This window comes from Saccopteryx leptura, chromosome X, assembly GCF_036850995.1.
Source record: "Saccopteryx leptura isolate mSacLep1 chromosome X, mSacLep1_pri_phased_curated, whole genome shotgun sequence".
NCBI classification, from domain to species: Eukaryota; Metazoa; Chordata; class Mammalia; order Chiroptera; family Emballonuridae; genus Saccopteryx; species Saccopteryx leptura.
This window is the reverse complement of record NC_089516.1, coordinates 72359731-72612773: the sequence shown is the minus strand read 5'-3', so window position 1 is coordinate 72612773 and position 253043 is coordinate 72359731. Positions and strand designations below refer to the sequence as shown.

The 253043-nt window shown below is 39.9% G+C and overlaps 1 protein-coding gene across 6 annotated transcripts; it reads left to right on the top strand.

Moving 5' to 3' along the window:
- Positions 1-22526: 22526 nt before the first annotated feature.
- ATRX (ATRX chromatin remodeler) lies at positions 22527-241464 on the top strand. 6 transcript variants are annotated; one of them, XM_066357921.1, is made up of 37 exons: positions 22527-22786; positions 35057-35146; positions 55167-55204; positions 59318-59430; positions 63575-63630; positions 65454-65506; positions 74715-74839; positions 77541-77654; positions 83279-83406; positions 88360-88427; positions 88740-91816; positions 95557-95629; positions 107460-107593; positions 108978-109154; positions 127558-127651; positions 131244-131346; positions 132672-132893; positions 137177-137318; positions 138235-138344; positions 140155-140301; positions 140451-140628; positions 149288-149425; positions 150612-150787; positions 152461-152578; positions 155792-155922; positions 156429-156517; positions 156638-156810; positions 165858-166011; positions 176483-176589; positions 183409-183517; positions 206465-206642; positions 207916-208110; positions 232548-232697; positions 233942-234067; positions 234999-235094; positions 235607-235735; positions 237648-241464. In XM_066357921.1, exons 4-37 carry the CDS (start codon positions 59415-59417, stop codon positions 237924-237926), a joined length of 7365 nt encoding a protein of 2454 aa, XP_066214018.1. In that variant the 5' UTR covers positions 22527-22786; positions 35057-35146; positions 55167-55204; positions 59318-59414; the 3' UTR covers positions 237927-241464. The 6 variants fall into 6 exon arrangements, with proteins under 6 accessions (XP_066214018.1, XP_066214017.1, XP_066214019.1 ...); XM_066357920.1 differs by lacking the exon at positions 35057-35146; XM_066357922.1 differs by lacking the exon at positions 55167-55204.
- Positions 241465-253043: the final 11579 nt, after the last annotated feature.

Below are 253043 nucleotides of genomic sequence, written 5' to 3'. Positions count from 1 at the left end.
CCTTGGGGTGACGACCTCCTGTCTGAGACTCTTTCTACAGAGATTTTCTCCTCTCAGAACTGTGACTATAGGCGGGGATGCCCCCTTCTCTCACCAGTCTCCTCTACTGTGGGCTCCTCTCAGTGCAAACCATCCGGCCAGACTCCGCTCGGCTGTGTCCTCAAAAATCTCACCAAACTTGGCCTGTCTGACCTCAAACCAAAAAAAAAAAAAAACAACAACTCATCTTCCTCTGTAATACAGCCTGGCCTCAATATAAATTATACAATGACTCCCACTGGCCAGAGAATGGAACTCTTGATTACAATATTCTAAGAAATCTTGACAATTTTTGCCTCCGGATGGGGAGGGCAACAGAAATCTCTTACGTGCAGGCTTTTCTTCTCCCTTCTCTCTTGTCCTTAATTTCTGTGCCTTCTGTTCTATATGCAGGCTGTTTTTGGCCAAAGAAACCTCACCTAAAACCTCCACTCCTAATCCTTCCTTCTCCGTGGACTCCCAATTCTCTCCTTCTCCTGCCTGACCCCTGGGGGCACCCCTCTCGGGACCCCTGTTTGGTCCCTCTGCAAATCTTTTCCACTTGAGTCTGTCCTCTCCAGAAAGCCCCCTCCCTTTGCAGAATCTTGTTTTCTCATTCACCTGCAAATCCAGTCTCTCTTTCTCCTCCCCTGCAGGCTGGGGGCCCCTCCCTTCTCCACTGTTTTCTTCATCCCCTCCCCCCTCCTTAGAAGCTGTGGCTCTGGCTAAGGTTTCTTTCTGCCTCTTCTCTGACCCCTCCTCCTTCCTTACAAACTGTGATTATGCCTCTTTCCTCCTCGCCCCCTCCCCTCTCCTCAAAGCTCTAAATCTTTTTTGACTCCTCTGACCACATGGCACCACACCAATACTTTACCCTCCTCCTCCTCCTCCTGCAGATTCTGACCCTCCTTCTTTTCCATCCAGCTGCTCACACTGTCCATCCATCTGCTTTCTCTCTTCCTCTCCTCTATGCTGACAACTCCCTGCCATCTCAAAAAGCTTAAAAAAACAGCCTGACCAGGCGGTGGCGCAGTGGATAGAGTGTCAGACTGGGATGCGGAGGACCCAGGTTCGCGACCCTGAGGTCGCCAGCTTGAGCGCAGACTCATCTGGTTTAAGCAAAGCTCACCAGCTTGAACCCAAGGTCGCTGGCTTGAGCAAGGGGTTACTCGGTCTGCTGAAGGTCCATGGTCAAGGCACATATGAGAAAGCAATCAATGAACAACTAAGTTGTCACAACGAAAAACTAATGATTGATGCTTCTCATCTCTCTCCATTCCTGTCTGTCTGTCCCTATCTGTCCCTCTTTCTGACTCTCTCTGTCTCTGTAAAAAAAAAAAAAAAAAAAAAAAAAAAAGCTTAAAAAAACAATTGTCTATTGAGCTGTGTGAGTGAATAATCTGTTTTGTCTCTTTGTTTGTCAGAAAACACCTCTAGTATAATTTTAATTGAAACAAATAAAGCGTGCTCATTTAAGTTCCTTAATTCAAAACGTGTATCTGAAGTCTCTGTTTAATGTGTAACTGTGTCTGTTTCTAAGGCCTTAAACCAATAATTACCCACCTCTTTTTTTTTTTTTTTTTTTTTTTTTTTTTTGGCAGAGACAGAGAGAGGGACAGATAGGGACAGACAGGCAGGAAGGGAGAGAGATGAGAAACATCAATTCCTCGTTTCGGTTCCTTAGTTGTTCATTGATTGCTTTCTCATATGTGCCTTGACACCGGGGCTACAGCAGACCGAGTGACCCCTTGCTCAAGCCAGCGACCTTGGGCTCAAGCTGGTGAGCCTTTCTCAAACCAGATGAGCCCGCACTCAAGCTGAATACCTCGGGGTCTCGAACCTGGGTTCTTCCGCATCCCAGTTTGACGCTCTATCCACTGCGCCACCACCTGGTCAGGCTAATTACCCACCTCTTAAACCAGGCTTACTCATCCCCATGGACTTTCCCTGCATACCCCCATCCTTCCTGTTCAAAAACCTTCAGGGGCTTATCGCCTTGTACAAGCCTTACACCTAATCACTGAGGCAGTAATTCCCCCTCCATCCAGTAGTCCCTAATCTCTACAGGTCCTAGATCTCAAGAATGCCTTCTTTACCATTTCTCTACACCCTAACTCTTACTTTCTGTTTGCCTTTACATGGACTGTCTTACCCCAGGGGTTCAGAAACAGCCTACACCTGTTTGGACAAGCACTAGCTCAGAATTTAGCAGCATGCAATCTCAAAACTAGTACTCTCTTACAATATATAGATAACCTACTCCTCTACAGCCCCTCCCTGCCTGCCTCAAGGAGACACACCACCACCCTTCTTAACTTCCTCGCTGTAAAGGGATATTGTGTCTTCTCTGCTAAGGCTCAACTTTATTCTCAGTCCGTAGTCTATCTAGGCATTGCCTTAACCCCCACCACCTGAAGTCTCACCCTAGATGGAACTCAGACCCTCTGCAGTCTCCAACCACATACCACCGCAGATCAAATCTTCTCTTTCCTCAGCCTAATAGGCTTCTTTAGACACTGAATTCCCAATTTTGCTCTCTTAGTCAAGCCCCTCAATGAGATCTTCTGAGCATGGCTTTTAAGGTCTATAATGGCCAAGGAAGTAACAGAAAAGGCAAATAAGGCCCAAAAGAAGTCAGGAAATACCAGCTTTTGGCATACACTCTTAAAGGCTCCAGTGCCCTAAAGGGCTTCATAGAATTCCATCAGGGCCCTGCTCCAGAGTGGAAAGAAAGGTCATTGAACTGAAGCCTGCCAGGCTTCCTAGCCCCACCGGTTGACACGTCTGTGCTGTGGAAAGAGGGACATGAGAAAGTAAGCTGCCCCCTTGCTCTGCTCCATGGAGGGAGGGTTCAGTCTCTTCAAGCCCTGCTCCAGCTACCTGTGACCTGACCTTGCCCAGCATGCTGGGAATTGCCACTGAAGGCCCAAGGACATCATTCATGAGGCTAAGGTATTTCTTCCAAGTAGCAGATAAACTGATCTCATTTCTTGTAAACACAAGGGCCATCTCTATGCCTTGCCTGAATATTTGAATTTTAATTATCCCTCAAAGATCTCTACTGTGGGTATTGACAGTCTGATTTTGGTGCTTTATTTAATGTATAGTATCTCCTTTATTCCTCTTGTCTCAATGCCCCATGCCTATTGTAGGCTGGGACCTGCTGCTAATTCCAGCTAGAAGCAGTGGTCACTAGGACTTAATCTCTAGCTGCAAGGTGCAGAAATGTAACCACCCTTTCCCTAAGTACTTGCAGGATTTACAGGTTACTCAGCAAACTATTTAAAGACTGTCCAAGAGGCGCTTCCAGCATTACATCACCCAAGGACTGACTTTCATGTGGACAGGTCCACACACCATGATCCTGACAACTTCCACTGCTGCTAAAGTAGAAAAACAGCATAACACCTATATGTGTCTCCCTAGTAATTGTACCCTAATCTATCTCACCCCAAATGTCAACCTAATCCAACCCCATGAGCCTCTTCCAATTCCTAGTACACTGCCTGTCAATCTAAGGACCAAATGAGCTATACAGGTAATTTCTCTTCTTGTTGCTTTAAAAATTTCTATAAAAGTAGGTATAGGGGCAGGGGGACTAGCCACTTCCCTGTCTTATTCCTACTCTCTCTCTCTCTCTCTCTCTCTTTCTCTCTCTCAAGCCCAGCGAATTCATAAACATGGAATCAGTGACTTCACACAAACTGGGTCTCTTGACTATTGCCTTTCATTAGTCCACTCACTCTCCTATTTATTTTTCTAAGTTTTGAACCCTGCCTCTTACGTTTTTTCACTAGTTTCTTACAGAACCACATGCAGACCTTTGCCAATCAGAAAATTGGAAAAATTTACCTAACCCTACACACCAACCCTGAAACCTGCCCTTGAGAAACAGAAAAATATGGAACCCTGTAAATACACCCCTACTTTGAACAATGGTGGAAAAACTCCTTGTTCTCAACGCTAGCACCAATTATAGGACCAATCCTAATTTTGTACCGAATTTTTTTTTTTTTTTAGACAGAGAGAGAGTCAGAGAGAGGGATAGACAGGGATAGACAGACAGGAACGGAGAGATGAGAAGCATCAATCACTAGCCTTTCATTGTGTGTTGCAACACCTTAGTTGTTCATTGATTGCTTTCTCACATGTGCCCTGACCGCGGGCCTTCAGCAGATTGAGCAACCCCTTGCTTGAGCTAGTGACCTTGGTCTCAAGCTGGTGAGCTTCTGCTCAAACCAGATGAGCCCGCACTCAAGCTGGCGACCTCGAGGTCTCGAACCTGGGTCTTCCGCATCCCAGTCCAATGCTCTATCCACTGCGCCACCACCTGGTCAGGCTTTGTACCTAATTTTAATGCTTGCCTCTTTCTTTATCAAGTTCCTACAGGCCCAGATGAGAGAAATCTCTAGAATTACCTACAATCAAATGCTTTTACACTCCTATTCCCCAATACCCCAAGGAGAACTTCACGAGGGAAATATCAAATAAGTAGGGATGACAGCAGGAAGAAGCTGCCCCTCAGCCTGACAAGTTCCCTCCTGAATGTTCTCCAAACCCCCTTCTTTTTTTTAATTTTATTTATTCATTTTTAGAGAGGAGAGAGAGAGGGAGAGAGAGAGAGAGAGAGAGAGAGAGAGAGAGAGAGAGAAGAGAGAGAGAAACAGAGAGAGAGAAGGGGGGAGGAGCTGGAAGCATCAACTTCCATATGTACCTTGACCAGGCAAGCCCAGGGTTTCAAACCGGCGACCTCAGCATTTCCAGTTCAACGCTTTATCCACTGTGCCACCACAGGTCAGGCAAACCCCCTTCCTTTTAAACCACACATATTCAGTCCTTCTAAAAACTTACACTAACAGGTTCCCTGTCTCTGAAAATCTCCACATGTCCTCCCATTCAAGAGGAACCAGACCAGCACGTCTCATGAGGCTCATCCAGGAGACCATATATCACCATATCACTCTGTCCACTTGGCACTCACAGCAAGCAATTCACAATTATTACCTCGCAAATGTGAGTGTAGTGGACTAAATCACCCAGTGTTTTTTCTAGCACTACTGTTCTATAATAATCTTCAAATTAATAAAGATGTATTTAAATTTGGAGTAGCTATCTGTTGGTCAAATAAGTTTGTAAATATGATGTATATGTTTGCTTGCTTTGGGTGTGGGGGATAGGCTATAAGCAGGCGAGGTCCTCATAGCCTGAGGTTTAGTTTTAAGACTAAGTCTTTCCCTCCCTTCTAATACTAAGATCTTTTCAATCTTCTTCTAATAGTAAGATCTTCTCAAAACCAAGCTTTTCCCCACACCCTTGACTGTTGCATGAAAGGAGGTGGTGTGCTCTTATGGGGAATCCCATTTATGCCTCAGATAAGTGACTTTCTATTAGAGACTTCCTTATTTGTATATTGGCTAAAGGTTTTGATTTCTACACTATAAAATGGGGCAGACCAGGGGCTCTCGCTCTCTCTCGGTTCCTGTTATCAGCATTGCAGAGGCCTCCCTGATCCCTTGCCTACCATGGGAAAATCAGGTTTTCTGCTTTTCCCTTGTCTTCTCTTGTGGCTTGCCTGTCTTGGTGAGACACTAATAAACAGAATGGCCCACCATCCTCCGACTCCTCCGTTTCTTTACCATCTGCCCAAATTCAATGAGAACCTGCATGTGAATGGCCACAATGGCGGCCCCTGGCCATATAATATCATTTGTAATTTTCAGGTTAGGTATTGAATTAAATGAATTGGAATGTAGACTGTTTTGTAATCAGATTTATGTGGAAGCTGTGAAATGCTTGTCGAGACCATTATAGCTGGAAATTGCTTAATAATATCCATTGAAATATGTTTTAGAAAGGATACACTTGAAACCAATATGTTTATATCACATCTTGATTTAAATTGGTTCTGCCAAATTGTAAGGAAGGATCAGATTAACAACTGTAATAATATGTTAATATTATAGAAAGTTAAAACCAAAGAGACCTTAATATCATTAAATCAGTCCCTTCATTTTGACTGCTTAAGAAAACCTGCCCTCCAGAGGTAAAATAATTTACTGAAAGTTATTCCAAGGGAATGTCTACACGTTTTCTATTTAGTGAAAATTCCCTATGGATTAAATTTTACTTAGAGATATAATGTACTCCCTAGAGACATGGAAACCATAGTTAATCTTGATTGCTTCCTGACATCTAGATTGTTGGGAGAAGTGTCCTTCTGAGAGAGGCATTATACAACAGGGGCTGAGGGAAGGCTTCAGAAGAAGAAAGGAGTTTAATCCTTTCCATGAAAGTGGAAATTTGGTGGGGAGACAGGAAGGCTTTTATTCACAACAAAGGCAGTGTCTTTTACATCCCTTTCATTCTGTGTTCTCAACTTTTCTTTGTTATAATTGGGGGAAAATATCAATGACTGTCAGTCATAAGAGAAATACAAATAAAAACTACAAAGAGGGCCTGACCAGGCAGTGGTGCAGTGGATAGAGTGTCGGACTAGGATGCAGAGGACCCAGATTCGAGACCCCAAGGTCACCACCAGCTTGAACGCGGGTTCATCTGGTTTGAGCAAGGCTCACCACCTTGGACCCAAGGTCGCTGGCTTGAGCAAGGGGTTACTTGTTCTGCTGTAGCCCCACGGTCAAGGCACAAATGAGAAAGCAATCAAAGAACAACTAAAGTGCCACAACAAAAAATTGATGCTTCTCATCTCTCTCCCTTCCTGTCTGTCTGTCCCTATCTATCCCTCTCTCTAAAAAACAAAACAACAACAACAACAACAACAAAACAAAACAAAAGAAAAGAAAAAACTACAAAGAGGCTCTTCCCCAAAATGGCCAGAGGTGATCTCGGAAAATGGTTCACTATTCACTTGACCCAGAAAACCTCACAAAATCATACAAATCAAGAGTTTAAAACTTCTGGGTTCACTTTAAGAACACTCGTGAAACTGCCCAAATGATGAAGGGTATGCTTTTTCGAAAAGCCACCAAGTGTCTGACAGATGTCACTTTACAGAGCCATGTGTGCCATGCTGTAATTTAAATGGTGGCGTTGGTAGGTATGCCTAAGCCAAACAGTGGGGCTGGACACAGGGTGGATGGCCCAAAAAGAGGGCTGAATTTTTGCTGCATATGCTTAAAAATGCAGAGAGTAATGCTGAACTTAAGGGTTTAGACATAGATTCTCTGGTCATTGAGCACATGTAGGTGAACAAAGCTCCCAAGATGCAACATGAAACTTATAGAGCTCATGGGCAGTTAACTCATAAATGTGCTCTCCCTGCCACACTGAGATAATCCTTAATGAAAAAGCAGATTGTTCCTAAACCAGAAGAGGAGGTTGCACAGAAGAAAAAGATATCCCAGAAGAAACTGAAGAAATAAAAACATGTCCTAGGAGTAAATTTAGCATAAAAAGTAATAAAGCTAGAAGCTGAGGACTAATGGGAGTCCTGTCATTTTCTTCTTCTTTATCTAAGTGAGAGGAGAGGATGGCCCTGGCCGGTTGGTTCAGCACTAGAACATTGGCCAAGTGTATGGAAGTCCCAGGTTCAATTCCCAGTCAGAATACACAGAAGAAGCAACCATCTGCTTTTCCACCCCTCCCCCTCTCCTTATCTCTCTCTCTCTCTCTTTTCTCTCTTCTCCTTCCACAATCATGACTTGAATGATTCAAGTAAGTTGTCTCTGGGCTCTGAGGATGGCTCTATGTCCTCACCTCAGGCACTAAAATAGCCGGGTTGCCCGAGCAATGGAGCAGTGGCCCCAGATAAGCAGAGCATTGCCCCATAGGTGGCTTGCCAGGTGGATCCCAGTCAGGGCACATGCAGGAGTTTGTCTGTCTGCCACTCTGCCTCTCACTTAATAAAAAAAGAAGAAAGAAAGAAAGAAAGAAAGAAAGAAAGAAAGAAAGAAAGAAAGAAGAAAGAAAGGAAAGAAAGAAAAAGAAGGGCCTGACCAGGCAGTGGCGCAGTGGATAGAGCGTTGAACTGGGATGCAGAGGAACCACGTTTGAGAACCCAAAGTCGCCAGCTTGAGTGTGGGCTCATCTGATTTGAGCAAAAACCTCACCAGCTTGGACCCAAGGTTGCTGGCTTGAGCAAGGGGTTACTCAGTCTGCTGAAGGCCTGTGGTCAAGGCACATATGAGAAAGCAATCAATGAACAACTAAGGTGTTGCAACGCACAACGAAAAACTAATGATTGATGCTTCTCATCTTTTTGTTCCTGTTCATCTCTCCCTATCTATCCCTCTCTCTGACTCTTTCTCTGTCTCTGTAAAAAAAAAAAAAAAAAAAAAAAAAAAAAAAGGAAAAGAAAAAGAAAAAGAAAAAGAAAAAAAAAGAAAAAGAAGGAAGAAAAAGTGAAAGAAAATAGTGAGAGGAGGGGAGATAGGCAGACTTCCCTATGTGCCCTGACTGGGATCCACCTGGCAAGCCCCGTGTTGGGCCAATGCTTGACTCAACGAAGCTATCCTCAGTGCTCAAAGCTGACACTCGAACCAATCAAGTCCCTGGCTGTGAGAGGGGAAGAGACAAAGCAGGGGGAGAGGAAGGAGAGGAAAAGCAGATGGTTACTTCTCCTGTGTGCCCTGACCAGGGATCAAACCCAGGATTTCCACAAGCCAGGCCAACACTCTATCCACTGACCCAACCAGCCAGGGTGTAGAGCCTTGCCTTGATAGGCTAAGATTATAGGTTTGATTCCCACAACTATGTGGAGCCAAAGGATCCTGTGAGTGTCTCTTTCCCTCCCTCTCTATCCAAAAATAAATTTTAAAAACTAAATAAAAGCAAAAAAAAGAACCAAAATAAAAACAAAAAAAATACAAAGAGATACTATCTCATACCCATTAGGATGGCTACTATGAAAATAAAACAGGAAGTAAGTGTTGGCAAGGATATAGAGAAATTGGCTTGACCAGGTGGTGGTGCAATGTATAGAGCTTCCAACTGGGATGCAGACGACCCAAGTTCAAAACCCCGAGGTTGCTGGCTTGAGTATGGGATCATAGACATGACTTCATGGTCACTGGCTTGAGCCCAAAGTCGCTGGATTGAGCCCAAGGTCACTGGCTCTGCTGGATCCCCCCAGTCAAGGCACATATATGAAAGAAATCAATGAACAACTAAGGTGCTTGTTGGTCAATAAGTTTGTAAATATGATATATTGTTTGCTCACTTATAGTTTGCATTGGGTGTGGGGGACAGGCTGTAAGCAGGCAGAGTCTTTAAACCCTAAGACTTAGTTTTAAGACTAAGCCTTTCTCATGCTAAGTGACTTTGTATCAGAGAATTCCTTGTTTGTATATTGGACTAAAGGTTTTGATTTCTACACTATAAAATGGGGCAGAGGAGCCATGCTGGAGGAGAGCAGAGAAAGGCCACGTGGAGGAGAGGAGAAGCAGCCAAGATGGCATGGTGCTGAAGGAGAAGCCAGTTTGTGCAGTTTGTGCAGGGAGAAGGAGATGGGGAACAGAGATGAATAAGGCTGGTGAGGTACAAACCTTTGATTCTAGGAAAACTCAGATAAGTCAGTGGCTTTTGGAGCCCTGAATGGAAAGGGAAGTGTTTTCCCACTGTGTGTATTTCTTGCCCACCGGGTGCAAGCTAGGATTAAAGCTAATGGCCCACCAGTCCTTGGCTCCATTGTTTCATTACCGTCTGTCCGAATCAAATGCAAACCTGCACGGGCCAGGCAGCAGTGATGGTGGCCGTGTCTACTGGCTTTACAATGCTGCAACAAATAATTGATGCTCCTCATCTCTCTCCCTTCCTGTCTGTCCCTCTCTCTCTCTCTCTCTCTCTCTCTCTCTCTGTCTCTCTCTCTCTGTCTCTCTCTATGTCCCTCTCTCTCTCACTAAATAAAATAAAATAAAGTAAAATAAAATAAAATAAAATAAAAGCAAAGGAAAAAGGAGGGAATCAGTCTTCGAGGACCTATTCCAGGATCCCTGAAAACCCAACTACTCTTCCTCCATGGTTCAACTTCCTCCTCTTTCCGTCCTTTCTTCCCTTTGAATGTCAAATTTATTCTCAAAATCCTGACCTCGCCTGACCTGTGGTGGCGCAGTAGATAAAGCGTCGACCTGGAAATGCTGAGGTCGCCGGTTCGAAACCCTGGGCTTGCCTGGTCAAGGCACATATGGGAGTTGATGCTTCCAGCTCCTCCCCCCTTCTCTCTCTCTCTCTCTCTCTCTCTCTCTCTCTCTCTCCTCTCTCCTTCTCTGTCTCTCTCTCTCCCCTCTCTAAAAATAAATAAATAAATAAAAATTAAAAAAAAAAAAATCCTGACCTCTTTTTACCTTAATCAAGATTTTATTTTTTTTTAATGTTTTTTGTTAAGCAAGTAAGTTTATAATATCTGTATTTTCTGGTTTTGCTCACTTTTATTGTTGAAAATGGCCTCTGCCTAGGTGAGAGGACTAATTACTTTCCAGCTTGGAAAGTACCATTGTTATGCTAATTTTTACTGGATGGGAGATTCTGTCCCCACCAGTGAGAGCTGCGGAAGAATTTCCTTTTCTCTCCACCCTGATCCCTTGCCCTCCATGGGAAAAGCACGTTTTCTGCTTTTCCCTTGGCTTTTCTGGTGGCCTGCCTGTCTTGGTGAGACAACAATAAAGAGAATGGCCCACCATCCTCTGACTCCACCATTTCTTTACTGTCTGCCCGAATTCAATGAGAACCTGCATGTGAATGGCCATGATGGCAGTCCCCGGCCTTACATTTTTAAAAAGGTTTTATTCATTGTAGAGCCAGTATCCACGGCCTCCATCATAGCTGCCTGGCCCATGCAGGTTTGCATTGGATTCAGACAGACAGTAATGAAACAACGGAGCCAAGAACTGGTGGGCCATCATCTTTATACTAGCTTGCACCCGGCGGGCAAGAAATACACACAATGGGAAAACACTTCCCTTTCCATTCAGGGCTCCCAAAGCCACTGACTTATCCGAGTTTCCTAGAATCAAAGTTTTCTACCTCATCTCTGTTCCCTGTAAGGTATTTTTCCCCGCTGAGAAGGAAGGAAGGGGCCAGAGCCACGAAGTGTGGAATAGTAAAAGGCTTTATTGAGTACACAGCGCATCCCCCCCGGCGAGGTTCCCTGGCCCCGAGGAAAGATGGAGGCCAGGGAAGTCGCAAATGGTGACCTGTGTGGGAGATATTTAACAGGTCCCTAGGGCGGTTGAGCTAATATGACGTGGTGAAATCTCACTGGCTGGCAGACGGTTGCTGTTTTCCAAAGGGCTCCTGGGAAGTTTCTTTTGGCCTGCTTGGTTGTGGGCGGTCCTAGCCAAAGTTCCCGGCCCTGACCTTTCCCCATTATCCACTGACCTTACATTCTGACCTTTTGTGTTAAATAGAAAAGGGGCACCGTTTATTCGTCTGGCTATTTCCTGCTGATTAGGGGTGTTGTGGGGAGGGGGAGATTGAGGGGTGTCAGGAGGAACATCTCTGTGGCCATGAGTTGAGAAACTTCGCAGATGCGGTCCTGTAAGGATTTTTAAAAAAAGAGGAGTGCCTGACCTGTGGTGACGCAGTGGATAAAGTGTCAACCTGGAAACGCTGAGGTTGCCGGTTCAAAATCCTGGGCTTGCCTGGTCAAGGCACATATGGGAGTTGATGCTTTCTGCTCCTTCCCCTTCTCTCTCTCTCTCTCTCCCCTCTCTATAATGAATAAATAAAATCTAAAAAAAAAAAGAGGAGTAATAGGGGGATTTGCAGGGTCCAGCCTTTTGGTAAGCTGGAGATGGATGGAGTCCAGTGGTTCCGACTGCCAGTGTTCCTGTAAGGAGGCAAGCTTGAGGCAAAACTGCATGTCAGGAGTGGCGTAAAAAGAGGAAAGGAAGGGGCCCCATCCATTCCCATAACCGAGAACTGTGACGGAATTAGAGGTTCAGAGGGTGATGGCAAAACAGAGAAGGTAGCTCCCGTGTCCACAAGAAATGAGACGGACTTACCCACTTGTTGCAGCATACCCTGGGTTCTCCGAGTCCAGACCGTGTCCTAGGAGTTTGAGTGATGCATCCACCTGGCTGGACTGGCCTTCCCATTTGGGCGGCTTGTTCTCCATATAGAGGCATTGAGGGAAAACTTGTTGCCCAAAGGGGCAATCACTCCGCCAGTGACTGGGCTGTTTGCAGTCAGGGCAGGGCTCAGTGGGCAGCCACCAGTAGGGGCCCTGCCGGGACTAGTGGTCCTGCTTGCCACACTTAAAGCAAGCTGCTGGTGGGGTTTCTCTTTGCAGCTTGGACTTGGGTCGGGGACTTCCTGTGCCTTGCCTCTGTTGTTCTACTGGCCTCAGGGTTGCCACAAGAGCCGGGGTTTGGAGCATTACCTTCTGCTGCATGTGGGCCTGGCGAACAGCCTTGGCCTGTTTCTACTAGTTGGGACCATTAAAAACGTTAAATGCTGTGTTCACAGGTCCCGGATAGGGGTGTGGGGGTTGGGAATAAGAGGAGGGGGGCTTGTGGGGAGCCCGGCACCCAGATCTGGCAGGAAATGCTGGAGCTAGAGGCAGGACAGGGCCAGAACTTTCTGTAAGAAAACTGCAGTTGGGCCTTGGGGTCCTACAAACTGGTGTAAGAGCCAATAGTAGGTGGAGAATGGCCTGATGGAGGAGGCACTTAAGAACACAGTGGAGAAGGGAGGGGCCCCTGGCCAGCAGGGGAGGAGAAAGAGAGTGGTAGTGGTGAATAAGAAACAGAATTTTGCAAAGGGGGGAGGGGGCTCTCAGAGGGAAGAGACCTGAGCGTAAAGAGGTCCACAGAGGGACCAGAGAGAAGTCCCAAGAGAGAGAGGCAATCCCGGGGGTCAGGCAGGAGGGGGAGAGAGTTGGGAGTCTGCGGAGAAGGAAAGATCAGGAGTGGAGGTTTTAGGTGAGGTTTCTCTGGCCAGAAAATGGCCTGCACAATGGAACAGGCAGCACAGAGATTAAGGACGGGTGCATGAATAATTAGAAGCCGTGAATGTAAGAGATCTCCAATCAGTTCCCAGCTTTTTTGGTGATAGTTAAATTGGTGAGGGTGTTAACACCGAAAGTCCCTTCAGGAGGCTAATTCAGTGGGTTCTGTGGCCTGGCCACAACGGAGAAGAAGAACAGTTTCTTCTTCTTTAAGGAGGGAGATTCCTGTGCCCCCACAGCCACCCTCAGTCCTTGGAGTGGTCAGATTTGAGTATCAGCGTCCTAAAACTCAAGGTGTGGCCACGGACAGAAAAGGTAAAGTGGATGTGCTCCAGACGTCTCCAGAAGCACACTCACTCAGAACAGAAAAGACTTCCCTGACGTAGCTACGGTTTCGGACAGAGAGTCTCGGTGGAAAGAACTGAGGGGAAGGCTGGAGGCAGGGAACTTACCGCACCGTGCGCCGAAATGGGTGGAAGGTCGGAGATCCTGGTTCTTTCTCGGAGGGGACGAGGAGAGGAGCAGTCTTTGCGGACTTCAAACTCCTCCTGGGTTTTTGGCACCAAAATGTAAGGTATTTTTCCCCACCGAGAAGGAAGAAAGGGGCCAGAGCCATGAAGTGTGGAATAGTAAAAGGCTTTATTGAGTACAGAGCCATCCCACCTGGCAAGGTTCCCTGGCCCGAAGGAAAGATGGAGGCCAGGGAAGTTGCAAGTGGTGACCTGTGTGGGAGATATTTAAAGGGTCCCTAGGGTGGTCGAGCTAATATGACATGGTGAAATCTCACTGGCTGGCAGATGATCGTTGTTTTCCAAAGGGCTCCTGGGAAGTTTCCTTTGGCCTGCTTGGTTGTGGGCAGTCCTAGCCAAAGTTCCCAGGCCTGACCTTTACCCATTATCCATCAACCTTACATTCCCCACTCCTTCTCCTTGCACAAACTCTGCACAAACTGGCTTCTCATTCAGCAGTCAGCCATCTTGGCTGCTTCTCCTCTCCTCCATGTGGCCTTTCTCTGCTCTCCTGTCTAATGTTAATCTCAGGAACCAAGAGAGAGGAAGCTCCTGGTCTGCCCCATTTTATAGTGTAGAAATCAAATCCTTTAATCCAATATACAAACAAGGAAGTCTCTGATACAAAGTCACTTAGGGTGAGAAAGGCTTAGTCTTTTTTTTTTTTTTTTCTAAGCTGGAAATGGGGAGGCAGTCAGACAGACTCCCGCATGCACCCGACCGGGATCCACCCGGCATGCCCACCAGGGGGTGATGCTTTGCCCCTCTGGGGCGTCGCTCTGTTGCATCCAGAGCCACTCTAGCGCCTGACGCAGAGGCCACAGAGCCATCCCCAGCGCCCGGGCCATCCTTGCTTCAATGGAGCCTCGGCTGCGGGAGGGGAAGAGAGAGACAGAGAGGAAGGAGAGGGGGAGGGGTGGAGAAGCAAATGGGCGCCTCTCCTGTGTTCCCTGGCTGGGAATTGAACCTGGGACTCCTGCACGCCAAGCCTACGCTCTACCCCTGAGCCAACCGGCCAGGGCCGAGAAAGGCTTAGTCTTAAAACTAAGCCTTAGGGCAGGGGTCGGGAACCTATGGCTCGTGAGCCAGATGTAGCTCTTTTGATGGCTGCATCTGGCTCGCAGGCAAATCTTTAATAAAAAAAATAATAACATCAAAAGTATAAAACATTCTCATGTATTACAATCCATTCATTTTCTACCATTCATATTCATGGTTTTGGATGGCTGGAGCCAATCACAGCTGTCTTCTGGGACAACACCAAATTTTTATTGGATAATGCATAACATACACGGGTCATTGTATGGCTCTCACGGAATTACATTTTATTTTATTTTTTAAAAAATTTTTATTTATTTACTTTTTTAGATTTTATTTATTCATTTTTATTAGAGAGAGAGAGAGCAGGAGAGATAGAGAGAGAATGGGGAGGAGCATAAAGAATCAACTCCCATATGTGCCTTGACCAGGCAAGCCCAGGGTTTTGAACCAGCGACCTCAGCATTCCAGGTCAACACTTTATCCACTGCGCCACCACAGGTCAGGACGGAATTACATTTCAAAATATGTGGTGTTCAACACTCTCTCAGCCAAAAGGGTTCCCGACCCCTGCCTTAGTGTATTACGACTCTGCCTGCTTACAGCCTGTCCCCCACACCCAATGCAAACTATAAGTGAGCAAACCTATATCTCATATTTACAAACTTATTTGACCAAAATTAATTTTAGAGGGAGAAAAGAGAGAAAGAGAGAAGTGGAGGAGCAGGAAGCATCAACTCCCATATGTGCCTTGACCAGGCAAGCCTAGGGTTTCAAATTTGTGACTCCAGTGTTCCAGATCGATGTTTTACCCACTGTACCACCACAGGTCAGGCAAGATTTTCTTTCTTCATCACTCTAGTTGGAAAGACTCAAACCAGAATTACAAAGAATCCTTAATTCTGGTTCCTGGCCATTTTTCAGATGTAACAACATCTGAGGACAACATGTAAATAACTAGGACAATCTTATCTCATTCAATTATAAAATGACAATATTTTGGTAATATACAAAATAAATACTAGAATAACAGCATTACCATTTTGCTATAGTGTTATACATATTAGATTATGCCAGACTGGTGGTATTGTAGTGGAGAAATCCTAGGATTGAAACCCTGAGGTCCCTGGCTTGAGCATGGAGTCATCTGTTTTGAGTGCAAGATCATCAACCTGATCTCATGGTCGCTGGCTTGAGTCCAAATTCACTGCTTTAAGTAAGCAAGGGGTTAATGGCTTGGCTGGAGCCAGTTGCCTCCCCCTGGTGAAGGCATGTATGAAAAGAAATCAATGAACAACTAAAATGTTGCAACTATGAGTTGATGCTTATCTCTCTCCCTTCCTATCTCTCTTTCTCTAAAAACAACAAAAATGTCTCAACAGCTTATCAGAAGAAAGGAAGACAGATTCCCTGATAATGACTACTTAGCTAGTTCTCTCAAATATTAATTCAGATGGAGATAGTATTAGAAATCAATGTAATAAAAGATATACAGGACATACACTGAGGACTAAAAACATTGTTAGAGAAATTAAAGAGCACATAAATTAAGGATCTACCCTGCTCATAGAATTTTAAAAACTCAGTATTGTAGAACTCTATATTTTCATGTCAATTCCAATAAAATTCCAGCAGATATTTGTGTGTATGTGAAGATTGAAATACTGATTTTAAATTTTATATAGTAGTGTGAAGAGCCAAAAAGAGCCAAGTCAGTGAGTTGGCAGAGTAAACTGCTTGGAGGGTCTGTTCCATCTATAAAAGCACTTAAAAAATGAATGAGCCTGACCTGTGGTGGCGCAGTGGATAAAGCATCGACCTGGAAATGCTGAGGTCATTGGTTCGAAACCACAGGCTTGACTAGTCAGGGCACATATGGGAGTTAATGCTTCCTGCTCCTCCCCCTTCTCTCTCTCTCTTTCTCTCTCTTCTCTAAAAGCATAAAAAAATAAATAAATAAAGCAAGTGTGGTGTAGCCATTCTGCCCTCTCTTGTGTTCTAAAAAGAAAAGAACGAAAACTTTCAGAATCAACTTTGTTCGAACTCTGGGAAATAGTCAAAAGTTTAAAGCAAACAAGTGAAGAATAAGGAAACATAAACACGCATAGGAGAGCTCTGTGCTGTTGGAGCCTTGTCGCATCCTGTCTGCTTTGATGTGGCAGTCTTGAAGACGGCAGTCAGTGTTCCCAGTGTGGGTAGCTGGTTTCAGAGCAGAGCAGACCCTGTTCCCAACAAATTGTATTTCTCTCTTTTGATTCTGTCTGTGGGTTTCCTGGAGGAATGACACAGGATACCCTCAGTTTCCCCTAACTCAGTTAACCTCTCAGGGCAGAAAGGCAGCTGTGCACAGGGTGTTCTTGAAAATGCTGAATGACAAATGAACTAGCCATTGCTCGCCGGGTGTTAGTTAGGGTCCAGCTTTACTCTTTTGAAGGTGGATATCAAGTTTTCTCACTATTTGGTGAAGAGACTGTCCTTTGCCCAGGGTGCACCAAAGAGACCGTCTCTTTTCCTTGGCATCCTTGTTGAAAATCATTTGGCCATGTCAAATGAAGATCATTGTCACCGATTCAATGCCCATAGGAGTCCTCAGTTTGGGGTGCGGTGAAGAAGGAGACTTTATTCATTAAAAACAGCTCAATTGTGTAAAAGCTCTGCTCTGGAATAGCATGGCTCTGAGATAGCTCAGGTGTGAAACAGCACAGCCCAAGTGGCTTCAGTTTGGGTAAGGAGGCTCAGGTGAAATGGCTTAGGCCAAGCAGTTAAGACCAAGCCCCTCCAGTATTTCAGCTCCAGTATTGCCATTCCAGTGTTACAGCTTCAGCCAATGTTGCAGCTCCAGCTGGGGAAACATAATCTTCCATGGAAATTTAAGACTGGGATGAAGCTGGTTTATATAAAGCTAGTCCCAACCCGGCCCCTGATTGGTCCATTTTCATGCAAATGTGGACTCCAAATACTCCCAGTTTTATTAATCCAAAAAGCATTGTCCTGATTGATTGGAATGGAGCCACTCCAATTGGTCAGTAAAAATGCATTGGTTGACTGGTGGATTGGGACCAGGCTGTAATCAATTGAGCTCCTGGCCGGGGCTCCCTTAACTTAAAAACTGAACCAATGTAGACAGTGATCACTTCAGCAAACTTGATTTATAAATAATAATTCATCAGTTTGATGGTAAGAATTTACTAAACCTTTGTCAAGTTTAGTAAAAGGGATTGGGATTGTTTTCTTAATTTCCTTTTGGATTATTGTTAGTGCATAGAAACACAATTGGTTTTTTGAGAAATATTTATATTGCCCTGGCCGGTTGGCACAGTGGTAGATATATTAAGGAGCTGTATGGTATTCTGTTGCATGGATAGAATAATTTAATTAACCAGTCTCTAACTGAGGAACATCTATGTCACTTTGATTTTTTTTTTAATTTTTATTTTTTTAAAGACTTTATTCAATTTTCAGAGAGGAGAGAGAGAGAGAGAGAGAGAGAGAGAGAGAGAGGAGGAGGAACAGGAAGCATCAACTTCCCATATATGCCTTGAGCAGGCAAGCCCAGGGTTTCGAACTGGCGACCTCAGTGTTCCAGATTGAGGCTTTATCTCACTGCACTACCACAGGTCAGGCTGTCACTTTGACTTAACAAACAAGGATGCAGTGAACAGTCTTGCAGACATCTAATTTTCACATGTAGAGCATAATTGTTGAATAAATTTCTATTAGTAAATATCTGGATTAAGGATGTATGCATCTAAACAGTTCATAGATATTTCCATGGCATTGTACATTTGACATAAAATAGAACTTGTGATGGTGCTTATTTAAAAATTATGAGAGTATCTATTTCTCACCTAACTTGTTCTCTTAAATGTAATTTACGTCTTTCTTCCAAAGCAAATAAACAAAGTCACAAATTATACTCTTATGATAAAAAATTCAAGAAAGAATTCTATGTTGATTTCTGTGTCAATTTGACTTAAAAAATGTGAAAGAGATGTGTACCATTGATTTTTTTCCTAAAACACAGCTGAGTTGCCTCATCTGTGGTGGCACAGTGGATAAAGTGTCGGCCTGGAATGCTGAGGTCACTGATTCGAAACCCTGGGCTCATATGGTCTGGTCAGGGCACATGTGAGAAGTAACTACGAGTTGACGCTTCCTGCTCCTTACCTCTTGCTCTCTCTCTCTCTCTCCTGTCTCTAAAAAATCAATACATAAAATCTTTAAAATACAGCTGAATGAAACTCATTGAGAATCATCAACTGAAAGTGATATATCACCTGACCAGGCGGTGGCGCAGTGGATAGAGCATCGGACTGGGCTGTGGCGGACTCAGCTTCGAGACCCCGAGGTTGCCAGCTTGAGTGCGAGCTCATCTGGTTTGAGCAAGGGTCACCAGCTTGAGCCCAAGGTCACTGGCTCGAGCAAGGAGTCACTCGATCTGCTGTAGCCTCTCGGTCAAGGCACATATGAGAAATCAATCAATGAACAACTAAGGAACCGCAATGAAGAATTGATGTTTCTCATCTCTCTCCCTTTCTGTCTGTCTGTCCCTCTCTCTGACTCTGCCACAAAAAAGTGATATATAAGTAAAACTTTGTTAGTCATCCTTTAATAGTAAAGAAATTCTTTCTTATAATAAATAAATATAGTGAGTTATTGTACATTTTAAAAATTCTGTGGTTAAGCCTGACCAGGCGGTGGCGCAGTGGATAGAGTGTTGGACTGGGATGCCGAGGACCCAGGTTCGAGACCCTGAGGTCACCAGCTTGAGCGCGGGCTCATCTGGTTTGAGCAAAAAGCTCACCAGCTTGGACCCAAGGTCGCTGGCTTGAGCAAGGAGTTACTCGGTATGCTGAAGGCCCGCGGTCAAGGCACATATGAGAAAGCAATCAATGAACAACTAAGGTGTTGCAAAGCGCAACGAAAAACTAATGATTGATGCTTCTCATCTCTCCGTTCCTGTCTGTCTGTCCCTGTCTATCCCTCTTTCTGACTCTCTGTCTCTGAAAAAAAAATAATTCTGTGGTTAACATTTTGTTATTTTTTCTCTATTTGTGTGATTTGTCACTTAAAATTGCTTAGTGTTAAGAAGTCCTGTCACCAAGAGCTATTTTAAAATAGCTGTCTGGCCTGACCTGTGGTGGCGCAGTGGATAAAGCGTCAACCTGGAAACGCTGAGGTTGCCGGTTCAAAACCCTGGGCTTGCCTGGTCAAGGCACATATGGGAGTTGATGCTTCTTGCTCCTCCACCTTCTCTCTCTCTCTCTCTCTCTCCCCCCCCCCCTATAATGAATAAAAATAAAATAAAATAAAATAGCTGTCTTATAATGAAGTGGATCTCCTTTCAAATTAATTGCATTTACTGGGGAGAAAAATAAAACTTCTGTGAATTGTATATTTAAGTGATATTTTAATGCATGGAAGACAAGAAGAAAATCAGTATACGAGACACAGAAGGCTGGTTTCTACAGTTGGCAATGGTACCTGAATATTTGAAAGATGACTTGAAATGTGTACAAGGTTCTCCGATTAACAAGTTGCCTGAGCCTATCAGATTATCAAAGTATTCCATTCAAAAAAGGCTCATCACTTGTTATTTCAGTAGAAAGCAGCAACCCTGTCACCTAAACACAAAAGGGGTTCTTATAGGGCTGTCTGGATAGCTCAGTTGGTTAGAGCATTACTGCAAAGCACAGAGGTGCCAGTTCAATCCCTAGTCAGGGCACATACAAGAACAGTTTGATGTTCTGGTCTCTCCTCCCTCCTCTCTTATTCTCTCTCCCCTTCCTCTGTATCTAAAGTCAATATTTTAAAAATGGAGTTTGTGCAAATTTCAAGAGAAGTAAACAGAGTGAACTAAAACATATATGGCAAAATACACTTGGAAAAATACTGGAACAATTCAATTTTATAGTACTGACTTGTGACTTGCAGAGATTACCAATGGAAAATTAAATTATAAAACATAAAAGTAGAGATTATCCAACCATATTTCTCTAATGAGGAAACAGACCTGGACTGGTTGGTTTGTAAGCTAAACATCACATTAGATCCGGGAAATCGTGTGTGTGTGTGTGTGTGTGTGTGTGTTCCAAGCCGCAGTTTAGAGGTTATTTAATATTGAAAGAACTGTATGCAGATCTCAAGTTGGTATTATGTCACTTTTATGTACATATATATGTGTGTGTGTACATATGGCATGCTGGAAATTATATATAAAACATCTAGGAAAGGTGGCACGCTGAATATTATACATAAAACAGCTAGGTAAGCAAAGCACTTGATGAGATCCCTGGCCGGGTTCTCAATAGGTTAGAGCATTCTCCCAGTAGGCCAAGGTTGCGGTTGATCCCAGTCAGGGCACATACAACAAGCAACCAACGATCGCATAAATAAGTGGAACAAGAAATTGATGTTTCTCTCTCTCACTCTCTCTTTCTTCAAAAATCAATAAATAGAACATTTAAAAAATGTTCCAAGGAAAAATTAAAAAAAATGTTCCATTTATTGATCTTTGAGAGAGTGTAATGCCAGTGACAGAGACCAGGCATTGGATTAGGGCAGATAGAGGAACCAGGAAGCGGAGCGGGAAAGCCCTGGGGCATCCCCGTTTAATAGAGTCTCCCAACCTGTAGGAGCAAACCCGCAGGGAAAACTGCTTCTCAGGCAAATGAATAGCAAAAATGGCCCCTCACAGGGGCGGATAAGCACTCCCCAGTCCACCCCAGGTAAGCACTAGTAGAGTACAGAGACTATCCACACTGGCGCGCTGCCACGTGCTCACGCACTAATCAGGGAAAGTACTAGTGAGCAAGCCTAACACAGCTGTTTCCCCAGCAGAGACGGGATGGAACGGGAGAGACAGGAACATCACTGTGTTCTCGTCTGTGCCCTGACCAGGGATTGAACCCGCAACCTCCCTGCTTCCGGAGGATGCTGTAACCCAGTGGTCCCCAACCTTTTTTGGGCCACAGACCGGTTTAATGTCAGAAAATATTTTCAAGGATCAACCTTCAGGGTGGGACAGATAAATGCACAAAATAAAATTCTGCGACTGGTGTAAAAACTGTGGTATTTTAAAATATAATTGTCGAACTTACGAGACAAGCGTCAAGAGTGAGTCTTAGACAGATGTAACAGAGGGAATCTGATCATTTTTAAAAAATAAAACATCGTTCAGACTTAAATGTAAATAAAACGGAAATAATGTAAGTTATTTATTCTTTTTCTGCGGACCGGTACTGGTACGTGGCCAGGGGGTTGGGGACCACTGCTCTAACCAACCGAGCTATCTGGCCAGGGCTCAATAAATACATTTAACAAGTAATAATAAAAAAGCATTTGATGATAATCTGGAACATCGAAAAAAAATATTTAGGATCAATGTACGGATCAGTGGTTAAGAGTGTAGGGTGCCCTGGCCAGATAGCACCGTTGGTTACAATGTTGGTTACAAGGTCGGGTACAGGTTGCCTAGAAGGTTGCAGGTTGAATCCCCAGTCAGGGAAGGTACAGTAAAAGATTGGTGTTTCTGCATCTCTCCTTTCCTTGAAATGAAGCAGCTGGTTTCGCTACACCTACTCTTTCTAAAATCAATAAAAAGAAAGAAAATAGAGTGCAGTGTCTGGTCAGATCTCCGCTCCACTCCTGTGGGATTTTGCGTCTTGGTTTCCTCACCTGGAAAATGTAGGTAACAAGCGTGTGTCTGCTTCAAAGGGTAAAAGGATTACATGAAATAATCCTGATAAAGCTTAGGCTGGCGCTGGGAAAATAGCAATTTCTCAGTAAGTGTAAGTTACTGTCACTATTTTGTCAATACGTTACGAATAGAGGATGCATCCAAAGGCGTTCTCAGAATCAAGTCAAAGGAGCTGTGAGCACTTGCAGGTCAATAGGACTAAATTGGAATCCCTCGGAAAAGGTGGAGAGGATCAAATGACTTAGACCGCCTTAGCAACAGGCCCCCAAAGAATGTGAATTTCCGCAGCCAATCGGAGCGCGCCCTGCAGCGGAGGCAGCCAATGGACGGCGGAAAGAGGAAGAGGGAGGACGCGCCAATTCTTCTGCCCGAGCCTCGGCCCAACAAAATGGCGGCAGCGGCGGCGTCGCTTTGTTTCCGCAGCTCCTGCAGCGGTGGCAGCGGCTGCGGCCTGTGAGCTGTCGGGGGGCGGGGGCACCCAGCGGCAGCAGCTCTCGTGACCACGGAGAGTCGGCGCGTTGCTGCCGTGACGGGGCGCCTGGGAGCGCGTCGCGGCGCTCGACGGTCGCCGGAGCCCACAGCGCTGTGAAGCGAAAACATGACTGCTGAGCCCATGAGGTAAAAGCCCGGCCGTCGCGCGGGTCCCCGCGGCCTGGGCCTGCATGCCTGCCCGTCCCGAGTCGGGGCCGGGTGGCCCGCGCCTGGGTGCTGTTGAAACGGGCGAGGCGCCGTGTTCCCTCCGGGGGAGAAGGGCCCCGGGTTCGGCGGCGGTGGGGGGGGCGCGGCCCGGCCTCCCCAATCATCCCCGGGCGCTCGGGGGCGGAGCGGGCGGCCCCCTCGGCCCGATCTCGGGGCCTAGAAAGTGCGTGGGGAAGAGCTAGTGGGAGGGGCCGGCGGGCGGGCAGCGGGGGAGGGGCGGGTAGCGCGAGGGTGTCAGATCTCGGGACGACCTGGTGGCATGGAGACTGGCGGAGGGCGAAGCGCCACCAGTCTTTCTGCAGAACCCCGAGGGCGAGCCATTTTTTCGGAGGGCGGTGAATGCTTGAGCCCTGCCAGGTATTTCCATTCCTTCTCCACTTCCTATGCCTAAGGGTATCCTTGGGCTTGCGCCTGGGCTGAGGGGATACGAACGTGGGGCTTGCTTGGAGGCCCCGCTCCACTCCTTTTTGCGAGTCCGGCTTTAACGGGTGGTAAGGCAGATCTCAAATGTTTCTCCACTTTCTGAGCAAATTTCGAGCAAAAGTAATTAGACCTTATTTTCGTTTATTTCCTGACGGATGGGGCCAAGCCTCGGTGGAAAGGAAGATATATTGCAAGGGAAGCCGTGCGTAGTAGGCCACCTCTTACAGATCACGCACACTTACTGGTAGAGGCTGTTTTTTTTTCTTGTGCTTCCGATTTGCCTCATGATAGTATCTAAAAGTCTCGGTTAATATTAAATGTGTACCACTTTTACACAGGTGGCTGGCTTGCTTTTCAGACAGTTGGACATTTGACTTTTCATCCCTTCTGAATCAAGTAATTTTTCTATTCTTGAGATGTGTTCTTGTTGCCTAGTGGTAAAATAAAGGAAATCACAAGGAGCATGGATCAGAATTGCATTCCTCGTTGGCAAAATGTGCCTTTGGGTAACGTTAAGATGGTAGATATTTATAGGGCTCTCGAGCTAGTATGTAGAATTTCGGTATGGGCCTGCAATATTTATGCCTGTTTTTTGCATTAACAAGCAGGAGATAGATGTGTTCCTTCCCTTGAGAAAACAAATACTCTTTAGTTCTTAAATTAGAGATACCTAGTTCTGTAAGGATTGTGGCCTCTGTTTCTGAATTTATGTTTATTGGCTTAAGTATGGTAAGCCTTTATATATGGGTTATTGGGCACATGGAGGTACCCAGTACAACTTGTTGGGTGGTTATTATCAGGTGCTCATGTACATCTACATGAAGTGTTTACTTAGAGTTAAATATGACCTTTACATTTTTTATGTCTCACAAACTGCATTTAAAACTATGGGGTTTTCTGATTTTGGATTTCTTCCCTTTCTTAGGGTGAACAAATTAACTATGTATAAACTTTCTGAATAGAGTTACTCATTTTATGTCAGGGTTAATTTTAAAACAATATTTTATTTATTTGAGAGAGAGAAAGAGAGAGAGAGAGAGAGAGAGAGAGAGAAAGGAGCAGAAAGCATCAACTTCCAAATGTGCCTTGACCAGGCAAGCCCAGGGTTTCGAACTGGTAATCTCAGCATTCAAGGTTGATTCTTTATCCACTGCGCCACCACAGGTTAGGTGCCAGGGTTAATTTTCCTTATAGGTCTTGAATTTTTTGTAGATCATGGTAATAAGAGAGGAATTATAACTAAAATTGAGGGATTTTTGAAATCTTTACCAGAATAATCTTGATTAATTCCCGAAACAAGAAACAACCTTATGAGTTGGTACCTGGTATCTCCCATTTTACAGGTGAGGAGACTGAGGCACTGAAGTTATACAGCTTGTAATTGATGGAGCTGGAATTGAACCCAGTCTTGACTTCTGAGCTTATGTTCTTGTGTGTGTGTGTGTGTGTGTGTGTGTGTGTGTGTGTGTGTGTGTATTTTTCTGAAGTTAGAAATGGGGAGGCAGAGAGACAGATTCCCGTATGCACCCAACTGGGATCCCCCTGGGTATGCCCACCAGGGGGCGATGCTCTGCCCATCTGGGGTGTTGCTTTGTTGGGGCCCGGAGCCATTCTAAGTGCCTGAGGCAGAGGCCATGGAGCTGTCCTCAGCCCCTGGGCCAACTTTGCATCAATGGAGCCTTGGCTGTGGGAGAGGAAGAAAGAGACAGAGAGGAAGGAGAGGGGGAAGGGTGGAGAAGCAGATGGGCACTTGTCCTGTGTGCCCTGACCAGGAATCAAACCCGGGGCTCCTGCATGCTGGGCCTATGCTCTACCGATGAGCCAACCAACAGGCCAGAGCCTGAGCTCATGTTTTTTTTTTTTTTTTTTTTTAAGAGACAGAGTCAGAGAGAGGGATAGACAGGGACAGAAAGACAGGAACAGAGAGATGAGAAGCATCAATCATTAGTTTTTCGTTGTGCATTGTGACACCTTGGTGGTTCATTGATTGCTTTCTCATATGTGCCTTGACCACGGGCCTTCAGCAGACTGAGTAACCCCTTGCTCGAGCCAGGGACCTTGGGTCCAAGCTGGTGGGCTTTGCTCAAACCGGATGAGTCCGCACTCAAGCTGGCGACCTCGGGGTCTCGAATCTGGGTCCTCCGCATCCTAGTCCGATGCTCTATCCACTGCGCCCACTGCCTGGTCAGGCTGAGCGTATGTTCTTTTTTTTTTTTTTTTTCCCTGTATTTTTCTGAAGCCGGAAACGGGGAGAGACAGTCAGGCCGACTCCCGCATGCGCCCGACCGGGATCCACCCGGCACGCCCACCAGGGGGCGTTGCTCTGTTGCGACTAGAGCCACTCTAGCGCCTGGGGCAGAGGCCTAGGAGCCATCCCCAGTGCCGGGGCCATCTTTGCTCCAGTGGAGCCTCAGCTGCGGGAGGGGAAGAGAGAGACAGAGAGGAAGGGGGGGGGTGGAGAAGCAGATGGGCGCTTCTCCTGTGTGCCCTGGCCGGGAATGCCACAGCTGCGGGAGGGGAAGAGAGAGACAGAGAGGAAGGGGGGGGTGGAGAAGCAGATGGGCGCTTCTCCTATGTGCCCTGGCCGGGAATCGAACCCGGGACTTCTGAACGCCAGGCCGACGCTCTACCACTGAGCCAACCGGCCAGGGCCTGAGCATATGTTCTTAACAACAGGCATTAATACCTCCTTGAGCTGCCACATCTAATATGATTATGACCATTTTGATTTAGCCCAAGTATTATAATGGAAGATCACATTAGTTGCTATTGTTATTTGTTGTAGCTTTGAGTTTATAGCTGCTTATAATATACTACTCACAAAAATTAGGGGATCATTTTCTCACTTCATAATCATTTTGAAATATCCCCTAATTTTTGTGAGCAGTATATTTTGCCTCTTACATCCAGATGAGATAGTGAGATAACTGAAACATTTAATTCCAGAAGTGTCTTTAAGCTATGTGAAAAACCCCTTGTAAACAACCACATATGTAAAGGTAGAGAATTAATGTTAAAAAATGTGATGCTGGCCCTGGCCGGTTGGCTCAGCGGTAGAGCGTCGGCCTGGCGTGCGGGGGACCCGGGTTCAATTTCCGGCCAGGGCACATAGGAGAAGCGCCCATTTGCTTCTCCACCCCCCACTCCTTCCTCTCTGTCTCTCTCTTCCCCTCCCGCAGCCAAGGCTCCATTGGAGCAAAGATGGCCCGGGCGCTGGGGATGGCTCCTTGGCCTCTGCCCCAGGCGCTAGAGTGGCTCTGGTCGCGGCCAAGCGATGCCCCGGAGGGGCAGAGCATCGCCCCCTGGTGGGCAGAGCGTGGCCCCTGGTGGGCAGAGCGAGGCCCCTGGTGGGCGTGCCGGGTGGATCCCGGTTGGGCGCATGCGGGAGTCTGTCTGACTGTCTCTCCCCGTTTCCAGCTTCAGAAAAACAAAAAAAAAACAAAAAAAAAATGTGATGCTGCCTGACCTGTGGTGGCGCAGTGGATAGAACGTCGATCTGGAAATGCTGAGGTTGCCGGTTCGAAACCCTGGGCTTGCCGAGTCAAGGCACATATGGGAGTTGATGCTTCCAGCTCCTCCACCCTTATCTCTCTCTGTCTCTCTTCTCTCTGTCTCTCCCTCTCCTCTCTAAAATAAATAAATGAAAAAAAAAATATATATATATTAAAAAAAATGTGATGCTCACTCTCTGTTCCTGTCTGTCCCTGTCTATCCATCTCTCTGACTCTCTCTCTGTCTCTGTTAAAAACAAAACAAACAAAAAATAATGTGATGCTCCCTGATTATTTAGTATGAAAGAGCTTTAAGTGAGTGTTTGGAACTGTCTCAGGCTGAAGTGTTATTCATCCCAAGTCATAATCATAATTAAAGGGTGTTCTGACAGGTAGTGCTTGAGTGAGTTGAACCTACAATACCCAATCACTCTTGATTCTCTTCTAATGTGAGACAAATAATACAAGCAATTCTATGCATAATCATTACTTTTGTTACACAGTAGTTCCAGATTTTTTCTTTGTCAGATCATCTGTTGAGTACTTGATTAGTGCTGATTTTTACTTGTGTTTATATAAAAAAATGTCTAGGATACTATGGTGAAAAAAGTACCCATAAGGCAATGGGGAGAAAAATAAACTGACAACTTGGCTAAATCATACATTGAAAAATCAGTGGCTCAGTTTTTAAAGGTTTTGATATTATTTTTAAATGGTTTTGTTCTTTTTTTTTTTTTTACAGAGAGAGCCAGAGAGAGTGATAGATAGGGACAGACAGACAGGAACGGAGAGAGATGAGAAGCATCAATCTTCAGTTTTTCGTTGTGACACCTTAATTCTTCATTGATTGCTTTCTCATATGTGCCTTGACCGTGGGGCGATAGCAGACCGAGTAACCCCTTGTTTGAGCCAGCGACCTTGGGTCCAAGCTGGTGAGCTTTGCTCAAACCAGATGAGCCTGTGCTCAAGCTGGCGACCTCCGGTTCTTGAACCTGGGTCCTCCGCATTCCAGTCTGACGCTCTATCCACTGCGCCACCGCCTGGTCAGGCGGTTTTGTTCTTTTTTAAAAAATATTTTGTTTATTGATTTTACAGAGAGAAGGGGGAGGAGGGGATTGAGAAGTATAGTTGCTTCACTTTAGTTGTTCAATGCTTGCTTGTGCCTTGACCAGGCAAGTGCAGGGTTTCGAATCCACAACCTCACCATTTCAGGTTGATGCCTTTCCACTGTGCCACCACTGGCCAGGTGTTTTGTTTTAAATGTGATTGACTTGTTTCTTCAGATTTTTAGCATTATGAAAGATTATCTTCTGATTGACAGATAAATTTTATTTTCATGTAAAGATCTTGAAGATTTGATGGGACTTGTCATTCTAATTCTTATGGCAACCAGATTGCTTGACAGCAGTATAACTTGTTATTGGTCTTAAATTTTAAAAGTCAGAAGTTCTCTAGCCCTGGCTGGGTAGGTTGGTTGGTTAGAGCATAGTTCGGGAGTGCAGATGTTGCCAGTTTGATCCCCAGTCTGGGGACACACAGGAACAACTTGATGTTCTTGTCCCTCCCTCCCTCCCTTTCTCCCTTCTTCCCTCCCTCACTCCCTCCCTCCCTTCCTTCCTTTTTAAAAAAAGGGCAGAAGTTTTTTAAATTGAGAGATGTTGGGAAAATGTCTTAGAAAGTCACTGTTAGGGCAGTAGTTCATCATCAGTTGCATATTAACCCAATTTTTGAAAAATGTTATCTGTGAAATGTGGGAAGCATTAAGCCAGGCCTATGGAGGGGGAGTAGATACATATGTTATAAAGGGTTTGAAAGCATTTCAATACCAGTGGTTTGACTGTTATTATAGGTGGGGTGAAAAGAAAGATGTTTCTGACTTTAATTTTGATCAGGCTGTTCTCATTTTTGGCACCCCTTGGTATAGTTGTTCATGAGCTTTTAGTTATATATTGCATTTCTCGAGATAAGAAAAGTGTAGTACTTAAAGGGATTTCTATATAGAAATGGGTATGTGAAATAATTTTTTCCGTAAGAAACTGTGTGTATTTATGTGCCTGTTTCACTTTTGGAGTCCAGATAAATTTATGGGTACAGGTAGTTCTTGGGTTTGCATGAATTTTCCCCCCAAGATCTTTTTTTTTTTGTATTTTTCTGAAGCTGGAAACGGGGAGGCAGTCAGACTCCCGCATGTGCCCTACCGGGATCCACCCGGCACGCCCACCAGGGGGCTTTGCTCTGCCCGTCCGGGCGTTGCTCTGCTGCAACCAGAGCCACTCTAGCGCCTGGGGCAGAGGCCAAGGAGCCATCCCCAGTGCCCGGGCCATCTCTGCTCCAATGGAGCCTCAGCTGCGGGAGGGGAAGAGAGAGACAGAGAGGAAGGAGAGGGGGAGGGGTGGAGAAGCAGATGGGCGCTTCTCCTGTGTGCCCTGGCCGGGAATCGAACCCGGGACTTCTGCACGCCAGACCAACGCTCTACCACTGAGCCAACTGGCCAAGATCTTGAATGTTCTCTTGGACATTGGCAGAAGCTGTTCAAATAAGCTATTGGAGAACGATGTATAGACAGATCTTCCTTTAGGAGTCTTTAATATAGGAGGGCAGTGAAAGGAGTATATAAGTAGTAGGATCTCTTTGCCTGTATCCTGTTTGTCTTATGATTGCTTTAATGTAGTGGTTCTCAAAGTATGTGGCCTAGAAGATTTCCAGGTACGCCCTATGGTATTCCAGAGAAATATGTACCTATTGGGGACCAAAAAACCAACAGGGTTTTTGGAGTTTGGATTTTTGGGGGACAGAGGTGTGGGGAATTGGCTGTAAGCTCTCAGTCTGCCCAACCCCCCACCTCACTTGCCTGATTAGGTTGCAAAAGGCTGTTAAACTTGGTGCTAGATTGTTTACACTACCCCCCATGTTCCCCAGAAAGATTGAGGCAAGTTTCTTCTATCCTTTGTTTGGTGTCAAGTTAAGATGATATGTATGGTGGGGGTTTTCTGCACTCAACACAATTAAGAGTAAAGAGAGAGGAATTCCTCAATGTATTGATGAGGAAATGAGAGTTTGCCTTTCAAATATATGCCCGAACATTGAAAAAATCACTAGGACACATCAAGCTCATGTTTCTCAGAAACACAAGAATGAAAAAACTTAACACATTTGCACCGGGACCTGCGTAATTTACTAAATCTTACTAAGAATGTATCTATATATATAAAAAGATAACTTTTTTGTCTTTTTAAAAATTTTTAACCCCTCCCCCCTTTTTTTTATAGAGACAGAGTCAGAGAGAGGGATAGATAGGGACGGACAGACAGACAGGAACGAAGAGAGATGAGAAGCATCAATCATCAGTTTTTCGTTGTGACACCTTAGTTGTTCATTGATTGCTTTCTCATATGTGCCTTGACTGTGGGCCTTCAGCAGACGGAGTAACCCCTTGCTCGAGCCAGGGACCTTGGGTCCAAGCTGGTGAGCTTTGCTCAAACCAGATGAGCCCATGCTCAAACTGGCGACCTTGGTGTCTCGAACCTGGGTCCTCGGCATCACAGTCCGACGTTCTATACACTGCACCACCGCCTGGTCAGGCTTAACCCCCTTTTTTAAATCTAAAAAGCATAACTCAAAAAATGTAACATAAAAATATTTTTTAATGTCAGAATAAATTTAATTTTGTCGTATTTATTTCGTTTAATTGCCATAAAAGCATACTTGGACTTCATAATTTTTTTCTTTAATATTCGACTTAATTATTATAACATTTCTCAGAAATTTGTATATAGTGCGCCTACAATTATTTGTAGGATTTTAAATGCGCCCTGACTTCAAAAAGTTTGAGAACCACTGCTTTATTTATTCATTTATTTATTATTGTTATTTTTTTTTGTTTGTTTGTTTTTTTGTATTTTTCTGAAGCTAGAAACCAGGAGAGACAGTCAGAGAGACTCCCGCATGCGCCCGACCGGGATCCACCCGGCATGCCCACCAGGGGGCGATGCTCTGCCCCTCCGGGGGGTCGCTCTGCCACGACCAGAGCCACTCTAGCGCCTGGGGCAGAGGCCAAGGAGCCATCCCCAGCGCCTGGGCCATCTTTGCTCCAATGGAGCCTTGGCTGTGGGAGGGGAAGAGAGAGACAGAGAGGAAGGAGAGGGGGAGGGGTGGAGGAGCAAATGGGCGCTTCTCCTATGTGCCCTGGCGGGGAATTGAACCCGGGACTTCTACACGCCAGGCCGACGCTCTACCACTGAGCCAACCGGCCAGGGCCAAGAACCACTGCTTTAATGGTTGACATGAAAGATGTTTAACCTCCATCTGTAAAATGGGAGTAAGCTTAATAGATATTGCTAAAGCCTGCAGTTGTTCTGGAGGAGGTAACATAGTTATAGCATCATTTCTTAAAAGACAGTAAACTAAATTTGGGGGGGGGGTCTTTGTTGTTAATTTTTAAGCACTTTAAGAGCTAAAAGAATTCCTAACACTAACAGTTTGAGAACTGCTGGTATAAAGGAATGAACCCTGAACTGTGAGCCAAATCAGGGTTTTCTGGTTATAGCTCTGTTGCTTAGTTGATTGTATGACCTTGTACAAATCTCTTATCCTTTTTAGGCCTCTGCTTTGTCATTTGCAAAATGAATTTGTACTGTGTACTATAAAAATTATTTTAAAATAATCCTGTTTATGTGAGTATAAATCATTTAAAATTTTTATTTGCCTTTTGGGGGACAGGGAGATTAGTGATGAGAAGTTTATTGTATGCATTTTTTTTGCTTTAAAACTGTATAATTAGAGTATAGGTGTTTTGTTGCTAATATAATCTATCATAATACATACATATACTTGTACAAACACTGGAAAAGAAAAACATTTTGCTGGGAAGTTTGTTAATATGATTGAAAACATGTTCTGATTGGAAGATTACAATGTCTGGTTGTATTATATTTGTGCCCTTTTATGATTGGAGATAATACTTTTGAAAAGATCTACATTAGTTCTGACCAGTTGTGGTTTTTGCCCTGGGAAATGGTTCTGTGAATTTTGCCCTGTAGCTACTATTTTCAGATACTGTTTCTGAGACGTTATCTCTCAGTTTTGGCTTGAAGTAGTCATTCTTGTTTCTGTAGTTCAGCTCCCACAGTAACTGTTTGATACAGTGCTTGTTTAAAAATTATTGGTATGGCAGTGGTGTTTGTGTATATGCTCCATATTTTGGGGGACTGCTTTATTAGTTGATAAAATACATGAGTATCAACTACGGCCAGGCACTGTGCTGGGATATGCAAGGGCTGACGAGGTGGAGCCTTCTGTGAGTCTCCTGCCAGCCTACTCTCAACCGCTTTCCCTCCACCACCTGGCTCAGGGCAATGCTCCCGTTCTCAGATGGGGTCTCTCGCCATGGTATTGTCACTGCGGCCCCTCTGTCCCAACCCCAACCTTGTTTTTTTTTTTTTTGTATTTTTCTGAAGCTGGAAACGGGGAAAGACAGTCAGACAGACTCCCGCATGCGCCCGACCGGGATCCACCTGGCATACCCACCAGGGGGCGACGCTCTGCCCACCAGGGGGCGATGCTCTGCCCCTCCAGGGCGTAGCTCTGTTGCGACCAGAGCCACTCTAGCGCCTGGGGCAGAGGGCAAGGAGCCATCCCCAGCGCCCGGGCCATCTTTGCTCCAATGGAGCCTCGCTGTGGGAGGGGAAGAGAGAGACAGAGAGGAAGGAGGGGGGGGTGGAGAAGCAGATAGGCCCTTTTCCTCTGTGCCCTGGTCGGGAATTGAACCCGGTACCCCTTGCACGCCAGGCCGACTCTCTACCACTGAGCCAACCGGCCAGGGTCTCAACCTTGTTTTTATGGCTGAACCGACTTTGAAACACAGTGAGCCTGCAGACCTTGTGTGTCTTAATTCTCAGGCCGGCTTCTGCTTGCTCAGCCTGGTCTGGTATGTGACAGTGCAGAGCAGGACCTCCTGCTGGAGCCTCTGTGACCTTGTAGCCCCTGCTGGCCCTGAGAAAGCTCCTATGCGCCTGGCCTGTTCCCACTGCCCCTTTCTCTTTTTGTGTAGAAGCCATCTCTGATAAATCGGGTAATCGGGGGGGGGGGGGGGCTTTTATTTTAAGCTATAACTTGTTTCCCAAAGGACGTTTCCTCACCTCAGGAGGCTTGTACCAGAAAGGAAGGGGGTAACCAGTGTAAGGAGAGTTAATCTTTGCATTTAAAAGGTACTTCCCTGATGTGGGAGAGTCACTTAGCTTTTTTTATTTAAACTAATGTAGCTTTGCCACAGCTGGCAACAAAAGTAGTTTACTACCTTGGGATAGTAGTTGTTTTTTACCATCCACCTTTCCTGCTTTTAGATTGAGTGGAGTTTTTTTGTTCCTTTTTATTGAATTTATTGCGGTGACTGGTGATTAAAATTATGCAGGTTTCAGGTGCACAATTCTAAAAAACATCATTTGTGCTCTGGATTGTGTGTTCACCACCCCAAGTCAAGGCTCCACCTAGGCCGTTACCATTTAGCCCTCCTTCTACCCTTTGCGCCCTCCCACCCCCAGCAGTTGCCACACTGTTGTCATGCTCGTGAGTTTTTTTTTCTTTTCTTTTTTGCTCAATCTCTCTACCCTCTATCCACCACTGCTGTCAGCCTGCTTTCTGTGAGCCTATTTGTATTTTTAGTTCTTTTGTTCATTATATTCCACATATGCGTGAAATCATGGAACTTGTCTTTCTCTGCCTGGCTTATTTCACTTAGCATAATGCTCTCCAGGTTCATCCATGCTGTCGCAAAGGATAAGTAGGTGGAGTGGTTTTTAAGTCATGTTCATTAAGTTAAGCATCACTAAAGGGAAACACCCAGCTTGCCCTGTCCAGGCATAGTTGAGAAGCAACTACATAGTACGAGTTGATGTTTCCTGTTCCTCTTCCCTTTCTCTCTCCTCTCTCTAAAAAATAAAATAAAATAAAATAAAAATATTAAGAAAAGAATTTTTTTAAGAAAAGAATTTTAAACTCAATTCTTAGATAAATATTATTTAACCATTGTGCAATTAGTATGTTTTTTTCCCCAGATTTATTAAGATATAATTGACATTTACTGCTGTGTAAGTTTAAGGTACACAGTATGATGATTTGATGTATGTATATATTTAACAATGATTACCATAATGTTACTTAACACATAATTACTTTTTTTGCTGTTGTGACAAAAACATTTGAGATCTCTCTAGCAACTTTCTAATATATATTTATGGTATTGTTAACTGTAGTCACCATGCTGTACATTAGATATCTGGAACTTACTCCTTTTATAGTGCAGTTTCTGGGTTAACTTTGTGGCTTGATGATCTTGTAAAAGCCACATTTGCCCTTGTGAGTGAGCCTAATGATTTCGGTTCGGAACTGTCAAAAATATTACCTACTTAGCCTGACCTGTGGTGGCGCAGTGGATAAAAGCGTTGATCTGGAAAGACTGAGGTCACCAGTTCAAAACCCTGGACCTGCCTGGTCAAGGCATATATGGGAGTTGATGCTTCCTGCTCCTTCCCTCTTCTCTCTCTCCTTCTCTCTCTCCTCTCTAAAATGAATAAATAAATAAAAAAATATTAAAAAATTTACCTACTTAAAGATTGTGTAGCATTTAATGTGCAGATCTTGAATGACAATGATTGTTTAAAATCTATCCTTGGTTTTCTTTATTTTGGTTATCTGAAGTGGTCCGTTGACTTTTGGGTGACATTTGATGTATAACATCCAAAATTAAAAATAATTTATTTTTCAGTAATACTGGATTTATTTTGCTTTTCTGAATTATGTTAGTTACACTTTGGTTTATTTGATAGCATTTCAAACTTAGTTCTGATATAATGCTTGTTTTGAAAATGTGAATTTGTTCCAACAGGGAATAGTTTGAGCATAAGAAAATTTTCATTTGTTTATGCAGTGTTTTGTCTGCAAGGTCAGGGGTCAGCAAACTATGGCCACCAATCAGTAGCCCATTTTTATAAAGTTCTGTTGGAAAACACCCAATCCCATTTGTTTACATTGTGGCTGCTTTTGTACTATAATCTCAGAGTTGAATCATTGCAACAGAGGCCTACAAAGCCTATAATATTTACTCTCTGGCCCTTTATAGAAAGATTTTGCAGAAAACTGTACCAAGCTGAACTGAGCTGCATTACAATATTTGCATATACATGCACACACCTCCTACATCTATCAGCTACCTCAGTTCACCCCTTATGTTATGAGACACACCCATCCACATCTGTTACGATTTTCCATCCAATTTCAGATAACCCTTCTTCCATCACTTCACAATAATTCATGAGCTACAGCCCTTCCGATGCCTACTTCCACAAGAAAACTTAAGGTCTTTTACAAGGTAAAGTGCTATGTTTATTGTTGTATTTGTGTATTTCTTAATCATTTAATATGTGTAAACTGTGTAAAATTATGCTATCATTTTTATTAGGTTTTTGTCTTTAAAAAAATGTGTCACTGATGATGTTTTTGAATGTTGCGTTTCTAGCCCCATTTTTTCCTGAGTTCTATGGTGTTCATTGCACACTTCTGCATGACAGTGATTTTTTTAGGAAATTGTGTTTATATAATTGCAGAACTGACTATAATTGTCATCCTGCAAAACGTACTAATTCATTCATCAAATATTTCTTGGGCTGTATGAGAATTAGATGAGTTAATGGACACAAATCACTTAGATTAGTGTCTGAGACATAATAATTACTCAGCTATTAGTTATTAATGATTACTGTTACCATGTGCCAAGAACTGTTCTAAGTATTGCTTATGTGAACAAGACAAATTAAGGCCCTGTCCCCATGAAGCTTACACTATACTTTAAAAAAGTCTGTATTAATATATGTTTTGGCTACTCAGTCCTCCATCCCCCAAAATTTTAGTGTTTTTATAAATGATACTTTAAAATCTATCCACATACCTGACCAGGCAGTGGTACAGTGGATACAGAGTCTACCTGGGGTTCTGAGGACCCAGGTTCGAAACCCTGAGATTGCCAGCTTGAGCGTGGGTTCATCCGGCTTCAGCACGGGGTCGCTGACTTGAGCATGGGATCTCAGACATGACCCCAAGGTCGCTGGCTTGAACCCAAGGTTACTGGCTTGAGCAAGGGGTCACTGGCTCAGCTGGAGCCTCCTGCTTAAGGCACGTATGAAAAAGAAATCAATGAACAACTAAGGTGCTGCAACTATAAGTTGATGCTTCTCATCTTTCTCTTCCTATCTGTCTGTCTGTGGATCTCTCTCTTTCTCTCCCTCCCTCCTCTCCCTCTTCTTCCCTCTTCCCCTCCCTCTTCCTCTTCCTTCTCCCTCCCCCTCTCCCTCCCTCCTCTCCCTCCCTCCTCTCCCTCCCTCCTTTCCCTCCCTCCTTCCCCATCCTTCCTCTCCCTCTATCCTTCTCCCTCCCTCTCCCTTCTGATCCTCTTTTGCTTAAAAAATCTATCTACAGATCAAAGTGATTTACTTAAAATAACTTTCTAGTCAGTGTCTCATTGACCTCATGTAATACTCTGATTTTTTAAATATTTATTGATTTTACAGAGAGAGGAGGGGGGGATGAGAAGTATCAACTCATTGCTTTACTTCAGTTGTCCATTGATTGTTTTATGTGCCTTGACTGGTCAAGCCCAGGGTTTTGAAATGGCGACCTCACTTTATCCACTGTGCCACTGCAGGCCAGGCTCATATAATGTTTTGTTTTTTGTTTTTTTTTCCCCCCCGAAGTTAGAAGCAGGGAGGCAGTCAGACTCCAGCATGTGCCTGACTGGGATCCACCTGGCATGCCCACCAGGGGGCGATGCTTGGCCCCTCTGGGCCTTTGCTCTGCTGCAGTGGGAGCCATTCTAGAATATGAGGTGGAGGCCATGGAGCCATCCTCTGCACCTGGGCCAACTTTGCTTCAATGGAGCCTTGGCTGTGGGAGGGGAAGAGAGAGATAGGGAGGAAGAAGAGGGGGATGGGTGGAGAAGCAGATGGGCGCTTCTCCTGTGTGCCCTGGCCGGGAATCGAACCCAAGACCTCCACACGCCAGGCAGACGCTCTACCACTGAGCCAGCCGGCCTGTGTCTTGTAATATTTTATTGAATGATTTTTAGATTTTTTTTATAACTGTAACCTTAGGGGATGAATCTGATCTGTTTTTCTTATTTTTTTAAGTGAGCGAGAGAGAAAGACAGAGACAGGAAGGGAGAGAGATGAGAAGCATCAATTCTTTGTTGCAGCTCCTTAGTTGTTTACTTATTGCTTTCTCATATGTGCCTTGACTGGTAGGCTCCAGCCGAGTCAGTGATCTTTGGGCTCAAGCTAGCGACCATAGGGTCATGTCTGTGATCCTACACTCAACCTGGCTATCTCAGGGTTTCGAATCTGGATGCTCAGTGTACCGGATCAATGCTCTATCCATTGAGCCACCACCTGGTCAGGTGAATCAGGCGTATCTGATCTTCTTTCAAGGACATAAAAAATAATCATCTCCTTTTTATTATATTTAAAAATAAAAAAGTTGTCTGACTTGTGGTTGCACAGTGGATAGAGCATTTGGCTGGAACACTGAGGTCGCCAGTTTGAAACCCTGGCCTTGCCCAGTCAAGGCACATATGAGAAGCAACTACTACAAGTTGGTGCTTCTTGATCTTCCACCTTTCTCTCTCTCTCTCTCTCTCTCTCTCTCTCTCTCTCCTCTCTCTAAAATTAATAAATAAAACCTAAAAAAATTTAAAAAGTTAAAAATACGTAATTTCACACTTATAATTTGTAAAAATAGTACAAATGGTAACATTTTACCACATTTACTTTATCATTCTTTATTATTATTTTTTGTAATAATTTGAGAATAAATTACAGACGTGAACCTCCTTTACTCTCAAATACTTCAATATGTGTTTCCCCAAAATAGGAATATTCCCTTATGTAACCTCAGTATAGTTAGCAAAATTAGAAATGAACATATACAGTACTGTCTGTACTCTACAGATCATCTTCACATTTTGCCAATTACATCATAATGTCCATTATAAGTGAAAGGGAAAAAAAATTTTCTGGTCCAGGATTCAGTTCTGGAACACACATTCCATTTCATTGTCATGTTTCTTTAATCTTTAAGCTGGAACAGTTTGCCTTACTATTTTTTTCCTTCTAGTTTTTTATGAACGTGGGCCAGTTAATTTGGGTTTTTATGATGTTTTCTTGTGATTTCTGTATTTTTCTAGGAATAATATGATGTGATGTATCTTTCTCAGTGCATTTTATCAGGAAGTATATGGTATCTTTGCTTTCACTATACTGTATTTTAAAATGTTTTTGCTTAAAACAATTTTTTTTATTTATTGATTTAAAAGAGAGGAAGGGAGAGAGAGAGGAACACACACAGGAATATAGACCTATTTTTATATGTGCCCTGACCGGGGATCGAACTGGCAACCTCTGCACTTCAGGATGAAGCTCTATCCAACTGAGCTGTCAGGCGAAGGCTAAATTGTTTTTGCTTTTAATACAGGATTATTAATCTGCTCATTCTCTGTCATTTAATTTAGAGATTTGAAGCTAGGCTTGGTTAATTTCTGTAGAGTTGGGAAGAACTTTTCCCACATCTTATTTTTCTTTCCTTTCTCCCTTCTACTTTCCTCAGATATGCCAAAATTTAAAACCAAACATTCTAGTCTGACCAGGCGGTGGCACAGTGGATAGACTGTAGGACTGGGACATGGAGGACCCAGGTTCGAAATTCTGAGGTTGCTGGCTTGAGCGCAGGGTAACCTGCTTGAGTATGGGATTCTAGACATGACCCCATGCCCTGGCCGGTTGGCTCAGTGGTAGAGCGTCGGCCTAGCGTGCGGAGGACCCGGGTTCGATTCCCGGCCAGGGCACACAGGAGAAGCGCCCATTTGCTTCTCCACCCCTCCGCCGTGCTTTCCTCTCTGTCTCTCTCTTCCCCTCCCGCAGCCAAGGCTCCATTGGAGCAAAGATGGCCCGGGTGCTGGGGATGGCTCTGTAGCCTCTGCCTCAGGCGCTAGAGTGGCTCTGGTCGCAACATGGCGACGCCCAGGATGGGCAGAGCATCGCCCCCTGGTGGGCAGAGCGTAGCCCCTGGTGGGCGTGCCGGGTGGATCCCGGTCGGGCGCATGCGGGAGTCTGTCAGACTGTCTCTCCCTGTTTCCAGCTTCAGAAAAATGAAAAAAAAAAAAAAAAAAAAAAAAAAGACATGACTCCATTGTCGCTGGCTTGAGCCCAAGGTCACTGGCGTGGCTGGAGCTCCCTGGTCAGCCTTGAGAAAGCAGTCAATGAACAACTAAGATGCCACAATAAAGAATTGATGCTTCTCATTTCTCTCCCTTCCTGTCTGTCCCTTTCTGTCTCTCTTTGTCTCTGTCACAAACAAAACAAAAACATTCTAACCTGACTGATGGTGGCACAGTGGATAGAGCAGGGGTCCCCAAACTTTTTTTTTTTTTTGTATTTTTCTGAAGCTGGAAACGGGGAGAGACAGTCAGACAGACTCCCGCATGCGCCCGACCGGGATCCACCCGGCACGCCCACCAGGGGCGACGCTCTGCCCACCAGGGGGCGATGATCTGCCCCTCCGGGGCATCACTTGGCCGTGACCAGAGCCACTCTAGCTCCTGGGGCAGAGGCCAAGGAGCCATCCCCAGCGCCCGGGCCATCTTTGCTCCAATGGAGCCTTGGCTGTGGGAGGGGAAGAGAGAGACAGAGAGGAAGGAGGGGGGGGGTGGAGAAGCAAATGGACGCTTCTCCTATGTGCCCTGGCCGGGAATTGAACCCGGGTCCCCCGCACGCCAGGCCGACGCTCTACCACTGAGCCAACCGGCCAGGGCCAAGGGTCCCCAAACTTTTTACACAGATGGCCAGTTCACTGTCCCTCAGACTGTTGGAGGTCTGGACTATAAAAAAAAAAACTATGAACAAATCCCTATGCACACTGCACATATCTTATTTTAAAGTAAAAAACCAAAACGGGAACAAATACAATATTTAAAGAACAAGTAAAATTTTTTTTTTTTTTTTTGTATTTTTCTGAAGCTGGAAACGGGGAGAGACAGTCAGACAGACTGCCACATGCGCCTGGCCAGGATCCACCCGGCACGCCCACCAGGGGCAACGCTCTGCCCACCAGGGGCGATGCTCTGCCCCTCCAGGGCGTCGCTCTGCCGAGACCAGAGCCACTCTAGCGCCTGGGGCAGAGGCCAAGGAGCCATCCCCAGCGCCTGGGCCATCTTTGCTCCAATGGAGCCTTGGCTGCGGGAGGGGAAGAGAGAGACAGAGAGGAAGGAGGGGGGGTGGAGAAGCAAATGGGTGCTTCTCCTATGTGCCCTGGCTGGGAATCGAACCCGGGTCCCCCGCACGCCAGGCCGACGCTCCACCGCTGAGCCAACTGGCCAGGGCCAAGAACAAGTAAATTTAAATCAACAAACTGACCAGTATTTCAATGGGAACTATGGGCCTGCTTTTGGCTAATGAGACGATCAATGTGCTCCTCTCACTGACCACCAATGAAAGAGGTGCCCCTTCCGGAAATGCGGTGGAGGCTGGATAAATGGCCTCAGGGGGCCACATGTGGCCCGTGGGCCGTAGCTTGGGGACCTCTGGGATAGAGCATTGACCTGGGACACCGAGGTCCCAGGTTTGAAACCCAGATATTGCTGTGTTGAGTGTGGACTCATCCAGCTTGAGCACAGGCTCGCCAATTTGAGTGCAGTGTTGGCAGCTTGATTGTGGGATCACTAACTTGATCCCAAATGTGGTCCCAAAGTCGTAAGATTGAGCTCAACATTTTTGGTTTGTACAAGGGGTCACTGGCTATGCTTGACCACCCCGGTGAAGGCCTGTATGAGAAGCAGTCAGTAAACGACTAAGAAATGTGGTACAACCATGAGTTGATGCTTCTCATCTCTTTCTCTTTCTCTCCTCCTCCCTCTCCAAAAAAAAAAAAAAAAAAAAAAAAAAAAGGCAAAACAAAACAAAAACATTCTATTTATGAATCTTCATTGTGTATTCTAAGTATCTCCTGAAAATAGAGAACTAAGGATGAGTGTTTCATATTAAAGGGATTAGACCTATTGTTACTTGATAAGTATGTCAAAGTCTGAATATAGTATATATAACACAGTGTACTGAATATATCAATTTAGAGACAAAAGGGAAAATAGCTCAGGGGACCAAATGACTTAAGATTTTTTTTTTTCTTGTATTGAGGTTGGAAACGGGGAGGCAGTCAGACAGACTCCCGCATGCGCCGGACCGGGATCCACCCAGCACGCCCACCAGGGGGCGATGCTCTGCCCATTTGGGGCGTTGCTCTGTCGCAACCAGAGCCACTCCAGCACCTGAGGCAGAGGCCACAGAGCTATCCCCAGCGCCCAGGCCAACCCTGCTCCAATGGTGCCTCAGCTGAGGGAGGGGAAGAGAGAAACAGAGAGGAAGGAGAGAGGGAGGGGTGGAAAAGCAGATGGGCGCCTCTCCTGTGTGCCCTGGCCGGGAATCGAACCCGGGACTCCCGCACACCAGGCCGACGCTCTGATACTGAGCCAACCGGCCAGGGCTGTTTTTTTTTTAAAATGTGTAACAAAGCATCACTGTTTTAAGGAATTCCTGAATAGGCATTATCTTCATTTTAATAAATGTTTATTAATCCTTTGTACATGGCAATTTGTTATTTTCCAAATGGGAAAAAACGGATGAGCCCAGACCAATTTCCACTTTCCGGGAGCTTACACTCCAGTTGAGAGTATTCTTGAGTTTTCAACAAGGAACTGGAAGCAGAATGTGGTGCTTATATTAAGAGAAGTAAAGGAAAACTTAGTGGGGTAAGAGAAACGCGAAAGAGAACTTTCTTTGAGCTAAGACTTGTGGTAGGATAGTATTGGAATGCCATGTGTAAATTATCTTACAGGGCTTTGTACTTTATCCTTATTTATAAACATGGGAAGCCTTTGAATATTTTGAGTGTGGCAGTGACGGATATGTGCGTGTATACTCAGTTATACCGGTTTTTGTAAATAGTGAGAAGGTGGAACAGCCCTTCAGTCAAGTCCTTTAGACAGGAATATATTTAGAAGAATATAGGCATATACCAGGGGACCAGGGGTAGTCAACCTTTTTATACCTACCGCCCACTTTTGTATCTCTGTTAGTAGTAAAATTTTCTAACCGCCCACCGTTTCCACAGTAATGGTGATTTATAAAGTAGGGAAGTAACTTTACTTTATAAAATTTATAAAGCAGAGTTACAGCAAGTTAAAGCATATGATAATAATTACTTACCAAGTATTTTATGTCGGATTTTCACTATGTTTGGCAGAATAAATCTTTATAAAACAACTTACTGTAGTTAAATCTATCTTTTTATTTATACTTTGGTTGCTCTGCTACTGCCCACCATGAAAGCTGGAATGCTCACTAGTAGGTGGTAGGGACCAGGTTGACTATCACTTGCGTATACCTTTAATTGCCATCTCCTAAAAAAAAAAAATAACATATGCTAAGTACTGAGTGCTACAGACATATATGATATGATAATGTTTCAGTTTAGTACTTGTATTGGGGTAGAGTGAATTTGGGTAAAAGATGGTAATTTCAGGCAGGTAAAAATGACTTTTGGGTACATCTTCCTTCTTCCTTCCACATTCCAATTGTATTTCTAAATACTGCCAACCTCTTCCTGCTGTTTTCCATGATTTGTCTCTGACATCTAATTCTAAATGTTTACCTGGTTCTTTTGCATGGGAAGTAGGGTTCCCCGCCTGACTTGAAGGATGAATTGTGGAAACAGTTGCCATTTTCTGCCTCTAAAACCTGCAGAGAAAATGAATCTTAGTTTTTCCCTAAAGACCCTTTTCTTAACTCTTCACAGTAAGAATTTAAATTTTTGCTTTGCTTTCTTGCTCTTGTCACATTTTTTGCCTCCTGTTTCCATTTGAAGACTCTGCCTTTGGTGTGGGGAGTGTATATTGATGAAATGCACTGTATTTTAGAAAGCAAAAATCAGTATGTCTAATAAAATAAAACATTTCTTGATGTTCCCAGTAATTTGGCCCACATGAACATGGTGATCTTTTTTTTTTTTTTTTTTTTTTTTTTTGTATTTTTCTGAAGCTGGAAAGGGGGAGGCAGTCAGACAGACTCTCGCATGCGCCTGACCCTGACCGGGATCCACCCGGCACGCCCACCAGGGGCGATGCTTTGCCCATCCGGGGCGTCATTCTGTTGAGACCAGAGCCACTCTAGTGCCTGAGGCAGAGGCCACAGAGCCATCCTCAGCTCCTGGGCCATCTTTGCTCCAATGGAGCCTTGGCTGCGGGAGGGGAAGAGAGAGACAGAGAGGAAGGAGAGGGGGAGGGGTGGAGAAGCAGATGGGCGCTTCTCCTGTGTGCCCTGGCTGGGAATCGAACCCCGGACTTCTGCACGCCAGGCCGACACTCTACCATTGAGCCAACCGGCCAGGGCCGAACATGGTGATCTTCTAAAATGAGTTCCTGGTTTTTTTTTTTGTTGTTGTTTTTCTTTTTTACAGAGACAGAGAGAGGGATAGACAGACAGGAACAGAGAGATGAGAAGCATCATTACTTTTTTTCATTGCGCATTGCGACACCTTAGTTGTTCATTGATTGCTTTCTCATATGTGTCTTGACCGAGGGTCTTCAGCAGACCGAGTAACCCCTTGCTCGAGCCAGGGACCTTGGGTCCAAGCTGGTGAGCTTTTGCTCAAACCTGATGAGCCCGCACTCAAGCTGGCGACCTTGGGGTCTCGAACCTGGGTCCTCTACATCCCAGTCCGATGCTCTATCCACTGCGCCACTGCCTGGTCAGGCCGAACATGGTGATATTTATTGTAGTTTAACTCTGTTTTGAGTAATACCTAGAGACCACTATTTAAACATAGTAGGTGAAATGCAGATCATATTCAAATATTGCTGCTTTATTACTCAAATTTTTAGTGTCTTGTTTCCAGTAGGAAATTTCTATCTTTGTATTTAAAATAATAGACTGGAATTTGTTCAGTCTTCTGTTTTTACTTATTTTTATTGTTTTGAGGGAGAGAAAAACAGAGAGATAGGAGAGAGATGAGAAGCATCAGCTCATAGTTGCATCACTTTTTTCAGTTGTTCACTGATTGCTTCTCATATGTGCCTTGATGGGGGGCGGCTCAAGCTGAGCTAATGACCCCTTGTTCAAGCCAGTGACCTTTAGGCTCAAGTCAGTGACCATGGGATCATGTTGATGATCCTAAGCTCAACATAGTGACCCTATGCTCACGCTGGCTAACCTGCGCTTAAGCTGGATGAGCCTATGCTCAAGCCGGTGACCTCAAGGTTTTGAACCTGGGACCTCTGTGTCTGAAGTTGACGCTCTATTCACTACGCTACCATGGGTCAGGCATTTCTTTGTGGATTCTGTACAGTGGTTTTCAATTGTGGTTTAAAACCACTGTAGGATTTCTATATGTAAAATTATGACAGTTGATTTTTAAGTCCTTGTCTCCTAATTCCAATGTCTGGGTTTCCTTGGGAACAGTTCTGTTAATTTCTTTTTTATTCTAGTGAATGGGCCATATTCTGTTGTTTCTTTGCATACTTGTAACTTTTTGTTGAAAGTGGACATTTTGAATATATTCATGTGCAACATAATGATATTTCACCCAACGAAGGTCTGCATATATGATGGTGGTTCTGTAAGAGGAGCCCCCAAGACAACTCACAGTGAATGTTTTAGCAGAGGCTTTTGCGGACCTCAGAAAACTGCTTAAAAAGTTTGAAAACATGGGCCCCAACACTGAAAGGTTTTTATTATATAAAAAAGGTTTTTATTATAATACAGTATAAGTGGAATGTAAATCTATGATGAAAAAAGAAACAAACCAAAACTACCACAGACATATTTCTGAAAAGAGTGACCCCATCTCAGGAAGTTCCATTTGGAGTTATTCCAGAAGAAATCATTGTTATCTCAGGAGATACAGGGAATGATAGCTCTGCATGTTATTGTTTTCGAAGACATTCCAGTGGGACAAGTTGTGGAGGTGTGATAGATTCAGGCACATTGGCCTTGGATACTGAGGATGGCTTCGTGGAGCCTTTTTCTCAGGCACTAAAAATAGCTCAGTTGCGGCCCTGGCCGGTTGGCTCAGCGGTAGAGCATCGGCCTGGCGTGCGGGGGACCCGGGTTCGATTCCCGGCCAGGGCACATAGGAGAAGCGCCCATTTGCTTCTCCACCCCCCCTCCTTCCTCTCTGTCTCTCTCTTCCCCTCCCGCAGCCGAGGCTCCATTGGAGCAAAGATGGCCCGGGCGCTGGGGATGGCTCCTTGGCCTCTGCCCCAGGCACTAGAGTGGCTCTGGTCATGGCAGAGCCACGCCCCGGAGGGGCAGAGCATCGCCCCCTGGTGGGCAGAGCATCGCCCCTGGTGGGCAGAGCGTTGCCCCTGGTAGATGTGCCGGGTGTATCCCGGTCGGGCGCATGCGGGAGTCTGTCTGACTGTCCCCGTTTCCAGCTTCAGAAAAATACAAAAAAAAAAAAAAAAAAAAAAGGCTCAGTTGCGAGCATGGCCCCAGATGGGCAGAGCGTTGGCTCCAGATGGGGGTTGCTTGATGAATCCTAGTCGGGGCACATGCGGGAGTCTGTCTGTCTATCTCCCTTCCTCTCACTTGGAAAAGAAGGGAGAAAAATGATGTTGAGGTGAAAGGTAGTGATATTAATGATCCTGATCTTTTGTAGGCCTAGGCCAGGGGTCAGGAATCTTTTTGGCTGAGAGAGCCATGAACACCACATATTTTAAAATGTAATTCTGTGAGAGCCATACAACGACCTGTGTACATTAGGCATTATCCAATAAAAATTTGGTGTTGTCCCGGAGGACAGCTGTGATTGGCTCCAACCACACGTAACCATGAACATGAGCAGTAGAAAATGAATGGATTGTAATACATGAGGATGTTTTATATTTTTAACATTATTTTTTTTATTAAAGATTTGTCTGCGAGCCAGATGCAGCCATCAAAAGATCCTCATCTGGCTTGTGAGCCATAGGTTTCTGACCCCTGGCCTAAGCTAATGTGTGTATTTGTATCTTAGTTTTTAACCAAAAAGTTTCAAAAGTGAAAAGAAAAGTAGAAAAAAAACTTATGGAATAAGGTTTTAAAGAAAGTGTACAGCTGTACAATGTGTTTGCATTTTAAGCTAAGTGTTATCACAAAAGACTCAAAAAGTTAAATTTTAGAAGTTAATGAAGTAATAAAGATACAGCAAAAGCTTGACCAGGTGGTGGCGCAGTGGATAGAGTGTCGGACTGGGATGCGGAAGGACCCAGGTTCGAGACCCCGAGGTCGCCAGCTTGAGTGTGGGCTCATCTGGCTTGAGCAAAGAGCTCACCAGCTTGGACCCAAGGTCGCTGGCTCCAGCAGGGGGTTACTCGGTCTGCTGAAGGCCCACGGTCGAGGCACATGTGAGAAAGCAGTCAATGAACAACTAAGAAGTCGCAACACACCACGAGAAACTGATGATTGATGCTTCTCATCCCTCTCCGTTCCTGTCTGTCTGTCCCTGTCTATCTCTGCCTCTGTAAAAAAAAAAAAAAAAAAAAAAAAAAAAGATACAGTAAAAGTTCACTTGTCAAAGAAAGATATTTATTTATTTATTTATTTTTAGCAAGAGAGACAGGGACAGGCAGGCAGGGAGAGAGATGAGAAGCATCAATTTTTTTTTTTTTATAGAGAGTCAGAGAGAGGGATAGAGAGGGATAGATAGGGATAGACAGACATGAACGGGGAGAGATGAGACGCATCAATCAGTTTTTTGTTGCAACACCTTAGTTCATTGATTGCTTTCTCATATGTGCCTTGACCATGAGCCTTCAGCAGACCGAGTAAGCCCTTGCTCAAGCCAGTGACCTTGGGTCCAAGCTGGTGAGCTTTGCTCAATCCAGATGAGCCCGCTCTCAAGCTGACGACCTCGGGGTCTTGAACCTGGGTCGTCTGCATCCCAGTCAGATTTTCTATCCACTGCGCCACTGCCTGGTCAGGTGAGAAGCATCAATTCTTAGTTGCAGCTCCTTAGTTGTTCATTGCTTGCTTTATCATATGTGCCTTGGTGGGAGTGGGCTCTAGCCGAGCCAGTGATCCCTTGCTCAAGCCAGTGACCTTTGGGCTCAAGGCATCGATCTTGGGCTCAAGCCAGCAATCATGGGGTCATGTCTATGATCCCATGCTCAAGACAGTGACCTTGGGGATTAGAACCTGGGTCCTGTGTCCCAGTCTGATGCTTTATCCACTGTGCCACTGCCTCATCAAGCAAGAATTTTTAAATATAAATATAGTTAGCCTAGGTTTACAGTGTTTATAAAGTTTATAGTAGTGTACAGTCATGCTCTGGGCCTTCACAGTCAGTCACCACTTTCTCACTGACTCACCCAAATGCTGCTTCCAGTCCTGCAAGCTCCATTAATGATAAGTACCCTATACAGGTTACCATTTTTTAAAATCTTTTATACAGTGTTTTACTCTATATTTCCTATGTTGAGATGTGTTTAGATACACCGATCATTACCATTGTGTTACCATTGCCTGTAGATACACTGATCATTATCGTTGTATTGCCATTGCCTGTAGATAAACCAATCATTACCATTGTGTTACTATTGCCAATAGATATACCGAAAATCACAGTTGTGTTACTATTACCTATAGCAGGGGTAGTGAACCTTTTTATACCTACTGCCCACTTTTGTATCTCTGTTTTAGTAAAATTTTCTAGCCACCCACTGGTTCCACAGTAATGGTGATTTATAAAGTAGAGAAGTAACTTTACTTTATAAAATTTAAATTTTTTTTAATTTTTATTTTTTTACAGAGACAGAGTGAATCAGAGAGAGGGATAGACAGGGACAGACAGACAGGAACGGAGAGAGATGAGAAGCATCAACCATTAGTTTTTCACTGCACATTGCGACACCTTAGTTGTTCATTGATTGCTCTTTCACATGTGCCTCGACCGTGGTCCTTCAGCAGACCCAGTAACCCCTTGCTGGAGCCAGCGAGCTTGGGTTCAAGCTGGTGGGCTTTTTGCTTCAACCAGATGAGCCCACGCTCAAGCTAGAGACCTCGGAGTCTAGAACCTGGGTCCTCTGCATCCCAGTCCGATGCTCTATCCACTGCGCCACTGCCTGGTCAGGCTACTTTATAAAATTTAGAAAGCAGAGTTATAGCAAGTTAAAGCATATAATAATAATTACTTACCAAGTACTTTTTATCGGATTTTCGCTAAGTTTGGCAGAATAAATCTTTATAAAACAACTTAATATAGTTAAATCTATCTTTTTATTTATATTTTGGTTGCTCTGCTACCACCCACCATGAGAGCTGGAACTCCCACTAGTGGGTGGTAGGGACCAGGCTGACTACCACTGGCCTATAGTATTCAGTACAGGAAGCTGTGGTACAGATTTGTAGCTTGAGAGCAATAGGCTATTCCGTGTAGTCTAGGTGTGTATGTGGTTACCATCTAGGTTTGTGTAAGTGCACTCTATGAGTTTTCACACAATGACAAAATCGCCTAACTGGATTTTTCAGAATGTTCCCCCATTGTTGAGTGAGACATGACTATTTAATGTAGTATTGCTGGAAAAATTTAATCCTCTCTAAGGTTTGTTGTTGATACTTGTTTTAGGTTGTAGTCTTTACTTAATGAACTTTCTAACCTATTTTTATAAAGACTGTATTCTTTGTGATGTACAGACACTGAATTGTTTGTTCTGGTAATTTATTGGTCAGTTATGTCAGTTAGTGGTTTGACAGAACTTCCATTAAATGTCTAGAAGCAAATTTAACAAAATAACTCTCAATTTTTGGATATTGGCTCAGTTTTGGGCTCTTTATCAGTTCTTAGCCAGTTCATTAATAACTCTTCTCTAGCCCTCACTTCCTGATGGTGTGGAGGCAGGAGGTCAGCCAGAAGTAAAGGCTTATGGCTTTTTCATGTCTTTTCTGATCATGTGTTCACCTCTGGGCACAGAGGTGGCCTCCAAGTTCCCTAGGCTATGCAGGAACTTTATAGAATCATTATTTCCGCATGTATTTCTTTTTTCAGCCTCTTACAATGCTTTTAGGTCTTTCTGATGCCTCACCCATTCTTATCCCTTGACCTGTGGTGGTTGTGGGTAGTATATATATTTGCCTTGAAGTATTTTGGACAAACTCCACTCATCTGAGGAGCTTGATCTTCCTGTCAAAGTTCTGAAGTGGGTGAAAGAAAGGCAAGCAACACAATTCATCAGATAACCACCGAACAGGTCAAAACACACAACCACAATTCTTTAAGGGTAAGGTCCATGTGCCAGCCTGTAGTGGCGCAGTGGATAAAGCGTTGACCTGGAATGCTGGCCTTGCCACGTCAAGGCAAGTAATAGAAGCAGTCAATGAGCAAATCAAGTGAAGCAACTTATGAGTTGATAATTTATTGCTCCCCTCTCCCTTCCCTGACTCCCTTCTCCCTCCCCTCCTCACTCCCTCCTTTCCCTCCCCTTTCTCTCTTCTCTCCCTCCCCCCTCTGTAAAATCAATAAATAAAGTTCTTGAAAATCTTATTTTAAAGAGAAAGGCGGGGGGGGGGGGCAGGAGGCATCAGTTTGAAATTGCTTTTTGTATGTGCCTTCACCAGGCAAGCCCAGGGTTTCGAACCAGTGACCTCAATATTCCAGGTCAATGCTTTATCTACTGCATCTCTGCAAGTCAGGCAATAAATAAAATCTTAAAAGAAGAAAAAGAATAAGGTCCACATTACTGCCTCTGCAAGTTGCAGCAGGAATGCAGGCCACTGTTCTGAGCTACCACCTAAGCTGGGAAGGGGTAGTAGACGCACTAGCTACAACAGCAGAGCGCTCTTCTGCTGACTTCAACTTTTTTTTTCCTAAGTGTTCCCCTGGTGGCTGTAAGTTTTGATTAGATTCTAGAGTTTTCAAAGAGTTTATTCAAACCATTTGTACCAACATAACCATTGCTTCACTGGGGCTACACAATGTTGTATATGATGTCATTCCTGGTGTGTTAGTTTTACTTCCTCTACCAGTTCCACAGTTTTGTAATAACAGTAGCTTTTTAATGACATTGGTATCTGCTAGGGCATGAACGCTCCCATTGTTGTTTGTACTGTTTTAGCTATTTTTGAGTCTGTACTGGTCCATATTATCTATCCCTTTCTGTGTTCCTAAATTCCTTGATAATATTTTGTTCTGTTTAGATAAATACTTTAAAGGCCTAATGTGAGCCAAACATTGTTTTAGATCAAAGTTTCTTATCTTTGCATTATACAGGCATTTTCTTCCAGATAAGATTTTATTGTGGGAGGCTGTCTGTTTTATATTTATCGGTGTGGCTTCTACCCATTAGGGAGGTGCCAGTAGCACCCTCCCCCCAGTTGTGATGAACAAAAATACATTGTCAAGTAGTTACTGTGTGTGTGTGGTGGGGTTTGGGGGAGCGGCACAGTTCTCCCATTTGAGAACCACTAATCTTAATAATAGGGATTCACTTATAATTAATACTTAGCTAAGGGAAGGAGTAAATGACTGAAATACACTGTGGTGGGGTTACATCCAGTTACAGAATTATGAACCAAGAAATGTGGAATAACACCAAAAAATTGCCTTGGAGAGTTGGCGGCATGTATTCTCCAAAAGAGAAAGATCGTAATTTTGAGTTGGGTCTTAAGGCAAGGTGGTGGAGTTGATTAGGAGGGGAATGTCCCAGGTGGTAAAAAGGGCAAGTCTAGAGACCTTTTGTTTCTTGAGAACACCAAGGCATTAAGTGTGATTGGAGAGGATATGGGAGGTAGAGTTGAAAAAAGGGAGGGTAGTAGGAGTCAGATTTGAAAAGGTTTTTTTTTTTGCTATGCTAAGATGTTTAATTTTTGCCTTTTCATTATAAAAACAATAAGTACTTTTAAAGTCTTTAGAGTGATATGTCCAACTTTTCTAAAAAAGAACAATGATATACTGAAATGATAAAAAAAAACATGATGAATATCAATTTCAAGAAGATAACTAACCTGTAGAGTAGGAAAATAAGAAAGGGGGTGGCGGTTTATAAAAACAAACTGAATATCAGAGATGGCTCTGAAATCACATCACTCTGTAGACTTTTTCATTTTATGTTTGTCAAAATTCTTATATCAACACTGATGATGATTCTTGGTTATTTAAAACAGGTGGGGGAAAAAAAGCAGGTGGGAAGTGTGCAGATGTACAAAGTTTTTGTGTTCTTTTTTTGTCAAGCAAATGATCCATGATAAATTTTAAACTGTTATCGGCTTTCTTGGATTTGACATGTAGTCTGATTAATTGAAACTGGACTTAGTAGTTTTGTGTCCTAAGAAAAGGAAGATACTTTTTTTTTTTTTTTTTTTTACAGGGAGAGAGAGAGAGAGAGAGAGAGAGAGAGAGAGATATGAGATGACAAGCATCAATCATCTGTTTTTCGTTGCGACACCTTCGTTGTTCATTGATTGCTTTCTCATATGTGCCTTGACCATGGGCCTTCAGCGGACCGAGTAACCCATTGCTCAAGCCAGCGACCTTGGGTCCAAGCTGGTGAGCTTTGCTCAAAGCAGATGAGCCCGTGCTCAAGCTGGCGACCTCAGGGTCTCGAATCTGGATCTTTCCGCATCCCAGTCCAATGCTTTATCCACTGTGCCACCACCTGGTCAGGCGAAAAGAAAGCTACTTTAAGAGTTAAATACGACAGTTCTTTGTTTGTGATGATTTTGGTTTTGATATTATTTCAAATTTATAGAAGAGTTACAAGACTAGTAAAAGAACTACTCACCTGTTATATATAGTCTTTTTTTTTTTAAGCAAGCGAGAGAGAGGGTCAGACAGGAACAGACAGACAGGAAGGAAAAGAGATGACAAGCATCAAATCATAGTTGTCTCACCTAAAGTTGTTCATTGATTGCTTTCTAATCTGTGCCTTGACCTGGGGGGGGGGGGTGGGCTCTCAAGCCACATGATCCTGTGCTCAAGCCAGCTACCTTGGGGGGTTTCGAACCTGGATCCTCTGCATCCCAGTTCTACACTCTATCCACTGCACCACTACACCACTACACCACTACACCACTGCCTAGTCAGGTGCCATGAACAGTCTTAAAAATGTCTCCTTAGTTTGTATGCCAGAGTTTGTTTATTTAGGACATCTTTATTTTTATTTATTTAATTGAATATTTTGGTGTGACATTGGTTAACCACATCATACAGGTTTCAGGTGCTCAGTTCTAGAACACATTTTTGTACACTGTTTCATCTTCTCACCCACTTAAGTCAGATCTTCATCCGTCACCATTTATTCTCTCTACGGCCCCCCTACCCGGGCAGTCACCAAAGTGTTGTCCTTGTCCATGAATTTTTTTTTTTTTGGTCACAAACAGAGAGAGACAGAGAGGGGCAGAAGGGCAGACAGACAGGAATGGAGGACGGACAGTGAGAGGGGGAGGAGAGACATGAGAAGCATCAAATTTTTTATTATTATTTATTTATTTATTTATTTATTTTTTGCATATTTCTGAAGCTGGAAACAGGGAGAGACAGTCAGACAGACTCCCGCATGCGCCCGACCGGGATCCACCCGGCACGCCCACCATGGGGCGATGCTCTGCCCATCCTGGGCGTCGCCATGTTGCGACCATCCTGGGCGTCGCCATGTTGCGACCAGAGCCACTCTAGCGCCTGAGGCAGAGGCCACAGAGCCATCCCCAGCGCCCGGGCCATTTTTGCTCCAATGGATCCTTGGCTGCGGGAGGGGAAGAGAGAGACAGAGAGGAAAGCGCGGCGGAGGGGTGGAGAAGCAAATGGGCGCTTCTCCTGTGTGCCCTGGCCGGGAATCGAACCCGGGTCCTCCGCACGCTAGGCCGACGCTCTACCGCTGAGCCAACCGGCCAGGGCTGAGAAGCATCAATTTTTTGTTGCAGCACCTTTGTTCTTTGATTTCTTTCTCTTATGTGCCTTGACCAGGGTGACTCTTAACAAAGCCAGTGACCTCTTGCTCAAACCAGCAACCTTAGGCTTAAACTAGTGACCTTGGGCTTCAAGCTAGCGACCTTTGGGCTCAAGCCAGCAACCATGGGATCATGCTGATGATCCCACGCCCAAGCTGATGATCTCGAGGTTTTTTTTTTTTTTTTTTTCCCCAAAGCTGGAAACGGGGACAGACAGTCAGACAGACTCCCGCATGCGCCCGACCGGGATCCACCCGGCACACCCACCAGGGGCGATGCTCTGCCCACCAGGGGGCGATGCTCTTCCCCTGCGTTGCCCTGCTGCCCAACCAGAGCCACTCTAGCGCCTGGGGCAGAGGCCAAAGAGCCATCCCCAGCGCCCGGGCCATCCCTGCTCCAATGGAGCCTCAGCTGCGGGAGGGGAAGAGAGAGACAGAGAGGAAGGGGGGGTGGAGAAGCAAATGGGCGCTTCTCCTATGTGCCCTGGCCGGGAATCGAACCCAGGTCCCCCGCACACCAGGCCGACGCTCTACTGCTGAGCCAACTGGCCAGGGCTAATCTCGAGGTTTTGAACCTGGGTCCTCTGCATTCCAGTCCGACGCTCTATCCACTCTACCACTGCCTGGTGAGGCTGTGTCCATGAATTATTTTGTCCTTCTTTGCTCTATCCTTCCACCTCTCTCACTCAACATTTTAATATTTTATAATTGCCACATTGCTCTCCATATGATTTTACTAATTTACACTTCTACTGGCAGTTCTTGTTCTACAGCTTTTCATCCTGGCCAATATGATTGTGGAGACAAATATAACAGCACAAACAAGCATAGTTAATTGTTTTGTTTCTTTTTTTTTTTTTTTACTAGGCCTTGTTAGTTTTTTAAGTGAAAATAAAATAAGTCTCAACTTATTTTTTCTCAGTTAATCTTTTGTGATAGTGCACACAGTAGCCCTTTTTGGTAGTACTTAAGATCTGAATGAGTAAAAATTGGTTATAAAATGTAACAGCCATGCTAAGCATATGCTATTAGTAGACAGCTGCATTGTTTGCAAGAAAAGCAAACTGGTTTTTAAGTTCTGTGAGCTTGAAAAAAGAAACAACTTATTGCATCTTTACCTGGTGAATACAGTGCTGCTGTAAAATGTTTTAGAGGAGTATTTTACGATGCAGACAAATATTCACAGTATATTTTAATTAATGGAGGAAAATTTTACAAAGCAGTGAAGTAACAAACAGTTCAATTTTGTTAAAACTGGAGATGTTTTCTCTAAATCTATGTACTCCAGTTGACTAATGTCACCTTGTTAAATTTAATTGTCTAAATGAAAATAAATAAGTAAAAAAAATAAACGAGTTAACATTTTCCCATGGTTGTCTCTGGATTGTGGAATTCTAGGTGACACTGTTTGGTAGTTCACTCTTTTCTTTATATCCCACTGTCTGTAGTGGATTTTTTTTTTTTTTTACTACAGAGACACAGAGTCAGAGAGAGGGATAGATAGGGACAGACAGACAGGAACGGAGAAAGATGAGAAGCATCAATCATTAGTTTTTCGTTGCGCATTGCGACACCTTAGTTGTTCATTGATTGCTTTCTCATATGTGCCTTTACCAGGGGGCTACAAGCAGACCGAGTAACCTCTTGCTCAAGCCATCAAGCCAGCGACCTTGGGTCCAAGCTGGTGAGCTTTGCTCAAACCAGATGAACCCGCGCTCAAGCTGGCGACCTCGAGGTCTTGAACCTGGGTCCTCCGCATCCTAGTCCGACGTTCTATGCACTGCGCCACCGCCTGGTCAGGCTGTAGTGGACTTCTTATTGAAGAGGGGAGGATGTTAAGAAACAATAAGGGAAAAGTTTCACACCTGGAATATTATAGTGAAAAAAGAAGTAATATTATAGTGAAAAAAGAAGTAAATAAGCTGTAATTATTCTCATTTTAAAAGACAAGTTAATGTTTTCCTTCAGATACAAGTGAAAGCAAACTGTATTATTGTTTTTCCAGTATTAGAGGAATTTTTTAAAGAATGTCACAAAATATCTAGGGATTGTCATTTAACTTTTACTGAGAGGGCCCTTTGCAATTTGATGTTTTCTACCCTTGGGGGAAGGAAATAGGAGACAATGGGCTCATCTCTAGTCCTTGGTAATAAAGTTCTGCAGTTTGAGCTCTCCTCTCAGCTTGCTTCCACTTGGAATTACATGATGTATTGTGATTTGAGTTTAAATCCAGATTTCTTGCTTTTGTAACCTTTGGAAAGTTACCATCCAAGTTGTCTTTTCATTCATGCGATGAAGACAATGACCCCTAAATTATAATCTTTATGCTATGTCTAGCATAGTGTAAGCCCTTAACAAAATTTCCTCTTCTGTTTTTCAGAGTGGATGCATTTAATAGCTGGAGACAGAATTTATTAGGTATGAATTTCATGAAAAGAGCAATGAAAAGCTCTGATGTACATATCAAAAGTGTAAAAGTTACTTTACCATATAAGTTGATCCTTATTTTTCATACCTTTTCCTGCAGGTATCTGTCACCTGGCACACTGAGGTCACTACATTCTCCAAATAAGCTCCACACTGTATTTTCAAAGCTGATCTATTTAATTTGTTTATATATCTTTTATTTCTGGCATGATGGTTTTATTGCCTGTGTAAAAAGGGTAATACTATTTAAGACCTCAGCATTTGGAAAACTCCATTTAGCCAGTATTTACAGTGCAGATTTTATCTGAATCTTTTTTTTTTTTTTTTTTTTTTACGGGGACAGAGAGAGAGTCAGAGAGAGGGATAGACAGGGACAGACAGACAAGAACGGAGAGATATGAGAAGCATCAATCATCAGTTTTTCGTTGTGACACCTTAGTTCATTGATTGCTTTCTCATATGTGCCTTGACCGCAGGCCTTCAGCAGACTGAGTAACCCCTTGCTGGAGCCAGTGACCTTGGGTCCAAGCTGGTGAGCTTTGCTCAAACCAGATGAGTCCACACTCAAGCTGGTGACCTTGGAGTCTCAACCCTGGATCCCAGTCCGACGCTTTATCCACTGCGCGACCGCCTGGTCAGGCTGAATTGGTTTTTATTGATTTGAGAAATAACCTTTAATTCTATCTGGAAAGATTTGCTTTTAAGACTTCTCTCAGGATCTCAAGTAGTGGTCTACAAATTAAATGATAGCCCTAATGGTTTGTAGATAGGCTTAGTTAAAACATTGAATCTTTAGCTATAGATATAGGAATATATGACTCTGTCTTCTTTCAGCAAACCTAATAGATTTTGTTTTTCTCCATTTTTTTTATGGAAAGATAAACGAGGCTCTTCTTTAAACTGGATTTAAGCACTCTTTGCATTACATTGTATAGTGATAAATATTCACTCTGAATCGAGTTCTAGTGGAAAACAGGTTTTGGTATAATGGGCAAAATAAAATTGCATTTATGCTTCATCTGTAGTTTGTCTTTTAAATTACTTAAATCTACTAAATACATTCCCTTTAAGCTAAAATATACTTGATCATGATAAACCTTTTAAAGATTTCTTTTTTGAAAGAATTTAGTATACTTTTGTTAGAAAATAAAGTCAGTAATATTTGTACTTACTCTTTGTGTTAGAGTGAATAAAATGTATTTTGAATTTAGACTTGTCTCCAATGGAACAGTAGATCTAAGCTTTTCAAATATTTACTGCACTTTTCTCACCTGAGTTCTTTAATGGATCCCAATATAAGTTAATTATTTTCAGTTTGTTCATCTTTCATTCTTATTAGCATAGGAGTGGGGACTTCTCACCTCCTTACCTGTCCTAGCTCACTGGTTAGGTTTTCTTTTTTTTTTTGTTTGCTTGCTTGTTTGTTTGTTTGTTTATTTATTACAGAGACAGAGAATGAGTCAGAGAGAGGGGTAGACAGGAATGGAGAGAGATGAGAAATATCAATCATTAGTTTTTCATTGCGCGTTGTAACACCTTAGTTGTTTATTGATTGCTTTCTCATATGTGCCTTGACCGCGGGCCTTCAGCAGACCGAGTAACTCCTTGCCCGAGCCAGCGACTTTGAGTTCAAGCTGGTGGGCTTTTGCTCAAACCAGATGAGCCCCTGCTCAAGCTGGCGACCTCGGAATCTCGAACCTGGGTCCTCTGCATCCCAGTCTGATGCTCTATCCACTGTGCTACCGCCTGGTCAGGCTGCTTGTTTGTTTTAATATATGGACCTATGTGAAATGCCATAGCTCTTTGTGGCTTTATTTTTGGTGCTTTTCGTTGTTTGAAATGTTTGTGTGATGCCTTGGAGATCTTGGTCTTGGTGAGGATCAGGGTCTAATTTCAGTCTTAGGAATTGATTTAAAATGATTTCTTTTTCTTTTTTTTTATTGATTTTAATTTATTGTGTTTATATAAATTCTAGTGTTGCCCTGAATGCATCCTCCCTCCTCCGTATTCCCCTTGATTTGTTTTTCTTATTGTTATGCTTCTGCATTCAAATAAAGATAGTGTTGTAAGCACAGGTCTTAAGCATGAGCATTAAAACTAGAAAACTTGGGTAATTTCATTTTTAAGTAAAGTGCTATATTTAAAAAAATCAATGAGTATATATAAAATAGTAATGATGACAGTAGTGAACAAAAATAAAAACTTTGAAAAAGTATGCTGTAGAAACTGAAAGTACTTTTATGGACATCCTTAGCTCATCCTTAGTTCTTTTAAATATTCTGGGTTTTTAGAATTACCTATCAGGATAACTACTTTTTTTTTTTCTTTTCTTGTGAAACTGAGGGAGAGACAGACAGGATCAGGCAGATAGGAAGGGAGAGAGATTTGAAGCATAAACTCATAGTTGCAATGCCTTAGTTGTTCATTGATTGCTTTCTCATATGTGCTTTGACCAGGGGCCTCCAGTAGAGCCAGTGACCTCTTGCTCAAAGACAGTGATCTTTGGGCTCAAGCCAACGACCATGAGGTCATGTCTATGATCCCACACTCCACCTGCCTACCCTGCGCTCAGGCTGGTGACCTCAGGGTTCTATTCAACCCGGTCCTCTGCATTGCAGTCCTGACACTATCTACTGCGCCAGTGCTTGGTCAGGCCCATTTTGCATTTTTAGCAACAATATGATGTCTCTACATCCTTGAAAACCTTTATTTTTCAGTTTTAAAGTTATCGTATCCATTCTAATGAGTGTAAAATAGTATTTCTTGGTTTTCATACGCGTTTTCCTATTGAATAATACTCTTGTGCACTTATGTGCTTTCTGTCCATTTGTATATCTTTGGGGAAATATATAGCTAAGTCTTTCCAAGTTTTAAATTGGTTGGTTCTTTTATTATTATAAGAATTCTTTATTATTAAAACTTGAAAAGGATATATATTATAAAAAAGGCTATTAATATATTTACATTTATATGATTTGAAAATAATTTTCTCCAGCCTGACCTGGGTGGTGGTGTAGTGGATATAGTGTCGGGTTGGGATTTAGAAGACTCAGGTGTGAAACCCTGAGGTCTTCAACTGGAGTGTTGGCTCATTTGGCTTGAGTGCAGGGCAACCAGCTTGAGCACGGGGTCGCTGGCTTGATCATGTGGTTGTAGACATGACCCCATCATTACTGGCTTGAGCCCAAGGGTGCTGGGTTTTGAAACCCCAGGTCTCTGGCTTGAGCAAGGGGTCACTCACTGGCTTGGCTGGAGCTCTTCCTGGTCAAGGCACATATGAAAAAGCAATCAATGAATAACTAAGGTGCTACAACAAAGAATTCATGCTTCTCGTCTCTCTTTTTCCTGTCTGTTCCTCTCTTTCTCTCTTGCTAAAAATATAAAAAATAAAAGAAATAGTTTTCTCCAGATATGTCGGTTGTCTTTTAACTTAATTGATGGTATCTTTTGATAAATAAAATGTTTGTATGTGGATGAAGTCAATGTTATCTATTTTCCATCTTTTAAGTTTAGGAAATATTGTATTAGAAATAAGGTATATGTTTATTTTCTGCATTTGAAGTTTTAATTTTTTTATAATCCTGTTGAGTTACAGATATATCTATTATATAACTTAACAGAATATGCTATAATAATTTAGTTACATAAATATTTCTCTGGGAATCTGTGAGCTCTTTTAAGGCTTCTTCTATGCTTTATTTATCCTTGTATAAGTCATTTATTCAATTATTCTATGCCAAGCAGCAGATAGAGTAATAAACAAAAAGAAAAACAAAGACTACTGAAACCTTCCAGAGAGTAAGTGCTCAGTAAATACATTTTATAAGTTACTGAATTATTATTTTAAATGATGTAAAGCAAAATCTCATATCAGCATTTTACATAAAAACATTTTGATCCTAGGTTACTGTACAAGTAGCTTATGTTACTCATTTTTATATCCTCAGAATTAAAGAAAATTCATTTCCTTTAAATTTTATTTTGAATATACATTCTTTCAGACCACTTATGGTATAGATATTGGTTCTGTTTATTAGAACTTTTACATTTAGTGAAATGAATGACAAGCTCATTAAGGAATATCATTACCTTTTGTTTTGATAGTGAAAGCAAGTTGAACACATTGGTACAGAAGCTGCATGACTTTCTGGCCCATTCATCAGAAGAGTCTGAAGAAACAAATTCTCCTCCAAGACTTACGATGAATCAAAGCACAGGTAGGTTGAAAAAGAATGTGTCATATCTTCTAGACTATATTTCACTTAATTTTTGGAGGGAGCAGCTGTGAAAGGTTTTTTTTTTTTTTAATCTTATTTTTTTATTTTTATTTTTTTTACAGAGACAGTGAGAGTCAGAGAGAGGGATAGATAGGGACAGACAGGCAGGAACGCAGAGAGATGAGAAGCATCAATCATCAGTTTTTCATTTTGGCACTTTAGTTGTTCATTGATTGCTTTCTCATATGTGCCTTGACCGCAGGGCTACAGCAGACCAGGTAACCCCTTGCTCGAGCCAGCGACCTTGGGTCCAAGCTGGTGAACTTTTCTCAAACCAGATTAGCCCGTGCTTAAGCTGGTGACCTCAAGGTCTTGAACCTGGGTCCTCCGTATCCTAGTCCGACGCTCTATCCACTGCGCCACCTTCTGGTCAGACAAAAATGAATGAATGGGACTGTATCAAACCAAAAAGCTTCATCTGCACAACAGTAGAAACTGTCAGTAAAACAGAAAGGTAGCTAGCTGAACGGGAGATGATATTTGCAAACAACAGCTGTGACAAGGGGTTAATATCCAAAATATATAAAGAAATCATACAACTCAACAATAGAGAAACCCCAAACAACCAAAATAAAAAATGGGCAGAGGACCTGAACACTTCTCCTAAGAAGGTATATACATGGCAAGCAGATATATGAAAAGATGCTCAACTTCCTTTCTCCTCTTTTAATATATCCTCTGTCTTGTGGTGACTACCATTATTTGTTCTGATGATTTCAAGGATAGCTACATATGTAAGAGCTGAATGCACACACATACACATGTATGTGCACACCCACAAACACAGTATGTATAAAAAGTAAAAGATGGATCGATCACAATGAAAAGTGCAAGCATATGTGTAATTAGAGTTCCAGAAAGAGAAGAGATAGAATGGGTAAGAGGCTGAATTATTTTCTAAAAGTGATGAAAGACATTAAGATATAGAACTCTGTGAGTAACAATCGGAATAAATATAAGGAAAGGTACAACTAGGCATATCATAATTGAACTCTTAAAGAACAAAAACCAAGCCTGATGTGGTGGTGCAGTGGATAGAGGATCATCCTGTAATGCTGAGGACCCAAGTTTGAAAACCCCAGGATACCATCTTGAGCGCGGGCTTAACAGCTTGGGTGTGGGGTTGCTGGCTTAAGTGTGGGATCATAGACATGACCTCATGGTCACTGGCTTGAGCCCAAAGGTTACTGGCTTGAGGAAGGGGTCACTATCTTAGCTGGAGCCCCTGGGTCAAGGCACATATGAGAAGCAATCAGTGAACAACCAAGGAGCCTCAACTGTGAGTTGATGTTTCTAATCTCCTTTCCTCTCTGTCTCTCTTTCTATAGCTAAAAATTACTAGAATTTTAAAATTTCAAAACTGAAAAATATAATTTCTAAATAATCATTGTACTTATCAGATTAGAGGTAGCAATAGAATTTAATGATAGGCTAATAGAAATTATCCAATCTGAGAATAGAAAACATGAAAAAAAGATATACAGAACACTTGCTCCTGAAATTTTTTCCCCAATAAAACTGAATAATTATCAACTGAGCACATGCAAAGAATAAGTGTTTGACTCCTATTCAGCACAAAAAAATTCAATACAAATTCTGAGTGGGCCCAATGTTTTGTAGGTATTCACATATTAATCATACATGTATTTTGTTAGATTTTTACCTCAGTGCTTCAGGTTTTTTGGGTGCTATTTTATTTTTATTTTTTTACAGAGACAGAGAGAGAGTCAGAGAGAGGGATAGACAGACGGGAACAGAGAGAGATAAGAAGCATCAATCATCAGTTTTTAGTTGCAACAACTTAGGTGTTCATTGATTGCTTTCTCACATGTGCCTTGATCGTGGGCCTTCAGCAGACTGAGTAACCCCTTGCTTAAGCCAGCAACCTTGGATCCAAGCTGGCGAGCTTTGCTCAAACCAGATGAGCCCACACTCAAGCTGGCAACGCTGGCGACCTCGGGGTCTCGAACCTGGGTCCTCCGCATCCCAGTCCTACATTTTATCCACTGCGCCACCGCCCAGTCAGGCTTTAGGGTGCTATTTTAAATTTTCTTGCTTTTAAAATTTCAGACAGAAAAAGTCAAGAACCATATGATTTTACTCATGTGGGATAGAAAACTGAAAGCAACAATTAAACAAATGAGAAAAGAAAAAACCTCATAGACACAGAAAACAGCATGTTGGTTACCAGAGGGAAGGGGGTAGGGAGTTGTAAAGTGTGAAGGGGTCAAGTATAAGGTGGCTAAAATAGATTTGACTTTGGGTGGTGGGGACACAATGCAATAGTCAGATGATGTATCGTAGAATCGTACACTTGAAGACTATATAATCTTATTAAATAATGTTACCCCATTAAAAGTTAATTAAAAATATAAACAAATTTTGAGATTACAGTTGTTCATTGCAGGTATATAGGAATTCAGTTTCCTTAAAATTTTTTTATTTGTTGATTTTAGAGAGGAAGGGGAAGACAGAAAGAGAGACAGGAACATCAGTCTGTTCCTGTGTGTGCCCTGACGGGGAACTGCATGGCAACCTCTGTGCTTCAGAGCAAAGCTCAAACAGCCGAGTCATCCAACAGGGCCAGTTTTCTTTTTTTTTCAGTTGACCTGTATCCAGTGAAATTGCTCTAGGAAATTTTTTTTTCTCTTCACCTTCCAGATTCATTGGGATTTTGTTCTTAATTTTGTCATCTGCAAATAGGATCAGTTTTATTTTGTCCTTCTCATCTAATTTCTTTTCTTGCCTCATTATGCTAGGCAGAACTTTCTGGATTTTTCAGTATTATGTTTTAGAAGAATGGTGATAGCAGACATCCTCTTGTTGTTTCTGATCTTTCACCATTAATGTGATGGTTTCTGTATGTGTATTTTGTGTATCCTCTATCAAATTGAGGAAGTTCTCTTCTATTCCTAATTTTCTTACTTTTTTTTTTTTTCCAGGGACAGAGAGAGAGTCAGAGAGAGGGATAGATAGGGACAGACAGACAGGAACGGAGAGAGATGAGAAGCATCAATCATCAGTTTTTCGTTGCGACACCGTAGTTGTTTATTGATTACTTTCTCATATGTGCCTTGACCACAGGCCTTCAGCAGACCAAGTAACCCCTTGCTCGAGCCAGCGACCTTGGGTCCAAGCTGGTGAGCTTTTTGCTCAAGCCAGATGAGCCCGTGCTCAAACTGGTGACCTCGGGGTCTTGAACCTGGGTCCTCCGCATCCCAGACCGACACTCTATCCACTGCGCCACCGCCTGGTCAGGCTGACTTTTTTTTTTTTTAAGCGAGAGAGAGACAGGGACAGAAAGACAGGAAGGGAGAGAGATGAGAAGCATTAACTCATACTTGCAGCTCCTTAGTTGTTCATTGATTGTTTCCTCATATGTGCCTTGACTGGGGGCGGCAGGGGCTCCAGCCGAGTCAGTGAACCCTTGCTCAAGAGAGTGACCTTGGGCTTCAAATGCCAGCAACCATGGGGTCATGTCTATGATCGCACAGTCAAGCCGGCGGCTCCGCGCTCAAGCTGCTGAGCCCACACTCAAGCCAGCGACCTTGGGGTTTTGAACCTGGGTCTTTTGCATCCCAGTCCGATGCTCTATACCAAGGGTCAGGAACCTATGCCTCACAAGCCAGATGTGGCTCTTTTGATGGCTGCATCTGGCTCGCAGAAAAATCTCTAATAAAAAAAATAATAACATTAAAAATATAAAACATTCTCATGTATTATAATCAATTCATTTCCTACCACTCATGTTCATGGTTGCGGGTGGCTGGAGCCAATCACACCAAATTTTTATTGGGTAATGCCTAACGTACACGGGTCCTTGTATGGCTTTCACGGAATTACATTTTAAAATATGTGGTGTTCATGGCTCTCTCAGCCAAAAAGGTTCTTGACCCCTGCTCTATCCCCTGCGCCTCCACCTGGTCAGGCAAGAAAAATCCTTTAGAAATACTCTAATGTGCATAATGTATTACCAATGCTGTCATGTTTCATAGATTGAAAAATGGGCTTATAGAGTTGTAGGTTTTGATGTTCTGTTTGATAATGTATTGAAGAGGTAAATGTTTTTATTTCTTCTTTTAAGATAAAACCAGTGGTTCTGGAAGTAACTCTGATATGATGGAAAGCAGCAAGGAAGAGGTAAGAATAATTTGAAACATTTAAAAGGATCGCTTCTAACAGCTATAATATGTCTCATCAGATTCTTTTTATTTAATACATGCATGTGTTAAGTTTACTGTTATAGCTAACTATTATTATAATACTTCATTTTGGGTAGTTGTCCATTTTTAGAAGATGTTTAATTTTTTTTTTTCTGAAGCTGGAAACGGGGAGAGACAGTCAGACAGACTCCCGCATGCGCCTGACCGGGATCCACCCGGCATGCCCACCAGGGGCGAGGCTCTGCCCACCAGGGGAGCGATGCTCTGCCCATCTGGGGCGTCGCTCTGCCACGACCAGAGCCACTGTAGCACCTGAGGCAGAGGCCAAGGAGCCATCCCCAGCGCCCAGGCCATCTTTGCTCCAGTGGAGCCTTGGCTGCGGGAGGGGAAGAGAGAGACAGAGAGGAAGGAGGGGGGGTGGAGAAGCAAATGGGTGCTTCTCCTATGTGCCCTGGCCGGGAATCGAACCCGGGTCCCCCGCACGCCAGGCGGACGCTCTACTGCTGAGCCAACCTGCCAGGGCCTGATTTTTTTATTTTTTATTTATTCATTTTAGAAAGGAGAGAGAGAGGTGGAGAGAGAGAGAGGAGAGAGAGAAGGGGGGGAGGAGCAGGAAGCATCAACTCCCATATGTGCCTTGACCAGGCAAGCCCAGGGTTTTGAACCGGCGACCTCAGCATTTCCAGGTTGACGCTTTATCCACTGCGCCACCACAGGTCAGGCAGAAGATGTTTAATGATTTTGTTATCATTGTAGTTTGCTCCAGCAGCGTAGCAAAAGTCAGACAACCGAAGGCTTGCTCACAGATAGGTTTTGGAATGTTGTTATATTGGGAAAGTGGTGTGCCAGGCTGTTAAGGGCTAGACTGCGGTTCTGAGCCCCTCAGAATTGGTATTCCGACTGTTTTAAGCACTGTCATAGAGACCCGTCCTGAGGTTCTTCATATGATACCCAGGTCGACACTGTGGCTTTGAGATTATTTCCACCATTGTAAAATACTTAATCCCATAAAATAGACTTATACTGGAAAAATAAAGGTGATTTTAGTACCTCAAAGCAAATTTTAGAAGGTACTCTGCCATAATTAGGATAGAGAAAAAGACACATTTTTATTTTTTTTTTTAAGACACATTTTTAGATCCTTAAAATTCTCTACCTCTTTTGGTATCTGATTACTTCTACATCTTTATATTTTCTTGTCAGCTTGGGCCAAGATCAAGTGTATCCTCTCCCACCTCCTAAAATTTAACAGTAACAATTTTTGTTTTGGTGACAAAGACAGAGAGAGGGACAGATAGGGACAGACAGACAAGAAGAGAGAGAGATGAGAAGCATCAATTCTCCGTTGTGGCACCTTAGTTGTTCATTGATTGCTTTCTTATCTGTGCCTTGACCGGGGGGCTACAGCAGAGTGAGTGACTCTTGATCAAGCCAGCGACCTTGGGCTCAAGCTGGTGAGCCTGTTAAGCTAGATGAACCCATGCTCAAGCTGGCAACCTCGGGTTTTTGAACCTGTGTCCTCTGCATCCCAGTCTGATGTTCTATCCACTGCGCCACCTCCTGGTCAGACAGTAACAATTTAAGAAAACTGAGAAAATTATCTTAAGTTCAGGAAGCCTGAGCGTAATGAGAATTAATTTTTCAAGTTTCTTTTAGAAAAACATTTCAGGCATGCATATCTATAAAATATATAATCTCATTATATCACTGTATGAGAGATCTTGGCATAGAGAACTAGATAATTGAAGGGTTGTTTCTTTCAAAGATTTACTCACCTCTATATTTATTTCTCACATTTAGGGAGCTAGTTCTTCAGAAAAATCCAAATCGTCAGGATCATCACGATCAAAAAGGTTGGTTGATGTTGATGGGAAAACGTTATTTTCTTTTTCAGGTCATTTTATTTTTTCCCAAGAATAATAATCTTGTTTTCTAAACTTAGTTCAAGCACTCTTATTCAAAGTAAACTACTTTATAGAAGCATACATATTATAAAATGGGCAGTATAATATAATGAATTCTCTTACATGTATTACTTGGCTTCAACAATTATTAATTCATTCTTATATTGGCTTTTCGAGGGAGGATTTATTATGTACTCGAGGCCCTTGCAATATGTAGATTGCTTCTTTTTTTTTTTTTTAAAGTTTTTTTTAAAATTATTTTTATTTATTTATTCATTTTAGAGGGGAGAGAGAGAGATTGAGAGAGAGAGAGAGAGAGAGAGAGAGAAGGGGGGGAGCAGGAAGCTTCAACTCCCATGTGTGCCTTGATCAGGCAAGCCCAGGGTTTTGAACCGGCAACCTCAGCATTCCCAGGTCAACGCTTTATCCACTGCGCCACCACAGGTCAGGCCTAGATTGCTTCTTTTAGATCATATGTGTGCTTTGAAAAAGGTGAAAAAGTGAAATGAAATATGAAAGCCTTATTAGGCAGTATGAGTTTTTTAAAAATGTTTTTACTATAGCAGCACTGTGCTAATTGCTTTTTTCAAATTTTTTTATTTATTGATTTTAGAGAGAGAGAGGAAGGACAGAGAGAGACAGACAGGAACATTGATTTTATTTATTTTATTTAAAAATGTATAATAAATATATATTTTCCGATGGCTTTAGGCGGCCCCTGTTTTGGTCGTTCGACCCCCGCCGGGGTCTCGACCCACAGGTTGAGAACCGCTGATTTAGTGGTTCTTTTGTTGTTTCTAACTAGTACAAAACAAATTTTCTTTTTAGGATGTATGGCTAATAATTTTATTTTGGCTTAATATTTCTTTTTTTAAAAATTAATTTTAATGGAGTGACATTGATAAATCACGGTACATATGTTCAGAGAAAACATCCCTAGGTTATTTTTTTGTTATTTTTTTTTTTTTCATTTTTCTGAAGCTGGAAACAGGGAGAGACAGTCAGACAGACTCCCGCATGCGCCCGACCGGGATCCACCCGGCACGCCCACCAGGGGCAACGCTCTGCCCACCAGGGGGCGATGCTCTGCCCATCCTGGGCGTCGCCATGTTGTGACCAGAGCCACTCTAGCGCCTGAGGCAGAGGCCACAGAGCCATCCCCAGCGCCCGGGCCATCTTTGCTCCAATGGAGCCTTGGCTGCGGGAGGGGAAGAGAGAGACAGAGAGGAAGGCGCGGCGGAGGGGTGGAGAAGCAAATGGGCGCTTCTCCTGTGTGCCCTGGCCGGGAATCGAACCCGGGTCCTCTGCATGCTAGGCCCCTAGGTTATTTTGACATTTGATTATGCTACATTCCCATAACCCAAAGTCCAATTGTCTTCCGTCACCTTCTAACAGGTTTTCTTTGTGCCCCTCACCTCCCCAAACCCTCTCCCTCTCCACCCACCCCCCGTAACCACCACACTCTTGTCCATGTCTCTGAGTCTCATTTTTATGTCCCACCTATGTATGGAATCATATAGTTCTTAGGTTTTTCTGATTTACTTATTTTGCTCAGTATAATGTTATCAAGGTCCATCCATGTTGTTGTAAATGATCTGATGTCATCATTTATATGGCTGAGTAGTATTACATAGTATATATGTACCAAAGCGTTTTAATCCACTCATCCTCTGAAGGACACTTGGGCTGTTTCCAGATCTTTGCTATTGTGAACAATGCATCCATAAACATGGGGGTACATTTCTTCTTTTCAAGCAGTGCTATGGTGTTCTTGGGGTATATTCCTAAAAGTGGGATAGCTCGGTCAAAAGGCAGTTTGATTTTAAAATTTTTGAGAAATCTCCATACTGTTTTCCACAGTGACTGCACCAGTCTGCATTCCCACTAGCAGTGCAGGAGGGTTCCCTTTTCTCCACATCCTCGACAGCACTTATTCTGTGTTGTTTTGTTGATGAGCGCCATTCTGACTGGTGTGAGATGATATCTCATTGTGGTTTTAATTTGCATTTCTCTAATGATTAGTGATGTTGAACATTTTTTCATATGCATATTGGCCATCTGTATGTCCTCTCTGGAGAAGTGTCTATTCATTTCTTTTGCCCATTTTTTGATTGGATTGTTTGTCTTCCTGGTATTTTTACAAGTTCTTTATAAATTTTGGTTATCTACCCCTTATCAGATGTATTATCAAATATATTCTCCCATTGTGTAGTTTGTCTTTTTATTTTGTTCTTATTGTCTTTAGCTGTGCAAAAGCTTTTTAGTTTGATATAGTCCCATTTGTTTATCCTGTCTTTTATTTCACTTGCCCGTGGAGATAAATCGGCAAATATATTGCTGCGAGAGATGTCAGAGAGCTTACTGCCTATGTTTTCTTATAAGATGCTTATGGTTTTACGGCTTACATTTAAGTCTTTTATCCATTTTGATTTTATTTTTGTGAATGGTGTATGTTGGTGGTCTAGTTTCATTTCTTTGCAGGTAGCTGTCTAATTTTTGCAATACCATTTGTTGGAGAGGCTGTCTTTACTCCAATGTATGCTCTTAACCTCCTTTGTCAAATATCAGTTGTCCATAAAATGTGGGTTTATTTCTGGGTTATCAGTTCTGTTCCATGGATCTATATGCCTGTTCTTATGCCAGTACCAGGCTGTTTTGAGTAAAATGGCCTTGTAGTATAACTTGATATCGGGAAGTGTGATGCCTCCCACTTTATTCTTCCTTTTCAAGATTGCTGAGGCTATTTGTGTTCTCTTTTGGTTCCATATAAATTTTTGGAATATGTGTTCTATGTCTTTGAATTAAGTTATTGGTATTTTAATTGGTATTGCATTGAATTTATAAATTGCTTTGTGTAATATAGACATTTTAATGATGTTTATTCTTCCTAACCATGGGCACGGTATATGCTTCCACTTGTTTGTATCTTTCTTGATTTCTTTTATCAATGTTTTGTAATTTTCCGAGTATAAGTCTTTAATCTCCCTGGTTAAATTAATTCCTAGGTACTTTATTTTTTTGGTTGCAATGGTGAAGGGGATTTCTTCTTTAATTTTTCTTTCTGACTGTTCATTGTTAGTGTATAAAAATGCCTTTGATTTCGGAGTATTAATTTTTATATCCTGCTACTTTGCTGAATTCATTTATCAGGTCCAGTAGTTTTTTGACTGAGACTTTAGGGTTTTTTATATAAAATATCATATCATCTGCAAATAATGATAGTTTTACTTCTTGTTTTCCAATTTGGATGCCTTTTATTTCTTTTTCTTGTCTGATTGCTGTTGCTAGGACTTCTAGAATTATGTTGAATAAGATGGTGAAAGGGGGCACCACTGCCTTGTTCCTGATCTTAAGGGGATTGCTTTTAATTTTTGCTCATTGAATCTGATGTTCGCTGTGTGTTTGTCATAGATGGCCTTTATCATGCTGAGGTATGTTCCCTGTAATCCCACTTTACTGAGAGTTTAGATCATGAATGGGTGCTGGATTTTATCGAATGATTTTTCTGCATGTATTGAAATTATCATGTGGTTTTTTTCCTTCCTTTTGTTTGTGTGATGAATCACATTGATTTGTGAATATTGTACCAGCCTTGCCTCCCCAGAATAAATCCCACTTGATCATGGTGTATGATTTTTTCATATATTGCTGGATCTGGTTTGTTAATATTTTGTTGATGATTTTAGCATCTAAATTCATCAGGAATATTGGCCTATACTTTTCTTTCTTTGTGTTGTTTTTGCCGGGTTTTGGAATCAGAGTTATTCTCGCCTCATTAAAGGAGCTTGGAAATCTTCCTTCCTCTTGAATTTTTTGAAATAGCTTGAGAAGGATAGGAGTTAGTTCTTCTTTGAATATTTGGTAGAATTCACTTGTGAAGCCATCAGGCCCAGGACTTTTATTTTTTGGGAGTTTTTTGATAATTGTTTCAATCTCATTTGTTGTAATTGGTCTGTTTAGGTTTTCTGATTCTTCCAGATTGATTTTTGGAAGATTATATGTTACTAGGAATTTGTCCATTTCATCTAGGTTGTCTAGTTTTTTGGCATACAGTTCTTCATAGTATTTTCTTACAATATTTTGTATTTCTGTTGTATCAGTTGTTATTTCTCCTCTCTCATTTCTAATTTTATTTATTTGAGTCCTCTCTCTCTTTTTCTTTTTCTTTTTTTTTTCTGTATTTTTCTGAAGCTGGAAACGGGGAGAGACAGCCAGACAGACTCCCGCATGCGACCGACCGGGATCCACCCGGCACGCCCACCAGGGGCGACGCTCTGCCCCTCCGAGGCGTCGCTATGTTGCAACCAGAGCCACTCTAGCGCCTGAGGCAGAGGCCAAGGAGCCATCCCCAGCGCCCGGGCCATCTTTGCTCCAATGGAGCCTTGGCTGCAGGAGGGGAAGAGAGAGACAGAGAGGAAGGAGGTGGGGGGTGGAGAAGCAAATGGGTGCTTCTCCTATGTGCCCTGGCCTGGAATCGAACCTGGGTCCCACGCACGCCAGGCTGACGCTCTACTGCTGAGCCAACCGGCCCGGGCCCTCTCTCTCTTTTTCTTGGTGAGTCTGGTTAAAGGTTTATCGATCTTGTTTACCTTTTCTAAGAACCGGCTCCTCGTTTCATTGATCCTCTGCATTATTATTATTTTTTTCTTTTGTATTTTTCTGAAGTTAGAAATGGGGAGGCAGTCAGACAAACTACCGCAAGTGCCTGACCGGAATCCACCCGGCATGCCCACCAGGGGGTGATGCTCCGCCCATCTGGTGCATCCCTCTGCTGCAACCAGAGCCATTTTAGCGCCCGAAGCAGAGGCCCCAGAGCCATCCTTAACGCCCGGGCCTTCGCTGCGGGAAGGGAAGAGAGAGACAGAGAGGAAGGAGAGGGGGAGGGGTGGAGAAGCAGATGGGCGCTTCCCCTGTGTGCCCTGGTCGGGAATACAGGCCCACGCTCTACCACTTAGCCAACCAGCCAGGGCCTTTCGGAATTTTTAAATTTCTTCTTTGAACACATTGTTTACCCATTCGTTTTTTAATAAAATGCTATTTAGTTTCTACGTGCTTGAGTATTTTTCACTTTTTCTGTTGTGGTTGATTTCTAGTTTCATGCCATTGTGATTAGAGAAAGTGCTCGATATGATTTCAATCTTCTTAAATTTGTTGAGACCGCTTTTGTGCCTTAAGATGTGGTCAATCCTAGAGAATGTACCGTGAGCACTTGAAAAGAATGTATATTCTGCTGTTTTAGGGTGAAAGGTTCTAAAGATATCTATTAAATCGAGTTGATCTAGTATGTCCTTTAAGTCTGCTGTTTCTTTGTTAATTTTCTTTCTTGAGGATCTATCTAGTGATGCTAGTGGTGTATTGAAATCCCCTGCTATTATAGTATTGCGTTTGATCTCGCCCTTTAAATCTATCAAAGTCTGCTTTATATATATATATATATATATTTTTTTTTTTTTTTCATTTTTCTGAAGCTGGAAACGGGGAGCGACAGTCAGACAGACTCCCGCATGCGCCCGACCGGGATCCACCCGGCACGCCCACCACGGGGCGACGCTCTGCCCACCAGGGGGCGATGCTCTGCCCATCCTGGGCGTCGCCATATTGCGACCAGAGCCACTCTAGCGCCTGGGGCAGAGGCCACAGAGCCATCCCCAGCGCCCGGGCCATCTTTGCTCCAATGGAGCCTTGGCTGCGGGAGGGGAAGAGAGAGACAGAGAGGAAAGTGCGGCGGAGGGGTGGAGAAGCAAATGGGCGCTTCTCCTGTGTGCCCTGGCCGGGAATCGAACCCGGGTCCTCCGCACGCCTGCTTTATATATTTATGTGCTCTATTAGGTGTGTAGATATTTATAACAGTTATATCTTCCTGTTGAATTGCTCCCGTTATCATTGTGCAGTGACCTTCTTTATCTCTAACTATAGTCTTTGTTTTAAAGTCCATTTTGTCTGATATAAGTATTGCTACCCCAGCTTTTTTTTCATTTTCATTTGCATGAAATAGTTTTTTCATCCTTTTACCTTCAGTCTATGTGCATTTTTTGTTTTAAGGTGTGTTTCTTGTAGACAGCATATGTATTGGTCCTGTTTTCTTATCCACACAGCTACCCTATGTCTTTTGATCGGATCATTTAATCCATTTACATTTAACGTTATTATTGATATGTAATTATTTATTGCCATTTTATTCTTTAAAACTGTATTCCTCTTTTACTATATTCTTTTTCTCCTTTGATCTGTTTACAACAGGCCCCTTAGCATTTCTTGCAGCCTTGGTTTGGTTGTAGTGAATTCCTTGAGGTTTTTTTTGTCTGGAAAGCTTTTAATTTCTCCTTCAATTTTAAATGATAGCCTTGCTGGATAAAGTAGTCTTGGTTGTAGGCTCTTGTTCTGCATTTGAATATTTCTTGCCATTCCCTTCTGGCCTCAAGTGTTTCTGTTGAGAATTCGAAAGTCATCCTTATGGGGGTGTTCCTTTGTAGATGATATTCTTTTTTTCTCTAGCAGCTTTTAATATTTTCTCTTTATCACTTAGCTTTCGTATTTTAATTATGATGTGTGTTGATGTTGATTTCTTTGAGTTTATCTTTAATGGAGTTCTCTGTGCTTCTTAAACATGTGAAATGATTTCCTGCCTTAATTGCGGGAAGTTTTCAGCTATGATATGCTCAAGAAAATCTCTATCCCTTGTTCTTTCTCTTCTTCTTCAGGAACCACTGTGATGCAGTTGTTATTTCTCTTCATGTTGTCACAGAGCTCTCTTAGAGTTTCCTCAGACTTTTTGAGTCTCTTTTCTTTTTTTTGCTCTGCTGCCGTGCCTTTATTTATCTTGTTCTCTAACTCGCTGATTCGATTTTTGGCTTTATCCATCCTGATTTTAATTCATTCTATTGTGTTCTTCATTTCTGATATTGTATTTGTCATTTCTGACTGATTCTTTTTTATTATTTCAATATCCTTTTTTATATTTGCTATGTCTTTATTTAGGTGTTCATGATGACCATCTATGTTTGTTCTAAGATCTTTGAGCATCCTAAGAATCGTTATTTTAAACTCTGCATCTGGTAATTTAGTTATATCTGACTCATTCAGGTCCTTTTCTGGGGATTTCTCTTGACTCATTTCTGTTGCATTTCTCTGCCTTCTTGTTTTGTCTGTGTAAAGGAAGGTTTTGGCCACTGGAGTGCACTGGGTGTGGCCTCTGTTCCCTAGGTATGGTCTGTCTGCAGGCCTGCTACCCCCTCTGCTGTTTCTGCCTAGTGCATTTGGGTATGGGCGTTGCTGGTGCCTGCCCACTGGGGCTGTTGCTGTGGTTTCCACCTCTCCTTCACGGTAGTGGCTGTGATCTCTTGCTCAGGTGCACAAGCCTTGGTGGCCTTGACCTTTTCTCCATCTCCGTGGGTGGCGTTATGCTCGGCCCTGAGTGCAGTGGCGAGTGCCTTTGCTCAGCTGCAGGTCTCCACCTGTTTCCGGGCTTTCGCCCCGCCCTTGCAGGAGGAAACCACTTGTGGGACTGCTATAAGCCTTGGCTCCACAGGGTAGGCGGGACGGCATGCCCATGATCAGTAGCAGGACTCTTCCTGTTTTGGGCTTTTGGGTTCATCCCCATAGGAGGAGCTGGCTCCCAAGTCAGGCCACAAGCCTAGGTTCTACAGGAGGGGCAGCCTGTGCTCCTATGCCTTTGCTCAAGGGCGAGTCTCCACCCCTTCTGGAGCTCCTGCCCTTCCCCCACAGGCTGGATTCAGGCGGCCTACAGTTGGCCTTGACCACTTTTGCATGTCCCCTCTGCCCCAGCCGGGCAAGACTGAGCTCACACCTGGGCATCAGTTGTGGCCAGCGGTCTTCCGTGTCCCTCCGCGCTCCCCCTCGGGTGAGCCCTCAGCCATGTGGGTGGGGGCGCTGCAGCTCAGACCCTAAGACTCACTACTGTAGTCCCGAAAGCCCCCTCCTTCTAAGCGACTCTGCTCTGAGTGCCCCGGCAGAGCTTGTTTGGCTGGTGTCCTGCTTCCCTTTGCTTGTATTTCTGTTTCCAGGGAAAATATTCACTTCAGATTTGGGGAGTGATCCATCCCAGAAGTTAGGGTGGCTGTCTCTCAAAGTGTTTCTCCCTGTGCCTCCTAGATTACACTGTCTTCCCGTTGCTCTGGTCCTCTCCTCTCTACCTGTCCCCCAGAGCCCCGGGTGAGTGGTTGTGAGAGAGGTGTTCTGTGTGGTCCCTTTAAGAAGAATCCTGGGTCTGAGAAATCAGTGTCTTTCTCATGGACAGTATCCTGTCTTGTTTACAGCTAAATACTGTCCATACACCTCTTCTAGGCTCTGGGCCTGCAGGTGGGATTTTGTTCCTGGGACTCAGGATCCTCTCCTCTCTGCTAAACTCACTTTCCGCCACGCGAGTCTCTCCCAGGTGCTGTTCACTCTGGGGAGCTGGGCAGCCCTCTCCGCGCTTCCGCTTTTCCTACTAATCTCAGTGTGGCTTCTTCAGTGTTCCTTGGTTGAAGAGTCCTCTTAGTTTAGTCCAAAGTTGATTTTTCCAGATGATGGTTCGTAAATTTTTTTGCAATCCACTTTGGTTCTGGGAGGTGGAAGTTTGTACGTCCGCCTACTCCATCGCTATCTTGTCTAGGTCTTGGCTTAATATTTCAAGTAATGTTTTATTTTGCTCCTGAGTTCAGAATTCATCTCAAGATTCTTTACACGCTTAGAAAACTATGGTTTTATAGATCATGTTCTAACTCAGCAAAATTCACATTTTAGTGCAGACTTTGCCCTTCATTCTCATATTTATGGCATTTGCTTCACACAATATAACTGGATGAAAATTCCCCACACACTCAAGTGCTGGTCCATGACAAACGTGCACGGCCCTGTCCCGTAAATATTTCTTGATAAATATAGCTTGGTTGTTATTAAATTACTGTAGTGATTCTCAACTTGGTGTTCCTTTCATAATCCCTAGGTAGCTTTTCCTAATGTATATGACCTAGTCCTTCCTATTAAATTCTGTTATTCAATAATATTGAATAGAGATATATGCTTTCCTAGGTCATTTTGATGTGCATCCTTGCTTAAGAGCTACTGCTCAGTCTAAACATGTTATTTATATTCTTTGGGTCATGTTCCAATTTTCAGAAATGCCCATAATTCTATGGATGTAATTCTTTCATAGGAAACCTTCCATTGTAACAAAGTATGTAGAATCTGATGATGAAAAACCTTTGGATGACACTGTAAATGAAGATGCCTCTAATGAGAATTCAGAAAATGATATTACTATGCAAAGCTTGCCAAAAGGTAATGTGTTTTAATTTTCATATGAAGTTAAAGTTAAAATGCATTTTCAAAAATAATTATTTTAAAATTTGAACTTGGTTATTGTTAGCTGTGTGTAAAGGACCAACCTGATACTTTAATAGTGATAGTCTGGAAATTTATTAATATAGTAATGATAATTTATGTTATTGAGGTTGAAAATTCAGAATATTCATGTCAGCTTTGAAAGGAACAAAACTTTCTGTTGTGTTCTGGAAAGGGGATTTTAGTTTTCATTATACTTGATTGTAGAAATTGGTTTAAAAGTTTAATATATTAAGTTTTGGTTCAGTAAATTTTAATGTGCTTGCTTTGTAGAAAAACTTAATGAATATTCTGGAAACTTTTAAACAACAGCATTTAAAGTTAAGTTTAGTTTTACTGTATTCTTAAATTCCCTGTGACTCAAAGCTGAAGTTAACTATTATAGATGGATTTAGGTATATTTCTAACTATTATCCCTTTAAAAAGCCTTGTCACATACTTCTCAACTGTTATAGTTCTAACCTTAAAACTTCATTAATTAGATTGGCACAAAAGAGCCAGATGAAAATCTTGGCACTTTTTATAATCCAAGTCTGAGATCAGAATGCTTACCTGATGGGAGAATAACAAGGGTCTTGGTAATTTCACGGTGTTTCAGTCAAAAATTTATATTTTTTTCTTTATTAAATAGTTTAAGGCTCTTAGAAGATACTTCAAATTTATTCTGAGAGCAGTGCTTACTAAGTTTTGTGTTCTGCCTATACTTGTGTTTTTATGACACATTATTGATTATGGAAAATTTTCAAAATGGTGGGTAAGAGGGTAAGACATTGCTTGACCAGGACAAATTAGAAGTTACAGTAGATAAGGGGTGAAATGAGGAAAAAGGAGTAAATGAGAGAAAGAAGAGAAAGAGAAGGAAAATTGATGGACCTACTGTTTACTTGGATTTACAAATCATCTATGGTAATATTATGTGATGGTTTTGGTGGCCAAGGTCAGACAACTAACATGTGAGTCTGCATCTTATAGGCAGTGACTCACCTTGTATAGCTTTATTCTCACTGGGCGTCTCTGTGATGGCCACAGGGTGAGAGCTAAGAACTAGGAATTCCAATCTTTGTTTTAGTGATGTTATGGAAGAAAGTTGGTGTGGGATGTCACCAACAAACTAAGCATAATGCTCTCCCATCAAACTAAAAATAAACTCTTTCGATAAGGTTAAATTTGAGTGATTATAATTATGGTTAAGAATTCTATATTGAATATGTACAGATACGAGACTCTTACAAAATTAACTCATTTAATCCTCAAAACAGTGCTGTAAGGTAGTTATTGTTTCTACTTGTAGAGATGAAGGAACAAATTCAGAGCTCAAGGAACTTTTTCAGCTTTAAATTGAGAAGCTAAGATTTGAACCCAGGTCTGCCTGAATCCAAAGCTAGTGAGTGCTCTTTCCACTCTGCTGCTTTGCTTCCGTTTAGAGGAGAGTCTTCAGAAAGAATTCTATTATTTTTTTTAGCTATAAATCTTTACCTTTTTTTCAAATGCTGGGGCTTCTCTAGAATCTATATGTGAACTATTTGTTGTGGATTATTTATTTGTGGAGATGATATAAATTCAGCAGTTTGTGTAAACTCAGTCCTCTGTAACCTCTTTCCCCCTTTTCTCAGACATTCATAAATTCATTGAACTAGATTGCCCCTGACTATGAGGTTTTCCTTTCTTAAATGTTGCCAGTAATGCCCAATGACTAAGCCCAGCAATAGAGATATATGTTAGACCTGGATACTTTTTCTATACCCCTGCTTTATTTGATCTTGAGAGATTATAATGAAACCATAAATTAACTTCTGTCTTCAATTCACATTTTATAGCTAAGAAAGTATATTCTTTCTAAAATATTTCCATAGAAACTAACCACTAATGTCATTCTATAGTTTATTGTTTGAGCACTAGAACTTAAAGCAATCTTCTGTGTAAAACTCTTTATAGACATTGCAGGGTAGTGAAATTTTGCCATATTAGTTGGGAAATACTTCAGAATAGGTACTGCAATAATAGCAGAATTAACTTCTCACATTGCCCCCTATTATTCTCCTCCAAGGCGATATAAAACCACTCTTAAAAATCTTTTTCTCACTTTGTAAGTTATATAAATGTCTAACCACTGTGTTGTATACCTGCAAATAATATAATATTGAATGTTAGCTAAGATTGAGAAGTAAATGAAAAAATAGAGAAAAAACCTCAAAAATATTTTTTTTAGTTTGTAATTTGCATTTTGAGAAAAATAAGATGTCTTTAAAATTTTTTTCTCTTCTGGTCATTTTGCTTTATAAATTCTTTATGAAACTTAGCATGGATGTTCATATTCAAAATAGCTTTTGTGATAGGTACTATAAAAATTCAGAACTGGGCTGAGGTTTTCTGCTTTATTCACACATTTAGTTATAATTAGTTCATAATACCTCCCTCCCCCATTTTCATGAGCTATATTCCAAAAAGTAATCTGAGTGTTGACACCTGGCCCTTTTACTATTTCCCTGTTTTATTTTCTCTGTAGACGTCCTTATACAAGTATTGAAAACTTGAAAGAAATAAAACTATGTACCAGCAATGTTGGCTTTATCTGAAGTCTTGTACTTCACTTGCACATTTAATATGTGTAATGGTTTTTTAAATGAAATCATTCTAGGTACAGTGATTGTACAACCAGAGCCAGTGCTGAATGAAGACAAAGATGATTTTAAAGGGCCTGAATTTAGAAGCAGAAGTAAAATGAAAACTGAAAATCTCAAAAAACGCGGAGGTAAATACAAGTGAAAATGAAAACATGAGTTTAAATTGCTGTTGATGACCATATTGGAAAATTTGATGCACTTACTAAAAATACCTCCACTTTTCTGCCCATTGTTTATTCAAAGCACTACTTAAAAATAACTTCTGTTTCTCTCTGAGCTCTGAAGCAGAAAAGGTTAACACCATTTATCAAAACACCTTTGCCTTCAGTGGCTATTAAGTTATCTCCAGAAGCTCAGCATTTCCTTCTTGCGCATGTTAGTTCTGCATTGTCTATATGCCAAAGTACTGTGTGTGCCCTCAACCCGAAAGAGTTTCATATGGGACAGAATCTGGCCTGTGGCCTTCAGGTAACTGTATACGTATCTCAAATACTGTTTTAAGGAGTGATGGACATCTGTAGTAGTGTTACCTGGGGTGCTTTTTAAAAATTTAAGTCCCTTGACTCCATTCTAAACAAATTAGAATTTCTGGGGGTGATGTCAGAAATATGCCCCAGGTTCTTCTTATGTACATTAAAGTTGGAGATCTATTGATCTAAGGATAGCAATGCTGAAATGAGTAGGAAAGAGAAGGGAGCTTGACCTAGGAACCATCTGTACATCTGTCTGAGCTGTCTCTCCTTTGTCTGTCTACTCTCACCTATACACACAATTACATTGGCTTATCATCTATAAAAAGTTGGCACAAGGAGGATTCATTTAGAAATTTATGACAGTGGAGTATGTATCCCACTTGTTTGTGATTTTTAGTTTCTATATGTATTTTTTGGGCACATTAACAGCCAGAATCTGCGACTCTAAAAGGAGCAAATCTCTAGAAGATTGGACTGACACTACGTTTCTTAGAAGTGTAATGGAAATTTGTCTATTTAACATTTATTATGTTCATTGTGAGATTATAGCATAGTTCTTTTATTGGTGAAATTTTTTGTAGATTTTTATTTCAGTGCTATATGATTATCTTGATGGAACTGATAAAATATATCTGTATTCTTAAAATACATATTACCAGTTTTCAGTTTAAATAAGATATTAGTTGTTGGAGAATATCAAGGAAAAGTTGTTTGTCTTTTGTCCACAGTGTGGTGTTCTACCCCTATCAAGCATAAGGAAGATTTAACAAGAATCTAGTTCGCAGTGGGGTGTCATTGAGCAACAAAGCTCACCAAAGCTAAATCGTATTCTTTTTTTTTTTTTTTTTTTTTTTTTTTTTTTTTTTTTTTTTTTTTTTTTACAGAGACAGAGAGAGAGGGATAGATAGGGACAGACAGACAGGAACGGAGAGAGATGAGAAGCATCAGTCATCAGTTTTTCATTGCGACACCTTAGTTGTTCATTGATTGCTTTCTCATATGTGCCTTGACCGTGGGGCAACAGCAGACCGAGTAACCCCTTGTTTGAGCCAGCGACCTTGGGTCCAAGCTGGTGAGCTTTGCTCAAACCAGATGAGCCTGTGCTCAAACTGGCGACCTCGGGTTCTTGAACCTGGGTCCTCCGCATCCCAGTCCGATGCTTTATCCACTGTGCCACTGCCTGGTCAGGCCTAAGTCGTATTCTTAAAACAATGGAATCAGCAAGTAGAAGGTGATGGCAAAGATTTTTTTTTTTTGATCATGGGTCCTCTAGAGAAGACAGATCATTAAGTGTATTGCATTGTGTTAAAATTAATATAGAAATGATGTCTTCTGGGAGGTACTCTGGAGCAGTCAATGTTTGAACTGTGAATAAGGGCTGAAAGGAGAAGTAAAAAGAACAAAAGTGGTTGGGAAGGCTGTCCTAGTTGCCACTTTGCTATGCTGTTGGTCTGAGCTGATAAGTTTCTGGAATATTTTACTGAGTGTTCTGTGTAGGAATGTTTATATTGTGCTTAAGGAAATACCTGTTTATAGCCATATAGTAGCCCTTAAATGTTAATGTTGTTTGTCTTAATGATTTTCCACATCTTTAAGCTGTCAGAAATCACACAGGAAATTTAACTATGTTTATTTATATACACTTGTATGAATTAACTAGTGATCTGAGGTACTGTATTGCTAGTTAATGGTCAGACTTCTAAGGAAAGTTAGTTCTAAAATTGAAGCCTTATTTATTTATTTATTTATTTATTTATTATTATTATTATTATTTTTTTTGTATTTTTTTCTGAAGCTGGAAACGGGGAGAGACAGTCAGACAGACTCCCGCATGCGCCCGACCGGGATCCACCTGGCACGCCCACCAGGGGGCGATGCTCTGCCCCTCCGGGGCGTCGCTCTGCCTCGACCAGAGCCACTCTAGCGCCTGGGGCAGAGGCCAAGGAGCCATCCCCAGCGCCCGAGCCATCTTTGCTCCAATGGAGCCTTGGCTGCGGGAGGGGAAGAGAGAGACAGAGAGGAAGGAGGGGGGGGTTGGAGAAGCAAATGGGCGCTTCTCCTATGTGCCCTGGCCGGGAATCGAACCCTGGTCCCCCACACGCCAGGCCGACGCTCTACCGCTGAGCCAACCGGCCAGGGCCAGAAACCTAATTTAGTAAACCGTCAGAAGGTAAACTTTATATATAAAATACTCATATTAATTTTTTCCTTTTTTTTTGTGGCAGAGACAGAGAGAGAGAGAGGGACAGATAGGGACAGACAGGAAGGGAGAGAGATGAGAAACATCAATTCTTTGTTGCAGCTCCTTAGTTGTTCATTGATTGATTTTTCATATGTGCCTTGACCGGGAGGGGGGGGGGTTATAGCAGAATGAGTGATCCCTATCTCAAGCTGGTGAGCCTTGCTCAAACTAGATGAGCCCACACTTAAGCTGGCGACCTCAAAGTCTTGAACCTGGGTCCTCCACATTGCAGTCCGACACTCTATCCACTCTGCAACTGCCTGGTCAGGCTCATATTAATTTCAAACAAAATTAAACACAAAGATAAAGCTATATTGAACATTTTTGCAGGCACTGTTTTAAATACCATAGCCTGTTTGACAGCCTTTTCCCAGTATAACTGTTAGAAAATATAGTTTAGACCTGATTTTTTCTGTATGACACAATACGTTTGTTTTCTCTTTAAAATTGTTAAAATATATTGAACTTAGAAACAATAATGCCTCTTTTTAATTTATATATTGTATTATCATTAAGATATAACATAAAAATTTAAAACATATAGAAACAAGTACATAAAGCAAAGGAACATTTCAGTATTTTATAATCGGTCCTTCAGATTTCACTTAAATAAAATACTGGTTCAGTCCTACTCATCAATTTCCCTTTTCTACCATTGTCAAGTAGTAATTATCCTGATGTTTGTATGCATGTTTGTGTGTGTGTGTTTTCATGCATGTTTTTTATATTTTTCTATACATATATTTAGAGAGCACTTATTTTTCATTTAAACATATACAAAATAGTATCCTGTATACATTGTATTGCAACATTTTTCATTTAACATTGTTTTTGAAATTTATCCATATCAATAAATGTACATCTAGTTTTTTTTTCACTGTTCTATAGAATTCTGTTGTGTGAGTAAACACTATCCATTTTCCAAATGTGAAGTTATTTTCAGTTTTCTTTCTTTCAAATTTTTAGTTAGTGCTACAGTGACTGTCTTCTATATCAGTGGTTTTCAACCTTTTTAAATTGGGGACTGTTGAAAATAGAATTACTTCAAGGATCACTAAGGCAGAAATTACACTGAGCATAAGTGAATTAGACTCACATCATTGGGTCTGCAGTCTTCATACAGCATCAGGGGTGGTTAACTTTTTCATGGACCAGCACAAAAATTCTGGTGGACTGGTCTGTTGTCTTGTGATTAAAAACCGCTTCTCTATACAATTCCTTGTGCACATGTGGGAAAAATTCTTCAGTGTATTATCTAGTTTTAATTAAGTGATACATGTGCAAAAAGCACCTAGAGCAATGGTTCTCAACCTGTGGGTTGCGACCCACAGGTTGAGAACCGCTGACCTAGATTATGCTTAATAGATATCATTCAAACTCTAGCTTTTATTTATGTTGTTAATTTTTTTGAATGCAATAATTTTAAATGAAGAAGCATACTTTGTATTTGTTTAGCAGAAACATGTTTGTTTCTGTTAAAACAGATGCAGAATATATGACTGACTACTCAAGATCAAACACTAATGCAGGACAGTACTATTTAAAATACAATATTAGTAGCTTGTATAGTAAGACTTCAAGTTCTCTAGATTTTCTGTCAAGAAAATATAAGATGGTGCCCTTGTGCCTTAGATAAATGTTTTTAATCTCTGCAAATAAAAATAATTGTGATAATGTTTGGGTCCATAGTGCTTAGACCTTAAAGTAAGAAAAAAGAATAGGAAATTAAAGAGTGAAAAAATGTTATATTGTTTTGTCTTTTATTTAGGGAAAGAGACAGTTTGTATTCTTTGTATTTGTGATCTCCCTTTTATTTACAAATGTGGACATTTCACCAGCTTCTTTTGAATCATAATCTGCCTTCTTACTTGCATCAAGGTCTTGGTTGCATATCAGAATCATGCATAAAACTTAAAAAGAATGTTTAGGAGATTTTGGTTCAGTGGTTTAGGGTGGGGATTCTATCTTTGTTTTTCAAACAAATTTATCAGATGATTCTTATGTTCAGCTCAGACTGAAGCATTTAGGTAGAGATAGGGATGAGATTGAGGCAGGAGATGTTTCCTCTTACTCTTCGTTGCTTACATTAATTCAGTCTGTTTTTCTGCAGACAGTTGATGAATGGGGCTGTTGTCCTTTTGTTCTCTCTCTCCACCCTTCTGAGGTTTTGCTGCCAATATAGATAGATGTACATACAAGTATTATTTGGAAATAGTGCCAATATGAAGTAGATGATGTAATAGATATAGAAAGAAGGCATATTAATGGGAACTGTGGATAGTGCTGAAGTAAATTTTAGGAACAAATTGACAGTATAATATCAGGTTTTCACATAATATATTGAGAAGATCTGTGTTGACAGTTTTGTTTTGAGAATAATAACTTTATGACATATCTAACTTAAGTATAGGGTTGAAAGAGAAGAAATGAATTCCACATATATCACTTACTTCTAAATTCTTTAACATCAGATACTGAATTTATTTGCCCAGCAATAGCAAACTAAAAAAGAGCTCTTGACCCCTATTTTTAGAACTTTAAAAATTTTTTTTATTGATTTTTTTGTTTGTTTCTGTGAAAGAGGAAAGGAGAGAAAGAGACAGAATGAGAGGGAGGGAGGGATAAACATCGATTTGTTGTTCCACATTTTTATGCCTTCATTTGTTGATTTTTGGTTGATTTTTGTATGTGCCCTGATAGGAGATCGAAACCAAAAATTTGGTGTATTGGGATGACACTCTAAACAACTGAACAACCTGGCCAGAGCCTAGAACTTCTTTTTTGGAGTCTCTTTATGTTATATCAAGTTGTTGTGAGAAATAGGTCTTGTATTTGTAAAGGGAAACAAGTTAGGATTTGTAGCTTTGAGATTTGCTAAGGTCATGTTTTTAATAAGTTCATAACATTATTAATTTTTTTACTTGTATGCAAAAGACATTTTTCCATAGATTGTGAGGCTTTTAATTTCCAATAAGAAAGTTACAAATTATGACTAATGTTAATACCTGTGTGTGTGTGTGTGTATGTGTTAATAAAGGTCACTCCTTTCTCCTAGAAGATGGGCTTCATGGGATTGTGAGCTGCACAGCTTGTGGACAACAGGTCAATCATTTTCAAAAAGATTCCATTTATAGACATCCGTCACTGCAAGTCCTTATTTGTAAGGTATGTAATGATCTTTGATAATTCATTCCACAAATAATTGAATGCTTGCCGTGTGTCAGATTCAGTGCACAGTGATGAAGAAGACGGAAATGGTCTCTGCCCTCTAGTGGGGAACACTGATAAAAGCCTTATTAGGGCGCTGGCTGTTTGGCTCAGCAGTAGAGCATCGGCCCGGCGTGTGGAAGTCTCGGATTTGATTCCGGCCAGGGCACACAGGAGAAGCGCCCACCCATTTGCTTCTCCACCCTTCCCCCTCTCCTTTCTCTCTCTGTCTCTCTTCCCCTCCCATAGCCAGGGCTCCATTGGAGCAGAGTAGGCCCAGGTGCTGAGGATGGCTCCATGGCTTCTGCCTCAGGCACTAGAATATCTCCGGTTGCAGTGGAGCAATGCCTCAGATGGACAGAGCATTGCCCTGTAGTGGGCATGCCAGGTGGATCTTGGTCGAGCACATGCAGGAGTCTGTCTCTCTGCCTCCCTATTTCTCACTTCAGAAAACACACACACACACACACACACACACACACACACACACACACAAAAAACAACAACCAAAAAAAACCCCCAAAACCCTATTAGTGCCATGATAAGGGTGATGCTGTGCACTGTGAGCACATACAGGAAACCTGTGTACTTTGAAGTTGGATGTGGGGCTCTATAATGAAGATGATATGAAATGGCATCTGAAATATAATAGGAATTAATTTGGTGAAGTGGGATTGTTTCAGCATATCCTAGGCATAGGCTAGGGCCGTGTTGGCGAACCTTTTTATAAAAACCACCCACTTTTGCAGTGCTGGTCAACCTGGTCCCTACTGCCCACTAGTGGGCAGATCAGCTTTCCTGGTGGGCGGTAGCAGAGCAACCAAAGTATAAATAAAAAGATAAATTTAACTATAGTAAGTTGTTTTATAAAGATTTATTCTACCAAACTTAGCGAAAATTCGACATAAAGTACTTGGTAAGTAATTATTATTATATGCTTTAACTTGCTGTAACTCTGCTTTATAAATTTTATAAAGTAAAATTACTTCCCTACTTTATAAATCACCATTACTGTGGAACCGGTGGGTGGTTAGAAAATTTTATTACTAACATACAAAAGTGGGCGGTAGGTATAAAAAGGTTGACTACCTGTGGCATAGTGTGTTAGAAAATCTGAAGAGTATATCTATGTGCACACATATGTTTTATAACCTTCCCTTTTCTTCATGCATAAACATTAGTTTATTTCCGTTTATTTTTTTCTAAAAGGGCATATTTATATAGTTGAGATCAGACTGAATATAAAATTTTATATCTGAACTATTTTTTTCTTATAAACATTTTATTTTTTATTGGATTTATTGGGGTTATGTTGGTTAATAAAATTATGTAGGCTTCAAGTGTACAATTCTGTAACATATCATTTGTCAATTATATCATGTGTTTACCATCCAAAGTCAAGTCTCCTGTCACCATTTTACCCTCTTCTACCTGCCTCCATTTCCACTTTTCTCTGGTGATCACCGTACCGTTGTCAATGTCTGTGAAGTTTTTTTTCTTTCTTTTTACTTGTTCCACCTAACCTCTGAGTCCCACTCCTCTCTGAGAGCTGTCAGGTTATTCTCTGTATCTCTGAATCGATTTCTGTTTTGTTTATTTTGTTCATTAGATTCCATGTATAAGTGAGATCACATATTTGTCATTCTCTGACTGGCTTATTTCACTTAGCATAATGTCCTCTAGGTCCATCCATTCTGTCTCAAAAGGTAAGATTTCCTTCTCTTGTATGGATGAGTAGTATTCTATTGCGTGAATGCACCACAGCTTTTTTTTTATCCACTTATCTACTGATGGGCAATTGGGCTGCTTCTAGATCTTGGCTATTGTAAATAATGCTGCAGTGAATTTGGGGTGTATATACTCTTTTGAATCAGTGTTTCAGGTTTCCTTGAATATATTCCCAGAAGTGGAATTGCTGGGTCATAAGGCAGTCACAATTTTTTTTTTTGTGTGTGTGTGACAGGGACAGAGAGAGACAAAGGAACAAATAGGGACAGACAGACAGGAAGGGAGAGAGATGAGAAGCATCAATTTTTCATTGCAGCTCCTGAGCCCGGGAGCTACAGCAGAGCGAGTGACCACTTGCTCAAGCCAGCGATCCTTGGGCTCAAGCCAGCGTCCTTGGGGTCATGTCTGTTTATCCCACTCTTAAGCTGGCGACCTTGGGGTTTTGAACCTGGGTCCTCAGCATTCCAGACTGATGCTCTATATACTGTGCTACCGCCTAGTCCAGCTCAAAGTTAAATTTTCTCATCACCTTATATTTACCCTTCTTTTTTTTTTTTAATTTTTTTTTTTTTTAAATTTTTTACAGAGATGGAGAGTGAGTCAGAGAGAGGGATAGACAGGGACAGACAGACAGGAACAGAGAGAGATGAGAAGCATCAATCATTAGTTCTTCATTGCGCGTTGCAACACCTTAGTTGTTCATTGATTGCTTTCTCATATGTGCCTTGACCGCGGGCCTTCAGCAGAACTGAGTAACCCCTTGCTGGAGCCAGCAACCTTGGGTTCAGGCTTGTGGGCTTTTCCTCAAACCAGATGAGCCCGCACTGAAGCTGGCGACCTCGGGGTCTTGAACCTGGGTCCTCTGCATTCCAGTCCGACGCTCTATCCACTGCGCCACCGCCTGGTCAGGCTATTTACCCTTCTTTATTGTCACTATACCCATTTACCTTCCTTCTGGTAACCACAAGTTTTTATATGTGTCTATGAGTTTTTGTTTTCCTTATTTGTTCATATGTTGCTTTTAATTTTATACCCACATATGAGTGCAATTATATGGTTCTTGAGTTTTATTGTCTGACTTGTTTTTCTTAGCATGGTATTCTCAAGATGCATTCATGTTGTCACAAATGGCAGTAATTTGCCCTTTTTAAAAATTTCATCTTTTCTTTTGGCTGAGTAGTATTCCACTGTATATATATTGCTCACAAAAATTGGGAGATTTCAAAATTAATATGCAGCAATAAAAAAAAGAAGTATTTAACTTTTTTTATTAAATAAGAACATCAGAAAAGCAAACGACAAGTCAAAGAAAGTTGTTTGATTATGCAAATGAGACGCAAGACTAACTTCTATTTCTTTGGTGAAAGTGCACTATACAAAAGGCTTGAAGTACTGGAGTATCTGCATGTTCCCTGATCCCCTAATTTTCGTGAGCAGTGTTTGTACCACGACTTCTACAATGTGTCCATAAGTCATGGTGCACTTTTGACTGGTCAAAGGAAAGCACAAAAGATGATAGAAATGTGAAATATGCACCAAATAAAAGAAAAACTCTCCCAGTTTCATACCTATTCAGTGCAGTTCGATGTGGGCTCACACACAGATTTTTTAGGGCTCCTTAGGTAGCTATCCCTTGTAGCTTCTATAGATTCGTCACTGACTGATGGCCTACCAGAATGGGGTTTCTCCACCAAACTGCTGGTTTCCTTCAACTGCTTATCCCACTGAATAATGTTATTCCTATGTGGTGGCGCATCGTTATAAACGCGCTGATATTCACGTTGCACTTTGGTCACGGATTTGAATTTAGCGAGCCACAGAACACACTGAACTTTCCTCTGTACCATCCACATCTCAACTGGCATGGCCGTGGGCTGCTCCGCTGTATACATGGTGTGATGTCATCATCTGTGCATGCGCACATGCTGCCACTTCATCCTACAGAAACTGGGAGGGGCCCTGGCCGGTTGGCTCAGCGGTAGAGCGTCGGCCTAGCGTGCGGAGGACCCGGGTTCGATTCCCGGCCAGGGCACACAGGAGAAGCGCCCATTTGCTTCTCCACCCCTCCGCCGCACTTTCCTCTCTGTCTCTCTCTTCCCCTCCCGCAGCCAAGGCTCCATTGGAGCAAAGATGGCCCGGGCGCTGGGGATGGCTCTGTGGCCTCTGCCTCAGGCGCTAGAATGGCTCTGGTCGCAACATGGCGACGCCCAGGATGGGCAGAGCATCGCCCCTGGTGGGCGTGCCGGGTGGATCCCGGTCCGGTGCATGCGGGAGTCTGTCTGACTGTCTCTCCCTGTTTCCAGCTTCAGAAAAATGAAAAAAAAAAAGAAGAAAAAAAAAAAAAAAAAAAAAAAAAGAAACTGGGAGGGTTTTTCTTTTATTTGGTGCAGATTTCACATTTTTATCGTATTTTGTTGCTTTCCTGTGAACGGTCAAAAGTGCACCATGACTTTACGGACACACTATATATTCAGTCTATTAAAACTATAAATCAAAACTGCAAATCAGTATTACAATAAGATACTGCCTCATGTGTGTTAGAATGACTGTTATGAACAAGACATTTATTACATTATTAAGTAATAAATGAGAGGTTGTATAGATGAATGACATCCTCACTTTCTGCTGGTGGGAATGAGACCGGTATAGTCACTATGGAAAGCAGGATGGAGGTTTTTAAATATTAAGAATATAGTTACTATATGACCCAACAATTCCTGTTCTGCATACATTCCGGAAAAATTTTTACATTTATTCACAAAGATATATGCACCCCAGTGTTCACTGCAGCATTATTGATAGTGACCAAGACATGGAAACAACCAAAGTGTCTCTCCACATCTAATGTAGAGCTTTAGTAACCAGTTATATGAGATCAGAAATTTGCTTTACCAAAATGTTTTATAAACTTTTATATATGGAATAGTGTGGAACTTTTATATATGGAATATATATGGAAATCTGTTACAAGAAATTGGTTTCTTTAGGTGTTCCTATGTCTAGAAAGTACCAGTATTGATAGTTCAGTGTTTTTGTTTTGATTGTCTAAAGTACACACACACACACACACACACACACACACACACACACACACACACACTCCCTTATTAATGACTTAAAATGTAAAGTTTTCTTTATCGATGTTACCAATTTTGAATAAAATTTCCTCTTTTTCTTTTATAGAATTGCTTTAAATATTACATGAGTGATGATATTAGCCGTGACTCAGATGGAATGGATGAACAATGTCGGTAGGTAGTACGTACGTCAAGATGAACTAAAATTCAGTTTATTTATTTATTTAGGGTCAGGAAATTTCTTACATAATCTGTTATTAGATTCATTTTTTGTAGTTTTGTCATTGATACCCTTAAAGGAAGATGTGCTTTTCCTCAAAGCTTTAGGTTTATGTCTACTTTAAGTTTCTAATAAAGAATAAGCGGATGATGTAAATTGTGTTACTATTAAAATTGTTGTCAGGAAAAGTTAAGTTGCTTTAACAGTGAAAAGATTTAAAATGAGCTTTGTTTGGGAATAATATTTTAATCTTTAAATAATTTCAGATGGTGTGCAGAAGGTGGAAACTTGATTTGTTGTGATTTTTGCCATAATGCCTTCTGTAAGAAATGCATTCTGCGGAACCTTGGCCGAAAAGAGCTTTCTACCATATTGGATGAGAACAACCAATGGTATTGCTACATTTGTCACCCGGAGCCTTTGTTGGACTTGGTTACTGCATGTAACAGTGTATTTGAAAATTTAGAGCAGTTGTTGCAACAAAATAAGAAGAAGATAAAAGTTGACAATGAAAAGAATAATAAAGCGTGTGACCATACTCCCAGATTTTCTCCAAAGAAAAATAGTTCGAATTGTAATGGAGAAGAAAAGAAAGTAGATGATTCATGTTCTGGTTCTGTAACCTACTCTTATTCAGCACTAATTGTGCCCAAAGAGATGGTTAAGAAGGCAAAAAAATTAATTGAGACCACAGCCAACATGAACTCTAGTTATGTTAAATTTTTGAAGCAGGCAACAGATAATTCAGAAATCCATTCTGCTACAAAGTTGCGTCAACTTAAGGCTTTTAAATCTGTGTTGGCTGATATCAGGAAAGCTCATCTTGCATTAGAAGAAGATTTGAATTTAGAGATTCGAGGTTTGGAAGCTGTAAACAAAGAGAAAAATACCAAAGAGCATAAAGTCATAGTTGCTAAGTTTGAAACCAAACTGCGCAAAGGAGAAAAACCCTGTGTTTTGGAAAAGAAGGATTTTTCAGAATCAGAAGCCAGACTGCCAAGAAAGCAGCTAGATACTGAGCACATGGATCAGAGTGTTCAAGGACAAGAAGAAAGAGCAAATAAAAGTACCAGTGGTGAGCACGAGAAATCTGATAAAAAAGAGGAACCTCAGTATGAACCTGCTAACACTTCTGAAGACCTAGACATGGATATTGTGTCTGTTCCATCCTCAGTTCCAGAGGACATTTTTGAGAATCTTGAGACTGCCATGGAAGTTCAGAGTTCAGCTGATCATCAGGATGATGGCAACAGTGGCACCGAGCAAGAACTGGATAATTCTGTAAAATTAAATACTACTTCAAAAGACAACAGAGGAGGTATTAAGTCAAAAACTACAGCTAAAGTAACAAAAGAATTATATGTTAAACTTACCCCTGTCTCCCTTTCTAATTCCCCAATTAAAGGTGCTGATTGTCAGGAAGTTCTACAAGATAAGGATGACTGTAAAAGTTCTGGTTTGAGCCCCAAGCCGGAGAACTGTGGACTTGGACAGGAAAAAAGTGATAGTACTCTTTTACTGGAATGTGATGTTTCATTACCTTCAGAAGAATCTGATCTTCGAAGATCCCCACGTGTAAAGACTACACCCTTGAGGCGACAGACAGAAACCAACCCTGCAACATCTAATTCAGATGAAGAAAGTAATGAAACAATTAAGGATAAGAAAAAACTGTCAGGTCCAATGAGAAAAAAAAATAAGCGAAATTCTTCTGATAGGGTTATAGATTGCCCTGAAACCAATAAGTTGCCTAAATCTAAGCAGCCGGAGATTGTGGATCAAAATTCAGATTCTGATGAAATGCTAGCAATCCTCAAAGAGGTATCTAGAATGAGTCACAGTTCTTCTTCAGATACTGACATTAATGAAATTCATACAAATCATGAGAAAACTTTGTGTGATTTCAAGACTCAAACAAGGAAAGATGATAAAGGAAAGAGAAAACGAAAAAGTTCTACTTCTGGCTCAGATTTTGATGTTAAAAAAGGCAAATCAGCTAAAAGGTCTATAATTTATAAAAAGAAACGAGAAAACCAGTCTGAATCTTCTAATTATGACTCAGAATTAGAAAAAGAGATAAAGAGTATGAGTAAAATCGGGGCTGCTAGAACACCTAAAAGAAGAGTTTCAAATACAAAAGATTATGATTCTTCCGAAGATGAAAAACACAGCAAAAATGGAACAGGTAATCAAGGGCAGCCAAACTTGAAGGCTGCACAGGAAGGATCATCTGCTGATGTTGAAAGGAAACCAGAGCGAGGCCATTTTTCTTCAGCGAGAGGCACTGTTGATAATGCCAAGGCTGTCTGGGAGTTAAGAGATAGACTCTGTAAGAAGCAGCAGTCCAGTGTTTCCTCAGATAGTACCGATAAGCCTTCTTCTGGGAAGGAGGAGGGTGGGAGTTCTCCGGAGTACCAAAAGGTGGCTGAAACTAAAGCAAAGAGTAAGCACCTGAAAAGCAAAACTCGCAAGAAAGTCCGAGGTCGCTTATCTGATACTGCAGAGATGTTCTCAAAGAAAGAGCACATTTACGATTCCTCTGAAGATGATAAAAAGCAGAGAAAAAAGGGAAGGGCAGAAAAAGGAAAAACTGCAGACTTGAAGAGAAAAGTTATTAAGGTGGAGCAACAGGATGAATCATCATCCGAAGGCAACGAGAAATTACCAGAGGTAGAAGAAATTTGTCATTTTCCTGAAGGCATGAAAGAAAATAAGAATGACACAATGGAAAGGGGGAAGAAAAGTGAAAAGATAAAGGCTAAACCTTCTAAAAAGAAGGAGGAATTATCTGATAGAGCTGAGAAATTCCAGAGGAAAAGAGAGAGCTGTGGTTCTTCAGAAGAAAAAAGGAGTAGAAATGTAGCATCCGGAAGGGAGAAGAAAAGGTGTGACTTGCCTGAAAAGAATTCAAGGAAGAGACAAGATTGTTCATCATCTGATACTGAGAAATACGCTGTGAAAAAAGATGATTGTGATTCTTCTGATAAGAGACTGAAAAGAATAGAATTGAGGGAAAGACGAAATTTAAATTCAAAGAGAAATAACAAGGAAGTACAAAGTGGGTCGTCTTCTGATGCTGACGAAAGTTCTGAAGACAATAAAAAGCTGAAGAAGCAAAGAACTTCAGCTAAAAAGAAGACAGGCAATGCCAAGGAGCAACTTAGAAACTCTCTAAGAACAAGCACTAAAAGGAAACAAGCAAAAATTACTTCCTCATCTTCCTCTGATGTAGGAGAGGACGATCAGAATTCTGTAGGCGAGGGCAGCAGCGATGAGCAGAGAATTAAGCCTGTGTCTGAAAATGTAGTGATGTCTTCACATACTGGATTTTGTCAATCTTCAGGTATGCAAAAATACATTTTCAAATGTAGAATTTGTAGTTTCCCTTGCTTGAATTACTACATTATTTTCCCTGAAGCCAATCAATTTTAGGGTTACTAGGGAAAGACCATTGAAAAATTCTTAACACTAGAAAACCTTTTCCCCATTTATTTTTATGCCATGATTGGAAAATATTTCAAACATTGTTAACATTACATACCAGGTATACCAAGTTTGTTGAGTAAATAAATTGTTTTCCTCAATGTTTAATGCTTTTCTCTGAAGTAATAAACAGGACTTTATCAAGGAAAATTGGACAGGTGCCAGTAGTTCAGTAGGTGTTTATTAATATGGGGATGAGTACTCAGTAGTGGTAAAATGATGTGTGAAAGTTTTACCTCTTTTACCATGCATATGACATTTTATTTGTCCAGAGTAACATTGTATCCCATTAAGTCCTCTGAAAAAATTAAATATACCTCACTGAAATTCTTTGCACATGCTCATTTTTTTTTCTAATGATGTGCACAGATGTTTCTGTCTTTAGTAATAACAAATTAAAGGAAAAAAGATATCCAAAAAGTAGATAGATCACCCTACCCTGTGGTGATAGAGCATTAGGACCATTAGGGTTTGGGTCAACTGGTCAATGATACTTTACCCCTGCTTCCTCCTAATACTTAAAAAATAAGTTTTATCATTACTGCAGCATGCTCACATTTAATTATTTATTAAGTCAGTCATTTATTTATTTATTAATTATATAGTATATTCTGCTTCCTCCTAATACTGAAAAAATAAGTTTTATCATTACTGCAGTATTTTTGTATTATTTATTTAGTGACAGAGAGAGGGACAGACAGGGACAGATGGACAGGAAGGGAGAGAAATGAGAAGCCTCAGTTCTTCTTTGCGGAACCTTAGTTGTTCATCGATTGCATCCTCCTATGTGCCTTGACTGGGGGGGGGGCTACAGCAAAGTGAGTGACCCATTGTTCAAGCCAGTGACCTTTGGGCTCAAGCCAGCGAACATGGGGTCATATCTACTATCCCACGCTTAAGCCAATGACCCTGTGCTCAAGCCGGATCAGCCAGCGCTAAAACCGGTGACCTCGGAGTCTAATACCTGGGTCCTCCCAGGCTTGTCTGATGCTCTGTCCACCGCACTACCAACTGATTAGGCCCATTTTGACTTGTAATTTTATTCTGAGGGACCAGTGTGCTAATGGAGAGGTGAACCCTTTCTCATGTATATACCCAGAGAAGCCTTGAGAATTTAGCACTTCAGCAGATGCCAGTCTCAACTATTTGGCAGAACAAGTCCTAAGATTTTATTTACCCTGGATATTTCTTTGGAATGATTACTTTAGATAATAAAAGATAAATTTTAGAGTTAACGTCTAAAAATTGGACTTTGCCAGTAGAAATACTGAAGCAGTAAAGAATATGAAGGACATTGAAAATAAGTACTATGTAAAAAATACTGTTTTTCAAGGTAAGTTTGGATGTAAAACACTGATAAAAGTAGCATTCCCTAAGAAGTTGCTTGCAAGCTAAGTTTATTTATTCCCCTAATATATTCAACTTAATTTAGGTGACAGTTTTTATGAGCTCTTAATAATCCTCCCCTGCTCATGAATTTAGAGGATTCCACTTTATTTAGCATTAGATTTTCTTATAATTTGGGGCTTGTAGAGGGCAGAAGAATTAAGCAACCAAGATTAAGAACATGGTCCTTGGAGATTGCAGTCTACTGAGCAAGATAGACATGGATAAATTTAAAAAATACGAGAAGAAAGATAAAATAGAACTGTGATAAATAGCAAGGGAGCCACTTATTCTCACAGTTTGAGGAAGACAAGGACAGGTAGCACTTGAACACAATTTTGAAGGATGGGTAAAACTTTTGAAGCTATAGTAAAGAAGAATGATTAATATTGCTCATAATATTTTCTTTGAAGATTTGTCTGTTTAAATGAAGTATTATGAGTTTGCTAGGATATTCTGAGGTTTATTTTTTGCCTTTCTATGTTTAGATTTTTTTTATGCTGAACATTTAGCTGTCTGCATACTTTGGATTATTTTTCTGCAACATTTTTTTTCAAATATTTTATTATGAAACAACTTTAATATGAAGAAAAGTTTCTTTCATTAACATTGTACTGCGTTTGTGTATGTAAAGAGTACTGCTTTTCAGGATATCTGTATCCTTCATCAGTTTCACATTTTTCCTTTTAAACTTTTTTTTTTTTTTTGTATTTTTCTGAAGTTGGAAACAGGCAGTCAGACAGACTCCCTCCCGCATGCGCCCGACCGGGATACACCCAGCATGCCCACCAGGGGATGATGCTCTGTCCATCTGGGGCATCGCTCTGCTGCAACCAGAGCCATTCCAGCGCCTGAGGCAGAGGCCATGGAGCCATCCTCAGCGCCCGGGCCAACCCTGCTCCAGTGGAGCCTTGGCTGCGGGAGAGGAAGAGAGAGAGACAGAGAGGAAGGAGAGGGGGAAGGGGTGGAGAAGCAGATGGGCACTTCTGTGTGCCCTGGCCAGGAATCAAACCTGGGACTCCTGCATGCCAGGCCGATGCTCTACCACTAAGCGAACCAGCCAGGGCCCCTTTTAAACTTTTTTAAAAAGTTTTAAATTCACAGGACTTTGCAATGAAAAGATGTACAGGGAGGTCTTGGATACCCCACCATTCCTCTGCTGGTAACTTCTTGCATAACTATAATACAATGTCAAATCAGGAAAAAGAAGATTTTCTCAGATTCACCAATTTTATATGCATTTGTTCCTTTATGTGTGTGTATGTATGTATGTGTGTATAAATATAGTTCTATGAAACTGTGTCATGTGTAGCTTTGTGAATCACCATAACCAAGATATTGAACTGTTCCATTACCACAAGTTTCCCTTGTGCTATACCTTATGCATAGCTCCCTTGCTTATGCCAATTCTTAGTCCTTAGCAACTGTTAATCTGACTTTTATATTTGTTATTTTGTGATGTTATCTTTAATTATATAACCTTTTGAGATTGGCTTTTTGCCACTCGGTGTACTGCTCTTGAAATTTTAGATGCATTTCAAAGTAAATAAATACCAGCATACTTCTCCCTAATTACTTCAGCATATTTATTATTAATAAGAGTTCAATATTTAAGTTTGGTTTTGAGACACAGTTTACATATAAGGAAATATTAAATTTTAATGTCTATAGAGTTTTAATAAAAGTATAGAAAAGTAGTTTTCTATAAGGAAATAACTTTTTTGTACTTTAATATATCTGTAATTCTACTCATTAATACTTTACAGATTCAAGTATATTTTGAAATTACTTGGTACTACCAACATATTGGTAGTGATTTTGGTGTTCTTCAATTATAAGGGAAAAAGTATACATCTATTAGCTTATTTAAACTTAAAATGGATCACTGTGAGTCTTATTTCAGCAAGAAACTTACACTAATGTGGTAGTGAATTAGAAAGTCTTGCTACGTGAAGGGTGAGCCTTGAAACCCTTGTGCTTTGGGAAGTAACTTTGAAATATAGTGAGATCCAACTTCTCTGTCATTTTACTACTGGCACTTCTTAAATGATCCATGTGCTTTTCTTATAAATTCTTTTTAATCATGTTTTGGATCCCAGAATACAGTTTAGAACCCACTGTTATTAAAGTTTTAGTTTTCAATTTTATTTTACATGGTTTTACTTATATAGATAATTTAAAACTAATTTTAAGCATACTTTTTTTTCCTTCAAGGAGATGAAACCTTATCTAAGTCAGTGCCTGTCACAGTGGATGATGATGACGATGACAATGATCCTGAGAATAGGTATGGTTCCATCTGTAAGGACTTTAAAAGGATTATAACACACCCTAGGCGTGGGCCCAGACAACAGCAGCACAACCTCAAACTGGTTGTAAAAACCAGGAGCTCCTGTCTCAGGAGCGCCTGCCTTAGAAAGACTTGCTCATGGTGTTCTTGTCAGTTTGAAGGAAAGGCCAGAAAATGGGCTAAAATGCAGAAACTAATACATATTAAATATACATATTAACACACCTAGCATAGGGTGTGTTATAAGTACAGCACTGTCAATTTTATGTTTTCATGTACACTGTGCTAATTTTTGATACTAGTTTAATTTTGACAGATTATTTTATTGATGAAAGTAAATCATAACTCACATTGGTGACAACAGACATCTTTCTCCTTAATATTTGATTATTGTTTTTTTGTGTTTTTTTTTTTTTTTTTTTTTTTTTTTTTTTTTGTATTTTTCTGAAGCTGGAAACGGGGAGAGACAGTCAGACAGACTTCCACATGCTCCCGACCGGGATCCACCTGGCACGCCCACCAGGGGGTGACGCTCTGCCCACCAGGGGGTGATGCTCTGCCCCTCTGGGGCATCGCTCTGTCGTGACCAGAGCCACTCTAGCACCTGGGGCAGAGGCCAAGTAGCCATCCCCAGCGCCTGGGCCATCTTTGCTCCAATGGAGCCTCGGCTGTGGGAAGGGAAGAGAGAGACAGAGAGGAAGGAGAGGGGGGGGGGGTTGGAGAAGCAGATGGGCGCTTCTCCTATGTGCCCTGGCCGGGAATTGAACCCGGGACTTCCGCACGCCAGGCCAATGCTCTACCACTGAGCCAACCGGCCAGGGCCATTTTTCTCAATTTATATATGCCTCCTTGTCTTCTTTTTTTCCTTTTTTTACAGAGAGAGAGAGTGAGTCAGAGAGAGGGATAGATAGGAACAGACAAACAGGAATGGAGAGAGATGAGAAGCATCAATCATCAGTTTTTCATTATGACACCTTAGTTCATTAATTGCTATCTCATATGTGGCTGGAGGAGGGGGCGGGGGGGGGGGGCTACAGCAGACCGAGTAACCCCCTGCTAAAGCCAGCGACCTTGGGTCTAACCTGATGAGCTTTGCTTAAACCAGATGAGCCTGTGCTCAAGTTGGCGACCTCGTGGTCTTGAACCTGGGTCCTCCGCATCCCAGTCCTACGCTCTATGCACTGCGCCACTGCCTGGTCAGGCTCTCCTTGTCTTTAACCTTGAAATTTAAAGATAAAATTGGAGAGTAAATTCTGTTTTTAATTTTTTTTTTTTTTTTTTTACAGAGACAGGGATAGACAGGGACAGAAAGGAACGGATAGATGAGAAGCATCAATCAGTTTTTTGTTGTGCGTTGCGACCCCTCAGTTGTTCAGTGACTGCTCTTTCATATGTGCCTTGGCCGTGGGCCTTCAGTAGACCGAGTAACCCCTTGCCTGAGCCAGCGACTTTGGGTTCAAGCTGGTGAGCTTTGCTCAAACGAGATGAGCCTGCACTCAAGCAGGCAACCTTGGGGTCTCAAACCTGGGTCCTCCGCATCCCAGTCTGACGCTCTCCACTGCACCACCACCTGGTCAGGTTGTTTTTACATTTTTTAATTAAAAATTTTTTTTGTTTTTTCCTAAGTATAACAAACTAGTTATTTAATATTGTCAAATTTTTTTTAAAAAATTATTTTTATTTATTTTATTTTATTTTATTTTATTTTTTCATTTTTCTGAAGCTGGAAACAGGGAGAGACAGTCTGACAGACTCCCGCATGCGCCCGACCGGGATCCACCCGGCACGCCCACCAGGGGCGATGCTCTGCCCACCAGGGGGCGATGCTCTGCCCATCCTGGGCGTCGCCATGTTGTGACCAGAGCCACTCCAGCGCCTGAGGCAGAGGTCACAGAGCCATCCCCAGCGCCCGGGCCATCTTTGCTCCAATGGAGCCTTGGCTGCGGGAGGGGAAGAGAGAGACAGAGAGGAAAGCGCGGCGGAGGGGTGGAGAAGCAAATGGGCGCTTCTCCTGTGTGCCCTGGCTGGGAATCGAACCCGGGTCCTCCGCACGCTAGGCCGACGCTCTACCACTGAGCCAACTGGCCAGGGCTTATTTATTTTATTTTTTTACAGAGACAGAGAGAGAGTCAGAGTGGGGGATAGACAGGGACAGACAGACAGGAACGGAGAGATGAGAAGAATCAATCATTAGTTTTTTTTGTTGTGCATTGCGACACCTTAGTTGTTCATCGATTGCTTTCTCATATGTGCCTTGACCGTGGGCCTTTAGCAGACCGAATAACCCCCTGCTCGAGCCAGCGACCTTGGGTCCAAGCTGGCGAGCTTTTTGCTCAAGCCAGATGAGCCCGCGCTCAAACTGGCAACCTTGGGGTCTCGAACCTGGGTCCTCCGCATCCCAGTCTGACGCTCTATCCACTGCGCTACCTCCTGGTCAGGCAATATTGTCAAATTTTTTAAATACATTGGGTCAGTAAAGTCATGGTGCACTTTTGACCGGTCACAGGAAAGCAACAAAAGACTATAGAAATGTGAAATTTGCACTAACTAAAAGGAAAACTCACTCAGTTTCATACCTATTCAGTGCAGTTCGATGTGGGCTCATGCACAGATTTTTTAGGGCTCCTTAGGTAGCTATCCCGTATAGCAGGGGTCCCCAAACTACGGCCCGCGGGCCGCATGCGGCCCCCTGAGGCCATTTATCTGGCCCCCACTGCACTTCTGGAAGGGGCACCTCTTTCATTGGTGGACAGTGAGAGGAGCATAGTTCCCATTGAAATACTGGTCAGTTTGTTGATTTAAATTTACTTGTTCTTTATTTTAAATATTGTATTTGTTCCCGTTTTGTTTTTTTACTTTAAAATAAGATATGTGCAGTGTGCATAGGGATTTGTTCATAGTTTTTTTTTATAGTACGGCCCTCCAACCGACTGAGGGACAGTGAACTGGCCCCCTGTGTAAAAAGTTTAGGGACCCCTGCCGTATAGCCTCTACAGACTCGTCACTGACTGATGGCCTACCAGAACGGGGTTTCTCCACCAAACTGCTGGTTTCCTTCAACTGCTTATCCCACTGAGTAATGTTATTCCTATGTGGTGGCGCTTTGTTATAAACGTGCCAACATTCACATTGTATTTTGGTCATGGATTTGAATTTAGCGAGCCACAGAACACACTGAACTTTCCTCTGTACCATCCACATCTCGACTGGCATGGCCGTGGGCTGCTCTGCTGTGTACACGGTTTTACGTCATCTGTGCATGCGCACATGCTGCCACATCATCCTTCAGAAACTGAGAGGGTTTTCCTTTTATTTGGTGCAGATTTCACATTTCTATCGTCTTTTGTTGCTTTCTATGACCAGTCTAAAGTGCACCATGACTTTACGGACACACTGTATATCAGGGGTCCCCAAACTTTTTACACAGGGGGCCAGTTCACTGTCCCTCAGACCATTGGCGGGCCGGACTATAAAAAAAAACTATGAACAAATCCCTATGCACACTGCACATATCTTATTTTAAAGTAAAAAAAAACAAACAAAATGGGAACAAATACAATATTTAAAATAAAGAACAAGTAAATTTAAATCAACAAACTGACCAGTATTTAAATGGGAACTATACTCCTCTCACTGACCACCAATGAAAGAGGTGCCCCTTCAGAAGTGCGGCAGGGGCTGGATAAATGGCCTCAGGGGGCTGCATGTGGCTCGTGGGCCGAAGTTTGGGGACCCCTGCTGTATATGTTAATGTTGGTAAGTTCTGTGATAAAATTTCCTCTATAACTGGCTTACATTTTTTCATAAAATCAGTGAATACACATTTTGTAATTTATCATCAATTGTTAATAAACTATGAGTATCATATAGCTTTTATTTTTCTATTCTTAGGCATTTTTTAAAAAGTTATGTTTCTTATTCTGATATCCTCACTACAAAGAAATCAGTACTGTTTTTCATTAACTGCAAACATTGTAGAATATGTGACTAAAAAAGTTTCAAACCATTATTTAACCTTATGATTATTTAGTGAGTTCATCATTATCTCACAGATTCTACAATTTTTGCTTACATATTATGCCATACTCATTTTTTTATAGAAATGTTCATATCAGGATACTGATTTTTTTTTTTTTTTTTTAGCACACAAAAGAGATACAGTCACGCACAGATAGAGAGGGAGAGAGATGAGAAGCATCAGTGCGTTGTTGTGGAACTTTAGTTGTTTATTGATTACTTTCTTATATATACCTTGACCAGAGGCTCTAGCTGAGCCAGTGACCCCTTGCTGAAGGCAGACCTTGGGTTCAAGCCAGTGACGTTTGGTCTCAGTCCAGCGACCATGGGGTCATATCTCTGGTCCCACACTTAAGCTGGCTACCTCAGGGTTTTGAACCTGGATCTTTGGTGTCCCAGGTCGACACACTATCCAGTGTGCTGCTACCTGGTCAATCACAAGATACTAATATTGAACCAGAGTTAAAAATTGATATAGATTTTGAAGATCAGAAATTCCATAATTCTATGATTTTTTTATGTTTTTATTCCTGATAACATTTTTAAAGTATCAGAGTCTACCAAGAGGATATTTGTTCACCACCCTGTTCTCACACAAAAATATTTCCAACATTCTTTGGCTGTAGTCATTTTAATTGTTTTGCATATTGGCCTTTTAAACGTATTTTTATGTTTTAGTACTACATAGACAGTTGTTTTGTAATGGCATATTTGAACCTATAATCTTACTCAGAATTCTGTTTTAACTGATTGTTTTTATTTTGTACAAAATGTAAAAACAGTTTTTTTAAAAAATGAAACTTTTTGTATGTTTGCACTGTAGTTTGACCTACTAAAACTGTAGTTTTTATTTATTTTATTTTTGATTGACAGAGGTACAGACAGGCAGGAAGGAAGAGAGACAAGAAGCATCATCTCAACGGTGGCACCTTAGTTGTTCATTGATTGCTTTATCATATGTGCCTTGATGGGGGAGGGGGGCTACTGCTGAGCGAGTGACCCCTTGCTTAAGTCAGCAACCTTGGGCTCAAGCCAGCGACCATAGAGTCATGTCTGTGATCCTACGCTCAAGCTTGTGAGCCCATGTTCAAGCTGGTGACTTCAGAGTTTTGAACCTGGGTCCCAGTTCGATGCTTTATCCAATGTGCCACTGCCTCATCAGGCAAACTTTTTTATTTAACAATTTTCTTAACCTGTATTTAGAACCTCTTAAAAGATAAAACGGTAGATTGTAGGATATTCCTGAGATGTCCTGTCAGCACATTATAGAGATTGATCATATTGAAGTAATGATGTTTAGAACGCCTTTTAAAAATTTCATTAAAAATAAAGCTTGAAGTAGTTCATTTCTAAATACATATATTAGAAATCTGTGAAATACTGATATCTTTAAGAATGTGACTATTATTAAGGCAGAAGTAGTAGTGATGATTAGAGAGTATAGCACTGACATAGTTAATTAATAGCAGATTAGTGCCCAGGCAGTTGGCTCAGCGGTAGAGTATCGGCCCGGTGTGTGGAAGTCCTGGGTTCGATTCCTGGTCAGGGCACACAGGAGAAGCATCCATCTGCTTCTCCACCCTTTCTCCTCTCCATTCTCCCTCCCTCCCCCCCCCCCCCCTCTCTCTCTCTTTTCCCATCCCACAGCCAAGACTCCATTGGAACAAAGTTGGCCCAGGCACCGAGGATGGTGGCACGGCCTCCACCTCAGGCGCTAGAATGGCTCTGGTTGCAGGGGAGCACAGCCCTGGATGGGCCTAGCATCACACCCTGGTGGGCATGCTTGGTGGATCCTGGCAATGTGCATGTGGGAGTCTTGTCTGTCTGCCTCCCCTGCTTCTCACTTCGGAAAAATACAAAAAAAAAATAGATTAGGAGTCAGGATCTTAGGTGCTACTCCTGGCTTTGTAACTAACTTTGTTTCTCTGATTGAGTCATTTACCCTTCTCTGCCTGATTCCTTATCTGGAAAATGACAGAATTGGACTCTGAGGTTTCTTCCTTGAGTTCTGACATTTTTTTGTTGCTTTTTTTTTTTTTTTTTTTTTCATTTTTCTGAAGCTGGAAATGGGGAGAGACAGTCAGACAGACTCCCGCATACGCCCGACCGGGATCCATCCGGCACGCCCACCAGGGGGCGATGCTGTGCCCATCCTGGGCGTCGCCATGTTGCGATCAGAGCCACTCTAGCGCCTGAGGCAGAGGCCACAGAGCCATCCCCAGCGCCCGGGCCATCTTTGCTCCAATGGAGCCTTGGCTGCGGGAGGGGAAGAGAGAGACAGAGAGGAAAGCGCGGCGGAGGGGTGGAGAAGCAAATGGGCGCTTCTCCTTTGTGCCCTGGCCGGGAATCGAACCCAGGTCCTCCGCACGCTAGGCCGACGCTCTACCACTGAGCCAACCGGCCAGGGCTTTGTTGCTTTTCTAATAGCTGTTTCTCTAAAGCTTCCTGGTGCAAGAGGACCTTCTCTTGATCATTCTTAGTTTTTAATTTAAAAAAAAAAATTTTTTTTTTGTACTTTTCTGAAGCTGGAACTGGGGAGAGACAGTCAGACAGACTCCCGCATGCGCCCGACCAGGATTCACCCGGCCCGCCCACCAGGGGCGACCAGAGCCACTCCAGCGCCTGGGGCAGAGGCCAAGGAGCCAACCCCAGCGCCCGTGCCATCTTTGCTCCAATGGAGCCTTGGCTGCGGGAGGGGAAGAGAGAGACAGAGAGGAAGGAGGGGGTGGGGGTGGAGAAGCAAATGGGCGCTTCTCTTATGTGCCCTGGCCGGGAATCGAACCCGGGTCCCCTGCACGCCAGGCCGATGCTCTACCACTGAGCCAACTGGCCAGGGCCTAATTTTTTTTTAGAAAGAGATTTAGAGAGAAAGAGAGACAGATAGGAACAGACAGGAACAGACAGGAAGGGAGGGAGATGAGAATCTTCAACTTGTAGTTGAAGCACCTTAGTTATTCATTGATTGCTTTCTCATATGTGCCTTGATCAGGGGGCTACAGCCAAGCTAGTGACTCCTTGCTTGAGTCAGTGACCCTTGGGCTTCCAGCCAGCAACCATGGGGTCATATGTATGATCCCACACTCAAGCCAGTAACCCCATGCTCAAGCTAGATGAGAGCCTGCGCTCAAGCCTGTAACCTCGGGGTTTCAAACCTGGCTCCTCTGTGTACCAGGCCCATGCTCTATCCAGTGCACCACTGCCTGGTCAGGTCAGCTCATTTCTTATTTTTGCTTTCTTTTAGTAGTGAAGGTAAAAAAGTGTAATAAGGCATTATTTTGATATTTATTATGTGATTTAGAAGGCTTAGCTTTTTTGGTTTTGGAATTCTCTTATTTATCTCTCAAGTACCACTTCCCAACTTTGTTTTGGGTTTTTACCCTCCCATATTTTTTGCTTTCTCCCCTCCTCCCTTTTCTACCTTTCAGGTAAATGGAGAGATGGCTCCATTACTTCCAGCTCTACCCAGGCTTTTCTCCACAAGAGTGGTACAGCCCATCTCTAGTGCTTCGGATAGAGTTATGACTGCTTTGAATTGTACACTTCCTCAAGATAGAATATTGTGTGTTGAGATTTCTGGGGCACGACCTTGTTGCCTGGATGATTTTCTCAGAAATATCCTAAAAATCTTCAAGAATGTAAAACTTCAGAGTGAACAGTCAAATAGGGCTAATGACTAGACTTCTGTCACATGCATACCAGCACAGGCCCAGCTGAGGCCTCCAAAATGATGCTTTGCCAGCCTCAGCTGGTTCTCAGGTGATGTCCTTGAAGTCTCTGTTGCCTGTGACTCAAGAGTTAAGGTAGTGGAGTTTCCCTTAAATTGTCTCACAACAGGCTTTGTACATGGGACACATCTCACCTCAACATGTTTGCTGACTACTGAGGTTGAAGGTCAGTGTCAGCCCTTAGGTTCTTCTAATTCAGTTCTACTTTTGAGGTGTAGGTTATGTGATAGTCTGGCTTTGTGATACAGTATGTCTTGAACATAGTGGACTTTAGCCATCAGTCATTCATACAAAATGATTTAGCTTTATTATCCTTTTTACAGCTTAATATACATTGCTGTACATGAGGTTTCCCTTTGATCAGAGGGTGCTAGAGGGCAAATCTAAAACATCTTAGATAAATCTTAAGGAGTCTCCATTACTCTGTGTATAACTTTCAACTTGGAGAAAAATGACCATTCTCTGAAGTTTGTAATTTTCTTCTGCTTTTAAAGTGACTGTGATTGTTATGTGTATTATGGTCTTACTGAAGGTTGATGATAAATGTGTAATTCTTCAGTGTGTGGCTCTCATTTGATTATCCATGATTTGTTATGTGACTTGCTGATATAGTATATTCTTATCATGTATATTATATTTCTTAGTTTATGACAAAAACTTGAATATGAAGTAGGTTTATACATTTTGGCCTATTTAGTAGACATATTCTTAGGAGTCTAGAATTTAAATGAAGAAAAATTATGTGTTTTCTTAAAATTAACAACCAAGTCTTGATAGGTAAAATTAACAACCAAGGCCTGAACAGGCGGTGGTGCAGTAGATAGAGCGTCAGACTGGGAAATGGAGAACCCAGGTTCGAAATCTTGAGGTTGCTGGCTTAAGCACAGGCTCACCAGCTCAGTATGGGATCACTGGCTTCAGCGTGAGTTCATAGACATAGCCCCATGGTAACTGGCTTGAAGCCCAAGGTCGCTGGCTTGAACGAGGGGTCACTTGCTCTGCTGTAGCGCCCCCCCCCCCCCATCAAGGCACATATGAGAAAGCAATCAGTGAACAAATAAGGTGCCACAACGAAGAATTGATGCTTCTCATTTCTCCTTATCTATTGCTGGCTGTCCCTCTCTGTTTCTTTGTCTCTGTGGAATAAAAAAAGAACAACCAAATCTTTATAGGTAATATGGCATGTAACACGTTTTTTGAACTTGTAAATACAAATTGAAATCAGGTGACTGAACTTAACGATAGAGTAACTAAATTTTATACTTCTTGTTTATTGTTGTCCCACCCAAATAGTGCTATAAATATCTTATAACTGCAGGTTAACTATGTTTTATAAATTTGTAATTTAGTTTCTAACACTACAAACTGTACACATGTATATTCGCGTGTATTTATTCCAAAACGGTGATTTTACCCAAATTATCTTGAGATTTTTTTTTTTTTACAGAGACAGAGAGAGAGGGATAGATAGGGACAGACAGGAACAGAGAGAGATGAGAAGCATCAATCATTAATTTTTAGTTGCAAAACATTAGTTGTTCATTGATTACTTTCTCATATGTGCCTTGACTGTGGGGCTACAGCAGACCAAGAAATCCCTTGCCCGAGCCGGCGACCTTGGGTCCAAGCTGGTGAGTTTTGCTCAAACCAGATGAACCCGCACTGAAGCTGGCGACCTACGAGTCTCGAACCTGGGTCCCCCACATCCCAGTTCGACACTCTTTCCACTGCACCACTGCCTGGTCAGGCTTGAGAAAGATTTTCCTTGTCCATGGAAAAAGTCAATGTGATATGTATTAAAGATGGTTTTAGAGAGTTTTCCCATAAAGATGATTTTATTACATTTAAACACCCACCCTTTATTCTGAAGCTGTTTTTCAAATTGTGTACTGTGTGTTTAAATAATTCTTTGTTTTCTAAAATGCTGAAAGTAATTGATATTTGGGTTTTATTTATTTTTTTGGCAGTCCTTTATTCCCTATTTAAAAAGTTTATTGTAGCCTGACCAGGCGTTGGCGCAGTGGATAGAGCATCGGGCTAGGATGTGGAGGACCCAGGTTCGAGACCCGGAGGTCACTAGCTTGAGCGTGAGCTCATCTGGTTTGAGCAAGGCTCACTGGCTTGAGCCTAAAGTCACTGACTCAAGCAAGGGGTGACTTGGTCTGCTGTAGCCTCCCAGTCAAGGCACATATGAGAAATCAATCAATGAACAACTAAGGAACTGCAACAAAGAATTGATGTTTCTCATCTCTCTCCCTGTCTGTCTGTCCCTATCTGTCCCTCTCTCTGACTCTCTTTTGTCTCTCCCACAAAAAAAAAAAAGTTTATTGTATGCAGTTGAAGTCGGCAAACCATGTATCTAGAAGTTTAAGAGCAACGTTTTATAACTCAGATCCAATGGGATTTAAACTGGCATGAGCTAATCTCCTCTTAATTAAAATGCAATTAGGGCAGAAAACCTCAGAAATGCAAAATTATCTCTGTTTTCCTTTTAGCTCCTAGTAACCCTCTTTGTTGTCTTACGGAACAGCCCTGAATTGCATATAATAATAAGCATTTGAGGAAGTGATCACCTGTTTTGCTTCACTCTGTTTAGGTGCCTTTGCTATATACCTTTGAATATAAATAGCAATGAACAGTCTATCTTTTATATAAAATTAAGACATTAAAGTGAATTAACATCTATTATGAAATGAATTTGTGATTGAAATATGAGTGCATGTTAAGAATTTTAATGCTTGGTTTCAAATACAAAAATAACAGAAGTTCCATAATTCCACCTGCAAGTTTTTGACTAGGCTAGAGAGTCAATTGCAGAGTAGATGTTTATTCATTAAAAGTTATTTCATGAGCCTGACCAGGTGGTGGCGCAGTGGATAGAGTGTCGGACTGGGATGCGGAAGGACCCAGGTTCGAGACCCCGAGGTCGCCAGCTTGAGCACGGGCTCATCTGGCTTGAGCAAAGAGCTCACCAGCTTAGACCCAAGGTCGCTGGCTCCAGCAGGGGGTTACTCGGTCTGCTGAAGGTCCGCGGTCAAAGCACATGTGAGAAAGCAATCAATGAACAACTAAGAAGTCGCAACGCGCAACGAGAAACTGATGATTGATGCTTCTCATCTCTCTCCGTTCCTGTCTGTCCCTGTCTATCTCTGCCTCTGTGTAAAAAAAAAAAAAGTTATTTCATGAAAAACTGAGAAATATGACACCTTGTCTTGCATAAAAGCTACATGATTGCTTTTATATTTAAAGATGTCTTCCTTTAGTGCAAACATGGAAATTTATTAAGCATATTTTTATTTTAACATAAGATAGTATTAAAGAAGTACTTTCTTTTGCTTTTAGTAGTTGAATTTCCATTAGCAGGTTGTTCTTTGAGGAACATCTTTAGAAATTTTGTTATGAGTGCAGCTCTTGAACTGTCTACATTTTTGCAAAGCGAAAACATTTATGATAATTTGTGTTTTTTTTACCATGTGTGTAATTAACAGCACTCATGTCCCTTCTCTGCCCTAGCTTGAATAATATTAGGGCTTTCTGATTGCTTCAATACCTAATATTTAGTGTATGCTTTAATTATGTTAATGTAATTTATGAAGTAAATTGAAATTTAAGGGCCAAAATATTATCCCTGTTTGAGGTACTGTTTCATATTCAAGTAGTTTATTACACATTGATTTTCTAAGAATATGTTTTGCTGTTGAATAAATAATCTCATGTGGCATCTTGTCTTGGAATGGTACCTGTCGGAATAAGTGAATTTATCTATCATTGTGGGCCTGTGTGCTATTGTAGTTATTGGTTGATGGCGACATCTAGTATAGAATGGGAAGGTTATGAGGCATGGAGTTGAAATTGGTCAAAATAGTCGAAATGTCCCTCAAATTTTTCAAGATATTGTAGCATTTGGAAAATATCAATGTTAAGAGTATTTTTAAATTTTTTGATTGGTAACTTAGGGTAAAACAGGTTTTATGTGTGATATAAAATCTTTTAACATATTTGTCTCTTTTGAAACAATTGTTTTTGTTTTTAATTTGTTATACTTCATCACCAAATATAATTTTTATTGTATTTTTACTCTCAAGAATTGCCAAGAAGATGCTTTTAGAGGAAATTAAAGCCAATATTTCCTCTGAGGAGGATGAATCTTCAGATGATGAACCACAAGAAGGGAAGAAAAGAACTGGAAAACATAATGAAGTGAATGCAGGAGATGAGGGTGAGCATCCCAAAGAAAAGTATAGTATATGATACCATAGCTTGCTTTTTTGACCAGTTTAGTCTTTGAAGACTGACTGTGGCATTTCTTTTTTTTTTTTTTTTGTATTTTTCCAAAGTGAGAAGCAGGGAGGCAGAGAGACAGACGCCAGTATGTACCTGACAGGGATCCGCCTGGCATGCCCACCAAGGGGCAATGCTCTGCCCATCTGGGGTGTTGCTCCTTTGCATCCGGAGCCATTCTAGCACCTGAAGTGGAGGCCATGGAGCCATCCTCAGTGCCTGGGCCAACTTTGCTCCAATGTGGAGCCTTGGCTGTGGGAGGGGAAGAGAGAGACAGAGAGGAAGGAGAGGGGGAGGGTTGGAGAAGCAGATGGGCGTTTCTCCCTTGTGCCCTGACTGGGAATCAAACCCAGGACTTCCACATGCCTTGCTGATGCGCTACTGCTGAGCCAACCGGCCAGGACCTGACCATGGCATTTAATATATGAATTTAAAATGTTTGAAATTTTACTACCTTTAATCCTTTTTTTTTTTTTTTTTTTTTTTTTTTTTTAACAGAGAGAGAGTCAGAGGGATAGATAGGGACAGACAGACAGGAACAGAGAGGGATGAGAAGCATTAATCATCAGTTGTTTTTTTTTAAGATTTTATTTATTCATTATAGAGAGGGGAGAGATAGAGAGAGAGAGGGAAGGGGGGAGGAGCTTGAAGCATCAACTCCCATATGTGCCTTGACCATGCAAGCCCAGGGTTTTGAACCGGCAACCTCAGTGTTTCCAGGTTGATGCTTTATCCACTGCGCCACCACAGGTCAGGCAATCATCAGTTTCTCATTGCGACACCTTAATTTTTCATTGATTGCTTTCTCATATGTGCCTTGACCATGGGCCTTCCGTAGACTGAGTAACCCCTTGCTCAAGCCAGTGACCTTGGGTCCAAACTGGTGAGCTTTGCTCAAACCTGATGAGCCCGTGCTCAAGCTGGCAACCTCGGGGTCTCGAACCTGGGTCCTCCGCATCCTAGTCCGACGCTCTATCCAGTGCGCCACCGCCTGGTTAGTCCCTTTACTTCTTTTGAATATCTGATAATAATTGTGTTTTATCAGTTACTGTCAATAAACATGATTTTTAAAGCAGAGCTTTTTTACCTTATAAAAATGTACAAATATGTATTGGTAGTATTTTATCGATATGTAATAATAGGAATAGATCAGGTCTGATTTTTGAGGTTGCCTGGTCTCACCAATGATACCCAGGTAAGTATACAACTCTGATCTTTTCCATAAATCATGAGAATTGTCAATGAGCAAAATAGTTTTAAAAAACACTTTAATGGAAAGAAGGCTGAAGGTTTTTACTGATTTATTAATTTTTTCTATTTAGGAGCAAAAAATCAAGTTAATTCAGAATCAGATTCAGAGTTTGAAGAATCTAAGAAGCCAAGATACAGACATAGGCTTTTGAGGCACAAACTGACTGTGAGTGATGGGGACTCTGGAGAAGAAAAGAAGACGAAGCCTAAAGAGCACAAAGAAGCCAAAGGCAGAAGTAGAAGGAAGGGTAAGACATTTTAGTTCTGAACGGAAAGAACACACTGGTTTCCTAAACTAGTTACTGTAATGAAATGTAAGCATATCTGCTGCAACCTATGTATTAAGTGAGTGAATATCTCTTACATGAGAGTGAAATAAAGGATGTGGAATGGGAAGATAACCCATAAACTTGAGAGAGATGACACAAATAATATTTTTAACCTTTAGTAATCATGCATTTAGATTAAAAAGATAAATATGATAGCAAATAAAATATAGTTAAAAGCTATATAGACAATATAGAATTGCCTGTAACTGCAGGAGGAAATAATACTTTTCTTTTCTTTTTTTTTTTTCATTTTTCTGAAGCTGGAAACAGGGAGAGACAGTCAGACAGACTCCCGCATGCGCCCGACCGGGATCCACCCGGCACGCCCACCAGGGGCGAAGCTCTGCCCACCGGGGGGCGATGCTCTGCCCATCCTGGGCGTCGCCATATTGCGACCAGAGCCACTCTAGCGCCTGAGACAGAGGCCACAGAGCCATCCCCAGCGCCCGGGCCATCTTTGCTCCAATGGAGCCTTGGCTGCGGGAGGGGAAGAGAGAGACAGAGAGGAAAGCGCGGCGGAGGGGTGGAGAAGCAAATGGGCGCTTCTCCTGTGTGCCCTGGCTGGGAATCGAACCCGGGTCCTCTGTACGCTAGGCCGACGCTCTACCGCTGAGCCAACCGGCCAGGGCCGGAAATAATACTTTTCTAAGAAAAGATTGACGATGCAGTTAGTTTGGTAGATTTATCCCAACTTATATGCAAAACCTATATGTAGTCAGATTATATTTTCATGGTATTAAAAATCTGAATCCTTTTGCATTGAGTGCTTACATGTTTCACAAATCATGTTGAACACTGAGGATACAAAAATGAGTTAGGAGACCATTGTCTTATATGGTGGTTTTCAACCTGGCTCCACATGCAGATCACTTGGGGGATTTGAAAATATATCTATGACAGAGCCCCAGCCCAAGCCATTATAGCATGATTGGTGGTGGTGGGACCTAGGTATTCATGTATTTGAAAGGTTTTATTTTATTGACTTTACAGAGAGAGTAGAGAGAGGGCAGAGGGAGCGAGAAGTGTTGACTCATAGTTGCTTCCCTTTAGTTGTTCATTGCATGCTTGCTGCTTGTCGCATGTGCCTTTACTGGGCAAGCCCAGTGTTTTGCACCAGTGACCTCAGCGTTCTAGGTCAGCGCTCTATCCACTGTGCCACCACAGTTCAGGCAGATACACGTTTTAAAAGCCTCTCTGTAAGATTCTGGTAAGTAGCTAGATTGGGCAGTCATTGGTTTAGTAAGAACTATTGATCTTAGTATCATAGGACGTTATAGCACCATGGGGAATGTCGTGTGTGGCAGGCACAAAGGAGGATTTCTGTAGCTTCTTGTGGGGTGGCAGTTATCTCCAGAGAAGACTTTATAAAGATGAGGAGGTTCACCTAACACACCCGGTTGTAAATGGGGAGCAGGGAGGTGTGTTGTGGAGGTTTCTAACATAAGCAAGGAATAGTTTTGAAAAGCCTCTGCTAAATGTCTGGTAAATGGTGGAGAGGAAGCAGTTAATGCGGCAGGGCTGGACTGTGGGAGGGAGCAGGGAGAAAGCAGGACGGGAAGCCGGGCCAGTGAGACAGAGACCAGGTACTGGAGGCCCTGGGATGTCTGTGCTTCTCACACTGGAGTACTTGGTGGGTGGTCCCATGGATACTCTCGAGAGTTGGTGGAGAGAATTCTTATATTAAGTAATCACATGTATATTCAGCAATTGAATGTTAAATTTGCCCAAGACTTTTGGCTAACAAAGTTCAAAGGAGGGTTTTTCCTTCTTAGAGGTAGACTGTGAAGCCTTTACTACCCAACTTCTTTAGGGCAGATGAACTCATCTTTGCCACTAGGATAGGAAAGCATTTTTAGATGTGACTTAGAAGTACAATATACACTGGAGAACCATTGAAAGGTTTTATTTTTTAATTTTAAAAAGTATATAGTTATTTTTTATATCATAGCTGTCCAATTTACCTGTTTACACTGTACAATTTAATTATTTTAGTATATTTACAGAGTAATGCTGCCGCTTATATATAAATTTTTATTTGAAGTATACTATATATACAGAGAACTGTGCATTTCATAAAGTGACATCTTGATGGATACATGTGTCACCTAGATAAAAGCGCAGGACATTGATTATTGGCACTCAAGAATCAACCTCAACACAACCCACTAAGGAAAATATGAGATACTTGCCTATTATTCTGTGAGACTAAGCCTTTGAATATCTTCAGGGGATACTGATATGGTTGATGCCTAGTGCAGTTGTGGGAGAACAGTTGGGCTGACTTGAATTATGCAGGAGGTCGGCCCTGGCCAGTTGGCTCAGTGGTGGAGCATCAGCCTGGCGTGCAAGAGTCCCGGGTTCGATTTTTGGCCAGAGCACACAGGAGAAGCGCCCATCTGCTTCTCCAACCCTCCCCCTCTCCTTCCTCTCTGTGTCTCTCTCTCCCCCTCCTGCAGCCAAGGCTCCACTGGAGCAAGGTTGGCCCGGGTGCTGAGGATGGTTCCATGGCCTCTGCCTCAGGCGCTAGAATGGCTCTGGTGGCAACAGAGCAATGCCCCAGATGGGCAGAGCATTGCCCCCGGTGGGCGGGCCGGGTGGATCCCGGTCGGGTGCATGTGGGAGTCTGTCTGACTGCTTCCCCGTTTCCAACTTCAGAAAAATACAAAAAAAAATGCCTCCCTGTGTAAGTTATATATTGAAATGATAATATTTTGGATATGAGTTAAATGAAATATTAACTTTTTTTTTAAATTATGCAGGAGGTTGAATTGTTAGGCCTTATTAGCTGATATTAAAGATAAAAGTTGGATGACTGTCAAGTCTTTGGATTTATTGTGGTGTATTTTAAAAATTACATCTATATATTTGAGATTGCCTAGTGACGCAGTAATGTTGGCACAAATGGAGGGCTGGGGGAATAGTCTTGAAATGCTAAACTTTCAAAGGTCTATTGAGCTATGGTTATCCATTAGAGAAGAAAAGGAGAAAGTTTCCCCTCCACATCCACATATGCTTAAGATGTCACGGATATTTTCATGTTAATAATTTTGTGAATGCTTATCAGAAACTTCTTTGCAGTATGACTACAGACTTGTTTTTAGCCTCTACAAAGGAATTGAACAATTTACCAGGTTACATAACAACATGAATTTCGGTGCATCTTAAATAAATGGAGAAATACTGATTTTGTCTCAGAGGCTCAGCTTAGGATAGAGTCCTTTAGTGGGCACAATTACATTTGAAATGTTTTATTAAAACCCAGGTTTTCTGTGGACTTATGTTTTCCCTGTCTTCTGTAGGCAATTTATTAGCCTAGTGATTTTTGTTTGTATAGGAGCGAGTTAATTAAGATCCCATCATTTATGTTCTTACTATGGATTACAATTGTAGTGATTGATACGATATTGGAAATTGAATGGTTTTCCAAGTTTAGCATACTCCTGTGTCCCTATATAGTTTGAAAACTTAAGTTAGGCAATGGGGAGAAATTAAAAGAGAATATTTTACATATTAAATCAAGTGCAACATGTGAACTTTATTTTTTTTTCATTCTTCTTTTCCAAGAGGAGGTGAGATAGAGAGACTCCCACATGTGCCCCGACCAGGATCCACCTGGCAATGCCCATGTAGGGCCGATGCTCTGCCTATCTGGAGCCATGCTTGCAACTGGACTCTTTTTAGCACCTGAGGCAGAGGCTCCACGGAGCCATTCTCAGAGCCCAGGGCTGGTAGGCTAAAATTAATCGAGCTATGTTTCTGGGAGGGGAAGAGGAAGGGAATGGGGTTCAGAGAGAAGCAAGAAGCAGATGGTCACTTCTCTTGTATGTCCTGACTGGGAGTTGAACAGAGGGTGTCCATACGCCAGGCCTGTGCCCTACCACTGAATCACCGGCCAGGGCCATTTTGAAGACTTGATCAGTTATTTTCTAGACCAGGGGTCTCAAACTCAACTCAGCATGTGGGCCGCAGAGCAAGATCACAGCCGTTCGGTGGGCCGCACTAGGTCTACAAAAGGCAACTGTTACGCAACACTTTTCTCACTGCAGTTGAAAACAAAAAAAAATCAGTACAACAAGCACAATGGTACATTCAGTTTACTCAGTGTCATAAAACGACCAGAAACTGTAGTTTGCATCACAACTGCTGTTAACTAAGCTAATATCTAGCTAGGATGCTAGAGAAATGAAAAATACAAGTAGCCCCTAGGCTTACTTAATTTTATCCAAAATATTTTGAACTTCGTGGATTAGTCTGCGGGCCGCATAAAATTGTTCGGTGGGCCGCGAGTTTGAGACCCCTGTTCTAGACTGTCCCTCTGTATGTATTAGTCTAATATCTTCACATAATTAGATTGAAGTTATTATGCATTATGACAGTAATAACACAAAAATTATATTAAATCCTTTTTATTGTATCATACCAAGAGTATTGTGTTATTAATGGTGATGTTAATATTGATTTCTTGGTTAAATTGGTGTCTGTTGGAGTTTTCCACTGTAAAAAATATTTCTCTATTTATATTTAATGAATATCTTGTGAGAAAATACTTTGAGACTATGCAAATCTCTTGTTTTTCATCATATTTAAATGCAATAATTTTAGCATCCATGTCTGGAGTCATTATTAGTGTGGTGTTTGTGTAGGAGTGATTTTCTATATCTTTTATTACTTTTTCTTTTAGTTTTTATTTTTATTTATTTATTTTCTTTTATTACTTCTACACTTAGTAATTTTAAGGAAGAGTTGTCTGTTTTGCTCTATTTTTACCCTTTTTTTGAATTAAATTTAATGCAGTGATATTGATAAATCAGGGTACATATGTTGAGAGAAAACATCTCCAGATTATTTTGACATTTGATTATGCTGTATACCCCTTACCTAAAGTCAAATTGTCTTCTGTCACCTTCTATCTGGTTTTCTTTGTGGCTCTCCCCTCCCCCACACCCTCTCTCCTTCCTCGCCCCCTCCCCTCACCCCCCCCCCCACCTCAGTGGCCATCACATTCTTGTCCATGTCTCTGAGTCTCATTTTTATGTCCCATCTATGTATGGATTCATATAGTTCTTAGTTTTTTCTGATTTACTTATTTCACTCCGTATAATGTTATCAAGGTCTATGCAATGCATGTTATTGTAAATGATCCGATGTCATCATTTCTTATGGCTGAACAGTATTCCACAGTATATATGTACCAAAGCATTTTAATCCACTCGTCCTCTGACGGACACTTGGGCTGTTTCCAGGTCTTCGCTATTGTGAACAATTCTGCCATAAACATGGGGGTGCATTTCTCCTTTTGGAGCCATTCTATGGTGTTCTTGGGGTACATTCCTAAAAGTGGGATAGCTCGGTCAAAAGGCAGTTTGATTTTAAAATTTTTGAGGAATCTCCATACTGTTTTCCGCAGTGGCTGCACACAGTCTGCATTCCCACCAGCAGTGCAAGAGGGTTCCCTTTTCTCCACATCCTTGCCAGCACTTATTCTGTGTTGTTTTGTTGATGAGCGCCATTCTGGCTGGTGTGAGCTGATATCTCATTGTGGTTTTAATTTGCATTTCTCTAATGATTAGTGATGTTGAGCATTTTTTCATATGCCTATTGGCCATCTGTATGTCCTCTTTGGAGAAGTGTCTATTCATTTCTTTTTCCCATTTTTTGATTGGATGGTTTGTCTTCCTGGTGTTGAGATTTACAAGTTATTTATAAATTTTGGTTATTAACGCCTTATCAGATGTATTGTCAAATATGTTCTCCCATTGTATAGTTTGTCTTTTTATTCTGTTCTTTTTGTCTTTAGCTGTGCAAAAGCTTTTTAGTTTGATACAGTCCCATTTGTTTATCCTGTCTTTTATTGCAGTTCCCCGTGCAGATAAATCAGCAAATATATTGCTCCGAGAAATGTTAGAGAGCTTACTGCCTATGTTTTCTTCTAAGATGCTTATAGTTTCACGCCTTACATTGAAGTCTTTTATCCACTTTGAGTTTATTTTTGTGAGTGCTGTAAGCTGGTGATCTAGTTTCATTTTTTTGCAGGTAGCTGTCCAATTTTCCCAACACCATTTGTTAAAGAGGCTGTCTTTACTCCATTGTATTTCCTTACCTCCTTTGTCAAATATTAGTTGTCCATAGAGCTGTGTGTATATTTCTGGGTTCTCTCTTCTGTTCCATTGATCTATATGCCTGTTCTTATGCTAGTACCAGGCTGTTTTGAGTACAATGGCCTTGTAGTATAACGATATCAGGAAGTGTGATGCCTCCCACTTTATTCTTCTTTTTTAAGATTGCAGAGGCTATTCATGTTCTTTTTTGGTTCATATAAGTTTTTGGAATATGTGATCTATATCTTTGAAGTATGTCATTGGTATTTTAATTGATATTGCATTGAATTTATAGAATGCTTTGGGTAATACAGACATTTTAATGATGTTTATTCTTCGTAACTATGAGCACGGTATATACTTCCACTTGTTTGTATCTTCCTTGTTTTCTTTTATCAAAGCTTTGTAATTTTTTGAGTACAAGTCTTTAGTCTCTTTGGTTAAGTTTACTCTAGGTACTTTATTTTTTTGGTTGTAATAGTGAAGGGGATTGTTTCCTTAATTTCTCTTTCTGACTGTTCATTGTTGGTGCATAAAAATGCCTCTAATTTCTGAGTATTGATTTTATATCCTGCTCTTTACTGAATTCATTTATCAGGTCCAGTAGTTTTTTGACTGAGACTTTAAGGGTTTTCTATACACAATATCATATCATCTGCAAATAATGATAGTTTTACTTCTTCTTTTCCAACTTGAATGCCTTTTATTTCTTCTTGTTGTCTGATTGCTGTGGCTAGGACTTCCAGGAGTATGTTAAATAAGAGTGGTGAAAGGGGGCACCCCTGCCTTGTTCCTGATTTTAAGGGTATTGCTTTTAATTTTTGCCCATTGAGTATGGTGTTGGCTGTGGGTTTCTCATGGATGGCTTTTATCATGTTGAGGTATGTTCCCTGTGTTCCCACATTGCTGAGAGTTTTGATCATGAATGGGTGCTGGATTTTGTCAAATGCTTTTTCTGCATCTATTGAAATTATCATGTGGTTTTTCTCCTTCTTTTTGTTTATGTGATGAATCACATTGATTGATTTGCAAATATTGTACCAGCCTTCCCTCCCCAGAGTAAATCCCACTTGATCGTGGTGTATGATTTTTTCCATATATTGTTGGATCCGGTTTGCTAATATTTTGTTGAGGATTTTAGCATCTATGTTCATCAGAGATATTGGCCTATACTTTTCTTTCTTTGTGTTGTCTTTGCCTGGTTTTGGAATCAGAATTATGCTCACCTCATAAAAGGAGCTTGAAAGTCTTCCTTCCTCTTAAATTTTTTGACATAGTTTGAGAAAGATAGGAGTTAGTTCTTCTTTGAATATTTGGTAGAATTCACTTGTGAAGCCATCAGGCCCCGGACTTATCTTTGTTGGGAGTTTTTTGATAACTATTTTGATCTCATTTGGTGTAATTGGTCTGTTTAGGTTTTCTGATTCTTCCAGATTGATTTTTGGAAGATTGTATGTTTCAAGGAGTTTGTCCATTTCATCTAGGTTGTCTAGTTTTTTGGCATCCAGTTCTTCATAGTATTTTCTTATAATATTTTGTATTTCTGTTGTGTCAGTTGTTATTTCTCCACTCTCATTTCTAATTTTATTTATTTGAGTCCTCTCTCTCTTTTTCTTGGTTAGTCTGGTTAAAGGTTCATTGATCTTGTTTACCTTATCAAAGAACCAGCTCCTATTTTCATTCATCCTCTGTATTGTTTTTTTAGCCTCTATGTCATTTATTTCTGCTCTGATCTTTATTATTTCCTTCCTTCTACTGCATTTGTTCTTTGCTTGCTGTTCTTTTTGTAGTTCTTTTAGATGCTGGGCTAAGTTGTTTATTTGAGCTTTTTCTACCTCCTTAAAGTGTGCCTGTAGTGCTCTGAACTTCCCTCTCAGTACTGCTTTTGCTGTGTCCCAGAATTTTTGAGTTGTTGTATGCTCATTGTCATTCGTTTCTAGAAATTTTTTTATTTCTTCTTTGAACTCACTCTTAATTCATTCGTTATTTAACAATCTGCTATTTAGTTTCCATTTGTTTGAGAATTTTTGAGCTTTTCTGTTGTGGTTCATTTCTAGTTTCATGCTATTGTGATCGGAGAAAGTGCTTGATATGATTTCAATCTTCTTAAATTTTGAGACCAGTTTTGTGCCCTAACATGTGGTCTATCCTAGAGAATGTACTATGAGCACTTGAAAAGAATGTATATTCTGCTGCTTTAGGGTGAAGGTTTTGAAGATATCTGTTAAATCGAGTTGATCTAGTATGTCCAATAAGTCTGCTGTTTCTTTGTTAATTTTCTTTCTTGAGGATCTATCTAATGATGTTAGTTGGATATTGAAATACCCTACTATTATAGTACTGCTGTTGATCTCATCCTTTAAATCCATCAAAGTCTGCTTTATATATTTAAGTGCTCCTATATTAGGTTCATAGATATTTATAATAGTTATATCTTCCTGTTGGATTACTCCCTTTATCATTATGTAATGGCCTTCTTTATCTCTTACTATATCCTTTGTTTTAAAGTCCAATTTGTCTGATACAAGTATTGCTACCCCAGCTTTTTTTTTCATTTCCATTTGCATGAAATGTTTTTTTTCATCCTTTAACCTTCAATCTATGTGTATCTTTTGTTCTAACGTGTGTCTCTTGTAGACAGCATATGTACAGGCCCTGTTTTCTTATCCACGCAGCTACCCTATGTCTTTTGATTGGATCATTTAATCCATTTACATTTATGGTTATCATTGATACGTAGTTGTTTATTGCCATTTTATTCTTTAAAGCTGTATTTCTTTTTTGCTATATTCTTTTCCCACTTTGATCTGTTTACAACAAGCCCTTTAACATTTCTTGCAGCATTGGTTTGGTTGTAATGAATTCGAGTTGTTTTTTGTCTGGGAAGCTTTTTATTTCTCCTTCGATTTTAAACGATAGCCTTAGTGGATAAAGTAGTCTTGGTTGTAGGTTCTTGTTCTGCATTACTTTGAATATTTCTTGCCATTCCCTTCTGGCCTCAAGTGTTTTTGTTGAGAAGTCGGATGTCATCCTTATGGGGGCTCCTTTGTAGGTGATAAGTTTTTTTTTCTCTCGCAGCTTTTAACGTTTTCTCTTTATCGCTTAGCTTTGATATTTTAATTATGATGTGTCTTGGTGTAGGTTTCTTTGGGTTTCTCTTTAATGGAGTCCTCTGTGCTTCTTGAACTTGTGACAGTTTCTCCTGCATTAATTTAGGGAAGTTTTCCGCTATGATATGATTGAACAAAGTCTCTATCCCTTGTTCTTTTTCTCCTTCTTCAGGAACCCCTATGATGCGAATGTTATTTCTCTTAATGTTGTCATAGAGCTCTCTAGGAGTTTCCTCAGACTTTTTGAGTCTCTTTTCTTTATTCTTCTCTGCTTTCTTGCGTTCATTGAAGTTGTCCTCCAACTCGCTGATTCGATCCTCAGCTCCATAAATCCTGTTTTTAATTCCTTCCATTGTGGTCTTTATTTCTGATGTTGTATTTGTCATCTCCAACTGATTCTTTTTTAATATTTCAATATCCTTTTTTATACTTGCTATTTCTTTATTTAGGTGTTCATCATGACCCTCCTTTGTTGTTCTAAGATCCCTAAGCATCCTTACAATCATTATATTGATCTCCACATCTGAAAGTTTGATTATTTCCATATCACTCAGTCCATCTCCTGAAGGTTTCTCTTGTGGTTTCATTTGGATTGCACTTCTTTGTCTTCTCATTATCTGTGTTTGGGTGTTTTCTTTGTAGAGTTGGTTGAGTCTAGGCTTGGTGTTGTCTGCCTCCAGTTTTCAATTGTGTTATTTCTATGTCTTCTTGGGTTGGCATCAGCTATTATTTGTAATCCACTTTCAGATTTGGGCAGCTGTGAAGTCTTGATTTGTTTGTTTTCTTAACAGATGATAGTCTTGTTTACTGATCTCAGCAGGGGGCTTCCTTGAAAGTGTATCCAGGAATACAGTGGGTGTAACCTGAGACTCTTAAGGCCTCTTCCACCAACTAATCTCTCTGGGGACAGGGTGTTTTCTCAGCTTCACTAGGGGAAGGTGTATCTTAGATCTCCATGGAGACCTGAGTTATTGCCCCTCCTCCCCACTTCTTGTTTTCAGCTGTGTCTTGTTGCACTGATTGGAGCTGGAGAGATGTCTGGATATCTCTGATCGGAAGCAATTCAGTAGTGTTTTGTGGACGGATCAGTCCCTCCACCAGGTATGGTCCCCTCCAGCACGGATGAGTCAGCTTTTTTAGGTCATCTCCTGCATTCCTTAGCCCCTCACAGTCTGTCCCTCTCTCTCTCCTTTCTACTTGGGAGATAAGCTGGTCTTTTCAACACACTTCGTTCCCTAGTTGCCAGGCAAGTGGCTGTGAGCTTTATTTTCTGCTCTTTTCCCTGGTGTGAGATCCCCTATGGGCTCTCAGCCTCACCCCACCACTCCGTTCTTGTAAGCAGGGGAGATTCAGGTGCTCACTACCGGGTTTGTTGTGGCTTCTTCTTTGCTCCGTGGTTTTTGAGATCTGTTCTTTTAGTCCATAGTTGGTTTTCCATGCTGATTTTTCCTAAATTGATTTTTATTCCAGTTTGGTGGTGCGAGCTGGGCATCTGGTCGTCCGCCTACTCCGCTGCCATCTTCAGGTCTTCTGTTTTGCTCTATTTTTAATCTCAGTATTTATATTAATATGGACTTACAGATATTTATTCTCTGAGCTTTATTTCAGTTATTCTTTTTATTTATTCATTATTTATTTTAACTCAAATACGTTTGGCTCATGGGCGCTCCTATAAATTGGATAATATGTCCTTTGAATATGCCCACATCATTATTTTCCGTGCTTGGCTTTCTATAGCCAGAAAGATGTGTATTATCTTAAGATTTCAGATACCTATGTCGTGAGAGCAGTTTTGGTGCTGAAAATGAAAATTTTGGAGGGAGAAACCCCAGGGATTTTTCTTATATTCTTCTGATATGCGGGGCCCCAATTCCTTTTCCCAGTGCTGTGGATAGAAATGAGGTTCTCCCAGAGTTTCCCCAGAAGTGGGGTTCTCTCTGTAGTTTTAGAATTCAGCCTTCCTTCTTCTCTCAAAAGCAGGAAAGGAGAGGAAAATGACACTGAACAGCTACCTCTTAAACTTTATAGGAATCATTATTCCTGACCAGGTGGTGGCACAGTGGATAGAGCGTCGGACTGGGATGCGGAGGAATCACTATTCAAGCTTTGATTTCAGTACCGAATCTGTCTGCTGTTCTTTTCTTATTCAGAGTCCTTAGGTCAGTTCTTTTTGTGTTCTGTCCATTGTTTTTAGTTCTCATAATGGAATAGTCTGTAATGTCCTTATTCCATCATGGCCAGTCTACTTTGCTTGTTTTGAATAACCAGAATTCTTTAATTTTACTTTATTTTATCTTTTGTAATTATAGATAAATTTTACCGACAAGTAAATTCTTTTTTTAATTTTTAATTTATTGTGTTTACATGGATTCTAGTGTCCCCCTGAATACATTCTCCCCCCCCCCAATGCTTCCCAGAACATCCCCCCTGTCCCTATCTCCATAATGCCCTCCCCCCTTCCCTCCAGGATTTGCTTTTCTGCTCTCATCCCAATCTATTACCGTATCATGTCCTTTTCCTCTGTCTGCTTTCCTTCTGGATCCTTTCATCCCGCCTCTGTCTCTATTCCGCTCCTCAGTTGATATTGTTCCTCGGATTCCTCATATGAGTGAGGTCATATAATATTTTTCTTTCTCTGCCTGGCTTATTTCACTTAACATAATAGTTTCCGGGTCCATCCATGTTGTCGCACAAGGTATAATTTCCTTCTATTTCATGGCCTCATAGTATTCCATTGTATATATGTACCACTGCTTTTTAATCCACTCATCCACTGATGGCCACTTAGGCTGTTTCCAGGTCTTGGCTATTGTAAACAATGCTGCCAGAAACATGGGAATTCATTTCTCCTTTTGAATCAGTGATGTGGTGTTCTTGGGGTATATTTCTAAAAGTGGGATAGCTGGGTCAAAAGACAGTTCGATTTTTAATTTTTTGAGGAATCTCCATACTCTTTTCCAGACGATGGTTCTTAAAATTAGTTTTTAATCTACTTTGGTTCTGGGAGGTGGAAGTTGGTGTGTCCACCTACTCCATCACCATCTTGTCTTCTCTCTTCATACTGTTTTCCACTGTGGCTGCACCAGTCTTCCTTCCCACCAGCAGTGCAGGAGGGTTCCCTTTTCTCCACATCCTCGCCAGCACTTATTCTGTGTTGTTTTGTTGATGAGTGCCATTCTGACTGGTGTGAGGTGATATCTCATTGTGGTTGCATTTCTTTAATGATTAGTGATGTTGAGCATTTCTTCATATGCCTATTGGCCATCTATATGTCCTCCTTGGAAAAGTGTCTATTCATTTCTTTTGCCCATTTTTTGATAGGACTGTTTATCTTTCTGATCTTGAGTTTTACAAGTTCTTTATAAATTTTGGTTATTAACCCCTTATCAGAGGTATTGTCAATTATATTCTCCCATTGTCTGATTTGCCTTTTTATTCTGTTATTATTTTTGTTAGCTGTACAAAAGCTTTTTAGTTTGATATAGTCCCATTCGTTTATCCTGTCCTTTATTTCCCTTGTGCGTGCAGATAAATCAGCAAATATATTGCTGCGAGAGATGTCGTAGAGTTTATTGCTTATGTTTTCCTCTAGGATGCTTATGGTTTTACGAGTTACATTTAAGTCTTTTATCAATTTTGAGTTTATTCTTGTGAATGGTGTAAGTTGGTGGTCTAGTTTCTTATTTTTGCAGGTAGCAGTCCCAATTTTCCCAACACCATGTGTTACAGCAGTCCCAGTTTTCCCAACACCATGTGTTAACAGCAGTCCCAATTTTCCCAACACCGTGTGTTACAGAGACTGTCTTTACTCCACTGTATGCTATTACCACCCTTGTCAAATATCAATTGTCCATAAAGGTGCGGGTTTATTTCTGGGTTCTCTATTCTGTTCCATTGATCTATATGCCTGTTCTTCTGCCAGTATCAGGCTGTTTTGAGTACAATGGCCTTGTCGTATAACTTGATATCGGGAAGTGTGATACCTCCCACTGTATTCTTCTTTTTCAAGATTGCTGTGGCTATTTGTGTTCTTTTTTAGTTCCATATGTATTTTTGGCATATTTGTTCTTTATCTTTGAAGTAAGTCCTTGCTATTTTAATAGGAATTGCATTAAATTTATAAATTGCTTTGGGTAATATGGACATTTTAGTGATGTTTATTCTTCCTAGCCATGAACATGGTATATGCTTCCACTTTTTTGTATCTTCCTTGATTTTTTTTTATCAATTTTTTTATAATTTTACAAGTACAAGTTTTTAACCTCCTTATTTAAATTTACTCCTAGGTATTTTATTTTTGTTGTTATAATAGTGAAGGAGATTGTTTTCTTAATTTTTCTTTCAGACAGCTCATTATTAGTGTATAAAATGCCTCTGATTTCTGAGTATTAATTTTATATCTTGCCACTTTGCTGAATTCATTTATCCGGTCCAGTAGTTTCTTGACTGAGAATTTCAGGTTTTATATGTACAGTATCATATCATGAGCAAATATTGATAGTTTTACTTTTTCTTTTCCAATTTGGATGCCTTTTATTTTTTTTTTCTCTTGTCTGATTGCTGTTGCTAGGACTTTTAGAACTATATTGAATTAGAGTGGTGAAAGGGGGCACCCCTGCCTTGTTCCTGATCTTAAGGGGATTGCTTTTAACTTTTGCCCATTGAGTATGATGTTGGGTGTGGATTTGTCATAGATGGCCTTTATCATGTTGAGGTATGTTCCCTGTATTCTCACTTTGCTGAGAATTTTGATCATAAATGTGTACTGAATTTTATCAAATGCTTTTTCTGCATCTATTAAAATTTATCATGTGGTTTTTGTCCTTTCTTTTTTTTTTTTCTTTCTTTCTATTTTTCTGAAGCTGGAAACGGGGAGAGACAGTCAGACAGACTCCCGCATGTGCCCTACCGGGATCTACCCGGTACGGCCACCAGGGGCGACACTCTGCCCACCAGGGGGCGATGCTCTGCCCCTCTGGGGCAGAGGCCAAGGAGCCATCCCCAGCGCCTGGGCCATCTTTGCTCCAATGGAGCCTTGGCTGCGGGAGGGGAAGAGAGAGACAGAGAGGAAGAAGGGGGGGTGGAGAAGCAAATGGGCGCTTCTCTTATGTGCCCTGGCTGGGAATCGAACCCAGGTCCCCCGCACGCCAGGCCGACGCTCTACCAGTGAGCCAACCGGCCAGGGCCTGTCCTTTCTTTTTTTTATGTGATGAATTACATTGATTGATTTGTGAATATTGTACCAGCCTTGCCTCAAAATAAATCCTACTTGAGTATTATGTATGATTTTTTTCATGTATTGCTAAATCTAGTTTGCTTATGTTTTGTTGAAAATTTTAGCATCTAAATTCATCAGGGATATTGGCCTATAGTTTTGTTTCTTTGTGTTGTCTTTGCCTGGTTTTGTTATCAGAATTTTACATGCCTCATAAAAGGAGTTTGGAAGTTTTCTCTCCTCTTGAATTTTTTGAAATAGCTTGAGAAGGATAGGAGTTTGTCCTTCTTTGAATGTTTGGTAGAATTTGCCTGTGAAGCTATCTGTCCCAGGGCTTTTGTTTGTTGGGAGGTTTTTGAAAGCTGTTTTGATATCATTTGTTGTACTTGGTTTATTTAGACTTTTTGATTATTCCAGATTGATTTTTGAAAGATTATATTTTTCAAGGAATTTGTCCATTTCACCTAGGTTGTATAATTTTTTGACATACAGTTCTTCATAGTATTTTCTTATAATCCTTTGTCTTTTTGCTGTGTTTGTTGTTACTTGTCTACTCTCATTTCTAATTTTATTTATTTGAATCCTTTCTCTTTTTTTCTTGGTGAGTCAGGCTAAGGGCTCATCGATCTTGTTTAGTTTTTTAAAGAACCAGCTCTTGGTTTCATTGATCCTCTATTGTTTTTTTAAATCTCTATGTTTTTATTTCTGCTCTGCTCTTTATTATTTCCTTCCTTCTACTTTCTCTAGGCTTTATGTGCTGTTCTTTTTCTACTTCTTTTAGTTGCAGGATTAAGTCGTTTATTTGAGCTTTCTCTAGCTTCTTAAGGTATGCTTGTAATGCTGAGAACTTCCCTCTCAGAACTGCTTTTGATGTGTCCCACCGATTTAGAGTTGTATGCTCATTTTCATTTGTTTTCAGGAAGTTTTTTATTTATTCCTTGATATCATTGTTGACCCATTCATTGTTTAATAACATGCTGTTTAGTTTGCAAGTGTTTGAGTATTTTTCAGTTTTCATATTGTAGATGATTTCTGTTTCATGCTATTGTGGTCAGAGAAGATCCATCTTCTTAAATTTGTTGTGCCTCGTTTTATGCCCTAAAATGTGGTCTATTCTAGAGAATGTACCATGCACACTTGAAAAGAATGTATATTCTGCTGCTTTAGGTTGAAATGTTCTGAATATATCTATTAAATACAGTTGATTTAGTGTGTCCCTTAATTCTGCTGTTTCTTTGTTAATTTTCTTTCTTGAGGATCTGTCCATTGATGTTATTGGGGTATTAATTCCTCTACTATTATAGTATTGCTCTTGATCTTCCCTTTTAAGTCCATCAATATCTGCTTTATATATTTAGGTGCTCCTATATTAGGCGCGTAAATATTTATAATGGTTATCTCTTCATGTTGGATTGCTCCCTTTATCATTATGTAGTGACCATCTTTATCCCTTACTTTAGTCTTTTGTTTTCAAGTCCATTTTGTCAGATATAAGCATTTCTACCCCAGCTTTTCTTTCATTTCTATTTGATTGAAATATTTTTTCCATCCTTTTACCTTCAGTCTATGTGTATCTTTTGTTTTGAGGTGCGTCTCCTATAGACAGCATATGTACGGGTCCTGTTTTCTTATCTATTTAGCTACCCTATGTCTTTTATTTTTTTGATTTTGATTTTGATTTTTAAAATTTTTTTTTGTATTTTATTTTATGAAGCTGGAAACAGGGAGAGACAGACAGACTCCCGCATGCGCCCGACCGGGATCCACCTGGTACGCCCACCAGGGGGCGACGCTCTGCCCACCAGGGGGTGATGCTCTGCCCCTCCAGGGTGTCGCTCTGCCGCGACCAGAGCCACTCCTGCACCTGGGGCAGAGGCCAAGGAGCCATCTCCAGTGCCCGGGCTATCCCTGCTCCAATGGAACCTCGGCTGCGGGAGGGGAAGAGAGAGGAAGGAGAGGGGGAGGGGTGGAGAAGCAGACGGTCGCATCTCCTGTGTGCCCTGGTCTGGAATCGAACCCGGGACCTCTGCACGCCAGGCCGACGCTCCACCCCTGAGCCAACTGGCCAGGGCTTACCCTTTGTCTTTTAATTGGAACATTTAATCCATTTACATTTAAGGTTATTATTCATGTGTAGTTGTTTATTGCCATTTTTTAAAATATATATTCCTTTTCTCTCTCTCTCTCTATATATATATATATTTTTTTTTTTTTCTTTCTTTTTCTGCTTTGTTCTGTCTACAGCAGGCCCGTCAACATTTCTTGCAGCATTGGTTTAGTTGTGATGAATTCCTTGAGGGTTTTTTTTGTCTAGAAAGTTTTTTATTTCTCCTTCAATTTTTAACGATAGTCTTGATGGATGAAGAAGTCTTGGTTGTAGGTTCTTGTTCTGCATTACTTTGAGTATTTTTTGCTAATCCCTTCTGGCCTCAAGTGTTTCTGTTGAGAAGTCGGATGTCATCCTTATGGATGTTCCTTTGTCGATGATTGACTGTTTTTCTCTTCCAACTTTTAATATTCTTTCTTTATCTCTTAGCTTTAGTATTTTGATTATGATGTTTCTTAATGTGGGTCTCTTTGAGTTCTTTTTTAATGGGGTTCTCTCTGCTTCTTGAACTTGTGTGACTCTTTCCTGCATCAATTTAGGGAAATTTTCATCTATCATTTCTTCAAAGAGCTTCTCTCGTCCTTGTTCTTTCTCTTTTCCTTCAGGAACCCCTATGATGTGGATGTTATTTCTCTTCATGTTGTCACAGAGCTCTCTTAGAGTTTTCTCAGACTTTTTTGTTTTTTAAAACTCACTTTTATTTTAATTCATTCATTTTTAGAGATAAAGCGGAGGAGAACAAAAGAGAGAGCAAGGGCAGGAAACATCAACTCCCATATGTGTCCCGACCAGGCAAATCCAGTGTTTTGAACGGTGACCTCAGCATTTGAGGTTGAGGCTTTTTATCTACTGTATCACCACAGGCCAGACTCCTTAGACTTTTTTGGCTTTTTTATATTTATTTATTCATTTTAGAGAGGAGAGAGAGAGAGAGAGAGAGAGAGAGAGAGGAGAGAGAGAGAAGGCAGGGAGGAACTGGAATCATCAACTCCCATATGTGCCTTGACCAGGCAAGCCCAGGGTTCTGAACCGGCGACCTCAGCATTTCCAGGTCGACGCTTTATGCACTGCGCCACCACAGGTCTCCTCAGACTTTTTAATTTTCTTTTTTTTTTGGTTTTCTGCTTCTGTGCTTTCATTTATCTTTTCTTCTAAGTCGCTGATTCTATTCTCTGGTTCATCCAGCCTGCTTTTATTTCGTTCTAGTATAGTCTTCATTTCTGATATTGTGTTTTTTATTTCTGTCTGGTTCTTCTTTATGATTTCTGTGTTCTTTTTTATGCTTACCATTTTTTTTTATTGAGGTGTTCATTAAGTCCATCCATTTTCCTTTGAGATCCTTAAGCATCCTAACAGTCATTGCTTTATACTCTGTATCCGGTAATTTGATTACTTCTGATTCGTCCAAGAATTTTTCAGAGGATTTATCTTGTTGAAGCATATTACTTGTACTTCTCTGCTTTACCATTATCTTTCAGTTATGGTCTCCTTACCTAGTAGAGCTGCTTTGAAGTCCCTGACAAGTAAATTCTTATCTTTTTAATTCATATACTATTAAATACTTGTATTTCAATGTAGAGCCATAGTTTTATGATCATAGTTGGAATGTTGTTGTATTATTTTTATAAATACCATTTGAATCATTAACTGGCCTAATCTGTATGATATAGTGCCCACTTATGTAATATAACAGATACTCTTATGGTGGTTTAAGTTTTAATGGAAAGTTATTGACAAATTAAATAAATTACATGTTTTCGGAACTATTTAACAACTTTATTTTTTGTTCAAGTGAGCAGTGAAGATTCTGAAGATTCAAATTTCCTGGAATCAGGGGTTAGTGAAGAAGTTAGTGAATCTGAGGATGAGCAACGGCCCAGAACAAGGTAATTATTTTATTGCTTTTTAAAAAATATTTAGGAATTAATCTGAATGCATATGTTCAAATTATTTGTACAAAGGTTTCTGTTACTAATAAAGTTAAATATTTAATATTTGGATTTTAACCTAATTGTTAGACTTCTTAATTTACAAAGAATTTATAAAAACATGTGATTGAATTATGTGTTCTAATGTTCTAAACAAGGTGGACTGAATGTGCAGAAGTCACTCTTGAGTGTAATTTTTGGCTTTTGTTGGAGCAAATTCTATCATAGTTGAGATACTGCATAGACAAATTCCTTCAGTCCAACTCCTGACTTTACTACTTTCTATTTGTGTGAATATCTAGCGTTTGGAATTAATTTTTAAATTGGGAGATTATAACAGTATGTACATTATTGATTATTGTGGACATTATATGAGACATTGCATTTAAAGGGCTTACAATAGTGCTTGGCAAATAGTAAGTGCTCCTTGAATGCTATGGTTGGTCTTATACTAGTATTACTATTACTAGTATTATAGTAAGTAAGATGTGTTTGTTCTCTTAATGCACAAAGGTTCTGATCTAGATTAATTATTTAGAATTTTGCTTTATAGCATAGTATTTTAAAATAACATTCACCGATCTAGGATTTTTTAATTTCTTTCAGAATAATATGATCCTTCTATAGTTTATCAAATAGGCAGTCTGTGTTTGTGTGAGTGTGTATATGTATGGTTACATAGGTGTGTACATTTGTAAAGTTTGAAACGTGAGGGTTTTTTTTTAGATTAATACTTACTGGGTTGTGCCTGGAATTTAGCAGCTTAATGTATTTTAGGGAAATATAAAATAAAAGCAGGATACAACGTCAATTTTTAAAACTGAGATAGACTTCACGTAACACAATATGTACTATAGTGTGTCTGTAAAGACATGGTGCACTTTTGACCGGTCACAGGAAAGCAGCAAAAAATGATAGAAATGTGAAATCTGCACCAAATTAAAGGAAAACTTGCCCAGTTTCATACCTATTCAGTGCAGTTCGATGTGGGCTCACGCACAGATTTTTTAGGGCTCCTTATGTAGCTATCCCATATAGCCTCTACAGACTCGTCACTGACTGATGGCCTACCAGAACGGGGTTTCTCCACCAATCTGCCGGTTTCCTTCAACTGCTTATCCCACCTAGTAACATTATTCCTATGTGGTGGCGCTTTGTTGTAAATGCGCCGATATTCACGTTGCACTTTGGTCATAGATTCAAAATTAGTGAGCCACAGAACACACTGAACTTTCCACTGTACCGTCCATATCTCGACTGGCATGGCCGTGGGCTGCTCCTCTGTATACACAGTGTTACGTCATCATCTGCGCATGCGCACATGCTGCCACATCATCCTACAGAAACTAGGAGGGTTTTCCTTTTATTTGGTGCAGATTTCACATTTCTGTTGTCTTTTGTTGCTTTCCTGTGAACAGTCAAAAGTGCACCATGACTTTACGGACACACTATAGTTTAAAGTGTAGAATACAGTGGTTTTTTGAGTATTCACCAAGTTGGGCAAGCTATAGCACTATAATTTCAGAACATTCCCATCACCCCTGCCTCTGAAACAAACCTGTACCCATTAGCAATCAGTTCGCATCCTTCCTGTCTCCTATCCCCTGCCAAAATCTATTGAATCTTACTTTCTGTATGGATTTGCCCATTCTGGACATTTTATGTGAATGGATTCATAGAATATTTGGTGTTTGGTGACCATATTCTTCAGTTAGCATCTTTTCAAGGTTCATCTAGGCCAGAGGTAGTCAACATTTTTATACCTACTGCCCACTTTTGTATCTCTGTTAGTAGTAAAATTTTCTAACTGCCCACTGGTTCCACAGTAATGGTGATTTATAAAGTAGGGAAGTAACTTTACTTTGTAAAATTTATAAAGCAGAGTTACAGCAAGTTAAAGCATATAATAATAATTACTTACCAAGTACTTTATGTCGGATTTTTGCTAAGTATGGCAGAATAAATCTTTTTAAAACAACTTACTATAGTTAAATCTGTCTATTTATACTTTGTTTGCTCCGCTACCACCCACCATGAAAGCTGGAATGCCCAGTATTGGGCGGTCAGGACCAGGTTGACTACCACTGATGTAGGTTGTAGTGTATAACAGTTCTTTATTGAGTTATTGTTTATTGAATAATTCTTTTTGAATTATTATTCTTAATATTTTTGACAGAGAGAGTCAGAGAGAGAGACAGATAGGGACAGACAAACAGGAAGGGAGAGAGATGAGAAGCATCAATTCTTCGTTGCAGCACCGTAGTTGTTCATTGATTGCTTTCTCATATGTGCCTTGACTGGGGCCAGGAGGGGGGCTACAGTAGAGCGAGTGACCTCTTGCTCAAGCCAGTGACCTTTAGGCTCAAGTCAGTGAGCATGGGGTCATATCTATGATCTGACGCTCAAGCTAGCAACCCTGTGCTCAAGCCAGCGACCCTGGCATTTTGAACCTGGGTCCTCTGCGTCCCAGTCTGACACTCTATCCACTGTGTCACTGCCTGGTCAGGCTAGATTTCTAACTTTTTATATCACTCACTCTCTCTTCCATGTGGCCTGCCCTATATATAATTCATTCTTCGTCCATTTATTGAGTTCTTCAGCTTTTGAATTTCTATTTGGTTCTTTCATAGTTTCAATTTCTAAAGTATTCCTTTTGTTTGTTAATTTTTTTCCAAAGGTCACTGAACTGCATTTCTGGTTTTCTTATATCTTTTTGAGGTTTTTTTTTTTTTTTTTTGAGAACTACAAGCCTGAATCTTCTGTCATTTAAATCAGCCTTCCATATCTCTTAGTTTGTATTCTGGAGACTTCACTTTATTTCTGAGCTACCTTGTTAACATGGTTATTCATGGTACTTGATGGGTTATTCCTCTGTCTGGTTATTTGAGATATTAAAATCTTTTAAGTTACTGTTTTGTTTTTAATAATTTAGCAGGTTGATAATTAGAGGTTTTCCTTTTGTTTTCCTGTCAATGGGCCAATAACGCTAGTTTTGTTTCATCTGTACTTCTGGGACTTGTGGGATCTCAGTAGGGTTGTGTCTACTCGGAGATGGATGTTGAACATCTTTTCATGTGCTTTTATGGGTTCTGAGAGAGATTTCTTTTCTTTTTTTTTTTTAAGTGAGAGATAGAGGCAAACAGGAATGGAGAAAGATGAGAAGAATGAACTTGTAGTTGCGGCAGTTGAGTTTTTCATTGATTGCTTCTCATTTGTGCCTTGATGACTCATCTACTGATGGGTACTTGGTCTGCTTCCAAATCTTGGCTATTGTAACTGCAGTGAACATAAGGTCGCATATATTCTTTTGAATTAATTTTTTTGGTTTCTTTGAATATATTCTCAAAGAAGGATCACTGGGTTAAAAGACAGTTTCATTTTTAACTTTTTGAGGAAACGTTTCTACGGTGGCTGCACCAGTCTACATTCCCACCAACAATACAGGAGGGTTCCCTTTTCTTCACATTCTTGAAAGTACTTCTAAAACCGTAGATAATTTAAGAAATTTTATCATGGAGTATTTTATTTTACATTAAATAATTTTTTTTAGGTCTGCAAAGAAAGCTGAGTTGGAAGAAAATCAGCGGAGTTATAAACAGAAAAAGAAAAGGCGACGCATTAAGGTTCAAGAAGATTCATCCAGTGAAAACAAGGTAATAGTGACATTTCCCAAGTGCTTGAATTGTAACTAGTACGGGTATGTTATTACCTCTTTAACCTTCCATTTGTTTCTCAAATTCTACTGGCTTATTTCTTTTTTTCACTTTTGTGTAACAATTGACTTAATTGAATATGTAAATATGTAGAATTATTAATTTTGACATATCAATTTTTTTCTTCTATAAATCTAAATGATAAACTGTAATAATTCATTATTTCACATTCTGAGGGCTATAGAATTGATATGAAGTGTTCTACTTTCTGAAGACTTATTTTATCCTCAATAATAATTCACATGGAATAAATTTGTTCTAGCAAGGTAATTAGCCAATTTGAATTTCTTGTATTATAAACAAAGTTATGTAAAGTATGAGTTCTATGAAATGTGTTTTATTATGTCAGCAGTATTCTATATTGGTGGGGTTCATTTTTTTTAAATCAGCCTGTTAACCATTTCTAGGTATACAATGAAGTCGCCCTTATTGCGTTCAGAATCGGAAACTGTGTACCCATTAGACAATGACTCCCCATTGCTGACTATCCTTAGCCCTTCAGAACCTCCATTCTCATATCTGTGTCTAGGAATTTACCTGTTTTTAGGTAGTTCATATAATTGTAATCATATAGTATTTGTCCTTTTGTGTCTTGCTTATGGTCATTGACATAATGATTTCAAGGCTCATCCTTGGGGTAGCATGTATCATAATTTCTTCTTAGGGCTGGGTAATAATATTCCATTGTATGTATATAGCACATTGTTTATACATTTATTTGATGATGATATTTGGGTTGTTTTCATCTATGGTTGTTTTGAATAATACTGCTATTCACGTGGATGTGCACATAATCTGTTTGAGTTCGTGCTTTCGATTCTTTTGACTATGATCTGAGAAGTGGAGTGGCCAGATCTTGTGGTAATATTATGTTTAACTTTTTAAGAAACTGTCATGGTGTTTTCCTAATGCACCAGGCTTCCAATTTCTCTACATCTTCACCAATACTTGTTATATTCTATTTTTTAAAAATAACTATCTTAATAATATTTCATTTGTGGTCTTGATTTAAATTTTTCTAATGAAAGCTAATGTTGAGTATCCATTTACTTAACATTTTATAAGTTTCTTCGAGAAAATTCTGTGCCAGTTCCTTGCCCCTTTTTGGAGGTTATTTGTGTTTTGGTACTTTATTGCAAAGTGTAATTTTGAAGCTTTTTAGTCTGTTTTTGCCCACCTTTTCTTTGTATATTATTTATTTTTATATGAAATGTATAAATTAGGAAATTTTTCTGTATTGACATCTGATCATTTGATTTCCATAGAGTAATTCTGAAGAAGGAGATAAAGATGATGATGAAGAGGATGAGGAAGAAGAAGAAGATGAAAACGATGATTCCAAGTCTCCTGGCAAAGGCAGAAAGAAAATTCGAAAAATTCTTAAAGATGATAAACTAAGAACAGAAACACAAAATGCTCTCAAGGAAGAGGAAGAGAGGCGAAAGCGGATTGCCGAGAGGGAGCGGGAGCGAGAGAAATTGAGAGAGGTAAGTGAATTTTTATTTATGATTCTTTTTTTAGATGTTATTTATTGATTTTTAGAGAGGGAGGTGGGAGCGAGAGGGAGAGAGAGAGGAGAGAAGAGAGAGAGAAAGGGAGGTGGGAAATAGTGGGAAGCATCAGTTCATTGCAGTTGCTTCTCACGTTCTATGACTGAGCAAGCCCAGGGTTTCAAACCAGAGACCTCAGCATTCCAGGTCGAATGCTTTACCCATTGTGCCACCACAGGTGAGCGTTATGATTTCTTTTTACATATATGACTTTCCTAGATTTATAGTTATATTTCAGTATAACAAGTGTAGAATGTTGTAATCAGCTACAGAGTTTTAGTGACAGTTGTTTCTTTTTTTTACCAGCAGTGTTTTATACAACTTAAAAATTTTTATTAGCCTTTATTAATATAATTTGGCACATGGAAAGAGTTGAGATTCTTGAATAATGACCAATGTGATTGTGTTTTGTCTGGAATATAAAAATGTTAAACTTTTTTACAGGGACAGAGAAAGAGTCAGAGAGAGGGATAGATACGAACAGACAGACAGGAACGGAGAGAGATGAGAAGCACCAATCATCAGTTTTTCATTGCGATACCTTAGTTGTTCACTGATTGCTTTCTTATATGTGCCTTGACCGTGGGCCTTCAGCAGACCGAGTAACCCCTTGCTCGAGCCAGCAACCTTGGGTCCAAGCTGGTGAGCCTTGCTCCAACCAGAGGAGCCTGAGCTCAAGCTGGTGACCTCGGGGTCTTGAACTTGGGTCCTCCGCATCCTAGTCCAACGCTCTATCCACTGCACCACCACCTGGTCAGGCAAAAAATAAACTTTTTATTGTAAAGAATTTCAAGCACATGTATGGATGGAGGGAATAGTTTTGTAGATCTCTTTGTATCCATTATCCAGATTGAACAATTATCAACACATGGCCAATCCTGTTTTATATATTCTTTCTCCTTCAGATTATTTTGTTGAAGTCTCAGACATCATATTCTGTCTGTGTATGATTCAGAATATTTTGTGAAAAGATACACCTTTTAAATATTACAATATCATTATCACACTAAACCATTAACAAAAATTCCATAATATTAAATATGAAGTTATTTAAAATTCCTTCATTTTCTTCCAAGTAATGGTTTTTAAAAATATTTGGTGCCTGCTAGAATCCTGAGAAGGTCTCACTACATGTATGTTACATTTGGATGCTATATCTTTTAAATTTATTTTAACCATAAGTTTTCCTTATAAGTACATTTGTTTAAGAAAACAGATTATTTGTATAGTTTTCTATATTTTGAGTTTTGCTGGTCCCATCCCTGTGTTGTATTTTCTTTTTTTTCCCTGTGTTGTATTTTCATTGACTCCTGTATGTCCTATAAACTGATCTAAAAGCCTGATCTTATTTAGATTCACTTATTTTTTTTTGACGAAAATACTTCTGGTTGGTGATATATTCTTCCTTTTGCATTTCACATATAGGTACCTTAAATCTAGTTGTTTGTTATATTTTTAATTATTTTTATTTTTAAATGAGAGTACGGTAGATACAGAAACGGACTCCTGCATATGCCCCAACCAGGATCCACCTGGTAACCCCCATCTGGGGCCACTCTCAACAGACCTATTTGTAGTGCCTGAGGTGGAGGCTCAAGGGAGCCATCCTCAGTACCCAGAATGATGTGTTCGAATCAATTGAGCCATGGCTGTGGGAGGGGGAGAGAGAGAAAGAGAGAGAATAGAAAGGGGGAAGGAGCAGGGGGAGAAGCAGATGGTCGCCTCTCCTGTGTGCCCCGACCAGGAATCGAATTCAGAACTTCCACATGCTAGGTTGATGCTCTACCACTGAGCCCACTGGCCAGGGCCTAGTTGTCAGTTTTTGTGGTATTAATTTTATTTAAAAAATTAAACAATAGTTTGGTAAATAGACAGTAAAATCCTATATTATTATAACTTTAGAATTCTAATTTCTATCTGTATACATACATATGTTTCACATAATCACAGTCACTTTATGTGGCATATTCTGTATTTTCTTCTCTGGTTTTTTTTTTTTTTTTTGTATTTTTCTGAAGTGAGAGACAGGGAGGCAGAAAGATAGACTCACACATGCGCCTGACTGGGATCCACCTGGCGTGCCTACCAGAGTGCGATGCTCTACCCATCTGGGGCATTGCTCTATTGCAACTGGAGCCATTCTAGCACCTGAGGTGGCGGCCATGGAGCTGTCCTCAGCACCCGGGCCAACTTTGCTCCAATGGAGCCTTGGCTGCGGGAGGGGAAGAGAAAGAGAGGAAGGAGAGGTGGAAGGGTGGAGAAGCAGATGGGTGCTTCTCCTGTCTGCCCTGGCTGGGAATTGAACCCGGGACTTCCACATGCCAGGCCTACGCTCTACCGCTGAGCCAACTGGCTAGGGCCTTCCCTATTTTCTGTTTCTTTCCTTTTTTTGTGATAGAGAAAGATAAAGAGAGGGACAGATAGAAACAGATTAGACAGGAAGGGAGAGAGAGGAGAAGTATCAATTTTTCGTTGCAGCACCTTAATTGTTCATTGATTGCTTTCTCATATGTGCCTTGACAGGGTGTCGACAGCAGACCCAGTGACCCCTTCTTTAAGCCAGTGACCTTGGGCTCAAGCTGGTGAGCCTTGCTCAAACCAGATGAGCCTATGCTCAAGCTGGCGACCATGGGATTTCAAACCTGTGTCCTCTGCATCCCAGTGTGACAGTCTGTCCACTGTACCACCGCCTGGTCAGGCTGTGATTATAGTTTTTAAAAGAAGACTGTGTCCTTTTAAAGGGAATTCTAAAACATTTAGTAGTGAAACTTCATACTTTATATGGTTTGCTCAAAAATTATTTGTGGGATTTGAGGAGTTGGAGATTGGGTGGGAGTGTGTCTGTGAAATAAAACTGGCCAGAAGTTGGTAATTTTTGAAGCTGGTAATAGGCAATAGGGTTTATTATACTATTGTCTACTTTTATGTTAGAAAATTTCTATCATTACTATTCTAAAAAATATTTTGTTTTTTGAGGATCTGACAGCAATTATGTCTAATTTTAATTCAGTCACACCAGATTTATTGATTTTAGTGAGAGAGAGGAAGGTTAACAGAGAGAGAAAAGAGAGAGAGAGAGAGTCAGGAACAATGAGCTGTTCTTGTGTGTGCCCTGACTGGGGATCTGAACAGAAACTTTGATGCACATCCGACAATCTTCACAGAATTAACTGGCCGGGGCAGGTCTATTATTACTATTAAATAATCCATTTCTTCCTATGTACAGTTCTAAATAAGAACAATACTGATAAAATTTTATTCCTTACACATCATAATATCTATAATTTTAAAGTCATGAATTTGTATTTTCATGGAACCATGAAGGTGTATATACAAACATATTAAAAAATGAAAATAGTATTGCATGGTAAGTAGTTAAGAGCATGGACTCTAGAGCCCAAACCTCTGGGTATAAATGTGAGTGTTGTAATACTTAGTAGTTGTGTGACCTTGTATAAGTTATTTTAGTGCTTTGTTCTTCAGGTGTTTTTTTTAATTTGTAAAATGAGAATACTTGTGTGTACGTTGTACAGTTCATGAGAATAATGTGTAATGGGTAGACATTGGGATAAGTCAGCAAAGAATAAATGCACACATGTTCCTGTATTTGTGTCTACATTTTTTTTTACCTAATTTGTCCATTTGAAATTAGAGGGTAGTATAGGTTTCTGTTATACTTTTGAGTATATGACGCTCAAACCAGTGTTTCTAAATTTTTTTTTTCCTTTCACAACACATTTTCAGTGGGAGTCTTTTGGCAACTTGAGTAAGACAGTTCTTGTTTTGGACTGCGTTTCCTATTGTGGAACATTTATGTTTACCTTCTTCACCTATAGGAAATGCCAATTATAACCAGTCATTGTGACAACAGTAAGTGCCCTTGTACATTTCCAAATGTCCTTTAGAAGAATACAATCATACCTGTTTGGGTGTCATGTTTTTATTCAAATTTTAGTGGTGACATCATATATTAGTTTAGAGTACTTCTTTTCTCCCAGCTCTACCTGTACCATGTATTGATTCAAATTCTTGTGCAGGCTTTTGACTCTTGAAGGTGTGTAAACCTAATATCTGTCCTGGTCTTATTAAACCAAAATATTGGATGTGTGGTTTTGAAGTAGATGTGTTTATATTTTGAAAATCATTCTTTTAGTAGGAGTAGTACTACACCTTTGTTTGAAAGATTTCTGTCGAGTTAACTGTATTTCCCTTTCTTCTAGGTGATAGAAATTGAAGACGCTTCACCCACCAAGTGTCCAATAACAACCAAGCTGGTTTTAGACGAAGATGAAGAAACCAAAGAACCATTAGTGCAGGTTCATAGAAATATGGTGATCAAATTGAAACCCCATCAAGTAGATGGTATGAAACTCTGAGATAATTAAAGCATTTTATGTTTTACTAATACGTGATGTCTTCTGTGTGCCTTGCATTCTGCTAAGCGTTGGAGGCACACTGGTGAACAGAACAGACATGATCCCATCCCTTATGGAGCGTATAAGTCAGTAATGAAGAACAAAATTGAATGATTGCAAGATGATGAGTGTTACAAAAAGGGATGTAATTGCCACTTAAAAATTGGTATATGTGTCAGGTGGATTTCTCCTAGTCTGCATTGGTTGGCTAAGGTCAGCTGTGGGGTAGGGAGAGTTACAGTTAGCTAAAAAAGCCTTCTTCAAGCAATGCTATTTCAGTATTTTGAGGTATGTTTGTTAAAATTTTTATATTGGTATTGGAAAGATACCAAATTATCTTTATCCCCTGCTTTGTGAGAGTGGGATCAGTAGGTAAGTTTTGAATGTGTAATAAATTCGTAAGGGAAATTCTACAGTTGCTACTCCTTGGGTATCAAGCCTACTCTCTTGTTCAGTCTTTACTAACGACTAAAGGGAGAAATGATAAATTATCTCCTGCTTTCATCTCAATTGACTGAATAAACTTGAAACTATGTTTATAGACATCTCTTTCTTCTTTGGATGAAGTTTTTATTTTAGATTATTCGAATGTCTCTTTGGACCTTCCCACGTATTGGAGAACTTCTGCTGTGATAGCTTAGGAAAGTCACCTTGTTGTGTGTTTGTTTTCACTGTTTTTTTTTCTTAGTTGAGGCAGCAGGGATGGGGGGTGGGGAGAGGTCCTCATTGACATTTAGGAGATTCTTTATTTAGTTTTTTAAATTCTACTTCTTAGATATTTTGATAATGTTTCCGATATGTTTATGAATGAAGATTTTAAATTTGGGCCTTTGAATCGAATTTAATGAAGCTTTTATTTTTAGGTGTTCAATTCATGTGGGATTGCTGCTGTGAGTCTGTAAAAAAAACAAAAAAATCTCCAGGTTCAGGATGCATTCTTGCCCACTGCATGGGCCTTGGTAAGACTTTACAGGTAAGTGCATGTAGGTATCCCATTCTTGTGCATTTATTAATTCAAGAATGGAAGATTCTGTTACGTTCCAGGCACAGTTAGAGAGGCTGGAGAGAAAGCAATGAAGAATAATAAGATCCCTCCCCTAAGAAGCTTACCATATTTTTTGCTCCATAAGGCATACCTGACCATAAGACACACCTAGGGTTTTAAGGTGGAAAATAAGAAAATAAAATATTCTGAACCAGATGGTGTGATAAAATATTTCATAAAATACCATATTTTTTGCTCCATAAGACGCATGGGCATTTTCCCCTCCACTTTTGGGTGGGTGGAGGGAAGTGTGTCTTATGTAGTGAAAAATATGGTATATTCTGGTGTGGAGAGAGGTTTTTAACTAAATAAGAATATCTATTTTCAGAGAATAAGTGTTTAGAGAGAATAGAGGGGAAAAGCCTCATTTAAAAGGAGATATTTGAGGCTCTGGCTGGCTTGCTCAGTGGTAGAGCATTGGCCTGGAGTGTGGAAGTCCTAGATTGGATTCCCAGTCAGGGAACATAGGAGAAGCGCCCATCTGCTTCTTCACCCTTCCACCTCTCCTTTCTCTCTGTCTCTTTCTTCCCCTCACGCAGCCAAGGCTTCATTGGAGCAAAGTTGGCCCAGGCACTGAGGACGACTCCATGGCCTCTACCTCAGGCGCTGGAATGGCTCCAGTTGCAAAGGAGCAGCGCCCCAGATGGGCTGAGCATTGCCCTCTGGTGGGCATGCCGGGTGGATCCCGTTTGGGCACATGTGGGAGTCTGTCTCTGCCTCCCCACATCTCACTTTAGAAAAATACAAAAAAAAAGTGGTATTTGAGCAGAGATGCTAATGAAGTGAAGGAATGTTCTTATAGGCATAGGCAGTAAAAACTGCAGAGTCTGAGGTAGAAATTAGCTTCCCTTACAACTTTTTAAGACTGTTAGCTTGTAGTAATAAGAACATAAGATATTTTTCACTATTAAAGTACTACATTTCTGAATGGCAGAAATTGTAGCCGAGATGTGAAATTAGTAAATATATGTGTAATTTTTTAAATTTATTTTTCATTTTTACTTCTTAGATGAGAAGAGCCAGATAGTGAGGCAGAGTCCTCCATGTGCCCCAATTGGAATCCACCTGGCAACCCCGTCTGATCCCGATGCTCAGTACTGAGCTATTTTTAGTGCCTGAGGCACCTAGGACCATGCTCAAACCAATGAAGCCACTGGTTGCAGGAGGGGAAGAGAGGGAAGGGGGAGGCAGGATAAGCAGATAGTTGCTTCTGTGTGTTTTGACTGGGAATCGGACCCAGGACATCCATATAACAGGCCAATGCTCTGTCAATGAAGCCACTGGCCAGGGCCAATATAGGTATAATTTTAAACCATAAGATAATTATTATAGATTCAGAACATTTTAAAATGAAAAAGTACTCTCTGACAATTCTTTCCTAAGTGGGCAATGATATTTTCTGAAAAGTTTTAGTGACTTTCTGTGGAGATCAGCAATTTAGTAGCTGTTTTCATGTGGTTACTTCTTATATTATTATTATTGATCAAAGAATCATGGAGCTTTAGATTTGATGTAGGGTCTTATACATCATCTAGTTGAATACCTTCTTCTTACATATAGTATTTTTTTCCCCTGTTCTTTACCTGATTTGGAAATTGTGAGCTTTGGTTGGCTGCTTTATTGTTTAAAGCCAAAACAAAAATAAAACAGTAACAAAATGACTATTGTGAGATTGCTTGATTTATTAAAACTTATGGATACTGAAATGAAGCTGGCAACTTAATTTGTTTTCTTGTAGGTGGTTAGTTTTCTTCATACGGTTCTTCTGTGTGAGAAATTGGATTTCAGTACAGCTTTGGTGGTTTGTCCTCTTAATACTGCTTTGAATTGGATGAATGAATTTGAGAAGTGGCAGGAGGGATTAAATGATGATGAGAAGCTCGAGGTATTATATTTTAATGTTTTTATTAAAATAGCTGCATTAAATTAGTATAGTAAAAAGATTTTATTACAGATGACACATTTCAGTGGGGATATTTAGTATTTATACATTACGAATATCTACATTTAAAAATCTTTATTTCCCCACCAAAGGTCTCTGAATTAGCAACTGTGAAACGTCCTCAAGAGAGGAGCTACATGCTTCAGAGGTGGCAAGAAGACGGTGGTGTTATGATCATCGGTTACGAGATGTACAGAAATCTTGCTCAAGGAAGGAATGTGAAGAGTAGGAAACTTAAAGAAATATTTAACAAAGCTTTGGTTGATCCAGGTAAGATACTGATAGGCACTGAGATAGAGAAGCAAGTTGAATAAAAAATGTGCTTTATATTTTATTTAGCAAATACTAATTAATCAGCAGCTACTAAGTTGCTGATTTTGTTTCATTTATCTTTCAGGTTTTCACCTTTTTAATTGTTTCTTAGCATAATTTCTTGAAAATGAAATCACCCTTAATGTTGCCAGCTATTTAGAATGCACTTGCGGAGTCTGGTGGTGTTGGAAGTTTTCAGTGGACACTTTGTAAATAATTAAAAATGAGTCATGTGCCTGTGTCACAATTGCAGATGTTTCCAGCTGTCAATATTAGATGATAGCAGGAGCTGTCTATACTCTGAAAACAGATTAAAAAAAAAATTTGGCCATGGCCAGGTTGTTCAATGGTTAGAGTGTCATCCCAGCACTGAGGTTGTTGGTTTGATCCCTGGTCAGGGCACATAAAAGAAGTAATCAGTGAGTATACAGCTGAATGGAACAGCTACGTGGAACAACGAGCTGATGCTTCTCTTTCTCTTTTACTCCCTCACTCACTACCTGCCCTTCCTTCCCCCCTTAAAAATTAAAAAAATAAGTTTTCCATTGCTTAGAGAGAAAGAAACATGAATTTGTTGTTCCACTTATTGGTGCATTCATTGGTTGATATTTTTATGTGCCCTACTGGGAGTCAAACCCTCAAAACCCTCAACCTTGGTATATCAGGATGACGCTCTAACCAACTGAGTGACCAGGCCAGGGCCTAAAAACAGTTCTTAACTTCCTTTCCCAACTTTATGTCATTGGAAGAATTGCTGCATGGTTTTCACTTTTTTAAAGAGTCAACACTATGGAAGGTTATTATTTGCAATACTGTTGAACCTTATGACAGTTATTGTCATGATGTGAGATCCAATTATTTGACTTTTCTTGTCACTTGGAAAAGCAGCAGCATGTACTATTCACAAAATTAATTAATTTAAAAAATTAATTTGCATCTATAATTTATCCTTTCAATCTTATCTTGTTATATCTAATTACTTAAAGACACTATTGAGGCTTTAGATGTTTGTTGAGAAAGTCTAATTTTCACTCCACTGTTCTTTAGAGTCCGTGGCTTGCTCTTTTTTATTACTTTAATTTAAAATTTTTTTCATTTTTATTGAGGTATAGTTGGTAAATTAAATTGTAAGATATTTAAAGTGTACATGAGGATTTGATATACATTGTGAAAGGATTCCCCCTTCAAGTTACACATCTAGCACCTCACACACATATTTACACCTTTTTGTGAGAACATTTACGTTCTGCTCTTAGCAAATTTCAGTTATATAATACAGTCACCAAGTTTTACATTTAGATCCTCAGACCTTGTTCATCTTATAACTGAAATTTTTGTACTCATTTGCATCTTTTTTAGATGATGATATAATTAAAAAGTACCAAAGTAACTTGATCATTGTAAATCTAAGGCCTAGTAACATGTTTATCTTTTTATGATTAAAATAATTATCTAATGCTGAGGTTGCCCGTTTGAAACCCTGGGCTTGTGCGGTCAAGGCAAGACGCATATGGGAAGAAACTACTACGAGTTGATGCTTTCTGTTTCTCCCCCCCCTTCTTTCTCTCTCTCTAAGAATCAATAAGTAAAATTTAAAAAAAAAATAAAAAAAATTTCTAAAAGTATTGTTTTATTGTTGGATAACTATAAGCTAGTGAATAGTGTTGGAGCATATTCTCCACAAAATTTCCTTGGGATAGTTTAAAACAGTTGTTTCCAAAATAAATAAAACAACTGTTTCAGATGCTTAATGTGTTAAATTGTTCTTTAGGAAATAAAAGAGAAATTAAAGCTCCTAACATGAAGAGTAATATTTATTATTCCATATAAATTAGCTAGGGACATTTAATTTTATTTTGGAATAATTTTTTTTATTTACAGAAAATTGAAATGATAGTAATAAAAGCTTCCGTGTACCCTACACCCAGATCCCCCACTAATATCTCACATTGCTATGGTAGTTTTGTCAAAAGTAAGAAATTAATACATTGTTGGCATATTGTTAACTAAATCCCAAAATATATTTGAATCTCACCAGTTTTTCTATTAGCGTCCACATTCTCTTTCAGGATCTGATCACATTGCTTTTAATTGTATTGTCTTTACAGTCTCTTCTGGTCTATGACAGTTTCTCAGTCTTTCTTTATTTTTCATTATCTTGTCTGTCTTGAGAGGTACTGTTCAGGTATCCTGTGGAGTGTTTAGTAGTCTATACTGTTTATCTTTCTTTGTTCTTTTAAAGATTTTATTGTATTGATTTTACAGAGAGGGCGAAGGGAGCAAGAAGTATTGACTCATAGTTCTTTCACTTCAGTTGTTCATTGATTGCTTGCTTGTCATATGTGCTTTGACAGGTCAAGCACAGGGTTTTCAACCAGCGACCTCAGTGTTTTTGGTTGACACTCTATGCACTGCACCACCACAGAGCAGGCACTTAGTGTTTTTCTTGTGATTTGACTAGTATTATATGTTTTTGAACTAATATACCAGAGGTGAAGTAACCTCATGACATTATATCATGGGGACATTAGATCCACATGACATCATTGCAATGTGAACTTGCATCACTTGATTAAGGTAGTATTGGCTAGGGTCCCGTATTACAGAGTTACTGTTTTTATCTTTCTTTGGAAGCCAGTCACTAAGTCTAGGCCACCCAAGTAACAAAAGCTCCATCTCTTGTAGTGGGCAGTATTTACACATAAAATTTAGATTTTTTCTTTAGGAAAGATTTGTTTCTTCTTGCCAATTTATTTAATCAGTAATTGACTTATATTAGTGTAGACTATTTATTATTAGTTTGTGTGTTAGATTATAAATTAATACTATGTTTATTTTGTTGTTAAAATTGTTCCAGTTTGGCTTTGGTGGGGAGCTTTTTCAGGTTGGTTTCTGAATCCCTTTGATATTTCATCCTTTTGGTTATTTTTTTTTAAAGCACTTTATTTCTTTCTGGTAATGTAAGATGCTTCAGCTCGTGTTATATTGTTCCTGCCACAGAACCATTCATTTCAACAAGCAGCCATGGTTCCCTTTATAGAAAAATGGTGTTTACAGACTAAGGTCTGGGCACTGAGTATGTTTTTTACTACTAGAGTGTTATTACTTCTAGGTCCTCTCAGCAGACAGAACTAGGTGAAATGCATAGAAATCCATGTATACATACAAATTCATCCTTTTGTGTGTGTCTGTGTGTGTGTATAAATATAATCCTGGCTCTAACATGTACCATCTATTTGCTTATTTGTATAGCTTCATTATATATATAAGGTAGTTCCAGAATTGTTCGCCTGTGCCACCATGAGAGACAAATTCACCAACTAGCATTTGGTGTTTATGCATGGTTGCTTTTTTTAAAAGCTTCATGATTTCCAGTTAAAACATTTTTTCAAGTTACTTAGGTCAGTTTCTTTATTTTGTTATTTATGCATACATTAAAATTTATTCTTTGTAATGTAGAGTTTAATGGGTTTTTACGAATAAATAGAGTCATCTGTTTATAACCTCATTACTATAATTGTGGGGTTTTTGTTAATTTCATAAAACAACTTAATCACCTTGTCATTCACTGTGGTAACTTGTGTGTTAGTTTACATTTTCCCACATTTTAATCTAATGGCTGGATTTTATTGTGATAAAATACAGATAACATAAACTTAACCATTAAAAAATCTTCATAGACACAGACAACGAACAGTATGGTGAGTGCCACAAGAAAGAAAGGAAGGGGGAGGTAGAAGAAGATAAAGGGGGAATAAATGATAGAAGGAGAAAAGAAATACTTAACCATTTTAAAGTGTACAGTTCAGTGGCTTTCAGTATATTCACAGTGGTGTGCAACCACAACTATTCCATTGACTTTCCCATCTCCATCACTTCATAAACAAGTCCTGCACACGTTAGCAGTCACTCCCAAGTGTTCCCTCCACCATCCCCTGGAAGCCACCAGTCTACTTTTTGTCTCAAAGGATTTGCCTATTCTGGATATTTTGTGAAAATGGAATCTTCCAATACTGTATCTAGCTTCTTTCACTTAGCATGATGTTTTCAAGGTTTATCTGCATCGTAGCATGAATCCATACTTTATTCTTTTGCACACACAAACACAAAATATTAATTCGAGGTACATTTGATTTAAACAATGAGATAGTTCTGTGTTTTATTTTATATAATAGTGGCATGTTTTTAGAATGCACTGAACACTATGAAACAAACTTGAGGTTTTTTTTTTGTTTGTTTGGTTTTTGTATTTTTCTGAAGCTGGAAACGGGGAGAGACAGACAGACTCCCACATGCGCCCAACCGGGATCCACCCGGCACGCCCACCAGGGGCGATGCTCTGCCCACCAGGGGGTGATGCTCTGCCCCTCCGGGGCGTCGCTCTGCCGCGACCAGAGCCACTCTAGCTCCTGGGGCAGAGGCTAAAGAGCCATCCCCAGCACCCGGGCCATCTTTGCTCCAATGGAGCCTTGGCTGTGGGAGGGGAAGAGAGAGACAGAGAGGAAGAAGGGGGGGGTGGAGAAGCAAATGGGCGCCTCTCCTATGTGCTCTGGCCGGGAATCGAACCTGGGTCCCCCGCACACCAGGCCGACGCTCTACCGCTGAGCCAACCGGCCAGGGCCCAAGCTTGAGTTTTTAAACAGGAGAACTTTTCTCCAAGCCTCTCTCTTGGTCCCCTTTCTTCGTCCATCCAGAGCCTCCCTGCTGTTTTCTCTCCATACTTGCTCTCAGTGATGTCCGAGTGCAGCTGTTTTCAAACCCAGCCATGTCCTTTATGTGTCCCTGGAATGAGGTTCTCTGGAAAATATATTTCCAAGCTAATTAAAGCTGTTTATTTTAAACATCAAAGATTTACAAACATTTTTAGTGTTAGAAAATGCTATATACAATCCTATTTTAGTAAGTAAAATATGATTAATCTTATCTAACTTTTTGTTGACTTGGGGTTATTGATGAATGTATTTACCTCTAGTCTTTCTATTAATATTTCCTCAGATAGCCTTCCTAAGGATGGGGCTCCCTCTCCTTGCATCGTCATATTAATAAATTGTGTTTCTAAGTTAAATTACAAAAGCAATATATGTTCTTAAGCAAAATACAAGCAGAATAAGAAGGTGTATATTGAAAAGTAAAAGATCTCTTCCTCCCTGTCTCACTGTTGTGTCATGTATATCCTTTCATAAGTTTTTTTTGTGCTTATGCAAGCTTGTATTGCATTATTTTTAATTAGATATAATTGACATGAAACATTATATTAGTTTCAGGTATACAACATAATGATTTGATACATGTATTTATTGCAAAATGATCACCACAGTAAGTCTAATTAACATCCATTACCACACAGCTACAATTTTTTTTCTTGTGATAAGGACTTTCAGCAACTTTCAAATATAAAATACAGTGTTGTAGACTTTAGTTATGATGCTATATAGTACATCCGAGAATTATTTATTTTATAACTGGAAAATTGTGCTGTTTTGACTACCTTCATCCATTATCTACACACACACACCTCTGGCAATTACCTGTCCTTTCTCTATGACTGTTAGTTTCTTTCCTTTTTAGATTTCATAAAACTGAGTTCTTACAGTGTTTTTCTTTCTTTGTCTCACTTATTTCACTTGGTGTAATGCCCTCAAGGTACACCCATGTTCTCACAAATGGTAGGATTGCTTTTCTTTTTTATGGCTGACTAATATTCTGTTGTATATATACCCCACATTTTCTTTACCCATCCATTCATCAGTAGCATTTAGGTGTTTTCCATGTCTTGGCTATTGTAAGGAATGCTGCAAGGAGCATGGGAGTACAGTTACCTCTTTGAGGTAATGATTGTGTTTCCTTTGGACATGCACCCAAAAGTAGAATTGCTGGGTCCTAAGGTGGTTCTATTTTTAACTTTTTGAGGAATCTCTGTACTGTTTTCCATGGAAGCTGCACTGGTATACATTTTTACCAGCAGTGCACAAGGATTCCCTTTTCCTCAGAGTCTTACCAACACTAGTTATCTGATAATAGCCATTCTAATGTATAAGGCGATGTTGTTGTACTTTTGATTTGTTCTTTCCCATGGCTTAGCGATGTTGAGGACATTTCTGTGTATCTCTTCGACATTTGTATGTCTTCTCTGTAAAAATGTCTATTCAGATTCTCTGCCCATCTTTTAATCAGATTTTTTTCCTAGCGTGTGTTTTCTATTGCATTGTTTGCAGTTTCCTAAGGTCACCCTCTGGTTCATTAATTCACTAGGACTCAGAACTCAGAGAAGCTGTTATAGTCATGACTATGATTTATTGCAGTAAAAGGTTTCAAATCAAAATCAGCAACAGGAAAAGACATACAGGGTGGGGTCCAGGGGAGTTTCAGGGCTGATCTGTCAGTGGAATCGTGCAGGTAGCACTTACTTCTTTCAGCAATGATAGTATCTGTGCAATATTGTCAAACAGACATGCTTGTCTGAGCCTTGGTATCTCGAGTTGGGACTTAATGTAGGCATGGTTGACGACCCATGTGGATGATCGAAGTCTCAGCCCCTCCAGAGGTCAAAGATGCCACATTGCCCAAAGATGCCATGTTTGCCCTCTGTCATATTGTTAGCATAGACTACCTGCTATCCCAAGCCATTCAAGTAAACAAAGAAATTCTTACTAGGTAGGATATTCCAAGGGTTCAGATGTTACCTCCCAAGAGCTGGAGGCAAAGGCCACACCTTTCTTAGGGCAGGTTTAATCTTCAATCCTTTACATTCCTGTATATATGTATACATAGATAAAATCACCCTTTTTGAGGTGGTTGTTTAAGTACAAATGGGATTATAACATAGATTATTCAACTTGCTCCTTTTTTTTTTTTGTATTTTTCTGAAGTTGGAAACGGGGAGACAGTCAGACAGACTCCCGCATGTGCCCGACTGGGATCCACCTGGCATGCCCACCAGGGGGCGGTGCTCTGCCCATCTGGGGCTTTGCTCTGTGGCAACCAGAGCCATTCTAGCGCCTGAGGCAGAAGCCACAAAGCCATCCTCAGCGCCTGGCCAACTTTGCTTCAATGGAGCCTTGGCTGCGGGAGGGGAAGAGAGAGACAGAGAGGAAGGAGAGGGGGAGGGTTGGAGAAGCAGATGGGCGCTTCTCCTATGTGCCCTGGCTGGGAATCGAACCGGGACTCCTGCACGCCAGGCTGACGCTCTACCACAGAGCCAACCAGCCAGGGCTTTGCTCCTTTTTATTTAGTAATATATTTGACATACCTTTCAAGGTTACTACATAGAGATCTACATCATTAATTTTAGTTCTGCAATGTTCATTCATTATGCCATAGCTTTATTATATCCCTTTGACAAGCTTTTAGATTGTTTTCAGTTTTCTACCATAACAAACAATGTTTCAGAAAATATATATTGAGTGCTTATGGAAGTATATCCTTAGGATAAATTCCTAGATACTGAAATATGAGTTAAAGGGTGCACACATTTTACATTTTAATAGACTTAGGTTAATTTGATTCCTGCAAAGAATGTAAGAGTGTGCCTGTTTCACCACACTCATGAACACTGAATATTATTAGGTGGAGGAAATCATTTAAATCACTTATGAAAGGCATTTGCTCTCTTTAGAAAAATTTTTAGGATTCAAAATAAACAATATGTAGTCTTTTAATACAAAACTAGCTACAGATTTTAGCTGTTAGAATGTATATAATAATTAAAAATGTTTTTACTGTTTGTCTACTCCCATTGGAATATTAAATAACAATTACATTACATTATTTAATCAATCATACTGAAGCAGTTACAGTACTTTTGAAATCATGTGGAGGATGAATTTTCTCTAATGGCTAACAGGGGCTAATTAGATAACTGCTATTTTTGAAAGTCAGTATTTAAGTGATGAGTATATGTTAACCAGCAAGCATTTTTGTATCTGGGGTACTTTAGCAAATAATACATGTTATTTTTGTAAAATACACACACACACACACACACACATCATATATTTCAGAGAGTCACTCATCTGTGTGATCTTCTGGAGCTCAGAAAGTGCTCTCCCCACCCTCATACCAATGTAACAAGAGGCTTAGCTGTCTTTTTCAGTTAATTTCCCCCTCAGCAATGACTGTTGTTTGGCATAAGTTAAATGGGAAATACTACATGGCCTATTGTGGTTTATATATTATTTCTTAAAATGTAATTGTTGAAATTTTTTTCATGTATATATATATATAAATTTTTCTTAGTCTTAGGTGATAGTTTTAACTTGATGCACTTGTGCTGTAATGCATCTTTAGATTCTGTTTTTCATTTGTAAAAGATACTTGTATTTTCAAATACCTTAAATCTGTTGGTGGGATCTTTTCACCCTTGTGATTATCTTTATTCTTCCATATTTTTAATTAACATCTGTAGTGGTATTTTCAGACTCTACTATTGGGATATAATTACCACTAGTTTGTGCCGCACGAACCCAATACAGCAGATAAAATATGACTATTCTTATAAGAATATTGTTTATCTTCTCACAGAAGCAGCACAGTAACAGGATTAACTGTATTTACTTACACTTATTACATTTTCACATTTGTTATATATTAAATGTTGTTTTTCTGTACATTTTTATAGGCCCTGACTTTGTTGTTTGTGATGAAGGCCATATTCTAAAAAATGAAGCATCTGCTGTTTCAAAAGCTATGAATTCTATACGATCACGGAGGAGAATTATTTTAACAGGAACGCCCCTGCAAAATAATCTAATGGAGTGTGAGTTATTATCTGCAGTTATGCTGTAGAGCATTAGCTTTGCCACCTTGCCATTTGCCTTTTTTACTCACTCTAGTATAGTTTCTGACCATGATCTGTGTGCCTTCTTACTCTACTGGGAAAAAATATCTTATACTCAACCTGAACGCTTTATAAATGTGATTGGTCAGCCATAGTTAAGAGGTGTGCCATTGTGAGGGCGTAAAATATAAACAGAGAGTTTGAGATATATAAAAAGTATCAGAAGTCTTCATGATTGCTTTAAAAGTGAAAATATAGGAGATATTGTAACAAAATATATCCAGTTAGGGGGAGAGGTACTGATAGGAAGTAGAAAAGAAGTGCAGGTGTGAATATTTTAGGAAGGTGGTGATGGGCAAGGAGAGTTGTGTTGAATCTATGTCAGGATAGAGTTTGTGGAGGCGGCTGATAGATGATGTGAACCCAGGGATGTGACTTGTGAATTTCCATCATTTTAATTTGTGTGTAGTGACATTAAATAGGGAACATGAGTTATGCAGCAGTTAACAAATTAAAATTTTCTATTATAATCCATTGTAGTAGCTTTTTGTTATTTTTACATTGTTTCTGTTAGTTTAGTGTATTTATAGTAATTTAACTGCTGTTTTCTTATTTGTAATACTGATTATTGGTTTACTTTGGCCTGTATTTTCTTTATTTTTGTGTGTTCTGGTTTCTCCCTTTTCTGTTATCCTACTTAAAAGACACGTGCTTTCTCATTATGGTCTGATTTGAGGGTAACTAACTGCTAATTCTGTTAAGGACTTCTGGAACTAAATCTCTAATAAAAAATTTGATATAGTAGCGTATTACCTGATTTTATTTTGATTCACTATTTTTTCCCCCACAAAATACTCCTGTTGACCATGGTTAGAATTATAGAATATTTGTTTTATACTTCATATATATTGTAAAGAATACTGAGAATAAAATGTTCTTAGGTATGTTTTTTTTTTAACATTCATGTCTAGAATTTTTTATTTGTTTTAGGTAACTCAGTTCTAGATCAGAGTTATAACCAGTGTTTAATCTACACTCAGTTTGGTGTTCTCTCTTTGTAGATTAATTCTAATGCTTCTGTGGCATGCATTTTTTGACATCAGATAATTTTTGTGAGTCCTTTTTGCCATTACTGTTGTTAATAAACTAATGTCTTCTCTCTTAGATCATTGCATGGTTAACTTTATCAAGGAAAATTTGCTTGGATCCATTAAGGAGTTCAGAAATCGATTTATAAATCCAATCCAAAATGGTCAGTGTGCAGATTCTACCATGGTTGATGTCAGAGTGATGAAAAAACGCGCTCACATTCTCTATGAGATGTTAGCTGGATGTGTTCAGGTACTAGTACATCTACAGTAATAGGATATTGTTATTTCATGAGATTGCAATCGCAAATTGTTTTCTGAATTGCAACTTTGTTTTCCTCCTTTTTCTGTATATAGTTTTACAGTTAAATCTCCTTGCATTGTCTTTGAAAGTTTATGCAACACTGACTTTAAAAAAGTGTCATTGAGAAGTTTAGAACCTAACTGATTAATTTATTTGCCAAGTATATGGCTTCATATTTTAATGTATAAATGTTTAGATTCCTCATCCTTAGGGTAGGGAATATGTAAAAGGAACACAGCTATTATGATTAACCTGTGCTCATTCTAAATTAATAAGATATTATTCTAAACGTCACTTACTTGAAATGACTGTAGAGTAGGCATTTGGGACTTAAGAGAGGTGCCATTTTCAACGTAATCCTTAAGAAACATTTTCACTGTTGTCAAGTACAAACAAAAACCCTGAATGGTCTAGTAGTGTTGTTTGTATACACATTATTAATGAACCTATATTAATGAGTAGATATGTATGTAGAGACTGAACCGGCAGTGTATAGATCTCAAGATCTGCTCTTTTTCTTCCAACACTAGAAACTAATGGTAGCCACAAAGATGTAACCAATGAGACAGGCTGTCCTTCTGCCTGCATGCACTATAACACAAAACCATCCTGTTTGTTTTTGGTTGGTCACAGGTACTGGCAAGTGCTCTGTTTCACTGCTACTACGTGGACAGCATTTTTTTTCTGGTTTAGGTAGTCATTTGTATCTTGCACATTAATATTCTTTCTTTTCTATTTCTATAATCAAATGTCTTCAAGAGTACTTACAGCCTGACCAGGCGGTGGCACAGTGGATAGAGCGTCGGACTGGGATGCAGAGGACCCAGGTTCGAAACCCTGAGGTTGCCAGCTTGAGTGGAGGCTCACCAGATTGAGCCCAAGATCACTGGCTTGAGCAAGGGTTCACTCACTCTGCTGTAGCCTCCTGGTCAAGGCACATATGAGAAAGCAATCAATGAACAACTAAGGTGCCACAACAAAGAATTGATGCTTCTCATCTCTCTCCCTGTCTGTCCCCATCTGTCCCTCTCTCTGTCACCAAAAAAAAAAAAAAAAAAAAAAAAAAAAAAAAAAAAAGAAAGAAAGAAAGAAAAAAAAGAGTGCTTACACATGGCTTGGTTTCTCATTCCAGCAAAGATTCTCTCTGTAGTTCTTATGTTATCCTCATTGGTGCATCTTATACAAAGGACAATGTAGAGTGTATCTGACTTTGAGTCATCTGTTTTACTCTATGATTAAAGCAAGTCTTTTTGCCAGCACCACCTGGTACATTCCCTACCCACCTTTTCCTTTTTTTTCTTTTATATATGGAGAGAATACCCTTTGAAAACCTTAATTGCTCACTTGGTAATCTGATTGCTTCCATTTAAAACCTATGTTGCAGTGGTAGCTTTTTACCAGTGCGTCATATGTGTGGTCATATAAAATAACATTGACTGCAGTCATAGGGGGATCATTGTGGGATTAAAGAGAGTGAATATGTTTAAGAAGATATTTTCTTTTATGTTTGGTGCCTATTTATGTGTATCATTTAGTTACAAGCAATGATAATTCTTAGAGCATTTAATACCTGACATATATTTAGGTTAACTAATTTTCATTATGTTTCTTGTTAATTACAGAGGAAAGATTATACAGCATTAACCAAGTTCTTGCCTCCAAAACATGAATATGTGTTAGCAGTGAGAATGACTCTTATTCAGTGCAAGCTCTATCAGTACTACTTAGATCACTTAACAGGTAACAAATGCAATTAGTTTATTATTATTTTTGTCTTCTCTGTAAAGGCATTCTTTGTCTGTAGACTACTGTCTTGGTAATTTTGCTGAGTCAGTTCTTTTTCAGTTTTGCATTTGAATAAAATGTACATGCTTATTTTGTAAAAGTACAAAAAATTTCTAATTAAAAATCACTAATCTTGTCAAAATAAGATTGGGGAGTAAACTGGTAAAAAGCCATACTGAGCATATATGAATACTTCCCTTAATTTTTATAAAGCTCTTCAGAAAAATTTTAATTTGAATACATTCATAAAATTTCAGTGTATTATTTAAAAAAATTCAACCATATTAATAAAAAGCATGTAAATCAAATCCATGAAATTATTTCTCAGTTACCAAATTGGCAAAGTTGAAGAACAGGAAAAAGGCAAAATCCAAGGCAGAGCATATTGTTATTTTCCCAATATTACAATAAAAATATATACAAATGCCTAAAGTATACCAAAATGTTAACAGAGATTGCTTTTTGGGAGGTTTCATTATCATGAGCTTTTAGTTGTTATTCTTTTCTATGGGCCTTTAAAAATACAATGATTTGTTTAATAACAACTAAAAGCTCATGATAATGAAACCTCCCAAAAAGCAATCTCTGTTAACATTTTGGTATACTTTAGGCATTATACGGAGTGAAATAAGTAAATCAGAAAAAAAACTGAGATGAATCCATACATAGAAGGGACATAAAAATGAGACTCAGAGACATGAACAAGAATGTGATGGCAACAGGGGCGGGGGGTGGGGGGAGGGGGGATGGGGTGAAGAAGGAGAGAGGGGTTAGGGGAGGGGAGGGGCACAAAGAAAACCAGATAGAAGGTGACAGAAGACAATTTAACTTTGCGGGAGGGGTATACAGCACAATCAAATGTCAAAATAATCTAGAGATATTTTCTCTCAACATATGTACCCTGATTTATCAATGTCACTGCATTAAATTTAATAAAAAAAAAGTTAAAAAAAAATACAATGATTTGGTATTGAAATATCATTACTGTAATAAACCCTTTGTATATGCTTGTCTGTGGCTGTGTGCCAAAGGCTGTCACTGTCCAGTGATCAAAACCTAGTCTCTGTCCTTGAGTGAAATTTCTTGTTGGTCACTTTATTCTACTACTTTACCCAAGTGATATGTCAGGTTTATTTAGGGGAGATGATTCCCTTCAACCATTGTGGATAAATTTTTGACCAGAAAATAATGGAAGGTGGAAGTGTGCACGTATATTAAAACGATTATGTTGTGTCAGTAGTTAAAGTAATGTTGTTCATAACAGTAGTGCATTTTATAGAGCAGAATAATGAAAATGGTCCACAGGAATTGTTATGTTTCAGAGAAGATAGGATTTAAATAGCATTTTATAGAACTGCTTTGTTGCTGTATTGTAAAAACAGAATTTTCTTGTTGACTTTTGGAAGACAATAACTTCTAATAAAGCACATGTATTCATTTGTGTATTAGTCAGAAGCTGTAAAATTTATTATACCATCCTGTTTTATTTTTCTTTTTTGTGTGACAGACAGAAAGAGGGACAGATATGGACAGACAGACAGGAAGGGAGAGAGATGAGAAGCATCAATTCTTCATTGCAGCACCTTAGTTGTTCATTGATTGCTTTCTCATATGTGCCTAACCAGGGGGTTACAGCAGATCAAGTGACCCCTGGCTCAAGCTAGCGACCTTGGGTTCAAGCTGGTGAGCCTTGCTTAAACCAGATGAGCCTGCAATCAAGCTGGCGACCTTGGGGTTTCGAACTTGGGTCCTCTGTGTCCCAGTCTGACGCTCTATCCACTGCGCCACCACCCAGTCAGGCTATACCATCCTATTTTGAGTGACAATAATTGTAGACATAATTACATGTCCAAATATAGACATCCTATGAGAGAGTTACTTTGTAGTTTAAGAAAGGAAGGGCTATGTTCATATCTCTCATTCGTTAATCTCTGAGTAATAAAGGGTGCTAAATTTGGTCATTTAATATTTTTCTACTTAAAAATTTTTTTAAGGAAAGTTCTAGCTACAGTTTTTTTTAAAATATTAGAGAATCAGTTTTTAATTACCAATAGCACCATGTTAAAGGTTCATATATAGATGTTGAAATGTACTCTTTTGAAAGCAATGAAATATTTAAGAATTAAGGTGTCTTGATTCTTTGTGACTTTAATTCAGGGGTCCCAAAACATTTTACACAGAGGGCCAGTTCACTGTCCCTCAGACTGTTGGAGGGCCACCACATACAGTGCTCCTCTCACTGACCACCAATGAAAGAGGTGGCCCTTCCAGAAGTGCGGTGGGGGGCCGGATAAATGGCCTCGGGGCTGCATGCGGCCTGCGGGCCGTAGTTTGGGGACGCCTGCTTTAATTGATAGGAGTAAATGCATAAAGTACTAATTGCCAAAGCTTCGAAACTGGGAAAGGTATGATTGTTAAATTAAAATTTGATGCCATGGGTCTTTCAGTTCTGAAAAAGTCTGGGGGTATTTCCTACTAATTTTCACGAACCTCCAACCAAATTGTAGCATTTGTTTCCAGTTATGAAGGTTGACAAGAAAACATAGAATTAGTGATAGGTGACTTTGTTACCAATAGAAATCAGATATATTTTTATATATTATTGTTAATGACATCTCAAAATTATTTACCTTTATCAACACCTCAAAATTTCAGGTTATTTTTAGACTTGCTGCTATGTTTTTTTTATTTATTTCATTAATAAAGTACATATATTAATACACCACAGATTTGTGTTTTAGAAATTTTTGACAATTTCTATAGAATGGATTTCTCTCTCTTTTTTTGTATTTTTCTGAAGTGAGAAGAGGGGAGGCAGACAGACTCCTGCATGTGCCCGACCGGGATCCACCCAGCATGCCCACCAGGGGGCAATGCTCTGCTGGGACCTGAGTCATTCTAGCACCTGAGGCAGAGGCCATGGAACTATCCTCAGTGTCTGGGCCAGCTTTGCTCCAATGGAGCCTTGTCTGCGGGAGGGGAAGAGAGAGACAGAAAGAAAGGAGAGGGGGAAGGGTGGAGAAGCAGATGGGCGCTTCTCCTGTGTGCCCTGACCAAGAATTGAACCTGGTACCCCACACTCCGAGCCAATGCTGTACCACTGAGGCAACCGGCCAGGGCAAATGGGTTTCTTTTTTAATCCTATTTAACTGTTTTTCTTTTGATCAGGTGTAGGTAATAGCAGCGAAGGTGGAAGAGGAAAGGCAGGTGCCAAACTTTTCCAAGATTTTCAGATGTTAAGTAGAATTTGGACTCATCCTTGGTGTTTGCAGCTGGACTATATCAGCAAAGAAAATAAGGTAATCAGATAACCAGTGCTTGATTAAATGGTATCTTTTGTAAGAAGAATAATTAGGTAAAAGATTGCTATCTATAGACTTACTGTATATTCAAATTTTCTTTTGCATTGTGGTATAGTAACTCAACCTACTTTATTTCTAGTTAATTCCTATATGTTTGAATGCATTGTGATTATGGAATGAATATTAAATGTTAACCTTAACATCTTAACCATAGTAAAATGATGAAAAGTAAGAAATTAACATCATGCCAATACTGTTATTTAAAACAGTAAAATTTTAATTGGACTTCCTTAGATTTTGTACTTTTTCTTTTATATGATCAATCTAAGACTTTATATTGCATTTAGAAGTCATCTATCATGTCGCTTATTTTTCTAATTAATGACAATTCCTCAGTTCTTCCTTATCTCATGCCATTTTACTTATCCTTAAGAAATAAACATTATAATTTCCAATGTAAGTTGAAATAAACTTATTAAAACATTTATCTTTTTTATCTCTAGGGATATTTTGATGAAGACAGTATGGATGACTTTATAGCTTCAGATTCTGATGAAACCTCCATGAGTTTAAGCTCCGATGATTTTACAAAGTAAATTGAATACTTTTGTGCCCTTTGTTGACACACTAAAACTCCCTACTTGCTCATTGTCCTGATAATTGACACTTGTATCTTTACTTTTCTAATAGTTTGAATTTGTTGTTGTTTTAGGAAGAAGAAAACAAAGGGAAAGAAGGGGAAAAAGGACAGTAGCTCCAGTGGAAGCAGCAGTGACAATGATGTTGAAGTTATTAAAGTCTGGAATTCAAGATCTCGAGGAGGTGGGGAAGGAAGTGTGGATGAAACAGGAAACAACCCCTCAGTTTCTTTAAAGGCAGAAGAAAGTAAGTCTAATGAATTTTGCCTTTGTCATGAAACATTGTTAAGAAATATGCCATTATTGCCTGACCTGTGGTGGCACAGTGGATAAAGCATCGACCTGGAAATGCTGAGGTCGCCGGTTCGAAACCCTGGGCTTGCCTGGTCAAGGCACATATGGGAGTTGATGCTTCCAGCTCCTCCCCCCTTCTCTCTCTCTGTCTCTCCTCTCTCTCTCTCTCTCTCTCTCTCTCTCTCTCTCTCTGTGTCTCTCCCTCTCCTTTCTAAAGTGAATAAAAAAAAAATTAAAAAAAAAAAAAAAGAAATATGCCATTATCGCCTGACCAGGAGGTGGCGCAGTGGATAGAGCATTGGATTGGGATGCCGAGGACCCAGGTTCGAGATCCCGAGGTCTCCAGCTTGAGTGCGGGCTCATCTGGTTTGAGCAAAGCTCACCAGCTTGGATCCAAGGTCGCTGGCTCGAGCAAGGGGTTACTCAGTCTGCTGTAGCCCCACGGTCAAGACACATGAGAATGCAATCAATGAACAACTAAGTGTCGCAACGAAAAACTAATGATTGATGCTTTTCATCTCTCTCCATTCCTGTCTGTCTATCCTTCTCTCTGATTCTCTCTCTGTCTCTGTAAAAAAAAAACCACCAAAAACCAAGAAATATGCCATTATCATGTCAGCACTTTTTTCAGTTATTAATTATCCCGTTTCGTTGGCTCAAGGAAATATCTTTTCTCAAGTGGTAAGCATGTAGGATAATCAGGTACACATAATATTAAATGTGTGATGACTGTTTAATTATAAGCAAGCATTAGGCTCTCTGATATTTAGAGGAAAGCAGAAAGGAAAAGTAATGTTTATTTACATGTATAAATATAAACTGTGTATTACTTTTCCTCCATGTGTTAGCTAAATTAATTCCTGAGTAGCCTTGTTAAGTTGATATCTTTATTTTTATAAATGATTGGTCGAAGTGGGATTCAGCCCTAGATAAGGTCAATCTCAAAGCCACTGTGGTAAGTGCTCTTAACTGTATAGAAATAACTGGAAAAATTCCAGGGAATCAAGTATTATTGTAATTAATACAGTGAAATTATTTTTAATGGTTTAGTCTTTTTCCTTTGTAACTTTTAAAAATTTATAATGATTGCCTACTTCAGATTTCCTCTGCATCTTGTAAAGTTTGTGTCACCTCTATTACTTTACTTTTTTTCTCTTGTGCATGAGTGTACACACAGTGAAAGTTTTTGATTGAACTTCAGTAGCTGGAGTCGTCTTGACCTGTTGTCTACAGTTGCAGAGTCAGTATTCAAGCTGCACATCCTTCTGATATAGCCTGAGTGGGTGTCTATTTTAAAGCTGGAACCAAATATCTGAATATATGAAATTTCAAATATCTGAAGACAGAACAGTGTAAATGGTTCTAAATGTAGTTGACATTTGGAAGTCATGGAGCAAAGCAGCTGACTGTGAAGAGAAGAGAGATTTAGGTGGTAATTAGGTGAATGACCCCATTCTCAAATAAGCTTGGCTGGTCTCGGGCCTGTCTCTGAACTAATGTGGTGATTCCTTGATAAACCTTTCTCTCTTCAGTGCTTCCTTTGAATAGACAGATGGCAGCCCAACCACAGACTGTCTTACTTCTCTGAGAAATCGAGAATAGTAAAAATTAAATCCCAAAATTTCCCTCCTTGCTTTTTTCTCTTTTTACTCCATAAAGACAGTTTGTTATCAGGGTTCAACTTCCAATTTTAAAATATTTTCTTCTAAGAACAGTAAAGAAATGATTATTACAGTTTAAGATAGTAGGAGGCTCCTCTGCTCTCCCAATGTGCCTTTTCACATTAAAGTCTTCTCAGTCTCTCATTTCATAATTAGAAATAAATAGCTTAGAGTTTATATGTTCCCAGGAATTATGTTCTTTAAACACACCTGTTGAAAGTTTTCTTATAACTTACGGTTAAGAAAAGAGAGAGTAAGACTTACCAGTTTGTCTCCTTATGTGCTGTAATGGGTCCATAACAGTATGCTGAGGTATTGGTTCCGTCACTACTTGGAAGTCCAGGTAGGGGCTGAGGCCGCTGAGTCACCTCCAGGAATGAGTAGACTCTTCCATTTTTCCGGGTGTGCTATGTATTATCACTTTTCTGTTTAGGCCATAATATAAAAACGGTTGGAAAGAACTGGGCAAAGAGTAAGTGGCTACATGTTGTCAACTTCAAAGTAGACAGGAAAGGCTGTGGGTTCTAATTGATAAACGATTTGTCTGAGGTCTTAGTTTATTTTCGGCTGTGTGCAGTCAAATATAAGTGAATCATATTTGGATGTATTTTATATTTTTGCAATGATGTACATGCTTATCAGAAACATTCTTCAGACAAAATATATGGAAAAATCTATTTTTGTCTTATGTATCTAGATTAACTCCATATAAGGCTGAGTAGGTAGATCATAGTAAAATATACGAACATACATAGCTGGTACTGTAACTTTAAAACATACTTTTTTATAGTAAATACAAGAAAACCTGAATAGGAGCTATTAAAGGGCCAAAATGTTGTACCTGGAATTTGACGTAGCTATTAAATAAGTAGATAGCTGTAATATGATTTTCACTGCATATTGAACTTTTGCAGCAAAGAGTTGCTGTTTTATTCTTTTGCAGTAGTTTTATGCATTTTCTGACAAGCAGAATCTTAAGTTATTTAAGCTTACCTTACAGTATCCCCATTTCTGTTTTAGTATTGTGCTAGGTCAGTTTGGTGATGTGTAATTGCCTATGTATACTAAAATATTAAGTTTATAATTATTTCAGTATTTTTAGAGTAAGCTTTATTGGTGAGCATTTACATTTTAAAATATATGTAATCTGTTCTATCGCTATCAACTTTTGCACTACAATCCTCATATGTAATGTAAGACCATTTTATTAGCACTAATATATGACACTTGCTGATTCAACAAATATTTATTGAGTGCTTACTCTGTGCCAGGCACTGCTGTAGAAATGTGGTTTGTGCAGTGGACGAAATATACTCCTGGAGCTTACCATTCACCATTCTACCAGTACTTCTGTGTGTACACATAATATTTTACTGATATGCTACTTTTCTTTTCAAAACTATGGTGGATCTTGCTGTAAATATGGTAGTTAAAAATATATTTAGAGGCCCTGGCCGGTTGGCTCAGCGTTAGAGCATCAGCCTGGTGTGCAGGGGACCCGAGTTCGATTCCCGGCCAGGGCACATAGGAGAAGCGCCCATTTGCTTCTCCACCCCCCCTTCCTCTCTGTCTCTCTCTTCCCCTCCCGTAGCCAAGGCTCCATTGGAGCAAAGATGGCCCGAGCGCTGGGGATGGCTCCTTGGCCTCTGCCCCAGGCGCTAGAGTGGCTCTGGTCGCGGCAGAGCGACGCCCCGGAGGGGCAGAGCGACGCCCCGGAGGGGCAGAGCGACGCCCCGGAGGGGCAGAGCATCGCCCCCTGGTGGGCAGAGCATCGCCCCTGGTGGGCGTGCCGGGTGGATCCCGGTCGGACGCATGCGGGAGTCTGTCTGACTGTCTCTCCCCATTTCCAGCTTCGGAAAAATACAAAAAAAAAAAAAAAAATATATATATATATATATTTTAGAATGCTTCAAGAAATGATGGGTACTGCTGTCTGTACCCTAAAGCATGGTGATCACCAGAGGGGAAGGGACATGAGGAGAGGTAGAAGAAGGTAAAGGGGATAAATCAGGGGTCCCCAAACTACGGCCTGCGGGCCACATTAGGCCCCCTGAGGCCATTTATCCACCCCCCGCCGCACTTTCGGAAGGGGCACCTCTTTCGTTGGTGGTCAGTGAGAGGAGCACATTGACCATCTCATTAGTCAAAAGCAGGCCCATAGTTCCCACTGAAATACTGGCCAGTTTGTTGATTTAAATTTACTTGTTTTTTATTTTAAATATTGTATTTGTTCCCTCTTTTATTTTATTTTATTTTTTTTACTTTAAAATAAGATATGCGCAGTGTGCATAGGGTTTTGTTCATAGTTTTTTTTATAGTCCGGCCCTCCAACGGTCTGAGGGACAGTGAACTGGCCCCCTGTGTAAAAAGTTTGGGGACTCCTGGGATAAATGGAGATGGAAGGAGACTTGACTTGGGGTGGTCAACACACAGTACAGTCTACAGATGATGCATTATAGAACTGTACACCTGAAACCTATATAACTTTATTAACCAGTATCACCTTAATAAATTCACTTGAAAATAAGTAAATAAAATAGAATGTATGCACCCCTATGTTCATTGCAGTGTTATTTACATTGGCCAAGATTTGGAAACAGCTCAAGTGCCCATCAATGGATGAGTGGATAAAAAAGCTGTGGTACATTTACACAGTGGAGTACTACACGGCAATACAAAGGAAGGAAATCTTACCTTTTGCGACAGCATGGATGGGCCTGGAGAGTATTATGCTAAGTCAAATAAGCTAGTCAGAGAAAGACAAATACCATATGATCTTACTTGTATGTAGGATCTAATAAATTAAGTAACAAACAAAATAGAAATAAACTCATTGATACAGAGAACAAACTAACAGCTGTCAGTGGGGAGGGGGTTGTGGGGCTGGGTGTAAAAAATGAAGGGACTAAGCATAAAAGAAACTCATAGACAACAGAAAACAAAAATTAGGGTTAAGGTGTTGCCTCCTATTTGTTTGTATTTTCTTTATGTCTTACCTTCTGAACATTTTGTGATATCCATAGTGGGTAATAAGGAGTGGCTTTGATTGGCTGATTGATTGATTAAGTTACTGTTGTCATGTATGTATATACAATACAAGTTATAATAAAAATAATGATTAATCCATGAGAATAATAAAATAAGGATATTCAGCATAAAATATCTACACTGCTCACAAAAATTAGGGGATATTTTATTGCTTCACATTCATTTTGAAATACCCCCTAATTTTTGTGAGCAATATATTTATAAGTTCTAATTACATATTCAGAATGTTTCCTAATTGGAGTAGCCCATATATTTCTGGGTCACTTTATTTTTTATACATTACTGTAAGGTATTAGGATTATATATAAGAGGATCAAAATTAGGATGGAATCTATTGAGTTTGCACAGGAATCGTTACCTGTCCTAAGCTTTTTTAAAAAACTGATATGAGAGAGAGATCAATTTATTGTTCCAATATTTATACATTCATTGGGTGAATTTTGTGGGTGCCCTGGCTGGGTATCCAATACCCAACTTTGGTATATTGGGAGCGTTGCACTAACCAATTGAGCTACTTGGCCAGGTTGCTTGTCTTAAGCTTTGATTTGCGACTTCTTATCTAGCTGCCACATTTTTTAAACTTTCTGCCAGCATTTTCTTATTCTTGAGGTAAGTTACCTTTAGTCAGTGTGGGTAAGAACCGCTGACGCTGTGTGTGATGTGTGGCGCTGCACACACCGGCAATCGCACTGTTTGTTGGCCAGCTGACGAATTGTCAAAAGTAATTCAGTCACCATTTGCCTGACAGGCTATATATGGCAGGGGTCCCCAATACCACCCCCGGCTTTGGTGATTCACAGGACTCAGCATGTGGTCCTGTGCGGGACTGTGATTTATTATAACAAAAAGGTACAAAGCAAAATCAGCAAAGGGAAAAGGCACATGAGATAAAGTCTGGAGGAAACCCAGGTATGACCTTCCAGTGGAGTCACACAGGATGTACTGATTTTTCCTGCAACAGGTTATGACAAGCTATATGAAGTGTCGTCTACCAGAGAAACTCAGAATTCTGAGACTAAGTGCCTGGGGGTTTTATTGGAGAGTGATTACACAGGCACTGTATGCCTGGCTGTTACCAAATGCCAGACTCCCAGCAAGAAAATAGGTGTTCCGAATAAAACCACATTGTTTGTACAAACAATCTAGGCACATTGAGCCTCTCTTATCAGGGCTATCCTTACAAGAAAGCTTTTCTAAACTTAAACTTTTGTTTATTTTTGAAGGATAGTAAAGCATAGATAGAAGTTTATTGGGCAAAGAGGGGAACGAAGTAGTATGAACATTCAAGGGTAGGCATGGAATCTGGCAAATATGAGAAATGTTTAGGCAGTAGTTCATTGTGGTTTCGGTATAAATGCGTAATCAGTTTCTAAAGATAATGAAAATCACTAGGACCCCTAAACAAAAGAAGGAGCTGATAACTTATACAGTAAGCTTAAGAAGGTGGGCTCATGGGATATGCCAGTCTTTTTTTTTTTTTTTTTTTTTTTTTTTGCATTTTTCCAAAGTCAGAAGCAGGGAGGCAGTCAGACTCCCACATGCACCCTACCGGGATCCACCCGGCATGTTCACCGGGGGCGATGCTCTGCCCATCTGGGGCATTGCTTCATTGCAACTAGAGCCATTCTAGTGCCTGAGGCGGAGGCCACAGAGCCAACCTCAGTGCCCAGGCCAACTTTGCACCAATGGAACCTTGGCTGCGGGAGGGGAAGGAGAGAGGAAAGGGTGGACAAAAAGATGAGTGTTTCTCCTGTATGCCTTGGCCGAGAATTGAACCCGGGACTTCCACATGCCTGGCCAATGCTCTACCACTGAGCCAACTGGCCAGCGCCGGATATGCTAGTCTTGAGACTAGCAATTTTGATTTTTACATAACCAGGGATAGGATACTAGGCCTTGAACCATTTATAAGGTAGAAAGTTCTTAGAACCTAGATTGAAGCTAAATCTCTCTATAAAGGATACATACTCCATGGAAGAATAGGATAGAAAAAAAAATTGCCTTTCAATTTTGCAAGAAAGTTTATTTGTTTTACCCTGGGTTCTGGGCTTGGAAAAATAGTTTCCTTGGATTCGTGATCATGGCCTTTTTCTCACATAGCTTATGGTTTGAATTTACGGTACTTCCATGGTCTAAAAATCTCAAGCCAAAATGCTAACCTCAAAGTCATTTGGGGTTGGTAGTCCCCTGGAGCACCGCAGAAGCAGGTCCAGGGTCACTGTGGAGATGAAGGAACTCAACCTGAGCGACCCAAGATCCTCCCGTGTTACAGCTGTACTGAAAGTGAACCGACAATAAACAACACGGGGTATGTGAGGAAACCACTCACCTTAGGTGAAGATTACTGAGCAGTCAGCCGGAGGGAAGTTAATACGAACGAAACAGCATGATTTGATTCTCAAGAACCTCAGATGATAGATCTATTTTATAAAGACTATAAGTATGTTCAAAGGGATATTTAAAAATTATAAGCATAACTTTATGCTGGGCAGTTTAAAACTTAGATGATGAAGCATTCTAGAAAAATATAACAGCCTTTAATGTTTATTTCAGTTATTTTACAGTAGCCAAAAATTAGAAGTAACCTAAATGTCTATGAACAGGAGAAGTAATAAATGATGGTATATTTATGCAGTGGAAAACTACATGTCAGAATGACTGAATAAGTTTTACTTTGAGTGAAGAATGAAAAACTACATCGAATTAACAAATTACCGTATCTCCCATGTATAAGACATACCTTAATTTTGGGGTTGGAAATTTGAAAAAAAAAATGTATTACATAAAGTTATAGAACTCAAGTTTATTCTTCATAAAATTCATACAGCTCCTCATCACTGTCAAAACTCCCATCCATTAGCTTGTTCTCACCTGTGTATGATGATGAATTACTGTCTACAATAATGAGCACAAAAACAAGCACAAAAAAGTTAGAAATGCAAGTAAAAATATCTACAACCACTGTATAAGACACACCCAGTTTTTAGACACTAAGTTTTTCGAAAAAAAGTGTGTCTTATGCATGGGGAAATACGGTAGTATGTACAGTTATACAAATAGTATGGTATATATATTAAGTCCTCACTTAACGCTGTCAATAGGTTTTGCAACTTTAAGCGAAATGATGTATGATGAAACCAGTTTTACCATAGGCTGATTTTGTAAACAAGTGTTAAGTTGCTGTGGCATCTCATCAATGATATAAAAAAAACAACTGAACAAAACAGCATTATTTGACGACCTGCAATAGTTGAGAAACGTGAAAGATGATGTACAGTTTAGGGATATACATGTAGTGAAAACATACACAGAAATAATAAGTACAGAATTTAAGGTTTTAGTTACTTCTCCAAAAGATTGGAAGGGATGAAGAATGTGATTGGCTAGGCTACGGTGATGTATTAGGCTGCAAGTGCATCAGAAGCAGATTTAACAAGTGTTAAAATTCAGTAACAGGATGTGGGAGCAAAGCTGTTCATTATAGTCTCTCTACATTTGTCAATATGTAAAAAATAAAAATATATAAAAATAAAATACTTCACATTAAAAAGCAATTGAGAGAAGGTACAAAACAAGTGAACCCTGTTTATTCCTCATTTTGAACTGAATTGTTTGTTTAGATCTTAATAAATTATATTGTGTCACTTTCTTCTTAAACCTTTTATAGTTAAAGTTTATGGTGAAAAATAAGAAAAAAATTAATATGATATGACGATTCTGGAGTTAGTATTTGTTTGACTTTTCCAGAATTCTAGCAGCACAGTGAAATGTTTCCTGCCCCTAAGACCTTTCTTGATCTCTGAGTCAATCAGACTTCCCTCTCTTCCTCCCTCCTTTCATTTCTCTCTGTCTCTTTTTGGGCCTTTTTCTCTCCTAGTCCTTGGCTCTTGGGATGTGTTTTGGGGTTATTATCTCTCAGGGCCTGGGGAGGCCTCGGTCTCTTAGCATCTCTTTCTGTGTACCCTATCTCAAGTCTTTATTTCACAGTATAGACCTCTCTTTCCCTCCCTCCATCTTTCTCCCTCTTCCCCTCTCTCCCTACCTCCCTCCATCTCTCTCTCTCTCTCTCTCTTCTGTGGTGATCTTTTTCCTCTCTGACATGATTGCAAACGTGTGTGTTTCGCTGTCCTCTCTCAAACCGCCATCAGTCTCTTTCTTACTTACTCTCTCCCTGGGTTGGTCTTTATATGGTTCTCTTGGTCTCTTTCTTAACCCCTCTCTTAGGGTCGTTAAGTTTCTTTCCTTTTTTTTTTTTTTGCCTACTTATTTATGTTTCATTTATTTTATTTAGGTAAAGCTGCTTCCTCTTCTAATCCAAGCAGCCCAGCTCCAGACTGGTACAAAGATTTTGTTACAGATGCTGATGCCGAGATTTTAGAGCATTCTGGCAAAATGGTACTTCTCTTTGAAATTCTTCGAATGGCAGAGGAAATTGGGGATAAAGTGTAAGTTCTTTCCTATTTTATTATATAAATGAACTTTTTGATAACCTATCTATTGTTTAAAAGTTTTAAAGATGTTATTACTTTGGTTAGTGTAGCGATAGACAACTGTCTTCCTTCTAAGCCACTAGTTCTGAATGTGTGTTCTAGTTATTTCTCTAGAGCTGTTCTCTCCTTCTGGCTATTGAATATCAAAATTATTTCCTTGATCAAAGCCTCTCAGGCATCCCCAAACTACGGCCTGCGGGCCGCATGTAGCCGCCTGAGGCCATTTATCCGGCCCCCTGCAGCACTTCCGGAAGGAGCACCTCTTTCATTGGAGGTCAGTGAGAGGAGCACTGTATGTGGCGGCCCTCCAACGGTCTGAGGGACAGTGAACTGGACCCCTGTGTAAAAAGTTTGGGGACCCCTGCATCTAGTTGATACGTATAGTTACCATCTTCAAAATAATTTTTCCGTCCATGCAGCATGACTTTTACTTTGTCACTTCACTGAGCCTTTTCCCACCTAAAATTACTTAGTAACATTTTAATCCCCAAATCTAGTAGATACCTGAGACTTTATTTCAACTCTTGGACTGTTTTTTTGTTTTGGGTTTTTTTTTTGACAGAGACAGAGAGAGAGTCAGAGAGAGGTATAGACAGACAGGAAGGGAGAGAGATGAGAAGCATCAATTCTTCATTGCAGCACCTTAGTTGTTCATTGATTGCTTTTTCATATGTGCCTTGACCGTGGGGCTACAGTAGACCGAGTAACCCCTTGCTCAAGCCAGTGACCTTGGGTCCAAGCTGGTGAGCTTTGCTCAAACCAGATGAGCCCGCACTCAAGCTGGTGACCTCGAGGTCTCGAACCTGGGTCCTCCGCATCCCAGTCTGACGCTCTATCCACTGTGCCACCGCCTGGTCAGACATTGGACTGTTTGTTTTTTTTATCATGTCTCCTTTGTTTTTTGTTCCTGTTTGTTTTACTTAGAGCTTTTGTGCCCCCATTTCCTTTCCTTCATCCCCAGCCCTCAGTCTCATCCTCCAAATTACTATTCAAAAAACATACTTTTTTTTTTTTAAACAGAGAGAGAGTCAGAGAGAGGGATAGACAGGGACAGACAGACAGGAACAGAGAGATGAGAAGCATCAATCATTAGTTTTTCGTTGCACGTTGCAACACTTTAATTGTTCATTGATTGCTTTCTCATATGTGCCTTGACCACGGGCCTTCAGCAGACCGAGTAACCCCTTGCTCGAGCCAGCGAGTTTGGGCTCAAGCTGGTGACCTTGGGGTCTTGAACCTGGGTTTTCCACATCCCAGTCTGACGCTCTATCCACTGCGCCATTGCCCGGTCAGGCCAAAAAACGTACTTTTATACATGTGAGCTAGGCTTATTTTTTTAGACCGTTAGAAGGTTTCAGCATCTTGTCACAAAATATATATATTTTTAAGTGAGACGAGGGCAGATAGTGAGACAGACTTCTGCATGTGCCCCAGCTGGGATCTACCTAGCAACCCCCCTTCCCCCATCTTGGGCTGATGCTGGAATCAACTGAACTATTATTAGCACCTGAGGCTGATGCTCTGACCAACCTAGCCATCCTTAGCTCACAGGTCCGATGTTTGAAACAATCGAGCCACTGGCTGCAGGAGGGGAAGAGGGAGAGAAGAGGGCATGGGGGAGAGAAGCAGATGGTTGCTTCTTTTGTGTGCCCTGACCGGGAACCTTGCCTGGGACATCTGCATACTAGGCTGAGGCTCTATCCACTGAGCCAACTGCCTAGCACCAAAATATTTAATACATATCTGTGATGCTTTTATTTATTTCTTAGTTTTTAAATGTTTACTGTATTGATTTTAGAGATGTGGGGAGAGAGAGATAGGAACTTCAATCTGTTCCTGTATGTGCCCTGACTGGGGATTGAACTGGAAACCTTTGTGCTTTGCAATGATGCTCTAACCAATGGAGCTATATGGCCAGGGCTGTGATGCTTTTAATAACAATTTAACATAAGGCTAAACAACACTTCCAGATTTAGTAGCTCATGGATTATGGTGTTATTTACTAAAAAGGACAATATTAGGGGAGAACTAGGTTCACTAGAGATATTAAAGCATTGCTCTGGCTATGTTATGTTTGAGTGGTCTATCCAGCAGAGATGTCAAGTAAAAACTGGATATTTGAGTTCAGAGTTTCTGAAAGGTAAAGAGAGATTATTGCTCTAGACATGTTCATGCTTTTTTCTATTATCAACTACTATAGTCTAAAATTAATTTTTATTTGGGTGCCATACAAGAATGTTAAGAGTAATCATCATACTTATCTTCCATAATGGCTCTGCCAATTTATATTCCCAGCAGCAGTGAATGAGGGTTCCTTTTTTTCCACAACCTCTCCCACCTTGTTATTACCTGTTTTGTTGATAATAGCCAGTCTAACTGGTATAAGGTATTATCTCATTGTAGTTTTGATTTGCATTTCTGTATTAGTTAGTAAGGATGAGCATCTTTTCATGTCTCTGTTGACCATTTGTATGTCTTCTTGGGAGAAGTGTCTGTTCAAGTCCTGTCCCCATTTTTTTTTAAGTGTAAGGTGGGGAGGCAGAGAGACAGACTCCCACATGTGCCCCAACCGGGATCCACCTAGCATGCCCCCTACTGGGTGTTGCTCTGCCCATCTGGGGCTGCTGTTCTTTTGCTTGGCAACTGAAGTATTTTAGTACCTGAGGCAAGGCCATGGAGCCATCCTCAGTGCTGGGGCCAACTTGCTTGAACTATTCGAGCCATGGCTGAGGGAGGGGAAGAGGCATGGGGTGAAGAAGCAGATGGTTGCTTCTCCTGTGTGCCCTGATTGGGAATCAAACCCGGGACTTCCACATGTTGGGCAGGTGCTCTACCACTGAGCTAACCGGCTAGGGCAGGGGTCAGGAACCTATGGCTCACGAGCCAGATGTGGCTCTTTTGATGGCTGCATCTGGCTTGCAGACAAATCTTTAATAAAAAAAATAATAATGTTAAAAATATAAAACATTCTCATGTATTACAATCCTTTCATTTCCTACTGCTCATGTTCACGGGTCATTGTATGGCTCTCACGGAATTACATTTTAAAATATGTGGCATTCATGGCTCTCTCAGCCAAAAGTGTTCCCGACCCCTGGGCTAGGGCCCTCCCCCTATTTTTTAATTGGATTGTTTGCTTGTTTGTTGCTGAGCTTTGTAAGTTCTTGATATATTTTATATATTAACTCCTTGTCAGAGCTGTTGTCTGTAAATATCCTCTCTCATTTTATTGGCTGCCTTTTTGTTTTGTTATTGGTTTCTTTTGCTGTGTAGAAGCTTTTTAGTTTGATATGGCCCTATTCATTTATTTTTGCCTTTGGGGTCAAATTCATAAAATGTACTCTATGACCAAGGTCCATAAGTTTAGTATCTATGTTTTCTTCTATGTAATTTATTGTTTCGGATCTTATCTTTAGGACTTTGATCCATTTTGAATTAATTTTTGTGCAGGGGAGAGTGATTTGACTTTGGGCGATGGGCATACAACACAGCCAACAGTTCAAATGCTGTAGAAATGTTTACTTGAAACCTATGAACTCCTGTTGATCAACGTCACCTTGTTAAATTTAATTTCTAAATAAATAAAAAACAAATGTTAAGATTGTAGAAGAGCCTTGGCCGGTTGGCTCAGTGGTAGAGTGTCGGCCTGGCGTGCAAAAGTCCCGGGTTCGATTCCTGGCCAGGGCACACAGGAGAAGCACCCATTTGCTTCTCCACCCCTCCCCCTCTCCTTCCTATCTGTCTCTCTCTTCCCCTCCCGTAGCCGAGGCTCCATTGGAGCAAGGATGGCCCGGGCACTGGGGATGGCTCCTTGGCCTCTGCTCCAGGTGCTGGAGTGGCTCTGGTTGCGACAGAGCAACGCCCTGGAGGGGCAGAGCATCGCCCCCTGGTGGGCAGAGCTTCGCGATGGTGGGCGTGCCGGGTGGGTGCCAGGTGGATCCCGGTCGGGCGCATGCGGGAGTCTGTCTGACTGTCTCTCCCCGTTTCCAGCTTCAGGGGGAAAAAAAAAAAAGATTGTAGAAGAGATTTTGGTGGTCTTTTAATTTACAAATGAATTCAAGAATCTCTTACCATGTTCATCACAGATATTCTCCTACTCTTTCCTGTGGTAGAATATTTGTAATCTCATATGACTACCTGTAGTTGAATACTTCAAATTGTTAGAAAATGTATCCTTATCTTTACTTTACACATGATTCCTATAGCTGTTTCACCTCTTGTCTAAAATAGAATATGTCTACTGCTTTTTTTTAACACTGTTATTAATGATCATTTTTAGTTATAAACCCAACTGATAGATGTAATTAGTGTTAAGATTAGAAAACTATGCATTTCTGGCCCTGGCCGGTTGTTTCAGTAGTAGAGCATCGTCCTGGTGTGTGGGAGTCCTGGGTTCGATTTCCGGCCAGGGCACACAGAAGTGCCCATCTGCTTCTCCACCTTTCCCCCTCTCCTTTCTCTCTATCTCTCTGTTCCCTTCCTGCAGCCAAGGCTCCATGGGAGCAAAGTTGGCCCAGGCGCTGAGGATGGCTTTATGGCCTCTACCTGAGGGACTAGAATGGCTCTGGTTGCAATGGAGCAACACCCCAGGTGGGCAGAGCATCACCCCCTAGTGGGCATGCTGAGTGGATCCCCATCGGGCGCATGCGGGAGCCTGTCTCTCTGCTTCCCCACTTCTCACTTCAGAAAAAAAAATACAAAAAATATAATGCATTTTTAGAATTGTGATTATTATTATTCTTTATCTGTCTAACATTTAATTTTGTTAATTTTCATACATACTGAAAAGTGGAAAGAATTTTATAGTGAATACCCATCCATATACCTGTTACCTATAATCAGTTCTATAGTTTATATATACTGTATTTCTTTTTTATTCTTTTTATTTTTAAAATTTTTTTTTCTTTTAATTTTTTACAGGATCAGAGAGTCAGAGAGATTAATATAGGGGCAGACAGGAACGTAGAGAGATGAGAAGCATCAATCATCAGTTTTTCATTGGGACTCCTTAGTTGTTCATTGATTGCTTTCTCACATGTGCCTTGACCGTGGGCCTTCAGCAGGCCGAGTAACCCCTTGCTCGAGGTAGCGACCTTGGGTCCAAGCTGGTGAGCCCTTTGCTCAAGCCAGAAGAGCCCACGCTCAAGCTGGCGACCTCGGGGTCTCGAACCTGGGTCCTCCGCATCCCAGTTCGATGCTCTATCCATTGTGCCACCGCCTGGTCAGGCTATACTGTGTTTCTTTATTACCTATCTATCTAGTCATTCCTTTATTGATCTTGTTTTTCTGATGCCTTTTAAAGTGGGTTGCAGACATCACTGCTACTGTTTCAGTTGTGTTATCTTCAAATAATGGTGGGTTTATTTCTTGTGATTTTTTTAGCTTCTCCTTTCAGTTTATTGATCTATTTTTTGTATGGCAAGTTTCAGTTCTGAGCACATGGTCTTGAATATACTTCAGTTTCAATTTTCATCTAAAAATATGGTTGCAGTAAACAAACTCTTCAGCTGAGAGTTGTTTTTTTTTCAGAGAGAGAGATAGAGAGGGACAGATAGGAACAGAAAGAGATGAGAAGCATCAATCATTAGTTTTTTGTTGCGACACCTTAGTTGTTCATTGATTCCTCTCTCATATGTGCCTTGACCATGGGCCTTCAGCAGACCGAGTAACCCCTTGCTCGAACCAGCGACCTTGGGTCCAAGCTGGTGAGCTTTGCTCAAACCAGATGAGCCCGCGCTCAAGCTGGCGACCTCAGGGTCTCGAAACTGGGTCCTCCCACATCCCAGTCTGATGTTCTGTCCACTGTGCCACTGCCTGGTCAGGCAGCTGAGAGTTTTTATTAACCGAGTTTTAGTGAGGCTGGTCCTTGTTTACTCAGGACCCTATACATCCATCCATGGAATCCTAGAGATTTTTTAACTTTGGGGGAGGAAGACAATTTACCCTTATAGGTTCTTTTAACTGGTCAAATAATTAAATCAACATAAGGCAGATCAAAAGAAAATAAAATTTAATTACATATGTACGTATCGGGACTGCAACACATATGGCAGAATGAGAGATCACACATACAAGAGAGGTTCAGAAACAGAAAGGTAATATGAGGTATCTTTGATATCCTTAGCTGAGTATCGGGTAAAATACTCTGAAACTTCAGATAAAAGAGGATAATTTGCACGATAAATGCAAGTATTTAGTAAATATAAGTTTACTCTGCCCTATAGATAAGGTCATAGAAAGTTATTTCTGATAAAAATTTCTCTTGAGCCTTCAGGGTATCAAGTACCTTCAGCTCAAAATAATCCACATTCAGTATTACCACATTTTGGAGAGGCTTGTTCTGAACCTCTTTACAACCTCTAATTAACACTTGGTTCATGTTGAAACCTGTGGTCCATGAAGACACTTAAAAAAAAAAAAGAACTGCTCTTAAACCAGATTCCCCTATTTTCTATTTGTGAGTCTTTTGATCCAACTATAATTAAAAGCTTGATATTTTCGAAGAGTGAGAAATATAGCTAGTGCTCGACAGACCAGTCGTAACACGATTTGGTCGTAAGTTGATTAGGCTAATATGTACAGTACTGTGAGATGATGTTATAAAAATCTTTGTCATATTTTATCATAATTTTCTTTCATTGTTATATATCATAATTTTCTTTGTTCATTTTATGCCATTTGTATCATCTCTACACCATTTTGTTTCTTATTTTTACATTAGTCAGGTTTAAGTAAAACACTGCATTACCAGTACAACTGGTTTAATATTTACAAAGACAATTTCCTCTTGGTAGACATCTTGGGAGGGGTTTGATGAAAAATATCCAAGACACAAAACACAAATTGCCGTACCTAGTCTGGGATAACTTTTTTTTTTTTTTGGGGGGCGGGGGATAACATTTGAAATGGTGCACGCAGAGATGGTAGTGCTGCCGGAAGCTGGTCCACACTGTCGTACGCCCAGCTGGGCAAGGCATGCGCTGCCAGATGTGGAGCAGTCGTGGCTAGCTATTGTGGTCGTAAAGTCAAATAGTCGTCAGTTGCATAGGTCGTAAGTCGATCAATATTTGTAATTGAATTTCAGTTATTTTAGCTGGTGATAAGTTGATAAAAGCTTACCAGCTGACACTCCAAATGAATGAATGAATAAATTTATATATGTTAAGAAAGCAAAGAAATAAGAAAGAAAAGTCCTGGCTTGTATAATATTTGCTGATTTCCATGGTATAAATGCTACCACCATGGCCAATTTAAGCTACCAATATGATGTCAGAGGTGAGAAGATATGTTAACAATCCACTTTTCTGTTTCAAGACAGTTACAACCACTGGTTTCAGTTTATCCCTTCTGATTAATTTGTTTTCTTTCATTTAAATATTAAATTTTGATTGACTCTTTATTCCCAGATTTTTTTTTTTTTTGGTATTTTTCTGAAGTTGGAAACGGGGAGGCAGTCAGACTCCCGCATGTGCCCTACCGGGATCCATCCGGCACGCCCACCAGGGGTCGGTGCTCTGCCCATCTGGGGCGTTGCTCTGTGGCAACCAGAGCCATTCTAGTGCCTGAGGCAGAGGCCACAAAGCCATCCTCAGTGCCCGGCCAACTTTGCTCCAATGGAGCCTTGGCTGCAGGAGGGGAAGAGAGAGACAGAGAGGAAGGAGAGGGGGAGGGGTGGAGAAGCAGATGGGTGCTTCTCCTGTGTGCCCTGGCCGGGAATCGAACCCGGGACTCCTGCACGCCAGGCTGACGCTCTACCACTGAGCCAACCGGCCAGGGCCTATTCCCAGATTTTTGGTGTGTGCAAATTTGACAAGTATTGCCTTTATATTTTCACGTGGGTCATTTATAAAATAGATAAAGCTAAAATAGTTTATGTAAGTATGAATGTTATTACTAATCAGAGCAATAATTCTTCATGTTGTCTGCAAGTAGGAAAGATGAACAGAGATAACCATTGGTTTATAGTTACTTGGTCCTAATAACACTGCCTTTTTCATGGTGAGACTTACCTGAGCTCAGTGGTTCCCAGAACCAGCCTAAATGCTGACTCAAGTCAACTGTTTTCCCAAATAGTAGCCCAAATTCCAGATTAGTTTCCATTAAATAATTAGTATTTCTAAGAGTTTGTTTCCCAATTATAGGAACTGTCAAAAACTTAATTTATAGTTCAGTAAGAATTGATTCAATTAAGTTTTTGATTCTAGTTAAGATAACCAGTCTACTGAGGGATCAAGGTTTGGGGGTCCTCGGGTTACAACAGTCTCAACATACAGCCTTTCAAGTTTAGGATGCTAACTCCTGTAAAACCATAAAAAAATTGAAATGTGAGTGTTTTGGCTTATGCCATCAGCGTCGTACTTACAGGCTACGTAGAAAAACTATTTTGGTTGTGCAGGGCGGAAGAATACACAGTGGCATGGGGAATGAGTGAAGGAGTTGGTATCGTTCATTTTTTGTCATTTTTTTCTGTTACTGCAGTGCAGTCTATTTATGTCCTTTTACGTTTTTTGTGGCTTAGTTTTATTTTTATGTTCTAGATTATGATTTTATAACTGTTAAGATAGATAAGTGACTTAGGCTAGTGTGTGTTTCGACTTACACCACAATTCGGTTTAAGTCACTGGTAGGAATTGTGGAAGGAACAGAACTGTGTCGTAACCAGAGGACCCCCTGTATAGCCCCTGGTGATTTACATTGAGCACCAGGAGTCAGTTCATTTACTTCCCACTGATAGATAGTAGAATCCCACAGTGCAGCGTTCAGGAAGCCATGCAGTAGTTAATGGGTATGCTATTACCTCCCAACAACTGTTGCATACTTTGGATTCTTTTTAGTTCTATTAGGATTGAAGACATATAGCCATGAGCATGAGTGATCTAGAATAATAAGCACCTCTCTCTCCTACATTACAGCTTTCAGAATCCAAACAAAAAGCATGCTTGCTGCAGGCCTCTAGTTCCTTTGATACTGAAGTGCTTTGTTTGCATGTATAAGGGAGAAAATTAGTTCTCCTATATTCTTTCTAGAGGTTTTTTTTTACACTTCCAGGTGTGTAATTATGTTCACTTCTCACCAGCAGTGGTTTTCCAACTGTTTCTCAGACACCTTGTAAGTTGATGACCTAGAACATAGGGTTAGGGGCCATTAACACTTTTATTCCTTCTCCCTCAGTGTCTAAAACACCTTGCTTATTATTTTTTTGTTTTAATAATACATATGACTTTATGTGAACAAATAGTTTTCATGGCTAAAAAGGAGTTAGAAAACTACTGGGATAGAGAAATGGGAATTTTGCAGACATTTGAAATAGAATGATCAAGTATTTAGAACGTGTACAATCTAAAATTACTCAAATATTTTTAGCAAGAAGACATTTTCTCATATTCTCTAAACTGAGGTTTGCAAGAGTAAAAGTATTTATTTATTTATTTATTTTTCTTTTGAAGCTGGAAACGGGGAGATACAGACAGACTCCCGCATGCGCCCGACCAGGATCCACCCGGCACGCCCACCAGGGGGCGACGCTCTGCTCCTCGGAGGGGGGGGTCGCTCTGCTGCGACCAGAGCCACTCTAGTGCCTGGGGCAGAGGCCAAGGAGCCATCCCCAGCGCCCGGGCCATCTTTGCTCCAATGGAGCCCTGGTTGCGGGAGGGGAAGAGAGAGACAGAGAGGAAGGGGGGGGTGGAGAAGCAAATGGGCGCCTCTCCTATGTGCCCTGGCGGGGAATCGAACCCGGGTCCCCCACACGCCAGGCCGACGCTCTACCGCTGAGCCAACCGGCTAGGGCCAAGAGTAAAAGTATTTTATTTTGATCAAGTCTAGTTTATCAACTTTTATAAATTATACTTTGTATCATGTCTAATTATTTGTCTAACCCCAAGTTACGAAGATTTTCTTTTTTCTGTTGTAACCATTCTGTTTTATATTTTACATTTAGATTTATGCTCCCTTTCAATTAATTTTTATGTAAATCATGAGGTTTAAACTGTCTTCGTTTATTTGAATATGGATGCAGGCCCAGTGTTGCCAAGACCATGGAATTATGTTTACCTCTTTGTAAAAAAAAAAAAAAAAAAAAAAAAGAGTTAACTATGTAGTGTGGCTTTCTATAAGTTGACTCTGGATTTTGTTTTATTGATTTTTTGCCTGTTTGTCAGCACTACTCTGCTTTGGTTACTATAGCTTTTTAAGTGTTGAAACACCCTGCGGCGTTAGGCCTCTTAACTTTTTCTCTTGCAGCTTTGGTTTGGTTACTCTATGTGCTTGGCATTCCCATATAAGCTTTAGATTCAGCTTGCTAATTTCTATTAAAAAATCCTACTGGGGTTTTGATTAGTATTGTATTGAATTTGTAGAACAGCTTGGGAATAGTGATATTTTTACTACATGAATCTTCTAATCTAAGAACACTCATCTGTTTTTTCAGACTTGTTTTCAGCCAGTCTCTCATATCTCTTGACTTGATTGAAGATTTTCTTGAATTGGCTAGTAGGGAGAAGACAGAAGAAAAAGACAAACCTCTTATTTATAAAGGTGAGTTGTAAACATTTCTGTAACACATTTTGAAACATATCTTGTATAAACATTTTAACAAAAGAAAAATATTACCCAGACCAACAACCCTAATATATTTGTGTTTTTCTCTACTTTATTCTTATTCTTATCCAAGTTGTTACGGTCTTTGTTGTAATTTTAGCATAAATGAAAAAAAGGTATTTTGAAACAGCTTTATTGAGGTATAATTCACATAGTATACAATTGAACCATTTAAAATGTACAATTCAGTGGTTTAGTATATCCACAGAGTTGTGCAATTATCACCACAGTCAGTTTTTTGAAAATTTTATTCACCACCAAAGAAACCTTTGAGCTCTGACTGTTCTGTCTCCACCTTCCAATGCTTCTATTTCTAGGCAATCACTAATAGACTTTTGTTTCTATACATTAACCTATGCTGCACCTTTTATATTAAATGGATTCATATTCATAACATGTGGTCTTTTGTGACTGGCTTCTTTCACATAGCATGTTTTCAGGGTTCATTTATGTTATAGCGTGTGTCAGTAATTCATTTGTTTTTATGGTTTAATAATATTTCATTGTGTGGATAAAATCCAACATTTGATTATCCATCTGTTCGTTCATTCATTGATATTTAGGTTGTTTTCGCCTTTTGTCTAGTTTGAATGGTACTGCTATGAACATTTGCATGCAAGTTTTTATCTATTTAAACATGTTTTCAATTCTTTTGGATATATACTTAGAAATGGAATTATTGGATCATATGATAATTGTGTTTAACTTATTGAGGAACCACCAAACTGTTTTCCACACTCACAACACTATTTTACATTTTCACAAGCAGTATACAAGGGTTCTGATTTCTCCACATCTTTGTCAACACTTTAGTTCCTATTTAATTAATTAAATTTTCTTTTTAAGAGACAGTGAGGAAGAGACAGGAAGGGAGATAGAGATTGAGAAGTGTCGACTCATACTTTCACTTTAGTTGTACATTGAGCTTCTTGTATGTGCCTTGACCAGGGTTGCACCATTGTTCCCTTGCTCAAGCCAGTGGGTTTGGGCTCAAGGTGGCGAGCTTTGGGATCCTGTTGACAATACCTCGCTCAAGCCCGTGACCCTGTGCTGGCAACCTGTGCTGGGAGCCACGAGCTCAGGGTTTCAAACTTGCAACCTTAGCATTCTGGGTCGGTCAATGCTTTATCCACTGAGCCACCATGAGTCAGGCCCCTTATTATTGTTATTATCATTATTTATTTATAGTGATCCTACTGGCTGTGAAGTGGTATTTCATTGTGATTTTGATTTTTGTTTCTCTAATGACTAGTAATGTTTAGTATCAGTTCATGTCATTGTTGGCAATTTGTATATCTTCTTTGAAAAAAATGTTTATTCAAGTCTTTTGGCAGTTTTTTCATGGGGTCATTTGTTTGTTATTGATTACAGGCCTTTTTAAAAAAAATTTTCTGCTTACCAGTCTCTTGTCAGATATACAATTTATAAATGTCTTATTCTGTGGGTGATCTTTTCAGTTTTTTGAGAGAGAAGCATCAAATAGTTGTGCCAGTGATTGCTTCTCATATGTGCCCTGCCCAAGGCTGGAGTCAGTGACCTCGATTGTGAGCTGGTGTCCTTGGCACTCGGGTATGAAGTTCTGTCCACTGTGCCGTTGGCCAGATCTTGCGTTCTTTTTTTTTTTCTTTTTGGGAGGGGGGTTGTATTTTTCTCAAGTTGGAAACGGAGGCAGTCAGACAGACTCCCGCATGCGCCCGGCCGGGATCCACCCGGCACGCCCACCAGGGGGCGATGCTCTGCCCATCTGGGGCACCGCTCTGTTGCAACCAGAGCCATTCTAGCGCTTGAGGCAGAGGCCACAGAGCCATACCCAGCGCCCGGGCCAACTCTGCTCCAATGGAGCCTTGGCTGTGGGAGGGGAAGAGAGAGACAGAGAGGAAAGAGAGGGGGAGGGGTGGAGAAGCAGATGGGCGCCTCTCCTGTGAGCCCTGGCCGGGAATCAAACCTGGGACTCCTGCACACCAGGCTGACGCTCTACCACTGAGCCAACTGGCCAGGGCACATGATCTTGCGTTCTTGATAGTATCTTTTGAAGCACAAACTTTTTTGTCTTTTCCAAGTCAGAGGAGGGGAGATACGTTTTTTATTTTAATGAAGTCCCATTTATCTACTTTTTGTTACTTGTTCTTTTAGTATATCTAACAAACCATTGTGAAATGCAAATTCATGAAGATTAACCCTCATGTTTCCTTCAAAGAATTATATAGTTTTAGTTATTACACTTTAAGTCTTTAATTCATTTTGAATTTATTCCATTAATATGGTGTAGTAAACTAGTCTAGTTTTACTTTTTCTGTGTATCTGTCCAGTGTTCCCAATAATATTTATTTGAAGATACTGTATTTACCCTGTTGTATATTCTTGCCTCCTTTATCATATTTTAATTGACCATATAGGCACGGGTTTATTTCTGGGAACTCTATCTGTTCTATCTATTTATGTGCCTGTTTTAATGCCAGAACCATGTTGTTGGTTACTATAACCTTGGTAGTATACATTCATATTAGATAGAATGATACCTCCAAGTTTGTTCTTCTTTCCTAAGATTGCTTTGGTTATCTGTGATCTTTTGTGGTGCCATATAAATTTTAGGATTATATGTTCTAGTTCTAGTTCATTGGTATTTTGAGAGGGATTACATAGACTGTGTAGATTGCTTAGGGTAATATAAACATTTTAATAATAAACATGTTAATTATTCCTATCCATGGGCATGTTATCTGCTTCTATTTGTATCTTCTTTCTTTTTTCAGTGTCTTACAATTTTGCAAGTACAGGTCTTTTACTTCCTTGATTAAATTTATTCATACGTATTTAATTTTCTGATGCAGTTATAAGTGATATTTTCTTATTTTTCTGTCTGGTATAGTTCATTACTGCTATAAAAAACACAATGGATTTTTGAATATTGATTTTGTATTCTACTACTTTACTGAATTAATTTATCAGATCTAATAGTTTTCTGGTAGAATCATTATGGTTCTCTATATATACCGTATTTTTCTCTCCACAAGACACATCTAGGGTTTTAAGGAGGAAAATAAGAAAAAAATATTCTGTACCAAATGGTGTGTTAAAATATGTAATAAAATATACCACAATAATAGGTCAACAATGTAAACTTAACAGCAGTATTAACAACCATTAGCACTGTTATTAACAAATGAGAAGAGACTTTAATGTTCAAGTATTCTTCTAGTTGTCCAGGAACCCGCAGCAGCTAAAGAAAAAATGAACATTCACTCCATAAGACACACAAGCATTTCTCCCTCAACTTTTGGGGGGAAAAAGTGCGTCTTATGGAGTGAAAAATATAATAGTATTATGCCGACCACAAATAATGTGTTTTGCTTCTTCCTTTCCGATTTGGATGCCTTTTATTTATTTTTTCTGTCTGATTGCTGTGGCTAGGACTTTCAATACTATGCTAAAGAAGAGTGGAAAAAGCAGACATCCCTGTGTTGTTGTTTTTTTGTTTTTTTGTTTTTTTTTGCATTTTCTTTTGCATTTTTCTGAAGCTGGAAACAGGGAGAGACAGTCAGACAGACTCCCGCATGCGCCCGTCCGGGATCCACCCGGCACGCCCACCATGGGGCGACGCCATGTTGCGACCAGAGCCACTCTAGCGCCTGAGGCAGAGGCCACAGAGCCATCCCCAGCGCCCGGGCCATTTTTGCTCCAATGGAGCCTTGGCTGCAGGAGGGGAAGAGAGAGACAGAGAGGAAGGTGCGGCGGAGGGGTGGAGAAGCAAATGGGCGCTTCTCCTGTGTGCCCTGGCCAGGAATCGAACCCGGGTCCTCCGCACGCTAGGCCGACGCTCCCTGTGTTGTTTCTGATCTTGAGGGAAACACTTAATTTTTGCCCGTTGAGTATGATGTTAGCTGTGGGTTTGGCATATATGATCTTTAGTATGTTGAAGTATATTTTCTATATTTCCACTTTGCTGTAAGTATAATATTTATCATAAATGGGTGCTAGATTTTGTCACATACTTTTTCTGGATCTATTGAAATCATCATATGATTTTGATCCTTTATTTTGTGTATGTGGTGTATCACATTAATTGATTTGTGAATGTTTAACCAAACTTGCATTTTAGGAATAAATCCCATTTCATCATGGTGTATGATTTTTTTAAATGTATTGCTAAATTCGGTTTGCTACTGTTTTATTAAGGAGTTTTGCGTCTATTTTTTTTATTATCACTATGTATTAGTTTTGTTAGATTTTATGTTCTGACAGTGCTTTGTTATCTTAAAGGCTATATTACAAAAGAAATAATATCAATTTACTTTTATCACCATGAAAAATGGAAAAATGCCCATTTCACTCTCTCTATATAATACTATAATTACATTTTCTTCATTTTTTGTTGGTAAAAACAGTTGTTTTTGTTTAACTTATATTTTTCTGACTTATAAGGTTTACTATTTTTCCATTTGCTTGCTAGTTCATATCTGATTTTGTGAAATGTCTTCAGCAAATATGTTTTAACCATCAATTAGTTCATTTTATCTTTTGAGTGCCTATTCCTATTGCTGTTGCTGCTGTCCTATTATTACTACTACTTCTGTGACTACTAGTACTGTGTGTTGGGTACTGAATTAGGTTCAAGATGCATTATAAGAAATCATGTTATACAGAGGGGTCAAACACATATGAGTGTCATAATACAGACAGCTAGCCTGACCTGTGGTGGCGTAGTGGATAAAGCGTCAACCTGGAAACACTGAGGTTGCCGGTTCAAAACCCTGGCTTGCCTGGTCAAGGCACATATGGGAGCTGATGCTTCCTGCTCCTCCCCTTTCTCTCTCTCTCTCTTTCTCTCTCTCTCCCCCCTAAAATGAATGAATAAATAAATAAATAAATAAAAATTAAAAAAAAAAAAGGAATCAACCAATAATACAGACAGCTATAATTTGCTGTGGAATCTTAGGTGATAATATTACGTACTCAGTAAGTTTATTTACTGTCAGACTAGCACTGTTCTAAGTGGTCTTTTTTCTTATATATATTAATCCATCTAATGAATAGTAATCCATGTATTGGGTACTCTAGTTATCCCCCATTTCTAAAGAGAAACACACTGAGGCACAAGAAGGTTAATTAGTTTTCCCTCAGTGAAAATGCTAGTAAATAATGAAACTGGGGTTAAGCTCAGGGAACCTGACTCCAAAGTGATATTTTTGATTACTAACCTATACTGACTCTATCGCAATTTTTGTATGTTGGATTCACAAAAGTGGTAGCATCAAGTGTTCATTGGTATTGTACTCACAGAAAGGTAAGTATCTTGAAATATTTATTAAGTATTTAGATATTTTATTCAGCTTTGATATGCATATTTATTTTAATGATGTGGTTGAAGTGAACGATTAATGCAAATGTCACTCCAATGTCTTACATTGTTAAATCAAACCATCTGTCTCAAATTCTTTTTTTCTTAGATGTGTATACCTTTTTTTCCAGTTGAAAGAAATAAACTTAAATAAATAAATTATCTTTCTTAGCCATTACTGAATTTTCAGTAAGGAAGTTCTAGGTTGACCATATAGGTGAGTAATGAACATGTCAAAAAGCATGTTTTAAACTAATGACCTAATTTTAAGTAAAAATGTTTGCCAGAAGATCTAAATCACAGTTTTGCCAACTTTTTTGTATGTTAAGTCTCTAGGGTGTGATGTCAGTCTTTCTTGGAGGTAAAATAGTATTACATTGAAAGTTAAAGAATTGGAATCAGAATTATGTATGAGAAAATATAAAAATGGCATAAGCATTAATCCCTTGGTATTTTAGTCTCGATGTAAATATTCGGTAAAATTTTACCTCATTGTACAGAAGGTGATGTGTCTGATCACTATTTATTTATTTTTTTATTCAGTGAGAGGAGAGGAGGCAGAGACAGACTTCATGTGCACCTTGACCAGGATCGACCTGGCAAGCCCACTAGTGGGCGATGCTCTGTCCATTTGAAGGATTGCTCTGTTGCTCAGCAACTGAGCTTTTCTTAGCACCTGAGGTTGAGTCCATAGCAGCAGGAGGGGAAGAGAGAAAGAGAGCATGAGAAACAGAGAAGCAAGAGGGGTAAGAGTGGAGAAGCAGATGGGTGCTTCTCCTGTGTGCCCTGACTAGGAATAGATCCTGGGACTTCTGCATGCCAGGCCGTTGCTCTACCAATCAGCCAACTGGCCAGGGCCTCCTGATCATTGTTTAACTTATAAAGTTGCAGTCCTTAAACACACACACACAAACACACTAATATCATAAAATAGGAACTTATGCTGGTATTTGTTGCTAGGCTATAGAGTAGCTTTGGCACAAAATAGGCACTCAGTAAGTATTTATTCAGTTAATGAATGAATGCATTATATGTCTTTTTATCTGATCAGTATCAACTTGTGAAGGGGGAAAGCTGGATGTTTACAAATTTAATTAAACGCAAGCTTCATGGGCATAATGCAACTTAACATTCTTTTGACAGCTCTAAAGGATTCTAATCAAGGAAGTCTTTTAAGAAATTTACATGTAGATGATCTACCTTTTAAAAATACCTTTGTTATTCAATATCTATATATTAGAAGGAAATTGTGGTGAATTTATTTGTAATAAAATGAATTACCCATTGATTAAAACATTTGTTTTGCTATGCAAATAGAATATATATAACCAGCTTTTAAATGCTAAGCAAGGGAGAAAATCTATTATTACTTGCAGAACAGTATATATGAAATCTCTTTTTTCTTGTTACATTTTCAGGAGAAGGGAAGTGGATCCGAAACATTGATTATTACCGTTTAGATGGTTCCACTACTGCACAGTCAAGGAAAAAATGGGCTGAAGAATTTAATGATGAAACTAATGTCAGGTAGGAAACATCTTCTGTTTGTATGGAGTTAAAATCTACATATAGTAAAATTCACTCTTTTTAGTTCATACTTCTACTATTTTTTTTAACAATTTTAAGATACAGTCAAGATATAAAATGGCTTCATCACCACTCAACGAATTCACTCATAGAATCATGAAATTTGTAGCCCTTTGAGTCTCACTTCTTTCACAAAGCAAAACACATTTGAGATTTATTTATAGTATTATATGTCAATAGTTTGTTCCTTCTTACCAAGTAAGATTTCATTGTGTGGATAATTTATTTGTACTTGAGAGACATTTAAGTTGCTTCTAGCTTTTGGATTTAAAATTGAAGTTGTTCTAAGCATTCCAAGCTTTTGTGTGAGCCGTCGACATTTACCCAAATGAAGTAAAAATCCAGAGTGTGATGCCTGGGTAGTATGGTAAGTTTATATATAGCTTTGTAAGAAACTGACAACTTTTAAAGTGGTTGTACAATTTTTCATTCTCACCAGCAATGTAAGATTGATTTTTCCAGTTGCTCTGCATTCTTGGTAGCACTTGGTATTACTGTGTTGTTGTTGTTTTTTAATTCAGTGAGAGGAGGGGAGGCAGATACAGACTTCTGCATATGCCTAGACCAGGATCCACCCTGCAAGCCCACTAGGGGGTAGTGCTCTGCCCATCCGGGGCATTGATCCATTGCTCAGCAACCGAGCCCTTCCTAGTGCCTCCTGGAGTCTGAAGCAGAGGACATGGAGCCATCCTCAGCACGGGGTGGGGAGACATGGGCCGGGACCTGCTCCAATTGAGCCATGGCTGTAGGAGAGGAAGAGAGAGAGAGAGAAGTGAGAAGGGAAGGGGTGGAGAAGCAGATGTTCACTTCTGTGTGCCTTAATTGGGAATTAAATCCAGGACGTCCACATGCCGGGCTGCTGCTCTACCACTGAGCCAGCCGGCCAGGGCCGGTATTACCGTGTTTTTTAAAAACTTTATTTTAATCTCTTCTCATGGGTATGTAATGGTATCTCATGTGATTTTAATTTTCATTTACCTAATGATAATTGATGTTGGGCATCTTTTCATGTGCTTATTAGCCATCTTTTATCATCTTTGGTGACAAATTTGTTATAGGGTTTTAAAGTTAGCAAAGTATTTCTGATTTCTTTGTTTATTGTAGATTTTAGTCATATACAGTTGGTTCTTGAGCAGTGCACGGGTTAGGGGTGCTGATCTCCCTACTCAAGAGTTGAAAATCCACATATAACTTTTGAATCTCCCAAAACTTAACTGCTAATAGCTTACTGTTGACTGGAAGCCTTACTGATAACACAAAAGTCAATTAAAACACATTTAGTATGTAATATGTATTATATACTACATTCTTAAAGTAAGCTAGGGAAAAGAAAATGTTATTAAGAAAGTAATAAAACCCTGGCCAGTGGCTCAGTGGTAGAGCGTCGGCCTGGCGTGCAGGAGTCCCAGGTTCGATTCCCGGCCTGGGCACACAGGAGAAGCGTCCATTTGCTTCTCCACCCCTCCCCCTCTCCTTCCTATCTGTCTCTCTCTTCCCCTCCTGCAGCCAAGGCTCCATTAGAGCAAAGTTGGCCCAGGCGCTGAGGATGGCTCTGTGGCCTCTGCCTCAGGCGCTTGAGTGGCTCTAGTTGCAGCAGAACGACGCCCCAGATGGGCAGAGCATCGCCCCCTGGTGGGCATGCCGGGTGGATCCTGGTCGGGCGCATGCGGGAGTCTGTCTGACTGTCTCCCCGTTTCCAACTTCAGAAAAATACAAAAAAAAAAAAGTGAAAATAATAAAGAAGCAAAAATAAATGTAAAAAATTCGCATATAAGTGGTCTCATGCAGTTCAAACCCATGTTGTTCAGGGGTCAACTGTATTTTGTTTTTTGGTGATAGAGACAGAGGGGGACAGGTAGGGACAGACAGACAGGAAGGGAGAGATATGAGAAGCATTAATTTTTCGTTGCGGCTCCTTATTTTTCATTGCTTGCTTTTTCATGTGCTTTAATGGGCCGGGGGACTATGGCACAGTTAGTGACCTGAGTCCTCTGCTTACCAGTCTGACCTACTATCCTACGCCACTGCCTAGTCAGGCAGGGGGTCTACTGTATTTTAAGCCACTATAGTTACAGGGTGTGTTGTATTGTATATGTGTTATTGATGTTATTTCTGTTAACAATCAACAGACTTGAACTTCATTTGGAAGATAAAAAATATATACACATACATTTAAACATACACACACATACACGTGTGTGAAAGCATGACCTTTAAGTAAAGGACTAGGTGGTGGAGTTAGTTTAATGACAGGGTGGCTGAAGAATGCCTTCATAAATGTTTTGTTTTATTTTCTTTTTTTCCAAGTGAGAGGAGGGGAGATAGACAGACTCTCGCATGAGCCCCGACTCGGATCCACTCGGCAACCCCTGTCTGGGGCCATGCTCACAACTGAGCTGTTTTAGTGCCTGAGGTAGAGGCTCCATGGAGCCATCCTCAGCTTCCAGGGCCAATGCACTCAAACCAATTGGGCCATGGCTGAGGGAAAAGAAGACAGAGAGAGAAAGAGAGAGAGAGAAGGGGGAGGGGAAAGGTAGAGAAGCAGATGGTTGCTTCTCCTGTGTGCCCTGACAGGGAATCAAACCTGTGACATCCACACACTGGGCTGATGCTCTACTGCTGAGCCAACCGGCCAGGCCATAAATGTTTTAAAGTGTGAAAGATATTACACTGTGTGTATAAAATGTTTTAATTCTAGCAGAGTCCTGAACTATACCTAGGTTTAAGGGAAGGTATATTTTTAACTGTTTAAAGAACGAATACACCTTTATGTTCTGTTTAATATGTTTTGGATTTTTTTTTTGGTATTTTTCTGAAGCTGGAAACGGGGAGAGACAGTCAGACAGACTCCCGCATGCGCCCCACCGGGATCCACCTGGCACGCCCATCAGGGGCGAAGCTCTGCCCACCAGGGGGCGATGCTCTGCCCCTCCAGGGCATCGCTCTGTTGCGACCAGAGCCACTCTAGTGCCTGGGGCAGAAGCCAATGAGCCATCCCCAGCGCCCGGGCCATCTTTGCTCCAATGGAGCCTCGGCTGCAGGAGGGGAAGAGAGAGACAGAGAGGAAGGAGAGGGGGAGGGGTGGAGAAGCAGATGGGCGCTTCTCCTGTGTGCCCTGGCCAGGAATCAAACCCGGGACTTCTGCACGCCAGGCCGACGCTCTACCACTGAGCCAACCGGCCAGGGCTAACATGTTTTTTTAAAATTAACATTTGTGAGAAGAAATAATTTCGTTAACTGAATAACCCTAATCTAATTTGTCAAACTTAAGCGAAACCTTTTCCCAAATTTATAAATTTCACAGTAGCATGATTGTTTCTATAACATTTCATATTTTATGACCAGTAAGGAACAGCATTGAACTGTGAATGGTGAGCTGTCAGCTCGGCTTTACTCTGATTCAAATTTATTTTATATATATATATATATATATATATATATATGCATATTATAGGTTTGAGGGGTTACTCTTGAGTAGCTGATAACTAAGTTCTCCATCTTTATGACTTTGTCTAATTGAGACTGTTGTGTAACAGTCTTCCTACATGTGATTTTTAGAGATTGGTGTTTTTCACTCTGCATAAAGCCCTTTAGTTCCATCCAAGTTGTGTATATCAGTAGTCCGTTTTTTTTATTTTTATTATAGAGTAGTATTCTATGGAGGGGATATACCAGTTTGTTTAATACAAAGTGTGCACATATTGCAGGGCATTTTAATTGGTCTGAGGTTTAACTATTGCAAATAAAGCTGCTATGAGCATTATGTCCAGGTTTTGTGTGGACCTACGGTTTTATTTCTCAAGGATAAATGCCAAGGGGTACAATTGCTAGGTTGCATGGTAAGTTGACTTAGCTGTTTTGTGGTTTTTTGTGTTTTTTTTGTATTTTTTTGAAGCTTGAAACGAGGAGGCAGTCAGACAGACTCCTGCATGCGCCCGACCGGGATTCACCCAGCACGCCCGCCAGGGGGCGATGCTCTGCCCATCCGGGGTGTCGCTCTGTTGCGACCAGAGCCACTCTAGCACCTGGGGCAGAGGCCAAGGAGCCATCCCCAGCGCCCGGACCATCTTTTGCCTCCAATGCAGCCTCAGCTGCAGGAGGGGAAGAGAGAGACAGAGAGGAAGGAGAGGGGGAGGGGTGGAGAAGCAGATGGGCGCTTCTCCTGTGTGCCTTGGCTGGGAATTGAACCCGGGACTTCCACACGCCAGGCCGACGCTCTGCCAGTTGACTTAGGTTTTTTTAAAAGAAACTTCTAAACTGTTTTTCCAGAGTAGCTGTACCAATTTATATTCCCACTAGTAAAGTGTGAAAGATCATTTTTCTGCATTCTCACCAACATTTCCTGTTACCAGCATTTTTTGTTTCAGCTGTTCTAAAAGGTGTGCAGTGAGTGGTATCATTGTGGTCTTAATTTGCATTTCCCTGGTGACTGGTTATATTGAACTATCCTCTCATGTGTTTATTTGCCATCTGTATATCATCTTCTTTGGTGAAATGTCTTTGCCCATTTTACAATTGGATTGCTTGCATTTTTTATTGTTGAGTTTTAAAAGTTCTTTATGTAATTTAGATATGAGTCATTGTCAGATATGTGGTTTGCAAATATTTTCTTACAGTGTATGGTTTGTCTTTTCATCCCTTCACGAGGTCTTTCACAGAGCAAACATTTTTAATTTTGATGAAGCCTAATTTGTCAATTTGTTTTTACATGCTTTTGGTGTTAAGTCTAAGAACTCTGACCAAAGCCATAGGTCCTAAAAATCTTCTTCTGAGTTATTGTCTAAAAATTTTATGGTCTTACATTTTATATTTAAGTTTGAGGTTCATTTAAATTTTTGTAAAAGCTGTTGAGATTCAGCTTAAGTCCCTTTTTTGGACTATTGATGACTGATGACTTTAACACCATTTGTTGAAAAAGCCATCTTTCGTCCACCAAATTGCTTTTCTGCTTTTGTGAAAAATCAATTATTTATACTTGTGTTGGGGCTCTTTCCTGCTTTGCTATTTGACTCCATTGGTCCATATGACTGTTCCTCTGCCGTTACCTCAGTACTGTAGCGATATAGTAAGTCTTAATATTAGGACAAGTGATATCTTCCACTTGAGTCTACTTCTCCCTAATTGTTTTTAGCCAGTCTTATATCTTTGCATTTATATATAAATTTTAGAATTATCTTATCTATATCTTCAAATATCTTGCAAGGATTTTAATAAAAATTGTATTAAACTGGGTACAATTAGGGAATAATTGATATTTTTACTATAATGAATGTCCTTTGAACACAGTATCTCCATATAACTCTTTGATTTCTTTGATCAGTGTTTTGTAGTTTTTCAGCACATGAGCCCTGTATATGTTTTGTTAGATTTACACCTATGTATTTCACTTTTAAGTGATTGTAAATGATACTGTATTTTTATTTTTATTTATTTTTATTTTTTTTTTGTATTTTTCTGAAGTTGGAAATGGGGAGGCAGTCAGACAGACTCCAGCATGCGCCCGACTGGGATACACCCGGCACACCCACCAGGGGGTGATGCTCTGCCCCTCTGGGGCGTTGTTCTGTTGCAACCATGGCCATTCTAGCGCGTGAGGCAGAGGCCATGGAGCCATCCTCAGCACCTGGGCCAACCTTGCTCCAATGGAGCCTTGGCTGCGGGAGCGGAAGAGAGAGACAGAGAGGAAGGAGAGGGGGGGGGTGGAGAAGCAAATGGGCGCTTCTCCTGTGTGCCCTGGCCGGGAATCGAACCTGGGACTCGTGCACGCCAGGCCGATGCTCTGCCACTGAGGCAACCGGCCAGGGCCTGATACTGTGTTTTTAATTTTGGTTTTCACACGTTCATTGCTGGTATGGAGAAATCTAAATGGATTTTAATGTTGATCTTTTACCTGGAATGTTGCTGAACTCACTTATTTGTTCTAGGAGTTTGTTTCATAGATTCTTTGAGATTTTCTACTAGACCATTATGTTATCTGCAAGTAAGGATAGCTTTATTTCTTCCTATCCAATCTGTATGCTGTTTATTTCCTTTTCTAGCCCCTATTGCACTGGGTAGAACTTCAGTAATATGTTTGAATAGCTGTGGTGAGAGTGAGCATTTTCCCTTCTGCTTGATCTTAAGAGATCATTCAGTGTTGATGAACTATAATGTTATTTGGGTATTTATTCTAGATACTCTTTATCAAGTTGAGGAAGTTACCCTCTATTCCCCTTTATTCCTAGTTTGCTAAGAGATTTTATTATAAACTGGTGCTTAATTTGTCAGATAACTTTACTGTCTCATTTATATTTTGCCTTGATTGGGGGTTCAATGAGTCAGTGACCCTTTGCTCAAGTCAGCAACCTTGGGCTTCAAGCCAGTGTGACCTTTGGGCTCAAGTCAGCGACCTTGGGATTATGTTGATGATCATGCAAGCTGGTGACCCTGAGGTCAAGCTGACAAGCCTGTGCTCAAGCCGGTTGAGCCCACGCTCAAGCTGGTAATCTCGGGGTTTTGAACCTGGGACCTCAGTGTCCCAGGTCGATGATCTAGCCACTGTGTCACCACCTGGTGAGACTTTTTTTTCTTTTCCTTTCTTTTTTTTTTAATTATAATTTTATTTTTTTAATGGGGCGACATCAATAAATCAGGTTACATATATTCAAAGATCAACAAGTCCAGGTTATCTTGTCTATCACGCAAAGTCAGATTGTCCTCTGTCACCTTCTATCTAGTTTTCTTTGTGCCCCTCCCCCTCCCCCTTTCCCTTTCCCTTTCCCTTTCCCCCCTCCCCCGTAACCACCACACACTTATCAATGTCTCTTAGTTTCACTTCTATGTCCCACCTACGTATGGAATAATGCAGTTCCTGGTTTTTTCTGATTTACTTATTTCACTTCGTATAATGTTATCAAGATCCCACCATTTTGCTGTAAATGATTCGATGTCATCATTTCCCATGGCTGAGTAGTATTCCATAGTGTATATGTGCCACATCTTCTTTATCCAGTCATCTATTGACGGGCTTTTTGGTTGTTTCCATGTCCTGGCCACTGTGAACAATGCTGCAATGAACATGGGGCTGCATGTGTCTTTACGTATCAATGTTTCTGAGTTTTTGGGGTATATACCCAGTAGAAGGATTGCTGGGTCATAAGGTAGTTCTATTTTCAGTTTTTTGAGGAACCACCATACTTTCTTCCATAATGGTTGTACTACTTTACATTCCCACCAACAGTGGATGAGGGTTCCTTTTTCTCCACAGCCTCTGCAACATTTGCTATCACCTGTCTTGTTAATAATAGCTAATCTAATAGGTGTGAGGTGGTATCTCATTGCAGTTTTGATTTGCATTTCTCTAATAACTAATGAAGATGAGCATCTTTTCATATATCTGTTGGCCATTTGTACTTCCTCCTGGGAGAAGTGTCTGTTTATGTCCTCTTCCCATTTTTTTATTGGATTGTTTGTTTGTTTGTTGTTGAGTTTTATGAGTTCTTTGTATATTTTGGATATTAGGCCCCTATCTGAACTGTTGTTTGAAAATATCATTTCCCATTTAGTTGGCTTTCTGTTTATTTTGTTATCAGTTTCTCTTGCTGAGCAAAAACTTCTTAGTCTGATGTAGTCCCATTCATTAATTTTTGCCTTCACTTCTCTTGCCATTGGAGTCAAATTCATAAAATGCTCTTTAAAACCCAGGTCCATGAGTTTAGTACCTATGTCTTCTTCTATGTACTTAATTGTTTCAGGTCTTATGTTTAGATCTTTGATCCATTTTGAGTTAATTTTTGTTCAGAGGGACAAACTGTAGTCCAGTTTCATTCTTTTGCATGTGGCTTTCCAGTTTTCCCAGCACCATTTATTGAAGAGGCTTTCTTTTCTCCATTGTATGTTCTTGGCCCCTTTATCAAAAATTATTTGACTATATATATGTGGTTTTATTTCTGGACTTTCTATTCTGTTCCATTGGTCTGAGTGTCTATTTTTCTGCCAATACCATGCTGTTTTGATTGTCGTGGCCCTATAGTAGAGTTTGAAGTCAGGTATTGTAATGCCCCCAGCTTCATTCTTTTTCTTTAGGATTGCTTTGGCTATTCGGGGTTTTTTATACTTCCATATAAATCTGATGATTTTTGCTCTATTTCTTTAAAAAATGTCACTGGAATTTTGATGGGAATTGCATTAAATTTATATATTGCTTTGGGTAATATAGCCATCTTGATTATATTTATTCTTCCTAACCAAGAACAAGGAATATTCTTCCATCTCATTATATCTTTCTCAATTTCTCTTAACAATGGTTTATAGTTTTCATTATATAAGTCCTTTACATTCTTTGTTATGTTTATTCCTAAGTATTTTATTTTTTTTGTTGCAATTGTGAAGGGGATTATTCTTTTGAGTTCATTCTCAGTTGTTTCATTGTTGGCATATAGAAAGGCTATTGACTTCTGTATGTTAATTTTGTATCCTGCGACCTTACTGTATTGGCTTATTGTTTCTAGTAGTCTTTTTGTGGAGTCTTTGAGGTTTTCGATGTATAGGATCATATCATCTGCAAAAAGTGATACCTTTACTTCTTCTTTTCCGATATGGATGCCTTTTATTTCTTTGTCTTGTCTGATTGCTCTGGCTAGAACCTCTAGTACCACATTAAATAAGAGTGGAGAGAGTGGACAACCCTGTCTTGTTCCTGATTTAAGGGGGAAAGCCTTCAGTTTTGTGCCATTTAATATGATGTTAGCTGATGGTTTATCATATATGGCCTTTATCATGTTGAGATATTTTCCTTCTATACCCATTTTGTTGAGAGTCTTAAACATAAAATTGTGTTGTATTTTATCGAAAGCCTTTTCTGCGTCTATTGATAAGATCATGTGGTTTTTGTACTTTGTTTTGTTGATATGGTGTATTATGTTAACCGTTTTACGGATGTTGAACCATCCTTGAGATTCTGGGATGAATCCCACTTGATCATGATGTATTATTTTTTTAATATGTTGTTGTATTCGATTTGCTAGTATTTTGTTTAGTATTTTAGCATCTGTATTCATTAGAGATATTGGTCTGTAGTTTTCTTTTTTTGTGCCATCCTTGCCTGGTTTTGGTATGAGGGTTATGTTGGCCTCATAAAATGTGTTTGGAAGTATTGCTTCTTCTTCAATTTTTTGGAAGACTTTGAGTAGAATAGGAACCAAGTCTTCTTTGAATGTTTGATAAAATTTGCTGGTATAGCCGTCAGGGCCTGGACTTTTATTTTTGGGGAGGTTTTTAATGTTTTTTTCTATTTCTTCTCTACTAATAGGTCTGTTTAGGCTTTATGCTTCTTCTTGACTCAGTCTAGGAAGGTTGCATTGTTCTAGGAATTTATCCATTTCTTCTAGATTGTTGAATTTAGTGGCATAAAGTTTTTCATAGTATTCTACAATAATTCTTTGTATATCTACGGTGTCCGTGGTGATTTCTCCTCTTTCATTTTGGATTTTGTTTATATGAGTTCTTTCTCTTTTTTCCTTGGTAAGTCTTGCCAAGGGTTTGTCAATTTTATTGATCTTTTCAAAGAACCAGCTCTTTGTTCTATTAATTTTTTCTATACTTTTACTGTTCTCTATTTCATTTATTTCTGCTCTGATTTTTATTATCTCCTTTCTTCGGCTGGTTTTGGGTTGTCTTTGTTCTTCTTTTTCTAGTTCCTTAAGGTGTGAAGTTAAGTGGTTCACTTGGGCTCTCTCTTGTTTGTTCATATATGCCTGAAGTGATATGAACTTCCCTCTTATCACTGCTTTTGCTGTATCCCATAGATTCTGATATGTCATATTGTCATTTTCATTAGTCTGTATATATCTTTTGATCTCTGCACTTATTTCTTCTTTGACCCATTCATTTTTTAAAAGTTTGTTGTTTAGTTTCCACATTTTTGTGGGATTTTTTTCCTCCTTTTTGCAGTTGAATTCTAGTTTCAAGGCTTTATGATCAGAAAATATGCTTGGTACAACTTCGATTTTTCTGAATTTGCTGATGTTGTTTTTGTGGCCCAACATATAGTCAATTCTTGAGAATGATCCATGTACACTGGAGAAAAATGTATACTCAGTCACTTTGGGATGAAATGTCCTGTAGATGTCTATCATATCCAGGTGCTCTAGTGTTTTGTTTAAGGCCACTATATCTTTGTTGATTCTCTGTTTGCATGACCAATCTAGAGCCGTCAGCGGTGTATTGAGGTCTCCAAGTATGATTGTATTTTTGTCAGTTTTTGTTTTAAGGTCAATAAGTAGCTGTCTTATATATTTTGGTTCTCCTTGGTTTGGTGCATATATATTAAGAATTGTTATGTCTTCTTGATTCAGTGTCCCCTTAGACATTATGAAATGGCCATTTTTGTCTCTGAGTACTTTTGTTGTCTTGTAGTCAGCATTATCAGATATGAGTATTGCTATACCTGCTTTTTTTTGGATGTTATTTGCTTGGAGTATTGTTTTCCAGCCTTTCACTTTAAATTTGTTTTTATCCTTGTTACTTAGATGAGTTTCCTCTAGGCAGCATACAGTTGGATTTTCTTTTTTAATCCATTCTGCTACTCTGTGTCTTTTTATTGGTGAGTTTAATCCGTTTACATTAATGTAATTATTGACACTTGTGAGTTCCCTATTGCCATTTTATAGATTGCTTTCTGTTAGTTTTGTGTCTTGTTTGATCCTTCTCTTTCGTTTTTTTATCTTTTGTTTTTATTTGGTTGTATTCCATACATCTTTCCACTTTTGCTATCTCTTTTATCTCATGTGCTTCTGTGGTGGTTTTTTCAATGGTGGTTACCTTTAGGTAATGAAAAGGGTTCCTACCCTGTTCATTGTAGCGCACTATTTTGTGAGTACTTTTGCACTCCATCGTCCTTTGCTACTGTTAATCTCCATCCTCTCCCCCCTTTCTTTTTGTTGTTGTCACAGTTTAAATTTGGTTTTATTGTGTTCTTCTTGGAGCTTTTACTTGTGGCTTTGTTTTTTTTTTTTGTTCTTTGTAACTGATTGGAGAACTCCCTTTAGTAATTCCTGGAGTGGGGGTTTTCTGATGATAAATTCCCTCATCTTTTCTGTATCTGTGAATGTTTTTATTTCTCCTTCATATTTGAAGGATAGCTTTGATGGGTATAGTATTCGTGGCTGAAAGTTCCTCTCTTTCAGGACTTTAAATATTGGAGTCCACTCTCTTCTAGCTTGTAGAGTTTCTGCTGAGAAATCTGATGATAATCTAATGGGCCTTCCTTTATATGTTGTATTCTTCTTTTCCCTGGCTGCCTTGAGAATTTTTTCTTTGCCATTGGTTTGTGCCAATTTCATTATGATGTGCCTTGGAGTAGGTTTGTTGGGGTTAAGAAAACTCGGAGTTCTGTTTGCTTCTTGAACTTGAGGCTTTAGTTCTTTCCACAGGCTTGGGAAGTTCTCATCTATTATTTGTTTGAGTATGTTCTCCATTCCATTTTCTCTCTCTTCTCCCTCTGATATACCTATTATTCTTATGTTATTCTTTCTGATGGAGTCAGATAATTCTTGTAGGGCTATCTCATTTTTTTTAATTTTTGAGTCTCTTTCTTCCTCTCTCTGTTGTGCCTCAAGTTGCTTGTCTTCTATTTCACTAATCCTCTCTTCTATCTGGCCTGTTCTATTAGCCAAGCTTGTTACCTCGTTTTTCAGCTCGTGAATTGAGTTTTTCATCTCTGTTTGATTTGTTTTTATAGTTTCAATTTCCTTGGACATATATTCTTTGTGTTCATTGAGTTGTTTTCTGAGCTCCCTAAATTGCCTTTCTGTGTTTTCTTGTATATCTCTGAGTATTTTTAGGATTTCTATCTTGAATTCTCTGTCATTTAACTCCAAGGTTTCCAATATATTAAATTTTTTCTCCATAGATTTTTCCTCTTCTATCTGTATTACCTCTCTTTCTTTTGTATCCATGATATTCGATATGCTTCCTTAATGGCATCTTTGGGTGTATTGCGAAACATCTGGAGGCTCCAAGGATAGGTTTTTCTGTTTCTGGTTGAACATCTTGTTGAGGTTTGGGGGAGATTTATCGGTATCGCTTCCTACCCCGCCATTACTCTGACGTCATCTCCTTTCTTTTACTTTCAATCTACCTATTTTGTTATACATGAAGCGAACCTCTTGAAGACAGCATATGATTTGGTCATTATTTTTACTAACTTTGTTAATCTCTTTATTTTACATGGTTTGTAGAGACTATTTTCATGTTTTATTGAGGTATTATTGATATAATATTAGTGTCAGGTGTACAACTATATATTTACATTTAATACAGAGCTTAAGGCTATTGTTTTATTATTTGTTCAGTTTTTTCTTTTTTGTTGTTTTGCATTTTTTCACCCTTCCTGTGAATTACTTTTGTGGAATTCCATTTTGATTCATATGTAGTGTGTTTAGGGTATCTGTGTATAACTTTTATTGTGGTTGCTCTAAGCATTACATTATATATACATGATATCATAGTGTACTGGTGCCATCATTTTACCATTTTGATTTTTTAAAAACTATTTACTGCGCTGACACAGGTTAACAAAGTTACACAGGTTTCAGGTGCCTGATTCTACAACACATCTTTTGTGCACTGTATTGTGTGTTTACCCTCCCTGCAAGTCAAGTCATTTTGATTGAAATAGGGAACCTTTTCCTTCTTTTTCCTTTGTCTCCCTCATTTATAATTGCCTTAAGCATTTTCTCTGCATAAATATATTATACATCAGACAGTATAAATATTTTTTCTTTAACCATCTAACATAATTTTGAGAACTTTGAAAGAAGGAAGCTATTTTATTCATTCATATATTTTGTTCTACTTATTGTTGTTTCCTCCTTCCTGATGTTTTAGCATTTTTCAAAATCATTTCCTTTCTTTTTTGAGAACTTTTTTAGTCATTCTTTGAGGGCAGGTCTACTAGCAACAAAATCTATGAGTACCACCACTTGAGGGTTTTGAGCAGCAGCTCTTCTTCCAGCACTTGAAATAACTAACTAAATAAATAAATAAATTTATATTGCAATGATATTTACGATAGCCAAGAAATGCAAGCAACCCAGGTGCCCATCTGTAAATGAGTGGATGAAGAAGTGATGCATTTACCTAGTGGATTATTACTTGGCCATAAAAAATGAAATTTTAGTATTTATTACAACATGAATAGCCCTACAGGGTATTATGCTAAGTGAAGTACGTCAGAGAGAGGGAGACAAATGCTGTATGATTTCACTTATATGTACAATCTTTTTTTTTTTTTTTTTTTTTACATATATAGAGTCAGAGAGAAGGACAGATAGGGACAGACAGACAGACAGTAAGGGAGAGAGATGATAAGCATCAATCATTAGTTTTTCATTGCGACACCTTAGTTGTTCATTGATTGCTTTTTCATATGTACCTTGACCTTGGGCCTTCAGCACACCGAGTAACCCCTTACTCAAGCCAGCGACCTTGGGTCCAAGCTGGTGAGCTTTGCTCAAACCAGATGAGCCCACGCTCAAACTGGCGACCTCGGGGTCTTGAACCTGAGTCCTCCAGATCCCAGTTCGATGCTCTGTCACTGCGCCACTGCCTGGTCAGGCTATATGTACAATCTTGAAAAACAAAAGAACCAAACATACAAAAGAAACAGACTCATAGATAGAGAATACCAACTGAAGGTTCCCAGATGGGAGGGTGGTTTTCAAGTCTGAGTGAAAAAGGTGAAGGGATTAGAAATAGAAATTGGTAGTTACAAAACAGTCATGGGATGTAAAGTATAGCACAGGGAATGTAGTCAACAATATTGCCATAACTATGTATGATAGGTGCTAGAATTATTGGGAGGGTCACTTCATAAATTATATATTTATACTCTGGTGCTGTATACCTGAAACTGCTATAAAATAATATTGAATGTTGGATGTAATTGGAAAAAAAAATTAAACAGATGGTAGTGAAGCAAGTTATTCATAGGCTTAAAAGGAATCTTTTTTTTTTTTTTTTTTTTTTTTTTTTTTTTTTTTTAGTATTTTTTTTTTGTATTTCTCCGAAGCTGGAAACGGGGAGAGACAGTCAGACAGACTCCCACATGCGCCCGACCGGGATCCACCCGGAACGCCCACCGGGGCGAAGCTCTGCCCACCAGGGGGCGATGCTCTGCCCCTCCGGGGCTTCGCTCTGCTGCGACCAGAGCCACTCTAGCGCCTGGGGCAGAGGCCAAGGAGCCATCCCCAGCACCCGGGCCATCCTTGCTCCCATGGAGCCTTGGCTGCGGGAGGGGAAGAGAGAGACAGAGAGGAAGGAGGGGGGTGGGGTGGAGAAGCAAATGGACGCTTCTCCTATGTGCCCTGGCCGGGAATCAAACCCGGGTGCCCCGCATGCCAGGCCGATGCTCTACTGCTGAGCCAACCGGCCAGGGCCTTAAAAGGAATCTTGACCCTAAGCCTCACTCTACTTTGAAAAGGTGAACATTGGTCATAAATGTAAATGTAAATCACTATACTTGTTAAGATAACATAGAAGAAAATCCTCAGGAAGTAAGGTTGGACAAAATGTTCTTAGTCATGACACCAAAGGCATGTAATTCATTAAAACTAAATCAATAATTGGACAATCAAAATTATAAACTTTTATCTCTGAGAGACCCTATAAGAAGAAGAAAATAAAAGCCACAAACTTGGAGAAAATCTTTGCAAATAGCATATCTAACAAAGGACTCATAAAGAATTCTTTAAATGTATCAATAAGAAAACGTCAGTGTTTTCTTGGAAAAGGCCAAGGACTTAAACTGACACTTCACTGAACAGGATCTATGTATGGCAGATAACCACGTGAAAAGATGTTCAACATTATTAGGCAATTGGGAAATTGATATTACCCACCAGGTGATACTGCTTTATGTCTATCTGAATAGCTGAAATAAAAAAAAAAATAATGACAATAACAAATGCTAGCAGGGATATAGAAAAACTGGGTATACCTTTCAGTTAAGTTCGTTCATAGTATTTCAGAAAATGTAAAATGGTACAACTACTCTTTCTGGAAAAAAAAATTAGTAGTTAGGAAAGAAACAACTAAACAAACATATGCTTAGTATGCAGTCTTGCACTCACCCTTTAATATTTATGCCAGAGAATTGAAAATTTATTTTCACATAGAAACCCATTCACAGATGTTCAGCACCTTTATTTATAATCATTAAAATCTAGAAACAAGCCAGTTAACCTTTAACATGTGAATGGATAAACAAATAGTGGTACATACATATAATGAAATATATGTATGTGTAATATTTACTGCTCAGTAATAAAAAGGAATGAACTACAGATACTAATCCAGTCAACAACTTGGGGAGATCTAATGGACTTTATGCTGAGTGAATAAATGCCAGTCTTTAGGGTTATGTACAACATTATCCTTTCATGTGGCCTTGATGTGAGAAAATTATAGTGATAGAGAATAGATTAGTGTTTGCCAGGTATTAGGACTAAGGGTAGGTTGTGTAAATACTAAGGGATAATGCAAATTTTGTGTGTGTGTGTGTGTGTGTGTGTGTGTGTGTGTGTGTGGTGATGGAATAGTTCTGTATCCTGCTTGTGGTCATGGTTACATGATTCTATATACATGGTAAAATTTTACAAAACTATGTACCAAACAAAAAGGTACATATAAACACTGGTGAAATTTAAATCATCTCTGTGTCTGAGCTCTTGGTATTATATTCATACCAATGTCAGTCTCCTGGTTTTGACAGTGTACTGTAGTTATGCAACTTGTTAACATTGGGGAAAGCTGTGTATTTGAGGGTACATGGATCTCTTTACTATTACTGTTGCACATTTGTGTGATCCTTAAAATATATTTTTTAATAATTTTATTTTTTTAATGGGGCGACATCAATAAATCAGGATACATATATTCAAAGATAACATGTCCAGGATCTTGTCATTCAATTATGTTGCATACCCATCACTCAAAGTCAGATTTTCCTTGTCACCTTCTATCTAGTTTTCTTTGTGCCTCCCCCTTTCCCTTTCCCTCTCCCCTTCACCCCGTAACCACCACACTCTTATCAATGTCTCTTAGTTTCACTTTTATGTCCCACCTACGTATGGAATAATGCAGTTCCTGGTTTTTTCTGATTTACTTATTTCGCTTCGTATCATGTTATCAAGATCCCACCATTTTGCTGTAAATGATCCGATGTCATCATTTCTTATGGCTGAGTAGTATTCCATAGTGTATATGTGCCACATCTTCTTTATCCAGTCATCTATTGACGGGCTTTTTGGTTGTTTCCATGTCCTGGCCACTGTGAACAATGCTGCAATGAACATGGGGCTGCATGCGTCTTTACATATCAATGTTTCTGAGTTTTTGGGGTATATACCCAGTAGAGGGATTGCTGGGTCATAAGGTAGTTCTATTTTCAGTTTTTTGAGGAACCACCATACTTTCTTCCATAATGGTTGTACTACTTTACATTCCCACCAACAGTGGATGAGGGTTCCTTTTTCTCCACAGCCTCTCCAACATTTGCTATTACCTGTCTTGTTAATAATAGCTAATCGAACAGGTGTGAGGTGGTATCTCATTGCAGTTTTGATTTGCATTTCTCTAATAACTAAAGAAGATGAGCATCTTTTCATATATCTGTTGGCCATTTGTATTTCTTCCTGGGAGAAGTGTCTGTTCATGTCCTCTTCCCATTTTTTTATTGGATTGTTTGTTTGTTTGTTGTTGAGTTTTATGAGTTCTTTGTATATTTTGGACATTAGACCCTTATCTGAGCTGTTGTTTGAAAATATCATTTCCCATTTAGTTGGCTTTCTGTTTTTTTTTTATCATCAGTTTCTCTTGCTGAGCAAAAACTTCTTAGTCTGATGTAGTCCCATTCATTAATTTTTGCCTTCACTTCTCTTGCCTTTGGAGTCAAATTCATAAAATGCTCTTTAAAACCCAGGTCCATGAGTTTAGTACCTATGTCTTCTTCTATGTACTTAATTGTTTTGGGTCTTATGTTTAGATCTTTGATCCATTTTGAGTTAATTTTAGTACAGGGGGACAAACTGTAGTCCAGTTTCATTCTTTTGCATGTGGCTTTCCAGTTTTCCCAGCACCATTTATTGAAGAGGCTTTCTTTTCTCCATTGTGTGTTGTTGGCCCCTTTATCAAAAATTATTTGACCATATATATGTGGTTTTATTTATGGGCTTTCTGTTCCATTGGTCTGAGTGTCTATTTTTCTGCCAATACCATGCTGTTTTGATTGTTGTGGCTCTATAATATAATTTGAAGTCAGGTATTGTAATGCCCCCAGCTTCGTTCTTTTTCTTTAGGATTGCTTTGGCTATTCAGGGTTTTTTATAGTTCCATATAAATCTGATGATTTTTTGTTCCATTTCTTTAAAAAATGTCACTGGAATTTTGATGGGAATTGCATTGAATTTGTATATTGCTTTGGGTAATATGGTCAATTTAATTATATTTATTCTTCCTTCCATGAACAAGGAATATTTTTCCATTTCATTGTATCTTTTTCGATTTCCCTTAACAATGCTTTGTAGTTTCCATTATACAGGTCCTTTACATTCTTGGTTATTTTTATTCCTAGGTACTTGATTATTTTTGTTGCAACCATGAAGAGGATTATTTTTTTTAGTTCATTTTCTGATGTTTCGTTGTAGGCATATAGGAAGGCAATGAACTTTTGTATATTAATCTTGTATCCTGTAACCCTACTGTATTTGTTGTTTCTAGTAATCCTTTTTTTTTCTACTCTATTTATTTATTTTTTCTTGTTTTTATAGAGACAGAGAGAGAGAGAGTCAGACAGAGGGATAGACAGGAACAGAGAGATGAGAAGCATCAATCATTAGTTTTTCGTTGCGTGTTGCGACACCTTAGTTGTTTATTGATTACTTTCTCATATGTGCCTTGACCGGGGGCCTTCAGCAGACCGAGTAACCCCTTGCTTGAGCCAGCGACCTTGGGCTCAAGCTGGTGAGCTTTTTGCTCAAACCAGATGTGCCTGCTCTCAAGCTGGCGACCTCAGGGTCTTGGACCTGGGTCTTTCGCATCCCAGTCGGACGCTCTATCCACTGCACCACAGCCTAGTCAGGCTCTAGTAATCTTTTCGTGGAGTCTTTGGGGTTTTCGATATATAGGATCATATGATCTGCAAAAAGTGAAATCTTTACCTCTACTTTTCCAATATGAATGCCTTTATTTCTTTATCTTGTCTGATTGCTCTGGCTAGAACTGCTAGCACCACGTTAAATAAGAGTGAATAGGTCCTGGCCAGTTGGCTCATTGGTAGAGCGTTAGCCTGGCATGCAGGAGTCCCGGGTTCGATTCCCGGCCAGGGAACACAGGAGAAGTGCCCATCTGCTTCTCCACCCTTCCCCCTCTCCTTCCTCTCTGTCTCTGTCTTCCCCTCCCACAGCCAGGGCTCCATTGGAGCAAAGTTGGCCCCGGCGCTGGGGCTGGCTCTATGGCCCCTGTCTCAGGCGCTAGAATGGCTCTGGTTGCAACAGAACAACGACGAGATTGGCGGAGCATGGCCCCCTGGTGGGCATTGCGGGGTGGATCCCTGTCAGGCACATGCGGGAATTTGTCTTAGTGCCTCCTTGTTGCCAACTTCAGAAAAAGAAAAAAAAAGAATGGAGAGAGTGGACAACCCTGTCTTGTTTCTGATTTAAGGGGCAAAGTCCTCAGTTTTATGCCATTTAATATGATGTTAACTGATGGTTTATCATAAATGGTCTTTATCATGTTGAGATATTTTCCTTCTATACCCATTTTGTTGAGTGTTTTAAACATAAAATTGTGTTGTATTTTATCGAATGCCTTTTCTGCATCTATTGATAAGATTATGTTATTTTTGTTCTTTGTTTTGTTAATATGGTGTATTACGTTAACCGTTTTATGTATGTTGAACCATCCTTGAGATTCTGGGATGAATCCCACTTGATCATGATGTATTATATTTTTAATATGTTGTATTTGATTTGGTAGTATTTTGTTTAGTATTTTAGCATCTGTATTCATTAGAGATATTGGTCTGTAGTTGGTTTTTTTTCGGGCTGTTCTTGCCAGGTTTCATTATGAGAGTTATGTTGGCCTCATAAAATGTGTTTGGAAGTATTGCTTCTTCAATTTTTTGGAAGACTTTGAGTAGAATAGGAACCAAGTCTTCTTTGAATGTTCGATAGAATTCACTAGTATAGCCGTCTGGCCCTGGACTTTTATTTTTGGGGAGGTTTTTAATAGTTTTTTTCCGTTTCCTCCCTGCTTATTGGTCTGTTTAGGCTTTCTGCTTCTTCATGTCAGTCTAGGAAGATTGTATTGTTCTGGGAATTTATCCATTTCTTCTAGATTGTTGAATTTGGTGGCATATAGTTTTTCATAGTATTCTACAATAATTCTTTGTATATCTATGATATCTGTGGTGATTTCTCCTCTTTCATTTTGGATTTTGTTTATATGAGTCCTTTCTCTTTTTTCCTTGGTGAGTCTTGCCAACGGTTTGTCAATTTTGTTGATCTTTTCAAAGCACCAGCTTCTTGTTTTATTAATTTTTTCTATAGTTTTTCTGATCTCTATTTCATTTATTTCTGCTTTGATTTTTATTATTTCCTTTCTTCGGCTGGTTTTGGGTTGTCTTTGTTCTTCTTTTTATAGTTTCTTCAAATGTGAAGTTAAGTGGTTTACTTGGGCTCTCTCTTGTTTGTTCATATAGGCCTGTAGTGATACGAACTTCCCTCTTATTACTGCTTTTGTTGCATCCCAGAGATTCTGATATGTTTTATTGTTATTTTCATTTGTATGTATCTTTTGATCTCTGCGCTTATTTCTTCTTTGACCCACTCATTTTTTAAAAGTATGTTGTTTAGTTTCCACATTTTTGTGGGTTTTTTCCCCTGTCTTTTGCAGTTGAATTCTAGTTTCAATGCTTTATGATCAGAAAATATGCTTGGTATAATTTAAATTTTTCTGAATTTGCTTATGTTATTTTTGTGGCCCAACATATGGTCAATTCTTCAGAATGTTCCATGTACACTAGAGAAAAATGTATACTCTGTTGCTTTGGGATGAAATGTCCTGTAGATGTCTTATCATATACAGGTGCTCTAGTGTTTTGTTTAAGGCCAATATTTCTTTATTGATTTTCTGTTTGGATGAACAATCCAGAGCTGTCAGCAGCGTATTGAGGTCTCCAAGTATGATTGTATTTTTGTCAGTTTTTGTTTTTAGGTCAGTCAGTAGCTGTCGTACATATTTTGGTGCTCTTTGGTTTGGTGCATATACATTAAGAAATGTTATGTCTTCTTGATTCAGTGTCCCCTTAATCATTATGAAATGACCATTTTTGTCTCTGATTACTTTTGCTGTCTTGTAGTCAGCATTATTAGATATGAGTATTGCTACACTTGCTTTTTTTTTTGGATGTTATTTGCTTGGAGTATTGTTTTCCAGCCTTTTACTTTGAATTTGTTTTTATCCTTGTAGCTTAGATGTGTTTCTTGTAGGCAGCATACAGTTGGATTTTCTTTTTTAATCCATTCTGCTACTCTGTGTCTTTTTATTGGTGAGTTCAATCCATTTACATTTAGTGTAATTATTGAAACTTGATGGTTTCCTATTGCCATTTTATATATTGCTTTCTGTTAGTTATGTATCTTGTTTGATTCTTCTCTTTTGTTTTTCTATCATTTGTTTTTGTTTGGTTGTAATCCATACTTCTTTCCTCTGTTACTTCTTTTTTTAAGTCATGTGCTTCTGTGCTGGTTTTTTCAGGGGTGGTTACCATTAAGTAATGGAAAGGGTACCTATCATGTTCATTGTAGCACACTATCTTATGAGTGCTTCTGCACTCCATCCTCCTTTGTTACTGTTAATCTTCATCCTCCCCTTTTTTGTTTTTATTGTCACAGTTTATATTTGATTTTATTGTGTTTTGGTGGAGCTTTTACTTGTGGTTTTGTTTTGTTTTGTTTTGTTCTTTGTATCTGGTTGCAAAACCTCCTTTAGTATTTCCTGAAGTGGGGGTTTTCTGATGATAAATTCCCTCATCTTTTCTGTATCTGTGTTCAGTTCCAAATGAAAGCAGCCCTTGCTCAGGTCAGTGAGGAAGGTGGAGTATTCTGTTCTCCGTCTTAATTCCTTCAGGGTCGATTATATATTTAGCCTCTCCTTTTCGTCTAATAGTACTTTGTTCAGTGTGTGGGTCTTATAGACGCTCCTGGGATCATTTTTCTGTCTCTAGTTGTTGAAGTCGTTGAAATTTTGGGGAGAGGTATCGGGAGCCCTTCTCACGGTGCCATTTCTCTGACGTCACTCTATGTTTTGTTTTTTAATGGAGTTCCAGTTATACTTAATAAGGTATTATAACCTGTTTTTTTCATGTACCATATATCATAGAGGTTTCAAGCCAGAGTATAGTTTAGTTCTCTGTTAAACATTTTTTTGTTGTTGTTTTCAACCATATGTTCTTATAAGGTTTGGTGTATAAAGGCATTTTATAGATATATTCCAGGGGTTTTCTCACTCAAAGTTGCCAACAGCAAACAAATGATATAGTCATCCAGTGGAATATTATGCAGCTTCCAAGATGATGTTGATCAAGAAATTTGAGGCTCCGTCCTGACCAGGCGGTGGTGCAGTAGATAGGGCATCTGCCTGGGATGCAGCGGACCCAAGTTCGAAACCCTGAGGTCATGGGCTTGAGTGCAGGCATATCCAACTTGAGCGTGGGATCAAACATGACCCCATGGTCTCTGGCTTGAGCCCAAAGGTCGCTGAATTGAGCAATGGGTCACTGGCTTGGCTGTAGCCCCCTGTTCAAGGCACATATGAGAAAGCAATCAATGAACAACTAAAGTGCCGTAATGAAAAATTGATGCTTCTCATCTCTCTCCTTTACTCTGTCTGTCCCTGTCTGTCCCTCTCTCTGTCTTTCTCTGTGTCTCTGTCACTCTCACTAAAAAAAAAAAAAAGTTATTGAGGATTTCCTCATAGTCCTTTTTCCCCCCTCATATTCCCTTAACCCTTCATAGCCATGATTTCTAGTGTTAGCAGATAACCAGTATCAGCTCTTGACAATTTTTCTGGTGTTTTCTTACATATGTCATTTCTACAATCTTCAGTGGGAATTTACCCACATGCATACAGTTATTTTTCTTCATTCATTTTCTCAGTATATTTTTTCATATTTACCTAAATCAATTTAAGTATTTTTGCTTTATTGTAAGTATGTAAATACACTGACACCATTTTAAATACTGTAATTACTTTTCTTGTCATTCCTTTTCTGCACATCTATTTTATTTTTTTGAAGCAATAGTTTGTTTTTAACACTTGCTTATTTTTCTGTGAACCTATCACTCATTTCCAAATTCTTCTACAGAAAGATAAACTGTTGTGTTCTGACACAGCTGGTAATCTGTTTCATTTTTTTCCCCCCTTGAACACATTCTTACTGGACCTCTCTTCTTGATCATATTTTAACTTCCTCAGTGCCTTGCATCTATTTAGTGTTTCTCCTTTCCTTGCCTTCATTATGCTGTTTTGTAATTGCATTATCAGTTACCCTACTACACTCAGCTCAGAAATCTTTAAATACTTTGGACACATTATAAACATGTGGTTTTTGTATTTATCTTTTTTCCTAATTCAGACTAATTGATTTTCCAGCAGTTTGACTCTTTCTGGGCACATATATCAAACTGTTTAGACATGTCTTGTTTTCTTCAGTAATTGAGAAATGAATTCTCTGACCTCCTGTTTGTTCAAAAAAAAAATCATCGTGGGATTAAAAAGTCTTATTGTAAAGAAAATATCTGTGAAACACTCATTCCTAAAGCATTTATTCTTTATTTTCATTTTCAGGGGACGATTGTTTATCATTTCCACCAAAGCAGGATCTCTTGGCATTAACCTGGTAGCTGCTAATCGAGTGATTATATTTGATGCTTCTTGGAACCCATCCTATGATATCCAGAGTATATTCAGAGTTTATCGCTTTGGACAAACTAAACCTGTGTATGTGTATAGGTTCTTAGCTCAGGTAGGTTTGTTGTAATTTCTTCTTAGTCTTTTTTTCATATTGAAATATTGGATGAAACTGATAATAATTTTGGAGTGCAGAACATATTAGAGAGACAAAGTTGAAAACATCTTTTCTATACATAAAGCAGCAGTCAGTTTTGTACTCTCATGATTTTCTGTTTTGTAGTTTGTCCATATCTATAATGTCAACTTTCTCACAGTGAGAAGGATTTGCATGAGTAAACAGATTTATCATTTTCTTTCTGGTTCAGGAAAGTTAAAAATTTATAGTTCTTTTATGTAGCATACATAGAAAAGCCAATAACTACATATAATTTGGTTATAGACATAAAGATCAAATGATCATTGTTTTTAGTGGCCACCAGAGTCTCTTAATTTGAAGAGTGTGGATAAAGAAGAAGAAAAAGTTAACTTATAATAACAAAGAATATATAATACGTTCTAGGTAAGAATATTAAAGAATATTACCTTTAAATATAAATTCAGGTATTAAAAAACAGGCAGATACTAAAATTGAAGAAAAATAGTAAAATGAAAGAGGCGGATGCAGTTTAAGGTGATACCAGTTTGTAGAATCAAGTTGCTGTTTTAACTGGTGCACCTGATTTGGGTTCAGATGCTGCCCTTTTCACTGCCTGCAAACCTGGGATTCTCAACCAGAGACTTGATTTTTATTACTAGGATCCTTGCTCATTTGATCTTCTTTAGTATTGTAGATGATATAATTGCTAAACTATACTGTAAAATCTTTCCTATTTTTTTAAATTCAGAACTCCTGTACTAGTTTAGAATGCTAAATATGTAATAGATATGACATTTTAGCTATATGATTTTCTGTTTTGAAATTATATAAAGCAACACCTGCTCTAAAGGCAGTTTATAGTGATTGCTGGGAGCATATTATAGTCCACTGAAAAGGAATTAATGTACTCTCTTGCATTCTTACTTCAATAACCCCCTAAAATCTTATTATATGTATTTATTTCTGTTTACCTTGTAGCTACTACTTTCTTACTTCTGTCAAATTCATAAATATATAAAGCAACACATGAATTATATTAGTAAGATAATAATGATTTTTTCCAAGGTAAAGTACACTGAACAAACGAAATCTCTCATGACTTAAGTAGCATTCGTGATAAAATTTGCTTTATGGCAGATATTACTATGAAGTTTTGCCTTTTCTTATTAACCAACAATTGTTTCTACTTGATTAAGTTTTATGTTTACAAAATTTATATATTTATATATTGTTTCTTCTTCTTTCAAAGGGAACCATGGAAGATAAGATTTATGATCGGCAAGTAACCAAGCAGTCACTGTCCTTTAGAGTTGTTGATCAACAGCAGGTTGAGCGTCATTTTACCATGAACGAGCTTACTGAACTCTATACCTTTGAGCCAGACTTGTTAGATGACCCTAATTCAGAAAAAAAGAAGAAAAGGGATACTCCCATGCTGCCAAAGGTAAACATCTTTAGATTATTAGCTCAAAGAAAGTCCAACATGGACAAAGGAAATTTTACTACTACTATAAAAGTTAATCATCTGATTAAGGTTGTATATTTCAGAATTTTCAAAGGAACGTAAAATTGTGTTTAAATGAAAGAGTGCTTGGTTAGTTCTTTACATAACAACACAAAAAGATAGTGTAATCTCAATACTGAAGATCTGGAAACAGCCCAAGTGTCTGTCAGTGGACAAGTGGATTAAAAAGCTTTGGTACATATATACTCAGCCATAAGAAATGATAACATCGGATCATTTACAACAAAATGGATGGTCCTTGATAATATTATACTGAGCGAAATAAGTAAATCAGAAAAAACTAAGAACTGTATGATTCCATACATAGGTGGGACATAAAAATGACACTCAGAGACATGGACAAGAGTGGGGCGGAGGAGAGGGAGGAGGTTGGGGGGGGGCGGGGCACAAAGAAAACCAGTTAGAAGGTTACAGAAGACAATTTGACTTTGGATGATGGGAATGCAGCATAATCAAATGTCAAAATAACCAAGAGATGTTTTCTCTGAACATATGTACCCTGATTTATCAATGTCACCCCATTAAAATTAATTTAAAAAAAGATAATGTAACCTGAAATACATATTTTGTGTCAAAGAAAACATTCAGCCCTGCATATAAAGGCTTCTGTGTAGAAACCTTAAAGGAAATAAAGGGATGGGCAAAAGTAGGTTTACAGTTGTTTCTATAGAAAAATATTAATTAGTAAATAGTAATGAAAAAATAAACTATGCTTTGCATACTTACAACTGTAAACCTACTTTTGCCCACCTCTGTAATATTCTTAATAACCTCCAGTAGAGGGCGTACAGAATTTTAAAATTGTATATGAAATTTAACTGTGTTGTATAGCAATTAAGAATCAGAAAATATTTTATTTTTAATTTTAATTTATTAATTTTAATGCAGTGACATTGATAAATCAGGGTACATATGTTCAGCGAAAACATCTCAAGATTATTTTGACATTTGATTATGTTGCATACCCCTCACCCAAAGTCAAATCGTCTTCCGTCACCTTCTATCTGGTTTTCTTTGTACCTCTCCTAAAATAAAATAAATACAAGAGAATGAACAATATTATAAAAAAAATTGGAATTCACACAAAATCATGTAAGGAAATTAAAATAACCTATATGTCTTAGATACTTTACTCTTAGCATCTTAGTCTTTATTAATATTTAATATAAATATTTAATTAAAATTAGGATCATACAATAAAAAAAAGAATCAGAAAATAAAAGTGTCTCTTACTTGATATTTTTCACTGCCATAAATAGCAAATAAGACTTGGAAAAGGACCTTAATGGTAATCTAGTTGTGCCCTCTTATTTTATTAGTAGGGAAGCTTTGGGTCAGAGACATTCATTTGGTCAGATCCAGGACCAGCTTCTATCCATCTTCTGGTCCATTGTCCTTGGATAAGAAAACATTTTTTAATATTAATATAGAAATCTAATATGATAGTAGATATTATTTTGACCCTTTTTGAACATAAGAAAAAAACTATATATTCTCTGATAAATAAGGAGTTTATATATTTAAACCTATTCTATTTATCTAAAAAGTAATTTTGGGAGGAATTGTTAAGGGGATGCTTTTCCTGTTACCTTGATTTCAAATTTGGGCACTTAAGGTTCCATTATTTGTTAAGGGAATTGGGAAAGCAGCAACCAGGTTACGGTTTCATTCTACCAAAGTCACTTTAGTCACTTGTGAAAAAAAGAAACCCTCTCAAAAGTATATTAGTTCTTCATTTGGTTGAGTAATACTTAATTAAAGTAAAAGTTAATAGGAATAATTACTAATGCTGAGATAAATCATTGATTTTTCCACTTAATATTTAATGTACATACATGTCAATTAAATCAACATGAATGTTGTATTTAGAATTTTTTAAGTCCTTTGCCTATGTAAGCAAATATTTTGCTTTTTTTAATCGTTGAGCTTTTCTTCCATTTAAAGTTCACTGTCAGAACATTTAGGAAAGAGTTTTCATGACAACCTTTTATCAAATCTTTTTGATAATGGCTTAGGCATATTAATATTTAAATCTACAATTTTTATATTACATTTAAAACACTTTTAAAAACAATCACTTTAGTTTCCAAGTTGTGAAATAATTAAATTGATAATGATCTGACTTTCTTTCTTAATTATATTATTACAAAATGTCAGTAGGACTCAAATAGTCTTTGGGAAGTTTTTCTGTAGGCAAACAAATTATCTTTAAAAACATACAAGCACAAATGGAATCATACCATACACTCTTTTCACCTCGTTGTTTCATGGACATCTTTCCATATTGGTACATATACATGTACCTTTTAAAAAACAACTTCCTAGTGTTCATTTGCCTTATTTTGTTTAACTCTTTGTATCTGCAATGCCTTTCCTACCAGTTACTTAATTCCACAAATGTTTATGTTTATAATTTTATAAGGATAGTGAAATCCCTTTTCAGTTTGAGAAAGATCATATATCTGAACAACATCTTTCCTGAAATTTCACTTTAAACTTTAACTTTTATGAGAAATAGCCCATGATTAGTAATATTTGTGATAGGAAACAAACATTTCTGATTTGTAAAGTTATAATTGACTTGAAGTTATTCATAATATGGTAAATTTCTGATTATATGAAATCTGTTTAAGTTGATAAACATTTACTGGCTATTGGCTAGCTTTGAGGTGTACTGTCAGGGTACACTAACAAGAACAAGACATTGTGCTTTAAAGAAGATTTAAAAAAATCAGGAAATAAATGCTATGCAATTATTATAGGATGTCTGGAAAGAAGCTATCTGTTTTATAACTTGGCACTTGAATCATTAAAGATGTTGTGCTTTTTTTATTTATAGTCTTTACTGTATTTTGATTTTTGTGCTATATTTTTTAAGTGAGAGGAGGGAAGATAGCGAGACAGACTCCCACGTGTGCCCCAACTGTGATTCATCAGGCAACCCCATTTAGGGCTGATGCTCAGGTACCGAGCTATTTTTAGTGCCTGAGGCCAACACTTGGAATTACCAAGCTATCCCCGGTGGCAGGAGCTACGCTTGAACCAATCGAACCACTGGCTGTAGTAGGGGGAGAGGGAGAGAAGGTGGAGGGAGGAGAAGTAGATGGGCACTTCTGCTGTGTGCCCTGACCAGGAATCAAACCCAAGACTTCTACACGCTGGGCTGACAACTCTACTGCTGAGCCAATGGGCCAGGGCCGTGATACCTTTTTAACTGTCACAGTAACTACAACCTGTCAAGGTTGTAAAAGGGAATACAATAAGATATATAGGATATTTTATCTGAAGGAGCTGATAGTCCACTTTTGAAAGAACAGTAACATTTTTATTTATTTATTTGTATTTTTCTGAAGCTGGAAATGGAGAGAGACAGTCAGCAGACTCCCGCATGTGCCCAACCGGGATCCACCCGGCACGCCCACCAGGGGCGAAGCTCTGCCCACCAGGGGGCGATGCTCTGCCCCTTCGGGGCGTCGCTCTGTTGCGACCAGAGCCACTCCAGCGTGTGGGGCAGAGGCCAAGGAGCCATCCCCAGCGCCCGGGCCATCTCTGCTTCAATGGAGCCTCGGATGCGGGAGGGGAAGCGAGAGACAGAGAGGAAGGAGAGGGGGAGGGGTGGAGAAGCAGATGGGTGCTTCTCCTGTGTGCCCTGACCGGGAATCGAACCCGGGACTTCTGCATGCCAGGCCGACGCTCTACCACTGAGCAAACCGGCCAGGGCCAAGAACAGTAACATGTTTAAAAATCAAAGAATGAAGGTGTGTGACTGCTGGTGCAGTGGGTAAAGCAATGACCTGGAATGCTGAGGTCACCAGTTTGAAAGCCTGGGCTTCCCTGGTCAAGGCACACACAGGGAAGTAGCATTACTACAGTTGATGCTTCCCACTTGTTTCCTCTCCCTTTCTCTCTATCGTCTCTCCTCTCTCTCAAAACCCAATAAACAACATCTTTACCAAAAAGAAAAAAAAAAAAAAAAAGAAAGAATGAAGTTACAGACTATTCTTGCCATAGAACTGTAGCCCCCCTTTTTCTCGGTTTTGCTTTCCGCAGTTTGTTGCCTGCAGTCAAGCACAGTCAGAAAATATTAAATTTCCCCAAACATCACCATCATCATGATTCGATGATCCAGGATTACCCAAAGCAGATGCTTCTCCCTCTGACATATGGTCAGCTGACTAGTAGCCTAACACTACGTCACAGTGCCCGTGCCACTCATCTCACTTCATTTCAGCACGTAGGCACTGTGTCATCTCACATCATCACAGGAAAGGTTAACAACTGTACACTAAGATATTTTGAGAGTGACCAACCATAGTCACATAAGATTTATTACAGTAAATTGTTGTAATTGTTCTATTTTATTATTATTAATCTGTTCCTGTGCCTATTTTATAAGTTAAATTTTATCATAGGCATGCACGTGTAGGAAAAACATAGCATATATAAGTTTTGGTACTATTTATGGTTTTGGGCATCCATTGGGGTATTGGAACATCTTCCCTGTGGATAAGCTGGACTATTGATATGGTTAAAAGCATTCAGGTATGGTTTTCAGGCTGGCCTGTGGTGGCGCAGTGGATAAAGCGTCAACCTGGAATGCTGAAGTCACTAGTTCAAAACCCCAGGCTTCCTGGTCAAGGCACATATGGGAATTGATGCTTCCTGCGCCTCCCTTCTTTCTCCCTCTCTCTCTCCTCTCTCTCCTGTCTCTTCTTTCCCTTCTCTAAAATAAATTTTAAGAATCTATAATTTTGATGGAAAAAGTCAGATTAATTGGTCTCTAAAGGATGGTTAGTTAGTGTTTAATTGTATTAATGAAGAATGAGGAGTGAAAGGAGGATAAAACAATTTGGGCGAAAGGAAAGAATTTATATACCATACTCGGGTATAATGAATAAATCTGCCAGATGTGTAGAAATTGGGTTAGGTAAGGTGGGGCCAGCTTATGGAGAGCCATGAAAGATATATGGGGGTATTTGAATTAAAAATAGTGTTTTAAAGAAATTTTATTTATTGATTTGAGTGGGGGACATCAAGCTATTTCTGTATGTGCCCTGACTGGGTACAGCAACCTCTGTGCTTTGGGATGGTGCTCCAACCAACCTAGCTATCCAGCCAGAGCAAAAATAGTATTCATTATAAGTTTCTGAATGGTCCTGTTATATGATGAATGTGGCCTTTTGGAAAATTAGCCTGGCAGTAAAATGCAAGATGAAGACATATAATAGTGTAATTTGGAGTAAATCAGACATTTCAAGAAAATAATGATAGAATTCAATAACTGATAATATAATGTAGTTTTTAACCTGTAGAAAGTGAAAAATTTTAATAGCGAAGCTTATTTTTTATTTATTAAAAATTTTTCAAGTATCCATGATGTGCCCATCATTATACTGATTACTAAGTGTATGTTGATAAATAAAACTTGGTTCCTGCTCCTAAGAAACCTGTAGTCTCACAAGCGTACTCTAAGCAAGTAAATATAATAAAAGTTATGGTTTCTTTCACAGCTATCTGTACAGGCACCAAGAAAGTAATACTTGGTTTTTTCTTGGCAAAGTCTGGGATGGGGAATTGACAGAAAGAATTGAACTGATGTTGGAAATAGAAGTGGGTAGCTGTTTGCATTGCTATGAGGGCAGAAGGTGAAGCCCTTTCAGGGGCCGAAGCAGAGAAAACACGGGGGCATACAACAGCAGGGCAAGTTTTAGAGGAGTCTCCATTAGTTCAAAATAAATAGTGGAGTGTGAAGAAGTAGTGGTGGAGTCACAGTGGGTGTGGGAAGAGGTGAGAACAAAGACTGACCACAGAAGTTGAATAGTTTGGATATTGTGTTTTATATTTTTTGGGATCAGTTTAAAGTTTTAAGCACAGACCAACATCAAATTTTCATTTTAGAAAAGTCACTTTTGGTATTAGTATGCAGGATGGATTGGAGAGAAGAAAATGGATGTACGGGGAAGGAAGTAAAGAGGGACAAATATAAGGTGACGGAAATGACTTGACTTTGGGTGATGGACACAGAACATGATCAACACTTGAAATACTATAGAAATGTTTACCTGAAACCTATGTACTCTTATTGATCAATGTCACCATCAAATTTAATTTTCTAAAAAAAATTCAGAATTGCAAAAACAAAATCTTCCATTTTCTGTAGTAGCTAACAATACATAAATTTGCCAGGTTCTTTAAAATAAAAATTAAAAAAAACGCAAAACATTAAATAAATGCTGATTGCCATCCTGGAAAAAGAATGGATGTTGAGATGCTTGTTGGGATGCTATTCAAATTATTCAGGTGAAACAGGGAGTGCAGACCTGAAGTCAGGTGGTGGCAGTGGGGACAGAGAAGCCCAGGCCCGATGTAACTGCCCTGATGTTAACTATGTTCCCTAGGCTGAGCGTTAGAATGTTATGTAACTGCTTGCTACTGTTTGTTTATTTCATTTAACAAGAACTTGAAAATTGACCCTCTCTGAAAATGGGTACAAGTGGGTGTTTTTGATGCTCATAGTGTGGTATTTATTTCTTGGTATGTGAAGCTGCTCTTAAAGACATTTCCAAGTTGGTTCCTGTTATTATACTAAAATTGCAAACACCTTCCTTTTGATACATAATTTTCAAGATGAAAGACTGTTTAAAATGATACATTTTCACTCCCTCTCAAATAGCTATTATTGAAATGATCAAATTGCATGCCTTTTTGAGTTAATTTTTCTTTGTCTTTTGATAGTTTTGACAGTATTTCTTTTTTCTTTCTTTCTTTCTTTCTTTTTTTTTTTTTTTTTTTTTTTTGAGAGAGAGAGACCGGAAGGGATAGAGATGAGAAGCATCAACTGTAATTGAGTCACTTTAGTTGTTCATTGATTGCTTCTCATATGTGCCTTGAAGGGGGGGGTGCTCCAGCTGAGCCATTGACCCCTTTGCTCAAGCCAACAACATTGGGCTTCAAGCCAGTGACCATGGCCATGTCGATGATCCCATGATCAAACCAGCACCCTCGGGGTTTCGAACCTGGGACCCCAGTGTCAAGGTCGATGCTCTATCCACTGCACTGTCACCGGTCAGGCTGAAAGTGTTTATTTTTACCTTACTTGATATGCAATTATCGTATCGTTTTTCTTTATCAGTTCCTCATTAATATTCAATAGAATTACTCTTCCTGTATTTGTGTTTTTGTTTACTTCTACTTCTTTCCTTTTAATTAAATTTAATATCTCAGGCTCAATTTATTAACCAACTGACTTTCTTATCTTTTTATTTTTGCAGCTCTAGAGGCAAGAATGATATGATATTCTTTGCTTCTTTAATCCATGGTGAATTATACAATGCTAGCACATTTGCTTAGCCTTTTTTGAAATTCTAGTCACCTTTACAGTGATACTTAACTGAGCTTTTTATTGTTTCTTAATGATCCATATCATTAAAAAGTGGTGTTAGACTTCCTTTTCCAAGCAGCGAAATTGAAATGAAGAGTGATTTTTCTCAGCAGATGTGTGAAAGGTAGTTTCAGTGCTTGTCCTCAGTTCTGTGTACTGAACCAGCTATCGTAGCTCTATTCACCATTCCATTCCATGGGTTATATTTTGTTAAATCCCCTCATTGTTTTTGTTTTATTGTTTTTCTTGCTGTTGTTGGTGCTGCTGATTTTCTTTTTTTTATATTTATTTATTTATTTTTCAGAGACAGAGAGAGAGTCAGAGAGAGGGATAGATAGGGATAGACAGGCAGGAACGGAGAGAGATGAGAAGCATCAATCATCAGTTTTTCGTTGCGACACTTAGTTCAGTGATTGCTTTCTCATATGTGCCTTGACCACGGGCCTTCAGCAGACTGAGTGACCCCTTGCTCAAGCCAGCGACCTTGGGTCCAAGCTGGTGAGCTTTTGCTCAAACCAGATGAGCCTGCGCTCATACTGGCGACCTCGGGGTTTCGAACCTGGGTCTTCTGCATCCCAGTCTGACGCTCTATCCACTGTGCTACCGCCTGGTCAGGCATTCTGTGAATCTTTAACATGTTTCTATATTTCTGTTCACTGACATAAAAATGATTATTCATCTAAATAAGAATAGATCACCAGAAATCATAATAAATTCTAGAGTAATTGTTTTATTTCTACCATTTCTTTATAGGTCCTAAAAAGAGTCCTATTCAGTGTTTGCTAGGGTGGCGATGCCCAGTAAAAACAGCGATGGTTTAAGCTGTGTCCCTGTCCCAGAATACTCACTGCCACCCTTTGTAGGGTGTAATCTTGGGCAAGCCTCATAAGCTTTCTAAGCCGCACTTTCTTCAAGAAGATAAGGAAATAATAGGACCCACTTCACAGAGAAGATATCCCTATCAAGTACACAAAGGAAGGGCTCAATTGTTAGCTTTTTTGTTTTCATAATTATTATTAATGTTGCTGTCACACTCCGTTAATTTCTCTGAAACCAGTGTAGACTTACCTTTCACAGGAGTCCTATGAGGTCCAGAGTTCTGTGGTCCTTGGGCACAGGCCCAGCTACAACAGACACACAAGGAAATGGGCAAAGGAGGGGAGGTAGTTAACAGATTTGATCTTGAACTTGGGGGGTACGGTGGAAAAGTGGTGATTCTTGGGCCCTGGGGTGAGGACCAGCAGGAAGAATGCTGTCTGAGGGGGGCTTAGGGTGGCCCAAAGCGCTGCGCCACTACTCCGGGGACTCAGAGTTGAGCGGGAAAGACACTGAAGGCCCTCCGCTGAGGACCAGGTGCTCTGCTCCGTCTCCTTCCGCCCCACTCCGAAGACGGGGCCCCCTCCCCTCGCTCTTCTCACGGACCCAGGGGCTGGGCCAGGTTGAGCCCCTAAAAGGAGCTTCTTCCCAACTCAGACGTGCTGATCCTGGTGGCGTGGGAGCGGGCAGCCGGGATGGACCTGGGCCGGAAGCCTGCAGAGTCTCTGATGCCGGCTCAGCCTGGGCCGCTGCAGTGGCCAGGTGGGGTACACGTGCAGGGCCACAATCCCAGCCTCTGGCACCTCCAGCGCAGCCCGGCACAGAGTCCACGCCACATCACAGGGTACATTCAGGATGGCCTTCAGGTCTCTGAGGTGCCACCAGCCGCAAAGCTGATGTCCACTGCCATCTGGTCCTTTGGCTTGAGCCCACTCAGCCAGCTCTTCATTGGATCCAAGTTGAGCCCAGTCCAGGGCTGAAAGGGGCACATCCCTAAGGGCAATGGGCCTGGCCCAGCCACAGTGGGTGCCAGAACCCAGTTGCCAATGTGACACATTGTGAGCCTACTGCGCTGGGGGGCTGATCACAGTCCCAGAGCCCAACCAGCACACGGGAAGGCCTTGAGTTGGTCTGAGGTGGTGAAGTACTGTATTTCCTCATGTGGAAGACACTCCCATCTACAAGACGCATCTTCATTTTGGGGCCCAAAATGTGAAAAAACATGTATTGCATAAAGTTACTGAACTCAAGTGTTACTCATCATAGAATTCATACAAGTCCTCATCCACGTGAAAAAGCGGGAAATGCAAGTAAAAAACCTACAGCTTCTGTATAAGATGCACCCAGTTTGTAAACCCCAAAATTTTCAGAAGAGGTATGTCCTATTGATGGGGAAATATGGTAGATGGTGGTAGCTGGCACTGTCATCACCAGGTGGCTGGGAGGCCATTCCATAGGGTTCCTCTGCCCTTGTGTCTCATGGTCATCACAAAGGCATCTATGGTACCAGGGAAGCCAAGTGTGCTCCTGAGAAAGGGGTCCAGTGGGCATCACTTAGGCACAGGTGCCGGGTCCCCAGGGGACCACTGCAATATGGGAGGTAGGAGGGCATTCTGGTATAAAAGAGACCTGGGGATCTGGAGGGAGGCATCGGCTTGCTGGACACTGGAGGGGCATTGAGACTGCAGGTGGACTGTCACCACATCCAAGGGGGTCATGAAGAGCGAGGTGACCACGGCCCCAGCACCTGAAGCCACCATTTGTTGGAGGGGATTCATGCCCCAAGGATCCTGATCAGCCATCATGTAGCTTCAGTTCTGACTCAAGGCCAGCACTGCTGCAGAGCCCAGGGCCACAGGCCCCTGGCGGCTCTGATCTCAGTGCAGAGTTGCTGGAGGAATTCTTTAAAGGGCTGCTCCTGGTGTCTCTCCACAAGCAACAAAACAAATACTTGTTAACAGATGACCATGCTTTATATAAAGTGCTGCTCTGTATCTTATTTTGATTATATCACCTTATAACACACACAAAAAAACTACTAAGGAGCCAAAGTCAGCAAACATTTTAAGGAAAACATATCAGTTAAACAGACCACAGTGCCAGTGATACCCCTAATATTAGCCTTCCTAACCTTTGGCAAGCTCTTACAAATCACTGCTAATGGAAATATCAACATACTATATGAGACCTCCTTGTTGACAGAGTAGGGGGTGGAATGCAATATTTAACTAGGGAGACTTTGGGGTAAACTTCAGGAAGTGTATCCTTTTTATTTTCAATTTACTGGGATGACACTGGTTAATAAAATTATATAGGTGTCAGGTATACAGTTCTATAATATCTCATCTGTACATTGTATTGTGTGTTCAGCATCCCAAATGAAGTATCTTTTTTTTTTTTTTTTTTTTTTTTGTATTTTTCTGAAGTGAAGCAGGGAGGCAGAGAAACAGACTCCTGCATGCTCCTGACTGGGATCTACCCAGCATGCTCACTAGGGAGTGGTGCTCTGCCCATTTGGGGCGTTGCTCCGTTGCAACCGGAACCATTCTAGCACCTGAGGCGGAGGCCATGGAGCCATCCTCAGCGCCCAGGCCAACTTTGCTCCAGTGGAGCCTTGGCTGTGGGAAGGGAAGAAAGAGGTAGAGAGAAAGGAGAGGGGGAAGGGTGGAGAAGCAGATGGGCGCTTCTCCTGTGTGCCCTGACCGGGAATCAAACCCGGGACTTCCACACACTGGGCTGATGCTCTACCGCTGAGCCAACCAGCCAGGGCTCAAGTCTCTTTTTATTACCATTTAACCTCCTTACACTCTTAAACCTCCTACCACCTCCTTTGCCTCTGCTGATCCCCATACTACTGTATGTTTCTGTAAGTTTCTTTGTTCTTAGCTTAATCCCTTCACCTTTTCCACCCAGCCCCGCAATGCCCTTCCCCTGGAGACAACTGTCAGTCTGTTCTCTTACCTATGAATCTGTTTCTGTTTTGTTTATTTTGCTCATTAGATTGCACATATATGTGAAATGTATTTGTCTTTCTCTGCCTGGCTTATTTCACTTAGCATAATAATCTCCAGGTCTATCCATGCTGAAATTTCCTTTTTTTTCTTTTTTTGCTTAGTAGTATTCCATTGAGTAAATATACCACAACGTTTTTATTCATTCATCTACTGGTGGGCACTTGGGCTGCTTCCAAATCTTGGCTATTGTAAATAGTGCTGCAGTGAACATAAGGGTGCGTATATTCAGTTTGCTTTGGGTGTATTCTTAGAAGTGGGATGGCTGGGTCAAAAGGCAGTTCCATTTTTAAGTTTTTGAGGAATCTCCATACTGCTTTTAACAGTGGCTGCATCAATCTGCACTCCCACCAGCAGTGCAAGAGGGTTCCCTTTTCTCCACACCCTTGCCAGCACTTGTTTGTTGTTTATTGATATTCATTCTGACAGGTATGAGGTGGTATCTGATTGTGGTTTTAATTTGCATTTCTCTGATGATTAGTGACATTGAGCATATTTTCATATGTCTATTTGCAATCTATATATCCTCTTTGGAGAAGTGTCTATTCAGGTTCTTTGGCCATTTTTTTTTTTTTTTTAACAGAGAGAGTCAGAGATGGATAGACAGGGACAGACAGACAGGAACGGAGAGATGAGAAGCATCAATCATTAGTTTTTTGTTGCTCGTTGCAACATGTTAGTTGTTCATTGATTGCTCTTTCATATGTGCCTTGACCGTGGGCCTTCAGCAGACCGAGTAATCCCTTGCTCAAGCTAGGAACCTTGGGTCCAAGCTGATGAACTTTTGCTCAAACCAGATGAGCCCGTGCTCAAGCTGGCGACCTCGGGGTCTCGAATCTGAGTCCTCTGCATCCCAGTCCGACGTTCTATCTACTGTGCCACCGCCTGGTCAGGCTCTTTGGCCATTTTTAATTGGATTATTTGGGGGAGGGTGTTTTGAATGTTATAAATTCTTTATGAATTTTGGATACTAACCCCATGTTACATGTATCATTGGCAATTACCATTCAGTAGGGTTGTCTTTTCATTTTCTTGATGGTTTCCTTTGCTGTGCAAAAACATTTTAGTTTGATGTAGTCCCATTTGTTTTTCTTTTCTTTTGTTTCCCTTAACCAAGGAGATATATCAGAAAAAATATTGCTATGAGAAATTCCTGAAATTTTACTGCCTATATTTCTTTCAAGGATTTTCATGGTTTTTAGTTTAACACTTAAGTCTTTATTTTGTGCTTATTCCTGTGTATGGTGTAAGAAGGTGGTCTAGTTTCATTTTTTGCATGTATTTAATTTTTCCATCACCATTTATTGCATAGATTATCTTTTTACCCCACTGTATATTTTTGACTCCTTTGTCAAATATTCATGGACCATAAAGATATGGATTTATTTCTGGGCTCTCTGTTCTTTTCCATTGGTCTATATGTCTTTTTATTTTTATTTTTTTATGCTAATACCATACTGTTTTGATTACAATGGCCTTGTAATATAGTTTGATAGTAGGTAGTGCGATTATTTCAGCTTTGTTCTTTATCAAGATTCATCTGGCTATTTTGGGTCTTTTGTGTTTCCATATAAATTTTTGGAATATTTGTTCTAGTTCTGTGGAATATGCTGTTGGTATCTTGATAGGAATTGCATTGAATCTATAGATTGCTTTTGGTACTGTGGACACTTTAATGATAATCCTTTTTTGTATGAACATGGTATGTACTTCCACTTATTTATACTTTTTCAGTTTCTTATAATTTTCTGGGTATAAGTCTTTTAACCCTTTGAGTAGTAAGAATGTTCATGTATGCCCTTGTGCCTCCTAACCATCCAAAGTATGATCGATTTATTTTAAAAATGTGTAAGGCAACATTAAAAAAAAGGCAAATGTATGTTCTTGTTTCTATAAATTGGTTGTCAGACAAACATGATTTTAAGTTAATAAAACTGGAACTAATTTCAGTTTTTGAAAAAAAAATACTCCCGGGGTCAGTGAGCATGGAAAAACTCACTACTCAAAGGGTTAACCACTACACTATTGCACTGACATTAATGTTTTATATGATTAAAATTTTGAAAGAAATAAATCAATCCTGACCAGAAGGTTGTACGGTGGATAGAGTATTGACTGAGAACACTGAGGTCCCCAGTTCAAAAACCCAATTTCACTGGTTTGAGTGTGGGATTACTGGCTTGAGCATAGGATCATCAACCTGATCCCAAGGTTGCTGGCTGGAAGCCAAAGGTCACTGGCTTGAGCTCAAGGTCACTGGCTTGGCTTGGGCTCCCTGGATGCTATCAGTCGAGAACTAAAGTGAAGCAATTAGGGATTGATGTTTCTTGTTCTCTCTCTCTCTCTATCTCTCAAATCAATAACTTAAAAAAATAATGGAAGAACTGATGTTTGATATGACTTAACAATTTTTTCTTTTTTATTTTCAGCTGTATTTATTGAGATAAAATTAACTTATGAGTATAATATAATGATTCTATGTAGCTATATATTATTAAATGATCACAAATAGTCTGGTGAACATCTATCACCACATGTTCTTGTGATGAGAACTTTTGAGATCTACTTTCTTAGTAACTTTCAAATAGGTAATACAGTATTGTTATCTAGTCACCATGCTGTACATTACATCACTGGAACTTATAATTGGAAGTTTGGACTCTGACAAACATTTCTTCTTCATTTCACACATAAACTCCCAGCTCCTGATAACTACCACTCTAATTTTTGTTTCTGTAAGTTTAGCTTTTTAAGATTTCATATATAAGAGAGATCATATGATATTTGTCTTTCTCAACCTGACTTACTTCACTTAGCATAATATACAACAGGTGCATTCATGTTGTTGATTGAGTAATATTTGTGTGTGTGTGTGTGTGTGTGTGTGTGTGTGTGAGAGAGAGAGAGAGAGAGAGAGAGAGAGAGAGATTTTCTTTATCCATTCGCTCATCAATGGACACTTAGGTTATTTCCATGTTTTTGCTATTGTAAATAATACTCTGATGAATATGATGGTGCAGATATCTTTTCAAGTTAGTGTTTTCATTTCTTTTGGATAAATACTCAGAAGTGGAATTGCTGGCTCATATAGTAGCTCTAGTCTTATTTTTTTGAGGGACCTCCATACTATTTTCCATAGTGGCTGCACTAATTTACATTCCCATTAACAGTGCACAAGAATTCCCTTCTCTTCACAGCCTTACACTTTCTTTTTAATACTGTGGGATGGTGCAGTGGATAGAGCATTGGCCTGGTATGCTGAGGACTCAGGTTCAAAACCCTGAGGTGCCAGCTTGAGCATGGGATCATAGACATGACCTCATGGTCGCTGACTTGAGCCCAAAGGTTGCTGACTTGAGCAAGGGGTCACTGGCTCAGGTGGAACTCCCCCCACCCACCCTCCAATCAAGGCACGTGTGAGAAAGCAATCAATGAACAACTAAGGTGTCGCAACTATGAGTAGATGCTTCTCATCTCCCTTCCTGTTTGTCTCTCTCTCTCTCTCTCTGTCTCCCTCTCTCTCACTTAAAAAAAAAGAAGGCATTTTCAGTGTTATCAAGGTATGTAATATTGGAGAGTATAGATTTCATCCTTTAATTACTGCAAAAACTTAGGGTAACACGGCTGATCCCGTCCTCCTTAATTGTCTTTGATTCTGAACATACAGGTCTTCAGCCCTCGGTCAGTATAGTATAGTGGTTACAGCAGGAGCCTTTGGGCAAGGGCACTTGGGTGTCAATCTTGACTTTACTCAAGTCATTTGGCATTTCTGTGTCTCAGGTTCTTGATCTGTAATTCTGAAAATTTTATGTCTCTTTTCACTAAAAGTCTCATTTTTTTTTATTTTTTATCTCCTTTTCATACTGTTATTACTTAAAGCCCTTCTGCTTTTATCTTTGAAATCTTTTAGCTTTGTTTTGCATTTCCTATCTCTTTATCCTTTTCTACTGTCTTCTGGAAGAGTGCCTTAGTCTAAACTCCTAACTAATTTATTTATTCTTATGCTATACTTCTACTGTTTATACTATCCATTGAATTATTTACTTAAGTGATTGCTTTTTATCCCTAATATCTCATTTTGACTTAGATATTCCAAATTAGATATTCCATGTGAATGCAATGTTTTGTTAGGGAGGATTTTAAATACATTTAAATTTAATTAAATGTCAATGGTCACATACAGCTACTGGCTCCTGGATTAGTGCAGATCTAAAGCCTTACTGGGTGTAAATCCCAGTCTTAACCCTTGCTAGCCCTATGTCCTTAAGCAAGTTATCTCTCTCAGTCTCGTTCTTCTGGTCTATAAAATGGGCCTCATAAGTATCTGTTTCCCGGGATGACTGTAGAGATGAAATATTACTCGTGAAGTGCTTAGCACAGTACCTGGTTTACCAATGACCTTTGCATTGCTAAATGAAGTGGTCAGTTCTTAGACTGGACTTGACCTACTCACTGATAGCATGACAGAATTTAATCACTCTCTTCACCAAAATGCTTGCTTGCTTCTCTTGTTCAGCTGGCAGGGAGAACTCCGTGGGATTACTTAGCACTTTCACTTATTTCCAGCATCTTTCCCAAAGGTTTAAAGCATACCTTCACTTTAAAAAACAGACAATGTATTCTCATGCAGGGAGAAGGGTTTTACATCTTAATTAAATTTTTCTAATGAAAAGTCCAGGAAATATATCAGAATTGTCTTAGGAAATCTTAGCTATATAGTCATCATAGTTAAAGAAGGACCAGTAGGGCCTGTCAATGTTATGTATGTTAAACATTTTTAGCTATGATTAGTTATGCTTAAAGGATAACCCTCATTACCTAACATGAAAGCATGATCAGCCCAAGCAATTTATTTATGTGAGAGTCAATTTGTTGCTCTTATTTTACCAGAAACTGAAGCACAGAGAACAAGGGATCTGTTAGTAAATTTTTCATGTTTATATAATGATAAACGACCTTGTTTGAGTTTTTTTCCTTTTCTTTTTGAATTCTAAGTATGTTTCTTAATACTTAGGTGATCTCCCAAAACCAATTCCCTTACTTCAAAGGGACAATACCACCTGTAACTCATAGGGTTACATAAGGATTCAATGAGAAAATGTGTTTAAAGGAACATAGCACAAGCACTCAGTATGTGTTATTCCTATTCCCTCATACCTTGTCTTATCCTGTTTGTTTAAAAAATATTAACCTCTTTTTACACATCATCTATAAAACATTCTTACCAGAGATATTTGCCAGAAATCTAATTAAGCCTTTGGATTTAATTTCCAGTGTACAGAATATATAAGAGATAGAGGTTCAAACACACCATTGGGAAATAAATCCAGAATGAAGGAAGAGGTGACTGGATTAAATAAAAGAAACATAACAAAGAGACACAATCAAATGCAGTTTGTGTTCCTTGAGTGGATCCTTATTTGAAACAAAGCACTCTAGATCTGCACTGTCTCATACAAGAGCCAGTAGCTATGTGTGGCTACTGGCATTTAAATTAATTAAATGTAATTAAATAAATTAAGATTTTAGTTTTTCAGTCAAGCTAGTCCCATTTTCATGTGCTCAGTAGCGGACACAGAACATTTCCATCATTGTCCAGTGTCCTGTTGGATGGCAATACTCTGGAGCCTGTGATCTTAACTGCTACATGTAAAGCCTCCCAATTTTCACAGTTAAAAATGTATTTACCGTATTTTTTGCTCTATAAGAAGCACCTGACCATAAGACACATGTAGGGTTTTAAGGAGGAAAATAAGAAAAAAAATATTCTGAGCCAAATGATGTGTTAAAATATTTAATAAAGCACCGTATTTTTCGCTCCATGAGACACACGGGCATTTCCCCTCCACTTTTGAGGGGGAAAAGTGCGTCTTATGGAGCAAAAAAATACATATATCTATAAATATAGATAGATAAATCTATAACTATGTTTTTTTCATTTAAACTAAATCTTACCATTAAACTTTCCTCTGTAATTCAGAAGACTGACACAGATCTTCTTTTTACTAAATCGGTTGATTCCAGCAAAATTATATTGGTGTCTATATTTTAAGCAGTCTCTTTACGAAAGGGTTGTAGAGAAGAAACCTGGGAAGCAAGACTGTATGCCCTTTCGCTTTTGCCATTTTCATTTAGGGAAGTTCAGAGGGACATAACTCACGTGTAGGAATGATCAGTGCTCCTAAATTAATATAGGTGTCACGGTATCTGTATATTAATATCATACTGTGTGTTACTTGGTTAGTTTGGTTTGCGCAAATATGTCTTATAATATTTCTAAGAGTAGGAGCAGAAAATTGAAACTGATACTTTTAGGGGAATTAAGTAGGAGAATGCCTCAGTTTTGTCACTTCATTTATTGATATTTCCATGACCAAGCTTTTTACATCAAATTTAATAGTTTGGGCCCTTGGAGGAATATAAATTGTGAGAGAGAGGTAATCAATGTACACATAACTACATGATCTCGTTTGTGTTATTATTTACCCCTCTACCTTTTATCCTTTATTGTTTTCCTTAAGCTGTAATTTGGACTGCCAGATAGCTGCTTTTCATTCCTATTTTGTATATCTTCTATTTCCTTTCTATAGCACACATAGAGGATGTAACAGTGTGTATGAGGTGTAGAGATGATACAAACTCTGGATTGAATAGCCTGAGAACTGAGTTCCAATTCAGGCTTTGCTTGACAGGCCGTGTAACCTCCAGGAAGTTGCTACAGTCATTTAAAATAGAGACTGACACTACTTCATAGTGACTGGCATGTGGCATGTGTTCTAATAATAGATAATTTTAAAGGTTAAATCCTAAATATAGTATCAAGTTCTTTAAATGTGAAATTGAATAGAAAGCATTCTTATCAAAGGAGACTTTTACCCTTCACTAAAGTCAGTCCTGCCTTTAATTTCTTTTAAAGTAACAAGTTCTATAGTTTGTCACTATCTTATTCATATCTACAATTTTGTAATCTGGATATATTTATAAATGCTCTTTGGCAAAGGTTATGTGCTCTTGACCTGAAAATCTGATATAGGGTGGTATGTGAACTTCATTCAACAGCTCTCTAGTTACTTATCAAATGTGTTGCAATTTTTTTCCAGTGCAGTTGGGAAGAAACAGACTTGAAATTTGAAAGCAGATACTTTTTTCACCAGGAATATGGAATATTAAGGTGTTGGGTTTTTTTTGGTAAGCATCTAGACTTATTTAGGTAATAAAAGGAATTTTTCATAGTTTTTTGAGTGGGTTCTATGGCACTTAAGTATTCTAGTGACATTTTATTTCCAGATATTATAAAACTGAAATTCAAAGTGATGGCAAGCAAAATATTTTGAAATATGGCAAAGCCCTACTCCCGCCCCCAGGCAAAGCCTTGATTGTTTTTTAAAAATTTTATTTTCAAGGTTGAATTTCAGAATTAATTAGACGGGAATTTTTGTCAGCCTGCCAAATACTTTAAACTTCTAAATAAATTAACTTCAACTTTTAATTTATCATTAACTTTGTTTTATTAATTGAACTAGTCATTTTTAAAGCTTAAACTAATTTAGTTGTTAGCTAGAATATATAGCCCTTGCTTTTCCCAGCTTGTTAGCCTTCTCACTTATTTAAGGAAAAATAAAGTTTAGACAAAGAAAAGTAAAGGTACACATTTGGATGTAATTTAAACCTCATTTTGATGACTGTTGGCCTAGTGATTATAGATTCTGTTCCACTATTGTTTTCAATAATAGTGTTACTATAGCAACTAATACAAATGCATGCTTCAAGGGAAAAAAACAAAAAAACCTCACCACCGATTGTGTTGTATATTAGGATGGAATTTTTCTTTATTAACTTTTGTAACTTGCTCTAGACTTTTCAAAACTTTTTTCCAAAGAAATATTCAGAGGATCCTGTTACAAATACTCTTTTGCCCTCTTAATCACATCATCTCTTTTCTTGTATTGACAGTATGCTGCAGTTCATTTAAAGGGGAAAAGATGTAGAAGGAGTTTGTTTCAGAAATCCTGTATCTTCTTTCTCTTATTTGTGCTTCACGCAGTACTCTGGAGGAATCACAACTTTCTGCTTGCCTGTTTCTGAACTGTATAAATGAACCGTGTTCCTGTAAAAGTCAGTTAACTTTCATGTGATGTTTTTTTCTTTGTTGAAATCAAGATTGTGGTAAACATACTTGTCTAAGTTGTTGAGTATTACTGGCATAATTATTGTACGAACAAGTGGTTGAAATACATTAAAGTTTATCCATTACCCTGTTTATTGCAGATTTGGTAATTTAAAAAATGGCCTTAATGTCTCAATAAAATAGATATTAAGTGCACTTATTAAAAATGATGAAGGCTGCATTTGAGGTAAAATGATGTCCATGGAAAGATATTAAGGCAGAAAATATTTCAAAACTGTATAGTACAATCACATTTTTATGTGTTTGTGTATGTGTAAGTGTAAATGTGTGGAGGAATATACAACAGATGTTACCACTAGTTATCTATAGCTTTTATAATAGAATTTTAGCAATGTTTTTTATTAAAGTTTTTTTTTAATTTCTTTGAAAAGAACTAAGTGTTGTAGCCAGTAGAAGCAATATGAGTGGTTTTTGAATTGATGTTAGAAAGGAGGTAATAGTTAGGAAAAGGATCCAAAAGTTCTTAGTTATCAAAATGAAGTCACATGCACTTTTCCTGACTTATTTTAGTTTACTGTGGGCTAAAAGGAAATCTATTGTATGGGCAGAAGTTGAATCTCTACTATAATCTGTCTTAATTGGGTAATCATGTTTGACTAGATAGGATAGATCTTAAATCTGGAATTGTTGGCACAAAGACATTAAAAAGTTTTAGAAATGGATTTCCTAAGATGAATATCTCCTGAAGATGAAAATGGTAAAATAGTTCATGTCAGATTTAGGCTAAGCATGAACTGATCTTTCACAGGTTTGTGTCTGAGAATTGTGTTTGTTTCAGTTTTTATATATATTTTTAAATTAAAAGTGGACATATGCTTTGTTAGTAAAACTTCAGAAGGTAAAAAGAAGACCTACTTAGGTTTCTCCCTCACCCAGAATCCTCCAGGGAGTTGTCTTTTATCTAAGAGAGCAGATCTGGTAAATGAGTGTGATAGAATGATCACTGGATAGGAATTAGGAAATTTAGTTTCTAGTCTTAGCTATTCCTTAGCTGTGTTGATTAGAAGAAAGTTGCTTGGCATCTTTGGACATCAGTTTCTACCAATTCCAAGATAAGATTGGACTTAAAATTATTGGATGCTAATGACTGACTTGGTAAAGCTCCCTAATATCGCAGACATTTTTAAAAAGTATGTATCAGTTATATCTGCTATTCTCAGTCATTCTGTTACAGATGAGAGCAGAGGGTATTTAATGTTTATAGTCGTAGCTAGATGAAGTTATTATCCAGTGTCACAGAAAGAATCAGCAGTGAAGCTGAAAATAAATTTAGTTCTAGCACATAGTCCTGTGGTCTTTCTCTTAGGTTGCTTTCTTAGAGAAATAAAGTGATTTGTTTTTACTATGTTAAAGAGTATCACATTGCCAAACGGTAGTAAAATTAGGGATTGTCCATAGAACATTTCTACCTTGTGATTTATTTGGTATTTTGGAGAGCAGCTGACTTTTCTAATTGTATTTGGCATGATCACTTGCTAAAAATATTGGTCAATGTTATTTGGTTTTATTATATATCTCTTTTTTGAGTTATGCTTGGGGAGTGAGCATAGGAAACACATGCCTAAAGAAGCTATATATATTTTTAGTGAGAGAGACAGAAAGAGAGAAAAACTGGAAGGGAGAGAAGCATTAACTCATAGTTGGGTCACTTTAGTTGTTTATTGACTGCTGCTTATACGTGCCTTGACCAAGGGACTCCAGTTGAGCCAGTGACCCCTTGCTTAAGCCAGCAATCATAAGATCATATCTGTGATCCCATGCTCAAGCCGGCGACCCTGTGCTTAAGCCAGATGAGCTGTGCTTAAGCCAGTGACCTTGGAGTTTTGAACCTGGGACCTTAGCATTCCAGGTCAACGCTCTATCCACTACACCAACACCAGTCCTGCTAAAGAAGAATTATTTTTTAATAGAATTCAATTCAGACTGGCCTATATCCATGCCTGCCTGCTCAGTAACTCTGAATTTTGGAGATCTGTCTAGTGGTGATAAACCTATTCTATGTGGCATAGTCCAGAGAGTTAGCTTTGATGACAGATTTCTCCACTGGTGTTCAAGAGACCTGTTTAGTTAACATTTCAAGAGAGCTATACCTGTTAGCATCTATGTATTCCACCAGTAGGCTTTCTGGAGCGCTGTCATTTGTACGGTCTTTTAATATTTTCTGTTTTCAACAAAAGAAATAGCTCATGCATGTAAAAATGAGTTATAAAGTCTTAACAGCAATATCCATTGAGAAAATCAGTTCATTTTCTTTCATGAGATTATAAAATAATTTTTTCAGGTGTATATTGGGATAGCAAGACAAAAAGTTGTTTACATGATATCAAATATCAGAATATTTGGAATTAGTGTTTAGCACTTGCTGTTGTACAGAAAAACTTAGGGCCTCATGATTTAAATTTTTCATTTTGAGTTGTTTAACAGACATTTAATTTCCTACCATGTGTTGGACCCTTATACTCTAGATGTGGTTAAAGTTACAAAAAAAATTCTTTTCAAATGTGGACTTTGTGCTAAAACTTATGGGGACATTAAGAAGCACTAGATACAAATTAAATTTAATGTGCTGTATTCCTTCCTATACCTTCCTTTGACTTATTATTTATGTTCCTTCACTAAAGTCACACTTAATTTAGAGAACATGTTCTAAGTCAGGGGTCCCCAAACTTTTTACACAGGGGGCCAGTTCACTGTCCCTCAGACCGTTGGAGGGCCGGACTATAAAAAAAAACTATGAACAAATCCCTATGCACACTGCACATATCTTACTTTAAAGTAAAAAAACAAAACGGGAACAAATACAATATTTAAAATAAAGAACAAGTAAATTTAAATCAACAAACTGACCAGTATTTCAATGGGAACTATGGGCCTGCTTTTGGCTAATAAGATAGTCAATGTCCGGTTCCATATTTGTCACTGCTAGCCGTAACAAGTGATATGATGCGCTTCCGGAGCTGTGACGCGTGCGTCCCGCGTCACTGGAAGTAGTACTGTACGTGAGCGATGCCGCCACATACAGGACTCCAGGAGCACAGGATGCGGATGGCCACTAATGAAAGAGGTGCCCCTTCCGTTAGTGCGGTGGGGGCCAGATAAATGGCCTCAAGGGGCCGCATGCGGCCCACGGGCCGTAGTTTGGGGACCCCTGTTCTAAGGGAACTTGCTGTTGGAAGCTGTGGAAAATCATTTTTTGAAGTGGAATCATTTGTCTTTTATACTGGTTTTCATCTGTGGTTTCTTAATAATTAACAACTTGTGACTATTTTAATTATTTATTAACAAGTAACATACCCGTAGCTCATTTTAATTCCCTCTCCTTAGTGTCTTTTTATGTGTGTCTTTCTCATAATCATAATTACACAGAGGAGCCTGACCTGTAGTGGCGCACTGGATCAAGCAACGACCTGGAACGCTGATGTCACCAGTTCAAAACCCTGGGCTTGCTCGGTCAGGGCACAAATGGGAGTTAATGCTTCCTGCTCCTCCCCCCTTCTCTCTCTCTCACTCTCTTCTCTAAAATGAATAAATTAATTAATTAATTAAAAAATAATTACAGTGAGGAGGAGTTTGGTGTTCTTATTGAATATACAGTGTGTCCGTAAAGTCGTGGTGCATTTTTGACCGGTCACAGGAAAGCAACAAAAGACGATAGAAATGTGAAATCTGCACCAAATAAAAGGAAAACTCTCCCAGTTTCATACTTATTCAGTGCAGTTCGATGTGGGCTCAATGCACAGATTTTTTAGGGCTCCTTAGGTAGCTAGCCCGTATAGCCTCTACAGACTCGTCACTGACTGATTGATGGCCTACCAGAACGGGGTTTCTCCACCAAACTGCCAGTTTCTTTCAACTGCTTATCCCACCGAGTAATGTTATTCCTATGTGGTGGCGCATCATTATAAACGCGCCAATATTCATGTTGCACTTTGGTCACGGATTTGAATTTAGCGAGCCACAGAACACACTGAACTTTCCTCTCTACCGTCCACATCTCGACTGGCATGGCCATGGGCTTCTCCACTATATACACGGTGTTACATCATCATCTGTGCATGCACACATGCTGCCACTTCATCCTACAGAAACTGGGAGGGTTTTCCTTTTATTTGGTGCAGATTTCGCATTTCTATCGTCTTTTGTTGCTTTCCTGTGACTGGTCAAAAGTGCACCATGACTTTATGGACACACTGTATAAATGATCCCATTTTTTTAGCTTTTAAGTTAACTTACTTTCAAAGACTGATTTAAAACACCATGACTTTGAAAAAAAGGTACTGTGATAATAAATTGATAAACAATGTATATCAGTTTGAAGTTCCTTAAAATGTAATTTATATTTGACTTTTCTACAGTTGAAATAGAAGGACTGTATGTTCTAGTTAAACTGTTTTGTAGCTGTTTAATTTAGATTTCTTTTAGTATAATAGTTGGTAACTAAACTGATAATGAAAATAAAGTTGTTAAATATGTATAAACAGGAGTAGCCATGAATTTTAGCACAAGAATCCAATGTAATTTCTGATTTAAGAAGACTTACATTAGCATTTATTATCAACTCTTAGAACAAAGCACAAAATATGTGTGAAAAATTACAGATTATGTATTATAGAATTTTATACCTGAAACCTATAATTAACCATTGTCACCTCAATAAATTCAATAAAAATTAAATTAGAAAACAGGAAAAAGTTGGAGATAAAACCCTACACGCTGAAAAGTAGTCATTTAAAAATTGAATCCCTCAAACATGTTATATAAACATGAAATTTTTATGTAAGAGGCTGGTGTTGCATGTTTAGCAACTGTTTTCTAGGCAATTTGTCGTGTGTGTGTGTGTGTGTGTGTGTGTGTGTATAAATCAGAAATATGTATAGCAGCCAGTTTCTACTCTAACAGTAGACCAAATATGATTCATAGGATGGAAATAATTCTGTGTTATTTCAATCCCTATAAACAGGACACCATACTTGCAGAACTTCTTCAAATACATAAGGAGCACATTGTAGGATATCACGAACATGATTCTCTGTTGGACCACAAAGAAGAGGAAGAGTTGACTGAAGAAGAAAGAAAGGCAGCTTGGGCTGAGTATGAAGCAGAGAAGAAGGTAGCTCACATGAAAGGCTTTTTGGGTTTTGTTTTGATGTTGGTCATTTGAAAGGGCAATGGGGAAGAAAAGGGTCACATTTGGAACAGGTGAGTGTTTAGGTACAGGGTCCCCAGATATGCGAGTCTGTTTACAGGCTTTGGCTACCTTTAGTGGCAGAGTGGGAAGAGAGAAGAAAATATTTTCCACTTAAAGAGTAGTGATCCCATTTCTGCTTAGCACTTGCTGAATTTCAAGATTAGTGGAAAGGTATATATTTAGCATCACTTAACTCCCATCAACACTCACACTGTAGTAACAGACACACAGGAGCTTAGAGGTGGGCAAGAGTAAATGTTGTTTTAGCATGTGTGCTCTGAAATCTGAATTTTAATTTTTTTAAAGATTTTATTTATTCATTATAGAGAGGGGAGAGACAGAGAGAGAGAAGGGGGGATGAGCTGGAAGTATCAGCTCTCATATGTGCCTTAACCAGGCAAGCCCAGGGATTTGAACTGGCGACCTCAGCGTTTCCAGATCGACACTTTATCCACTGCACCACCACTGGTCAGGCTGAAATCTGAATTTTAACTGAATATGTATCATAACACAAAAATACTTCATTATTTAAAATTTTTATTGATTTCTTTAGAGAAATAAAGTGGAGGTAGAGAGAGAGAGAGAGACAGGGAAGCATTGATTTATTGTTCCACTCAGTTGTGCACCCATTGGTTGCTTTCTCGATGTACCCGGACCAGGGATCAAACTCATAACCCTGGCATCTCAGGGTGTGATGCTCCAAACAACTGCGCTAACCGTCCAGGGCAAAAATTATTTCTTTCCTGGACCTTAATGTTATCTCCAGCACCAACTTGATTTAGAATAGTTCCATGTCTGTTACAAACACCAACCCACTTGAACAAAAATGTGCCTGAGCATGGGAAACCTTATCCTAATACATGAATTCTAAGTTCCTAACTCATTGTACCAAACTTCTTTAATGTTTATGTGATGTTAGGAGTCTCATCAGAATCGAGCTGCCCCATTCTGTGGGAATGATCATAAAAAGCGCACAACTTTAGAGGTTAAAGCTTTCTGTGTAACAAGATCTTGGTTTGGGGTGAAAAGGGTGTTTTGTTTGTGTGTGGAAGAGTGTTAATAATTCTCTAGATTTGAGAATATGGATTCTTTTCTAAACCAGTAGGTGATGTAGAATTTCAAGTTTTAAATCACAATGTGGAAAGTGCATATTTTTTTGTTTTTAGGGACTGACCATGCGTTTCAACATACCAACTGGGACCAATTTACCCCCTGTCAATTTCAACTCTCAAACTCCTTATATTCCTTTCAATTTGGGAGCCCTGTCAGCAATGAGTAATCAACAGCTGGAGGTAAGTTGTGAAGTACAAAAGTAGTTGAACTTGAATTAAAAGCAATTTCAAGTGCCCTGCTGTTGAGGGTTCTCTATGCAGGAATAAATATCACATTCTCCAAAAGATTACTTCTGAATAGACCAAGAACATTTTCTTTTATTTGTTGACCTTTTTGAACCAGCACAGTTTAGTAAAATAAGGTTTGTTCAGAGCACAAGGGAATCAGGCCTTGAAATAATGTACTTTGAATTATTTTATTTAAGGAACTATAGGTGGCTGACTGGGTAGAGAAATAGCACTTTCTTCAGTTATCAAATATTTTAAATAAAAAAATTTCTTGCTTGATGTTTGAAAACAGGATAAATACACACATTGATTTACAATCTAATGCCATGTAGATGCACTACTAAGTATAAGATAATACCCAGTATTAAGAAATAATTGATTTACAATTTGAATCAATTATGAAGAAAGACTAGATTTTTTTTTAATTTCTTTTTTTTTTTAGTTCATTTTTTTTTTAGAGAGGAGAGGGAGAGACAGAGAGAGAGGAGAGACAGAGAGAAGCGGGTGAGAGAGAGAGAGAGAAGGGAGACAGAGAGAGAGAGAAGGGGGGAGGAGCTGGAAGCGTCAACTCCCATATGTGCCTTGACCAGGCAAGCCCAGGGTTTTGAACCGGCAACCTCAGCATTTCCAGGTCGACGCTTTATCCACTGCGCCACCACAGGTCAGGCCAGAAAGACCAGATTTTTATGGACCAATAATTTAATCACTTAATTGAATCTGACTTCCTTTTAAAAATGTGCTTATAGATTATTTAAATTATTAAATTATTGCTTCAATGAAACCCAATTTTTTTCCTAACAGACTCACTGATGAGTTTTATTCCACTTTAAAACTAGACTGTGTTTTACTTGCCCTTTGTAACTTATTTCTTACATTCTTCTAGGACCTCATAAATCAAGGAAGAGAAAAAGTTGTGGAAGCAACAAACAGCGTGGCAGCAGTGAGGATTCAGCCTCTTGAAGACATAATTTCAGCTGTAGTAAGTTAACTCTCAGTTGTCTTACTCCAACTTGAAATCTGTGTCCTTTCCCCACCATTTGTTTTCATTTTTAATTGTTTTGGCTTCGCTATGCCTGTGAGGAAAAGCAGATAACTTAGAACTTGATTTGCAATAGAAAAATACTAGTAAACTGGATAATATTGGCAAGCTCTAATTCAGCAGTTTACCCGGATGTTGGCACAAGAGAGAAATAGGTAAAATCTAAAAGTGGAGAAATCAGTCAATCATAGGAATGTATGCATTGTTTACATAAACACATTTTAAGGACCAGTTGCACACATGAAATAGAAATAGTTGTATTCCAGAGAAATAGTTTTATTCCCTTGTACCACAGTGGAAAACTAAGTACCCTGCTTTTACGTCATTTTCTTTTAAAAAGAATAAAGGCAAAGGGAGAAAAAAACCTCTGAATATCTCAAATATCTTCAAGTAGTTGAATTATTTTCCCCAATTCCACTGCAATAGGAGTAAACAGAAGCCTTGTTTTTCAGTGGAAGGAAAACATGAACCTGTCAGAGGCCCAAGTACAGGCATTAGCACTGAGTCGGCAGGCCAGCCAGGAGCTTGATGTGAAACGGAGAGAAGCGATCTACAATGACGTCCTGACGAAACAGCAGATGGTAAGAATTCGGACTATCTCTCAGTTAAGTTTACTGTGCTTGAATTTATAATAATAGGTTTGTGAGACATCTGTGTTAATAACCATCCTTCATATGGATGATGGATGGTCACTGGTTATTTCTGGAAGAAAATTTTGTCAAAAAACCTAGTAATGTCAAGGAAAGGTAATGTCTTTTATTACAAAGGATCAATATCTTCCCAGATGGGTCCCATTGAATTTTATATAGGCTGTCTTCCATATAATTTTATTTTATTTATTGTTTTTTAGCGAGAGAGAGAGAGAGAGAGAGAGAGAGAAATAACAGTTTGTCGTTCTACTTATTTATGCATTCATTGGTTGATTATTGTATGTACCCTGACCTGGGATCGAACCTGCAATCTTGATGTATCCAGATGCTGCTTTAAACAGTTGAACTGCCTGGCCAGGGCTCAATTTTACTTTTTTTGTGTGTGTGTATTTTTCTGAAGTTGGAAACAGGGAAGCAGTAAGACAGACTCCCGCGTGCGCCCGACCGGGATCCACCCGGCATTGGGGCATTGCTCTGTTGCATCTGGGGCATTGCTCTGTTGCAACCAGAGCCATTCTAGCGCCTGAGGCAGAGGCTATGGAGCCATCCTCAGTGCCCGGGCCAACTTTGCTCCAATCAAGCCTTGGCTGCGGGAGGGGAAGAGAGAGACAGAGAGGAAGGAGAGGGGGAGGGGTGGGGAAGCAGATGGGCGCTTCTCCTGTGTGCCCTGGCCGGGAATCGAACCCAGGACTCCTGCACGCCAGGCTGACGCTCTACCACTGAGCCAACCGGCCAGGGCCTAATTTTACTTTTTATATATCCTGGACATCTAAAAAGTAATTTTTCCTAGACTTTTTTTTTTTAATTTTAGACAATTTTAACGGGGTGATATTGATCAATTAGAGTTCGTAGATTTAGAAAAAATATCTCCATATCATTTTGACATTTGATTATGTCGCATACCCATCACCCAAAATCAAATTGTCTTCCATCACGTTCTATCTGGTTTTCTTTTATGCTCCTCCCCTACCACCACCCCCTCCCTGTCCTCTCATCCCCTCCCTCTGGTAACCACCACATTCTTGTCCATGTCCTCAGACTTTTTTTTTACACTACATTTTCCATTTGTAAACATTTTCCCAAAATAAGTATACTTTTTAATATATTTAATTTGAGAGTAAAGAGTGGAGCTCTAGATGATATGACACAGGTTCCTACTAAATTATATTATTCTTTAAAAGATTGGCATTATTTTATCAGAACAAAAGTAAAATGTTGATTTGTCTGAACCAAAAAAAAGAGAGAAGAGGCTAGCATGTTCCAGGGACCTTTATCATTTTTCCCAGCAGTCGTTTGCCAGCTGTCTGCTTTGCATGGGAAATTTCAACTCTTGACACCAGGGAATCAATTTCTGTGGCATGAATTTTACTTAGAAAGCACTGGAGAGTTGTGTGGTTTTCCATTATCTTAGGAAATTTCAGGCATTCCAGGTAGGAATTATTCCCACTGTGAGTGCTCTTTCCTTTTGGTGTATGTCACTAAAAATGTTTGTCATAATGTGAACTATTCAAAAAATGACAAGGAAAGGAGACTTGACACAAAGTGCTGTAACTAATACTTGAGATTAATCACAGCACAAGACGTGTTACTATGGTAACCAACCTAAATGCTGCTTGCAATACAATAGTCAAGTCATTAGGAGAATTTAGCCCTAAATGGTGTTAGTAACTGGTTTCTACAGTAATGGTCCTGTGAATGCCATTCAATTAGTAATGGTGATAACAATAATGTGTTTTCCTTTTGGTATGGTCCCCCCCCCCAACAAATTGATTTTAACTCAGAACTTGATACTTGCCTCTTTGAGACAGGCCATGCACTTCTAACAGCTCCCTTTTCTCTCTAGTTAATCAGCTGTGTTCAGCGGATACTTATGAACCGAAGGCTGCAGCAGCAGTACAATCAGCAGCAACAGCAACAAATGACTTATCAGCAAGCAACACTAAGTCACCTCATGATGCCAAAGCCTCCGAATTTAATCATGAATCCTCCTAACTACCAGCAGATTGATATGAGAGGAATGTATCAGTCAGTGGCCGGTGCTATGCAGCCACCACCGTTACAGCGTGCACCACCCCCAATGAGAAGCAAAAATCCGGGACCTTCCCAAGGGAAATCAATGTGATTTTGCACTAAAAGCTTAAAGGATTGTTAAAATCATAGAAAGAACTTTTATTTTTTTAGGAATCAATGACTTAACAGAACTCAACTGTATAAATAGTTTGGTCCCCTTAAATGCCACTCTTCCATATTAGTTTAAAATTTTTTTAAAAATAGGGCATACCGTTTCTTCCTGACATTTGTCAGTGATGTTGCCTAGAATCTTCTTACACACATTGAGTACAGAAGATATTTCAAATTGTTTTCAGTGAAAACAAGTCGTTCCATAACAGTAACAACTCCACAGATTTCCTCTCTAAAATTTTTATGCCTGCTTTTAGCAACCATAAAATTGTCATAAAATTAATAAATTTAGGAAAGAATACAGATTTATATATTCATTCTTTACATATAAAAACACACAGCTGAGTTCTTAGAGTTGATTCCTCGATACTTTTGTACTTAATCCATTTCTTGATTCAAGTGATTGAAATGGTTTTAATGTTCTTTTGACTGAAGTCTGAAACTGGGCTCCCGCTATATCTTGTCTGTGGCTGAAAGTTAGAAACTAAGGGTTGTCTTTGACACAGAATTGTGTGCAATATTCTTAAATACTACTGCTCTAAAACTTGGAGGAGTCTTGCAGTTATCTTAGCATTGTATAAATAGCCTTAAGTACAGCCTAAGAAGAGAACTCCTTTTTCTTTAGTCTTTCTGCCATTTTTTGTTTTCAGTTATACGTGCTGAAATAATTACTGGTAAAATTTCAGGGCTGTGGATTGTCTTCCACACATGAATTTTCTCTCTCCTGGCACTGATATAAAGCACATCTTTGAACTGTCTGGTGCCGGTGCTAGTGCTCCATCCTGTTGCTGGCAATGGGATGTGGACTAACAAAATCAGTTTCTAGCATTTAAGGAGGTTAAGGATGACATTGTGGTTGTTGAGTTCACACCCTGTTTTATAAACAACATCAAAATGGCAGAACCTTTGCTGACTTTATAAGTTCACGGGAGGAATGTGTTTTAACAGTTCCCAGTACTGTCAGTATTGTGAATTAATTGCTTTGAAAGATAAAGGTCATGGTTTCTATGCTCTTTTCTAGTCATGTTCTTTTCCCCTAACTTCCCAATTAAATCATGTTCTTTTTCCCTAACTTCCCAATTAAATCACGTTCTTTTCCCCTACCTTCCCAGTTAAATCACGTTCTTTTCCCCTACCTTCCCAATTAAATCATATCACAAAGTTTGAATATTTTAAAGTTTAGGTTTGTGAGACAATTTTCTGACCCAAATTAATTCATCTAATACCCTTTTGTGAACTTTTACTAGAAATTCATGGCATTATTGTTTTCCTTAATCCAGGCCTGTAAAAATGACCTATATGTTATTCGTGTACAATTTCATTGCTTGAGGTTTTTTTTAAAGAAGATTGTTAGACTATGAGAAGTCAACTCAATGTAGCAAAAACACTTGAGATGATGATGTAACAGGTAATGGATACAGCTAAGGAATTTTAGACTAATGAAAGCTGGGCGGAGGATTAATTTGCTCTAGGTATCACTGGATTTGGATGAAGTTAACATTAGCTAAAACTGTTTTGAGATGTTTGGATTACCAAGAGATTTTTTTTTTTCTTGCAAGAACTAGTGGAAAACATCCAAGTGCACTAGGTTGGTGACAATAAAATTGGTGAGGTCTGGTGGATCCACCCCTCACCTTCCCATGTTGAATGATCACTAATAATTTTCATATATTTGCTTATTATGCCAGTCATATAATCAGATCTATTTAATTGGTGGGGGTGGGGGAAGGTATGTGTTTAGGAGAAATGAAAAAGACAAGATTTATGAGATAAATATTTGAAGACAGTACACTCTGGCCAACTTATTGGTTGGTATTTCTAAGAGTCTGGAATACTTTAAACCTGATTTATTAGACCTGGGAACTTTCAACATGGTCTAATTATTTGCTCAAAGGCGTAGATGTGAAAATTTTATGCAGCCTTCTAAACTGTTTTACCATAGATGAAACTATGACATAAAGAATAATGTATAGAAGGATTAATTGGAAATCAGAGTTTTAAATAAAACTTGGACCACTTTGCATACACTCTTCTCACTTGACATTTTAGCTACATAATATGTACTTTGAGTATAACATCAAGCTTTAACAAATATTTAAGGACAAAAATCACATCAGTAAGATACTAAAAGGCTCATTTTTATATTTGTTTTAGATGTTTGAAATAGTTGGAATGGCTTAAAAAATAACAATTTAAAATGTTGCTTGTAATACAGTTTTGCCTGCTAAATTCTCCACATTTTGTAACCTGTTTTATTTCTTTGGGTGTAAAGCGTTTTTGCTTAGTATTGTGGTATTGTATATGTTTTGTCCCAGTTGTATAGTCATGTTTCAGTCCGTCACCCAGCTTTGGCTGCTGAAATCATACAGCTGTGAAGACCTGCCTTCGTTTTTGTTAGACTGCTTTTCAGTTCCGTATTGAGAATCTTAAGTACTGTTGAAAAGATGTCACTTCTTCCTTTAAGGCTGTTTTGTAATATATATAAGGACTGGAATTGTGTTTTTAAAGAAAAACATTCAAGTATAACAATAATACTATCTGTGTTTTCACCATTCAAAGTGCTGTTGAGTAGTTGAAACTTAAACTATTTAATGTCATTTAATAAAGTGACCAAAATGTGTTGTGCTCTTTATTGCATTTTCACAGCTTTGAAAATCTGTGCATATATTGTTTCATAGAAAATGTATAGCTTTTGATGCTTTATTTAATGGTGGTTCTTTTGCACATTTAGTTATTAAATATTGGGAGGTCAAGAAGTTTGCTTTTTTAATTTGTTATATACTAAATTCTGTAAAAGGAGATCTTTAACCTCAAGAATAATTGACATACCAGGAAGCCTATGTGTGTGTGTGTTGGTTTTGATTGTCTTTGCTGTCATCCAGCACCACGTTCTGCTTCCCGAGAGCCACGTCTCTCACTAAGTCAAGCACGGCTATGAACCCACACTTGATACAAACGCAGCTGCCCAACCTGAAGCCATAGGAGGTGGATGGAAGACCTCATTATCTGGCCTCCAGAGAAGTTGAATATTTTGTAGTTTTCTTAGTTATGCCCGCTCTCCCTTTAGTGTCATCAAACCCGACCCATATTTCCGTGCCCCAAACAAAACTTTAAAAAACAATTACTTATTTATCCCAGTAACCATTGTTTCTTTTGGAGGGTGGCATGTTGTGAGGCTTGTAGATACTTACTCAAATAGTAAGATAGGTCATCCTTTTACATCCTTATTTCACTAAAATCTATGTTCAGATTATTACCCACCTTATTTTACCAGAATTAATGCCGAGTGACTTTTGGCTATCTCCAAATCAAATCTGCTCTTAGAGATGAAAATTCTTCTACCATTGTTTTTTTTTTCAAAACTGTATTCTGTGCCAATCCCAAAGGAGTGACCAAGTTTCTGAAATGCGTTTTGTCTGTGCAACATTTTATATATGCTGTTATATTGAGGTGAATAAAATTTAAAAATCCAAAATATATACTGTTTCTAAGCTCAATATCTGCCAGGTAACCAGACTGCCCACATCACTCATGTTGGATCTAATAATGGGATGGCCCTTCCCACCCCATCTAAGAGTTTTACTCCCTTGAGTATTTACCCTAGATGCACCGCACACTGTAATGCTGCCACCCTCTTTTTGGAATAACCTTCCCGACACCATTGTGCATACTTGCTAATTGAAGCAATTGTCCTTTCTTTTCTTGCTCTAGGATCTTTCTGACGGTGGCCACTACCATGCCTTCACCCAGGAAGACAGCCTATGAATTAACGCTTTTATAAAAGATAAAGCATTAATTGAATGAGAAGGTGTGTTCTAAAATCCTGCAGACCCTCTTTTTAATGCTTGGGGCTAACAGCCCACATTCCAGGAAGTCTCCACCCAGAAGCACTTGGCCACATTCTGCTCCAGACCCTTCTCCCTGATAGAAACATGTAAGAGTGAGCTTGGCTCCAATCTTCTTTAGCTAATCCTATCTGATGACGACCAAGAGACTTCTACCTCTTAAATAGACTCGGTCCCCTTTGTATAGTCCTTACATCAAATACGAGTTGGTTTTCAAGGAAGGTGAAGAGAGATGACTTATCAGATGCAAGAATGGGATTTGTTTCAGGGGTACAAGGAGGAAATGTGCCATTGAAAGAAAGGGTACATAAAAGGATCAGGAAAGAGACTAGATTGGAGTGGATTGATAGAGAGCCTTGAAATCATGAATGAGTAATTCAATACCAAGGACAGCGAGGGTTTATGGGGTGGCTGATGTGTTCAAAGTAGCTGGTAAAGATAGCAATTCAGGCAGGGGTAGTTTGAATGGTTTAGACAAGGTGAGGAAAGATTGGAGACAGGAAGATAGATAATGAGTCCAGGCATTCAGTGACCAGACTACAGATCATAAGGACAAAAGGCAGAAAATCATTAGAGGTTGCACAGGATTCTTAAATTGTAAGAGAACCCTCTTACTTACTTTTACCCTTCCCCAAGGAGCCTACTTTATCAGGAGTTTCTATTTTACACGAAAAATTTCATTGACTCTTGCTTACTCTCAAATCTGATAAATTCATTAATGGCATTCCGGTTCTTAATTTTTCATTACTCCTAATAACACTCGTAGACATTTGCAGAAAGTGAGTTCAGACCCTTAGTAACTAAGTTGAATGTAATTCTCTTGCCTTCCTCAAACAAATTCTTCAAAAGGCTAAAGCAGTTCTGTTACTTTTCCCTGAGACCCATCTATTTCGAGTACTAGGATCTCTGTTGATAATGTGTTTATAAGCTTCCCTTGGTATTTTCAAAGTGCTTTGTGATTATGTATTAACCTGTGTACAACATCTGGGAGAAAAGTGAGGAAAAGAATTACATTCTCCTCGTGACAAGCTGTAAGACCAAAATCAAATCCATTGCAGGAGGCAGCAAGCATTCTCTAGGTCTTTCATGTCTCGTTTGGAAAATGGGACTATAATAATGACTTAATTTCCTGAAGGCAAGAGACTGGACCAGATGATTTCCTGAGATTCTTTTCAGCTCGAAGAGTTAGGGTGAGCTGTGAGCAAAGCCCAGTTTGAAGCCAAAAGGCAATGCGTTTGTCAGATTACACGGTACATTTGTGGATGGAATTAGAAAGTCTTTCCTGTTGGCTAACCATCTCCCTCCACTAAGCTATACCTTTCTTTTCCTCAGTTTAGAAAATGAGAGGTCTAACAGACATTTTAATGACAAAGCAGATAAGTCAAGTTGTAATTGGCTCTAATTACCACTTCCACAAGCTGTAACCTCCTTTATCTTGGCCCAGAGGCACTGCAAACTGGGTTTTTTACCACCCCTGGAAGTGCACAAAAGGAAAACATGTTTAAGAGTCTGACTCATATCTCGGTTGCCTGATTGGGTTATATACATGACAAAACATCAAGGTAAATATAGTCACCTTTTGTAAAGTCAATTTTTAGCAAATAATTGGTAATTTCCCATTCTGTTGTTCATAACTGTAAAGCCCACGTTGAGACAATATTTAAATTGTCTGGTCTAGATAAAGTTTATGGTGAGCTGCACTTTATATTTCTTTATGTTGACTCATGTAACAACACACATGGCATGCTTTTTGAGCTGGAGGCTTTATAGTCAAATCTTGTGACAAAAACTGAAAACTAGAAGAAGAAAGTGAAATAGTAATTTTTTTTCTGTAGCTGCCTGTCCCCACATGCCAGTAGCAAAGCAGGTAGGAGCCTGTGTCTCCCCTGCTGAATACATTTCAATGAAAACAAAACCAAACTTAAGAGAAAGGAAACGTGGTTAATATAATCATCTGAGGTCTTGTTAGTTCATTCCCAGCTCTTGGTAGGTTTTCAACAATACAGCATGGAGGTTGGGCGTCAAAGGCATTAATGATGCAGGCTTGTTTGGACCCTATCCTTAGTCAAAGTAAACATTTGACTCTATTAGCAAGTTTTCCTGCCCTCTCTTCCCATACCTCGCATAGTCTACAAGATGTGCTAAGATCAAATGCAGTTACTGCCTGCAATTTTTTTCTCTTCTCCAAACTATGTTCCGCAACCCCACCACACATGTATTTTTATATTCTAATACCTCAGTGGGGGGCTGGGGGGTGCGGGGAGGTTTAGAATCAGAATGCTGAAGGTGCTAGCAAGGGTCCCCAAACTTTTTACACAGAGGGCCGGTTCACTGTACCTCAGACCGTTGGAGGGCAGCCACATACAGTGCTCCTCTACTGACCACCAGTGAAAGAGGTGCCCCTTCCGGAAGTGCGGGGGGGGGGGAGGCGGATAAATGGCCTCAGGGGGCCGCATGCAGCCCGCCTGCGGTGGCCCGTAGTTTGGGGACACCTGTCAGCTAGGACATCTTTCTGACCCTGTAACCCAGCTCTCTTCCTTTACAATTGGGGGGAAAAGGGCCTGAGGAGAAGAGACGCCCAAGGTCGCCTATGTCTTCTAGTTTCTAGTCCACTTCTCATTCCACTCCATTTAAATGCTTCCTGTTACTCTTGAATTCCAATTCATTTTTTTTCAATCTGCCAGAACACATTAAACAAAGTTTCAGAATAGTTGGTATTGAATTAGGCTTTAAAATGAGAACTGTTAGGCCCTGGCCGGTTGGCTCAGTGGTAGAGCGTCGGCCTGGCATGCAGGAGTCCCAGGTTTGATTCCTGGCCAGGGCACACAGGAGAAGCATCCATCTGCTTCTCCACCCTTCCCCCTCGCCTTCCTCTCTGTCTCTCTCTTCCCCTCCCACAGCCAAGGCTCCATTGGAGCAAAGTTGGCCCGGGTGCTGAGGATGGCTCTATGGCCTCTGCCTCAGACACTAGAATGGCTCTGGATGCAACAGAGCAATGCCCCAGATGGGCTGAGCATTGCCCCCTGGTGGGCATGCCGGGTGGATCCCGGTAGGGCGCATGCGAGAGTCTGTCTGACTGCCTCCCTGTTTCCAACCTCAGAAAAATAAAAAATAAAAATAATAATAAAATAAAATACCTTAAAAAATAAAATGAGAACTGTTTGTGGGAATGAGAGGAGTATGTGGACGAAAATGAAGGGAAGAAATTTCTGTGTGCCAACTAAAAAAAGAAGACCTCTGATATATCCCCAACATGTTAATTTGGTATCAAAGGCATTAGCTTCAGGATTTTGTTTCAGAGGGATATTTCATTTGTTTAGAACAGGGGTAGTCAACCTTTTTATACCTACTGCCCACTTTTGTATCTCTGTTAGTAAAATTTTCTAACAGCCCACCGGTTCCACAGTAATGGTGATTTATAAAGTAGGGAAGTAACTTTACTTTATAAAATTTATAAAGCAGAGTTACAGCAAGTTAAAGCATATAATAATAATTACTTACTGTAAAGCCAGTACCCAGGGCCACCATCACAGCTGCCTGTCCCATGCAGGGTCGCATTGGATTCGGACAGTCGGTAAAGAAACAACGGAGCCAAAAACTGATGAGCCATCATCTTTAATCCTAGCTTGCACCCGGAGGACAAGTAAAAACACACACTGGGCTCCAAAGCCCACTCATGTTCAGTGCTCACAAAGCTACTGACTTATCCGAGTTTCCTAGAATCAAAGGTTTCTAGCTCACCAGACTTATTCACCTCTGTTCCCCATCTCCTTCCTTCTCCCTGCACAAACTGCACAAACTCTCTTCTCCCTCAGCACTGCACCATCTTGGCTGCTTCTCCTGGCCTCCTCCACATGGCCTTTCTCTCTGCTCTGCTCTCTAATGCTAATCTAAGGAACTGAGAGAGCAAGCTCCCGTTCTGCCCCCATTTTATAGTGTAGAAATCAAAACCTTTAATCCAATATACAAAATAGGGAAGTCTCTAATACAAAGTCACTTATCTGAGGCATGATGGTATTGCACCACCCCACATCAAAAAGGATGGGAAAGGCTTAGTCCTAAAACCAAGCCCCAGGCTACAAGCATCTTGCTGCCCACAGCCTGCCCCCAACACACATTAATATCACCTGGGCAACGGGCTTCCATTTGGGCAGCACCATCATGAAAGTGAGCATAATATATTTTATCTGCCCAACACTTACCAAGTACTTTATGTCGGATTTTCGCTAAGTTTGGCAGAATAAATCTTTGTAAAACAACTTACTATAGTTAAATCTATCTTTTTATTTATACTTTGGTTGCTCTGCTACCGCCCACCATGAAAGTTGAAATGCCCACTAGTGGGCAGTAGGGACCAGGTTGACTACCACTGGTTTAGAAGGTTCTTTTTCTCCACACTCAGCACAGTTTAGACCAGTAAAATCACTTTCTGGATCTCAGTGCCCTTGAATGCCAAGAATAAAATCATGCAGCCTTCCTTAGACAGGCGGATTGATGAAACAAGTACTTTAATAATCCTCTATTTCAACTGTGCACTTGAAACTTGTATGGTTTGTGAATCAATGTCATCACAATAAATTTTAAAAAATGCTGCTATATTAAAAAGGAAACAGAGTTCTGTGTTATGTAGTGATCTCTGTCAGGATAGGGGTGAATATTCTTGAGTTAGATGTGCTAAAAGGACCACAGATAGTTTATATGTTTCTAAAGAATTAAAAAGTAACAAAATTATTTTACTATGCTAGAATTTAGGAGCCTGATTCTATCGGTATAATCTTCGACAAATTACTTCACCTCTTAATCTTCTCTCATACTGCAGTATTTATTGAATCCTATTATGTGTGAGGTTGTGTGACTAATCTTTTGTAATTCCTGTTTTATACATAAGGAAATAGGTTGAAAATATTGAAATTAGCCTGGCCTGGGGTGGTGCAGTGGATACAGTGTTGACCTGGAACACCGAGGTCACAGGTATGAAACCCTGGCCTTGCCCGGTCAAGGCAGGTATGATAAGCAATCAATGAACAACTAAAATGAAGCAACTATAAGTTGATACTTCTCACTCCACCCCCTTCTTTCATCTCTCATAAAATCAATAAATAAAATCTTTAAAAAATAATGAAATAGGCCCTGGCCAGTTGGCTCAGTGCTAGAGCGTCGGCCTGGCGTGCAGAAGTCCCGGGTTCGATTCCAGGCTAGGGCACACAGGAGAAGCGCCCATCTGCTTCTCCACCCCTCCCCTCTCCTTCCTCTCTGTCTCTCTCTTCCCCTCCCGCAGCCGAGGCTCCACTGGAGCAAAGATGGCCTGGGCGCTGGGGATGGCTCCTCGGCCTCTGCCCCAGGTGCTAGAGTGGCTCTTGTCGCAATAGAGCGACGCCCCGGAGGGGCAGAGTATCACCCCCTGGTGGGCGTGCCGGGTGGATCCCGGTCGGGCGCATGCAGGAATCTGTCTGATTATCTCTCCCCATTTCCGGCTTCAGAAAAATACAGAAAAAAAATAATGAAATAATAATTCATCCAGTGTCACATGAGCTAATTGAAAGAGGCAGGATTCAAAAGTATGTATCTGATTCTATGTTTTGCCACAAGCTTGCAACTCTTCGTAGAACCACAATTTATTTTTATTTTTATTTTTTTTCCTTTTTCTGAAGCTGGAAATGGGCAGAGACAGTCAGACAGACTCCCGCTCTGCCCGACCGGGATCCACCCGGCACGCCCACCAGGGGGCGACGCTCTGCCCACCAGGGGGCGATGCTCTGCCCCTCCGGGGCATGCTCTGTTGCGACTAGAGCCACTCTAGCGCCTGGGGCAGAGGCCAAGGAGCCATCCCCAGCGCCCGGGCCCTCTTTGCTCCAATGGAGCCTCACTGCGGGAGGGGAAGAGAGAGACAGAAAGGAAGGAAAGGGGGAGGGGTGGAGAAGCAAATGGGCGCTTCTCTTGTGTGCCCTGGCCGGGAATCGAACCCAGGACCCCTGCACGCCAGGCTGATGCTCTACCACTGAGCCAACCGGCCAGGGCCCATAGAACCACAATTTAATCCAAGCCTTTTACAAACCGCAGATTACTGTTATTTTTTTTTCTTTTGTTTATCAGCTCTCACTTATCTGCTTTTGCTTTAAGCAAGGCCTGAAATCCTCCCCCTTGGTGTTTTCCAAACACATCTTTCTGTCCCCCTTCAGTGCTGTTTAGACTGGCTTTTTCATTTCCTTCTGTGATCCAAACAGAAGTGTCTGGAAAATCCGGTGTGAATATTTTAAAATATGTTTTAAGATAGCAGAACTGATTTTTAACATAGTGGCTTTCTCTCAAGTTCAATTAGGCAGCAACTGTGAATCCTGAAGAGAAAACAAAGTATTCTGAACTCAGTTTATTTCTCATTTTCTTCACCTGATGAAGTCTAGGTACCATCTGAGTAAGTCCTAAAATAACTAGAATATGGACATGTAGTGACTAAGGAGGAAGGATCTTAGGGAAGACAGCAAATACAACACATTTGGCAGCAAAGAACAGAACTCTGAATAGGATAGTTGCAAGAATACCATGCTTCTCTACTTGTGCACTGAAAAGTCACAGGTCTGTTTAAGCCAATAGCATTTGTAATGCACGATTTGTATTTAAATGGTGTGGTAGGCAGGATAATGGTCCCCGGTGTCCTAATCCTCAGTACCTGTGAATATGTTAAGTAAGTTTGATGGCAATGGAGAATTAAGGTTGCAGGAATTAGGGAATTTGGGGTGCTAATCAGATGACCAGGAGATGGAGGGAGTTTCCTGGATTATGGGATGGGCCCAATGTAATCACAGCATACTTATAAGCAGAAGAGGGAGGCAGAGGGACAGTCACAGGCAGACGGGACAAGGAGTGAAGGCCTCAGAGAGATGCAGCACCGCTGGCTTGGAAGATGGAGGAAGAGGGTCATGAGGCAAGGAATGTGGTTGATCCTCTAGAATAGTGGTGTCAACCTGGTCTCTACCGCCCACTAGTGGGCGTTCCAGCTTTCATGGTGGGCGGTAACGGAGCAACCAAAGTATAAATAAAAAGATAGATATAACTATAGTATGTTGTTTTATAAAAATTTATTCTGCCAAACTTAGCAAAAATCCGACATAAAGTACTGGTAAGTAATTATTATTATTATTATTATTTTTAGTAATTATTATTATATGCTTTAACTTGCTGTAACTCTGCTTTATAAATTTTATAAAGTAAAGTTATTTCCCTACTTTATAAATCACCATTACTGTGGAACTGGTGAGCAGTTAGAAAATTTTACTACTAACAGAGATACAAAAGTGGGCAGTAGGTATAAAAAGGTTGACTACCCCTGCTCTAGAAGCTTGAAAGGGTAAGGATAGAATTCTCTAGAACCTACAAAGAGAATGCAGCTTTGTTGACTACCTTGATTTTAGCCCATGAGACCACTGTCAGACTTCTACGTCCATAACTGTAAGATAATAAATGGGTGTTGTTGTAAGCCACTTAATTAGTGGTAATTTGTTACAACAGCAATAGGAAACTAATACAAGTGGTTATTTGTGTGATTACTTGATTAATGTCTTGCAGCCTGCTATGTATGTGAGCTCCCGAAGGGCAGAAACCCTGTCTGTTTTGCTTATTTTAATGTCCTCAGCACCTGACAGAAAAGCGTGGGATCAATGTTTGATGAACTTCTGTGGAAGTGTCTTAGCAGTCATCTGTTACCTGAGAACATTCTGGCAATGTCACCACCATTGAAGTCTGCTCCCTAAATGTACATGCTCTTGATCCTTTTCTTTGGATCCCTTTGTCTTTCCCCTTCTTTATTCTCTCTTATCTCTTCCTTATTTTTATCCCTATTTATTTTTAAATTAAATTTACTGGGTTGACATTGGTTAATTAAATTATATAGCTTTCAAGTGTACAATTCTATGATACATCATCTGTATATTGCATTGTGTGCCCACCACCCAAAGTCAAGTCATCTTTTGTCACCTTATATTTGAACCTCTTTGCCCTTTGTTCCCCCTTACTCGCCTTCCCTCTGGCAAACACCCTACGGTTGTCTGTGTCTGTTTCGTTTTTCTTGTTTGTTCATTTGTTGCTTTCAGTTTTATATCCCACAGATGGGTGAAATTGTATGGTTCTTAACTTTTTCTGACTGATTTATTTCTGTTAGCATAATATTCTCAAGACCTATCTATGTTGTCACAAATTCTGTCCCTATTTCTTTTTTTCTTTATTTTTTTAATTTTTTTATTTTTCTGAAGCTGGAAACGGGGAGAGACAGTCAGACAGACTCCCGCATGCGCCCGACTGGGATCCACCCGGCACGCCCACCAGGGGCGACGCTCTGCCCACCAAGGGGTGATGCTCTGCCCCTCCGGGGCGTCACTCTGTTGCGACCAGAGCCACTCCAGCGCCCGGGGCAGAGGCCAAGGAGCCATCCCCAGCGCCCGGGCCATCTTTGCTCCAGTGGAGCCTCGGCTGCGGGAGGGGAAGAGAGAGACAGAGAGGAAGGAAAGGGGGAGGGGTTTAGAAGCAGATGGGTGCTTCTCCTGTGTGCCCTGGCCGAGAATCGAACCTGGGACTTCTGCACGCCAGGCCGACGCTCTACCACTGAGCCAATCTGCCAGGGCCCCTATTTCTTTTTTAAAAGATGTTACTTACTGATTTTAGAGAGAGGAGAGAGAGAAGCAGTGACGCTTTGGGGGAGCAGTGGGAAGCCTCAGCTCATGGTGGTCTTGACCGTTGAACCTGCAACCTTGGCATTCCAGATCGAGGCTTTATCCACAGTTCCAGCACAGGTCGAGCTGTTCCTATCTCTTAATTGGCTGTAACAGGGGACTAAAGTACATCTTGTAGTTCTCGATTATGTTTGTGCAATAAGGCTTTATATATTCTTAAAATATTTATTTTTTGTTTTAGAGAGAGGAGAGAGAGAGAGAGAGGAGAGAGAAGGAAGGAGGAGCAGGAAGCATCAATTCCCATATGTGCCTTGACCAGGGTTTCGAACCAGTGACCTCAGCGTTCCAGGTAGATGCCTTATCCACTGTACCACACAGGTCAGGCCTACTTATGTTATTTTAAAAGAAATAAGTAATATAGTTTATTTCGCTGAAAAAAAAATTGCTGTATTCTGAAGGGTCCTTCACTTACTACCCCATTTAATTCACATCAGTGGGCGAGGGATTCTTGAGAGAACTTTCTCATTTCTGGTTTCGGGTGAGACAGAAGTATATTGCAGAAGCTGTCCCTTTGTACCTACCGCTGGGTCCTGGGGCCCCGACTATATGGCCCACATTGCCCTGATGACATAAGTTCTTCTCTTCTGAGGGGAAATTGTTTGGTGGTGTCTATTCAGGAGAAATCAAATCCCCATTAGGACCAGGGCTATTCAGTCCCCTGCTCCCCTCGGCTTCCTCCTCTTGTAACTCAGTTTGATCCTAAAGATGTGTAATGTTTCAGTGGGATGCACTAGAATCCTGAGGAAGGTGTATCTCAGCCTGGTCCATTAAACATAATGACCTAATGAAAGAGGGGACTTCTGGTGAGGAAGTGTTTGAAGTTTCTAGTGTGCAAGAATATTTAGAGAAATCTTTATTCCTAGAATTAGAAGGACTTTTGCCAGTCAGTCCCATGCTTCTCAAACTTTAAAGTATGGAGATCTCATTAAACTTTTATTTATTTTATTTTATTTTATTTTTTTTTAATTTTTTTCTTAAGCTGGAAATGGGGAGAGACAGACAGACTCCCGCATGCGCCCGACTGGGATCCACCCGGCACGCCCACCAGGGGCGATGCTCTGCCCCGATGCTCTGCCCCTCCGGGGCATCGCTCTGCCATGACCAGAGCCACTCTAGTGCCTGGGGCAGAGGCCAAGGAGCCATCCCCAGCACCAGGGCCATGTTTGCTCCAGTGGAGCCTTGGCTGCGGGAGGGGAAGAGAGAGACAGAGAGGAAGGAGGGGGCGGGGGTGGAGAAGCAAATGGGCGCTTCTCCTATGTGCCCTGGCCGGGAATCGAACCGGGTCCCCCGCACGCCAGGCCAACGCTCTACCGCTGAGCCAACCGGCCAGGGCCTCGTTAAACTTTTAATTCTGATATAGTAGGTCTGACGTGGGGCACTATAATTTACATTTTTTTTAAACATTATATTGATTTTTAAGAGAAAAAAGCATCAACTTGTTTCACTTAGTTGTACACTCATTGGTTACTTCTTCTACATGTACTGACTGGGGATGGAACCTAGGACCTCAACGCATGGGGATGGTGCTCTCTCCACTGAGCAAACCTGGCCAGGGCCCATAATTTTCATTTCTAACAAGCTCTCTTGTGATGCTAATGCTGCTGTTCAGGAGACCAGACTTTGAGGAACAAGAGGATAGTGGACCTAGGGCAGTCAGTACAGGAGACCTGCATTCTGCACACTGGAGTCAGAAGGCAGGATCTTCTGGAACCAGCGCCTCAGGGAAGGTGTCGGAGCTCCACTCTCCTTTCAGGCAGATGGAGGGCCTTGGTCTCTCATTTGTTTGGCTTCTAAGAACCGGGGGGCTAGGGCAGAATATAGTGGGTCTGGCCTCCCCTGGGGGTGCTGTGGGGTCAAGGCAAATGAGGCAGGCGTATGTATTAGGGTAATTAACCCTAGCTGCCAGAGACAAAACCCAAAAGCTCAGAGGAAGTACTTTCTTGGCCTCCCTGTTGTATGTGCACACCTATACCAAAACACAATTTGGAAACTATTACTGGATGAATAGAAGAAAAAGCTGGACTGATATACACCAGAATGTTAAAGATGATAGAAAATGAAGATACAGCAGTTTTTTTTCTTCTTTTTGCTTGTCTTTATTTTTTGGGTTTCTTTTCCTTTAGTAAAAAAAATACTTGTATAATATTACAAAAGCTACTTTAAAAGGCACCCTTATAAACTTTTACAATAAGGAAAAAAGCTTGCTGAAATAAAAACAAACCCAATAATATCCTGCATGTGATTTTTGTTTAAATAATGATAATATATCTAACACTTATCAAGCACTTACTATATGCCAGTTACTGTCCTGAGTGTTCTCCAAATTACTTCCAGTAATCCAGAGATAGGTACTGTAACCCCCCCACACACTGTTTCATTGTGAAAACAGGCACAGAGAGGTTAAGTGACTTACTTCATTTTAAGGTGGCAAAGCAAGAATTTGAACCCAGGCACTGATGGCACCAGAACCTATGCTCTTTTTTTTTTTTT

Coding starts and splice junctions, on each gene's coding strand:
- ATRX (XM_066357917.1), top strand. CDS start 23,127: ATGGAGACTGGCGGAGGGCGAAGCGCCACCAGTCTTTCTGCAGAACCC. Junction 83,407..88,359: donor TGCAAGTCCTTATTTGTAAG/GTATGTAATGAT, acceptor TTTCTTTTATAG/AATTGCTTTAAATATTACAT. Junction 132,894..137,176: donor AGCGAGAGAAATTGAGAGAG/GTAAGTGAATTT, acceptor CCTTTCTTCTAG/GTGATAGAAATTGAAGACGC.